General features: G+C 43.7%; 2 protein-coding genes across 3 annotated transcripts; one reads left to right on the top strand and one right to left on the bottom strand.

Annotated features, from left to right (window-relative positions):
• Positions 1–12,969: 12,969 nt before the first annotated feature.
• ARHGAP20 (Rho GTPase activating protein 20) lies at positions 12,970–136,827 on the bottom strand. 2 transcript variants are annotated; one of them, XM_060234837.1, is made up of 16 exons: positions 136,723–136,825; positions 122,051–122,218; positions 105,527–105,612; positions 59,960–60,130; positions 50,498–50,647; positions 47,557–47,598; positions 47,024–47,108; positions 44,007–44,084; positions 38,221–38,287; positions 32,393–32,581; positions 24,786–24,964; positions 21,036–21,197; positions 18,735–18,844; positions 18,186–18,375; positions 16,817–16,931; positions 12,970–15,639 (listed from the first exon to the last, which is right to left on the bottom strand). In XM_060234837.1, the coding sequence occupies exons 3-16, from the start codon at positions 105,607–105,609 to the stop codon at positions 13,904–13,906; spliced, it is 3,357 nt and encodes a 1,118-aa protein (XP_060090820.1). In that variant the 5' UTR covers positions 105,610–105,612; positions 122,051–122,218; positions 136,723–136,825; the 3' UTR covers positions 12,970–13,903. The 2 variants fall into 2 exon arrangements, with proteins under 2 accessions (XP_060090820.1, XP_060090819.1); XM_060234836.1 differs by lacking the exon at positions 122,051–122,218 and having other exon boundaries at positions 136,723–136,827.
• A 12,899-nt stretch (positions 136,828–149,726) lies between these two features.
• On the top strand, positions 149,727–150,937 carry LOC132568732 (ATPase GET3-like). Its single transcript, XM_060234834.1, has one exon. It carries the CDS (start codon positions 149,727–149,729, stop codon positions 150,771–150,773), a length of 1,047 nt encoding a protein of 348 aa, XP_060090817.1. The 3' UTR covers positions 150,774–150,937.
• The last annotated feature ends 103,739 nt before the right edge of the window (positions 150,938–254,676 follow it).

Raw genomic sequence — 254,676 nt, 5'->3', positions numbered from 1 at the left:
GCCATGCTTCCCGCCCCCCCCCCACAGCTGTAAGCTAATTTCAATCATAATTGAATCCCTGAGGTCTACTGACATGCTTTAAATTTCAGTAGCAAGAATATATACTCAGACTTATGGCGTGATTGATCTGTGTTATGTGATCATGAACACGCCTGCTTACTTAAGAAAAGAAAGAGAGGCCATGCAGCCCAAGACCAAGTTTCAATTAGTCCGCCATTACTTGTTCCTGCCCTGGAAACCAGCGAGTGCTCTGTGGAAAAATGGGCTACTTGTAGACCACAGTTCACTGTCTTTCTCCCTTGCTTAATCTCCTTTACCCCTTATTCTATACTACCTATTGTGCCTCTGCTACACTCTGTTCGTATTAGGAAGATTCTGAAGACCCAACCCCAAATTTGTAGAGAATGCACCCCTCATTTCCCTAAAAAAAAAAAAAAAAATTGTCTAAAGCAAGCTCCACCATGTCCTCTGTTGTTATGTGCACATTGTCCTTGTTTAAAACATCTGCGAGTGAGGACCAAACGCGTTTGGTGTAATTTTTGATTGGCATGGAGGTAAACATACGGTTGAGGGGGGTCCCTTTTGTCTGTGTTGTTTCAGCTGGCTTTTAAACTAAAGGAAAAGAATGAGGATAGGGCAGAGAAATGGGAGATTCATCCATAGCCGCCCCCCCAAGCCCCCTATTGCATATGCATTCATTACTGTAGTGACTGAAGGGTCACTACTTAGCTGTGTACGGAGTCTTGACTCAGTCAAGTTCCTTTTAAGAAAAATGCTTAGATTTGAATTCTGTGGTTTCTGGACACAAAAGTGAATAAAGCTGAAGAGAGCAGAGAAGAATGGGGTGGAGAAGAGAGAGAGAGAAGGCTGTCACAGGATATATCAAGAGATTTCTGTAAAAAGAGAGGAATTTCAGTCCTGCAGCCAGAAATGTGGTAAAGGAATCTAAGGGGATGGGGTGGGGTGGGGTCAATCCATAGCAAACAGCAAAGATTTAAGAGTTTAGTGAGTTTAAAGGTATTTGAGAGTATTAAATATTAATAATGTTTTTATACTGTTTAAAATAAGCCCCTATTGGTCTACAGTTATGCCACAGTCTGCGTTCACATTAGCTGGAACACTGGAAGGTGAGAGTGTGATTATTCCCACGATGCAGTTTGGAAAAATGAATCTTTGAGTTGGGTATTCCCTAACAGTGGGCCCACACGTCATGAAGGAAACAGAAAATCTCCCAACCCCACATTTCCCTCACAACTTTAGCATATTGAAGTATTTATAGAGGACAATTTGTAGACATAGTTGGGGAGGGGGGCATTTATTCCTTTCTCATTTCTCTCTGCAAACACACACTGCTGCAGACATTTAAAATATTTTTATTGACTAGTCTTTGAATGAAACTAAGCTAGGGGAAAAACAAACGTGGCAAGGAAATTGGAAGGGAGAATCCACAGTGCAGAACAGTTTAAAGAACCTCTTCCTCCTGCCCTGACTCTCCCCTGAAAATGTGCATAATTATCTCTGTAAACATGAGGTTGGCCAGCATAGTGGATATGGAGTGACTTCCTGGCCTCCCTTTTCCTGTTGCCGTTCCCCCCTCACCCCTTCCATTCTGTTCCTGGTGAAAAGACACCCTCAAATCTGAGGGGAAATGGCAAAAATCGCCTCCACCGAGAGAAGTGTTGTTTTCCCGCTATTAACTCTGGATTGGGATTGGGAACAGATGGGTTGAGAGAAATAACCTATAGTTCATCTTCCATCATCTGTGCATTGGGATGGCACTACAACGTAGGGTTGCCAATGCCTAGTTGGGGGCAGGGAATCCCCCGGTTTAGAGGTCCTCTCCCTACTTCAGGGTCATCAGAAAGTGTGGGGGGGGGGAGTGTCTGCTGGGCATTCCATTATACCCTATGGAAACCAATTCCCACAGGGTATAATGGAGAATTGATCTGTGGGTATCTGGGGGGTTGTTTTTTGAGGTAGAGGCACCAAATTTTCAGCATAGCATCTGGTGCCTCTCTTCAAAACACCCCCCTCCCCCAAGTTTCAAAAACACTGGACCAAGAGGTCCAATTCTATGGGCCCCAAAAGAAGGTGCCCTTATCCTTTGTTATTCCAAATGGAGGGAAGGCATTCAAAAGGCATGCTGTCCCTTTAAATGGGATTGCAGAATTCACTTCAGAGTTCAGTAATTCTTGTAACACCCTTGCTCCTGGCTCCACACCCAAAGTCTCCTGGCTGCACCCCCAAAGTCCCCAGATATTTCTGGAGTCAGACCTGGCAACCATACTATGTAGGCTGGCCACAGATAGATGAGGGGATGCCCTCCCCCCCACAGTGAAGGCAACGGTGTTTTCCCACTCAAACTGTCACATTCTCTGAGGCAGTAATACCCCCTTCCCCCAGTTCGGTCTTTGCTATACCTTGGAAAGGAGTGCCCTAAGCCTTTCTCTTGTTCTCTAGTATGCTTGCCTTCATGTGGCTGAAGGGGAATTGATCTTCTCTTCAGCTCTTCAACAGCTGGTGGTTTGTTCTAATATATATATATATATGTGTGTGTGTGTGTGTTTAAAAAATAGAAGAGTGAGTGAGGTGAAATCGCTTTTATTGTCAAGGCCTGCTCTCCATTCTCTGGCATGCATTGTTGCCTGTTTTCGGTCCCTCATTAGATTTTTTTCTCACATGGCTCGTGAGTGACTGTGTCTCTTAAAGTGCTCTTCAAAAAGTGTGTCAAATGTGGCACAAAAATGACACAGATGAGCATGTGCCTTGGGGAAGGTCATAATGTGGCTGCTTGCAGAATGTGCCAGCAATTCACCCCAAAGGCATGAAGCTACAGGGCATCTAGACTAAACGCTGCCCTTTTGGAAAAGGCACTTTCATCTGCTGAAGTCATCATGCAGTTCTGAGTGCCATTTAAGACCATCACTGGTGATCTCCATTCTGTCATTTCCAATGTCAGAGCCCCCAAGACAATGCTCTTGAATTGATCTGCTCCAAGTATGATTCCAGGGAGTCCCTCTAAACTGTCAGCAAAGAAAAAAGAATCTAAAGACTAAGCACAAATCGTCTAAATCTACCTCTAAGGAGCAATGTGTGAGGTTTTGTCAAGTAACACTCAGACAGACCCTAACTACTGTCCACTCTGGTTTTGTCCCCCAAACAACAGGAGATCATATTGGTCGCACAATATACCTCTTCTTTGCACTCTCAATAGGTTTCAGAGCCAGAGGGGTAACAAGTGCCTATAATCAGACCTCAGAAGCTATGCAGGGTTGGCCTTGGTTAGTATTTGAATGGGAGACCTCCAAGGAATACCATGGTCATTATGTGGAAGTAGGCAGTGGCTAGGGTTGACAGCCTCCAGGTGAGGCCTGGAGATCTCCTGCTTTTACAACTTATCTCCAGCTGGCAGAGATCAGCTCCCCTGGAGAAAAAGGCTGCTTTATGGCACTGTACCATGCTGAGGCCCCTCCCTTCCCCAAACCCCACTCTCTCCCAGGTCCACCCCCAAAGTATCCAGGTATTTCCCAACACAGACCTAGCAACCCTAGCAGTGGCAAACCACCTCACAACATCTTTTGCCTTGAAAGCCATATGGGGTCACCATAAGTCAGCTGTGACTTGACGGCACTTTCCATCACCGCCATCCTTTGGGCCTTGCCAAATTTGGTTTCCATGACAGTGGCAGCTGGGAGAAGTGAAGATGTGTACTTCTCACATGCATGGGACCTTTCGACCAGGAGCCCCTCCATCATGATAACTCTGGCGGTGCCTGATGGTGTGGAGAATCCAACTGTGAGTTTAGGTTTTTCTACTGGGGTGAAAGAGGTATTGACCCATTCCAGAGAACAGCCTACATGCTACTCATATTCCAACAAACGGAAGTGTTTTTCCTCATGAGTTGTGTCTGGGGACCTGTCTCACATCTCCTGCCCACTTTCAAACATTCTGGATTATGTACTGTCCCTAACTAACAGTCCCCTTGGTTAAGGTTCATCCAGCAGTTACATCTGCCTATCATGACTGCCTATCACCAAGGCTTCCGTCTGTAGTACTCTCTCAGGCAGGGCTTTTTTGAGCAGGAACACACAGGAAAGTAGTTGCAGCTGGCTTGGTGACAAGGAATGTGGTCTAATATGCAAATGAGTTCCTGCTGGACTTTTCCACAAAAAAGCCCTGCTCTCAGATAATGTTAAAACCCTTTGAACTACTGTTTATTATCATTACTATCTATGAAGGTGATTTTTCTGGTTGCTATTATTTCAGCATGGAGGGTCAGTGAACTGGCTACACAGAGTGTAGATCCTCCCTTTGTTAAAATCCATAATGAAAAGGTTGCTCTACACCCCAGTTTACATTATTTGCTAAAAGTTGTTTCCAAGTTTCACTTAGTCTAAGAGATTGCCTCCCTGTTTTCTTCCCCAACCTCATGTCTCAGACTGAACTCACTTAGAAGAGCCTTGTTGTATTACCTTAAGAGAACTGAACCGTTCAGGAAAGAATCTGGTCTGTTTGTATTTCCTGTCCTAGAAAGGGTAAATCTGCATCTGCCCAATCCTTATCAAGATGGATTGTGTCCACAATGAAGTTATTTTGTGAGAATGCTGGCTTGTCTTGTCCTCTCGACATACGTGCTCATTCCACCAAAGTACAGAATTCCTCTGCAGCCTTTCATCACAAGGTCTTTGTTGGACATCTGCAAGGCAGCAACTTGGTCTTCTGGAGACACTTTTGTGAGACACTGTGCCTGGGATCCGCAAGCAAGAAAAGATGCAGAGCTGTTCTAATGTCATTGTTCCAGTGAGAGCATCACAGCACATCCTTTTGGTGAGTAGCTTGCTGAAATCCCAGTATGGCAGGGGTGGCCAATGGTAGCTCTCCAAATGTTTTTTGCCTACAACTCCCATCAGCCCCAGCCATTGGCCATGCTGGCTGGGGCTGATGGAAGCTGTAGGCAAAAACATCTGGAGAGCTACCATTGGCCACCCCTGCAATATGGGATTGCACAGAAGAAAGAAAATGAAAACAGGATTGTACTTTCCTATAACTGCTGTTCATCAGCATACCTTCTCTGCAGGCATATATTCCCTCTCTCTTGTCTTTTTGAGTGGCTAGTTCACAGTGGACAAGCAGGAAATGAGGAAGAGGGCACAGGGTGGAAAAGGCCATGACATTCAATCTGGAAAACAGGCACCCCCTTGGATTCATGAGAACTAGAAACTTCTATCAGCAGCTGATCTTTGCTTGTACAGCCCCAATGTGTGCCTACACAAAAGATATGCCAGTGAACCGCCATTACTGCAACCCTGCTTTTCACTAAGGTCAACTGGTGAGTTCCTGACTGGGGATTTCCAGGCTTGTACCTTTAGCCACTGACTATAGTATATACCCAGGTACGAAGGGCCCTGTTAGCTGTAAATGGCTTCTCTTGGCCAATAAACCTGCCATATTGCTGTCACAGGGAATAGATAAATTAATTAATCCACAGATGGAAGCTCTGCATCTTTCTCTGGTTCCTCATAGGGTATTTCTGCGATGTGAGGCTGATTAGACTTGGCACATGCGTTTAAGTTGTTAATTTGAATTGTCTGCTGAGCGCTGGCTTTTCTCGATACAAAGACTGCCCTAGGTCTAATCACAGTGAGATCTTTCGAAGGCTTGACTGCAAATGTCAACTGTTCCTTGAGGCTGGTAGGCGGGCGCTGCGACCGGCAGAAGCTACGTTAAACAGTTCAGAATAGCCATTCAGCGACCTTCTCTCAGAGAAGTGTTTTCCACATTTAAAAAATGTTTTCCTCCACTCGATCCTCATTGTTAAATATTGTTTAAATATTCAGCTAAAAATGTCTGCAGCTGAATGCACCATTTTCTGATTTTACCTCAGAAGGGGAAAGCTGCAGTTATTATATCCTATAAGCAACCTCAGCACCTTAAGGGTTAAAAACGGTGCAGAAGTGATGTCTGACCCTGAGACCCTGGCAATGCTCCTGAATGATTAAATCCTGGGGTTTACAATGATTCTTTCAGGGTCCTTAAGAAAGTCTCTAAGCTTCTTTGTTTCTGTTTCCTCATATTTGAACGACACTCTCAAAGGCTTCTGGGAGAGTTAGCAAGTAATTACTTCAAACATAAACAGCTATGGTCAATCACGGAGGCATCTCTAAACATTTTCTTGGAGGAGGGGAGAATCAAATTCATTTTACCAATATTTGTGTCAGACTTCCAATTACTGAGGCATGTTGAGCAATTTATGTGAGAACCATTCATTTGGATCCAAAGATCAGACTAGATGTGACACATGCAACTGCTAGCAATAATACAATGGGGTGTTATTGTGCCCCCCAATTCCACTCTGTAGTATCTAGTAATGTGTATGACATCATGGCATTCCATGTTTTCTCACCACTGCTATCCAATGACATTGAAGAGTGTGCAGTTGGGGCTATGCAAAAGATAGTGATCACAGCATGCAAAAGGTTCTGCTAGATGGTACAAAAGAGAAAGTGGGGAAGGCTTGGCATTTTATTGGCATATTTACCATCTTGTCCACTTTGGCTTTAAAAAGAGTTGCCAGGTCCCTTCAGGCAGCCAGTGAGGGGCACTTACTGTGAGCTGGGAGTTTAATTGCACATTTCAGTGATGTGCTCACATGACCCAGACTTCTGGGTCATGTTAAGTCCCTTAGGTACATAGCTGAGATGTTGGGTGTTCCTCCCTTGTTTTGGGAATAATTCTCCTGCCAGCCACTGGGATGTCTGGCATCCATGGGCTTGAAGTAGGTATTTGTTCAAAATATATCTATGCCATGTAATTTCCTTAGACTCTGGGTGGCTACCAATACAACAACAGAGTCCATTAGCAAAATATAAACACACAAATTCTATAAATGCAGGCCAATCTATCATACTTTACCAGCCTCCAAATACTCTCTAAATAGAATGTCTTGCACATCTTTCAGAATGTATCCTGTTCCCACCCCACAATACCACTTTCAGCTTTTCTCACAGAAATAATTAGGAAATTTGAGGCAGCAATTATTAAAGAAAAAAACCTCTAAAGAAGTATTTTCTGATTTTGAATGAGTAAAATACTTTTAACAGAAGGTTTTGCTCAGTCAAAATGTGTAGTGTGGATTTTTTAATGTGAGACAATCCACATCATTAGATAATGGGAAGTGGAGGAACTGCAAACTTGGAGGGGATATTTCATTTTCCTTCCCCCTGCCTTTTTCCTTTCTATTTCCTCAAAGTTCCCATAGCCTCTCCCATTTCCTGCATCCTTCTCTCTTTCCCACTGGCACTCTACCAGTGTATCTCAGAGACACAGCAGGACATCTAGGAGATACACCATGTAATGCCTGGTCCATTCCCTGTGTGCTTTCTCCCCCACCCCCCTCAGGACTGTGCTGATAACTAGGCTGTTCTTCCATTGCAACAAGCATTACAGAGGCACAGGTCACTCTAGTATTTTTCTCCATGTTACAAGCAAACATTCACCAGAAATATTAATTAGGAATAATTTCTGTGCTGACTATTGACATGAATGAACACACTGGCCTTGTGGGGTTTTCAGCTTGCCTAACTGATCACTGATTGGCTGGGATCACTCTGAAGGAAGCCCTCAATTATGACACCCAAACTCCTCTTTCAATTTGAAAAGTTTAACGAACAAAAATTTGGCTCAGCCACAATTACTTTGAATCATTGTAATGTTTCATACTTCTCAAGAAGATAAAAGAAGGAAGTCACTTCGATTTACGCTGTTTCCTCCACACACACCAGTAGCGTGCAATTAACACTACTAAAATGTTAAGGAAGCCTGCTAAGTCTTGTTGTGTTAATCTTTTCAAAGTGCTTGGCCTGGTTGTGTCCATTTCGTCACAGCCTGAGGGTAAGACAAATCCCAACTTCCCTTTTCATCTATCACATTGTCACAAGTCTCAGTTGGGATATGCTTCACATTTTGTCAGCACAGTACAGTGAGACTGTACATTTGCAAGTATGTAGTTATCTCCCTACTTATTTAAGGACACGATTAATATTTATGATACTCTTCTGTTACCCTGATTGTAAAGGTACTATGAAAAGGGGCAAATTGAGTTCATGATCCTCACCAAGGCAAAAGAGACATCAGGTTCTCCATTGCTGTAGAAAATCCTTAGAAAATTAAAGAAATCTATTCTGGGCAACAGGACAGAGTGGCTTTGTTAATGTCTGGCACCTCAGATCTCCAACTATAGCCCATGTTTTGGTGGATTTTGTATGGATTTGTTGGCCATAAATAAAGTCTTATTATCTGCTTTGGCTATCGTTTGCATTTTTCTTCTTTTCAGTTGCTTGTTAGGTCCTGAACACTGTATGAGGGGAGGCAGATTGCAATAAATAAGGGTAAAAGGCAAATAAATCAGCATCAGCCACCACATCGACGAATGGCACTCCCTTTCTACTTCCCACTTTTCTGTATTTGAGCTTCTGCGGATTCCATATTTTAAAACAACATCTGTGGGGGTTCAGCATCTGGAGCATCTTATGGGCAGAGGGCTCCAGCCTCAACCTCAAAAAGTATAACTTTTGTCAGAGACTGTGGCAACCCACAGGGAACCTTGGTTACAAAACAACCGCTTTCCTGCTGAACAGCCATTAAGCTTAATGGTTGATTATCTCTGAATGAAAGAATGCAGCTCTTAATCGTAGAATGAGATTCATTACAACCTCATCTCACAGGAGATACGCTCTTAAAACGAGAGGTTACTTCATTTCGACTTCCCCCCCGCCTCTCAATCATTATTTTACATCACCCCGGGGATATTCATAAAAGAAAGGGTAAATAATAGCTCCTTATGTTCTTCTGTATGATGGCATGAACAATGGCATTGTGGACTGCACTGAGCCCACGAAGCAGTGCTTCTTCTCTCCCCCTTGGCTCAGGAACCTTTGACATCATGTGGAGAACCTCAGCTTTTTTTGGTCTCTCTCTTACAGATCAAAATTTAGAAACGTGTTCCTCACATTTGCAAGGACGTGCCACAAAAATAGCATCAGACTCGCTGCCTCTGGCTTGGATCTTTGTCTTCTTTTTCAAGAAAAAGCCTTCAGGGTTGTGGAAGGTGGGCGTTTTCGCTGCAGTCCTTCTGTCTCCCAGGAAGTGCTGCCCAAGCAGTGCCAAAGTTGTTTTAAGTAAGCTGTAAGACAGACAATGAAAAGAGAAGGGAAAGAAGCAGGGAGTAGATCCACTAGAAGAAATGGGGGAGGACCCTCATGGTTGCTGCTGTGAAGTTAGACTGCGCCTTTCCATTCAGTTGTACCTGGACTTTGTGTTACAGAAGAACAAAGCAGCTATTTGTCTCCTTCACTGTGCAGCTGACATCATTCAAGAGCTGAGCGTTGCCTTTGAATGCCTGAAATCATTCCAAGGAATCCTTTTCTCCAGTAGTTTTATCCCACCTCCTCTAAGATAGTCAGCAAGGTGGCAAATACATGTCTCCTGTCCCTCGTTTATCCTCACAATACTCCTGTGAGGTGTGTAGGTTAGGAGGAGAGACTGTGAATGGCCAAAGGTGAGCATCCCTGGCAATGTCAGCATTTGAACCTAGGTCTCCTACTTCCTAGTCTGATAGCTGAACTACACTGGGGCAAAATTTGAGACCAGCTGCATCTTAATACTCCCAAGGGGGAAAAAACCCATATGTATTACTTTGGCATGGGGTCAAAGTGACCCCACATTACAGCAAAAAGCAATGGAAACCAGATAGCTCTCTCAGTCATGATGTTAGCTACTAAGAAAAAAATCAGGCTTCAAGAGTAACTTCCTTCAGAAACGCAGGACAAAGGAGAGACACATTTGGAATGGGGGTCAAAAATACCCCCAATTGAAAACATCAAAACCCCACAAAAACGTAAATGGAGTCAAATTGACCCCACCATTTTAAAAGTAGAAGACACAGTTGGGAATATATAAAACTGTTTATTTTAAAGAAAGCAATCATTGTAACCTTCCACACACCACCCCCAACATGTAAAGTTGAGAAGGTGACTCAGAGGTTTGGAAAATCTGAAGGTGAACAGTTCAGTGCACAGGTGGCTATGGGTCATCTAGAATAACTTCCCCTGTAAAGTTGAGATGATCAAATCAAAAGTTTGGAAAATTTGAAGGACAAAGGGAACCAATCAGCTCAATGGACAGGTGGCTGGTGTCATATAGAATACTCCCCTCCCAGATATTTAAAGTTGAGAAGATCACTCTGAGGTTTGCAAAAGTCGAAGGACAAGGGGAAGCAATTAGCTCAGTATGCAGGTGGCCAGAGGGTCATCTAGAGTTCCAGGCTTCATGGCTCCTTCAAGCCTGGACAATGTGAGGTTCAGAGGATGCCTTCAAACATGTCCAGGCTTATGCTGCTGAGGGGACAGAATGACCCCATTTACGAAAGTGCAGTTAAATTTTAGCCTTTCCATGAGGCTGTGGGCATGAGAGAAGCTTTGATAAGAGCACAACCGCAGGGTTTTTACCTGTTCCTACTATAGATTCAACAATTCAGGTTGCAAAGACTGCTTTCCCTTGGGGTCATTGTAACCCCTAATTCCAAAAGTCTATAGATTTTTTTAAAAGTCTATAAATTATGAGAATTTTTTTTTTGTTTTCACTGCTTGCTCCACCTTTCAATAAAATGGAGATGATAGGTGTTGGTCCATCTATATAAACATAGGAACAGTGCTAAAATCATTTTTTCAATATTTGTTGGGGTCAATAGATCTCCCAGTGACTATTATGCATAGTGCTGTCATTTTCAAGTCAAGTCTTTTGGGGCCAAACTGACCCCATTTCCCTTTTGATGAAACTCAACATTTTAAAAAGGCAGTGGGGAGGGGAGAGAGGGGCTTCAGAGCACTACAGTTTACTGAGGAGAAAGCTTAACGGGAGATTGGTGCCTGTAGAAAACTTTAAACAGGTAAACCAAATTTTCCCCAGAGTAAAAAACAAAAACCCAATTGCTTGGGAGGGTTAAAGAACAACAACAAAAAAATTCAGGGTAGAAGCATTCATGAACAGTTGAAGGCGGTAGGAAAAGAGGAAGACCTAAAATGAGATGGACTGAATCAACAAAGGAAGCTATAGATTTCAGCCTGGAAGACCTGAGAAAGGGCTGCCAATGATAGGTTGTTTTAGAGGTCATTAATTCATAGGTCAGAAACGACTTGATAGCACATGACGCACACAAGCCTTCTTGAGTCAAAGCTCACTTTGTTAAATACCAAAGTGGGCGATAACACATGACCTTTGCCTCACGAAAGCTTAAACATTGGTAAACATTGCTGGAGTTTAAGGTGGTGCTACCAGTCTTTAGTTTTGTTCTACTGCTGTAGACTAATGCAGCTGCCCACCTGAAGCTGTACTGCACTGCAATGAAATTGCCCTCCTCACTTTTTTCCTTGGAAGGGGCAGAACTGTGCAAGAAGGAGGTGTTGGCTCACAAAAAGGAATTATCTGCCAGTGGAAGAGAGAGAACCCATGTCTCTCAAGAGAAGGAAGAAGCCTCTTGCCAACTAAGGTAGGCATGAGCCATCTGGATGCCGCTCCCGCAGTTATAAACCATCTCTGGTCCAGAGTTTCTAATTGGCTGCTCTGCTGTTATCAAACTGCCTTCCTTGGGAAACTTCCTGGCTGCTCCCACACCTTCTCTGGATAACAAAACAACAAACACACAGTTGCTCACACCTTCTCTGGCATTACATGGGTGGCCTTGGTTGTTCTGGGTGCCAGGAACTCCAGTTCAACACACAGGAATTACATAGCCAAAGACATTCTTCATTTGGCAGCCCAATGGGTCAGAAAATACTTTGCCAGTAAAACTTATTTCTGACAGAGGGAGAAAGATTTACTTATAAGAACATAAGAAAAGCCATGTTGGATCAGGCCAACGGCCCATCCAGTCCAACACTCTGTGTCACACAGTGGCAAAAAATTTTATATATACACACATACACTGTGGCTAATAGCCACTGATGGACCTGTGCTCCATATTTTTATCTAAACCCCTCTTGAAGGTGGCTATGCTTGTGGCCGCCACCACCTCCTGTGGCAGTGAATTCCACATGTTAATCACCCTTTGGGTGAAGAAGTACTTCCTTTTATCCGTTTTAACCTGTCTGCTCAGCAATTTCATCGAATGCCCACGAGTTCTTGTATTGTGAGAAAGGGAGAAAAGTACTTCTTTCTCTACTTTCTCCATTTATCCCACTTCTCCTCAGGTGGCTTGGGGCTGAAGAACATGTTGCCTCTTCCCGCAGAGTCTTCCTTGGTGGTCTCCCATCCAAGTACTGACCCTGCTTCGCTTCTGAGATCTGATCTGACTGTGCTATACCATGCCTCCCTCCTTCCCTCTAACATAGCTGTCCCTCTGGAATTATTGTGCAGTTATACAGCCCTTCAACAGCTAATAGTAGACTAGAAAAAGCACAGTTAAGAGCAGAATTCCAGCACCAGTTGCTGTCTTATTTGTCTTTTAGTCCTGCATGTCTTGGCAGACATGAGGTGCTTAAAGGCAGTACCATTAAAACAAGGGTAGTTCTCACAGTGGTTGACATAGGTCTGGGCTATACCACTTCATGCTTGCAATTGAGGACTCGCCACAAAATTCCCCAGACATAGCTATTTAGGAGGAAGGTTAGGACCCTTTCTCCCAGCATTCGGTAATCTATATACAAGGAGCTTATTTGGTATGAAGGAGCATTGAATTCTGCGGGGACCTGTCTGTGTGCTGAAATGGTAAAGCCCAGACCTTATTAGGGAGAAGTCCATAAAGTCTATCCTCTTCTGATGGCTACTTTCACCCATCAGCCAAGGCTGACTGAAATCACACTGCGCTGTAAAGCACAGCAAGGTTGAAATGAGAATATAAATCTGCACAAGCGTAGAGCTCACGTGTGGGGCAGCAGAGAGACCACGAAGAAGAATGCTCTTTTCCCACGAGTGCTCATCCTGTCAGCTTTACAGCAGAACGTTTATTTCAAATACACGATGAAATGCATACACCACACCACCAGTGCCCTTCACCACCCCAAAAGTGAGCAGCATGTTCCGCAAGTACAAAAATACACATTTATTTGGGAACATATACAATAGCAAAAATTTTATCAAGATATATTATACAATCTCAAAGCATTTTTTAAGATAATGCATTACCTTTCAATATATTATAATAAAGATTATTTCAAGAGTATGTAATAAAAATTACATAAGTTCATCTTGCAAGAATGACAACGACAATAACAACAACAATACACAATGCTGTCTGACAGCATTATCATTGAGAAACTGTTCACAACTGGAAACCCAAAATGTAACATCCAAATGGAGTACAGTAAGTGACATACACACACAAAAAAACTTGGCGTTGTAAGTTATAGCATGTTCAGGATATATGCTTAGTTTAAAACTGTCTTCTTTTGCTGCAAGAGGAAAAACGACTGGAACTACTGAGTGGTTTGCCTTGTAAAACACAGAAAGACATAAACCTTTTCCCTTGGAGAACAATATAAGGGACCATCAGCTTCGAAACAACACTACAATACCAAGCTCAGCCTGACCTCACACACTATATCCAAATCACCAACGTACACAAAACATAGATTTATAATGTTCAAAACATACAGGAGTGACTGAATAGCAAAGCACGCTCAAGTTGCGTGGAGCTGATAGTGCTCTTAAAGGTTTGATGTGGCCTTCCCAGAGACCAGTAAACGTCTTTGAATCCATAACACTGCCTCCAGAAAAAGTCATTCTGATAATTCCTCAAACAGCATGAGTTCCGTTAACATCCCTGATGAGATTATATCCTCCTGGGATAATCTCACCAAACAAAAACTATTTTTAAAAAATGAAGCAATTTTTTGAGACAGGCTGTTTCTCAAACATAAGATTCCTCAGTGAAAAACTTTTGATCAATCTCCTCAAACTTGGGATCAGCACAAAGCTTTTTCATCCATTCCATTTTGCCGGGCTCGGCCCCATCCTCTGTTTTTGTACTTGAATTTGATCTAAACAGAAGTTTCCCCTCAGCTTTTGTGAGTTCCGATGAGCCACAGAAGTTTCTTTTAGGGTCGGCTCTGGCAAATTTGGACTCTACACAAGACAAAAATTTATCATTCCTGGAATCTCCTGCTTCAGCCTCTGAGAAAATCACAGAGTCTCTTACGTTTTCCTTGGTCAAATGTTGATATTCAATACTGAATGCAGCAACTGGCTCCAGTTTATGTTTGGCACTTGGGTTAGTACTGGAAGGCTGTCTTTTATGAGAAGGAAAAACTGAAGATTTTTCCTCCTCTTCCTCTTCCTCTTCTTTGCTCTGCTCAGTCAAAAGCTCCAAGGCCTTCAACCTCTTATCCTTGACTTCCGTTGAACAAAAGGGAAGATCACTGAGCTGCCCAGCTCCCTGAGAAGAACTGCTCTCCTGGTTCTGTGATGTGGCATTAACACCTCCGGACATGACAGGGTTTTCTGTTCCCTGGCATTGCCCTTGATACAAATCAGTCTCAGACACATCTGAAGGACATGTTTCTATCTCCACAGTTATTTTAGTGGAGCTCTTCCTTTTCTCCTCTTGCTTGGAGGCCCTCTCCCTTTTTCGAAGAGTCCAGTTTTTCATGGTGGAAGCCCCACTTTTTAACCACGTGCTGGGATGGAGAGTGACAGCGCTTTTGTGAGGGGGCCACTCTAGGCTCTCTTTCTTAACACTTATCAGGTTGCCGCTGTGGCTGTTATGGCTGATAGTCTGGTTGGGAAAAGAGCCAGCCCCTGACCCAAGGTGGATACCTGAGAAAGGATTGAAATCTGGGGAAAGTTCTCCACACTTCCTTGGAGGATGAAAAGTGCAGTCCAAAGGAGAGGAGGTCTCAGTTGGGGTAAACACAGAGTAGTCTGAAAACTGTGAAAAAGCACTGTCTAAAGAACTCATTGAAGACCCAGAAGGGGAAGTACCGGGAGATGACAGACTAGAACAACTAGTTCTTGAACTAATATTCAGCCTAAGCGGAGGTGGTGGCAGAAGGCGATTACATGTGTTTTTCTTTTCGCTGCTGTGGTTTTCTGGAACATTCTTGCCCACATCTATCCCCATGACCAAACTCTGATTGATAAGCTTCTGACCTTCCACTTGCAGCGAGCGAAGCTGCTTCAGGCAGTCTTCATCCGTATGGGACAGGACGGCATCGCAGCTGGCTTTACGGACGGCGCTTTCGTGGAACCCGCTGACGGGCGTAAACCTGGAGGCGAGAAGGCCGATAGTGGGTTCAGAGCAGCGCCTGTGTCTTCTTGAACTTTTGAGAACATCTGAAAGGGCTGTTGATGAATATCCTGATGTGACAGAACACAGAGACTCATTCTCAGAATGCTCCCGAGATGGAGATTTGTGATGGAAGCCGGCAGAAATGGACACTGGCTGGGATTTGCTCGGCAATTTGATCTGGGTGTTTTCTGTCTCTGGCGGGTCCAAATCACAGTCACTCAAGGTCAAAACAGAATCTCTGCTCCTGTTCTCTTGACCTCGTTTTTTGATTAGGTTATTAAAGGAGGAGTCTGTGCAGTCATTCAGCTCATTTTCCAAACTGTCGTACGAGGAGTCATTCAGATGAAAAGAGGAGAGATCTGTAAGAATATGAAACAGGTATTAGCACGTTGTGAGGTGTTGTCCATCCAACAAAAATCAGTGTTCCCCAATATAACAAAGAGCAAACATTAAGTTACCACTTTGCAGTGTCCGGTATGTTTACACACACAAATGTCTTGTGAAGTAGGGCTCAGTTGAGAGACAGACACAAGCTCTGAGACGCTCACCAATAGACTATACAGGACTCTGGGGCTTATGTCCTGCGAGCAAGTTCTGTGCATGCTAGACAGTCTCTACAGCGGATCTTCTTCTTGTGCTAGCCCTTCCTCTTGTGCTAGCACTGCTTTTTGTGTAAGATCAGTGATTTTCAATGAGCTCTTGCACAAAAAGCAGAGCCGGTGCACAAGGAAGCGTGCTGTACAGCAAAGATTATTCAGGCGAACTGAACTTATTCATAAGATCTCAGCTTGAGACTCTATGAATGGACTTTCCTTTCAGCAGTGTTTGTTAGTGAACTGCAGCCCCATTCCTCCGAAGTCAAACTGGGACCCTGGTGCAGAGGGAAGTTTTTACCCCTTTCTCGCTTGCCATTTTCAAATGGCCTTCCAAAGCTCTCTGTCCTGCCCAGCCCCCACTCTTTGGGGCTGCTGTTTGCCACTAAACAATGCCCAGGAGATAAAGTACCAGGAAGTAGTGGCCAAACACTGCAGCCACCCACAAAGGGACAGGGACAGCTGATGTCTTCCCTCACAGAAACAGAATGAGCCAGGAACTAGGTGCAGAGCAACAGCAACCACAGAACAGTAGTAGCTGGAGTCACGCGTACTGAAGTACTTTTGCGGTGAGCAAACTTCCCCATGTGGTCAGAATGCTGAAGCTGCTGCACCGGTACAGAACAGGGCTCCATCTGTTCCAGCATCCTGTTTCACACAGTGGCCACCCAGTTGCCCTTGAAAGGCCTACAATGTAGAGAGAGCAGTGGCCAAAGGCTCTTCCTGGGGTTGCCCCACTGGCACCCACAGGGTTATTGCTTCTGAACATGGGGTTTAATTAAGCCATCATGAGTAACAGCCACTGATGGACCTACTCATCTTACATCCAGTTGCTTGCATGATATCGTGACCCTAAACATACATTATGGTCACCATGGACATGGCAAAACAAAACAGCCCTTGCAACCTGTAGCCAAAAAGCCGCCTCCGCCTCATTTTTTACCTGAACCATCTTCTCTGTTATCATTTTTGGGCACTATGTCTGCAAAGATGGAAGCAATTTCCTCTCCAAAAATCCTACAGCAGTTTTCAATCAGAAACTGGATAAGGATGGAAACCTGCAACCAACGACAACACATTGATCAGCTGGCCATAAAATTTATCATAGATTTGTCACCAAATATATTTTTCACAGTGTCCTCTGCCCCAAAGCATCAGTATCCCCTCCCCTCCTCCCCCTTTCATTTTCCCTGGATTTAAACAGTGTCACATTTTTAATTTGTGAGACTGTGTAGTGAAAGAATGTGTAGGTAGTTAAATGCCTCCCATATGCATTAAGGATAATAAAAGTCAATACTGTAATGTAATGCACATCTTAAAACAGAACAGGCCTCCCTTCTAGTCCCTGCTGTTTCCTTGGCACGGAGCAGGCTCTTTCCTCAGTGCCTTCCTCTTGCCTGCCTCCTGTAAGCTGTGCGCGATCCCAGCTCAGTGCCAGTTCTTTTCCTCCCACACAAATCCTCCCAGTGCAACCTGTCTGTTCTAGGCTGCTGCCCAAGACAGGACTGAAGTCTGTCCCTGCAGGAGTTATAGGCCAGCTTTGTGGGGGAGGGGAGAAGCAGGAGGAACGGCTGGTTTCGTAACATCTGATTGTTGCTCTCAGTTCTATAGCATCTAGACAAAATCTTGCCTGATATCACTATTATATTAACAGCGTAAAATAATTAAGTATTCCAAAATTAAACACAGGATCTACCACAGGCTTAAGGCCAGTTTATTGTCAGAATGAAGTGGTAAAGGGAATGGGGAGGGAATATACCCTTCGGGCTGCAGGTGGGGTGGGTATCCTTTGCAAATAAAATCCCTTGGCATACCATGTCAGAGGGAAGGGTAAACTGAGCCCTGACGCCACTACAATGAGTTTTCCAGTTGCAAGAAGGTCATTCCATGGGAGAGTATTCAGACATGCCAACTCCACACTTGGTATAGCCCAAGAAGTGTTTTACCTCTTAATCCTGCTGAATGTGTGAACGGGCCTCTGAGAAACTAATGGCAAATCTGTTTTAGCATTCCACCTCTGAACCCCTAAGACTTTGGATGAAATTCAACTACAGAGCATGTGTGTGTGATGGAAAGGAGAAGCTGATGCCCTAGGTCTGGCCCCTACTAGAAACTCTGTGCAACATACTCATGAGACGTTGCCATCTTTCTAGCAAAGAACATGCTTCAGTTTTTTGATCAGGAAACAAGACCAGCTTTTGCAAAGTGTGCAAAGATTGAGTGGGGAGTGGGTAAAACTTGGCTCAAGGACATCTCTTCCCTTAGCGATGCTCCCAGATGGCAAAAGAGGACTTGAGCACTGCTGAACTAACCTTCTTTGTGAATTCGCCCTCCGTCCCAGGGCTTGTAGGAGCTGGAGGCCAGAGCAAGCTGGGTGCGATACAGACTGCCAAGTTAAAAGCAGTCATCTGGTTGTCTTCAGACTGTTTCTCTATGCTGTGTAACACTCCAAAGAGGTAACGCAACAAAACCACATTGGCCCTGGGGAGCTGTTCCATTAGTCTAGAAACATACAAATATAATTTTTTTAAAACACAACATTGCATTTGCACAAAATTAGCCCCAAGATTCTCCTCCCCACACAGTGAAGCCCTTACTTTGGGACAATGTAGGCCCCATTTCATGGTAAATGAAGTTTCCAAGTAAATTTTACCATGTTTTTTGTTAAAAACATAGGGATCTGTAGTCTGAATTCACTTTTTAAAAGTGTAGTGAGCAGATTATGATAAAGACCAAAATGGAGAGTTTAACTTGGTGAACAGTCAAGCCCCACAAATCTAAATTCTGGGCTTGCAATTTCAGTTTTCATTTTTCTGCATATTTTTTTTAAATAACAGAAGGAATTGCACAATTAATACTACCTGCAGATTATTTGTATCTTCTCTTCACAGTTTCCTTCATCCATTAACGAGACCCAGTGCTCACAGAGCTGGGATGAGAAAATGCTGCCTGGGATATTACGAAGAAAATCCTTATTGAGAGAGAAAGGAGAACAAAACACATGAACAATCAGTTGTCCAGGGAAAGGGGGAAGAAAGGGTCAATACAGTGATACCCAAGTCTCCACATTTGCCGCTTTTAAAGCTCATACAGACTAGTCACTTTTAAAGTAACCTTTAAAGCTCATACACTAGAACAGCATTAAAAAAGATAGTCTTGTCTCAAAAATTTCTGCCTCCATAGATGCATCTTAACAGCAATCAGTTTCCCACTTAATAAATGAAGCAGGGACTAAACAGTTTGATACTGGGGTTGGAGGGTGGGGCGAGAACCACTATCTGCTGTCAGTCAATGTGGTGGAATACTGAACTTGGACCAGGAAGATCTGAGTTCAAATTCCCACTCGAACATAAAATGGGTCCTCCTGAACTTTCTGGAATACTGGCAGGAAACAAAGCTGGCAAACAAGTCAGTCTCTGCTCAGCCTTCACCTCTTAGCTGAGAACATTTGAAGTCAAGGTTCTCACAATCTGAACTTTGACCAGCTCACTTCACTGTCTTCATAGAGTAGCTTGTGCTTCCTGCATCATAAGCTTTCATGGCCTTTGACAATGAGTGCTCTGACTCACAGCAGCTGTGCTAGTCTTTTAAGATGTCAAAAGCCTTTTAGGCAATTTAATCTTGAATATATTGAAGAGAAGGCCTTTGGAACTTGCTCTGTCTTGCCCACAAACCCTAATTGTCACCCCAGCAGGTAATGTATTTTGCTTGTAGAAAGCACCCAATATATGCTTATAGAGAAAGCCTGGCTATTTAGATCATATCTGCAGAATGCAGACCTGCTCTTCCCATGATTTCCAAGGGGGATTTCAATACGGAAAATTTGGAGGATTCAGCTCTCAATAAGAACAGCAGAACTCCAAAAAATATCTCTGGGGTACCAGGCATGGCTTACATTTGGCCGGCCTGGCTCCACTCCAGGGAACCTAGATCGGGCTTTGCAGGCTGTAGCGACGTGGCTCAGGTTGAGTGGGCTGAAGTTGAATCCAGCGAAGACAGAGGTCCTTTGTGTGGGCTGCGGCGCCCGGGGAGGGGAAATAGCTCTCCCAACTTTCGACGGCGCACCATTGAAACCAGCGCGCCAGGTAAAGAGTTTGGGTGTTTTACTGGAGCCTTCATTATCAATGGAGGCCCAGATAGCAGCCACTGCCAAGTCAGCATTCTTCCATCTGAAGCGGGCAAGGCAGTTGGCCCCCTTCCTGGAACGCCGCGACCTCGCAACAGTGATCCATGCAACGGTCACCTCAAGATTGGACTACTGTAATGCCCTCTACTTGGGGCTACCTCTGTGCTGGACCCGGAGGTTGCAGTTGGTGCAGAACGCGTCGGCCAGGCTACTATTGGGGCTCTCGAAATGGGAGCACATACGGCTGGGGCTGCGCGGACTGCACTGGCTGCCAATTACCTACCGAGTCCAGTACAAAGTGTTGGTTATTACCTTTAAAGCCCTATATGGCCGAGGACCAGCCTACCTAAGGGACCGTCTCTCCCCATATGAACCCCAGAGGGCACTGAGGTCAGTGGGTAAAAATAAAATGACCATCCCTGGGCCGAGAGAGGTCAAACTCCAAAACACCAGAGCACGGGCCTTTTCAGTTGCGGCTCCTGCACTGTGGAACCAGCTCCCGGAGGAAGTGCGGGCCCTGCGGAGCCTCGATCAGTTCCGCAGGGCCTGCAAGACCGCCCTTTTTAGACAAGCTTATAACTATATTGACTGCTGAGCTGCTAGGAACGAAGAACCGCCATCTATAATATTATCTAAACTGGCAGAACCAGCGCCAGAACAGTTTTATTGCTGCCAGATATATATAATGTAACTTAAACTATGTATTTTAACTTAACTAACTGGTTTTTATATGTTTATTTTTAATTGTTAAATTCAATGTTTTATCTATTTATGTTAATGTTGAATTGTTGTTAGCCGCCCTGAGCCGCCTAGGCGGGGAGGGCGGGATATAAATAAAATTTATTATTATTATTATTATTACATTTAAAAGGCCACAGATTAAAGCCCTGGCACCTCTCTGGATGTAGGACTGAACTCTGCTTTAGTTCTTGAAGAGTCTTGCTGTTATTCAGGCTAGGCAGACTACAAATGTGGCTTAGCTCAGTAAAAGACAACCCTCTGATAGGATTCTTGCCAGAGTGAAGAAGAGCCCCACCTTAAACACAGAAGCTGTCACAAATATGGACTCGGAGAATAAGTGCACTTCAGCTCCTGAGTCAAGTTTCTCCTTCAGTTCCCTGCAGGATTTTGCATTGGCTGAACGTCTGAAAATACCTCGAGTGAAAGGCCCCTCTTGATAGAGAAAGGAAAGCATATCCTGAAAAAGAAAGCACAGAGCAGGGGTGTCAAACATACAGCCCGAGGGAAAGAACTGGCCCATCCACGGCTCTTCTGGCCTGCTTCCCCCACCCCTGATTCTTTGGGTGGGTTTTAAACTTTTTAAAAGCAGGCTTTCTTTTTCAGACACCCAGAACATTTATTCATTCAACTGTTTGTTTAGTGCAGCTTTTATTAAAATTAAAAAAGGAAAATGAATCAATTTGGGAATATTTAGCCTTTAAAAATTGGGCTTTGTGATTGCTACAAAAGCCAACTAATCAATACTCTTCACAGGTGGGTGGGGAAGTGGTGGGAAGGTGACATTATGCTTGTTGCAAAGGCCAGTCAATCACACTCAGCAGCACCAGCTTCTCTTGGAAACAGGAAGAACCGGTGACTGAGTCCTGAGCTCAATTCACTGTGTATGTCTGTCTAAAAACACAAAGTAGCTTTACTATCCAATATGACCATTCATTTGAGCAGAACTTACAGGGCATGCATGTATATGTGCTTGGGGCAGCAATTACGAGCAAGGGCCAGAGGCGGCATGGGGGAGGGGTTGGGCTTGCCCCTCCCCAGCCTCCCCACTGCCCATCCCTGACATATAGTCTGGTCTTCCTTAGAAAAAGAGATTATGATTTAATTGTAGACACTGCACAGAAATACAACCACCTGAAAATGCAGCTTGATAATGCTAGGATCTGAACCACTGATTTCTGGGAATAACACTTAAAGTGCCATAATACTACCGGGTTAGCAAAAACCCCTCCATCCAGGAGAAACAGAAACACTGTTCCACCTGGCTGAAAGCTACAATCCCCATCACCCTATCTACCTGTGTCTTTGTTTCAGCAACTCTCACACCCTGAACTCCCAGAGCTGCTTCTGTCTGAAAAATCTCCTACCCATACAACTTCTGATCCTTCTTTCCCTGGTGTCCCCACCACTGGGAAACAGTTTGGAGCTGCCCCACAGTTACTCCTTCCTGCTACATTTCCCAAGCAGTCTATTGGTTCCCTTCATCTCCCCAATCTTGTCCAGGATTTTGAGGGTCTTCCTGCCCCTAATGAATCTGAGGCTGCAGACTACGCCATTCCTACATCAATGTGGCAAAGAACATGGTGTATGTATGAGATACCCACAAAGACCTCCAGCGTGGCTCTTTGCTAATTATGTGCAGAGATGTTGTTTCATTAAAAAGACTAATTTACACAGCCCCTATGGAGTCGGGCACACACAGATACCCCACTGCTAGGGTACACCAAATCTAAGGCTGAGGGGTAGGCAAACTCTAGGTTGCATTTTCTGAGACAGTTTCCAAGACATGCTTTCATGCCTTTTGTAGCATAAATCAATTGAGTTCGTATCATCTTATCTACTGGAAGTGGAGCATGAAATCCCACTCTGATTATGTTCAAAGCATAGGTACATTTCCCTGGCAAATATGCCTTTGAAATAAGAGGGGGGGGGGGGTCATTTCCAAGTTTGAGATAAGAGGGGGGGGGGCGGTCATTTCCAAACTGCTTGCATCTAGCAGGATTAAAAACCATCTGATTACCTCAATCTGAAAAGTGATCATTTAGCTGAGTTAGAAATAATTTTTTTATTCTATCGACAGGCCATAGGATTTTTATATTCCTGTCTGCTTTTGCAAGTTAGCTAATGGCACAATCTTGACCTGGATCTACAACACAAAATGGAACGGCTGAATCTCTTCAGGCTGCAGTTGGGATTTATACCTCTGAACACAATGTCAAAATCTCACTGAAAACTAACATAGTGGCAAGGGCTGATCCAAAACCATCTTACTGATGTGCCAGCTTTCCATTTGCAGGATTTTTTTTTCACTTGGAGAAGCATTCAGAAGAAGCACTCCCCCCCCACCCCCCGCTTCATTTGTAATCTGAAATAATATTAGGGTTGCCGGCCTGTAGGTGGCATCTCCAGATCTCCCTCTATTTCAGTTTATCTCCAGATGACCAAGATCAGTTCCCCTGGAGAAAATGGCTGCTTTGGAAGGTGGGCTCTATGGCATTATACCCTGCTTAGATTCTTCTCCTTCCCAAAGCCACTCTCCCCAGATTCTACCCCTACAATCTTTAGGTATTTCCAACCCAGAGCTGGCAACCCCAGGGCTTTTTTATGGTAGAAAAAGCCCAGGAGGAATTCATTTGCATATTAGGCCACACCCCCTGACACCAAGCCAGCCAGAACTGCATTCCTGCTCAATAAAAGCCCTGGGCAACCCTAAATGGTATAATGTCTCCTCCTTCTGAAGCATGTGTGCTCCCAGCAAATCTGGGAAGAAGAGGTAATCTATTATCAGCTAATATTGAACTACCAACTCATTGAGCCATTACGGCTTTGGGGACTCACATCAAAGCACCACAATATATTTGACGAAGAAACAGAATCTGGGATGAAACCCTCTCTCCTAATTTCCCCCGGCCACTCTACTGGGTGGCAGCAGGCAGCCAGGGCTCCAAGGCATGGCCACTGTAGCTGGGAGCTATCAGTTACCCCAATTTTTTTTTCTGCTGCTGACAGGAAATATTTTGCCTCAGCAGTAGCAAATGTGCCCAAAGACAGGATTTCCTAGTTTCTTGGCAGCCATTTAAATCCCTGAGAAGCTCTTAAGTATCAACCAAAGAAGACCTTGGACAGGACACCAAGGGTTTTTCATTTGATTTTATGCTTATATAGAATGTGCCTATTGCTACCTTCAGTCCAGGTCCCAGCGCTGATTTGACTCCCACCTTCACAACCACGTGAGCCATGGGGAGCTCAGGCAGGCCTTGCATGGAGCAAACAGGCAGGGAAGAAGCAATAGCAGGGAGAGCAATGAGGGTCCCAACAGACCTGGTAGCAGCCATAGCAGCAGGAAGGGAGGTGGGAAGTCAATCCCTCCAGCATGGGTCCAGGTAAACAGGAGCCTGCAGCCAGGCTGAGCCTGTGTAAAAGACAGGGAAGGAAGGCTCTGCCCAAAGCAGTAGGAAGAAGGGGAGGGAGATGGAAGATTGGCAGCCTAGAGAGCAGTTAACTGACCACCTACCATTATCAGTTCCAGAGGGAGACTGAGACAGAGTCAGACTGAGCCCAGAGAAAGGAGGTGGGACTCATGGTCAGATAAAAGAGGGGGTTCCAAGCTAGGCCAGGGAGGAAGAAAGCTGAGTACACATAACTCAGGAGAAAGGGTGAGTGAGCCAGTCAGGAGAAGGAAGAGGGTCAAGGCGATGCAACCCCCTTCTCTTTTCCCATTCTAAAGCCAGTTGTGAAGCCTGCCAGATTCTAGGCAGGATGGCAGAAGACAGGTATGCTGTGTTGCAGAAGAGCAGGCCTTCCACCTTCTATAAGCTATCCTGAGAATGCTTCTCATGGAAAGACAACCAAAAAATGGTCCAATAAATTATTTACTACTGTGCCCATTTAAGATATAAACTAGCACTTACATCTCCATCATCGAATCAGCCTTCCAAACCACATATATACGGCTCTCCCTTTCACGGTACGTGCTAGAACTTCCTCGCTACTCTTCCTGTGTTAAGGCAGTCAAAGAGACTTTCAGATCTCAGCCCTGTGAACTCACCAAGACTGGCTTGGGCAGGTTGTCATTCTCACAGATGGTGGAGAGCGAAAGGCCAAAGAGCTTCCCTGAAGAAGGAGATGTTGGTGATGGTGGCGCATTGTCCAGTGGGGCGCCAGTGCCCCTCCAGAAGGCCCAGTTGATAATCGATCTTTTCCTTTTAAATGGCTTTTGACTTAACTCTGAGAAGAGAAAGAAGGTGTTCTTTTACAATTCATTAGAAGAAAAGGAATTCAAATTGCAATCCTTATTTTAAGTGTTGCTATGGTTCTGGAAATGAGAAGGCAAGTTTCAGGAGCACAAATGGCTGCCACAGAGCTGATTTTTGTTCTCCTCTGTATGGTACCTGCCTAAGAGGATAATATGTGGGATTCAGATGACTTTCCAGGAACTGCATTTAGTGACAGAAATCCTACTGTCTGTACAGATGGGATTGTGAAATATCAAGCCTGCTGGCTCTCTTTGCATCTAAGTCTTTCCTGTATTAGGAACCCAATCCATTTTATTTTCACATATACACTTAGTTTCCCTGTCTCCATTGCAGAGACAACAAAGAACCAGCAAAAGATAAAGCCCATTCACGGTCCTTCTGGACCACAAGTTCGAGGAAGCTGAATATTTTCTTCTGGGTGGACTTTTACTGTTGATCCGCTATTGTGTAGTTAGAGAGGCCTAAGAGATCCTGATTCAGATCAGCCTTGAAGATTCAGTAGTTGACTTGGGTCCAACTCCCTGAACCTCACAGGGTTGTTGTGAAGATAAAAATGGTCACTCCCATGAATGCCAATCTGAACCCAGTGGGAGCAGGGCAAACTTCAAATGTGAATAAATAAATAACAACAGGAAGCACACCATCTGGTGTTCTTCATGTGGCTAATACAGCGCCAGACAGTCATTTGCCAGCTCTGAAATGAACTCAAGATGGAGCTAAGATGGCCTCAGTCAATCAAAGAGAATAACAGGCCCTTTCTACCATTAATGAGTTTTGCTATGCGCTAGGCAAAGACTGTAATAGCAACCAGCTATATGCTCTTAAAGTGTAGTGCAGTTGTGTTCAGGGTATCCACTTAGGGTTAGTAGTATGCACTTGTTTTCATTTCTGCTTTAGGTACATGCTACATGGAGATGATTTATTTTATATATTCACTCCATTTATAAGCTGCTTTTCTTATCAGTGGGGACCCAAAGCAGTTTACAAGGCTGTTCTCCCTTTTTTCCATCTCATCTTTACAACAAGCTCCCTAGTGAGGTAGGTTAGGCTGAGGGAGAATTACTAGCCCAAAGTCACCCAAGCAAGCTTTGATGGCAGAATGAGATTTGAACCTGGGTCTCCCAATATTAGTCTGAGACTCCCACCACCACACCTCACTACAAATATTGGGTTGGGAGGGATTCCCCCACCCATCAGTAAAAGGTGTTGACATGCATGGGTCTTTCCCATGTCCCCTTCCCCGAAGCAGCCCTTTCCCCAGGACTGTGGGATCCATGCAGAGTCACACAGATCAGGAGGCTGCAGTGAGGAAGTGAAATGTGATGGAGCTGCCATTTCTCCTTCTTCTGTCAGTGCAGTTCCACTCCCAGAAGAGGCAGGAAGGACCAATTCTGTCTCATTTCCCAATGCCGCCTCTCAACCCATGTGGCTGTTAGTCCATTCAGGTCCTGCAACGCTGGGAATGAATTTTCTCGTGGTTGGAGAGAACTGCTATGGAGAGGTGAACATGGGAAAGTTCTTTCAGAGATTCCAACCCACTGCTTATGCATGTATAGACAAGAAATTCTATACACGTGTAGTTTGTACAGTAATTAGAATGGATTAGTCTACATATTTGTGTGAACATTTGGGGGGGGCATGTACGCTCATGCACATTTTAAGGCCCCCCCATTAGTTTATAATTGGGAATGGGACCATCAGACCAAATATGATTGTTCATCCTCATTCCATATCCCTGAAGTGCAGCAGAATATTAATCATGCTTTTAGGCTAAATTGTCAGTCTGCCCAGCAGGCACTCTTAGTTCACTTTTACTTTGGGAATGGGAGGAAGACTCTGCTAAAAGCTTGCCGTCAGGTCAGCAGCACCTGCCTCAAAATGCACTGTATTTTAAAACTTATAATGGTTGGTGAAAATTCTTTCCATAATATAGTCCATGATGTCAAATGAAAACAAATCACAGCTGTGTGAAAAACAGAAGTCTGGTAAATTTTATTACTGTGCTTAACTTGCTTTGGAAATTTGGGAACAACTTAGTTTGTGTGTGTGTGTGTGTTTATTCACTGTTGTGAACCAGGGGATCTAGACACTTAATTTTATCCCAGACCTAAATGAGAATTGTGATTTTCAGCACTAAGCTGGATGCAAGGTATGTGTGGTCATGACAGCTGGCCAGCAGAGGGAACTGCAGATGTTTCACCTAAAACTGACAGATGAAGACCCACAGGCTTTAACAACGGCATTCTTGACTTTAGAAACACTCCTGGAAATCCTCAGCTCTCTGGTTTCAGGAACAAGCCAGCTTTCTTCTCTAGCCATCCTATTTTCTTGTATCAGCCCTCTTAGCCCTTTCCAGTTGCTGCATCTACATCCATCCTGTAAGCTCCACTGGCCTAATGGCCAAGCTGAAATAGCTGCAGGCTACCACAACTAGGGTACCCACTGCCTCTGCTATCACTTGTGATAATAATTCCAGAGGGGCACTACCAGACTCCTGAGCCACCTGGCTACTGGTCAGGGGCCCAACGGTCACATCTCCTTACTCCCCCCAAAAGGGCACCACATCTTGGAGACCAGTCTGGCCTCAGCCATTAGCCAGAGAAGCAGCAGACACAAGGGAACTTGATTCCTCCCCTCTTGCTCCACTTTCAGTTGCCCAGGGAGAAATTTGAGGAAGGACACTGGAACGACAAGCCCAAGCCCTGCTGAGTTGATCTTTTGTCTTGTTTTGTGTTCCATTTAATCTGCATTGCATTTGGGACCATCTGACCAAAAGGTGGGGCATAATCTTTAAAATAACGAACATTCTTCTGTGATTTCAGTGTTAATGTAAGAATGATAGATGGGAATCAACAAGTAGTGAGGCACTGTGGAACAGTGGTTATAATACAAGCAACATTGAGGAAACCTGGGTCCAAATCTCTACTGTCCTTGGTCCAATCACTTTTACACAGCCAACAGAGTGGATCCAAGGATAAAATGGGGAGGAGAGAACCATGAACATTGCCCTGAACTCCTGGGGGGAAAGGGACAGATAAGAAAATGTGACAGTCATGGGAACTATGTGAACCTGGTTTCCCTCTGTGTCTGTCTCATGTGGCAGAAGAGAGGTGCTGATTCACCTCTCAGTTCTGCAGAGATCCCAATGCAGCTTGAGCCCCAGGGATTGTGCCCTAACTCTACAGTGCTTGTATTCTTCTCTCTTCAAGTAGGTTGTGCTTTCAAATAATCCCACACTGTTTAGTTGCCCTTTCTCAAGACAGCACTTCCAAGGAAAGAACATTATTCTCTGTACTCAACTAACATTTCTGTATTGCTTTTTAAAAAAATGTTTACTACTGTATTGCTGAGAAAACAGCAACACAATAGCACATCGGTTGTGCAGCAAATGCTTTGTGGGAAATGGCTGTGCCAAGTGTCATCAGCAACTGTTGGACAGTGTGCCCATGACATCACTTGTGATGAACATCCAAACATTTCTTCCCCATTACCGGTGCTCTAAAAAAAAGTTTTAACAATTCTTTAAATGCTGAGAGCTCCCAAGTTGTATCATTTAAGATCAAAATTCACATACGCATTGTAAAGCATTGGGAAGCTGAAATGGGATTGTATGGCCAAAAACATTTATTCAGGAAGCAGAGACCAGCAGGGTCACCAGCTCTGTGCTGGGAAATGCGGTATGGTACCTGGGGAGGGTGCCCTGACCTGGATAGCCCAAGCTGGCCCAATCTTGTCAGATCTTGGAAGCTACACAGGATCGGCCCTGGTCAGTATTTGGATGTAAGACTACCAGGTCACCACACAGAGGCAGGTATGGGAAACCACTTCTGAATGTCTCTTGCCTTGAAAACTCAACAGTGTTGCCATAAATTAGCTGGAACTTGACAAAAAAAAACACATGGGGAAAGTGGAGATTCAGTGGATGTGATGTCACAGTCCTCTGTGATGCTCTAGGAATTTCCCAATCTCTATGGTAAAGACCATAGTGATTGGGGAAATTCCTAGAGAGTCACGAAGGATTATTTATTTATTTCAATTTATATACCATTCTTTCCTTAAGTGGGCTCAGAGAAGATCACAAAGTAGGTTCTTAGGCCATTTATGATGGATGAATACATTAAGAAAGTAATTAAAGGCTGTGACATCATTTCCAAGTGACATTTCAGGAGTCCTTCCAACCTGTATGTCCTTTCCCACACAGACAGAGAAATTCCTAGAGCATCACCATGGATGTCGGGAGTTTGAGAGTGAGAGCTTGCCCACTGTCAGTGAGTAAATGGCGAGCCTAGGCACAGCTCATTGAAAACTCCCTTTGTGGTTTGCAGAATAGTGAGCTGAAAAGCGCTTTAAGTGGCAATCATGAGACATAGCTATCCTATGAAGTCAGGCTACCCTTTGTCTATTACACAAGGGTAGGTCAACATGCTCCTGGCTCTGGATTGGGACTACAGGAAATGTCCCCTTGTACTCTTACTGCAGTGTTCTACTGAACTCAGCACAACTTCCTTCTGAGTAAACAGGCATAGGATCATCTCCCAAGAAAGCCATCTGGAACAGCACTCAAACAACAGTGTATTAATCTATATGTCATTTTAAAAGATACATTCCCCTTATCTTTGTGTCACAATCTATTAAGAAATATCCTGAATATTCAGAAGAAAACAGAGCACTTACTTATTTAGCAGTTTTTGTGTCTTTTCTACATTTTTTAAAAATAATGTTGGCGTATTTCTGCAGTTACCAAGGTTTGATGAGGCAAGTAACTATACTCTGTTGCCTTGTAACAGATGGTTACATAAGTACTTGGACGCCAGACAGTCCACGGCAATAAAATATACCGCATGAAATGGTAGCAGCATCAATATAAAAGGTCTTGCTGAGAAACAAACATTGTGGACATTTAAGTGTCTATCAACTTGTAGAAAAATAGCCCTATAAGAGACAAGGTGCCTTTGACATCAAATGGTTTGGGTGTCTTCCTGTAGCCAGGTTGAGACTTGGCCAGTTGACTTTGACAAAACAAGCATAGCTGGAGTGCGTCTGTGCACCAATGTGTTCCTGTTCTGGGACCCTTTGTCATGCTAAATGTTATGGAAATTCTGGGAAAGTGTGAACTGCTCTCCTGGGGTGTCTCAGCAGGAAGGAAGGATTTCACATCCATTTAGTTTTAGCTATGCTGCGGCATTGAGTTTTCCCAGAACCATCACCAGGCATAGGCCACACAATTTAATTACTGTGTTTTCAAAAAAGAAGGCTGAGAATTCTGTATCAGATCTTAAATTCCATCACAAATGATAATCTCCAGGGCTTGTTGTGGTAAAATTTTAAGTGTTAAAATTCTAAAGGTTCTAGTCCTCATATTTTCAAAGAAACTACTGAAAATGCAAGTATGCAACATATCCTGAACTATGTTTCATATATATTGTAGCACAATGGACTTTCTATAGCCACAAAGCTGTTCCGAGAAGACATATTTGAAAAATGCAAGAGAACCTACATTTTTCAAATAGCTGGCAGGTACTGGAAATGGTGAGAGAGACAGTATAACCGATTCCTCACTAGCTGTTGCTCCACCCCTGGGCTTCTGCTTTCCCCAGCTCAAGCGATCAATTTCCCACCAGTTGCTGCACAGGCTCGTTTTGATCCGCGGCTCCCTCCAATTTTTCTCATGGCTTCCAGAACTCTAAAAACAAAAGCAGGAAGCCATGAGGGAAATTGGAAGGAGCTGTGGATCAAAATGCACTTGTGCAGCAACTGGTGGGGAATTGATCACTTGAGATTGGGGGTGGAGCAACTGCTAGTGAGTAATCAGTCTATGTTTCATATAAAGAGTACATTTGGAAAGCTAAAAGTGTGATCATCCTCATAAGTAAACAGACAGAGCTCAAAATGGGCCAAAGTTTTGAGAATGGACAACTCCACTTCCTGAATTAGAGTATCTGTGTCAGTGAAGATGGTGGTGGTGGAAAATGCCAACAAGTCACAGTCAACCTATGGCAACCCCATAGGGTTTTCAAGGCAAGAGACAAACAGAGGTGGTTTCCCATTGCCTGCCTTTGCATAGCAACCCTGAGCTTCCCCGGTGGTCACCTATCCAAGAGTTAACAAGGGCTGACACTATTTAGCCTGTGACATCTGATGAGATTGGGCTAGCCTGGGCCATTCAGGTCAGGGTCAATGAAAACAGAGGGGGGAATTTCTGGATAGTGTTCATTAGACTGGCAAGGCTGCTTTAGAAACAGCAAACTATGAAACAAGGAGGAAGGGCTGGATGAGAGGGTGGGCTCTGCAGCAGGGAAGAGCAGAAACAGGTCTTATTATCCTGGCTCAGTGATGTTTATTAAAAATGAAGAAGAATGTGCTGTCCAATTACAACATCTCAACCATGGGGTGCTCAAGGTAAGAGATAAGCAGACATGGCTTCTCATTGCCCTTCTCTGTGTAGCAACCCCAGCCTTCCTTGGAGGCCTCCCATCTAAGTAATGAGTGTCACCAACCTGCTCTAGCTCCCCAACCCACACAGCTCAGGCCACACTAGGATATTCAGGCTGCAAACTGGGAAATTCAGGGTACAGTACTTCAAAATAGAAGTTGAAGGCTGAAATCCAGTTTTGAACTCTTGATCTCTTCAACAAATAGGGATTCCATGGCTCGCTGGTAGAACCACTGTTCTGCATGAAGAAGGTCCCAGGTTCAGTCCTTGGCATCTCCAACTAAAAGGTCTCTAGCACCAGGTGTTGGGAAAGACCTTCCTTCAACCCTGAAAGGCCACTGTCAGAGTAGACAATACTGAACTAGAAAGACCCATGGCCTGACTCCATAAAAGCAGCTTCAAGTGTTCATGGCAGACATACAGGAGTTCCTTGCCTTACAACTCAAGATGGAAAGAATTACCTGAAAAAAGACATTTCGAAATCCACTGTGTCACAGACCTCAAGTATAATCCGTTCTTCTCTCTCCCACCCCTTTCCTTTTTGCCTTCAAAGTGCCACTCACACAAGGCTCACAAGCTGAGACTTGCTTATGAGAAAACCAACAGACTAATGGGCAACTGGGCCCCACATCTTCTGCCCTTGCTACCAGGAAAGAGGGTCTGGTACAGCAGGTTTGAACAAAAGCTCTAGTTATTTGCAAGCAGCAGACTATATAATAGAAAAATGTGGCTATTTCCTTGCTGGCTTAGGCATGTTTGTATCTTAAGTCTCATCCTAATAAGAAAAGAATGCCTAAACACTCCCCATCTTCCTTCCCCCCCCCCCCCCCCCGCACTGCAATAAGAAAATTGTCTAGCATAGTCTCTTTTCTCTGGTGTGCTCTCTTTTGTATGCTGGCTGGTTTCAACATAGAGTTACTCTGCCAGTCGTCTCTGAAGGAGGCTTCTGTGAGGGGAGAGACTCACCGTTCAGCTGATGGCCTGAGGCCAGGCGGCTTGGCTTGAGTATGAACTGGCACTGAAGCTCCCGGGGCAGCTGTTCTATCAGGAAGGCCCCCTGAAGGTCCAGAGGGCAGGCGCAGTCCTTTGATCCCTGCATCTGAGGCAAAGTGTCTCGAACGTGGCTCATTTTAATTCCAAAAGGATATTCATGTCCTGTTCAGAGAAAGAGGAAGAGGATTTCATTGACGCTGAGTGGAGATTCAGGGCAATGCCAGAATACTTCTTGGGGATGTTGTAATGATCTTTATTCTCTAAAAACCTCAGAAGGAACGTGTTCATCCCTCATGACCAAGCCTACACTCGCTCAGTCAGCTTCCAGTCATATCTCCACACCCCATTTTCTGATACCCCCTCTCTACCTTTGCTTAATGTACCTCACTGTTTCAGTCTCTGTTTAACTTCTTTTCTCAACCTCCCCCTCCTTGCCTTATCACAGTATGTAAACTGTTAGGAAAGAGGAGTAGGATCTTTAACATAAATCTGTAACAGCATATTGATGGCATTCTGCCCACTAAAACGCACTAGGTACCATCCTGTCAGAACAGCATTTTTCAGGCCAACTGATTTCAGGGAAAGTTATGCACACCCATTACTATTTACCACATAAACTATTACTAGCATTTTGTATGGACTACACTGCTACTTTGTATATATTTCACTGTTTTAGTACACTGTTGTTTTTAATTTTCCAAGCCAGTTAAATTGTCTGTCAGTTGCATGTTTTCTATTGTTCTTCTTGCTTTGTTTTAAATGATGCAGCCCAGCTTCAGTCTCAGAGAGAAAGGTAATGCTGCAGTCCTGGGTACCATACCACTTGGAAGAGAAGGGGTGGGCCAGGGAACAGCTCCAAGGAAGGGAGCAGCCCAGCAACAAAGCAAACGGGAAGAACCATTTGGAGGAGTGATAGGGTCCTCAACCTCCAGATGGAGCCTAGAATTCTTCCAGAATTACCCTTGATCTCCAGACTACACAGACCCATTCCTCTGGAGCTTCAGAGGGTGGAGTCTATGGCATCAAATCCCTGCTTATCTTCCCCACCCACCCTAGGAGTTGGACCCATGCTGGGACAAGAAACCTAAAGCCTGGGTGGAAGCAGGTGGACATGATGGTGAGCAAACTGGCTGGGTGGGCTACAGGACAAATGCTAACTTCTATCAATGACTACTGTGAGTGAGCTAAGCAATTAAAGTGAAACTTCTGCATTTTTCATGTGTTGACTTATCGTTGACAATGCTGAAAAAAAGACTGTACATCCCAAGGCAGATGTAGGTCCTGTCCCTTCCCTTCACATGGGGACTATGAATGAAGTAAATAAATAATATTTCAGAAGATGCAAATTAGGGTGAGGATAGACTTTATCTGCTCTCTAGGAATAGGAACAGAACTTCCTGCTGCAGGGCAAACTTTGTTTCTCCATACCCTCTACTGGCTTCATTTCCAAAGTAGATTTCTGCAACTTTCATGGATGTCTTTGCTTTAAACAGATAAACAAACAACTTTCCTTCCTCAGGTACTTGACATATTTATCCATTTTAATGTTTTATTTGGCATCTTTTAAAAGTCACCCATTAAAAACAAAGGGGAACCCCCCCCCTCCAAAACACAGCTCTGCACAATGGAATGGGGATGTGGCTTTGCAATTATTTATTTAGAACATTTAAAACACATTTTTCTGTTTAGGAAGAACCTTGAAGGCAGAACACAAAGAGACTAATATGATCATAATGTTAAAGAATTGCATAAAAACCCAACATAAATAACCTTAATGAAATGCAAGAGCATTAATAAAAACAGGCCAAAAGCAGTAAAACAACATCAACAATCAAAGGCCTAGAATATTTATTTATTTAACCACAGCACCCCAGAGAATGCAGCAAGGTCACTTAACACCTTGTCACAAGGGGCAGCCAATCAGCACTCTGGACAGCCAGCCCATTAAAGAACAAGAAGAAGAACTGGTTTTTATATCCTCCTTTTCTCTACTTTAAGGTCTCGGAGCGGCTTACAATTTCTTTCCCTTCCTCTCCCCACAACAGGCACCTTGTGAGGAAGGTGGGGCTGAAAAAGTTCTGAGAGAACTGTGTCTGGCCCAAAGTCACTCAGCAGGTTTCATGTGGAGGAGCAGGGGATCAAACCCATTTCTCCAGATTAGAATCCGCCACTCTTAACCATTACACCACACTGGCTCTGCTCACTGTACACTGCACAGCTATTCTTTCTGTTTCTTTCTGGAAACAGAAAGAATAGTTTGCTTGTTGGGCTCCATGTCCATCCAGTTTGGATTTTGAACATCTGTCCAAAAAGGAGTTGAATATGGATACACAGCAAGCTCAAGCTGCGGTTATACTTCAAAGTAACTCTGTGAGATCACAGAAGTCAGTTTGAGGCTTGGTATATATATATCAAATTATGCTAAAAAAGAAGAAAAGGACACTGGCAGCCAAGTTTGCAGTTTGTGCTCTGTGAAAGAAACATTTGAATGTTAGATGAAAGGTGCTTTTTTCCCTTTCTCTGACCTCCATAACAAGAATGTTCCTCAAAATTGGGTTATATTTTTCAAAAATGAGGGAGGGGGAGGAATAGTGTGTTTATACACCGCAGAAAATTCTCCACTCGTTTAGGAGGGTCAAAAGGTCAATTCATTGTGTGCTTGGGGAAAGCTTGGCCTGCCCATTTTCAATGAAGGCTCACAATGTACTCAGGACGGCTGGACAGAACATACCAGAGACAGGGGAAAGACTCCAGAATCAGCTTCAGCAGAGAGATCCATGGTCTTTAATCTAGCACGGTAGCCTTCTAACTATTTCAATATCTGGTCTGTTCTCAAACCACCATTCTAACTTTCTCCCTCAAAGTCAAACATGCCCATTTACTTTCCTCCCAATGTAATCCCTTCTAAGCCCTTAATCACCCTTTGAATGATTTCCAATATTTTCCCCTACCTGTTCCTTAACAGGAAGCGACCCCAGGAGTGGCCAGATAATTCACGTTATGGCTCAACAAGCAACAAATGAAATGACAGTATGAAAACGGATTAGCTATTTTAGTCAAGACAGCTACACAGAAACCTCATGTTTCTGGAGACATATACCCCTGAAGGCTACATACTGAGGATAGGGAATAGTTATCACCCTTAAGCCCTGGCTTTGTAAAGCTTCCAAAAGCTTTTGAAGGCAGAGTTCTGGGTTAATTGGACCTTTGCAGCAAGGAATCTCCCATCCTCACAGCAAATTTCCGTGATTTGTATTCAGCTCCTTTGTTAAGTTCATCTCAGCACAAAATCTAACTTTTGTCTTGTGATCCTATGGTTCAACTGTGACCGATTTCACATTAGGCTTGTTCCGGGTGGACAGCCCATTTGCTCCCAGGGCTTCTCTCCGTTTTTGCACAAGTTGTCCCAGAGCTGTGAGTTGGCGTGCCACTATTCTGCAGTTTCTGCTTGCTGCGGAAAAGCAGCGCGCCAACTCGCAGCTCCGGGGCAACTTGTGCTAAACTGGAGAGAAGCCCCAGGGGCAAAAGGGGTCTCTACCCGGAACAAGCCCTAGTGCAAAATCAGTCTGTATTTCAGATCACAGCAAATACGCACAGATGAGAATCAAGGTGTTCTGCAACCCTGAACGGATTCAAGAAGTATTAGAACCATCAAATGAATTCAAGCATGCTTTTTCTTGGGTCGCAATAGTCCACAGTCAGTCTCCCTGTCCGTCTCTGTGAAATGCTGCAAAGCATTAATCATCTAACATTGATTTGGAAGCTATGGAGCCAGAAATCTGCTAGTGGGCGGAATGGCAGTCAGGGAACAAAGCAGAAGCAGTAGGGCCGCAATTTGCCTTCTGTGCAACTCCTACTGAAAATCCAATAGAGATGGAAAGAGGGACCCCGGCAGCCTCAATTTAAGATCTAGGGAGAGTATTAAGAATGCTATCATGGTTAGTGTCTGATACAATTTCAAAAGGAGAAAATTATGTTTTGGGCTTGCAGAGGGAGATGCTCTGTGAACTGAAATTCTTTCCATCTGTTTTCAAAGTTGTAGCTGTAAAAACAGGGAGTGTGGGAAGCTCTGTGGGAGAACACCTGGGCTTTGTATAAGAACGCACAGCAGCCAAGCAGTTGCCCTGAAGCTCCCAACAAACAGGCAACAGAAGCTGAAGCCCTCCCCTAATGTTGCCTGCCAGTGCTGCTATTCAGAGGTTTGCTGCCTCTGAATATGGAGGTTCCTTTTAGCCACCATTACTAGGATATACTGATGGACCTCTTCTCCATCAGTCTGTCTAACTCCTTTCTAAACCTATCTGTGCTTCTGGCCATTGCTGCATTTGCTGGCAGTGAATCCCACAGTTTAAGCACTTGTTGTATAAAGAAATATTTTCTTTTGTCATTCACTGGGTGCCCCTGAATTCTACTATTACAAGCAAGGGAGAAAAAACTCTACCAATTTTCTCCACTGCATGCATAATTTTATAAATCTCAATCATGATGTTCCCTTGCAGTTGTCTTTTTTCTTAACTTCTTTATTAACTTTTCCCCAAACTCTTCTGCCTGGCTTCATAGCAAAGATGCTCCAACCCCTTCATCACCAACCCCATAGCACAGGCTGTGGGACCATGTTTTACCATAGAGTTTCCAACAATTCTTAGAGCTCCCGTATGTCACTTCCAGTTCTTTTACTGGAGAGATGTAGCGCTGCAGCCAGCACTGCAGCTCCCCCCCCCCCCACATCTCCACCAACAGTCCTCTCACCAGTTTCAAGGCATTGTCTGGCAATCCTATTCTCAAAGGTAGCCCTATGTAAAATGCATCACATTAATTGCATTTCCAAGGCATGCATAGAATATCCCCTCTCCCCAACAAGCTTTTGATTTATTCAGCTCTCATCCATCTAGGGTCTAAAAACTTCTGCTGTCCTTTTCAGTGAAACGACATTGCTTCTATACCATTGAGCTAAAGCCTTTTGTACAGAGGCATCCAACAGCACCTGCACCCAACAGAGGTGCTGGTAGCGACTGCCTTGACTGACAACCCTGGAATGCCCTTCTTTTAGATATGCATCCGATTTTGAGCCTGTCCACTTCTCTGCCTGACCTGCAAAATCTCCTTGAAAGTTTGGGCTGGCTTTCAAGAGTCAGGATTAAGCAGGTGTGAAGGAGATGTAATTTAATACGGCATTTTGGTTTTATGCAAGTTCTTTTCTTTTTAATTATTCTCACCTATCTGAAGGCCTGGAAAAGGAGCAGGACTGAAAATGAACTGGCTAGATAAAATAAATGTAAAATATACTTCCAGAAAGTGTTGTTGAAAAATCCTTGTGGTGCAGAGAGAAAAGATATGGTAGCTCATACGTTGTTATTCTGTAATTACTGTAAGGTAATTAGAGATCAAGTCATTACTCCACTTTTGGCTACCATATCAGGCCATTCAGCAGAAGATTTAGTTACCATTCAGCTCTTCTTGTTGGCAACAAAACATTTCCATGGAAGGAAGAATATCTATCTGTGGAGCATGGCCTTCTTAACTCCTCCCTTTTGGGAGGAAAGAGGTGAGAAAGTTGTGTTTCACAAGTGGAAATCCATCTGTCTATGGAAAACACTTTGGTGGATCTAAGCCACTGTATATAAAACTGAAAAACTCAACTACTTTTCAAAAAAGCCATTAGGAATAGATCCTGGTAGATGAAGGAATTATCTTAACCAAACATGCATGAAGCTATTTGTTTTAATGACTGTATTATACATTACTGAAAGAGGTCAGCAGACCGTATCATAATAAAGCGAAAGGGCTAAAAGCATTCTTACCAATGAGAGGATACGGTGCATCTTCTTTCCCAGAATTCACCCACAGCTGGTAGTCTTTTTCAGAGCCCTTTAAAAAACACAATCCCACAGTTATTAGAGTGAAAAGTTAACTGAGGTTTTAAACATTGTATGCGACAACTTGTGTTTTGAACGCAGGTGTCACAGGTCTCACTAGAGAGCAGGGCACACATAGCACAGCACCTCAACATGGAAAGTATTTTGCATATCCTTTGCCAATGGCCGTCTGGCACAGCCAGCTACCAAGCTCGGAGCAGTCTGCAGGCATTCTGCAGTTGGCAGAATATACGCAAACTATTCATCTAGCATGAGACTGCATGCAACCGAGGTATTACTGAGAATAACAAATGTGGTTGAATTGCAGCTGATGCTTCTGTACATGGAACTCCACAGATTCCAGTGACATGGTGAGAACAGAGAAAGGGAGGGGGGTGTTCTACTAAATTTTTATATATATTTACATTCTGTTTCCTTTTGTACTTTTCCTTTGCAGTAATTTAGGCATCTGGGAGGAAGATAAGCCGGAAAGCCTGTTATGTAACAAGATCTCCACATAACCAAAAACCCGATACACTAGAGACTTCTCACAAACAGACTTTAGAGCCTTCACCATCTGGCACAGCAACAACAGTCAGATGATACAAGAATGCGTGCGCTTCTGAAAATATCTATACTGGTCAGGGAAGGAAAGGGCCAACACTGGCAGCTTGCCGGATGAGTCCAGATGCCAATCCTGCCTCCCTACTTGCCTCCTATACTTTTCAGCACAGCTTGGCAGGTGAGAGGAGACCAAGACCTTAGCATCCTTTCTTTGGTTATACTGTCCTCCATCCCCCGTGATGTCCCACTTTCCCTCCAGGGCAAAAGACACCTGGGAAATGAAGCAAAGCCATTTCATTTTTGCATCTGTGCTGCTTTAAACGGAATGCATATGGGACACCAAGAGGCAGCATGGCTTTCTGTACTGCTCTTTGGGGTACTCTTCTGTTCTATCCCCACTGGCAGAAGTGGCTTAACAAGTACCTCAAATCACAACTGTGAAATTGCTGCATGCCTGACATGGATAAACAAGGCAAGTCACATGTCATGGCCAGGGGTTGAGTTGGCCCAGCTTCAGTCACACAGAATACATGATGACAATGTAATACAAAAGATTTTGTCAGAGAAAACAGTGCTGTAGTTAATGAGTGTTGAATTTAGCTGGGGAAGACCAGGGGTCATAATTAGGGCTGCCAGTTCCCATTTGGTAAATACATGGAGATTTGAGGGTGGAGCTTGGGGACGGAGGAGTTTGGCGAGGGGAAGGATATATACGGCAAGGTATAATGCCACAGAGTCTGCCCTCCAAAGTGGCCATTTTCTCCTAGGGGACTGATCTTTGTTGTCTGGAGTTCAACTGTAATCCCATCCACTCATGATGATCACTGGATACACCTGGGCCACTTGCTCAGACAAACCTACTTCACAGGATGGTTGTGAAGATAAAATGGGGGGAGGGGCATGTATGATACTATGCTGGGTGGGAGCGAAATCTTTATGGCAGAAAGCCACTGTATAATGTTAACAGAGGTAATTGGGGGGGGGGGGGGGTACCAGGTGGCTGAGACCATTATTTGATGACAAGTCACCTTCTCAAGCATGCCCTTCCTGATTCCATAGATGTGTGAAATATATCAGGAACACAAGGCTGCTGCTGAAAATGGCATTAGAGTGCATGCACTTTCCCACAACAGCAGGAAAAGCCAACATTGTAACACTGGGGAGGAAGAAAGGAAACAGTTTGCAGTGGCCCTGAAGTCCTTTGTCCCCTTCATATACCTGTCCTGCTCTATGGGAGCAATTTCTGTATGGTATGAACCCCAGATGCAAGGGTATGCACATGTGTAGCGCAGTCATGTGTGGGCTGGGGTGCTAACTGCGTGGAGTGTTTGTGGCTGACAGATCCAAACTGTTGGCTGTAGTGCCAGAAGCTCTGAAGAGCCAAGAAGATGCCCTGTGATTGACAGGCATAGCACCAGGGGTTTAGATGAGAAGCACTGCTAAGCTGACATGTAGGCAGGAGGAGGAAAATAAGAGGGTCTGGAGAATTGCCTGGTGCTGCACAGCAAGATGCCAGGAGAGGATGCAGCTGAAGGATAGGAAAAAGATACTTGCCCTTCTATTCCCTAGGAATATATTCAGCTGTTTCATTTTCAATTTCTTGATGTCAAGTGCAACTGCAAGGCTCAGACGAGCCCATGTGTCTGGCAATACACGATAATTTAAGGGACTGACTGATCTTTCTTAAAAGCAAATGTTGCCTTTGAATTAGTCTGGAAAATGGAAATTCACCATGCACACTACACTGTCCCATATATACAAGTCACCAGCAGCAGCAGCTTCTTGTACAAGACAAGAGAACTATTTCCTTGAGGTGGTCATCATGACTAATGCTTACAGCAATCCTCACAAAACAGGCTTGCCAGCTTGTCCCAGTCTGTCTGATATAAGGGAGAGGCATCTTGCTTAGGAAAACCTGCTTTCAGCTAATCATTAGCGATCCATATTGCAGCCAGGTTGTGTATTGTGTTGACTCTGAAAACGCCACACTTTCAGTATTTCTGAGAAACAAAAAATGGGGGAGCATGTCTTCAATACAAACTGAATAAAAACAAGAACAAAGCCCCCTCCAAGAAAATACAAAATACACGTACTGCATAACGAAGTCGTAAAAGTAGTGTCAGAATCTATGCGGTCATAGATTCTGTACACAAACTGGCATTGTGTACCCATTTCAGAACCTCCTCAAACTTGGATCTCTTCTGTACCGTTCCAATCAACTGTGTGTATGTAAAGTGCCATCAAGTTGCAGCTGACTTATGGTGACTATCAGGTTTTCAAGGCAAGAGACAATAAGGTGGTTTGCCATTGCCTGCCTCTGCATAGCAACCCTGGTCTTCCTTGGTGGAATATCAAGATCTGACAGGATCAGGCTAACTTGGCTATCCAGGTCAGGGCTCCACTCAATTAAGAGAGTAAATTACTGTTGAAAGCAACAGGGTCATGATCAACATTAAAATCTAAATTAGATGGGAAGATGCTGGCAAAAACAAGTTCTAATAATTGTTCTGCTTGAACTTGACAGGATCGTCAAAGATGCAAATATTGGCTTGGATCAGGTGGTAAATCTCCACCAACAGAAGGGATTCCTCCCAGCAGCCCAAAATGACTTCTGAAATGTTGACCTAGGAACAGCATGAGGGAAAGACTGAAGGTCTGAAGGCAAAGGAGAGAAATTGGTGAAAATTGCCCTTCCTCCCATTAGCAGTATTTTCCCACGGATTCCAACCCGTTAGTATCCAAAACCAAACTCGCTATGATGAAAGTTGTACATGTCTCAACCTCATATGAAATCCTGTGGCACCACTAAGGGAGCTGAATTTTGGCCAACAATTTCTAACTCCTACAACTAGGCCTTGTAATACACAATACAAGTTCAAAATGCTTATTTTTTCCCCTATGCCATATTCAAGACATGGAGGGAAGAACATACCTCTAAAGAAGAGTATCTGAAGATTGCTAGGCACTGTAGGCCAAAGGTCAGAGTGAACTGAGGTTGTCCAGGGAGGCTTGCTACAACTAGAAAGCTTTTGTAGCTATGTTAGGAGCAAATGCAAGGTAAAAGAGGCAATAGGCCCACTGTTGGATGAAACTGGAGAAAATTAAGACAGACTGAAAGCAGAAAGGCTCGATGCCTATTTTGCCTCTGAGGGTTGCTAGGTGCTGTAGGTCAGCCAGAGAGGCCAAAACTCTCAGCTTTCCCCTGAAGAAGAGAACAGGCTTATCTAGAGTGGGTAATAAGCAAGGCATGGCGTCCATGCTGCTGGTTGACATGGACAGAGAGGTTGTTGAGAGGTACCTGGCTGCACTGGACCTTAGAGTACTCAAAAAACTTTCTAGAGAGCTTGCAGAGCCTTTGTCCATCATCTTAAAGACCCCTTGGAAGATGGGAGATGTGCCACAAGACTAGAGGACAGCAAATGTTATCCTAATCTTCAAAAAAGGGAAGAGAGATGACCCAAGAAACTATAGATCAGTCAGTCTGACCTCTCTCCTAGGGAAGATACTGGAGCAGATTTTAAAAGGGGTCAGTCTGGAAGCATCTGAAGGACAACTTGGTGATATAGGAAAGTCAGTATGTATTTGTCACCAACAGGTCCTGCCAGATCAACCTCATTTTCTTCCTTGATAGAGTGACAAGCTTACCGAATTGTGGGAATGCCCTTTTAAGACTCCCTGCTTCCCTTTTTCTTTTTCTTGGCTGAACAGTTCCTTTTCTTCTCTGTTTTGTTGTCTGTCCTACCCTGTTGTTTAAATGTAAATAGATATATACTGGCCCAGCCTAGGGAACTGAGGGACCGACAAAAATCCTTTGTTTGTGTATGTCAGTATATGGCACAGAAAAGGCTGATAGTAATTCAAAGCAAACAAGTTGCTTTATTTCACTTCTATGGGGGGAAAGGGTCAGGTAGATATCAGGTTTGCTACCTGGCAGATGAACAGACAACAGAAATGAGGTAATTTTTATAATTATAAACAATAGTTTATCACGATAAAATAGCTGTTTGGTTCTACAGAAATGCCTTTAAAACTGTGAAGAGACTGTTGGCAGACACTGCTCAAATAAACAGGCATAAGCTTCTTTTCCTCAAACATATTTAAGTTTGTGAAGGCAGGAACATACACACACAAGTTCCAATTTTCCTTTTTAATCATTTGAGAGGGATCACCCCCTCTTACTAGGAATGATTTCCCTCAGGAAGGACCACTGATTCCACTTCCCTAATTCAGGATCCCCCTACTCTGCTTAACTGAACTTCACTGCTCTCACTCCCATTCTCAACTTCCACTCTTAACTGCCACTCTCAACTGTAGAATTCCATTTGAAACCCCTGTCACTCAAGCTTCTCACTGAATTAAAGCATGAACCATTCACTGTCTGTTACAGCCATCAATGTTGTTTACCTGGATTTCAGTAAACCTTTTGACTGGGTTCCCCATGATGTTCTGATGGGTAAACTGGGGGACTACAGTCTGGACTTTAGGACAGTTGGGTGGATAGGGAACTGTCAATGGCATTTCATCTTCTTGGAGGGGGGTATCCAGTGGGGTGCCACAGTGCTCGGTTCTTTAAAGTAAGGGTAGTTTAACAGTGGAATTGGCTGCCTAGAGAGGTGATGAGCTCCCTCTAACTGGCGGTTTTCAATCAGTGACTCAACATATACCTGTCAGGGATGCTTTAGGCTGATCCTGTATTGAACTATATGAACTAGGGTGTTGGACTACATGTAATGGTGGTCCAGCTTATATAGTTACGAGATGATCAAGCAAGGAATTGGAGGGGACCAATTTGGAAATCCCCCACCCTTCTCAAAATCTCCCCCTCCATTATTCTATAAGAAGGGCTCAAACTGTATCACCCCCTTTTCCTCTCTTCAACTGACTCTCAACATTCCGTTTTTTCTGGCACCTTTTCAATCCTCATCAGGGTAGGGTTTCGCCTCCACTTTTGGTCAATTTACAAAGTATTATTGCTCTACATACCTAGCTCCCTTGACTATGAAGCAAGCCTTACCTTGTTTGTGGGTACCCAGTTCTGACTCTACTATCATTCACAAGGGGGGCAGCAGTTTTAGTATTGGTTGTAGCAATAGCTATACTTTTAGCTATAAGCCTTCCAAGAAGCTAAACATAATGTACATTTTTGTAAAAAAATCATCATATCTCACATTAATTCCCAGCTGCTGGAGGGCCATGAGGATCACGTCATTCGCTGTATCCATGTTGGTTACAGTTAGTGTTTTTGACTGTGGGGAAGAGAGGGAAAGAAGACAAGAGGGAACATAAGCACTGAAATCATGGCATTTGAAAAGCAAAGCAAAAACCATACTTGGACTTTTAAAGAAGAATATCAGCTGAAAATTTCAGTTAGAACTCAGATGTAGCATTTAATTCCCATCTGATGAAGCACCATGGTGTTTGCAATCTGCTGTTTCCCAGAAATCAGAAATACATTTTTCAGTACTAACAATAACCTCTCACCGACACTGAAGATGATTGGAACGGGAGAATCAAATTCAGAGCTCAATTTCCAGACCTTAGTCTCAAGAGTATGCTGCCTGTCTCTACTAAGCACACATTTCATATCAGTTTTTAAACTGAGCACAAAACTTTCAGATCACACAACCCTCTCCAGACAGCATTATCCAAAATATTTTATTTATTTAGCTTGCTTACAGACTGTTTTGACCACATAGGCAGTTTACAAAATATTCAATAAAACACAATAAATATTCAAAGTAAAATAAAAAAAAACTAAAACATCACATAAAAAAATTTAACAGTATTCACAATTTTACAGTATCCACAATATTCCTCTACCCGAGCCACTATAAACAATAAACTGCCAAGGAAAATGAAGCAAATAGCATCTATTTTTGCCTGAGGATATAGCTGAATGATCATAATATAAAAAATTAACATTTTCTCAAAGTAATGACATTTGGCACTCAGGAGTAGGTCAGCACATTTGCATAAGGCTTGCCTTTGGCGAGAATATAATAAAGTGATTTGTGTTCCATACGCCTCCCTGCCCCCAAATCTTGCATAAAAGGAAACAATTCCCCAGGATCTCCAGCTGCTGTAGCAGAACAAGAAGTGGAGCTTCACAGAAAGTACCGTATTTTTCGCTCCATAAGACGCACCTGAGCATAAGACGCACCTAGTTTTTAGAGCCTTTTGTGTGAATTTAGAGGCATTTGTGTGAATTTTTTGCAGTATTCGCTCCTTAAGACGCACACACGTTTCCCTCCACTTTTTTGGGGGGGGGGGAAAGTGAGTCTTATGGTGCAAAAAATACAGTACTTAGATTTTTAGGAAGCTCCCATCTGCTGCTGTTGGGCCTTGTCAATGGTATCTCTTGTGCTACTGAATTTCACTTCCAAGCTGACCCATCTCTCCCCCACTCCCCAAAGACCATGAACTGCTTCACAATGTTCGAACGTGACTGATAGATGCTGCTTCCCAGACATGACCAAGCTGGTGTCAGTCTACAACTTACTATTACCTTTGGTTTATCAGAAACGCAACAGTCCCAATGGCCAGCTTCTTTTGTTTTCTTTAAGGATTACAAATGTTTCCAGAAGACACATCTCACAAACAGCTATTAGCTATGGCAGCTGTGGAGCTTCCTAGTACAAAGGCAGCATGACTCCAAACACCAAATGCTGGGGGGGGGGGGGGGGGGATTAGGACGTTCTGCAGTGGGCCCAATCCTCTGGAATGGGTGAGGAGGGTGCATTCCCTTGCTACATTTAAGACGGCATGTAAGATAAATTTTTGTCAGCAGGTTCGGCTGTGCACTTGCCGAATCTGTTTGTTTTAATTCTTGTGCATGTGCGTTGTATAGATGCTTTTGAGTATTTTAATCTGTTTTAAATTTAACTTTTGCCTTGCAGCTTGGGGACTACTTTATGCACAGCCTTGAGTCCAATGAGACATAGGATAAAATTGTTTCAAATAAAGTAATATACCCAGCCAGTATTTGGTTCTCAAGGGGGCTTTCAATGAAAATACTTTTAAGGACACAATAGAATTGAGAAAAGCATCAGTAGGCAAATTAATTTAAAAATAACCAGCAAGGAATTTTAAAAGTCGCCAGTGGTTTCAGCAGCAGCAAATATACAATACAGTCTTGAAACAGTTCCCAGAAGTAAACACAGTAGAAAGTATTCTATTTTACACATACCAACAATTTATCAACTAAAATACCTGGGAGAAAAGATCTCATTCTAGTGCCAGACACTCAAAAGGCACAGAATCAGGCACACTAATGTGAGGAAACTAATGTCAGGACATTAGTACTAAGAAAGTCTTTGTCTTTCATGGCTACTGGGGGCTTATGAAGAGGACCTCTGACCAGGAGGCCAGGTCTCCCACTTCAGAAGGAAGACCCCCTGCTCCCTGCCAGCTTTGTTCAGATGGATGGTGGGGGGAAAGTGCAGGGAGAAATGGGGAGGGGGAATTAATGCCACCCTCGATGCCATGATGTCACTTCTAACATGACCCAGAAGTGAAGTTATCATGGCGAGTAATGCTCTAACATTCAGCAAAACTCAATGAACATAAGAACATAAGAGAAGCAATGTTGGATCAAACCAATGGTCCATCCAGTCCAATGCTCTGTGTCACACTGTGGCCAAAAAAACAGGCGCCATCAAGAGGTCCACCAGTGGGACCAGGACACTAGAAGCCCTTCCACTGTTGCCGCCCCCCCTCCAAGCACCAAGAATGCAGAGCATCACTGCCCCAAAATGCTTAATATGGTTTAACGCAGTAAGGTTAAACTACAGAGTTTTTGTCAAATGCTAGAGTTGCCAACAACATGATGGCTTCAATTCCAGCTTACAAAAGAAACGACATAATATTACTGGTTGACATCACAATAGCAAGGTCCCCTGACACACATGTGCCTTGCACCAGTTGTCAGCCTTGGGCTGGCAGCCCTACACACGCCAGCTGATGGGCAGACTCTCACATGGAAGCAGACAATCTTTTAGGGTCTCAAACCATTTAGGGCTTTATACTAAGGTAATGATAGAGGTAATTTAGGGTGCCCACAATAAACACTGGATGTCTTGCAGAACAATATAAATGATTTTTCACATTTGTAATGTTCTTGCCAAAGAACAAGAATAATTATGTTCTGACATCCTCCTTGCTCAATCAGAAGCAGAGGGACACTTACATATGCACAGTTTCCAAGATCTTTTGCAATGATCTTCAAGGGAATGCTCTTGGGATAGTCCTTTGCCTTCTCTTCACTGATTCGGCTGTCAAAATAAACAGAAATGGAGTCATTTTTAAAAATGCCTGCAGTCACTGCAATTATATAGCAAATTCCAAATAATAAAAAATGCAGGTACAAAAATATTGCACTCTCTGCTGGAAAGAGAATGTTCTATGGGAGCTTCTCCCCCAGCAGAAGTGGTCACAGTAGTCCCTTAAAATTCTTTCCATGAAATACCCTTTGCACATAAAAGACTGAGTAGCTGAGTTTTATTATGCAAGCCAAAATCTTAATAAAGTTTGGATCTGATTCCATTATTCAAGCTATAAAAACTGATTCCATTTTTCAGAACCCCAAAATAACCACACAGACTCAATACAGCATAGAAAATTTCAGAGAGAGATCCATAATAAAGAAATGGCTAGATATAGATCAGATAGATGAGGTTTGATATTGACTGTATCATGAATAGTACAGCAGAACAAAAGTACCTTTGAAGGGAAGTGAGCCACTTCTCTTTCTGTTCAGTGGAACTGAAACATGAAAAACAAGGTTCACATAGTAGTAATGCAACATGATATTATCTATACATCCAATACAAGTAAAATCCAGCTTTTGGCAAAATATTAGAATATTTACGGTGGCTGGGAAGAGGTGAATGCTTGAGATACCAAAGTAGAATACGGATGTGCAGAAAAAAACCACTGTGTTAGACTGCCACTCCAAAAGAAAACAGATAGCGTGGCACCATTAAGCCTAACTAAAGTGAACCACGCTTATGCTGGCATAATCTTAGGTTAGTCTGTGATGTCACTCGGCAGCTTTGGGGTATATAAGCTCTTGATACAGTTGCTTGAAAGTAGCCTACCCTGCTGTTGACTCAGCATCACTGAGAATGTTAATGGATATTCCAGTTGCTTGGAAGTTTAAAAATCTGCCACCTAATAAGGCCTAAGGACAGACAGGGCTATGTGCAGTTAGCAGGAAGCAGTAACCTAAAAACAAGATTAAGCAGTACCAAGGACTATGTATGTAACTGCTGAGTATGTACGAGGCGTGCTGTAGTAATATATATTATGTAATGGGTGGTGGAATACTACAAATGGGTGAGAATGAAGGCTACTGCATACAACCAAACCAAAGCACAACATGCCTGTGAATCTTAGTAGTGCCCTACTGACAGGGCCGGCCCTAGACTACATGGCACCCTAGGCAAATCTAACTTCTGGCACCGCACCGCCCCCCCCCCCACACACAGAGGTGGCCCAATCCCACCATTCTATCATATGGGCCCACAGGATAGAATAGGGTCTCCGAGAGGTGCTGGGGGAGGGGAATCCTCCCCCCTGCTTTTGCATCCCAGACTCAGTGGCAGTGTGATGTCACCAAGTCACATGGGGGTGCCCATTTCAGTGCCCCCAGAAGGCTGGCACTCCAGGCAATCACCTAGTTTGCCTAGTGGCAGGGCCGGTTCTGCTTACTGGTTAAAAGTACACTGTTGAAGTATAACAAAACTAACATGTAATGAACATGGTATACAAAAGAAGAGACCAGCAGAGTACACATTTTGAGGTTGCACTGCATTGCCCAAATTCATTAAAATTTTAGCACTGATGCAATTCAGAAGAGGGCTGCCCCCATAAATGGAAAACCAGCTAAGAAAGCTGGGATAGGCTGAAGCTGGCCATTGAACTTCATCAATAGCCATGAACTTTGCAAGACCCCATTTGTCAAAGGCTGCAACTCTTTCCTTTGTATATCTTTGTCATTCAAAAAGAGTTTCAAAGACTCCCCAAGATTCAAAGAGGATATTTAAGAAAGCGTCAGTGGCTTCCACAGCATGCACTTCATAAACATTTGGACATTCTTTTAAAAATCTCTTTACTAACCAGATTCTTGTGTAATTAGATACCCCAGAAAAACTCTTGTAAAATTCTTCTCGAGCCCTCTTTTACCTCCCACAGTGAGTGGCCCTGCCTACATAACATCAAAAATGCCATCCCATTTATAAGTCAGATTGCTTCAGAATTAACAAAGTGGGCATGTGCAGCCATTCAATGATTCTTCTTCACTGAAACAGAAGTTCAGACAAAAGCAGGAGCAAGTTATTGCCATGTAACCTACTTACCCTAATGCCATCATGCTGAGCTCAATGGCATTCCTAAATATACCGTGGCTTGCATCCTAGACATTTAAACCCTTTCTGATCAAATGTATTTGGCAAAAAATAAATGACATGAGGACCAGCCAGTACAGAGTAGTTGTTATCATTCAGGAGCTGGATCCTACCTACATTTCTAAGTAGGAGGGCAATTTTTGCTGATTCCCTCCCCCTCATGTGGCAGCCCAAAACACCCCTGAAAAGCTGCTCCTGAGGTTCAGGCAACCCACTATGTCATGGGGGGATCGGCAATTCCCCCTCCTTTCCTTATGTCTGCTGAAAGCTAAGCTCAGGTGTGGTCATGCGGAAATTAAATTATTATATTGTATTTTGTATTAAGATATTCGGTATCCAGGCAAATAATCTAATTACCTTGCCCAACAATCTTGGCAAAATGACTTGTCTTTCATGATATGTGTAACCCCCTACTTTGCCAATGTGAAGGTAATAATGTGACAGTGGGATAAGTTTTTCTCTAGATTATGAAGAGACTACTGGGTAGTACTGGCAATATCATGACTGGCCCTCTACAAATCTTCAATGCAATGAACAAGGAAGTAGATACAAACATTCATTCTGTGAAAACTTATGGTTTCAGTTTTCAAAGAAGCATTTACCATATTTTAATTAAAACCATTCTGTAGCGAGAAGAACACTGTTTCAATGTTTTTCAAAATCTGATAAGGAAAAAATGTTTTATTTTCTGCTGCAGACTGCACCACTTTAAGAATTTTATTTGTTTAAAATGTTTGTAAAGCACTTTCATGAAAACAGTAGTCACGGTTCCCATAGCGGCCTTACAGCACGCTAACAGGGCAATTCTAAACAGTTACATCCTTTGAGGTCCACTGAAGTCAACGGACGTAGAAGGATACAGCTACTTAAGATGGCCCTGTAAGACTCATGCTGGTTTTAAATCATCTCCCCAAGAAATCAACATGTTTGTCACAGCAGCTAGGCATCTCCTGGCACAGAATGATCATAAAACAGTCACCAGTTACAAAAATTCTTTGTGAGAAGCCATGACATCTATACTAGTATGAAAGACGTGCATATGTGCAGTACACATTGGCCCAATGATCCCTGAGAAGGAAGTATTAGCATGTTTTAATTAACGTACATTGTTGGGATGAGAATTGCTTATATATATTTAAGGAAATGAAAATTCTCTTGTTTTAAGGGACAGGGAGTGCACCCAAATCACTGTTAAACTTTTGTCTCCATTGGAGAGACTCCTCAAAGGGGCAATCGGTGTAAAAAACATCTTGTACCTGAAGTTAGCAACACAGTTGGTGGTGGGCCATCCTAAAACAAAGGACTTCTCAGGGTTAGTGCTGCTCTCACAGACCTCCTCCATGCAAGATGCTATCCATATTTCACAGAGACGAGCTTGGCTTTTCAGCTTGAAGTGGAACTGGGACCTAGAATGAAAAAGCCTGTTATAGCATACCACTGACAAAGGCCTCAATTTAAGAACATCAGATAGAAGAGAAAGTTTTGAGGAAGTGCCAACAATTAAAAAAGTGGAAATGAGGATCATCTTTAATCCATGGCAAGAGGTGCCCTTATCAATACATACACTTCCCCAAACCCAGCTCCCTTCTGTGTGTGAATCTTGATGAGGAAATGCTTTTTGTCTTCTCCCTGTCATAATGGGGAATGGAATGTGAGTCTGAGTGGATCCCAGTGTCATCTTTGCTGGATTTCCAAAAGCCAACTAAGGACTGAACAGACCCTTTGGAACATGGACAATGCAATGCCTCTTTCTTCAGAACCACCACATGAATGAAGAACACATCCAGCTATTGACCCTCATGGATTTTAAAGGACTGGCCTACATTCATGATGCCTGATTCTTCCAAAGCCTTTAGCATCTCTTCACAGCTCTGACAAGATGCTGTGCTACATGGAGAGTCTGGCATAAAATCAAAAACCCCAAAAGCAAGCTGGAATTTTATCCTTCACAAGCCCAACTGAAATGGATGGGAGTTGGACACTGAACAAGAACATAGCTTTTCCTCGTATGCCATTCCTGTGAGTATAACTGGAGCTTTCTCATCCATTCCAGGGAGTTTATGGCTTCCATCCTCCATACTTCTACATTCACTGCCTCACATATTCTGCTCTTGGTTCAGGACTTGCTTGTCAAAATGCACTAAGAATAGTTCTCAGAAAAATGTGACACAAGAGAAGCCCATGCCTACATTACAACAAAGCTGGCATTGCTGGAACTCTCTGTCTGGGGCAGTGATACTCTGTATTCTTGATGCTTGGGAGGGGGGACACAGTGGGAGGGCTTCTAGCCCCTCTTGTTGACTTTCTGATGGCACTTGGTTTTTTTGGCCACTGTGTGACAGAGAGTTGGACTGGATGGGCCACTGGCCTGATCCAACATGGCTTCTCTTATGTTCTTATTGGCCACATATGCACCGACCCTGTGTCCCCCTGCCTTTCTGCTGTGCATATGGGGAGATAGGCTCAGAGGCAGCTACATGTGGCATGCTTGAAAGGCATTCAAGAAGCCTGCTCTTCTAAGCTGATACATAAAATGGTGCCTGATCTTCAGTGCAAGACAAGAAATTTAAGTCACAAGTGGAAACAAAATGAGCCAGATGTTAGTTGAGAGGTCATAGGATCTTTAAGTCAACATTAGGGTCATCCTGTTTTTTTTCTTTGTCTGGCTATTAGCTTCTTTTGTCTACAAGGCCAGAAGTAGCTAATCACTCCTTACCAACTAAAAAAGGAGGCAGGGTAACCATGAGTTAATCTCCTTTTTGGAGGCAGTGCAACTGGGAGATTTACCTTTGATAGACACATCAAAACCCTTGTATAGGTTTTGCATTCCAACTGGGTGGTGATAGAAACCACTGAAAGCTGTCCCTTGTGTAACCTTCCAGTTATTTTGTTTCTGAAAAAAATGTGTCCTCTTATTTTTTTTTCCTGCTCGCCAAAGCCATGTCTTTGGGAGTGGTTGCTGTAGAATTTCTCACCTGATAAGTGGATTACTACCTGGGAAGCTCTTGGCTAAAAATGGGTCAATTTAAGAAAGGGAACCTTAATAAGCCTCTAATTCAGGTTCCAACCCAGGTTCTGAATGTTTTCCTAAAGTGCAGTCCATGGAGCCATTTTAGATGAAGGAAACAGCATAGTAAGGGAAGCTTGAATCCACTCTCCCAACACACTACAGCCCTGATCCCTTCATGCTTGTTTTTAAAAGGAAGAACACACACACTCTTGGAGCTCATTCACAGAACTCCCAGTGGTCTGATCTGTTTTGTCCCTAAAACCTCGGGGGGGGGGGCAGTGATAGCTAATGGTATCCAAACAAGGGAAAATTCCAGCCCTTCAATTGTGATTTTTTTTTGCACTGGAAAGATCTCTGGAAAAAATCCTGGCTACATATCTAGCTCACTTGGTTCCCTGAGACAATCCATCAATGTGGTTAACAGCTGAACATAATAGGGACCTTTTCCAGATGCAGATTCTCCTCTCTTACTACTGCAATAATAAGAAAAGCTTTATCTTGTGAAATTCTTACTGCTATAAAATTATTAGAAAGGAATCATATTCCATAGTGAGTCTAGCCTGGACATCAGGTCGGCTTACATTGAAAAGCAGGCCCTATCCATGTAACTCATCACATTTCAGATATCACATGTAATAAGGTCTGCTAAATTTCTCTCCTTAAACCAGTTCTGCTTTATTCCCATCATAAACTGTCATTATTCTCTGGACACTTTAAATTTCTAACAATATGCTTGTACTCTTAAAATAGTTTCCTCCAAATACTGTACAACCCTATCTATTGATCTCTCGACTAGATTGTTCTTAACCTGTTAGTTTTTTTTAAGCCTTTCAACTTTTAAAGGCTGCTAACTATTTTCCTGACATTTCTTCTCTGTCTTTAACAGCTACCAAAAATGCAAAATTTTATAGGTGAGCCTTTTCCAAGCATGAAAAAGGCATGGTGATGGGAAGAAACTTTGCTTCATCTGCTGAACTTTCAGGCAGCTATTAGAAGCACAACAACAGTCCTACCACAAAGAAGTTATACCAACACATTGCCTAGTTCCAAAAGAAAAAGAAAAAAGACATTTCACTAAAAAAAAATACAGAAAAAGAAAACTCTTCTTAAGTAAAAATTTTTCAAGACGAATTGAATCAAGTGCTGTTCATCACAATTATGCATTCCGTTACCCACAACCTTTCCCCATGAACTGGCTCCTAGCAAAATCTGAATGAAGTTGCAACTCTGAGAAAAACCCTTGTCTTTAGCTTTTATCAACAATTCAAATGTTAAAATGATTTATATCTTACTTTTACACTGTGCCCAGTTTGATCCAACATGGCTGAAATACCTATGGAAGCAGTGCGACTGTGTAGGGTCTTCCAGGATTCTCTGTCCATGGCCTTACACAACCCATCTCAGTTGCCTCCTTTCTCTTCAGTTCTATTCAGCTGGTGCCCATCCCCATGGTTATGTAAGTGGGGCAACATCTCAAATCACTACACTACGTCCCTCCTTTTTCTGTTATCAGTTTCTTTCAGCTGCTGCTTACCATTTGACGTCATGCTCATTCTTGACCCTTTTCTCCTAAGTCTGTTCAGTATGGCAGTCTTTGCTACTTTTCTTAATGTGAGGTGTGCTGGTTGAAAGTCATGTAAATTAAGTCTGAAGTGAAAGTGGGGATTGGCATAACAGCTGCTGATATCACACAAACATGTTGATGTCTCCCCTATGTTGGGAAAGGCAATGCTATTTACCTGACTCAGTTCCTAAGAGGAAGGGACAAGTGGATTTTCTCCCAAAGTCTCAGGTTCCAATAATACACTCTTCACTTTCATTTCCCTCTCAGCTTTCAGTTTGCAACTTAATGTACACATTGACTAAGCAGTTCAGGAGGGAAAGACAGACTCAAAGAAAGTTTTTATAAACAGTTTCTAAGGGCACAGTGTCACTGGGGAAAACCTGCCGACAACTCAGGATTTCTCTTGTTTTAGAAATGGTGCTTTGGGGGGGGGGGGCTGATACTGCTTGGGTCCATAGTGTGGAGAGTGGAGGGGCTCCTGTATGACTAGGGGGGTTCTTGAAAATGGCAGGGAGGACAGCAGGGGGCCCCCACAAACAGTCCCAAGCATGATCACCTGTCCCTCCAGCAGAATTTTTAAAGCAAGAGAATTCCTAAAGCAAAATACAGAATAAAAAAGTCTCCTTAAGTAAAAATCCTTCAAGACAAATTGCCTGCATCAAGTGCTGTCCATTACAATTATGCATTCAGTTACCTACCACCTTTTCCCATGAAATGGCATCACCAGGTTGTCCCTGTCAAGGCCAGATTGTCTAGTTGTGCCCTGAGAGTTACTAAGCTGGCTAAGAATGTGAAAGGGAAGTCCCAGACTCAAATCTAAGCCATGAACTTACAAGTCAGCCTTAAGGAAGCCACGAGTGAACTGTGGCTCAATGGCAGAGCATCCAGGAATTTTTTTCAGGGGGGGGCACTAATTAAAGTAAATTTAATTAAAGCTCCTTGCCTGGCCATCCCCAGGTCACAAGATGCCTCCAGACTGGGTGTGTGTTTGTGTGCTTCTAATTTTCCTTGGGCAGCACCAGGGGCAGAGAGAAGCTGGGCATACAGACACACAGCCCACCACAGCCTGCCCAGCCGCCAGCCCCTCCAGCAACTGGCTGACCCGCATGGCTCAAGCTCTCTGTCCATCCCCTCCCTTCCCAGTGGAGCCCCATGCTTCCTTCCCCTCCATTGCCTCCTCCTCCTGTGAGCTGGCAAGTGTGGAGGAGGAGGGGAGCCATGGAAAAGGAGAAGCTACTGTGAAGAAGCAGCATGACTTAAGATGTTTAAAAATTAAAGTGAAAGGGGGTGGGGTAGGGGCACCCCAATTTGAAAGGGGGCGCTGGCCTCTATGTTCCACTGCTTATTACACTCCTGCACACAGAAAGTCCCAGGTTCAATCCCAAGCACTTCCAGTTAAAAGAATCAACTATCTGGTGATGTGGAAAACATGTGATACACCCAGAGAGAGCTGCTGCCAGCCCTTAACAGGGCAATGGTCTGATTCAGTAGAAGGCAACTTCTTGTATATATTCTCTACCTCCCTCCTGGCACTGTGTCATGATTCATGAAGGCAATAATCCTGCCCTACTTTACAGACTTGTTCTAAGGATTATTGAGACAGTGTATGTGAGATACTGTGAGTACTCTGAAGTATTATATAAATATTTAACAATATTATCATCCTTTGTTTGCCCCTAGCTTTCAATAATCAGATTTATATGACTCTGCAGGATTCAGCTAAATGCTAGACCTACTCATGACCAAGGGCCTGGTTACTCGCTTCTCACTGTCACCTTACCTGACATTGCCTTGGGATTTACCTGGACTACAAGTGAAAGCAAAACCTAGCCGCTGTTTTTCCTAGGGGGAAAAAAACAATGGGGATGGAAAATGATTTACCATGAAGAAGCAGAGTGCGCGCACATACTTTCATTTTCTTTCTTTGGAAAAGCAGCTACAAAGATTTTGGGGATACATATATGCCAGTAACACATAGTTAGGCCCTTTGATGGTTCTCTGGACAATAAAGAGAGATATCCCCGAGTCAGCTTATTTTTCACCTGGTTCTTAGGGCTTTTTGGTGAGCGCTTGATTACGCTGGACTTGCAGTGAGAATCTGACACACATTTGCTACTGGATTTTGACAGGAATGTGCAAAGAGAAAAAGAAAACCCCTAGGAGGATTGCACAGAAGAAGCGAGGTTGCCTGCACAATGTCAGGGGAGCCTAGTTTTCCAGGACATAACTCCTACAGACACCACGCAGAGAGGATGGGAGAAAGCAAAGGACAAAAGACCAAAAGTATATCAGCTGCAAGCCAGGAGAGCCAGAACTGGGGCAGAATAAAACAAGGTAACATACACCCCGGTTTTTACCTCTGAGCAAGGGGCACAGTGTGCATTGAGAACCCTTTTAATGCTCTCTGCAACCAGAGTTACAAAATCCTTTCATTTAGCAAGCATACTGTGGAGCCTCTCTTGTGTTTCCGCATAAATGGGAACTGCTTGGAAGACGCTCCTCAACAGAAGGTGATCACACCGAGGAGTCTGGATAAGCTGCCTGTGTGCAATCAGGCTTGACACTGAGCTTGGATTATTCACTCGACCATTCACAATTAAATCGAATTTATGAGCTGGACCTCTCAAATGCCAGCCTCACATAGTAGCGCTTGTGGTTTCAGGCGAACATGTGATTATACATGAAGGAGGAAAATGAGAGGGGGAAAGTCCTCGGAGATAATGGGCGTAGTGGAGTGGATGCATGATGCATTTGTTCACAGCCATGCATTCGTTCCTTTGGAAGGTGATCACAGAGGGCCAATATTATATACACACTCTTCATAGGAATTCAAGGGACAGCTGCCATCTTCATACCCTGTCTGAGCATTTCCTAAAGGCACATAGCTGGATACTGTCTGCTAGAGGATGCCGGACAAGATGAGCCCTTGGTCAGGTCTAGCAAAGCAGTCTTTGTGTTTTTTATGAACGGGTGCTTGGTGATGTCACCATACAGACAGTCTTATGTCAGGAAAGGTAAAACAGAAGAGAGGCCATGCCTTCCATCTGCATCCCCGCCCCTCTCTGATCAGAATTCCCTTCCTGTTTTAACAACAGCATAAGTATTATTATTTTTAACAGTTTAATGTCAGTGCTGAAGGCTAAATTGGTCCCTGGTTAAATCAGATTGTTAACTGGCTTTGAATGCTGGCCAAAAGCCCTGGTTAAATGGTGAACATGAACAGCCAGCTGCACTCATATATCTTTATTAATGCTGGTGCCCAAGCAATGGGTAACCATTGTTAAGTCAAGAAAAGGAAATTTGTGATAGAGGACAAATAAGGGGACAGGAGGGGGGCACAGTGAAAGGGCTACTCTGGCAGTCAGTTCCTAATCTCCTAATCAAAGTTACATCATCTGTGTTAAACCTAAGTAATTGATTTATAGTTCTCTGAATTCCTGGAAATGCCTATGAAGGTGCACTAGAGCCAGTTTGGTGTAGTGGTTAAGTTTGCAGACTCTTATCTGGGAGAACCGGGTTTGATTCCCCACTCCTCCACTTGCACCTGCTGGCATGGCCTTGCAGCAGCCATAGCTCTGACAGAGGTTGTCCTTGAAAGGGCAGCTGCTGTGAGAGCCCTCTCCAGCCCCACGCACCTCACAGGGTGTCTGTTGTGGGGGAGGAAGGTAAAGGAGATTGTGAGCTGCTCTGAGACTCTTCGGAGTGGAGGGCGGAAGATAAATCCAATATCTTCTTCTTCTTCATCTTGAGTTTGTAACAGAGTCTCACTTTCTTCCCTAATCATTAGGTGACATAGAGTTGCCAACCCCCATATAGGCAATCAAGAAACAACTTTGCCAAAAAATCAAACTCTTAATTAAATTAGGAAAAATATTTAATTCTATAAATGCACAAACATCATCAAATTCATACAATGATATCCAAAAGGTTAAAAGGAAAGTCCCACTGATAATATGTCCATTCAACTGGGTAACTCTGGAAGAGTTTTTCAGTCTTCAATGGGTATATAACTCCAGCTTCTTCTTATAGTACAGTCCAACCTCAGATATCAACTACAAAGGAGAAATTAATCCTCATGTGATTGCCAGCTTTTCATCACGTTTCACTGTTTCCAGTTTTTTCAAGCTGATCAACTAACCTATGGATGGAAATATTGCAACAGACAACATAATAGCCAACATACATATAAGAAGCTGGAGTTATATACTCATTGAAGATTGAAAAACTCTTCCAGAGTCACCCAGTTGAATGGACATATTATCAGTGGGACTTTCCTTTTAACCTTTTTGATATCATTGTATAAATTTGTATGAATTTGATGATGTTTGTGAATTTATAGAATGAAATATTTTTCCTAGTTTAATTAAGAGTTTGATTTTTTGGCACAGCTGTTTCTTGATTGCTTATCTATACTGTGTTGCCACTGTTTTTTCTTACTTAACCCCCAGGTAGGAAATTACAACATCTCCAGACTACATGAATTTATTCCACTTCTCCTGGAGAAAATGACTTTGGTAGACCGCATGGCATTATACCCTACCGAGGTCCATCCCCTACCTAAACCCCAATCTCCCAGGCTTCCCCCTCAAATCTCCAGGTATTTTGCAACCAGGAGTTGACAACTTCACTTTCTATTGCAAAAATGTTAAAACTCTATAAGGCCATATATAGGGATTTATGGATGCTACCTGGCTTGAAGAGCGAATGCTCAAATGTGACCATGAACATGTTATTTAAATAAAAGGGTCTCTTTCATAGTTCTTCCAGACTCCTTCTGGACGCACTTTTTACTTTGAGGAATGAAGTAAGAAAACATTCCAGTCCCTAGCCAACACCGATGCAAGTCAGAAGCAGTCCTGCCTTTTCCAAGAATCAAATATTTTTCCCCCTTGTCACAACTAGTTTTGGAAACAGGAATGACTGGGTAGCTGCTGGAATATTATTTGTTCGCAACAGCTTACAGATCAGAAATGCCAGTTTCATGTTCCATGATGCCACCTTGTAACAAAAGGATAATGACATTTCCCACTTCCACATTTTACCCCATTCTTCGTTCCTAACAATAACAAAACCTAAAATCATGTAGCCGCGCTTGCTCATATTCATCCCAGTCAAGTTTCACTTTTGCTTCTTCCTTCCTCTGACATATGCATAATATCCCATACATATGCCCATAATATCTTCCTGTCATTTGCCGTGGATAAACTGGACTGTCTCTACCCAAGAGAATAAAGGGACCACAAAGCAGACACTAAAAATGGAAACACCAAGGGGCTAAACAGAGGTTGCATCTCCCTTGTATCCTCCCCAATTCCACCACAAGGACTTTTGAGTTCCATGCTTGAGACTCAATTCCCAAACATTTGGTGGCCCAATTCAAACTGCTCCCCCATCTTGAAATGGCCTCAAGGACTGCTATTTGCCCTGTTACATAAAGTTACATGTACTGACAGCTACACATAAGTTTCCTTAGTGGGACAAACAGCCGCTCCCAAGGCTGTTTCAGATGAGAAGTGGCTTAAGTTCCCCTTGTCCATATGCCAGAGTCCTGATCAGAAACGGGCCTGGGAAGTGAGCCCCATGCACTGAACTTGCAAGGTTCAAAAATCCTTGTGGTGGACCCTGAGAGAATGCAAGGAAAATGGAACATATTCAGAAAACAAGGTCTGCAAGATTATCACATTGTTCCAGAATAAGCTTTTCTGAATCACAGCTCATGTCTTCAAACCAAAATCTATTATTGAAGGTACCACAAAACTCCTGCTTACCAATGCAGTGAGATATTATTCACCTCTATGCAGTAGTCCCACAACAACCCATGTGTTTAGCATCTGCCACTGCTCCCCTGTTCACATCAAGTATGCCATGGTAAAAAAACTATAAAGGTTTAATGTGTAAGCCACATAACTGTTCAGCACACACCCACAAGAAAGAAAGAAAGAAAGAAAGAAAGAAAGAAAGAAAGAAAGAAAGAAAGAAAGAAAGAAAGAAAGAAAGAAAGAAAGAAAGAAAGAAAGAAAGAAAGAAAGAAAGAAAGAAAGAAAGAAAGAAAGAAAGAAAGAAAGAGAAGTGTTAGCTGTGCGAAAAAGCATGGTAGTTCACATCACAGCATTCCAGGGTGAAAATTAAAAGCTGTGGGCTTACTTGGGCTTGGCAACCACAAGGATGTCTGTGAAAAGGAAAAGGTGTCGCTCCTGGGTCTGCAGGCCCGTCTTCAGCTGTACATGTCCTTCCAAGAGCAGTGTTCTGTTGGGGGAGAGGAAGGACTGGACTAGCAGACATGTCTCTGGACTGATTGGGGAGAAGCAACCTTCCCTGTAGCAAAAAAGAAAAAGGGAACAGCAAGAGACCATCAGCCTAGCAATGAATTAAAGATGATTTTGCAGAACATTCTGCTCCTAGCTGCCTGGTTTTCAACAGCCATTAACTCACCCACAGCTTTTGATCTGAAATTATTTAGATTTTTCGAGCGCCCTTTTTCAGGCATTACAGGAAAGACGTTGAAACCCCAATGACAGGTATGTCTGTTGCCAGTTCAGGAGATCAGTTGAGCTCCTGCATTCTAGATGCATAGGAGGCTTAAGCTTGTACCAAGTCCCCTACCTGTCCACACAGGGACAACTGTGAGGCCAGCATTACTTTGCAGTAAGTAGGATTAGCTTCTAGCTTTTAATACAGTAGGTACCAGAAGGGGTGAGGGATGAGGAGGAAAAGTAGGAAATGAAGGCTGCTAACAGACCGGCACGTTGGGTCAACCCAGAGATGCCTTAGAAGGCACCTGAAAAAAACTGTCCACACGGTAACATCTGGCAGCCGTCCCAATCCCATACCCTGTCCTCTGGGCCAATCCACCCTCCTCAAAAAGGCACCACGTCAAAAGTGGTGCCTTTTCGCTGGAGCACTTCCGAAGCGGCTCCCAGACGTCCAGAAGGCTGGGAAGCACCTGAAGAGCGCCCAGGGAGCCGCCAATGGGATGCGTGAGCATTCCAGATGCTCCCCAGGCACCCACAGCCTGCCCCTTTTTCAGGTGCCATCTGGCAGCTCTGGGGTGCTCTATTTCCGACCGACTTTATTTGGGGTGGCCTCAAGCCACCCCAAACCGGCTGTCTGATATCACCACTAGTGTAGAGGTTAGAGCATCAGACTAGGATTTGGGACACCCAGGTTCGAATTCCATAGAAGCTCGCTGGGTGTCCTGGGTCAGTCGCACTCTCTTTTGCCTAACCTACCTCACAGGGTTGTTGTGAGGATAAAACAGAGGAGAGAAGAATAATGTAGGCCACTTTGTATTCTCATTGGGCTGAAAGGCAGGGCACAAACACAAATGAAATAAAATCAGAACAGCAGTGGGGACCTGCCATACATCCTAATTCATCTACCAAAACAAATTTATACTAAACGATATGCTTCCTGTTTGCAGCCACACCTGTTTTGGGAAGCAGTTATATCTATTTTGGAATTTCTTGGGCTTTGTGTAGCTCTACAAACAAAGAAAGAACATTGAACAATTTTCTGTAAAAAAGTTTTTGGAATACTACTGAATATTGTTTAGTATAAAATTTTTTGGTACAGTTTGGTATAGTTGTTAAGGAGAGCCAGTTTGGTGTAGTGGTTAAGTGTGCAGACTCTTATCTGGGAGAACCGGGTTTGATTCCCCACTCCTCCACTTGCACCTGCTAGAATGGCCTTGGGTCAGCCATAGCTCTGGCAGAGGTTGTCCTTGAAAGGGCAGCTGCTGTGAGAGCCCTCTCCAGCCCCACCCACCTCACAGGGTGTCTGTTGTGGGGGAGGAAGGTAAAGGAGATTGTGAGCCGCTCTGAGACTCTTTGGAGTGGAGGGCGGGATATAAATCCAATATCATCTTCTTCTTCTTCTACATGCATTAGTAAAAACCTTCACAGAGTGTTCTATATTTATTTGCCTATACATCCTAATTCAGCAGTGTACAAAGCAAAAGTCACTTTTAGAAATGTTTCTGATTCTCTGCACGTGCAGGTGTTACACATTTGCATTTTGTACAGCCACAAAGTATTCTGTTGGGAAGTCTTACGCTCCCCTCCCCTCCCCTTTAAATGGACTTGAGGCACAGAATAGCCAATGGGAGGCCCAGGGGTCAATTCCAGGCCTCCCATCCAACCCCCAATATAAACCTGACCACAAAAAAACCCTTCCTCTCATGCACAACATATTATGAATTCCTGTTCTCCAAAGCTGGGATACACCCAAACCTCCTCCCCTTGCAGTGTGAAGTTTATACAAAACAGGCGACAAGCTCTCCCTCATGCATAAGGATACACAGAGGAGAGAGAAATGGTAGCTTCAGGAGGCAGACTCTACAGCATCGCATCCCTGCTGAGCTCCCTTCTGTCTCTGAACCCCACCCTCTCCTAGGTTTATCTCCAGAGCTCTAGGGATACCTTAACCCAGAGTTGGCAATCCTCCTCACACACCTCAGCTGATAGCTCAGGCTTCATGCTTCACGCTGTCATCCGCCTGCCCGTTGAAGCTGAAGTTAAGCTACAACTAAATGAAGAACTTCTAAAATTCATTTTGGAATCGCCGTTTGCACACATCGCTGCAATTTTCGATCTGTATTACCCCTGCCCCCTTTTACAGGTCATCAATGCACATAAGCACATACTGGCAAGATATTTTAATATTCCTTTCTAAGTAGCGCAGTGGGGTTTTTTGTGTTTTTTTTAGGAGGAACGCACAGGAATGGAGTTCTGGCTGGCTTGGTGTCGGGTATGTGGCCTAATATGCAGCTAAGTTCCTGCTGGGCTTTTTCTACAACCCCGCCCCCCCGGTGTAGTGTATTAACTAATGCCTTTGTGTACATCAAAAACCCACATGGGGAGGGAATGGGAAGATCCGTGCAAAATGTAATATATATTTAGGCTCTTGGAAACCAGGCCTTTATTTATTTATCTAATTTAAAAGCACCTGGATGCTGCTCTGAAAAAAAAAAGTCACACCATTTGGAACCCCAACATCTGGGAAGAAAGTCAAATGGGCAAAATTTGGATCTCACTCCTAACTAAAATTCCATTTAAACGGACAGGCTGAACAGTTATTACTTTCAAAACCAAAGAATGAAGCCCAGTCCTTTACTTTTTGCTACAATAAACTTTTCATTTCAGTGGAAATCTGTTCTATTTGTTAGCAGAAACGACATCTTGACTCCACTGCAAATGCTGAAGGAAGAGCATTTGAAATTTGGAATCCAGTCCAAAGCATCCCAAGGAGAGCCAAAAACTGAGGCGTAGTTCAAATATAATTTTAGGAAAGCGGTATCTGACAAAGAGCTCCATCTTTGAAACCAGCAACACCCAGCATCTCTTCAAGCAAAGCGGGCTTGGACTGAATTTCACTCATCCCCACCCAATGCTCAGATATAATCTTCAGTTCAGCTCTCTGTGTCATAGGAATGCACAGGTCTCACTCTCTCATCCCAGCTTTGAATCTGCCCGGGTGCCGTTCCCACTCCCTTACCAGGAGCAACAGCTGTCCACCAAGTGAACTCTGCAGGTCCACTGCCCTGGGCTAATGGGGAGTCTGGATGCTTCCAGGCTTTTCTCTTCCCAGTGTTTGTTGTGACCCTTGCTGAGTGCAGCTGGATTACTCAGGGGTCTGGGGATAATGCTGACTTGGGAAACCCTGACAGCTGGTGCTGGCAGGACATGCACTTCATTTGGCATGCAAGAGCATGAGTCACTTTCACTGGCCGGCAAGGAGGTTGCAAATTGCTGCTGCCTAACAGCATCCACATTTAGCCTCTTATTTCTCAGCTTTGTCAAGAACCCTTTTTTAAAAAATAAAAATAAAAAATCACTGCTTAATTGTGTTAAGGATTCCTTTGAGTTTTGCGTTATTAATTCAGCACTCAGATGTTTACCAGCAAGCAAAGAAAGATGATTGATGGCAGAAATAAATTACCTGGTGGTTTGCAAGCAACCCTGCAGAGGTCCTGTTTGGAAAGGGATTTAAGGGTGCCCCAAAGCCCCATGCCCTGACCTGGATGGCCCAGCTTAGTCACATCTCAGAAACTAAGCAGGGTTGCCCTGGTCAGTACTTGGATGGGAGACCACCACAGAAGTCCAGGGTTGCTACACACAGGCAGGCAATGGCAAACCTCCTCCAAACATCTCTTGCCTTGAAAACCCTAACAGGTTGCCATAAGTTGGCTGCAAGTTGATGGCACTTTCCACCAACAAAAGCTCTTTGTGTATGTATGTGCCACCAAGTCACCACTGCCCACGATCAATGTTTCCTCTAAGCTGCAGAGTTTTGTGAGCAAAAATTCTACTTTGTGAGCCACTGGCATTAAAGTTGCGAGCTGCTGCATAAATTACTGTGCTCTGGGGTCATCCTTCCTGAGCTAAGAAAAACATGTGAGCTGGAGGCTAAAAATCTGTGAGCTAGCTCATGCTAACTCAGCTTAGGGGGAACATGATCCCAGCAAGGAGCTTTCAAAGAAAGTGAGAGGCACAGTCGTTTTCCATTGCTTCCCTCTGCAGTGTCTTTGTTGGTACTATCCTGTCCGAGTACTGACCCCACTTGGCTTCCAAAATCTGATGAGACTGGGCTACATCATGCCACCTTCCCTCCTAAAAGCTTTACAAAGTAGGCAAAATCTTACCTTCTGCATCATAGCTCCCTTTCCCTTGTTTTACATTTTCAAGTGAAGGATCAGAGGTGGAACCAAACCAGAATTTTTTACAAAGTCAAGATCAGAGTACTCAACATGGCCCTCTTCTCCTCTAGAATGAAGCAGCTGTTATTGCTGAGAAGCAGAATTTGGAGGGAAAGGGAGAACGGCTTATAAATGACTATGCAAAAGGGTATGGCTGAAACATCCTATATTTGTCCAGACAGGTTCAGGCCAGGGTTGCAACACCAGGTAACAAGTTGAGATTATCTTGGATCAGGTTGTACAGACAAAGTTGTGTTGTCACGTTTTTTTCCTTGCTTCCTGTACCTTTCACATCTGCCCAACACACAGGAAATATGTGGAACTGCAATTACAGAATAGCTTTATTCTGGGTTCTGGTGGACCCTCTGATTCCTTGGAAGGTCACTGGGATTCATCAAAAAGAAGATAATTGATGACCAAATCATAGCCAATCATGTGTCAAGGAGATAGTTTGCCCACTATTCTTTAAAATACACAGCTGTGACAGATACTGGGCATGTTAAGGTTGTACTTTCAGGTTAATAGGGAGGCCCAAAAGGGTTAGCCAGGTTCTGCACAAACTGTGTGCATCTTGAAACATGCTCCAGTATCCTCAGCTCTCATTGGATTTCCATGACAGACCAGACCAGACCAAACTAATCTCCTTGCTAGTTATATTAGTTATATGAGAGCCAGTTTGGCGTACTGATTAAGAGTGGAGGACTCTCATCTACAAAACTGGAGTTGATTCCCCACTCCTCCATATGCAGCTGCTGTGTGACCTTGGGTCAGTCAGTTCTCTCAGAACTGTTCTCTCAAGAGCAGTTTTCTCAGAGCTCTCTCAGCCCCAACTACCTCACAGGGTGTTTATTGTGGGGAGGGGAAGGGAAAGGAGATTGTAAGCTGCTCGGAGAAGGGTGGAGTGAAGGGTGGAGTATAAATCCAATCCTCCTGCTCGGAGTGAAGGGTGGAGTATAAATCCAATCCTCCTCCTCCTCGGTCCATCTGGCTTTATCTACTTCATCAGGCAAGTAACCTGTATCCCAGCCCTCTTTTCCATTGTAGATGCTGACAACTGGACCTGGGGGTCTTCTGCATGCAGAGCATGCTCTCAGTCATAACCTTCCCTCCCCACCATTCAAGGGCTTGCTAGCAGATTAAGTGATACAGAAAAGGCACCCTTAATGTAGGGAGTAAAGAACACTGCATCTGTTGAGTTCATATTTGTGAATCAATTGTTAAGGGCAGTAAAGAACACTGCATTTGTTGAGTCCATGTTTGTTAAAGGCACAGGATACTAGCCAAGAAAAAAAGTGATACTCTTATAAACAAATCCAAACAGAAAATAAAAACTTGAAGAAGGAGAAGGAGGAGAAGATGATGATATTGGATTTATATCCTGCCCTATACTCTGAATTTCAGAGCAGTCACAATCTCCTTTTACCTCCGCCCCCCACAACAGACACCCTGTGAGGTAGGAGGGGCTGAGAGAACACTTACAGCAGCTGCCCTTTCAAGGACAACTCCTACAAGAGCTATGGCTGGCCCAAGTAGCTGCAAGTGGAGGAGTGGGGAATCAAACTTAACAACTACACCAAACTGGCTATGACACAGAAAGTATAGCAGTGTCACTGAATACTGCCATTAGAACTATATCTCAAAATAAATAGTGTCTGAGAAAAATGTGGCCTGTTCTTACGTAGGTTGGTTAATGAAAAGTATCTAACCACTGCCCTCATTTTTGTTGTAAATACTAGGTTATCTCCTTCCCGCATCTATATTTTCTCCAAGATGCACTTGAAAATACTCAGCCAAGCTTATGTTAGTTGGGAACCTGCTTGTTATCACTGTTGGGAGAAACTCTGATCTAGAAATCGCAGTACTTCATATCTGTGCAGCTTTTTACCAGAGATCCCCCCCCCATCTGCATCTCTCATTGGAGTGTTCTTGACTGACCCTCCCATCTTGCCAGCATTCTGTTCCCATTCATCCTCAAGAAAAGGTTATGGGTAGCCACTGCTCTTCAACAACAAGATGTTTGCAATGCCAGCCTTTTTGACATCAAAGCTTATTCCTTTCCTTTCCTTTAATTCGATTAAAACTCCTTGACTAAAAGTCTTGAGCAGTCAAAAACCCATCTGTTAAGTAGCATCATCTGGACACAACACTGTATCAGTGGAAAAATTTTGCAATAGCATGGGTAAGGTTAGGAAATCTTTCAGATAAAAGCAGTAAAACTAGTTTGAGATTAGACAAAAATGAAAAATTATCTAGGTACTGTGTTAAAAACCTATTTCTATGTCTAATATAAAAAGGACACTCCAATAAAATATGTATTAAAGTACCAGTTTGCCCCAGCAAACAATCACAAAAGCAGACTGAATAAGAAACCATTTAAAATCTTCCCTTAATAATTGGGCTGTGTTGGAACTGGAGGCCTTTACACTGTCTCTTAGCCTCAGCCTTCAGAGGGGGCTAACAAAGAGTCAGAGTGAGAGACAGGCATAGGACACAGAGCATCCTTCCTTTCTTCTCTACTGCTCTCCCTTTGAAGTGCAGATTACTATTCTTTCACTCCAACTTGACACTGCTCTCACACACATTGCCAGGCTCTCCATCTTGGCACCATGAGAGCAGGACACATGTCTTGCATTTCTGGACATCCAGATAGTTAGAGTAGATAAGATATGCTGTCTCTCATCTTTCCTATCTAGTGAATGGAGTTCACATAATAAACTCCTTATTAGTTTGAATCTAAAGACATCTCCACATACCTTTTGTTTTTCGTGCTTGCACATACATGCAGCCTCAGCTAGCCACATGGCTTGTGCTAAGTTCAGTCTGGTATACTCTGCTAAGTTCCACAAATACATTGCCGTGATTTCACTTACAGAGATAGTGATTTTGAGATATTAAGAAAACTCTAAAATAATTTGGGATATTTCCATATAAATCACAGGAAGGCAGCAATTCTGGTGAATACAAAAAATATATGGAAGAGTAAACTCTGCAGACACAAGACTATGTGCTCAAAGTTTTTAAAATCCATTTTTCCCTTTCACAGACAGATTATAAAGTGGGCCAGTAAGTGGTGTATTAAGGAACACTTAGCTTATTTTTCAGAATGCCCTCCCAAAGCTTATTCATAAAACCAGAATAAAGTTGCAATCCTCAAATCAATTATTTTGAAGAAACTCCACCGACCTCAGTCTTTTTGAGGATTTTAAGCACTGGTTACTACTTCAGAAACAGGATATATCTTCAACTCACTGTCTTTTTAAAAAAAAAATGTGTGGGGGCATGCATATACATAGTGTTCTATTTATTGGGTTATATCAGGGCACTGAGCTCAGATAGGAATTGCAGCATCTGTAGAAACACATTCGAGAATTTTTCTACTGTACAGCTTATTCACTACCTTAAGTATTTTTGGACTTTCTCAGTTTCATCAGCATGTAAATGCTTCTCATATCACGTGCTAAACTAAATGGTGTTATAACACCAAAGCACTATTCTTCAGCTGGGAGGCAAGAGACATCAGAAAAGGGTTAGCTGAAATGAAGAGAACCATTTGACAAGTCTTACTGGCACCAGGTCTATGAACATTCACGGTTCTGAGAGATCACAAAGTGTGTGTGTGTGTGCGTGCGTGCATGTATGCACTTGTGAAAGCAGTACAGGGAGCTGAAATGGCACAGCAGGTAGAAGAGCCCAGGCAGAGGGAACAAATCCACACAAGCAGAGGTTTCCAATTCACGTACGTATGATACATCTAGCAAATTTAAAAGGGGGGCACAGTTTTATAAATGTTTTACTTTATTAAGGCAATATATAAAACTTTGTATTACTGCAATTTGGAAAAGTAATTAATGGGAGCTTTCAAACTCTCAAATGGCAAGCATCAGCACAAAAGTTTGCACTGTTTTGTGACCAAAGCAACTGGCTTTATTTCTTCTCATTTTGACCTCATGGGCGACCTTTCCTAATGCCAAAACAAACTGCAGAACCTGCTTCCTTTGATCTTTGTGTGTGAGAATTTTTTTATTTTCCAGTGACTAGCTTATGCTTGCTCCTCAGATTCTTCATAAAATGCAGCTTGCATGACATTGGTCCTGCTGATCTTCAAAAAGTATGTATGGATGGTTATCTTTTCTGGGCAAGAGGATGACCAATCCATTCACAACTGTAGCTCAAGCATCCCCATGGACAGACATTTTCAGATCCTTGTTTTAAGAGATGCAAAGATTTAGAAAGAGAAAAAGCAGGGAGTGGCCTTTCACCCTTATCTTCAGAGATCCGCTGTGACAGATGGACTGTGCTTATTACTGGGCACTTTAATATGCTCACCTGCCCAATTTCAATCCTGCCCATTTCAACATTGAGTCCTACCCACATTGTCTGACAAAATACCACTGTATTTCACACAGTTCCTCTACTATCTGCACTGGTGGCTCAGAAGCATTATAGCCCCAGTGTAAGAAATGCAATTCAAACAGCAATATCAGTCCAACACCTTGTGAAACAGAAAGAAAAGTGCACCCTTCACTACTCCTACTACAAATTACAATAAAAGCAGATGAAGCTAAATGTATGTATCCACAGTGTCAAGAGTTCTGCAGGAATGACTCCAAAAGTAGTAGTTGGAATCAGCAAAGAGATGGCAAAGGCAGATTGAAATAACTAGGATTCCAAGAGACCTGGGGTTTGAATCCCCACTATTATCATGCAAGTTCATCTCAGACTCTCAGCCTGGCCTATTGTGACTATGAGATAATGAAGAAGGGGCTAAGGATGTTCTAAGCTGCTTTGGGAAGAAAAGTGGAATACAAATAAAAAATGGAAATGCAATGTAGTATTAAGGGAACAAGGATTTGCCAGTACAATAGGATTTATATACCTTGACTGAAAACGAAGGATGGCAGAAGTATGGAGGAGGAACTACCTCATCTCTTACGGCTGTACCCAGCAAACCTGCTGCAGTATTTCAGCCTATGAGAAAGGGGTGAGGTGGAAGGTGAAAGTATTTATTTTGTAAAAAATAATGATCTGGTGCCCTGCATTAGCTATCATCAAATGTGTGAGAAGACCTGGGCAATTATCCTCCAAAAACAAACATCTTTTAAAAGATATTTGCTTGGGTAACCACCACCACCAACCCCACTCACCAGCCATATTTGAAAAAATCCATCTCCATGGATTACTGAGTGAAAGTTACCTCTGCATGACCTTTTCACTGCACATTTAAGAAAGTCTATAACTTGGGTGGTTATATTTTTAATAGCGCTGCCAGCCTTGGACCTGAACCAAGGACCACCATGGTTGATCCTACCACTTGAAGGGCTGCCATGACACTTGGACATGATCCAGAGCACAAAATCTGGCTCTGACCAAAGGTGGCAATTGTCCAACAGAAAGTTTCAGAAGGCATACAGAAACCAGAAGGACCACATTTATTGAGTTATTCTGCTGATGGCTTGGGTCTTAGACACCAATTTCTGAATTGGCCAACTTGGCTTTAAGAAATCAGACTAGATCAGGTCACAAGGGAGTCATCTTGAATTCCAGATACATGCAGCAGTTGCACAATGCATGTACAGTCGGTCCAACACTGCTGGGTCATTAACCAAAACAGTAGTGTTCCCCCTCAACTAGATCACTGTTTCTCTTCTTGAATTCTATGTCGGTAAGAATGAGGATTCTAAGGAAACAAAAGGGGGCAGGCTTTCCATGCAATGTAGTTTCATGGCAAACATCAGTCCCTTGGCCTTCCCTCCCCTTCTGATATCTTGGCCTAGCTGCTGCGAAGCTCTGAAATTATCTTGAAAGGGCTTTTTCAACCCATATGTCATATGGATTACTGGGAGCTCTCAGTCTGGGATTAAGAGATAGTTAAATATTGAAAAGAACATTCGTGCTACGTCCAGAGTGAAAACAAACACTCTGGCTCTCACATCATTATGACATCATCTTTATCAGGAAATTAAAACAAGAACAACTAGCACACAGTTTCCTTCCCCAAAACTTCCATCAATGTTTCTAAATAAAGCTGCTGTCTTTATTATATGAATGCTAAAGTGTTTATTTTCCATCAGAGCCGAGCATGACTATATGTTAATATCTATTCTTCAGTGGAGCACAATCAAGTCATTAATGACACATATACACCCCAGTGATGCAGTAATTCATATCATGCATGTTCAGGATCAGCACCAGCATCCAGACTCATACCTGCTGAAATCAACAGACCGTACTGATCTTTAAAGGTAGAGTACAGCTGTACTTCAAAATTGACAAACCACAAACACGAAGGACAATGATGAGGAAGTGCAGAACATCTTAGCCTAAGAGAAACCAGAACAATGGCATGAGACAGATTCAGATTTGGTTAAAATCTGTGAATGGTGTCAAGGCCTTCAGTATAAGTGCTGATCCTTCTGTGGCCCATGATTAGTAGTTTATTAGTATGCCATAGACTTGCCTATCTCTTGACACCCTGTGATGTGGACATGCTGATGCAAGTATCTCATTAAGTGCTTTCTAGAAATCCCATGCCATTCTGCAGTGCCCTGCAGCATAGCTACAAGGGTCAATGTAAGAACATAAGAGAAGCCATGTTGGATCAGGCCAATAGCCCATCCAGTCCAACACTCTGTGTCACACAGTGGCCATAATGTGGCCAGAAGCAGTCAATCAGCCTTGCAAATCCACAAGAATTACTAACCCGCCCCTTTTTACTAGTATCCCCACTAAGCCATGGCCCCAAAGAGGAAAAAAAAACAGCCTCCTTTCTAGTCCACAGCTCCATTTCAAACCCATCAATTCAAGTGCCCTTGAGGACCAGATCCAGGGGGAGCAGAGAAAGGACACTGTGCCTTGCTTGTTGGCTTCACTGCCCTACCTACTAAAGTATCCTTGCCTCAAAGAACTATGGGGCGGCGGGGAGGAAGAATCAGGAACAATCAACTGACAGGCATTAGATTTTTTTTTTAATATTTCAGCCACTGTCTGCACAAATTGCTGGTTCCACTTTCCAAGAGTCCAGTTCAAGAGACCTGACCAAACAAAAACAGAGTCTTTGGAAGCATGAATTTCAAACTATCATAATTAAGTTTATTTTTTCAGCACAGCTTTCAAATCAAAAGGGAACAGCAGACATATTACAGAGGGAGAAGCATTAGAAGTCTAAAACATATAGCAAAGATGTTTTTTTTTTCCCTGGAAAAACCTCTTACTGGCCACTACCAGTGATTCCACTCAGACTTCCTGTACTTTTAAAATACCCTGTTCAAGAAAAGAATATTTCTATCTAGAATAACAGTATTTATTTCCTATTTTCCTTTTGCCAATGGAAAAGAAAGGAAGAGGAAACGAGAAAGGGGGGGGGAATAAGCAAAAGATACTATCAAAAATATGTGCCTACATCCAGATTTGAACTGCAAGTTAAAACATCTCTAAAACATTTATATGAATTAGAAGGTTGGTTTGCTTTATTTTCATTTTTTCTACTTATATACTACAAGTTTGTATTTCACTTTGAACAAAGCTTCCAGCTTCCAGAAAACAAGATAAATTGATGTTGCTACTTGATAGCTATAGTCACGTAATTATTCAATTGTGTGAAACTGATATAATCAATCATCACTGTGGTGAGTCATCATGGATCATTGCTTCTTATCATCTCTGGCAATTACCCAACAATAGAAGACAAGCTGATAGTGATAATCCTGTCATGGTTTGGTTGGCTGGGGCTGGAACAAGGCCAGGAGATCATGTGAAAAATACTGTTTTCCAGGACAGATGCTTGTAAACTACCTAGGTGGAGTGCCCATACCACATGCCCTATGTGGACCATCAGCTTTGGAAATGAATGGCAGGATCATCAAGGAGCCTTTCCCCCACACATATGTCTTGCAGACGTATGGCTACAGTGTGGAAAAGAAAGCAGTACCAGGTGACAAGGTCAATACTAAAACATGAGCCAGTCTCTGTAAGACTAAGGCCACTATTTGCAGTGATCCAGAGGGTTAGCTGTGTTAGTCTGTTGTAGAGTCCACTGGTGCCTTCAAGAGTAACACATTTTATTCCAGCAATGCTGATACATGAACAGGCCTTGACAGTTTGTTAGTCTGTAGACACAATCTGCACCTGCCTTCTGGCTCTTCCTCTTTTAGGTGAAAAAAACCGATACACCAGATCCACTTTTTCCCCAAGGCAAGTCGTTCAGAGATGGTTTGCCATTGCCTGCCTCCACATCACGACTTCAATATTCCCTGGCAGTCTCACATCCAAATACTGACCAGGGCGAGTCCTACTTAGCTTCTGAGATCTGAGAAGATCAGGATAGCCTGGGCTATCCAGGTCAGGACGGATCCACTGCAAACTAGTCCACATATCCATAATATTGTCAAATAACATCCTTGGGCCCATTACAAGCACTTTGACTAAGGCTGAAACATCAGGTTCTGATGCTAGTGACAGGAAAGCTCAGCTAATGAGTAATTCAGGCCACCTGAGTTTGTGTGTTCTCACATTCTAGCATGTTTCTATACTGCATACTGAAGGGTCTGGTGCGCCATTGCTCTCTTTCTGTAGCCATTATTCCAAGAAGATAAAAGCTTGGTCAAGCACATTTTGAAAATGAACATTATTATAGCAAGTGAATGGCTGCCTTCACTTTGTGATAGCGTATTTCACAGCCTGATTGCCAGATTATGAGTCTCAGAACAATTCTTCTAAGAGAAAACCTTTTGCACACCAGGACTTCAAGACTTACTTAAAGAATGTGACTCGCACATGTAACACACTGCATCTAAGCAACCAAACTGAACTCTCATTAGCAGGAGACTTCAAAGTGCAGGCAATTAACCAAGACTACTTGGCTAGATCATTTGCATCCACAGCCAAATGGGTATAAATCCTGCAGTGATGAGAAAAAAATTAATGTAATGACCAAAGAACACTGCAGAAAGTATATAACCACCCACCCTGTAATCTGCCCTGAGCCCATTTGCGGGAAGGGTGGGATAGAAATTGAACAAAAAGAAAAGAAAATCCACATATATTTCAGAATCACCCGAAGGGGGTGTTAATAGCGCAAGAGTTCAGCATGGTGTCCAGTTTCAGAGCAGCTATAAGTTACATTTTGCTTAACACCTTATGCCTGTTACATCTGTATATTATTATTTCATTTACATCTTTCTTACAAGGAGTTTAAGATGGCACCTACAGAACTCCCAGGCAGACCCCCCTACTGAACACTGACCACAGCCAGGGTAGCATAACTTGGCAATGTTGCTTTATCATGTGCTTTCAGACCACAACCAAGAAGAACTCATTCCTTGTCCTTAAATTTCTTGCAAGAATCTGTTTGGCCACTGTTGTAAACAGGACACATTACTAAGTCAACCACTGGTCTGATCCTGCAGGAATCTTTTGATACTATAAAGGAAAAAGGTAAAGGTAGTCAGTCCCCTGTGCAAACACCAGTCGTTTCCAACTCTGAGGTGACGTTGCATCATGACGTTTTCACAGCAGACTTTTAACAGAGTGGTTTGCCATTGCCTTCCCCAGTCATCTACACTTTCCCCCCAGCAAGCTGGTACTCATTTTACTGACCTCAGAAGGATGGAAGGCTGAGTCAACCTTGAGCCGGCTATCTGAACCAGCTTCCACCGGGATCAAACTCAGGTCATGAGCAGAGAGCTTGGACTGCAGTACTGCAGCTTTACCACTCTGCACCACGGGGCTGCTTCCCTTTGATACTATACCTATGTCAAAATTCCCAGCTAACAGATGGAGCTGTCATTCCCTTTCTTCATAGTACAGTTCACTTGCCTGAATTGTGGGAAGCTATAAGGTCTGCAGACACCTTGATTGGCATATTTTGTTCATTCCTGTTCTCTTCTAACAACACACTGCGGGCTCAACTATATGTGTTATAGCTTGTGTGTTCAAAGTCCAGAGGAATACCACTTTGCAGTGTAATTTTTTTTTTTTTGCCATCATGTTCCAGCTGATATATGACAACCCCATAGGGTTTTCAAGGCAAGAAACATCCAGAAGTGGCTTGCCATTGCCTGCCTCTGCATAGCAACCCTAGTATTCCATGGTGGTCTCCCATTCAAATACTGACCAGGGCCAACCCTGCTTAGCTTCCAAGCTCTGACAAGACTGGGCTAGGCTGGGCCTATTCAGGTCAGGGCTTGCAGTTTAATATGGCTATGAAATTAGCTGGAATGCACTGATGCATTATGACTTTTAAGACTGAGATGTCAATCTCTTTATGGAGACATCTCTGACAATTACAAGAAGTGTTATGCAATAATGCTGCTACTACTCATTCGTTTATGGGTGGGGCTGAGAGGGCTCTCACAGCAGCTGCCCTTTCAAGGACAACTCCTGCGAGAGCTATGGCTGACCCAAGGCCATTCCAAGCAGGTGCAAGTGGAGGAGTAGGAAATCAAACCTGGTTCTCCCAGATAAGAGTCCGTGCACTTAACCACTACACCAAACTGGCTCTCTTTAGGCGGGTAGACATGTTGGTCTGAAGCAGCACAACAAAGTTTGGGAGTCCAGTGGCACCTTTAAGGCTGGTGCCACTGGACTCATAGAATCATAGTTGGGAGGGACCTCCAGGGCCATCTAGTTCAACCCCCCTGCACAATGCAGGAAACTCATAAATTTGTTCTTGTTCACAAATACCTCCCCCTAAATTCACAGGATCCTCACTGTTGTCAGCCATCTAGTCTCTGTTTAAAAACCTCCAAGGAAGAAGAGCCCACCACCTCCTAAGGAAGCCTATTCCACTGAGGAATCGCTCTAATGGTCAGGAAATTCTTCCTAATGTCGAACCGGGAACTCTTTATTTAATTTCAATCCATTGGTTCTGGTCCTACCTTTTGGGGCCACAGAAAACAATTTCACACCATCCTCTATATGACAGCCCTTCAAATATTTGAAGATGGTGATCATATCACCTCTCAGTCGCCTTCTCTCCAGGCTAAACATGCCTAGCTCCTTCAACTTTTCTTCATAGGACTTGGTCTCCAGACCCCTCACCATCTTCGTCGCCCTCCTCTGGACCTATTCCAACTTGTCTATACCATTCTTAAAATGTGGTGTCCAAAACTGAACACAATACTCCAGGTCAGGTCTTACCAGAGCAGAATAAAGCAACACCATCACTTCACGTGATCTGGACACTATACCTCTGTTGATATAGCCCAAAATTGCATTTGCCTTTTTAGCCACCACATCACACTGTTGACTTATGTTCAGTGTATGGTCCACCAAGACCCCTTTGTGGACTTTGTTCTAATTTAAAAGAAAAGAGTAATCAGTTCACTAAGGGTGGGTGAAAGCATCAACTGCTGTTAGATAGGCAAAACAGGATTGACACAAACTTTAGGGCAATAAGCAGATACATTAAGAAGTTACAGAGGGATAAGCACACTATTAGCACTTATAGTGAGTGTGGAATCCCATGTTGCTGTTAAGCCCTGGGGTTAAATAACCTGGCAGTTTTGTGCTGGATTTTCCCATTTAAAAGGAAGAGAAGATGGAAGCATACCAAAGAGTACAGAGAGTGGGAAATGATGCAGCCTGAGAGGGATTAGCCTCTTTCCAGCATAGTGGAGCAGTACGTGAAGAACTACAGACAGAAGGAGATGACAACAAGGTCATGCGTCAAGCAATACAGTTTCTCCATGTTCTGGATGTATTATTCTAGCCATAGGCATCAGCCAAGAACAGCTGGATATCCCAGAGAGACAATGTGTGTAGCCAGGAGTCTGAAGAACTGAGTCAAACCGAGGTGACCAGATATGAAGTTCGAGGGCAGCTCGGTAAATCCAAAACTAACAAGTCTCTGGGTTCAGACGGCACACGCCCAAACATTCTTAATAAACACAAATATGAAATTTTTTATCTACTAACCAGTATATTTAGCTTGTCATTAAAAGTGGCATCTGCACTGGAGGATAGGAAAGTAGTACATGGTCAAGGGATCCAAAAGGGATCCAGAAAATTACAGGCCAATTTGTTCCATATAAAGTGGTAGTGGTATTAAGCACATAGAGCATGCTAAGTAGGGTTACTAATTTCAGCTTGAGGAATTCCTTTTGGGGGTGGTATTGGAAGAGTGCAGATGAAACCAAATAAGGCAAAGGAAAGGAGCTCAGGCAGGGATGCAATGCCATAGAATCAAAGTTTGAAAAAGCTGCCATTTTCTCCTGAGCGTTCAGAGATGCTAGCATTGCATGTTTGACTCGAAGAATAATTGCGATTGTATCACTAGTCAGTCCCAATTATTTTGTTCGTGGCTGCTGAAGCATTCTGGGGAACAGATTGTTTACCGATTCACCATTGCGTTGGTTTCCTCCTTTGGGACAGTAACACTATATAAGATCATCTGCTAAAGAATTTTGAATCTAGTCAACATAGGCTCCACGCAAGCAAATAAGGAGAAACAGAGCAATTGCTCTTTAAATCAGGGAGAAACTCACTTCCTGCAAGTGATTGTGAAGGGCATTATGAAGTGACTGTTTTTGGTTCGGGTCAGCATTGGGAATTTGCAACTGTGTGTGCATAGAAATTGTGTATTTTGGCCAAGTTTTCTATACATGGTTGATAAATTTACATTATTTTTGCAGTAACTGGCTGTGAGCTTTTTGCTTTTTCATTTCCGGTTGTATATACAGCTTCCTCTTTTGTCAGTCTATTTTCTCCAGGGCAACTGATCACTGTAATCTGGAGATCAGTTGTAATTCCAGGAGAACACCAGGCCCCAACTAGAGGTTTTGCCTACGTGCTAAGGCAAAATCAACATAGCTTCTGCCAAGGCAAGTCCTGCCACATCAGTCTCTGGGGAGTTCCTTCAGAGGAGTTTTTAAGAAGCATGCAGATGTCACCAACTTGGTATTCCAAAAGGTTTTTCATAAGGTACCTCACCAAAGTCTCCTGAACAAGCTTAGAAGTTCTGAGATAAGAGAGTGGATCCTCCTATGGAATATAACTGGTTAAATGACAAGAAGCAGGAACTAAATGGACAGTTGTTGCAACTGGGGAAACAAGTGGTGGGTTCCAAAGGAATTGGAGCTAATGCTATTTACGGTAATTTGTCCATCAATTATTTGGAATTGGGAGTGAACAGTGTAGTGACCAAGTTTGCAGATGAAACCAAATAATTCAAAAATGGTGAAAACTCAGGCAGATTGTGAAGAGCTCCAGGAGGATCGCCTGAACTGGGTGAATGGTCAACAATGTAGCATATGAAACTGTTACTAAGTGTAAGGTGATGCACACTGGGACAAAAGCTCAGTTAGTAGACCTGGCTTGCGTGACTGAGACCTGGGTTTGGGAAGTGGAAACAGTTGCTCTGAAAAAGCTTGCCCCTCCAAATTTCTTGGTCCTGCATCAGTCTTGAACCGGAGTGGGTGGGGTGGCTTTGCTCATTCGGGAGGCTTTCTCCTTCAAACCACTCCCCATCCCAAAGATCACCGGAATTGAATGTGTTGGCCTGGTGTGGGAGTCAGAGGTGTTTGGCCATCTGTCTTGTGTACCAATCGCCTACCACAGCAGCAGATGGCCTTCTGAGCCTGTTGGAGGTGGTGGCCGAGTAGGCCTTGAAGTACCCGCAGCTATTGGTCTTGGGAGATTTCAATGTCCATGCAGATAAACCTGCCGCCTCTGTTCAGGTTTCAGAACTAATGTCTTCCATTGCGGCACTGGGACTCAAACAAATTGTCTTGGGCCCGACACATCAGGCAGGCCACACATTGGATCTGATCTTTGGTATGGGGTTGTATGCGGACCAAGCCTCAAAGGAAGAGGTGTCATGGTTGGACCACTTGGTTTTGAAGGCCCGGCTGCACATTTCCACTCCTCTCTGTCTAGGCGATGAGCCAATTTTTGCTCATCCACAGAGACTAATGGACTCCATTGGGTTCCAGAATGCTCTGCGGGATCCACAGCCCTCCTGCACCTCTTTAAATGAGCTGGTAGGGGACTGGAATTCCTGTCTCACTGAAGCCATCAAAGAGATTGCACCCTGACATCCTTAGCTGGAGAATCAAGCAAGACTTTCTCAATGCAGCACCCATCCTTTTGAACAAGTCTCTCCAATAATTTCCTTTACTTTAAGGTACTAATCAACATAGATTCTGCAAAGGCAAGTCCTGCCACACCAAAGCCTTTTTTATTCTCTGCATTTATATGACCACTGCATTCCAGGAGTGTTTATTGCTGCTAATTTTACTGCATTTTTATATCTATATTGCTCCTTTCACGTTAGGGTTGCCAACCTCCATGTGGTGTCTGGAGATCTCTTGGTATTAAAATTGCTCTCCAGGTGACAAAGATGGAGATAAGGATCACTTTGGAAGGTGGACTCTATGGCATTATACCCACTGAACCCGCCCTTCTTGAGCTCCACCACCAAAATATCCAGGTATCTTCTGACTCAGAGCTAGCAACCCTATTTCATACATATATAATTTTGCTTTGAACTAGTTTGCAAAATGGCAGCTAAAAGCTTTTTAAAATACATAATTTTTTTAAAAAAATCTACTTTGCTGGGATTTTATTCTTTTGTTTGAAAAGTTAGGATAAATAAAAGCAGAACCCTGGGAAGTTATTATGAGACTTTAAGTTTATGCTAACTATTAATAGAATAGCCTTGGATATCAAAAAGCATCAGCTTCCTTTTTCATAAGGACAGCCAATCTTCCTTTTGAAATTTTATTGTCAACTGGATCTCTTCAGTGCTATGAGAACCCCCCTCAGTGGAATGAGGCCTTTTTATTTAAGAACAGCAACTCTTTTAATGGTTCAAGTAATTTGTGCCCCACCGCAATATGTATTACTTTCTGCACAAACACATTTTGTCCAGCTTTTTTTAAACATGAGTTTTAATCTTCAAGTTAAACGTTTTTATCAAGGTCCAATGTGGAATATTTGCAGAAGTTCTCTAGGGAACTGGAACAGTGCAGTGGATAAGAGACTGAGATGCAAAACAGGAAGTCCCCAGTTCAAATTTCACCTCAGCTTCAATCACGCTAGGTCATTTCAGACAAGGCAGTCTCTCAGCCCCTCATATGCAATAACATTAGGACAATAATAATCTCTCTTGCAGGACAGTCTAAGGACTGCAATACTCAAAAACATGGCACAAAAGCAAACTATCATTAGCATGCATGTCTTTGTGTTCAATAGAACCTCAGGAGAAACAAAGTCTACCAATATACATGGAACAATTGATTCTGGGGTGGTGTGGAAGATAATGCCATTTTTTCCCATTTCAGATTGGCCCACTGGATCAGTTATTTGCCTACCCTCCCCGCCACCCCAACAAAGAAACAGGCAGGCAAATTTTAAGATGCTTTTATGTTTCCTTCACAAAGCAAACAATATGAGAGTTTGCACAGTTCCGCAGGGCCTGCAAAATGGTGCTCTTCCACCAGGCATTTTTGAATTAAAATCGACAGCAACAGAAAGGCAGAAATTAATCCATCTGGCTCACCTCTAACATCATATTGTGACTGGGGATCTTTTCCTTATAGAACATCCAGCAGAAATACTTGATTAATGAAATCTAAATATCATTGGAATTTAGGCTTCCCAATCTACTAATTGGGGCAAGGGACCCCCCAATTTGGAGCCTCCTCCCCCGCTCGCCAAAAATCCGGAAGCAGGGGAAAAATAGCGGCCCTTCCCTTCCCACCCAGCCCTGATCGCAGCAGCTTCTCCTCGCCCCTTCCCTTCCCACCCAGCCCTGATCGCAGCAGCTTCTCCTCGCCCCTTCCCTTCCCACCCAGCCCCATCGCAGCAGCTTCTCCTCGCCCCTTCCCTTCCCACCCAGCCCCGATCACAGCAGCTTCTCCTCGCCCCTTCCCTTCCCACCCAGCCCCATCGCAGCAGCTTCTCCTCGCCCCTTCCCTTCCCACCCAGCCCCGATCACAGCAGCTTCTCCTCGCCCCTTCCCTTCCCACCCAGCCCCGATGGCAGCAGCTTCTCCTCACCCCTTCCCTTCCCATCCCACCCAGCCCCATCGCAGCAGCTTCCCTTTGCCCCTTCCCTTCCCCTTAGGCTTCCCAATCCCCAGGTCCTAGCGGGGGATTCCCGGGTTTTACAGGCTTTCCCCAGCCAGCTGGCTGGCTAGATCTTGCAAACAGGTATAGTTTTTAAATGTGTGTGTGCCTTTAAACTGGAACAGGAAGTACTTCATGGGGAAGGGTTAGCAACAGCAGACCTCCTGAGAGTGCAGCCCCTCTGTTTGTTTTGCTTTCCTTTTGGACGAGTGAGTGTGTGTGTAAAAGAGCAGCATAGCCCCTGTACTTTCCAGACCTCATTGTGGAGGCACCAGAGACTCCTGCTTTGTTCTACTGCTTCAGACCAACACGGCTGCCCACTTGCACCAGAGACAGTTAAGCGTGTGTGAGTGAGAGAGAGAAAACGGGGGGAGCGGAGGGAATTCTATTATTCCCTATGGAGACTTATTCTCATAGGAAATAATGGAAAATTGATCCGCGGGTATCTGGGGCTCTTGGGGGGGCTGTTTTTTGAAGTTGAGGTACCAGATTTGCAGCATAGCATCCAGTACCTCTCCCCAAAATACCCCCCAAGTTTCAAAAAGATTGGACCAGGCGGTCCAATTCTATGAGCCCCAAAAGAAGGTGCCCCTATGCTTCATTATTTGCTATGGAGGGAAGGGATTTAAAAGATGTGTGGCCCCTTTAAATGTGATGGCCAGAACTCCCTTGAAGTTCAATTATGCTTGTCACACCCTTGCTCCTGGTTCCACCCCAATGTCTCCTGGCTCCACCCCCAAAGTCCCCAGATATTTCTTGAATTGGACTTGGCAACCCTAATGGAGTTGGTAGTATCTGCTATCTTTGATGCATTTTTAATACATCAATATATCTGCTCTAATAGCACCTACCATTGTTTTATCTAATTGTTTGATATGTTTTACTTATGATGCACTTGTATTTTTTATCTTTTGTCTCATAACATTGGTCTTGTGACCTCTTAATGTGAGCCGCCCTGAGCCTGCTTCGGCGGGGAGGGCAGGATGCAAGTCAAATAAATAAATATGTCATCAGGGCTGCAGCTGGGAAAACAGTCCAGGGCAATGGATTAAGCCTCTGCCCCATCTGAATTGTGCATGCACAAACTCAACACTGTTATTTCCCATTAGGAAACATGCCCAATGTCTCATACAGGTAAGCCCACAGCAACCAAAATGTAAAGGGTCCCCTCCCCCAAAGGTGGTCTTCTCCTGAATAATGCCAGAAGATTTGTTAATAAATTAAGATTTCCAGTATTCTGATAATCCAACTACTGCCATCATCCAGATGTACTTCTGCAGCATCCCATCACAAGATTTCTACTGCTCCGAAGAGCAAACTAGACACAACCTGATCTTCAAATAATCTATTTACAGTTTACCAGGAAGTAGCAAAGTCAAGGAACAGGAATGTGCTGGGAACCACTGTGAGAAAGCCCAGTACACCATGTTTGAAGTTTAAAAAGAAAGAAATGTGGCATATATGAAGGAATCATGCAATCTGCTTTTAAACCTGAATGGATCCAAGAGACAGAAGAGAGTTTGCAAGGCTCTGCACTAAACAGAGCTGTGGTGTCAACATCCATGAGGATTGGTCCTTTTGCAGAAAGCAAAGCAATTCAACTAGAAAGCAGAGGAACAAAATTTCTGCAGCACTTACATGTTATCATCAGTCCATGTAAAAGCAGAGTCTAGCTCTCTGCAGAAGAGCTGAGTCTGGATTCTTCTCAACCAAAACATTAACTTTTATTTGAGAACCTTATTTGTTGACCCAGCAAAAGCAACCTTGAGCATCATTCCTCCACCAGTTACATCAATCAACAGCCCTTCTGTGCCACCATTATTTTTGAAAGGCAGAAAGAGTTTTTGTTCTTATTCTCTGATGAACATAAACTAGGTTTTGAATGCAAATAGTCAGCAAGATATGAGCGAAGGAGTGAGGGAAGGACGAACAAGTTCTCAAGGAGGGTCATTCACTGTAGTCAAACTACACCTCATTCCATTGCCTGGTAAAGAAAGCATTTTTTCCAGGTTGAACAAAGACTGTAAATCAAATTTCCTCAATTGGCTTTCTGCTGGGAATTGGCCCAACTTGGTTGACATGTAAATGGAGGACTCAAAGACAAAAGGTCTTTCTGGACACAAAGGACACTTTTAGTGTCAAGGATAAGAAACCTGGACTCTTCTGCCAGGTGAATGGGATTAAACAATTTTTCTTTCATTTACATTAAGATTCCTGTGTTTGGGACCAGTGTTCTGTAATGGCAGTGGTCTGTGTGTGTGTGTGTGTGTGTGGAATCCTGCAGGGCTGGAAGCAGAGAAAACAGGCCTTGTAGGTCTCTTGCAGAAAACATAGCAATAGGCAGCAACTACCTCTTAATTAGGACAAAAACAGGGCATTTGGTAATGAAGATTATTTTGCTTACAGCATAGACAGCCAACGTTTTTTGATTTAGGAAAAAAATGATTGCATTTTTTTATCCATGTCTTCACTCAGTAATTAATGGGCATTTCCCCCTCCTTAATACTTTATTTCTGTAATCTGTATCTGCCCAGTAAAAAGTAATTTGTTTTATTATTCAATGGCTTTTATTTTGAGGTCTTTTGCAAAACTCGCACTGTCCTGTCCTTTGTTCATACCTGCAAACAAAAAAAGAAGAAGTGGGAAAGCAAGGTAACTCTCTCCTGGATATTTCAATCAAAATACAAGGAAATACAGGCTTGGTTTAGGGCTGCCAGCTCTGGGTTGGGAAGGTTTAGGTGTGGAGGGCAGGGTTTGTGAAGGAAGGAGAGGGACCTCAGTGGGGTACACTGCCATTGAGTCTCCCCTCCAAACCAATCATTTTTCTTCATGGGTTCTGATCTCTGAAGTCTGCAGATCAGCTGCAATTCCAAGAGATCTGCAGGTCCCACCAGGAGGCTGGTTCCAACTTCAAAGTGGTCACCATACTCAATGTAAATGATGCTGAGTAACCAGGAAAATACTCAGAACAAAGTTTGACTCCAGTGGCACCTTCAAACAAAGTTTAATTCTGGGTATAAGCATTCATGTGCATGCATACTTCATCAGAAAATGCTTATGGTCATTAACTTGAATGAAAATGCTGAAAGTACTTAGGAGATTTTACTTAGCAGGAAGATTAAAAACTACAGATCTCTGTATCTCTTGCCCGGTAGCAAGGGCAAAAGTTGCTTATTTCTCTTAAGGGTGAAAGGATAGGGCTGAAGAGGTTTTTCGCATTGAGATCTGTAACCTGAGACCATGGCTAACTGGGCAAATTTCCTATCCTCTTGACAAAATGGTGCCTGAAAGGCCTATCTTTGTGTACCACTGTGGTTAACTAATTATTAACAGCCTGATCCCAAGCATGCTCAAACAGGAGTTTCATGGATTGCAATTTATGCTTTAAAGTTATGATCTGGAGTGGGGAGTAAGCAGTGAAGTGGCTAAGTTTGCAGATGACACTAAATTGTTCAGGGTGATGAAAACCAGAAAGGATTGTGAGGCACTCCAAAGGGATCTGCCAAGGCTGGGTGAGTGGGCATCAACAAGGCATATGAGGTTCAGTGTGGACAAGTGCAATGTAATGCACATTGGGGCCAAAAAGCTATAAATACAAGTTGATGGGGTGTGAACTGGCAAAGACTGACCAAGAGAGAAATCCTGGGGTCTTGGTAGATAACTCACCGAAAATGCCAAGACAGTGTGCGATTGCAATAAAAAAGGACAACACCATGCTGGGAATTATTAGGAAAAGAACTGAAAACAAATCAGCCAGCATCATAATGCCCCTGTATAAATCGATGGTGCGGTCTCATTTGGAGCACTGTGTACAATTCTGGTCACCACACCTCAAAAAAGATACCATTGCATTGGAAAAAGTGCAGAAAAGGGCAACTAGAATGATTAAACCTTTTGCATCCCTCATTGGTGTCCATTGTCAAAAAGAAGGCTTTCAGGTCAGAACCTGGAGGTAGATCTGCTTGTTTGCCAAGTCCAAATAAATGCCAGTTTTTAAACTGTTGGATCCAAAACGAGATACATAGCTTTATTTAAATATTATACTCTGCTTTTCTCTTCAGTGGAGACCCAAAGCAGTTCTCATTCTCTCATCCTCTATTTTATACTCAAAACAACAGCCTTATAGCAGTGGGTTAGTCTGAGAGAGATTAACAGGACCAAGATCATTGAGTGAGTTTCCATGACAGAGTGGAGATTCAAACAACACCCCTTTCTGAGCGATTTTCTAGAGTGTTCAATAATGGCAGATGTGCTCAACTCTAGTCCACAGCCAATATCACAACGAACCACTCCCTCAGATCCAACCCAATTCTGCTGTCATGTGTACATACTGTGCAAGGTTATTTGAGTAGCACTAACCAGGCTTGGTTCTTGTGGTATGAGCTGGGGGTGGGGGCACTATCCTACTGAATTTCATTTGGTGAGATTGGCAATGTGCCACGCTAAGGACAAACCAAACTGCTCTGTCTCTCCTTTTTCAGTTACAGATATGGTATTTACAGTATTTTTAAGACACTGATTTTTATATTGAACTTCTAACAGATAAATAGCAGCATGGAATGGGGGTTCTCTGTTAAAGTAATGGATTCTACATTACAGGCCAGATTCCATATCTCACTGTGCAATACAGGTTTCCTAGGTCTCTGTTTAAGGTATGCCTTTGGCCCCATCATATAGGGAACCTTTCAAGTGAAGTGAAGGCTGGACTGGAAGTCAAATTGCAGCTCCAAAGACTATATTGCTACTAGAAGGTCAAACTGAGTTAACAGGAATGAATCTGACCTTGATTTATCTGCAGAGCTTTAAATCATATTTTGATGCTTGTCTTACCACAGAGGGGATTATTCAATTGTATTAAAGAGATTAGAAGATAATAATTGATTTTTCTGGATTTGCTAGTTATGGCAAATGTACGTGCAGAATGACCCAGATTCCATCTGTGTCAGCACAGTAGATAGAGGAATACCAGTTGCATCCATCTATTTGCCCAGTCCCAGCTGGGCTTTTCAAAAAACCTAAGACTTTGGATTTTTAAATGCGCAATTGGAGGCTTTGTTGGGGAAATGAGTCCGGATCTTCAGTACTCTGAAGATATATTCAAATTCAAGCACAGAACACCTCAAAAACATCTTCTTTCAAGCCCCTTTGAAAGTAAGGCTACCAGCCAATGACTAGCAAAAAGCAGGGATGTGGGGGAGGAGGAACGGCAACACACCAACACTGCGGCATAATTTCTGGTGAATAGAAGTGACGTCACATTGCCAGGGTGTTACTGCTGTGACACTCTAGGATTTGGGCAAAACTCTATAGCAACATCACAGAAAACCTCCTCTTGCCAATTCTTAGTTGGCAAGTGGGCAACAATTAGGGTGAGGAGGGTTGACACCTGGTCTCCCTGTTTGGAAGTGACTTATCTCATGCAATCTATTTTATCTACACAGATTGAAGTTGACTAACAAAAACAAAAAAGCTGCAAGGACACAATTTTCAAAATAAAACTTCATTTATACTACAATTGTCTCCCAATGGGGACCCCAAAGTGGTTTACATCATTCTCCCCTCTTGCATTTTATCAAGAGGTAGGTTGGGTCAAGAGAGTGTGACACGCCCATGGTCCTAGCAAGCTTCCATAGCAGAGCAGGGGTCCACAACTAGATCTCCCAATACCAAATCTTAATCTGACACCTCTGACAATTGTACCATGCCGGTTCTCATTGTAAACAACAAAACATCATAGCTATTAAGTAGCAAGTTTAAAAAAACCCACAATTAAATCACACAGTTTATATCAATACACATAAAGATGGAAATAAATGTGCCAACACTTTCAAGGTCAAGGTAGTCCCCTGTGCAAATACCAGTCGTTTCCAACTCTGGGGTGACAGCTCATGCGACGTTTTCACTTTACCTTCTACCAAATGCCCTCTGGAATAAAACTGTCTCACACACCTTCCTCAATGTAACAAGCGAAGATGCTCTCTCTACCCACCTGGTGATCAATAGCTAAATCAATCAATCTCATTAGTAGAATAGCTAGCTTCTAGTCCAATAGCACCTTAGAGACCAACAAGATTTTGGGGTGTGAGTTTTGGTACTAACCCAGAATGCAGCCATACGAGTTCCTTACTGGTACCCCTAAGATGATGCACATTCAACTTGTGTGGCGTGAGCTGGCTTCCAGTGGAGTACCGGATCAGGTTCAAGGTAGTGATTTTGACCTTTAAGCCCTCAGCAGCCAGGGACACACATAACTTTGGGACTGCCTCTCCCAGCATGCCCCAAGAAGAGCTCTTTGCTCTGAAAATAAGAATTTACTGGTGGTTCCCGAACTGAAAGAGATCTGTCTGTCCTCAATCAGGACCAAAGCCTTTTCAGCCTTGGCCCCTACCTAGTGGAACTCTCTGCTGGATGACATTAATGCATCCTGCAGGATTTACTTCCTTTCTGCAGGGCATGTAAGGCAGAGATATTCCACCAGGCATTTGGTTGAGGCAGTGATGGTACACTGAGTAGTCTGGCACTCTCATAGCACCCCCCCCCCCTCCATTCTCCATAAGCCTCCCCCAGGAGGCACTGAAGAAATTATGTTTGTCTTCTGTAATATAATGATCATTTTTACTATTTTGTTTTTTTACTTAAGATATTGTATTTTACTATGTTGTTAGCTGCTCTGAGACCTGTTTGCAGAGAGGTGGCCTATAAATATAATATAATAAATAAAAATATACCACCATAGAAGCCACCCTCCAAAGCAGCCTGTTTCTCTGAAGTCTGGAGATAAGTTGCAATTCTGGAGATGGACAACATTGTAAGAAATGGAAGTGCACCCCTACAAATTTCCATTGCATTATTATACATGAAACATGTTTCATAAAGAAAATTCAGAAATACATTATAGTTTTTTATATTTATATTGAAGATCACAGCCATCTTTTGAAAAGTACTGCTTGAAAAATCAAGCAATTCACAATAATTATTTTAAGACAGATTTGTGACTATTATATTTCTATCTTACCCTTCCGAAGAGGAGGCCAGGGCAGAATACATGGTTCCCCTTCTTTTATGTTCTCCCCTTAACATCTCTGTGAGGTAGAATAGGTGAAAAGATGGGATTGGCCGAAGAGTTTCAAAGCAGAGTATTAAATTGGATCTGGTTCTCCCCAATCCCAACTGGATACTAACCATCACACCACAGTGAATGTATTTGGATGACTGAACCACAGAGTTTTTAATCTTCATTTTTGCTTAAAAAGGTTCAAATTCAGCAGTTAGAAAATGGGATTATAGATCCAGTGGTTAAATTATTAAATTAAAAGGTACTTTTATCCTTCTCCCTTCTGCTTCTCCCCTTTTTAGCTTTACAAACTCAGAACACTACATAAGTCTAGTCGAACCAGCCCATTTCACTTTCCATTTCACCCGTAACATTGAAATGTTCTACAAAAACACATGAGAAGGGAGGGGGGAAACTCAGCAGGAGGACAGGGATTTCAAGGCACTATGTTAACGGACAGGGGAGAGGGAGAGGAACGTTCAAGGCCTTTGAGGGTTCATGTTGTTCCTTATTAACAGTTTTAATGAAATTTTATCCCTTGTTATTACTGCACAAAAATAACTCTGGCATTCAAGTGCACCATTTAGGGAAGGGGGGAAAAGTGCACTAGCGTCATCGAGCTGACCCAAACGAAACAAGAATTTGAGGATACTCAACTTCCATTTCGCACAATAGCCTTGCCAGTCATTTGAACTGGGGGTAATTGAATTCATATGAGAAGGACGGAGCATCTCGCTGTGCTGGCATGCTGCCCATTCCCGCATTTTCATACACACCCATATCTGCCTCTATTATCTTTTCTTTTTCTTAATCCAGAAACTGTATATTTGTCTCACAGGAAAACATCGGGCACATTAACTTCCCATTAAAGGCACGGTTTCAACTCATTCTCAGTGATCCTTTCTTTGACCTCAAGAGTCAGGTGTGAAAATTGGCTGATGATATTCTGCTGTTTCTTTCTCTGGGCTATGTTGAGGGCTATTTTCAGTGTAATGCTACAGGCTCACGGAGTTTAAAGCAATCACGCGAGCATCTCCATCTGGAAAACTTTCCGTGTGATCCCACACGTGCTGCAATTAGGTGGGGCCAATGGAAATACCTCCTAGGCCCCACCTAAAAAGATTTCGAAAAACAGGCTTTGATGACTTTCATTTAAAGAATGCAATCTTCTTTTAAAGAACAGGAACGTTTCTGATGCAGAGAATACCAGTGATAATGGGTACCTCCCTCCCATGGTTGTTTGCCAAACTCTGCTCAGATGACCTACCCAGCTTGGTCCAGCCAAGACCAAGCTCAATGTGGATTTCTTACGATTATCATCCACCTCATGCCTATGTGCTAAAACCACTTCTCTTTTAGGTACTGTAATTCTGAACAAGGTAGGATGCTGAAACGGGTTACACAATAATTTAAAGAAGTTAACTCCTTAAGGAAGAAGTTCATTATGAACACAAACAAGATTCCAAAATTTAAAAACTCGCTATATACATTGTAAAGGGTAAAGGTAAAAGGTAGTCCCCTGTGCAAGCACTGAGTTGTTACCGACCTATGGGGTGATGTCACATCATGACGTTTTCTTGGCAGACTTTTTGTTACGGGGTGGTTTGCCATTGCCTCCCCCAATCATCTACCCTTTCCCCCCAGCAAGCTGGGTACTCCTTTCACTGAACTTGGAAGGATGGAAAGCTGAGTCAACCTTGAGCCAGCTACCCGAACCCAGCTTCTGTCAGGATCGAACTCAGGTCATGAGCACAGATTGGACTGCAGTACTGCAACTTACCACTCTGCATCATGGGCTCCTACATTGTATATATACATTGTAGGTGCTAGCAATTTAACAGAAACATAGACATCTGGAAAACTTATAGAAGCTTCTCATGAAAACCACTGATTCTTCATCCATTTCCTTAAAGTGCCATCTGGAAATATGAACATCCCCCTCTATTGAGGAAGGCTGCAGTTAACTGTGATTGTAGCAATTAGCAGGGTTCAAAATATTTATAAACATATATAGATTATCTTTGTAGATAGCTCTGTCAAATAGGAAAGTCTTGCACTGTTATCTAAAGCCTTATTGACTTGGAACATGGCAAGTCTCTCTCTTTCTAACTGTTATTGACATTTGTCAACCAAACCCTTAATTCTGCTATAACTGCTACACATGCCCTCTGAGGAGCACTTATAAAAGACACAGCCAACCAGCTCTGATTTCGAGGAACAGAGTAGGGTTTCCAACCTCTAGATGGTAGCTAAAGATCTCCTGGGATTAAAACTGATCTCCAGGCAGCAGAGATTAGTTCACCTGGAGAAAATGTCCACTTTGGAGGGTGAACCCTATGGCATTATATTCAATTGAAGCTCCTCCCTTCCCCAAACCTTGCCCTCTTCAGGTTCCACCCCCAAAATCTCCAGGTAATTCCCAACCCAAAGCTGGCAACCCTCAGGCAGAGACACTCTGTGCTATCTGAACCTAAGAGGCAGAGCAGATTGGCTATGGCCAGGAAAATCCCAGAGGGTCAATGCCCAGGGATGGCCACTTCCCATCACCACTGCTACACTAGCCCTAAGCAAGGAGTTGCCCTTGCCCCATTTGGGTAAATAAAAAAAGCACTAAGAGACACCATAAATTTTAAACAAGGCAGTGTAATGTAAAGGCCAGTGGTGTTCTGACAAAGCTTGCACATAGAACTGCAAATAGCATGTAGCCAAAAAACATTAACAGAAGACAGTTCAAAAGCAGTCTTTCCAATCACAAAGGAGTGACAATATTCCAGTATTTAGTTCATGGAACTAAAAGAAGTCCTTCCAAAGACATCTGTTCTAAATATCAAGACGTTTCATCCATCTTTCTTCAGTTTGGAGTTCAGTTTCACTCCTTTGTGAAACTGCCAAGAAAGCGAGTGCTTTAGCCCATGTTGGTCTTCCAGTGCTCAACACACTGGCAGGGACCAACATAAAATGGACACTGGCTGTACTGTCCCCATGTGGCCAGCTTTCTATGTCATCCCCATGTTCCAGACTGCAGGCTACAGCACAGAATGGGAAGCTACCATTAGAGGTTGGATACAAGTAACAAGATGGTGATGCATGAAGCTACCTTATACCAAGTCAGGCCATTGGCCTACCAAGGTCAGTACTGTCTATTCTGAACAGCCACAGCTATCTGGAATGTCAGGCAGAGGGTTTTCCCATCTCTTCCTACCTGATTCCTTTAACTGAAGATGCCAAACTTACACCTAGGACCTTCTACATATCAAGCAGATGACCTGCCACTGGACCACAGCCTCACCCTGGGGATGAATGAGACAAAGCTGAGTGTAGAGGGAGGCCAAGACTGGACAGACTAGCAAATATGAAGGCTGAACTGTTCTGAGTTGGGAATGCAGTTTCTCTAGCGCTCTATGCACCAAAGGGCTGCTGAGTTCCCTGTGTCATATATTACATGTGATTTCCACTCTCATTTACCAAACTAAACTGAAGAATGCTGAAGTTCTGTATTGCCCCACACCAGAAAGCAAGATTTTCTGCTGAATGGTTAATACCTCTTCAGGAGAGGAAAGAGCAAAGCTTTCGTCTAACATCTTTTAAGTGCAAAGTCTTCTTGTCACTTTTATCATTTCCCAAACCAGTCCTGTGCCAAGATGAGCAAAGGCGTTTTCTCAGGTGTGTGGGTCACGTCCTTATTTATCCTGGGACAACTCCATAACAGTCACATTTGCCCTCTCCAATATGAGGTCAGATTATTGTCATTCCCTCTCAGCAGAGCTTCCTGCAGGGTCTGCCCATGACTTGCAGCTGAAGACACAACAGCAAAATTGCTCAGTGTGATAATATAATATTACACAGACCAGTTCTTCAGCTGTGTGCAGAGAGGCTGTAATGAGGCACTATCACATTTTCAAAGCTTTAACATCTGGAGTGCAACAGCCATGGCTGCCTGTAGGCTTGTACAGATAATGCCTTGGCAGAGATTCCGCAGCCTTTTTCTGTTGCACACTAGATATATCTTTATTTTTTCTGCTACACTTAAGTGAACCTGAGGGCTGCCTGGCTAAGGGACTTCATCACACAGTTGTAATGTTATCTTTTATATTTTTAACAAGCAGGGACCCACAAAGAAGTCATGGAGAGGGGAAATCCCACCCTCCTAGGCCTCACTTTCTACTTCTTACTGCTGCTGCTGCTAACCCTCTTCCTTCCCATCACTGCTTTCCCATCTTTAACTTTCTCCTCTTGTGTTGGCTACTGCCACTGCACCCTTACCAGTTTTTTTTTAACCTGCCCACTGCCTCCACCACCTCTTTCCTTTTCTACTCTTACCTATTGCTGCCTTCTTCCTCTTCCTTTTAAAGCATGCCACAGCTGGTCTTTATAGAGTTAGTCACCTACTTCCTCAGCTGAGATCTCACAACATCCCTCTTCCGGCTGGCTCACAACTAATCAGCACTGAGTACTGAATATCGAAGACTGAACATCAAATACTGAACTTGTAACCGATGAGTGTAGCTGTAGGACCGCCGTCTGAGTTTAATGTGTATGTATATAACAATTGTTTAGATTTTTAACTGTAAATTATGAAATGTTAATTTTAATGTTTAATTTTAGATTCCATGTTAGTTTTATATGTTGTAAGCCGCCCTGAGCCACCTAGTGGGAAGGGCGGGATATAAATCTTAGATAGATAGATAGATAGATAGATAGATAGATAGATAGATAGATAGATAGATAGATAGATAGATAGATAGATAGATAGATAGATAGATAGATAGATTATCCCTGTACCTAGGAGACTGTGCAGAAAGTGACTTGTACCTAACCTACAACTTCACAAGTTGCTTGAAAGAAGGCGTGCTGACAGCACCTCTGGGGCATATCTGGCAAAATTCAGCCAAGACTATATCACTACAAGAATTCAGGGGCACCCAACACTATTGATTGGACAGTTCATTTGGAACTGATAAGAAGTATTCCTTCACACAGAAGAATTAGACCGCACTGCAACAGGATAAAATGATAATCATTAGGTTAAATGGTTTTAAAATTGCATCAGACAAATTCATGGAGGATCAACTGATATTAATGGCTATTAGCCATGATGGCTAAATGGAATTTCCATGTTCAGAGAAGGTGTGAGAGGGTGGTTTCAGTTTTCCTGCTCTCCCTGAGGTGTTCCAGGAGCACTTGGTAGGGCACCGGGGAAACACGAGTCTGGACTAGATATACCCTAGAGCTCTTCTACATTCTTACTGCAATACCCAGTCAACTCAAGAAACATTTCCTTTTTTTCTCTTGTGTGCAAATATCCATCTGTGCTAGCACAGATGTGCACAAGAGAGGAGGTCCTACAACTGATAGATGAATTAAAAACTACTAAGTCAACCATCAGGCCCGGATGGCATACATCCAAGAGTTCTGAAAGAACTCAAAGGTGAACTTGTGGATCTCCTGACAAAAATATGTAATATTTCATTGAAATCTGCCTCCGTTCCTGAGGACTGGAAGGTAGCAATTATCACCCCCATCTTTAAAAAGGGTTCCAGAGGACAGGCCAGTCAGGTTCCAGAGGACAGGCCGGGAAATTACAGGCCAGTCAGTCTCACTTCAATACCAGGAAAGTTGGTAGAAACCATTATCAAGGACAAAATGAGTAGGCACAATGATGAACACAAGTTATTGAGAAAGACTCAGCATGGGTTCTATAAGGGAAGATCTTGCCTCACTAACCTGTTACAGTTCTTTGAGGGGGTGAACAAACATGCGGACAAAGGGGACCCAATAGGTGTCGTTTACCTTGACTTTCAGAAAGCTTTTGATAAAGTTCCTCATCAAAGGCTCCTCAGTAAGCTCGAGAATCATGGAGTAAAAGGACAAGTACTCTTGTGGATCAAAAACTGGCTAATTAATAGGAAACAGAGTGGGTATAATTACTAGGAAACAGAGAGTGGGTATAAATGGGCAGTCTTCGCAGTGGAAGACAGTAAGCAGTGGGGTGTCGCAGGGCTCAGTACTGGGTCCCATGCTTTTTAACTTGTTCATTAATGATTTGGAGTTGAGAGTAAGCAGTGAAGTGGCCAAGTTTGCAGATGACACTAAATTGTTTAGGGTGGTAAGAACCTGAGAGGATTGTGAGGCACTCCAAAGGGATCTGTTGAAGCTGGGTGAGTGGGCATCAACATGGCAGATGAGGTTCAATTGTCCAAGTAATGCACATTGGGGCCAAAAATCCCAGCTACAAATACAAGTTGATGGGGTGTGAACTGGCAGAGACTGACCAAGAGAGAGATCTTGGGGTCATGGTAGATAACTCACTGAAAATGTCAAGACAGTGTGTGACTGCAATAAAAAAGGTCAATGCCATGCTGGGAATTATTAGGAAGGGAATTGAAAACAAATCAGCCAGTATCATAACGCCCCTGTATAAATCGATGGTGCGGTCTCATTTGGAATACTGTGTACAATTCTGGTCACCGCACCTCAAAAAGGATATTACAGCATTGGAAAAAGTCCAGAAAAGGGCAACTAGAATGATTAACGGGTTAAAACATTTTCCCTATGAAGAAAGGTTAAAACGCTTGGGGCTCTTTAGCTTAGAGAAAAGTTGACTGCGGGGTGACATGATAGACTGAGGTTTACATGATTATGCATGGGATGGAGAAAGTAAAGAAAGAGGTACTTTTCTCCCTTTCTCACAATACAAGAACTCGTGGGCATTCAATGAAACTGCTGAGCAGTCGGGTTAGAACGGATAGGAGGAAGTACTTCTTCACCCAAAGGGTAATTAACATGTGGAATTCACTGCCACAGGATGTGGTGGCGGCTACAAGCATTGGTAGCTTCAAGAGGGGTTTGGATAAAAATATGGAGCAGAGGTCCATCAGTGGCTATTAGCCACAGCATATTATTAGAACTGTCTGTGGCAGTGATGCTCTGTATTCTTGGTGCTTTTTTTGGGGGGGGGGGCAAAGTGGAAGGGCTTCTAGCCCCACTTTTGAGCCTCCTTTTTTTTTGGCCACTGTGTGACACAGAGTATTGGACTGGATGGACCATTGGCCTGATCCAACACGGCTTCTCTTATGTTCTTATCATTTCTCTAAAATAAATAAGTGAAAGGAAGCAGCAAACTAGCTTTATGCCCAAGTATTTCTCCCCTCTGCCCATTATATCTGTAAAGTGATCTATTACTGTCTTAGATTCTAAGCTAGTTCCACCCAGCACTCATTGGAAAATGATTCCCACTGGACTGAATAAGTGTCTGCCTATATAAATCCCATTCTCAGCTAACACCAACGATTTAGGAATAACATCCAAGTTTGCTTTGGAAATACTCATTTAGCCTGGGGAATACCATTTGCTTACTCTCAACCAGGGGTCATTTTGTAGAAAAATAGGTGGAGGAGCTCATCCAGGGTTTGTTATGCAGCTGCACATACTATTCAATGGACAAGGGGGTGAAACTCTCAGAAGGAGGAGGTGGAACTCTCAGAAAGGTTCAGGAGCTGTGCTCCTGTGAGCGCCCACTGAATCAGAGGCCTGCTCTCAACATTCATCACTGTCTGTTCTTCCCCACTTGAAAAATGGGTTCAGTCTTCCCAGCCCTGACTAAAAACTTTTTTTATTATTATGATCTTCATTTGACCTAAGAAAGGAGTAGGGAAATGTCAAACCTGGAAGGCCCAGTTTTAGTTTTCATCTGGCTTTTTGCAACACTTCCCCCCCCACACACACACACTGTTTATCTGGCCTCAATCCTCAACTCTGGACCTCAGATCAGTCACATCTGGGTTTTCTAAGGAAGAATGTCAGGTCCTGGCTCAGGCCCAGTACCAAGCACTTTAGGACTCTTGCTATCACAGCCGATGTGGCAACAAGCATACAGTTGTTTTATTCTATTGTCCAAAGGATTTAGGATATGTTAGGAGATAATCTGATCTTAACTACTATAGACTTCACAGTAACACACAAGTTCACTGAAGAGTATTGCCATGATTTCTATTAATCACTGCTCTAGAAACTTCTTAAAGAGCACAGCTGCTCTTGGGTCGAGGATGATGGTGAAAAAAAGTAAAATTGTTCAAGATTTTCTATTCCTTGGCTCCATCGTCAACCAAAAGGGAGAGTGCACCAAGAAATCAGGAGACTGAGACTGGGAAGGACAGCCATGAAGGAGCTAGAAGAGATTCTTATCTGTAAGGATGTGTCCCTAGCAAGCAAGATCAAGTAATCCCTGCCACTCCATTACTAGGTATGGGTGTGAAAGTTGGACAATGAAGAAAGCTGACAGGAAAAAAGCTTATTCATTTGAAAAGTGCTGTTGGAAATGATACTGTGAACCACCAAAAAGTTAAATGTGGGTTCTAGATCAAATCAAGACTAAATTCTCCCTAGAAGCTAAAATGACTAAACTGGGCTATTGTACTTTGGTCATATTATGAGAAAACAAAAGACAATAAAGTTAGTAAAAGCTGCAGGCAACATGAAAAGAGGAAGACCCATTGTGAGGTGGATTGACTCAATCAAGGAAGCCAACGCCCTAAGTTTGCAAGACATGAGCAAGGCTGTAAGTAATGTGTTGGAGGAATACAATTCATAGATCGCCATAAGTTGGCAGTTACTTGAAGGCACTTAAAACACAGCTCTGCTGAATCAGAACAATGGTCCATCTGCTCCAACATCCTATATCTATAATGATCAACCAGATGCCTCTAGGAAGCCCAGAAACTGGGCAAAATCCTTCAATTGCCATTGTTCTCTCGCAACTGGTGTCTGGAATTACATCAGTTCTAATCTATTTAGCCACCATGCCTAATAACTATGATTTTTTCTATAATTAATAATGGGAGTTTCTCATGCTTTAACCCAGATTCAGAAAACTTTTAAATATCCCATGTGCAACTATAAACTAACCACCAAAGCTGTTCTTCTAAAAGTTACCCTCCCCCCCCAAAAAAATATACAGATTTGGATGACACATTGTCTATTTGAGGTTCCAGGAATGGAGTACATAAAGTCTCCTAGCAATTCACATTTAATTTAGTTCTGTTTCCAGTCACATAGTTTAAATGAGCCACATGTCTTCAGGAACACCCTGTGCAGGTCTTTAGGGTACATATTGTATCTCCACAGTAAAACCAAACCGTTTGCATTAATAGATAATACACATAATATTTGCTATCTGGGAATACTTCGTATCTGGCACAAGATTGTAAAATAACATGTCAAAAATCATTTACTGTGATTTAGACAAGAGTGTAGTTTCCATGAAATGCAGAACTTTAATATTATTCAACATGGACAGAAAAAAATCAGGGAAATGCCTTAAAGCCACATCTTCAATTCACTGTCTGCAAATCTAAATTTAGCATTATAAATAAGGGAATTCTAGTAAATTTATTTATAAAGTCTGCGAAAAAATTCCTGAAGTATGCCAATATCCTGTTTTGAACAAAAAGGCACCACCTCTAGGCTGCTGTGTGTGTGTGTGTACGTGTGTGTATACACACACACACACATACATACATACACACATACATACAGAGAGACAGAGAGGCAGAGAGAGAGCGCTTGTGATAGATACAAGTTTCATTACTAGTACTTTCATTAAAAATGTAAAATCAGCAAGTTAAACATAAAAAGCTAGAGAACATAGAAAGTGCACCATCTCTCCCAAAAGGACAGAAAGCGTTTTTTTTTTATAACTGGTGTTTGTTGATTTCATTCATTTATACCCTGCCTTTCTCTCCTTAATGGGAACCCATAAAAGCCTACAGCATTCTCCTTTCCTCCATTTTATCCTCACAACAACCCTATGAAATAGATTATTCTAAGAGTGTGTAACTGGCTCAAGGTCACCCAGCAAGCCACCGTAGCATGAATAGGCATTTGAACCTGGGTCTCTCAGATAATAACCTGACACTCTAACCACTACACCACACTGGTCCTTCTGGTGTTCTTCAAGTGGTCATCAGTGCTTTCACCCAATTCTGTATTATACCCACATAGTCATTGCTGATTTTACCCTTTGTTAGCTACAGTCAGCTTCATCATATGCATTAATTTTTACATTTAGTAGCAAGAATATACATACAGAAAACTACAAATGGAAGAACACAGATAGGGGAAGTTATTACAAAGGCCAGCGGGCCTGGTATACCAAGACACTGGTGTGTTAACGTTGTACAAATCAGATGAAAAACAGATCTAAACAAAACATGCAGCAGAGTAAGTATGGACCACTCCTAGCTGTTGACGAATCAGCTAAGCAGGATGGATATCTGAGCTAACCACCACCACTCCTTACTGAGTCCAAGTCAGTCCACCAACTTCTCACTGAAGTCACCCTCTGAAATTATTCTGTGAACTACTGTAACCTTTGAATCTATTGCTGAATGCCCAGGGAGTCTGAAAGGTTCTCTCATCATCTCCTGATAGGTGTCCATTTGTTTTCTCATATACAGATGGTACAGTATGGTTAGCAAAAACAGCAGGAGGGCTATGGATACACATGGCAGCATGTATCACATTACAGGATGTACAGGGTGAATGAGTCATTGATGGCACAGCTTAAGTTGCTATGTTTCATGATAGTGTTACTTGTCTTTATATTGGGTGGTAGTAGCTGCTTCAGGATAGGGTGTGTGTCCAGTACTACAATCAGAAGTCCCTGCACCATTTTTAGTGAAAGGTGAGGAAAGGCTTCTATAGATCAACTGAGGGGACCAATTGATCTGCTGCATGTTAAAATTTGGGGGAACTGGGCTCTTTTAAAATAAAACCTTCCCCTCAGTGTTTCCTCAGCTGTAAGATACAGTTGGGATAGTGATTGTAAAGGCTTTAGGTTCACTGCTGTGAGGTCAGTTTTGCGGTAAGGACACAGAGATCACTGATGCAGGAGTTGTATAAAACTAACAGAGTTTTATTTATGTACAGATTATTTTTAAAGGACCATTCAGCAGCACAGTTGCTCCTCTTCTGGTGACTGGCAAAGAAGTTAGCCAATCCTAAAACAGCAGAAGCCTGGCTGAGGCACTTAAATATTTGCTAGTTATGGTTTCAGGTTGTGATTTGAATTCCCTTTAACATTTGCACCTCCAAACAGACTTTCATCGTCTAGCCCCCAGACTGGATTCTTTTAGGCACACACAGGATTCTACCCACACCCGTCTGTCCTTTCCCAAGAGTCAGACTACATGGTACCACGTCTGCTTACAACTGGGTACTTTGTCTTCTTCCAGAGGTGGAGTTAAAGTACCATGCCATGCTATCAGGCACAGCTGCCCTAACTGTCTGCTCTCTTGCTGTGGCAGACCCAAACAATGAGTGCTGCTGTGCTTCACTCCACCAATTCATCCCCACCAATCCATTGGATGTTCTCAGGTCCAAAACAGCTGGTTGGTTGTTTTACCTTTCATGGGAAGGGGAGAGACTTGTTTTGGCTACTGGTCCTGCATGTGAGGAGCATATGATTAATTAACTTCTTCGCCAGTCACCAGAAGAGGAAGAGGACAGTTACACTGAAGGAGCAACTCCAAGAGAATGAACTATGGACCTTGTCTCTTTTAGATATTACGAGTCATTGATCTGTATAACTGAGTTCCAAGACAACGATGTCTTCAGCGCATGCTTTACTCTGAGGGAGGATATCAGTGGACAGCAGAAGGCATGGTACAAAATGACCATCACCAGTCTGTTTTATGGAGGTGATGAAAGCAACACAGACAAACCTTCCCCAAGTGGAAGCAGCCTAGATATTGCCATATTATATTTAACAAATCACTAGAATTTTTACTCTGGATTAGAATACAAGGCATTGCACTGCTTTGAAAACTATCTGTTCAAAGTATTAATGGAAATGGAAATGAATGACATGCCAACAGAATTTCGACCTCCACTCAAAAGGTCTATACTAAAATAGCTCAAACCACCAAGGCTCTGTTAGTTGGCTTTCATCCTAGTTCTCACCTCCCTACAATAGCTAGCATTCCAACAAAGACTAATTACTTGCAAAAAATAAAAAGGGGAAGGTTCTGTGATGCCACTGATGATGCCACCGATGACAAAGGGCCCTACCTTGAAAATCTTATTTAAGGCATGCGTGGAAGAAAATAAACTGACTCCATAACTATGAAAATACAGAGGGAGGGCAGATGTATCAAACAGCAATGCCCAAACTCATTCCAGTGCTTGTGGATCAACTGCCAAGAAAATCAGGAATACATCAAGTGTGCAGAAAGCCCTAAGATACCTGGAAATATTCCTTTTCTTCCTTCAATTTATTTTCTCCTTTTCCATCCACTGGTGCAAGAGGCTTAGTGTGCTTCCAGATGATCATGTTGGCACAAGTCCTTTCTATTAAAGTGGATTCATGTGAGTAGGTTTGTGTGACACACACTTTGCAAATGGCAATCTCAAGCTGCATCTGCCCACTCTTGTTCAGCAAAAGATTTGACCTCTTATTTTAAGACTACGAATATCTGATGAAGGAGCCTTGGGGATGTCTGGAGGGGTGTATTTGGCTAAGAAGACGGTGAACAGCTGTAACCTGCCTCTTTACTGCTAGGATTTCATTGTGTAGAGAGATCTAAGTGCTTACTTTTAACGGATTACTTGAGATTTTTCTAAACCCACATGATTATCTTAATACAACAATATACAGCTATAATGACAGGGCAAAAGCAGGTTCTCTGAATTCCCAGCTCTTGTTTTAAAAATCATTCTAGTCTCTTCTCTTGCAGAGATACGCCTTTTCCCTTATATCTCCACAAAGGAAGCAGATATTTACTTTTTAAAAAAAGAAAGTTTGGTATTCAGAAAACCTGCTTGACCTATCACTGTATTGCTATTTTGGCACCTCTAAAAATATCAAAAATAAAAACACTTGTCTTCAGGGTAGCAGGGGAGAGGGAGTGGTTTGATGATGACACTGAAAAGTGCGCTGGAGGTGTGTGGGTGTGGGCAGGACAAAGGAAACTCTGCCAGAAACATTCCACCAAGGAAAAGGCAACTCAAATTCACTCCCAGAAAAAGATGGGGGTAAAAATGTTTTCAAAATAAACCGAAACAAACCAGGGATAAAAAAACACACACAAAAACTAAAGGCACAAAAATGCATGCAGAAATCAGGGGATAAACCAAAGCAATATGGGGCCAAAACTGACAAAAGAAGGGGGAAAAAGCAGAAAAGCCCTTATTTACCAGTGGATGCCAGCAATCATGTTGTGGTAACAATGATAGCAGAACAAAATTACCAACATTCTTTCACCAATTTAACTTGCCATTCAGATGGAAAATGGATGTGGAAAAGACTGAATTGCTAAGGGAGGTTGTGTGGTTGCTATCACTGATGCACTGAAAGTCCTCAGAGTTACTTCATTCATAGTCTTGAGCCAGCAAGGCTTTTTATGCATTTTAGTCTGGTTTTAATAAGATACACATTTCAACATTTTTGAAATTATCAACCTCAAGCCTTGGGGACACAATAGGCTTGATGCATCAATCACCCATCTGGAAAATGCCTTTCACTTAAAAAAAATGCACATGGTATATATTGGTGGGATGTGCTTTTGTCAGCTTTTTCTTAAACACAGTTCCAAGTCTGAGCTCGTTTCTGTGATGTCAGCATCTGAACCACTGGTGTATTACAGAAATGCCATCATATTATTTAATAAGGTAAATATGGCCCTATTAAAAAGGAAGCTAGGGCAATGTAGTGGTTAGAACAGGGGAGTCGAATTAATTTGTTATGAGGGCTAGATCTGACATAAATATTTGAGACTTTGTTAAGCCAGACCATGTGTTTCATAAAATGTAATGTCTGGTAGCAGAGATACAAACTTTAAAAAGGACACGGACAAACACAATTTAAAAATTTTTTAAACAAAACTTGAAGCATGCTTAAAAGATTAGCATTCCTGCAATATTTTATTCATTCAACAGTCTCTGATACTTGAAACCTCTTGCTCTGAATTATGGCATCAAAATCTGTAGACAATGTCTGTATGGTAGCAATCTCGAGTATGTTGTTCAGGTGTGTGCCTGTAAGTTGTAAGCCTACTTTTGATTTATTGACATTCATTACAGAAATCTCATGGTCAATACTTTGAGTCTAAGACCCAGGGGAAACATGAAATGGCTGGGTACTGCGAGTTTTAATACATAAGCTGCTTCATGTGCTGATCAGGCAATGGAGAAAATAGAGGCTTTGCTCTGTAGCTCCTGTGTGATTGAGCAAGCCTGGCAAAGCAAGCTGTGATGCAGAAGGAAGCAAGAGAGAGAGAAGGAAGCAGATGACAGTGAGCTGCTTATGGGCCTGATAAGAGCTCTCTGAGAGCCTGACATGGCCCTTGGGCTGCATATCTGACACCCCTGAGTTAGAACATCAGACTTGGTCTAGACCAATGTGAGTTCAAATCCCTACTCAATAGGTATGATCGCAACATACCTGGTCTCACAGGATTATTGTGACCTGTGGCACCTTTAAGACCAACATGAAAGCTTATACCCAGATTTAAACTGTGTTGGTCTTAAAGGTGCCACTGAACTCAAACTTTGTTGTTCCAGACCATCACAGCTAACCACCTGAATCTAGGATTACTGTGAGAATGAAATACTAACATGATGTCTGAATACAGCCTTGCTTTTTCTATCATTTGGAAGCAGTAATAAAAATAATTCAACTTTCATTCTGCTCACTCTGTTGGAGGTGAGGAAAGATCCTAGATTATCAGTGAAGTTGAAATCCACATCAAATTCAATATAATGTATAGGAATAATTTTAAAAACAGCAAAAAATTAACCATCAAATGTACATCTCACGTGCCTCTGAGGCTTGAATCCCACCCACAACATGACATGGACAAGTTCAATTGAAGGAAATGGGAACTGCAGGCAGGATTGCAGCCCAAATTTCCAAAATGCATTAAGACATACAATCCAGGACTGCTAGACTGACCTCTTCCAGAAGTTAAAACTGGCTTCCTTCAGCAGTTAAATCCTGGCAGCCATCTTCCAACTGACAGTGGAAGGACACATGAGAACAGACAATAAAATGGTACAAAACTATAAACTTCCTGGGTTTTCTAAATATTTCCAGACTAAACTCACTCATTAAGTTTAATAAGTACTGAGATGAATCAGCTGCGGAAGGGGAGACTGTTCATATAAATCCCCTGCAGATGTAGGCTAAAGCAGGAAGAGTTTTATGATCGACAGGTCAACAACTAAAAAGACTGAGTATCAGCAATAAGATTTCATGTCAGAATGCACCAATAATTGATTTAAGTTTAGGTCAGTACCTTTTTGCAGGGGAAAAAATGCTAAGTACCAAGGCAGGTTTGAGGCAACAGAGGTGAAAATTTTTACAGATCAGAAGTGATGTCAGTCATCGTATTTTTGCTGCTTATAACGGCAGTTCACAAGAGTTAAGCATTTACAGAGTATACAGAATGGAAACTGCTTGTTTGATTATTGATGAAGAGGAATGGCATTCTATTAAGCATATAAAGACACACTGAAACTGTAGCATTAAATTTAAAGGAGCCGATATTATGTGCCTGTGTCATTTTTGACAACAATCTCACAACAGCTGTAAAGAGCTATATAAACTACAGAATGGGTTGGCAGAAATAGTTTCAGAAGATTACTGGGCAGCGAGAAGATGGAAAGCACTGGGGGAAAAAATATCAGTTCACTTGAGGATAGGAGGATGCATCACAGCCTTTGATGATGACAGTGCAGGTAGAAAATGCTGCACAAACATTAGCCAGCTAATCTTTTTATCTGCTAATCTCTTTAGAGCAGAGCAAAGTCTTAGAGAAGGGAGCTCTATGTCTACCAATCAGTTTCTAGCTGAGGAGCCCTAGAGTTCACCAGAAGCTTATGGGGCTCCTCAAGGCAAAGTAAATAATGGTGCTTTCCTAAAAAACACCTTTCCCCTCAGCCACTGTTCCTGCTCTGTAATGTTCAGCCACAGTGGAGTATTGTGTGTCCTAGCTGCATAATGTGGTGGGGGGTTTTTGTCAATCAGAGGTCAATGAGGAAAAGTTCCCTAAACTTCATGAAGTCTGGAAATTACTGCTGTAACAGATACAGATGTCTTAGAGAAGTATAAAGAGGAACCACTCGGGTTCCAGTCCAGCAATCATTTACTTAAGCAATAGCTCTAGAAATAACGGAAGATGTAGTGGATAATTAAAATGGAAAGAAGCTTCATCTCCATGCCCCTATTATGAAGAAAGAATACACTTTTCCTTGTCACTACATTCTAAATAAAAAAGGCAATCCATATTAGTGGCAGTGATGGGGAGGGGGGGAATAAGTGTAAGAATGCTGCAAAAATGGGCATCATATATCAATACAGACAATGGGTTCTTTTGCAAAAATTGTATTTATTTTCAATTTAAGTTACATGAACTTTTAGAGTACAATAAAAGTTTTATTGAGATCAAATGCTTGTGCCAGCAATACCAGAGTGCCATAATAATCTAAATTAAACACAAAACCATCTCTACAGGCGCTACTTAGATACCTTCATGCTAACCAACCCTAGGGACTTTAATAAATGGTTGTAAAAAGCTCTGTAATATACTTTGCTATGTCGCTGTTGTTTTTAAATCTTCACTTGTGTTCCCAAAACAGCAACTTCAGAAGATGGAAAAGTGTTAGTACTCTACTCAGTCATCACACAGGTTTCCAAACTGTTTCAACAGGCCTTCTTATAAAAACTTCAAACTACTAAATCTCATCGAAGGGGAAAAAATCCAGGCAATCCACGAAAAATTATGGGTATGTAGGTTCTGCAACTGGCATCTGCATTTCCCACTTGGTTTTGCTCTCATTCATTAGAAAGTCTGGGACCGCAGTTTTAGAAAAGAGACAACTAAGAGGGGACATGATATAGGTTTATAAAAATGCATAGGAGGGAGAGAGTTGTAAAAGAAAAAAAATTCTTCTCCCAAAATGCTAGAACTTGAGGGTATCCAATGAAATTGATGTGCAGTAGGTTCAGGACAGACAAAAGGAAATAGTACTCTACACAGAGAGATTAAAATGTGGAATTTACTGCCAGAGAATGTAGTGACGGCCACAGGAGTAAACAGCTTTAAAAGTGTATTAGATAGAATCATGAAGGCTAAGTCTATCAATGCAGTCCAGCAATCATTTACTTAAGCAATAGCTCTAGAAATAACAGAATACTAGGAACTTAGAGCCCTTTAAATGCCCTTTAACTGTGGCTATCCATTGTTCCTGTAAAATCCCAAATATTTTTGGGATTTTTCAGGTCAGCCACTTTCAGGTAGCAAAAGCAATAGCCCACACAGTAACTGGCTGAAGAAATACCCAAGAAAAACCAATAAGGTATTTAATGGTATTTTTTCGGCTCAACTTATACTAAGCACACAACCCTAAAACTTACAGAAGTTTCATTCTTTTTGCATCAAGCAATGCCTGCTATGCAAAGTAGGTGGAACTTTCACAGACTGAACCAGTTCTCTTTGCTACAGAGCTTGTCACTTCCAAAAGACATACAGGCAAAGCCACACACAGTTGACAACACACTCCTGAAAATAACTGGTTGCTTCTGTAAATCCCCATGTGAGGAATTACTGAATCACACCGGTACAGGTTTTTTCTTAAACAAATCAATCATCAAACATTATTATACAAGGTTTTTAAATGTGAAGAACCTAATTTATGAAGATATAGTCATTACTCTGCTCCACGCATTTATCTACTTTTCAGAGCTCCAGTACCTCCTGAAAAGGCCATTGTGGGGGTGGATTGCACCTCTTCCCGCAGATACCGTTTGAGCCTTGTGTGGTTAAGTTGCTTGTCAAAAACACATTGCAATCTGGGATGGGAAACCTGTGAGAAAGTACAGCCAGAAAAAACACATTCCACCTCACCTGGCATTCGGTCTGGTCTTGTTCAGTGCTTTGCTGATCACAAGGGATGGGGCAGACTGACGTCTTTGGGCCAAGCTCTTCATTTTCTGATGAGAAACAGAAACAAAATGAAATGTTAAAAAAAACCCACCCTTTGCTATTATAGCTGGATGGAAGAAATGCATGTAAAGGGGAAAACAAAATTGTTTTCATTAGAAGGATTCTAACAGCATGCAAGCAGAAAGTGCTTTTCCAGTTCCAAGGAGTGAAGCCTGAAAGACGTTATGTACCAGGAAAGGAGAGAACTCCAGGTGAGAGAATTTAGGCCTTTGCATGACATGTGCCAGTATGCTGTTACCACAAGTAGCTTGTGCATCTGTTTTTGTTAACCAATCCATTTTTGTAACAAAACACCTCCTCTTCTTATCTTAGTGACCCTTCTCAACATGAATTTTGATCACGTTATCACCTGCTTTTTAAGAAACACTGGATTGGATTCTACCAGCTTTTCCATGGGCACGAAAGAAGAAGGGCTTTTCCTTTTGACTCCTGAAAAGGCACTGCAAGTATCAGTTTCATCACTGTAACTGGATGGTAATTTCAAGAACCTATCCATATTGCACAGCTCAGCATCCATTTTCATATGAATCCGAGGAGATCAGGGCTATCTCTCAAGATGCTCCTGGTATCCAGATAGAAAATCTGAACAGTGCTCCTCTTCTAACCTGCCCTGCCTGATATATGGCACTTAATCTGAAATAATGTGGTGGTATCCAGCGCCACAACCAACAAGGTATTTGTGAGTGTAGATTCCAACTAACAGGTAAGGAATTTGAAACAGTTGGTTGTTGAGTTTGCTAAGATACAGATATCCTTCCATGCCAATACCTTGAACTCACTGCCAGAATTGTAATGGCAAACATCAGCACAGGTTCATTTGGAGCTCTCTGTCTATTTTTAGGAAAGGTATCCTTTCTCACACAATCATTCCCACAAGAAAGAAGTGGGAATCTGCACTCACTTAAATACTTACCTCCTAAAAATATCAATCAAAGCTGAGGTTCAGAGACATGAGACTCACCATGTACCTTTTCCCAGGATTTTACTCTGAACGGAGGAGAGAGTCTGGCACCTGCCCTACATATGCCAGGGTTGCCAGGTTTGGTGTAGTGGTTAAGTGTGCAGGCTCTTATCTGGGAGAACCGGGTTTGATTCCGCACTCCTCCAGTTGCAGCTGCTGGAATGGCCTTGGGTTAGCCATAGCTCTTGCAGAGTTGTCCTTGAAAGGGCAGCTTCTGTGAGAGGTCTCTCAGCCCCACAGGGTGTCTCACAGGGTGTCTGATGTGGGGGAAGAAGATAAGGGAGATTGTAAGCTGCTCTGAGACTCTGATTCAGAGAGAAGGGCAGGGTATAAATCTATGGTCTTCTTCTTTACCCTGGCCACTGGAAGGAGTAGGGTTGCCAGATCCAGGTTAGGAAACTCCTGGACATTTGGGGATAGAGCCTAGGAGAACAGGGACCTTGGTGGGGTACAATGCTATAGAGTCCACTCTCCAAAGTATCCATTCTCCAGGTGAACTGGTCTCTGTCGTCTGGAGATAAGCTGTAATTCTGGGGGATCCTGAGGTCCCACCTGAAGGCTGGCATCCTGTGCTTTTAACAGCTCTGCAAAGGTAACGATTTCAAGCCTACAAGTTTCACTTTCTATTGCGGTTTAAGCATCAACAAAACAGTGACATGAACCCACAGTTAGCATTTGTTAAAAATGTACTCAAACTACATCTTATGCACCAGTTTGAAATGATCCAGAACCAAGCCCTCCAAATGGCTTTGACTTGAATGCACAAAAATAAATATCTCTGCACCATCCACCTTACACATCCATAACAAGATAGCTGCAAAGCAACCATTACAAGTTTCTATTTTTGCCTCTAATACATTAAAGATCACTATGCAACAAGCTGATTTTATTTTAATTCAAATCACAAGAGAACTTATTTTTCGTGAGCAGGTTGATGATGATAATTATAGTCTCTCAACCCATATTCCTTTCCCATAAAGGGAGGTTCTGACTGCTGCTCGAGCCAATAGTTCAGGCGTTAATACAATCAGCATGCGCTCGGCACTTGGCAGGGAGTTCTATCACAAAGAATGTAACGTCCTGCTAAGGACTTGCCTGCTATGGAGACAAAGCAGGCAAGAGCTATTAGCCCCTATCCTTAGTAACCATTTACATTGGCAGCAAAATGCTTGCGCCTGAATGACTTTTTTCCAAACACCACACTGAAATGAAGGAGACAATGAAAAAACAATGGAACAGGGAAGGGGGTCTGGAATTCTTAATTAAAATAATCTCAGGTTCCGTGACCCAAATACCCAAACCCAACAACAGAAGTATACTTTTATTGTTTATTCAGAAGGAAAATTGGCAGGGAGGGAGCGGACTCTGAAGGAAGTGCCCACAGCAGTGCTAACAGGCTGGTTTTTATAGGGGGACTTGCAAGTGAATTGCAATTAGCATGCATTTGCAGTTATATCAGCAGAAAACATTCGTGGCATAAGAAGGGGGAAACGGAGCAACGTGGTCACCAGAGCTGCTTCTACACACATATTTAGCTCTTCCTCCCCTCCCAAATTGCTGTTGTCAGTGTACTGCCCAACACCACTCTCTTTCTAGGTTTCGATGCCCCACTGCATTTTTGACCCAACACTTTGGGAAAGTTCATACTCAAAATAGGCTTTGTTACCATGTGGATGAATGAGTTTTCAGAAGGGCTTTTTTTGTAGAAAAAGTCCAGCAGGAAATCATTTGCATTTTAGTCCACACCCCCTGATGCCAAGCCAGCCAGAACTGTGTTCCTGTGCATTCCTGCTCAAGAAAAGCCCTGGTTTTCAGTACCATTTTCCCTGATTCCACAGCACCCCTTTTACTAGTTGCCAAGTTAACACACTCCAGCAATATAGGTATTACCTGTTTTGGGGAAAAGCTAGCAAAAAACCCTTACCAGTAATGAAGAAACAGTGGAAGTAAAAAAGGGAGAACCACAAAATATGGGGGGGGGGGGGAAACCCAATATGTGTGTGCTCCATTGTTGCTATGAATGCATCATCATTCTGGGAACGAGTGCACAATGGGGTATCACCCCCATGCAAAAGCAACTCTGGAGACAATCTTTATAATAAGCAACAAGTACCTCCTGGGGAAGGTGTCATGGTATAGCCCAGGGGTGGCCAAATTGTGGCTTGGGAGACACATGTGACTCTTTCACATATTATGTGGCTCTCAAAGCCCTGTCAGCCAGCTTGGAGAAGACATTTGTCTCTTTAAATCACATCTCCAAGACCAGCCAACCAGCTGCTTGGAGAATGCATTTAAAGTTAAAGTTGCGTTCTTTCCACCTCTCCCTCCCCATCTATTTGCCTTCCTTCCTTGTGGCTCACAAACATCTGACATTTACTCTATGTGGCTCTTACCATAAAGGACTTTTATTGTAGAAAAAGCCCAGCAGGAACTCATTTGCATATTAGGCCACACCCCTGACACCAAGCCAGCTGGAATTGCACTCGTGTGTTCCTGCTCTAAAAAAAGCCCTGCTCTTACGTTATGCAAGTTTAGCCACCCTTGGAATAACCCAATCTCATCAGATCTCAGAAACTAACCAGGGTCAATATTTGGAAGGGAGACCACCAAAGAAAACGCTGCTAAAGAAGGTCACCTCTACTTCTCATTTGCCTTGAAAGCCCCCTGCTGTGGTCACCATAAATCAGCTGCAACTTGACAGCAATGAACACACACATACAGCCATTCACTAGATGGTGTATATATATGCTTCCTTATCACACTGCATCACTTGAGGGATCTTTTTCCCTGTCCTAGACTCCTGCTGACAATATTTCCCAAGTCCTTACTGTTTCCGCTGGTTTTGACAGAACAGGATTTGCAGATATATTTTGTGTGTTTCAGCTGGGATGTTTATTCAGCTGCCACCAGAGTCTCAGGAGTTTGAGTCCTGCATTAAAGGCATTACATGTTCTATAGCCACCAAGCATCTTAGGCAGAGCATTAATAAGGTAAGGAGAAGTTCAGCTCAAGCTTATCACACCAATCAGAAATAGCAGGAATCGGAGGCCAAACAGATGGGTTCCTATGTGCTCTGAACATGCAACCATCCTGTGATGAAGTTTCAAGTAGCCACATTCACCCAAAGAAAAATCCAAACACAGACATAATGCCCCATTATCAAGACCCACTAACCTGACACAAAACACAATGCAAAATTCAGGACTGGAGGAGATGTTCATAAAACAGAACTTCAGGACCTCATAGGTTTGGCAGGAAAAAAAAACTTACCGTATATTAAAAGGCATTCAGCAGATAAAAAAAGCAGTGCTTGAACTGTGGGAAAGCTATCAGAAGATCATTTTTTCTTGGCTTCAAAATTATATATGACTCGGGAAAACCTTTGTCCAAGATCCCAAACTACAGAACAATAGGATTGGATATCTGTTGATGTGACTGAACGTAGACACCATCTGCTTCCTTTGGACACAGACCTGTCTTTTTTTGTTGTTTGTATTGCTTCATAAAGTACCCCAAATATCAATACTTACATGTAAATAACATCAAAGGGAAGTAAAGGAATCAAATCAGCAGGCACAGAGCCATACTCCTTAGCCTTCTCCCCATGGTTGCCAATTGCCATGTGGGGGCAGGGGATCCCCCGGTTTGGAAGCCCTCTCCCCGCTTCAGGGTCATCGGAAAGCGGGGGGAGGGGAGGGAAATGTCTGCTGGGAACTCTGTTATTCCCTATGGAGATTTATTCCCATAGAAAATCATGGAGAATTGATCTGCGGTTATCTGGGGGGGCTGTTTTTTGGGGTAGAGGCACCAAATTTTCAGTATAGCATCTAGTGCCGCTCCCCAAAATACCCCCCACATTGCAAAAAGATTGGACCAGGGGTCCAATTCTAAGAGCTCCAAAAGGTGCCCCTATCCTTCATTATTTCCTATGGAAGGAAGGAATTGAAAAGGTGTGCCGTCCCTTTAAATGTGATGGCCAGAACTCCCTTTGGAGTTCAATTATGCTTGTCACAGCCTTGATCTTGGTTCCACCCCTAATGTCTCCTGGCTCCACCCCCAAAGTCCCCAGATATTTCTTGAATTGGACTTGGCAACCTTACTTCTCCCCAATACAAGCAATGTGATCAAAACAAATAAATTATAGTGTGGGAAGTTTCTGGTAATTCCTAGAGCTGCTCACTGCTGGGTAGCTCTAGGAATTGACATAAATCTATGGTAAGAACTTCCTGTAAGTAAATGAGGCCTTATTTCTCTCCTGGGATACTGAATGCCCTTCCACAACACTCCTGCTACTTGCCAGGCACTTGTTGGCTACCTACTTTCAGGCTCAATTCCAAGTCATGGTTATGACCTTCAAAACTCTATATGATCTGCAAACAGGGTATCTATATGAACCTTCCCAACTGCTACAACATCTGATGCCCTACACCCTATGACACCAATATTGGAAATAAGGTAGATGGTTGTGCAAGGCAAGACTTTTTCTGTAGTAGCACCTCTATCATGCAACAACCTCCCCATAAATATCTGGCTAACACTGTGTTTGCTAAGCTTACAGTGCCAGCCAAAAACATCATTGCTGTCCCAGGGTCCCCACTGATTATTTGTAAATACAACTTTATTGCCAGTCTGAGTAGACAATACTGACTTTGATGGACCCAGGGTCTGATTCAGTATAAGGCAGGTTCATATATCATATATGAACTTCTCATAGGTTATTTATATTGCTTTTTAATTGTCTGGATGATGTCTCAAGCATTTCTAGAGCAGGAGAGAAATAATTTTGATTAATTAATATAAAGCCTTCCCAGGGCTAATGTTCTTTTACAATTTAATGTCATCTTTCTCCTTCCAGGTTAACTACTTCCTGTTCTCCACAACAGTTCAGTCCTCTGTGGCATTCATGAATCAACATGAGTTATAAGCTCTTGCCCTTCCTCACCACAGGGGGCGTCTTTTGTACATTTTTGTTCTTTTTTAATTAACTAAAGGTACTGATCATTTTTTTTTAAATGTTGTTATGGCTGTTATTTTGTGACCATGATATCATGATAAGTAAAAATTAGAAGTAATTTTGAATTGCTGCCAAGTAAAAAGCATTACTAAAGCCTCCAACACTAAAGGAACCAAACAATAATCAAATTCATTAATGCGAGAAAAGAATGATCAGCAGAAAGGAAGACAAAAAAACTAATTAGGCTAAAAGTGAAGGAACAAAGGGAAAAAGTGAGTGCATTGTTTATTTATTGAATTTACAAAATTTATACCCCACCTTTCTATCCTCATTGTGTCACTAAGGTGGCTAACAGAATAACAAAATGCACAATAAAAACACATCTTAAAAACCATTAAAACAAAAAAAATCCACACAATTACAACCAAGCTTAAAATACACATACAAAAACATCAAAACAATAATAAAACTTTTGGCAGGAAAGAAGAATCACTGAGGGAACAGCAGATGAAACAAGACCTTGAAAGATGACAGCACTGGCTGGGTAAATTCCTACATAGACAAGTAATAGGATCTGGCCTGTGAAGGTAGATCTTTTATGGGGAATACAGTGCTATACTAAGTACTATCTAAAACCCACATTTCAGTTCTTTCAGGGGATCTTTCAGCCATGCAAAAAGGCTGTAGCACTGAGCCACGTTATGTGTAAACTAAAAATAAATCAACAAATATTTTATCATGCTGCCTGACCTAAAATTGATTTAGGATACAGAACCCTGTGCAGGGGTGTCAAACTCATTTGTTATGAAGGCCGGATCTGACATAAATGAGACCTTGCTGGGCCGGGCCATGTTGGGTTGTGTGTACCTATTTAAGATTAGGTAGCAGAGATATAAACTTTATAAAGGACACAAAAAAACACAATTAAAGATTTGTTTTTAAAAAACTTAAAATAAAACATGCTTAAAACATTAGCACTCATTGGTCTTAAAGGTGCTTTCTTCGTATTTCTCCCATTGGATCCAGGGAACTGAGCAAAGGAAGCTCTGGCTCTTTCCTTTCTTCCTTCCCCAGGGGACCAGGAGGGGAGGAGCCTCAGCCAATAGAAGGAAGAGAGGCTTGGCTCAGTAGCTCTGCTGTGCAATTGAGAGAGCCTGGCCAAGCAAGCTCTGCTTCCCTCCGGGAGCAGCCTCAGCTAATGGAGAAAACAGAGGTTTTGCTCTGTAGCTCCTTTGCGATAGAGTAATTCTGGCAAAGCAAGCTGTGATGCAGAAGGAAGCAAAAGGAAGCAGATGATAGCCAGTTTTTTCTAAACATTTTAAATATCTACCTGGGAATATGGAAAGCAACTGGCAATCAGAGTAGACAACACTAGGCTAAATGAGTAGCCTAATTATAGACAACTCCTTCTAACCTAAGAAACGCAGACAAAGGGCATGACAGACTCTGGAAAACAAGGCTCAGACCCTAGCCTAGAACCACATAAGCATCTCTCAGCCTCAGTTCCTCACCTGTAAAACAGAAATAATGGCATCTTATATCACAAAGGGAGAGAAGATGTGAAAAACAATCCACACATTTTATATACCCATGGGTCACCAGCAGCCAAACGAAGAATTCATTATAAAATTTCATGACTTTAATTTTGGCAGCAGGGTATCTCTTGCTTGTGATCAAGCATGGATGGAAAGAACCCTTAATTAAGAACATGAGAATACGGAAGCCCTTTTAAAGAAGAGAGGACATTTCCCCAGAAAGCTTTTTATTGCCAAATCTACTTGACATTGCCGACTGACTTTCGAGGGAGTTTTCATTCCAGCCTCTTTGACCAGGAGTGTGCACACGCTTCAAACATACACAAACAAAGCAAGCAGATTAGCACTTGGCAGAGTGCACCCACACTCCAAGTCTTCAGGGCTTTCCCAGCAGGATTTTAAAATTGACACGACTCAGACAGTCCTAAACTCATTCCAAACTGCTACCGGAGATATGTCTCGGCACAAGTGAGCCAACATAAATGTGCCAAGTTCCAATGCCAAAGAAACCCTAGGCAGAGATCTCATAATGGGCAGGAACATTTGAAAGAAGTTATTTGCTCTCAGATTGAGTTTCGTAGCAAGAATTCCTTCTCATGGCCACTGAGATCATAAATAAACGTAAACTAGAGTTGTCATTGACATGTTGCCTAGAATGAAATGTATTGTGAATTTAGATTGGTTAGTGGAAAAAGTTGTTCCTGCCTCCCTGAGTGGATGATGACACTAGGCCAGAGTCCATAAAAAGATGGAGGAGGAGGGCTTGGGCCTAACAAGTCAAACATAGGGTTGCCAGCATCCAGGAAGAGGCTGGAGATCTCTTAGAATACAACTGATCTCTAATGTACATAAATCATTTATTCATTGGTGAAGGGTCATAGAATCATAGAGTTGAAAGGGACCTCTAGGGTAATTTAGTCCAACCCCCTGCGCAATGCAGGAAACTCACAAACACTTCCCCCTAAATTCACAGGATATTCAGTGCTGTCAGATGGCCATCTAGCCTCTGTTTAAAAACCTCCAACGAAGGAGAATCGCTCCAACAGTCAGGAAGTTCTTCCTAATGTTGAGCCAGAAACTCTTTTGATTTAATTTCAACCCATTGGTTCTGGTCCTACCTTCCGGGGCCACAGAAAACAATTCCACGCCATCCTCTATATGACAGCTCTTCAAGTACTTGAAGATGGTGCTCATATCACCTCTCAGCCGCCTCCTCTCCAGGCTAAACATGCCCAGCTCCTTCAGCCTTTCCTCATAGGACTTGGTCTCCAGACCCCTCACCATCTTTGTCGCCCTCCTCTGGACCCGTTCCAGCTTGTCTATATCCTTAAAATGTGGTGCCCAAAACTGAACACAATACTCCAGGTGAGGTCTTACCAGAGCAGAGTAAGGCAATACCATCACATCACGTGATCTGGACACTACTGTTGATACAGCCCAAAATTGCATTTGTCTTTTTAGCCACCACATCACACTGTTGACTCATGTTCAGTGTATGATCCACTAAGACCCTATATCTTTTTCGCACATACTGCTGCTAAGACAAGTCTCCCCATCCTATAACCATGCATTAGATTTTTCCTACCTAAATGCAGAACTTTACATTTATCCCTGTTAAAATTCATTTTATTAATTTTAGCCCAGTTTTCCAGCCTGTCAAGATCATCCAGTATCCTGTTTCTGTCTTCTTCTGTGTTTGCAACCCCTCCCAATTTAGTATCATCTGCAAATTTTATAAGCATTCCCTCTATTCCTTCATCCAAATCATTGATAAACATGTTGAACAAAACAGGTCCCAGGACAGATCCTTGAGGCACTCCACTTGTCACTCCTCTCCAAGAGGATGAGGAACCATTCACAAGCACTTTTTGGGTGCAATCTGTCAACCAGTTACAGATCCACCTAATGGTAACAGGATCCAAACCACATTTTACCAACTTGTCAACAAGGATAGTATGAGGATCTTTATCAAAAGCCTTACTGAAATCAAGATAAACGATGTCTACAGCATTCCCCCGATCCAGCAAGGTAGTTACTTTCTCAAAAAAAGAGATCAGGTTAGTCTGACATGTCTTGTTCTTGAAAAAACCATGCTGGCTCTTAGTAATCACATCCATTCTTTCTAAATGTTCCAGGACCGACTGTTTGATTATTTGTTCTAAAACTTTTCCAGGTATAGACATCAAGCTGACGGGTCGGTAGTTACCCAGATTGTCTTTTTTCTCTTTCTTGAAGATGGGGACAACATTCGCCCGCCTCCAATCTTCCGGCACCTCTCCTGTTCTCCAAGAATTTTCAAAAATAATAGCCAGAGGTTCAGAAATTACATCTGCAAGCTCTTTTAGAGCCCTTGGATGCAATTCATCTAGCCCTGAGGACTTAGTTGCATTTAAAGAAACTAGGTGTTTATGTACTATCCCTATGCTAATCCTAGGTTGGAACTTCATACCCTCTTTATATGTTCTGTTTTTGCCATGTTGAGCAAATATTTTTGCCAGAAGAGAAGACTGAGGAAAAGTAGGAATTGAGCAGTTCCGCCCTCTCTTCATTACCTGTTACAATTTCATTTTCTTGCCCTTGCAATGGGCCTACCATGTCCTTGCTCTTTTTCTTACTCTGAACATAAGAAAAGAACCCTTTTTTGTTGTTTTTAGCATCTTCAGACAGCCTAAGCTCACACTGTGCTTTAGCTTTCCTAACTTTTTCTCTACAAGCACTGGTGATTTGTTTATATTCATCCTTGGTTATAAGGCCCTCCTTCCAATTCCTAAAGGAGTCTTTTTTTATTTCTCAAGTCTTTAGAGAGCTGTTTATGGAGACACTTTGGCTTTCTGGCCTAGTGTCAGAAATCCAGGACTCTTATTGATGTGAACGTATATTGTGTGAACCCAGACAAACTGCTTCTATGGACATTCAGTGATAAGCAGAGAATATTGGGATTAACTCAATATGGACATTAATAACAAATATCCACTTGCCTACTGTCTATAGGCAGTGGACCCTGTGTGGTTCTGAGCATTTGGCAACTGTGGCAGCTTCAATAGGACATTTTACTCTGTGGGGCCAAGCAGCAAACACTTCAGCTTGGCTAACAGATCCCCCTGCTTGTTCCTACCAGTGCTGTAACTATGCATTCCTCCTGCATAGAAGGACTCTATCAGGCTTCCACAAGGAGCTGCCAGGCCATGCAGAACTGCACTCTTGTCCAAGGAAGACAGCCTTAACAGCAGCCTTCACCAGAAGCCATGAGAGGGATCCTGACTCCATCTTGTTCTTGGTCAACCATAAAGGTAAAGCAGGAGAGTCACATACACAGGGTGGGGCAATCCAGATGCAAACAGAATAAGCCCTAAATTGAACAAAGGCTTTCCTACCACACAAAAGCAGTTCCTGCCATGCCCACACATCACAAAAGACTGTTCCTACTAAGAAGATCCTGGAAACAAAAGGATTAGCCCAAGAAAGTAGCTGATGCTGACAATCAAGCCCCTCCTGCAGGAGAGCCCCATTGTGGTAGCTATGATGTTAGTAGAATAACAATGGCTCTAAATTGACCCACTGTCTTTTCTTTGTTTAGAGAGAGAGAGAGGTAAAACCCATAAAGTACTTGCTAATCTTTTCATTCCATGCCCTGTCCAATAGTTAAACTGGGAGCCTCCCCCTGTCCAATTGTTACCTGGAAATCCAATCAGGTAACCAGAGCCAGGTCTGCTCATTGGCTTGAGGTGGGCATCCAATCAGGTACCCAGAATAGACTAGACACTGCCCACCAACAAGCCAGCCCCCTTTCTGGGAGGACCTTTTCTTTTACAAAAATAATATGAGAGAAAGCTTCATCTCTCTCTCTCTTCAAGCTGAGCACATGGAACCAGATGGGTGCCCCCCATTACTCTAAGTAAGGGGGCCCACAGACATGGCACGTAGCAGTGCATGTCTGCATCTTCTATTTGTGACTGGACCCTAAGCCACCAGTTCTTCAGATTAGTGTCTGCTGCTCTTAACCACTATACCCACAGCTGGCTCTCCAAGATCCATTAAAACCAAGAAAAAAACTAAGAGTTAAAGACCTCTGAGTACAGGTAAGTGAAATAAGAAGAGAAATAGAAAGTAGGACAGCCTGCTCTCTAACTGGTCTCCCTGATGAGGCAGGAAAAGAAAAGAAGGGCAGGTAACTCGTTCAGCAGAGACAGGAAGGGAAAAAAAGGTTGTTCCTGCCTCCCTGAGGGGATGGCAGGAATCACCCACCAAGATGTCCTCTGCCGCAGAGCGAAAACATTTATTCCCCTTCTCCTGGAGAAAATGGCTGCTTCAGAAGGTGGAGTGCATGAGATTATGCCAAACAAGGTCCCTCCCATATCTAACCCCCAATCTCCCATTGTTCCACCTGCAAGTGTCCAGCAATTTTTGAACCCAGAATTGGCATCCCTTGTCACACACCCTCATCCTCACCTATCTCATAGGGTTGCTGAGAAGATAAAGTGGAAGAGAGGAGAATGATATAAGCTGCTTTGGATTCCCACTTGAGGTGAGGGGGGGAGCATAGTTTAAATAAAATAAAATAAAGCAGATTTTCAAACAGCTTTATTTTTCCTCATATATGTGGACAAAATCCTACACTTCTCAAAGTCTGCTTGGGTGCCATAGTCTAGAGAAAACTGCTTCATAGACTAGATGTAGCCAAAGGGGTTGTTTTACCATTCTTGATCTAAATTATATCAGGCCCCATAAAATTAGCTAACTCATTAAAAAATGGACTGACTTAATTAAACTCCAATTGAATTGTTTAATTACCTATGACTTAGTTAATGTAGGGCTGTCAACTCTGAGTTGGGAAATATCTGGAGATTTATGGGAGTCAGTTTCAGTGGTATATAATCCCAGAGTCCACTCTCCAAAATTGCCATTTTCTTAGCAGAACTGATTACTGTTACCTGGAGATCAGTTGTAATTCAGAGAGATTTCCAGGCCCCACCTGGAGGCTGGTAATCCTAGGTAAATGCACACGGCTATTATTATTGAAATACACAGGATCATCAGTGAATGCCAATTCAGAGATAAAACTCCTACTCAGAAACATAGTGGGTGCTTACACTTGCTCACTCAGCCTTTTTCCACAAGCTTTGTAAGAGAGAGAGGTGGGAGGGATTTGGGACTTGTTATTTTATCTTTGATTTTAGGTGGAGATATTTAAATTATTATTGTAAGCCACCTTGAACCAAGAAATAAATTCATCTACTCAAAAATAGCAGAAGAGCTCTGATTACCCCTGATTTCCAGTCAATGCCTAAAATGGTCCAGTATCCCCGAAATTACCCACAGCTTACTATATATCTCTCTGGAGCACAGGCATTCTCTCCCATTACTAACTAGAATGTTCCTTGTAAAAGACAATCAGTTAAACATTTTTGGCTTCTACCTTACACAAAGCATCACCGTGGAAAAGAAAAGTAATAAAATTTGGTTTTTATTGAGGAACAGAAATACATTTGCGACCAGCAGACAAATGTTTTGCTATGGGCAGGCGTTAAGGTCCAAGAGCATCATGGTATGAACTGTGATGGAGCTGCCTAAATGGCATGTGTGCTTTCTACGTTTTTATTGGCAGAGCAGTGGCTGTTAAATATTGTGTTAACGTACATAGCTGCTGATGGATGAACTTGGACTGGCTTATGGCTAAAACAACCGAACTGTTTGAGGAACCTTAATGGACCTTCCAAGTAAGCAAGTTTAGGAGTATCATGTAGAATAAATATTAAATAACAGAGGTGGGTGGGTGGGGTTTTTTTGTTTTTAAGACTTTGTTTTCAAGCAACCATGAAAAATACAGTATTAGATCCACCAGTTTGCTCATGCTGTATAGTCAGCCAATGGAGAAAGCATCCCTTCTTCCAAAGGAAGATCTCTCACTTAGTGAAAAGGAACCACTGAATCCAACTAATGGTTTGGTATGGAGATGCTGCAGCACAATATTAATGAGCAGATAGCTCAGAGCAGGTAATCCTAGAAAGGCACAATGTCCACACATGGTTGCCGTGAAATAAAAGGAATTAAGAATACACAACTGTGTGCTGGAGAAACCCCAAAACAGAATAAATTAAGAGATTAAATACTCTCTGTTCTAGGACCAGAACAAACAGCAACCCTGTCAATAATGGTTTCAAAGTCAGAGTGGAAATAATAATTCAAACTCCTAATAGCCAGGCCTGCTATTAAGTATTTGTAAAATAGTGGGTTCAGCTGTGGGTAAGATACAGCTCTATGTTATTTCGAATCGGAACTGGGGAAACACACAGACAAATAGGGAATATATGCACTCAGGAAACACTAAAACACACCCATTAAGTCAGCAGTAAACCATCCTATTGGTTTCTCCAGGATCCTATTATTTGCATACTGGAGATACATGTCCAGAGCCCTGACTGGCCAGTTCACACAGAACGGCCAATCAGAGCGTAGGCATTAGTATCCTGGAGGGTAGAAGCATGCTTCATTTCAGAACTATGAACAATACATAACAGTATTCAACACAAGTCATGGATTTTTCTAACTCTGCCAGGAAATACTAGTATTCAGGTTCTGCCTTTTAAAAGCCATCTGAGAAATCCACAACTTCTGGTTACAAACTTCAGAGGTTCACAGAGAAAAATGATACAACTTTAAACAAAATTCATTTTTTTCCACTGTTTGTGAGAAAAATGAAATCATTTCCCCAAATTCCTGAACAGATAAGACAATCAAACAGTGATTCATTCTGATGCATCAATTGAGCACTCCTAGCTGGCCATATGCAGTTACACCAATCATGCTCTAAGCCAGGGGTCCTCAAACTTTTAAAATAGGGGGCCAGTTCACTGTCCCTCAGACTGTTGGAGGGCCGGACTGCCGTTACTGTACAAGGCCGCGGGCCGTCAGTTCTCCGTCTTCTACATCTCTCTCCCTTCCCCACACCACACACCCCGGCCTGGGAACTCACCTCACCTCGGTATCACCTCACACTCTGTCTCCGCCGCCTCAGCCCAGTGCCGGAAGTGTGCGTTGCTAACACGAGTTTAGGTCGAACGTCACTTCCGGTCTGATTTTGCCATAACCCGGCGGGCCGCATAAACGTCCTCAGCGGGCTGCATTTGGCCCGCGGGCCGTAGTTTGAGGACCCCTGCTCTAAGCAGACTAGTGCACAGTTGAACACAAGTCTGCCACAAAAGAATATCCAGCAAGCCAACATCAGCAGTCTTTACACTGGCCCTTCGTTTTGATTTTCCCGTTATGGCATTTCAGCACTACAAACTTAAACAAGTTTAACTAAAGGGATTCATAGTTCAATGAAGAGGTCCAGGGAGATACCAGATCAAACTTTTTGCCTCTACAAGTTTTTATTTTCCAGTCCCCCCCCACACCCTTTTTTGTGGAAAGATTTTGACACATAGGTACAAAACCTAAGATGAATCTGAAATAGACATATATGATAGGGTTGCCAATCCCCAGGTGGGGGCAGGGGATCCCCCGATTTGGAGGCCCAACCCCCGCTTCAGGGTAATCAGAAAGCGGGGGGGGGGGAGGGAAATGTCTGCTGGGAACTCATGATTCCCTATGGAGGCTTATTCCCATAGAAAATAATGGAGAATTGATCCGCAGGCATCTGGGGCTCTGGGGGGGGGGGCTGTTTTGGGGGGCAGAGGCACCAAATTTTCAGCATAGCATCCAGAGACTCTCCCCAATATAGTCCCTACATTTCAAAAAGATTGCACCAGGGGGTCCAATTCTATGAGCCCCCAAAGAAGGTGCCCCCATCCTTCATTATTTCCTATAGAAGGAAGGCATTTAAAAGGTGTGCGGTCCCTTGATATGTGATGGCCAGAACTCTCTTTGGAGTTCAATTATGCTTGTCACCCCCTTGCTCCTGGCTCTACCCCAATGTCTCCTGGCTCCACCCCCAAAGTCCCCAGATATTTCATGAATTGGACTTGGCAACTCTAATCTATGCCCTTATTCTTTGGAAGAAATGTATGTCACACACAAACTCCTTGCCAGTTTTTAGTAAATGTATGGACACGCAAAGCTGCCTTACTCTAAGCCAGACCAATGGGCCATCAAGCTCAGTGTTGTGCTCTCTAACTGGGTATCAGACAATCCTTTCCAACAAACAATAAGATTTTTTTTTAACCTAAAAGACACCAAGGATTGAATGCAGGACATTCTGGATGCACAGAATATGCTCTCCCACTAAGCCACAGCCCTTCCACAAATATAAAGTCGGCGGGGGGGGGGGGGGGGGGAGAACAGAGATTTAACACATACTAGCACTTAATGATACTTCCACAGCCTATGCTAGGGTTACCAACCTACAGGTGATGACACCTGAAGATATCCCGTTATTACAATTGATTTCCACATGACCAAGATCAGATCCACTGCAGAAAACGGCTGCTTTGGAGGGCAGACTCTTTAGCATTATAACCTGCTGAGGTCCCTCCCCACAAGCCCTGCCCCAAAGTTTCCTGGTATTTCCCAACCGAGAGCTGGAAAATCTATCACCATCTGACCTAGGGTTGCCAGCAGGCCTGTTAAAAAAATGTCCTGTCCTTTTTACAGAGGCTTAATGGAACATTTACCAGGTGATGTTATTGAGCTCCCTGCCATGAAAAGCGTCAACTGCCCACTCCCAACTGTATTCCAACGTCTATTAAAGGCCTCTATTAAAGGGACAGGATATTCTTCACTGCAGGCTTGCCATTCCACATTCCCTTTCCTCTCCAGTCACCGTGTTATTATGGGAAGCAGAATGAGATTTGAAACTAGCGTGACGGAGTGAGTATCTATTGTCACCTTCTACTATGACCATTTTTAGCACCCTCTCCCCCTGCCACCAGAAATATTTTGCATGTTTAAACATTACCTACCACCTCCCAGCTTGGAAACAGTGATACTAAATTATATTAAGAGAGGCCCATAACTGCTAACAGTTTCTTTCCGCTTACCTCACTCTACATTGCTCCTGATTTGAACACCACCAGTCTCTAAACCGATTGCCTCCTGTCTCGTTTCCCCACACAATGAACATGACAACAGTTCCATGACACCGTTGTCAGCCCACTCAGCAACTTCCCATTCTGATTCAACTGCCACTTCCTGCTTCAAAATGGCCACTATAGGAAGACAAAAAAAAAAAAAAGGCCAAACAAGTCAATCCTTTTAGGAGAGCTCTATAATACTAAGGACTTATTGACAAAGGACTTATTGACTCTGCACACTGCCAACAAAGTAAGAAGCACAGAGCCAGAAAAAAAAAATAACTAGGGGCACACAGTACTACCTTATTACACTTTCAGTCTGTACTGGGAGTCTGAGGAGAAAACTCATTTTAAAGTATATTACAGTTTTCTCCACAGAGAGACCAAGAATGAGACCACTCAGCATCCACAGAAATTTTTGCACTATGGCAGCATTAAATTTTTAACTATAAATTCCCTCCATATTTGGGGGGGAGGGGTATTATGTCTGTAAAATATAGGCCTCATCCTACAGCATGCTACTTTGTTGTTGTTTTTTAAAAAAAACTGCCCCAGAATACCACAGTCCTTTCAGCAATAATAGCTCCACAAATACTTATGATTAGGGTTGCCGACTCCAGGTTTGTAAATTCCTGGAGGTTTGTGGGTGAAACCTTGGGCAGGGGAGGAACCTCAGCAGAGTATGATGGCATCAACTCCCTCCCACCCCTAAAGCAGCCATTTCCTTTAGGGTAACTGATATCTGTAGTCTGGAGCTCAGCTGTAATTCCACAAGACCTCCAGGCTCCACCTGCAGTAGGGTTGCCAGGTTCAGGTTGGAAATGCCATTCAAAGTATCCATCATCTCCAAGGGAACTGATCCCTAATCTGTAATTCCAAGGGATCCCCAGGTCCCTAATTCTGGAGACTGGCAATCCTACTTTTAATACAGATGCTTATATGTTTATAATGTCAGAAGGACAACTGTGCTAATAATAATCTTGCAATGGAACAAGTTATCACATTTTATCCTGGCCTTCTTCCAGAGAGTTCAGGGTGACCCCTTTTTAACAACCCTGTAATGCAGGCTAGGCTGAGAGGAAGTGACTGGCCCAAGGTCACCCAGTCAGTCCCACAGCAGAATGGGGATCTGAACTCAGGATTCCCCAGTTCTAGCCTCACCATAGTAATCGGTATACCACACTGGCTCTCTACAAACCCGTTAAAAACACAAGCCATGTTCAGGTTTACAAATCCTTATTCTGTACATGACTACTTTGAATAAGTCCTGCATAGTTCAATAAGGTTTACTTCAACTGAGCACAGAATCTAGGGCTACCATCCCCAGTGTTGGCTGGAGATTTCCTGGCATTACTACTGGTCTCCAGACAACAGTTCCCAAGGAGAAAAAAATGGCTGCCTTGGAAGGTGGATTATATTTATTTTATTTTAATGGATTTTTATTTCACCCTGTCCTATGAACTGGGTTCTTTTTCTGGTGCCGTGTGTCTTTATTATTATTGTCATTATTACTCACTGAGGTCCCTCTCCTTCCCAAGCTCCACCCTTCCTAGACTCCATCCCCAAATCTCCAAGTATTTTCCAACCCAAAGCTGGCAACCCTAACAGAACTGGAAACTTAAATACATAAGCCTTGGTATCTGAGCTATGCACACACACTGGTTTTGAAGGGGGGGGGGGGGAGGAATCCATATCATTCCACGCTACCAGAAATAGCATCCATCCTGGAACACATCTTGCCAGAAAAGCAAATTTCAGATCCAGGGAGAACCATTATGGCACCTCTGATAAACAATTCAGTATACAAAAGACCTACAAGTGCCAGTCACAGCAAGTGATGTACTCGCACAATGAATCAGACGTCCCAACAGCAACAGTCTATTAACAAAGAGTCCTAAGGTTCTTGAATGAATCCACATTGAACAATAATCATGAATAAGAACAGCTTGTCATTTTGGGACCAATGTTCACAAACAAGTGTGGGGTTGCCAACATTTGTTTTTAGGCAGAGCTCTTGCACCTTTAACAGCTACAACTCAGGATAAAATCAACAGATGGCATTTTTTTTCTTGAAAGAAGTTACTGTTATGAAAGGAAAATTTATCTGCAGAATTTCTGCCTGTCATTATGCTGTTAGATGGGAAAATATAGTATTTATTTTTATTAATAGCAGGACAATATTTAAAACTCTCAGGCTCAGAGTAGGTATCTTTGGGAGTAGAGGCACTATCACCTCTTTCCTGCAGGGATGACCACCTCCTCAACGAGGCATTTACTGTCTCCTGGACCAAATCAATCAATGACCCCTGTCCCCATCCTGGCAGATTTAATGATAGGCCTTAGACTCCCTAGTGAACAAACTAAAACATTTCCCATATAACTGCACAAGCTGACACTTTGGCAACATCAGACCTTATCACTGCTAGTGTCCAATCAGTATGGCACTATACATTTTCTGCACTGGTTTTCTAAAATAAAAATTAGTACAGAAAATGTACACACCTGGCACCTAATACATATTTTAGCTCAATACAACATATAACGGAGTTTGCAACAGGCCCGTAGCCAAAGGGGGGCCCCGACCCCTCCACCCAACCCTCTTGGACCTTTTGCCCCCCCTTTGCCTGGCCCCCACTCTCTCCGCTGCTGCTTTTTTCCCTGAAGCTCTGGTGGCCTCACCCCCCTCCGCGCAGCACCTTTCCCTCTCTCCTTCCTTCCCCTCCCTCCTTCCCACCCATCCACTTACCCACCTCTCTCCTTCCTTCTCCTCCCTCCCTCCTTCCCACCCACCCACCTCTCTCCTTCCTTCCCCTCCCTCCTTCCCACCCAACCACTTACCCACCTCTCTCCTTCCTTCCCCTCCCTCCTTCCCACCCACCCACTTACCCACCAACGGGGCGAAAAAGTAAAGTGCAGGCTCCTGCAGCTTGTGCAAGGCAGCCCCCCCCCAATCACATGATCGCCGGGGGGGGCGCCTTGCACAAGCCGCAGGAGCCCGCACTTTATTTTTTTGCCCTGTTGGTGGGTAAGTGGGTGGGTGGGTGGGGAAGGTGTTGCACAGAGGGGGGTGGGGCCGCCAGAGCAGTGGGGAGAAAAGCTGTGGCAGAGAGAGTGGGGGCCGCCAGAGGGGGGCCCTCCATCCAAAAAAATGTTCTGTGGGCCCCCCGAACTGGAATTTTCTGGCTACGGGCCTGGTTTGCAAGTCATTGTAAGTTTGCAATGCTCCTGAAGGCCACTACCCCCATGAAACACTTAAAATTTGAAAGCAATAAGCAACTTGGTCCAGGAGACAGAGGGGGGTGGGGCCGTCAGAGCAGCGGGGAGAAAACCGGCAGCAGAGAGAGTGGGGGCCACCAGAGGGGGGGGGGCCCTCCATAAAAAAATTTTTTTCTGTGGGCCCCCCAACTGGAATTTTCTGGCTAGGGGCCCGGTTTGCAAGTCATGGTAAGTTTGCAATCCTTCTGCAGGCCACTCCCCTACGAAACACTTAAAATTTGAAAGCAATAAACAGCTTTAAAAACTCTCCCTCTCAAGAGAGCCAGTTTGGTGTAGTGGTTAAGCATGTGGACTCTTATCTGGGAGAACCGGGTTTGATTCCCCACTCCTCCACTTGCTCCTGCTGGAATGGCGTTGGGTCAGCCATAGCTCTGGCAGAGGTGGTCCTTGAAAGGACAGCTGCTGTGAGAGTCCTCTCAGCCCCACCCACTTCATAGGGGTCTTTTGTGAGGGAGGAAGATAAAGGAGGAAGGTAAAGGGATATAAATCCAATATTTTCTTCTTCTTCTTCAAGATACATGTGCAACAGATAAATTCATAGGTATCTTCCTCTCCACTTTGCCCAGTGACTCATAAGCATGCATCTTGTTATATCCATACCAAGAATTCTTTTCCACACTCAGTCACTAGCATCAAATTTTGAGGCACCCAAATGATCACATACCTGTGATTTTTCAGCTATGCTTATAGCAAAAGAAACTGGCCCAGTAAGGCATCATATTTTGGGGGCACTGGTTCTGTTATTTGCTGGAATCATCACTAATAATCTATTACAGAATGTACACAAATCACTATTCCTGTGTAACAAGAGGCAAGGCATGTCCCTCATTGCTGATTTATTTAGATGTTTATGCTTTATTATTCTCCCAAGCCCAAAGCATCTTACCACATTGTTCTCCCCCTCCTCCATTTATCCTCATAAGTAAGTAAGTAAAATTTTATTTATATCCCGCCCTCCCCCGCCAAGCAGGCTCAGGGCGGCTAACAACAGCAAAATAACAATACATTTAACAAAACATTAAATTAACCCCAAACCGATTAATACATTAGTTAAAACAGTTACTAAGTCTAAGCACCAAACTGTGAGGTAGGTTAGGCTGAAGGAAAGTGACCAACCCTAGGACACCCAGCAAGCATCCATAGCACAGTGGAGATTTGAATCTGGGTCTCTCTGTAAGCCACACTGATTTACTATCAGTAGCTAGTTAGCTTTGCAAACATGATGTGTGGTGTGTGTGGGGGGGGGGGGCAGCGGGTTTGGAGATCCCTCACTGTATATGGGAAAAGCCCTGTCCATTTTCCTCATTTCAGCTGCTTTCCCTAATGCTACACAACTCAATGGTGAAACTGACCACAGACCAGCTAAGGTCAGAGGCTGCTGTAGTGAACTCCTTGCTTCTGAAAAGGAGTGACGATCAGAATCCAGACAACTACAGTATGGGCTACAAAAATCATGTGAGCACTACTGTCTAATTTGGAGGAGGTTTTTTATTTTTATTGCAGCTGATCACCAGCACACAGAATGGGGCAGGCCACTTTCTCATTTAAAACCAGCCTGCCTCTTCAATGAAGTGACTAGCATTTTTCAGCTGAGCACAGGTAAACAGAATACAGAAGACCATCTTCCTTTGCAGGAAATATAGGGGAAATTTGCTTGTTTCTTAAGAGTGTGCTAAAGAAGAAGATATTGGATTTATATCCCGCCCTCCACTCCGAAGAGTCTCAGAGTGGCTCACCATCTCCTTTATCTTCCTCCCCCACAACAGACACCCTGTGAGGTGGGTGGGGCTCAGAGGGCTCTCACTGCAGCTGCCCTTTCAAGGACAACCTCTGCCAGAGCTATGGCTGACCCAAGGCCATCCCAGCAGGTGCAAGTGGAGGAGTGGAGAATCAAACCTGGTTCTCCCAGATAAGAGTCCGCACATTTAACCACTACATCAAACTGGCTAAAGAGCTACAATGCACGCAACCATGGCTGGTTTTGTTTATGGTTGCTGTTGCTGAGCCCCTAATTAATACAGAGTCCACATGGTATAGCAAACAGAATGTCGGACAAGGAGTTGCAGGATCTGGGTTCAAATCTTTACTCTGCCATAGAAGCTTGCTGGGTAACCTTGGCCTAGCCATTCACTCTCTCATCCAAACATTTCAGCTTGCTGGGTAACCCTGGTCAAGTCGGCTCACACTCTCATCACTCTCTCATCCCATAACAGGATAAAATATAGGAGGGGGAAATGATGTTGTAAACCACTCTGCGTCCCTAGGGAGAAAAGCAGGGTATAAATAAATACTGACTTTTATTTCTATGGAGTGGAGAACTTGCTGTTCTATCTTCCCTGCACTGTTGCAGCCTTTTGTCACTAAACTTCCTGCTTTCACCCAGCACCATATGATTAAGAATCTCCCATGTATCTCTATACAAACATTTCCACTTACTAAGCATTGGCAGCAAACTTTTAAAAGCTCAGGAAGTCACATCTTCCCATTCAAGAACAAGATCTAAGCACAGAAAGTTTAGAAAAACAACTGGTGTTCTGTCTGGAACTCTCCAACATTTCAGCCTATCAAGTTCTGTTGAAAAATTGCAGATTTACAGAAGAATTGCAGATTTATACCCCGCCCTTCTCTCTAAATCAGAGACTCAGAGCAGCTTACAATCTCCTATATCTTTCCCCCCCTACAACAGACACCCTTTGAGGTGGGTGGGGCTGAGAGGACTCTCACAGCAGTTGCCCTTTCAAGGACAACCTCTGCCAGAGCTATGGCTGACCCAAGGCCATTCCAGCAGGTGCAAGTGGAGGAGTGGGGAATCAAACCCAGTTCTCCCAGATAAGAGTCCGCACACTTAACCACTACACCAAACTGGCTCTCTTCTATTTAGCGCCAACTGAACTCCAAGACAATCCCCCCATGATCACAGAAGAGTTGCTAAAACCATGGGTCAATTTCTTCCTCTGTGGCATTCCAACCACTGGGACATAGGTTTCTTCAGAAGCCAGTAAAAGACACCACAATGAAATCTCTGCAGAGCCATACTCTGCCCCATCATGAAAAGTCTTCCCAATGCACCACCACCAAAGTAGCTAGTGCAGTTTTTAACAATAACAGCAACACAACAAGCAGCAGAACTATGAAAATTAAAGTTGGATTTATGATCTAAAAAGCTGTGGTACTCAGAACTATGGCCTGTCACCTTAATTGAGAAGCTAATCTTTCAGATTAAATCAACCAAGAATTAGATCAAACACAGTAGCCCCACTAATGGACCTGCTGATGGCACCTGTTTTGTTTTGTTTGGTTGGTTTTTTTGGGGGGGGGGATTGCCACTGTGTGACACAGAGTGTTGGCTGGATGGGCCATTGGCCTTATCCAACATGGCTTCTCTTATGTTCTTAATAGGTTTTATAATATCTGAATGGCTTTTAAAAATATTATTGTCATCTTGACCATAAGGTTTTCCTTCCATTTTTTCAAAGCAAAGTACAAAGCAAAATAAAAATGGCTTCTACTATACAGTTTTTGCCTCAAAACCAACAAGTCACCCAGACATCACCAGCCTGATTATATCACTTCTGGTACACAACAGAAATGACAGCACCATATTACCAACAACATAGCCTGGGCCTTCCTCCTGATGAGTTTCCTCGCTGGCCAGCTGATTGGCAGGGAGTGGGGGATTCCCCACCTCCAGGAAGGGGCTGGCAACCCTAATCCTGGGGAAGAAGGGATCAAGCCCTAAGACAGGCAGCAGCCAAGTGGCAGAGGTAAATGACAGGTGGGGTGTTAACAGAAAGAGAAGAAGCCAGAAGGCAGACCCACCAGTACTAGCAGAGTTGGCACAGTAAAGGAATCAAACCATTAAAAGACATGATTCACAGTTCTGTTGTATTGCCACATCTCTGACAACATAGACAAAGGTGTTAGTACAAGCCAGTGAAAACCAATGCAGAGTATCATACATAGCTGCATGCCCTCTGCAACGTGATCTGAAGCAAAATCTCTCAAATAACTTTTTTTTAAAAAAACAAAACATGTCCCCGCAAAATATGGGCTGTGGGAGGAATTTCAGATGACACAGCACCGCATGGCGATTGTTTATAATTGTACCATATGGTACGTGTATCTGTGTAGGCAGTCACTTATCTGCAGTACATGGCTGCATAGTGAAGCTGATCCTGTTGCCACATCTCTTTTGTGTGGCCATTCACAACAGATTCCAAATTCCTCATGAGCATGCACCTTCTCAGCTGGGAGATTCAAAGTAGCCATCATGTAAGTCATATTATCTGAAAAGACCTTCAGTCATGCCCACTTGCTGCCATGAGTTGCTGGCACTCCTGCTGCCATCTTGACACCCATTATAGATAGGGTTGCCAGCTTCAGATTGAGAAATATTTGGGAGATTTTGGGGGTGCAGCCTGGGAGGTGGAGTTGGGGGAGGACAGGGACTTCATCAGGGCATAATGCCATAGAGTCCACCTCCAAAGCAGCCATTTTGTCCAGGGAAACTCGTCTTGGCAATCTGGAGATCAACTGTAATAGTGAGACTTCCAGGTTTCACCTGGAGGTTGGCAACCCTATTTGACCATTCTTCTGAGCAAAGGATGTGGCCAACCCTTGTCATGAGGAAAGATGAATCGAAGTCAAAGGAGGGTTTGCCCTCTAAATCTTATTCCAAGAGTCCTTGTTTCTCTTCAAAATGTGATAGGACACATACATACTAATTGCTGGAATATAATGCTTAATGGAAGGATTAGTTCCAAAAATAATCAACATTTTTTAATAGCAGGCCTGGTAAATCTCAGATGTGCTCATGCTTTTTAAATCCTGCTATAGGGTAGCCAGTCTACAGGTGGTGTGTAGAAATCTCATGGAGAAAACGGCCTCTTTGGAAGATGGACTCTATGGCATTATACCCCACTGAAGTCCCTCCTGTCCCCAAACCCCACCACTCCCTTCAGAATCCATCCTCAAAATCTCCAGGTATTTCCCAATCCAGAGCTGGCAACCCTATCCCACTTGTCTGCAAGACAAGATCCCTCAAGGATGGCCTGTCCTCATATTCAATAATTTGAAAATATGGTAGTCATTGTTTGTCTTTCTCTGCATCAGATACTGCATGCAATACAACCCCACACCCATCCACCCCACTGTAATGGGTTGACTGGAATCAGATTATTGTTTTCTGCTGTATTAGATCAAGATGGGTAGCCCTGTTTGTCTGTCTATAGCCATAGAAAAGAGCAAGAGTCCAGTAGCACCATAAAGACTAACAACATTTGTGGCAGCCGTCATGATATCTGCAGAAGTGAGCTGTCATGATATCTGCAGAAGTGAGCAGTGACTCATGAAAGCTCATACCCTACAACAAATTTTATTAAATGTGCTACTGGACGCTTGCTCTTTTCTGCTACAATAGAGTAATTCATCCAGAGAGAGGGTTAAAGAGGCATAACAAAAAAGTCAGTAGCCAAGAGAAGCCATTTCACTAGCCCACTTGCTGACATATCCTTATGTTAGCCATCTGTGCTAGACTGGAGCCAGGAAGAAAGAGTCTCTCTTTCCTTTTACAAATGCTCCCTTGCCTGGAGGAGACTCTGAAGTGCCCACAGGCTTGTAATTATTTATAAATCTGAGCAACTATATCCCACATATGATACGATACCCAAGGCTTTGTTGTGATGGTAATCGTTGGTGCAAAGTACTGGCATATGGACTGTCCTAAGTCCTGAATCTCACACACTAACCCTGACCCACTGAGCCTTAGAAAGAAAAGTGGACTCTTAGGTATGGCCTAGTGGGGGTCAGTGGAGGGAGGGGTGGCAAACTGACACAAAAAAGGTAAAGGCACCAGTCATTTCCACTTTTATTTATTTCATTAATTTGTACCTCGCCTTTCTCCTCAGTGGGGACCCAAAGCAGCTTACATTGTTCTTCTCTCCTCCATTTTATCCTCCCAACAACCCTGTGAAGCATGTTAGGTTAAGAGAGTGTGAATGGCCCAAGGTCACCCAGAGAGCTTCCATTACACGAGTGGGGATCTGAACCCAGATCTCTTCAATATTAGTCTGCCACTCTTAACCACTATACCACGCTAGCTTTCCATATGAGTACTGGCACTTTTTTTCTTTCTACAAAAAAAGCGCTGAAAATACCTATAACATATTAAACTGATACTGCTCGAAGTGATATGGACATCTTTTACAATTATCTGTATCATTACACTAAGGCTGTCATTCACTGTTAGAATATGAAGATTCAAATGCAGGCAAGAGTTGTCATCCACACCTTCCCCAAAATAAAGATAATCAAGCTACATTGTTTTGGCAATCCTTTTTTGAACATTAGCTAGAATAAGATAGTGCAGCATTTATTATTGCCATCAGAAGTAGATGTATTACAGAAGCACATGGCTTTTAGAGGCTCTGGGTCCTTTATTTGCATGGGCCCAAATACCGAGGAAAAGGAAATGAACATTGATCAGTACAGTGGTCAATGTTCTCTCTAAGCTGCAGAGTCTTGTGAGCAAAAATTCTACTTTGTGAGCTACTGACATTAAAGTTGTGAGCTACTTTACTGTGGTCATCGTTCCTGAGCTAAGACGAAAATATGTGAGCTGGAGGCTAAAAATCTGTGAGCTAGCCCACGCTAACTCAGCTTAGAGGAAACGCTGACAGTGGTGGTAGTAGTGGTGAAAAGTGCTGTGAAATCATAACTGACTTACAGAGACCCAGGGTTTATAAGGAAAAGACATCCAGAGGTGGTTTGCCATTGCGTGCCTCCACATCACGACTCCGGTATTCCTTATAGGTATCCCAACCAAATACTAGCTTGGGCTGACCCTGCTTAGCTTCTGAGATCTTATAAGACAAAGCTAGCCTGGGCTTTCCAAGTCAAGCATCAGCACAATAGCCCCGCAGTACAGGCCTAAGAGCCAGTGTCCATGAGGAAGAGTCTCTCTAAGAATCCTCCACTGTACCCTACCCCTTCTCATTCTCTGGGAAATGCAGGAAATATTTATGAAGTGCAATATAACCAAGACAGACATTAAAATCCCAATAAGCAATCTGGCAGCCTGCTGCAGCAATTCTCTAAGGAGAATGAGCTTGTGGGGATTTAATGATATTTTAATACAATCCCTGCAAATAGGAGATTTCCTTCCCAGCTTGGTTCCTTTTAGTGTTCGTGCTATTTATTCTGGAATAGTCGCAGGCAAGGCCAGATTTTAAAAAATATAAAACCTCTGTCTATGTGTGTGGGAGGAGACCAGGAATGCACACAGGATCATATTCTGGGCCCCCATCACATCTCTGACTCAGAAATCACACTTTCTCCTCTGAAATAGGAGGCAATCCCACACAGAAATGACATTCTGAGATGCAAAGCCTTTTTGTAAAAAACACAGTGCCTGGAATAAGAGACTACACAGGATCTATACATTTAAGAGTGCTGGATTAGGCCCACAGCCTCCTTCATCAGTTTCCTGACCTAACTGCTGATCTTTGCCTTTGTTTTCCTCTCCGCTCTATCCCACCGTTCCTCCATGAAGCTCAAGGCCTTGCTCTAGCCAGGCACTATTCTCCCCAACAGCTCTGTAGGGTAGACCCCAAATGGTTATGACTTGCCCAAGAGCACTCATCAAGATTTCTGGGTTGATGTGGATCTAGCCTTCTACCCTTGGTTCCAAATGGATACTTCAACCCATTGCATTCTGCACTGTTAATCCGGTTATAACATACAGAAATTTCAATCAGAAAGAACTAAACAAAACGGACGTCTGTTTTGGTACATGGTTTACTGTCATAAAAAGGTTACTTCCATTGTTCAAAATGTGGCAGGGCCCAAGGCTGAAAGGAACAGAGGCATGCTTGTTATCTCTATATACAAAACTCACAATCTAGATTTCACAAATGACTTTTTGCAATCATTGTGTGTATTAGACATTGCTAGAGCATGGGGAGGGGGCAGAGTTCACTTTGAATCCGAATTTGCCACGCTTCATTCCCAAACCCCATTTCCAATACAACGGCCAAGACATGTTCATGAATGTTTACAATATGACAGAAAACAGTGCCTCGGAGCATGAGCAGAATACTGTTTCTTCTTTAGTTAATAACCACCCTTGGCCCTTACACATACCTGGTCTTCCAGGTCAAGAGATGCAATCTTGACGTTACACTCCAGGCACCAGGGTGAGCAAACCATCAAAACAAATAATTCATGATGTTTATTAATGGCTTCCATATGTACTAGCTAAATGGAGCTTCCATGATCAGTATACATCAGAACAGCACTCATGGGGGTGGAATATGAGAGGGCTTTTGCTCTCATACCTGATTTCTTGGAAGCACTTGGACAGCTACTGTTGGAAACAGTAAACTGGGCTAGATTCAAGTCCAGTAACACTTTAGAGACCAAGATTTTTGGCATTTAAACTGGGCTAGACAACTTGAACAACAATATGAGAAGAACAATATTGGATGTCTTCAAAAATGCATACATTTTTTAAACAGAGTGCATAGGTGTAAGGGAGGAAAGTTGCATGGTATTGTCTCAGTCCCACCAGATTCCGAAGCTAAGCAGGGTCCGTATTTGGGTCAGAGACCACCAAGGAAGGCCATAACAAGCCCCCTTTGCTTCTCATTCACTTTGAAAGCCCCTTGCTGGGGTTGCCATAAGTCGGCTGCAACACGACACATGTGTATAAGGATAAACAGAATATAAATATGTAACATGGAAATACAATTCATAGGCATTCCTATTATCTAAACAAAATTCAGAAATAGATGACAGAACAGAACATGCCTTAGCTGGGGAGGAGATGAAGGAAGAGACCTGGCAATATTAGCATAATATATTTTAACCCAGTCCCCCTTAGAGACCAACAAGTTTTTAAGGATATAAGCTTTCAAGAATCAAAGCTCCCTTTGTCAGACACAAGCAGGAATGAAGATCTCTGAGTCTTTATATCCCCTTTTTATATATCAGCTGCTTGATTCCCACAACCGCAGTGAAACATCATGCAGAGAAAGAAGCCATTGTCTGAAGGCAATTTCACACTAGGAAAAGTTTCCTAAACAGTCATCACATCTCTGCAGGAAATTGCGTGATCCCCGAATGCAGATTGTCATGAGAGACAGTCAATGCATACAATTAATTATTGTATGACATTGTGTGTGGTGGAAGACAGGAGGACTTGGCGTGACTTGGTCCATGGGGTCGCAAAGAGTCAGACTTGACTGTGCGACTGAAAAACAACATTGTGTGTGGTATAGCCAGGAGATCCAAAGATTGCCCAGCAGCCTTAAGTTCTAACTCTTGAAGCGTTGTGCATGGCGAGCTAGACTTTGGGGCGGGGGGGGGAGGGTGGAGGGCTGAGAAATTTCAGAGAGAACTGTGACTGACCCAAGGTCACCCAGCTGGCTTCATGTGGAGGAGTGTGGAATCGAACCTGGTTCTCCAATTACCCTCTTAACCACTACACCAAGCTGTCTCCAATACATTTTGCACACAAGCAGTGGGAAGCTGCCATTAAATGCACCACCATGTATATACCTAGAATGTACACCCCGCAAAACTTAAATCTATCCAACTGTCAGGTGAGACAGTCTACGCTCAGTGGCACAGTAGTTAGCACCAAGAGCCAAGCCTCCAAACACACACCCCAAGTTTAAATCTCTTCTCCACCTAATATGCATTTCCTTATGTCAGACGCAACCAATCACCTTCCTCCACTAATGCAGCCTACTTCACAAGAGCGTTGTACTGATCATCTAGCTAAGGTTTCCTAACAAGCGCTACTAACAAAGTGTCCTAATAAAATGCAGAAGCAGCAACACCTCCCCATGCGCAGTTTCTTGGAAGCAACCGCCCCCCCCCGCCCAAATCAGCGGGCCTCGCTTCCCTGTATTGCCCCACCTGTTCCAGTGCCATTTCAAAGCACCGCTCGGCATGTCAAGCGAAGCAAAAATACACACCAGCAGCAACCCAAAGGGATCCAGCCGCAGCTGCCCAAAATGCCACCCGGGGACGATCACCGCCGGGTCCTAGCGAGGCCCACTTTCAGCCCATGGCCCCCCCAAAGACCCTCGTGGGTTAGCGAGGGCCCGAGGCCACCAGCAGCAGCCGTCCCTTCTGGAAAAGCCGCAGCAGCTCGGCCAGCAGCGAGCACGAAGCGCCGACACGGCCTCCCCCCGCCCCCACCCCAGGAAAAATGGCCATCCATCACCCTCCTCAAGTCGCGCAGGTCTGGGACAGGCGGCAGGAAGCGCGCATGCGGCAGTACTGCCCCGGGGGTCGTCTCTTCTCCCCCCCCCCCCCCGCCGAAGGTTTCCCTGAGCCCTTAAAGGACACGAGGAGGCACAGCAGCCACCCCCGCCACGACCACCTGCGCAAGCGGGGCGCGATCCTGGGGCGCAGAGAGGACTTTTCCCCACTGGCTTCCCCCGGCTAGATACGCGCGCCCAGCCAGAGCTGCAGCTTAGCCTGCAAAGGTGCTGTCAGCCTCCCGGGCCGGCTCGGCTCCCGGCCTTTCCCTTCCCGGGTGCTCCAGTTCATGCACTGGCGCCGACCACGCTGGGAAGCCTCCGGCTGCAGTCGACCGAGGAGGGGGCAGTCGCCGGGCACGCCCCCCCCCGCCATGGCTAGCGGACACGTGGGAGAAGAGCTAGGGGCTGGTGTCACAGCCGAGAGCCCCTCTCTCCTTCCCGGGTGACAGGCGGCGGCGCGGCAAGGCGATCCCACGCGCGCTTCACCGGGGAGGAGCAAGCCCCAGCGGCTGCCGCGGGGCTCTTGCTTCCCAGGAAACATGACAAGCGGCGGACTTCCTCCTCGCAGTCCTTCGTCGGGAGCAGGTCCCGCGGAAAGGGGACGAGCGACTCTCGAGGAAGCGGGCCCAGGTAGAGGAGCAGGGACGGAGGAGAAAGAAATACCCGCGGGAGGGGGGAACACGACAGTGCCGGATTAAACCCTGTGGAGTCAAAATCTTGGAGGTCCCCTTGCAAATTCTCTCGGAGTGGGAGCACCCACCCCTGGCCCCTGCTGCAGCCTGCAGGCACCTTCTCAACAGCCCCTATGACAAAGCTGTGGGGGAGAGGCAGAGAGAGGCAAACATGGTGACAGCAGCAGCCACGCCAGGCAAGTTGGGCAAAGAGCGGCTCAGTTGCTGGCTGTGCCTGCAGGCTCGGAGGGCTGCAAGCGGGGAAACCAGGGGGAAAGCCGGCCCAGGGCCTCTAAAGGCGTGGGGACCCATAGGCCAGTGCCTACTTGGCCCAATTGTTAATCCAGCCCTGGGGGTGGAGAGATTGCCCGGGAGAGGGGAAGTCGACCCGAGAGAGGCAGCGCAAAGGGGCGATCTCGCTCACCTTTTTGGCGTCGGAGCCTGCGGAAAGCCGGGAGCCTCCGGTCAGCGAGGAAGAGCGCCCTTGCCCGACGTGATCCTGTTGCGGGGACATCGCTTCCATCAAGCTCCTCTTGCCGCCCCCGGCTGCTAAGCAGCCCGAAGGACACCCGGAGGCATCGCGGGCGCGTCCCGAGCGCGGCAGCAGCAGGGCATAGAAAAGCAGCCGCCGGCCGCTGGGCTTGCCGCGGAGGTGAAGAGCAGCCCTCGCGTGGCGCGCAGGAGCTGCAGGCAAAGCCGCTGCATCAGCCCCGCGAGGCGCCAAGCGGGCAAACCGAGTGCGGCAGATTACATTGCAGCCAGCCGCGGCCCCCTAAGCGAATCACCGAGAGCCGCCCGGCCGCCAAGCCCCGCCCACGCGTGGTAAACTGCAGGGGAGGCCGCCGCTTGGCCCCGCCCACAACCCGGGATTTCTTCTCGTAATCCCGCCCCCGTAGCCACGCCTCCAGTTCTGATCCCGCCCACCCAAGTGAGTGGAAGGAATCGGCGCGGGAGGGGGAAGGGTCTCGAGCGCGGCGCGTGCTGCTTTGTTGTCGAGGCGGGGTGTGGAGACACAAGGGGTTTTTAATGGGGGAGGGGCGGCGTTCTATGGATTGCAAACAAAATGAGGATGTCGCAGAAGAGAGCCCTTTGTAAAACGTGTCCTTTCTGTATCTAACTGTGCGTGTGCCTACCTGTGCATGGATTCGCCAACTGAGACGAAATGGAATTGTTAATTGTACTATTTTGGCAGAGATTCTGACTTGGTACCAGTGTCCCCTCTAAGCTGAGTTAGTATGAGCTAGCTCACAATTTTTTAGCCTCCAGCTCAAACATTTTTGTCTCAATTCAGGAAAAATGTCCCTAAAAAGGTAAAGATAGTCCCCTGTGCAAGCACCAGTCTTTCCGACTCTGGGGTGACGTCGCATCACGACATTTTCAAGGCGGACTTTTTTACGGGGTGGTTTGCCATGACCTTCCCCAGTCACCTGCACTTTACCCTGAGCAAGCTGGGTACTCATTTTACCGACCTCGGAAGGATGGAAGGCTGAGTCAACCGCAAACTAATTTATGCAGTAGTTCACAACTTTAATGCCAGTAGCTCACAAAATAGAATTTTTGCTCACAAGACTCCACAGCTTAAAAGGAACATTGCTTGGTACTATTGTGCATACTTAACCACTGCCCACCAGCTATGTGTAACTGCTTACTATACCCATTTCATTGTCTGATGAAGTGCTCATGCCCTTGAAAGCTTCCGTGCCGAATAAAACTTTGCTGATCTTAAAGGTGCTACTGGATTCCAGCTTTGTTCTATTGCTTCGGACCAACAGGGCTGCCTACCAAGATGAAATGAGTTCTAGATCAAAAAGTTTGACCCAAGGATGACTGTTTTACCTTTATGAGTTACCTTCTGTTAAGGTCAGTGGATTTAGAAGGGTGTAATGTTCTGCTTAGAACGCTTCTCTGGGAGCTTGTTTGTAGAGGCATCTGACTATATATGCATATGAACTGTTAACCTCCATTTGAATGTGTCTGAGGTACCTGCACATGAAAGCTCACACCCTGAATAAAGCTTTGTTGGTCTGAAAGGTGCCACTAGACTCAGACTTTGTTCTCTCGCTGGGAGCAGTAAGCCCTGTTTAATAAAATGTTGGCCTCCTGTCTACTCTCCTCACAACCCCAAAGAGGCACATTTTTGTTGATATGTACTTATTAAATAGATCTAAAGATTCAAGTGTACTGTATTACCGTATTTTTTGGACTATAAGACGCACTTCCCCCCCCCCCAAAAAAAGTGGGGGGGGAAGTGTGTGCGTCTTATAGTCCGAAGGTACGTACCTTCGGGCGGAGGTGATCTGCTGCCTCTTCCTCCGATCCGGCGCTTCCCCCGCCTGCCTGGCTCCATCTTCTTCAGGCAAGCGCTGGGATCGCTCCACGTGGCCCCAGCAAAGCGCCGGCTGCGGAGGGGGCAGCGTGCTTCCTACTTGCCTGTGTCCTTGCCTTCAGCTGTGATGTTTAAAGCAAGCGCTGGGATCGCTCCCTCCCCCCTCCGATCCCAGCGCTTGCTTTAAACATCACAGCTGAAGGCAGGAGCACAGGCAAGTAGGAAGCACCCGCCCCCTCCGCAAACGCAGCGCTTTGCGAGCGCCGGCTGTGGTGAGGGCAGCATACATGCATACAATTTTCAAGGACAATAACTGGAGGTTTGTATTTAAGGAGGGAGCAGAGGAAACTTCTGTTAAAGGAACAGAGATAAGAGCTATCTTAAAAAGAGCTGAATAAAAGTTGACAACCTTGCTTGTAAATTGATTTAGATTAGGGTGTCCAACCTTTTTGCCCTTGTGGGAAGCTTTGGAATTTTGACACAGGGTAGCTGGTGTAAGAGCCCCGTGGCGCAGAGTGGTAAAGCTGCAGTACTGCAGTCGGAGCCCTCTGCTCACAACCTGAGTTCGATCCCAGCGGAAGCTGGTTCACGTAGCCAGCTCCAGGTTGACTCAGCCTTCCATCCTTCTGAGATCGGTAAAATGAGTACCCAGCTTGCTGGGGGGAAAGTGTAGATGACTGGGGAAGGCAATGGCAAACCACCCCGTAAAAAGTCTGCCGTGAAAACATTGTGAAAGCAACGACACCCCAGAGTCAAAAACGACTGGTGCTTGCACAGGGGACTACCTTTACCTTTTTAGCTGGTGTAACCACACATTAGACACCATGGGATGCACAACCACAGAGAAAAAAGCCCAAGCTCAGGGGCCAAGGAGTAATTTTTTAAAAAATACATTAGGCAACATTGCTATTAGGGGGTTTCAACTTCCAAGTGTGGGTTGGAGATCTCTTGGGATAACAGCTAGTCTCCAGGTGACAGATCATCTCACGTGGAGGAAACTGCCAAGGTGGACTCTGCGACATTATACCCCATTGAAGTCCCTCCACTCCCCAAACCCTGCCCTCTTCAGCCTCCACCCCCACTGGATCTGGCAACCCTGGCAGTAGTGGAAGCTGCCGTAGAAGCTATGACCCCTTTCACGTTAGTGTCCTAACACTGGATGTTATCCATTCTTGGCCCAGTTCTGAGTAAAGCGATACAGGGACGGAAGTTTCATACAGCAAGTTTCATTCCGTTAATGAGCCATCTCTGAAGCGATCTGGCCATTTCAAACAGTACCGTGCTTTTCCCCCTTGCCCCCTTTTCAGTGTGTGATCTTCCTCAAACTTGTTTTTGAACTTTCTATAGCGCTAGATCAATATAGCACTTCTTAATGTAACTCAGTGGTGAAGATCACAGAACCAAAAAAAAAAAGGTCTTTGTCACATGCAGCCAAAAAGCAGGATGAGCAGTGGGCTGTGTTGGCACTGAAATTATTTATTTATTTAAAATATTTATTAGCCAACATTCTCCCTTGTGGAAATGAGTTTTTAGTTGTCACAATTTTGAAATCTCAGCTTTCAGGATTGGTGTTTTTAATTGAAAAGGGTAAAATATAATATCATTAGGGTTTGTAGAATCTTTCGGGCTCAAGTGCCGTGTTCTACTGAAGAAAGTTTTTCTTCCAGACGTTTCGTTCTCGACTGCGGAGAACATCCTCAGTGGCGTTGCAACCGGAGCAGGTGCTCTGACCTTCTTGGCTGCTGTGCATTGAGTGAGGCCAGGGCTGCTGGAGAGCTGCTATTTCTAGGCTGGAGGGGATGTGGTGAAAGGGCAATCCAGACATATGTGGCGGGCGGCCACTCAGGCATGGGTGGATCTATGGTGCCGCTCGTTGACTTCCAAAGGTACGCCACGCTGGGAAAGGGAAGAGGGGCCCAATGAGCGAGAGAGAACCCGTCGCCATGGTGATTCCGCCCAGGCTCATGCCATTGGTTCACTGCCGAGGCAGGGGTGGGGGAGGCGCAGGCTTGTGCGGGACCACGGGATTGGCCAGCCCGTTGCACGTGACTGGTCGAGGGGGCGGAAAGCCTGTGCCTGAGAGGCCATCAATCCCCCCACTCCTTCCCGCTGTCAGAGACTCTGCCAATGGCAGGCTGGCGGCCAGGGGCATGCGCGGACAAGCAGGAAGTGCCAAGTGCAGGAGTTCCCTGTCCTAGACAGCGGCTGGAATGTGTGTCTGGGAGCGGCCAGACCAAGTCCAAAAGACACCACCACCACCACCCAGAGGCCCCCCCCCGGTGTTGCCCTGCTGCCACCCCCCACTATGTACAAGGAACACCTCCCCTGGGGGCGCACAACTCGGAGTGCGAGCCACTGGGCATGCATCCACTTTAGCAAACCCCCCCCCCCAAATCCCCAGCGCACAGCAGCCCTGTGCGGTCAGGTAGGCCGTTAGCCCAGGCAGGCTGAGGGGTGGCAACCCTCCCCCCCATCCAGCCATACGGGGGGCAGCATGGTGGCTTATAGCCCATTCCCCGCCCCCAAGAACCAAGTCTGCCCACCCTCCCAGGCACTCCCTCAGAGAAGCCAATGACGGGGGGGCGGGTTGCCCCAGGACCGTGCAGCATATGCCAAGCAGGAGAGACAACAGAGGGCACAGCTTAGACTTTATTTTTCCGGAACAGAATGCAGCAGTTTCCCTGGTGCGCACTGGGCAGTCTCGCTATGGGCGGGGCTCCACTCCGAGCAGTGGGCAGAAGCAGCTGAGGGAGTGGGGGGGCAGAGGAGTGGCACATGCGGAAGCCTCTGTGTTGGAGTCCCACCTGGAAAACAGAGACAGAGATCAAGAGCACCTGCAGTGGCGGTGGCTGGAACAGTAGGCTGCGTCTCAGCCGGGCGCTCTCTTAAAGGGACAGTCTCTGACCCACCTCCCCGCAACGGGGCAGCTGCCACAGACACATGCCCCGTGCCCCGCCAGGAGTTGGGAACGCGGCCAAGGGCAGATCAAGGGAAGGGAGCAGGCGGCAGCTCAGGGGAGCAAGGTCAGCAGATGCCCCTTGCCGGAGCCCACTGCCTGGTTCAAGTGCCAGAGAAGCTCGCACACCGAGCGATCGAGAGCGAGGGAAGGGGGAGGTGGGGGGGCAGTGGAACTTACCCAGTCCTTGCATGCAGAGCCTCTGGGAGCCCAGAACCTGTGGAGACCTGGAAACAAGAGCAGTTAGCCCCAGGGGAGAGACCTCTCTCTCCCACTCGCAAGTCACATATACTGTCAAAGCAACCGAGAGGTGCAAAACCCATCACCAACGTGCCTGCCTGTCCCTCACTCTAAGTGCGTATGGCCTAACAACTGAGTTGTGCGAGGCCAGAACAGAAGTATTTCTAGGATGGGGGAGATGCACCGCTGCCCTCGGACGGAGCGGTGCTCGGGCAGCCCCCACCCATGGAACTCCCCTCCGCTGTGGCGGCGCTGGTCGTATGTCGGTGAAAACCCTTTCTGCGGCCACGTAGCGGATCGTCTGCTCCCAAAAGGCTTTCCACCCCCCCTCTGGATTGCACTCTTAATCTTTAACAATATTGGCAACAGAAAGTCTAGCGTTATATCAAGGGTTGCCAAGTCCCCCCTGGCCACCAGTGGGGGATGGAAAGTAGGGTTGCCGGATCCAAGTTGGGAAACTCCTAGAGATTTTGGGGTAGAGCCTGGGAAGCACCTCAGTGGCGTACAGTGCCAGAGTCTACCCTCCAAATCATCCATTTTCTTCAGGGGAACTGATCTCTGTAGTCTGGAGATTAGCTGCAATTGTGGGGATCCCCAGGTCCCACCTTGAGGCTGGCATCCCTAAATCTCTTAGATTTATAGGAATCATGGGAACATCCCATCTATAAAAAAAACAGTTGAAAAAGGGGTGATCTTGGCAAATAAGAGCAAGAGTCCAGTAGCACCTTAAAAACTAACAAAATCTGTGGAACGGTATGAGCTTTTGTGAATCACTGCTCACTTCTTCAGCAAATATTTGCAAGCAATGCATTTTGAGAGAAGGGAAGAGGAATGTAGCCAGAAAAGTTGGCTTTATATTCCTGTCTTTATATTCCTGCCTGCGCACCCTCTTATCCACAGACTCTCATGATATTTGTGGGAATGTTCACTCTCAATTTTAAATAATTTTGCTGGCCATTATGATTACAGGGGGAAAGTATGTAAAGACTGCCAGTTTTAGAGATGAAGCAGGTGTCATTAAAGCTTTGTCGCTCCTTCACATCCATGTTTGTGTATTTATTTATTCCACACTTTTTCCCCCATGGGGACCCAAAGCAGCTTAGGATGTTGTTTCCTCCTCCATATTACCTTTGAAACAAAAAGGCTATGGGGTAGGTTAGTCCAAGATTGGCTCAAGAACACCCACTGAGTTTGCAGAGTGGGAATTGGAACCTCACTTTCCCAGCTTCCAGCTCAATACACTAAAACTGCTATACCAAGCTGGCTGATAGCATTCTCCACATGAAGCTGGCAACATTCTAAGTAACAGAAAGGAAAGCTAAATATAGCTGTCAAATATCTAAGCCCAAAACACCACCCATGTTAAACCTGTATTAGGACGACCAACACAAAGACACATAACAGTATTAGGGCTGCCAAACACCAGGTAAGACCTGGAGATCTCCCAAAATTACAACTATCTCCAGAAATCAGTTCACCTGGAGAAAATGTCTGCTTTGGAGGGCGGACTCCCTGCTAAGCTCCTTCGGCTCTCTAAAATTTGACTTCCCCAGGCTCTGTTCTCAGATCTCCAGGAACTTCCCAACCTGGAGTTGGCAGCCCTCAACAGTGTAAATTTTCAAGTGTCCTGGCTTTCACACTGGTGTGTGTCTTTGGATTGGTCCTATGAAGGTATTACATGGATGGGATTTTTGGCTTCTGGGCTTTTTCTTTTGGACCAACATAGCTGTACACAAAAATAGCTTCTGACAATCCATCTATGTATATTAATACAAATTGCCTCCAATCTGCCCTAGATGGCCCAGGCTGTTCTGATCTTGTTAGATGTCAGAAACTAAGTAGGATCAACCCTGGTTAGCACTTGGAGGGGAGACCACCAAGGAACCCCAGGGTCACTATGCAAAAACAGGAAAACATGCAATACTAGGAACATTAAATGTCCTGAAAGCCAGCATTGATGCTGGCTTTCAGGAACTTTAATGTTCCTAGTATTGCATGTTTTCTTTCCAGTTAATTATTATACTGAATTTTGAATAAAAAGAACATCAAATAGAGCAACAGAACACTGTTCTCTCACCAACAGCCCCACATCTTGACCTATTGCCAAAATTATCACCCAATTTCCAGTTTATTTGTCCAGATCATCCACTCCCAGGCTTCCTTTTAAGGAAAATATATACTTATCATTAAACAAGAATAAGATTTACCTCATGATTTTCAGAATTTTGTTTTTGTTTGTTCATATTTATTTTACACGTTTACATCACCTGAGCCCTGGTTGTTAGTGGACAGCACCACTTTTAAATGCAACAGAAAAACAAATGTAAAATCATGTAAAAATTCATACAACATAGTGAGAAATTTGCACGTACACACACTCACACACTCACACAATCAGCTCAACCAAAATTTGATAAAAGGATTCTTTCCCCCAGTGTCTTCTCTTAGGCATTACATGAACTATCAACCCAGCTCCACTGTCCTCTTGAACCGTAGCCGTTCCTAGCTGGGAGTCTGTTGCAGGTGGGAGCAGGGGATCCCCCAGTTTGGAGGCCCTTCCACTGCTTCAGGGTTATCAGAAAAGGGGGGAGGGTATTATGGAGACCAATTCCCATAGGGCAGGGGTGTCAAACGCATTTGTTATGAGGGCTGGATCTGATATAAATGAGACCTTGTTGGGCCAGGCCATATTGGGCTGGGCCATGTGCGTACCTATTTAAGACTAGGTAATAGAGATATAAACTTTATAAAGGATACAGACAAACACAATTAAAAACTTTTTTAAAAAAAACTTAAAACATTAGCACTCATTGGTCTTAAAGGTGCTTTCTTTGTATTTCTCCCATGGGACCCAGGGAACAGGGCAAAGGAAGCTCTGGTTCTTTCCTTCTCCAGAGAACCAAGAGGGGAAGGAGCCTCAGTCAATAGAAGAAAGAGAGGCTTGGTTCAGTAGCTCTGCTGTGCTATTGAGAGAGCCTGGCAAAGCGAGCTCTCCTTGCCCCCCTTCCTATCCAAGGGAGGAGCCTAAGCCAATGGAGAAAATAGAGGTTTTGCTCTGTAACTCCTGTGCAATTGAGAAAGCCTTGAAAAGCAAGCTGTTATGCTGAAGGAAGCAGATGACAGTCAGTTGCTTGGGGGCCTAATAGGAGCCCTCCAGGGGCCTGATTCAGCCCCTGGGCTGCATGTTTGACACCCCTGACGTAGGATATAATGGTGAATTGGTCCATGGGTATCCAGGGCTCTGAAGGGGCTGTTTTTTGAGGTAGAGGCATCAGATTTTTAGCATATAATCTGGTATATAGATAAGATGGAAATTGGGTGATTGGGGATATAGATAAGCTGGAACGGGTCCAGAGGAGGGCGCCGAAGATGATGAGGGGTCTGGAGACCAAGTCCTATGAGGAAAGGTTGAAATTTTACTTCCCCAGGCTCTGTTCCCAGATCTCCAGGAACTTCCCAACCTGGAGACGCAGCCTACTCTTCCAGCCACCGCCGCTGCAGGTGCTCTTGATCTCTGTCTCTGTTTTCCAGGTGGGACTCCAACACAGAGGCTTCCACATGTGCCACTCCTCTGCCCCCCCCACTCCCTCAGCTGCTTCTGCCCGCTGCTCGGAGTGGAGCCCCGCCCATGGCGAGACTGCCCAGTGCGCACCAGGGAAACTGCTGCATTCTGTTCCGGAAAAATAAAGTCTAAGCTGTGCCCTCTGTTGTCTCTCCTGCTTGGCATATTTCGCTTTTAAGAAACTCCCACCCCTCCTGAACCCCCTTCCTCCTAAGTATTTCTGACCATGAGATTTTACCAAGCATAGTTCTAAGTTTATCAAAGTTTGCCTTTCTGAAGTCCAACCTATAAGTCTGACTACGTATAGGTTTTCCCTTCTCTAAGACTGTGAATTCCAAAATCACATGGTCATTACTGCCCAGGGTGCCCATTTTCACTTCTTCAATTAATTCTTCCTTGTTGGTGAGAATCAAATCCAAGACAGCAGATCCCCTTGTTTCCTCCTTCACTTTCTGGAAAAGGAAGTTGTCAGCAAAACAAGTCAGGAATCTATTTGACTTTTGATTTTTAGCAGAGTTGGACTTCCAACAGATGTCCGGGTAATTGAAATCTCCCATGATCACTATATCCCTTGTCTTGGAGAACTTTGCAATCTGTTGTAGAAGTATCTCATCCAAGTCCTCTGCCTGACTTGGTGGTCTATAGCAGACTCCCACAATATTATCACTGTTGTTTCTTACTCCTTTTATTTTTACCCAGAGACTCTCAACTGAGCTGCCATGCTCCGATTCACATATTTCCTCACAAGTACATTCCTCCTTCACATATACTGCTACCCCTCCGCCCTTTCTCATTTGCCTGTTCCTTTTAAATAAGTTGTACCCCTGAATCCTAATATTCCAATTGTGAGTGTCATCCCACCATGTTTCAGTAAGGCCTATTATGTCATAGTCTCCTTCCTTTATTAGGACTTCCAGTTCCTCCTGTTTATTTCCCATACTCTGTGCATTAGTGCAGAGACATCGGAATCCACGTTTTATGTATCCCGAGGGTTTGGTTTCCGTACAAGCTTGAAAGTTAACATTACCTAGCATATGCACCACTCTCTGCAAATCTTTAATGTTCATATCCTGTTTCTGGCATCATACATTATTGTCTCGCTCCCTCCATACAATTTAGTTTAAAGCCCTCCTTATTAGGTTAGCAAGGCTGTTACCAAACACTCTTTCCCTACTACCATAAGGTGCAAGTCATTTCCCGATAGAAGACCACCATCTTGAAAGTGTAAGCCTTGGTCCAGAAATCCGAATCTTTCCTGATGACACCATCGACATTGCCAGTTGTTTATTTGAAGTATTAGAACATAAGAGAAGCCATGTTAGATCAGGCCAATGGCCCATCCAGTCCAATACTCTGTACACACAGTGGCCCCAAAAAAATTATATATATATACACACACACACACACACTGTAGCTAATAGCCACTGATGGACCTCTGCTCCATATTTTTATCTAAACTCCTCTTGAAGGTGGCTATGCTTGTGGCCGCCACCACCTCCTGTGGCAGTGAATTCCACATGTTAATCCCCCTTTGGGTGAAGAAGTACTTCCTTTTATCTGTTTTAAGCTGTCTGTTCAGCAATTTCATCGAATGCCCGCGAGTTCTTGTATTGTGCGAAAGGGGGGAAAGTACTTCTTTCTCTACTTTCTCCATCCCATGCATTATCTTGTAAACCGCTATCATGTCACCCCGCAGTCGACATTTCTCCAAGCTAAAGAGTCCCAAGCGTTTCAACCTTTCTTCATAGGGAAAGTGTTCCAGCCCTTTAATCATTCTAGCTGCCCTTTTCTGGACTTTCTCTAATGCTATAATATCCTTTTTGAGGTGCGGCGACCAGAACTGCACACAGTACTCCAAATGAGACCGCACCATCGATTTATACAGGGGCATTATGATACTGGCTGATTTGTTTTCAATTCCCTTCCTAACAATTCCCAGCATGGCGTTGGCCTTTTTTATTGCAAACGCACACTGTCTTGACATTTTCAGTGAGTTATCTACCATGACCCCAAGATCTTTCTCTTGGTCAATCTCTGCCAGTTCACACCCCATCAACTTGTATTTGTAGCTGGGATTCTTGGCCCCAATGTGCATTACTTTGCACTTGGCCACACTGAACTGCATCTACCACATTGACGCCCACTCACCCAGCCTCAACAGATCCCTTTGGAGTTCCTCACAATCCTCTCAGGTTCTCACCACCCTGAACAATTTAGTGTCATCCGCAGAGTTGGCCACTTCACTGCTCACTCCCAACTCTAAATCATTTATGAGCAAGTTAAAGAGCATGGGACCCAGTACTGAGCCCTGCGGCACCCCACTGCTTACCGTCCTCCACTGCGAAGACTGCCCATTTATACTCACTCTCTGCTTCCTATTACTCAGCCAGTTTTTGATCCACAAGAGGACCTGTCCTTTTACTCCATGACTCTCAAGCTTTCTAAGGAGCCTTTGATGAGATCCACAAGTTCAACTTTGAGTTCTTTCAGAACTCTTGGATGTATGCCATCTGGACCCGGTGACTTATTAGTTTTTAATTTGTCTATCAATTGGAGGACCTCCTCTTTTGCCACCTCAATCTGACTCAGGTCTTTCAACACCCCTTCCAAAATAAGTGGTTCTGGGGCAGGCAAAAAGATCTCATCTTCCACAGTGAAGACGGAGACAAAAAATGCATTCAGCTTCTCAGCCATTTCCCTACCCTCCTTCAGTAATCCTTTTACCCCATGGTCATCCAAGGGCCCCACTGCCTCCCTGGCTGGTTTCCTGTTTCTAATATATTTGAAGAAATTTTTATTGTTGGTCTTTATGTTTTTTGCAATATGCTCCTCATAGTCCCTTTTTGCCTGCCTGATCACAGTCTTGCATTTGATTTGCCACAGCCTGTGTTCCCTTTTACTAATCTCACTTGGACTGGTTTTCCACCGCTTAAAGGAGTCTTTCTTACCTTTTACAGCTTCCATTATTTTGTTTGTTAACCATGCAGGCCTTTTCTTATGCCTCTTTGTGCCTTTCCTAACTTGTGGTATGCATTTTATCTGAGCTTCTAGGATTATAGTTTTAAATAGTCTCCAAGCTTCCCCAAGGGTTTTGACCATATTTACCTTTCCTTTCAGTTTCCTCCTCACGTGTCTCCTCATCTCAGAGAATATACCCCTTTTAAAGTTAAACATGGTTGTGGCGGTCTTTTTGGGCAACTCCCTATTTATACAAACGGTGAAATCAATAACATTATGGTCACTGCTCCCAAGTGACGCAATCACTTTTACATCTCTCACCAAGTCTTGGGCATTACTTAGGACCAAATCAGGATCGCCCCACCCCTTGTAGGTTCTGAGACCATCTGCTCCATAGCACAGTCATTGAGAGCATCAAGAAACTCAATCTCTTTCTCTCAATCTCTTTCTTCTTTCTCGTCCTAAGCCACGGCCTTCAACAGGAAGCACTGACGAGAACACAACCTGCTCCTTCACTTTCTGACCCAGAGCCACATAGTCTTTTCTAATAAATTCAGGGCTATGATGGGCAGTATCATTCGTACCCACGTGGATCAACAAGAAAGGATAGTAATCTGTGGGCTTGATAAGTCTTCCAATCATTTCTGTCACATGCTGGATGCATGCTCCCAACAGACAGCAGACATCTTGGGATGATGTCCGCTTGGCACACTTTGGGCTGCACCCCTCTGAGCAAGGAGTCTCCAATCACCACCACCTTCCCCTTCCTATATTGGGGAGCAGAAGCTCCAGACTTCTTATCCACAGGATCCTGAGAAACTGTTCAAGCTTTGTGGAGACTGGGGAAGTAGGCCTTGTTCCAATGGTTCAAAATCAGTTACTGTGCAGAGATCCTGGAACCTATTGCTGAGCAGCAGGGGCTCAGAACATCTCCTGATTTCCTTTCTCCAGGTTACATTTTCCCAGGAACCCTCCTCCTGTGTTGGGTTCTCTTCTAATTGCAGGATATAAATTTCATAAACATAAATATTTTTTTAGAAAACAAACCTACCTCCCAGGATTGTTTTGGGGATAAAATGGAGGAAAGGAGACCTCTCTTAAGATACCTTTGGTCCCCACTGGAGAGAATGGTGGGGTACATATGAAGTAAGCAAATAAATAAACACCCTGTAATGGGCATTAAATGGTTAATGCTTTAACCCAGTCTAAGAACCTTGGGTTTCAAATGGAATTCTACAGTTGACAATGACCGGTAAAGAAGGTTATTAGAGTGAGAGGATCAGAATAGATCTCCATTAAAGCCTGAGGGAAATAGTTCCTAGTAAAGTCAGGGTGGGGGAGTAATCCCTATCAAGTGGTTAAGAAGGGACGTGACTTCGTCCTAAGATGGCAACGTTGGGGTCTGGGCTGCTCACAGAGGTGGATGAGTTTGAGGACACACCTGACCTAGAGCCACTGGAGCCGACGCTGAGCAACATCATTGAACAGCAAAGTCTGAAGTGGATTTTTGTTGGAGGGAAGGGAGGTGTTGGAAAAACCACCTGCAGTTGCAGCCTAGCTGTGCAGCTTTCCAAAGTACGTGAGACTGTTCTTATCATCTCCATTGATCCTGCTCACAACATTTCAGATGCCTTTGATCAGAAATTTTCCAGGGTTCCCACCAAAGTAAAGGGCTATGACAATCTTTTTGCTATGGAGATTGATCCTAGCTTTGATGTGTCAGAGCTTCCAGATACGTTCTTTGAAGAAGATAACATGCGAAGTATGGGCGAGAAGATGATGCAGGAGGCAATGAGCATCTTCTCTGGTATTGATGAAGTCACGAGCTATGCTGAAGTGATGAGGCTGGTGAAAGGGATGGATTTCTCCGTGGTGGTTTTTGACACAGCGCCTACAGGACAAATGTTACAGCTGCTCAACTTCCCCACCATCGTGGAGCGGGGTCTAGGCCACCTGATGCAGATAAAGAACCAGATCAGGGCCTTCATATCACAGTTGTGCAACGTGCTTGGCATGGGAGACATGAATGCTGATCAGTTAGCCTCCAAGCTGGAAGAGACTCTCCTTGTCATCCGCTCAGTGAGCGAGCAATTCAAGAATCCGGAGCAAACTACATTTATCTGTGTTTGCATCCCTGAGTTCCTCTCCCTGTACGAAACAGAGCGGCTCATCCAGGAGCTGGCCAAGTGCAAGATCGAAACCCACAATATCATAGTCAATCAGTTGGTTTTCCCTGACCCAGAAAAGCCATGCAAGATGTGTGAGGCTCGGCATAAGATCCAGTCCAAATACCTTGACCAGATCGAAGACTTCTATGAAGATTTCCATATTGTAAAGCTGCCACTTCTGCCCCATGAAGTTCGAGGCACTGACAAAGTCAGCACTTTCTCAAGTCTGCTACTCGAGCCCTACAAGCCACCTGGCGCAAAATGAAGCCCTATGGACTGGGTCCCATTAATTCCCCTGTCAACCATTCCATGTGTGCCCTTCCTCACCCCTTTCCTGCTGGAACTCCTCCCCTTCCAGTAGCCTCATTTACCTCTTGCAGTTGATTGATGGGCTTGTGGTGGGGTTGGAAGAGGCAGAATTTGGAGGTCCTATTTGTTTCTTCCTTCATGCTGATACTTCATGGGACATCCTAAACCCAGTCACAGCACTGTACCTTTCTCTCACACTGACCAGCTAGCTAATTTAAAGATGGGTCATGCTTTCTCTCTGTCACTCCAGCTTCTTTTTTCGATCATCTCTTGGGGACTGAGGCCTTTTTGATTGAGGTTCCAGTCAGGTGCTTTGGTGAAACACCGTCACTCTGTTTACACCAAAGCCTTCAATCCTAATGGGAAGTATTTAAATAAACAGTTAGGACATAGTTTTCACTTCTGCTGGGAGATCTCAGCAGAGTGTGGAGGACATATGGAAGTGCTGTAGGATGTCCTTTGTTGTAGGGCAGGGGTGGCCAATGGTAGCTGTCCAGATTTTTTTTGCCTACAACTCCCATCAGCCCCAGCCAACATGGCCAATGGCTGGGGATGATGGGAGTTGTAGGCAAAAAACATCTGGAGAGCTACCGTTGGCCACCCCTGCTTTAGGGGGAGCGTAAAGCATCTTTGAACTTGCTTGAAAGCTTTGTTTTCTTAAGGCTAGGAAAGAATGAAGAATGAAGATGTCTTGTATTCTTTTCAGCTTTCCCCAGAAGTTGGTCAGAAGTGTGGATTTGTCAATGTCATGAGTCCCCAACTTTTCAGGGGCTAAACATGGTTTTCCAAGTTTCATACATCTTAAGTAAATATGAGAGACCTAACTTTAAAAAAGTGGTTAAAAGGGGAAATTGGAATTTGTGTGAATGTTCCTTTCTTCACCAACTTAAGTATGAGATTGATTAAGTTTGGTTATTTAAGAAGAAATTGCCAAGAAATCTCTCAAGTTTTGAAAGACCTGTCTGTATAACTAAATAGGTATGTGTTTGTGACAAACTATCTTTTGTTTATATTTATACACAGTTACCTCATTCCTGTTGACTGTTCACCTTCTAAGTCCTAAACCTTATACCTACCAGGCCATTTCCCCTCATAAGTACAATAAATGTTTGTCTTGAGCTAACATCAGCTTCTCATGTGCCATTATCAAACAAAGACAAAAGAAAGATTTTAGTCAGTCCCTCAAACCCCTAGACCGGGACAACACATTTAAACAGCTGGGTGGGACAGACAAAGAAGCAAAAGAAGGGGCTGCCCAGCCAAGAAGAAAAGGGAGTGTGGGGTGATTGTCATACTTCCCAAAAGAGGTGTGGTATCATTTTAAGATGTAAGGTAGACTACCTCCTCTTTCTGGAATGGATCAGTGTGAGGAATTAATTCAGAACAAAAATACTGGTCCTTATGGCTCGACATTCAGTATTATGGGGTGGGGGCAATCCTGATGTCTTCTGTACTTCTCTGCCAAGCCTCTCTTGGTGGGTTAATTGCAGGGAGTTGTAAAGTGTTTCTTGGCAACTCAGAGCCTGTATCCACTTCATTCCTAAGTTTCAGGCACCTTTTGTTGACTTCTGATTACTCTTCTTCTGCCACAAAGCCAGTGAAAGCAGGACTAGGAGAAGTGACTCAGAGGAAACAGCAGTTTATATGAATTGTGCTTCCCAGAAGCTTAAGAACACAGAGTGCTTGCAAGGCAAGCTGACGGAATAGACACAGTGTGCACATGGAAGAACCCAAGAGCCATGTGCAAGCATCCTGGAAAACAGTACCTAAAAAAAGATCCAACTGCAGCCAACACAACCCTACACCTTAGAGCTCTTTCATCCCGAGGGACATAAACAAATAAACAAAAGCAATCAGAGATTGCCAAAAACTCACGTCAGGAAAAATATATTGTCCCAATGGAGGATTCAGGATTTCAGCAGTGCCAGTTTTATGGCTGGATGGATCAAGGTTTTTTTGTTTTCAAATCTGGACTTTTCCAGTGATGTATCAGTTCCCCATGCTCAACACTCAAGTTCCATTTGAAATGAGTAGTGCCTGGCAACGGCTTGATAAAAGTGTTTTTGAACTTGACTTTCAAAGTAGCAGCAGCTTAAGATTCCCATGGCTACTAGCCATAGCGACAAAAGGGAACCTCTGTATTTAGTGGCAGCAAACTTTTGAATTCCAGTGCTAAAATGCAGCATGAAGGGAATGACCTTGGGCTTTATACCCTGTTTGTTGGCCTTCCAAGATAACTGGTTTTCCAGTGTGTGAAACAGGATGCTGGACTAGATGGAATGCTGGTCTAATCCAGCAGTGCTCTTCTTATTGTTCTAAAGAGGGGATGTAATAGAATGGAATAGATGTTACGTTTTTTACTATTTGGATTCAGGGATATTCAGTGAAACTGACTGAAAAGGGGACTCAGTGGTGACTGAAAGAAATACTATGCACAACATATATTTAATATATAGAATTCATTACCACAAGAATTGTTGGAGGTGCTGCAATGTGAATACTAAGAGTAACTTACAAACATATCAGGGGTAAGCAGCTGTCGGCGTGACTTTGGGTGAGTCATAACTGTCAGAGTTGTTCTCTCAAGAGCAGTTTCTGTCAGAGCTCTCTCAGCCCCACTTACCTCACAGGGTATCTTTTGTGGGCAGGGAGGGGAAGGGAAAGGAAATTGTAAGCCGCTCTGAGACTCCTTTGGGTAGTGAAGGGCTGGGTATAAATCCAATCTCCTTCTCCTCCTCCTCCTCATCTGAGCAATGTGTGCTTCCAATCTGGCCTTCAACAATGACCCATCTCCCAAGGACTATCCCTTCTTGTGCACATCTGTGGGCTTCCAATAAAAAACTCTTTCGCTTCATGATTCTTCCTAGTGGGAACAGCAACACTAACTCTGCCCTTGCGCCTCTCCATTGCATCTCAGTTGTGTGCAAACCAAGACAGAGCAAACAACTGAGATACACAAGGGAAGAGTTGACAACCAATTCTATGTACTGTTGGACTAGGACTGGGGAGACCAGGGTTCGAATCCCCCTCAGTCATGATTGGATGACCTTGGGCTATACCTCCAGTCAGTCTAACCTACCTCATAGTGTTTGGGGGAGGATAAAATGGGGAATGAGAGAACTGGGTGTGCTGTCCTGAAATCCTTGTAGGAGAAGTAAGACAAAAATGTATAGCTAGTTATCTGCTAAAACTTCCATTGTTTTGTATTCTGTGGACACTTGGCTTGTGCATTGAGGGATGCAAGAGGCTGTGGCCGTCAGCTCCCAGGTGGGGCCTAGAGTTCTGTTGAAATTACAACTGATTGCCAGACTACAAAGATCAGTTCCCTTGGAGAAAATGGCAGTTTCAGAGGTGCCATTTTCTCTGTGGTATACCATAGATTCTAGATGAAATGCCTCCCCAAATTCTCCCCTCCCATCCACAGCCACCGCCTTCATATCTCCAGGAATTTTTCCAACCTGGAATTGGCAACCCTATCTGAATAAGCAGGCAGAGCAACAGACATTGACCACTCCCCAGCTTAGTTCAAAATGCAGTCCCCTTTACATTATTTTGTAAACTTACAATGTAGGTAGGGTTATCAGTCTTCAGGTGATGCCTGGAGATCTCCTGGAATGATGACAGATCTCCGCGCTATAGGGATCAGAATCCCTGGAGAGGATAGAATCTACGGCATTATACCCCACTGAGGTCCTGTCTCCCCAGCTTCACTTTCCCCAGGCTCTGCCTCCATATTTGCAGAGTTTCCCAGTACAGGTTTGGAAATGGAGACTCTAAACAGAAATAAACATTTGTGAATTTGGAATGTAGACCACTACATGAGAAGCCATCCACACTGGGACTACTGCCACCTGCTGGGCTCCCTGGGGAGGACAAGGGGAGATGCTAATATCATAGTACCGGCAACGGCAAGTGGATCCCCAACTACGTATTACGTTGGCATCTCAATACCAAAGAAATCTTCAAAAACAACTTTGTATGGAATGTCACAATCAGATAGCCTTCGGCTATGTATCAGTTATATCACCTCATAGCTGAATTTACGTTTGAGATAATTATTTGACATAACTGAAGCTTCATGCCTACTACATTCTGTTCCTAGAAGCATTAAAGTTTGCCAAAATGTATCATGACCTGTTCATAGCCTTCCCAGACTTTGGCCTTTGCTGGACACACACATGCTGAACTGTTTGGTCTGTTCCTTTAGTCTGTTCCAGCAGGGCTCTTCTCATGTTCTTGCATTCTTATAATTCATATTGTGGCATCCACTCAGTTTCTTAACACAGCAAAAAGTACAGTTGAGTCAAGTTCTTCAAAAGTTAACAGAACCAATCTAATTGCCCAGAAACTAATCTGGCAGAAGCTTTTTCATATGCTAGTGAGACAGAGATAAGAGTGAAGAAACTTGGTTCTCAGGCCTTCAGCTTCACACTGATAGGCAAAAGAGAGAGTTATACAAGAATAACCTTTCCATGGTGTTACCCCTTTTAGCTATGGGTATGCATATGAAAATATCATAGGTCAAGCTAATAGCATGAACATTATTCACAACTGGCAACCCACTAGAGCAAGGGTGGCCAAAATGTGGCCCAGGAGCCACATGTGGCTCTTTTATACAGATTGTGTGACTTGTATGGCCGAGGACCTGCCTACCTGAGGGACCGTCTCTCCCCATATGAGCCCCAGAGAGCACTGAGGTCAGCTGGGAAGAACAAGCTGACCATCCCTGGGCCAAAGGAGGCGAAATTGCAGAACACCCGCGCATGGGCCTTCTCCATCGCAGCTCCATGCCTATGGAACCAGCTTCCGGAAGAGGTGCGGGCCCTTCGGAGTCTCGACCAATTCCGCAGGGCCTGCAAGACCATCCTTTTTAGGTTGGCCTTTGCAGACTGCTGACTAAGGATCGCTGAATAATGGATCCGCCAAAATGATTTGGCCTCAGTGATCTCCGCTATCATGTAAACTGACAGAATAGCGCCAGGAACATCACCGTTACTGTCAAATTATGTTAAACGTGAATTAGAGTGGTTTTAAGACAATGTTGATTTTAAAGTTTTTGTATAACTACTGTATTGTATAATTATTCTATGAATGCTGTTAGCCTGCCTCGGCGGGGAGGGCGGGATATAAATAATAATAATATTATTATTATTATTATTATTAAAGTCCCCACCACCTAGCGCTGGTGCTAGGAGTTCTGCTGCTCGAGGCAGAGCATTGTGCCATCCCGCCGCCACCCCCCCCACACACACACACAAGCTCCATTTATGGAGCTCATTGTGCACTCACACTTTGCGTGCTCGTGGCACTATGACATCACCAGAAGTGACATCATCATGCAGGGCGGCAAGTGGGGGACAAGAGAGTGACAGGTGGTGCACAAGAGTGCTGCCACACTGCCACTTTCCCCCTGCACTAGACTCTTTGGAGGCTTCCAAGAAAGCCTCTGAAGAGCATAGTACATTGTACAGCGCTCCTCCAATCCTTTCATCAAGGAAGGATCGGAGGAGCACACACTGGCCCTGCCACCACTCTGTCAACAAAGTTGGAAAAGGCATTTCTCTCTTTAAAACACTTCTTCAAGCTAAGCCAGCTGGCAGCTTAGAGAATGCATTTAAAGTTAAAGTTGCTTTCTTTCCACCCCTCCCTCCCTTTCTTCTCTCAAACACCCATTGTTCATGTCTTGCGGCTCTCAAACATCTGACATTTATTCTATGTGACTCTTAAGTTAAGCAAGTTTGACCACCCCTGCACTTGAGGAATACTGATGATTAGGAAGAAAAAGACCCATATCATCAATCCCACCACAATTTGTATCTCAAGTTATTTTATACATGGACCAACCAAACTGATGATTAGGATAGGTAATGCCGAGCAATACATGCAATACAAAACTTCATAGGAACTAGAACAACAGTCTGGCAGCACCTTAAAGACTAACAATATTTGTGGCAGGTTATGAACATTCATGAGTCACTACTCGCCTCTTCAGATACTTTTGCATTCAGATAGGTTTGTTAGTTTTTTATTATCTCTTTGTTGGCTGGATGAAAAGTCTGTGGACTAACGATGGGCCATGGGCTGTAGTTCGGGTGCTCCGGCTTGACTTATATAATAGAAAAAGGCATTCCACAATGGTCATCACAGACCAGAAAGGATGGCTGTTGCTGGAGACAGGCCTGGGAAGGCAGGAGCCAAAGGCAAGTGGACCTCAGTCAGGCTGATGAACGGGGTGGGTCTCCTGGCCTCAGCTTTCCTTCTGTTGCTACTAGAGGGAATGAGTGCGGCTGCAAGCAGTTTTACCTACTTACAGGGTGCATTGTGAATACTGTTCCCATTTTGTGTCCTCCTACAAGTGAGTTGTAGGTCCTCCTCAATTGCTGCACATGTAGTGGCCAATTAACAACAGGACCAAGATGTACATATAAAAGGACTTTCAAACTATTGGGGAAATTCACCTATATCCTAGGAGATATTTGGCTTTCTCCAAATTATGGTTTCCAGGAGCTGTTTCAGGTTTGGGAAATGGTACACAGTGGAGTGGGGGACTGAATCCTTTTTCTGCATGTTCACCATGGTTCTGATCCTAATCAGGTACTGCCGGCTCAGGAATTGAGGAGGACCTACAGCTCACATAGATTCAGGTGAGTAGCCATGTTGGTCTGAAGCAACAGAACAAAGTTTGAGTCAAGCAGCACTTTTAAGACCAACGAAGTTTTATTTAGGGTATAAACTTCCATGTACATGCACACTTCATAGGGTGAATGCATGCAAAAGCTTATACCTGGAATTAAACTTGGTGCTTAAATGTATTCTTGGTGCTTGGGGGGGGGGGTGTCCTGGCCCCACTGATGGACCTCCTGATGGTGCCTGGTTTTTTGGCCACTGTGACACAAAGTGTTGGACTGGATGTGCCATTGGCCTGATCCAACATGGCTTCTGCTATGTTCTCAAACTTTGTCTTAAAGATGCCCCTGGACTCAGACTTTGTTCCACAACTTACATGTGATTGTGTTATATTCAGGACTTTTTTTTGTTGAAAAAGCTCAGAAAGAACTCATTTGCATATTAGGCCATACCCCTGATGCCACGCCAGTGGGGCCAGCCCTGCCACTAGGCAAACTAGGCAATTGCCTAGGGTTTCTGGAGGCGCCAAATTGGGCACCCCTCATGTAACTCGGTGACATTATTAGTGCAGGGGTGTGTGCCAGAAATTAGCCTTGCCTAGGGTACCAGACAGTCTAGGGCCGGCCCAAACAGCTAGAACTGTGTCCCTGTGCGTTCCTGCTCAAAAAAAGGCCCTGGTTATATCTGACATGGTGCAGGTGGAGTGGGGGACTGAATTCCTTTTCTGCATGAGTGAAGGGGCCCAGACCCAACCTGCTTTCTCCATAATGGGTGAAGAGGCATGGATCCAGTACATAGTGATGCTTTCGCACAAATACCTTGAAAGCAGCTAGACTTCAGTATGGATCTTGTTCTTCCCACAGCTGACCCGGTGGGTTCTGAGATATTTGGCAGGACATCCTGTTACTGCCTAGTGGTATTCCTTGCTGAATAGCAGCCCATTCTTGACCTGTCGATCATTAGCAGCTGGTGTTAATGAGGTACTAATGAGACATTTTTCTCAGAGTACAGAAAACTGCCTGGTAGGCTTCTGTTCTTGGAAATGCAATTTGAATTCTAGGCATCCAGAATGTTTCTTGACATGTTTATCACCTGCGGTTATAATGCCGAATCTCAATTTATTATTAGCACCTGCAGATGACTACAGCTAGGCACGAGGTCCATTGAAGCACTGAACTGTGAGGAAAATTAATCGCTTTCATTGTGATCCGAGTTCACTTTCCAATCTGAGAAAGAAAAGAAATTTGGTTTTCTTAAGCTCCAAGGGGCTGCCAGGGCAGCAACAGGAGTAAAGGCAGTTCTTATGCAGGGAAATATAATTTTTAGCAGCTTTCCCAGACATCCATCGCTGTTTTAAAGGGATAGAATAAATGACAGCAAACTCACTGCAACAGATGTGTGTTCATTGAAATGCCCTATGGAACATGTGTACAGGTATACTCAGGGACACAGGCACTATTTTCAGAAACAGTGTTTGAAGAATTGAGTCAAATTGAGGTGACTGAATAGCAAATGTTTTGCTTATTTTTTAAAAAAAGGTGTCCAGAGGAGAACCAGGAAATTACAGGTCAGTTAGCCTAATGTTTGTCCCAGGTAAATTATTAGAAATTGTAATCGGAGATAGAATTATTAGGTACATAAAGGAACAAAACATGCTGTGGGAAAATCAGCATGGTTTCTGCAAAAGGAAGTTCTTTCAGAAACTGAACAAACATGTACTTAATGTTAAAAAGGTAAAGGTAGTCCCCTGTGCAAGCACCAGTCGTTTTGGGCTCTGGGGCCGTTTTTCCTGAGCTAAGACAAAAATGTGTGAGCCAGAGGCTAAAAAACTGTGAGCTGGCTCACACGAACTCAGGTTAGAGGGAACACTGGATGAAAAGGCACCAAGGAAGTCCAGGTTGCTATGCAGAGCCAGACAATGACAAGCCACCTCTGTTTGTTTCTTGCTTGAAAACCCTTCCAGCTCTCCACAAATTGGCTGCAACTCAACAGCACTTTCCACCATCACCACCAGTGCTATTTAATTTGTTCATAAATGATCTGGAACTGGAAATGAGCAGTGCAATGGCCAGGTCTGCAGATGACACCGTATTATATAGGACAGTGAAAAACCGGGAGGATCTTCACAAACTGAGAGAGTAAGTAACAATGTTGTAAATGATGTTCAATGTAAGTAAGACAAACACTGGAACAAAAAATAGGGTTGCCAGCTCCTCCCTGACCATTGGTGGAGGATGGGTTGCGGGGGGGAGGTAGGGTTGCCAGATCCAGGTTGGTAAACTCCTAGAGATTTGGGAATAGATCTCTGAGGAGGACAGGGACCTTAGTAAGGTACATACCTTCAAAGCACCCATTTTTTCCTGAGCAATTGCTATTTGTAGCTGTAATTCCGGGGAATCCCCAGGCCCTACCTGGACTGGCATCCGTACGGGGAAAATGTTGTATGTCACTTTGGGTCCCCATTGGGAAGGAAAGAAGATATAAATATTGCAGAATGAAATGGTAGTTTGCCTAAAGGCAACTACTCTCCGAAAACTAAGTCCTTCTCTCAGTTCACTGAACTATGTTGACTTTCAGAAACAAGAAAGGAATGCTGCAGAATTATAGATCTTCTGGTGCGCAAAACTAACTGGTATTTCCACCAAGGGTGATGTAGCTGGTTCAACACCACTAAGGACATATATACACAAACACCATGTACATTAACATGTAGATCATAGCCATTCCACAGACTTAAACTAGCAACTCTAGATCTGCTTGAGGAGCTTAAGGTTCTATAATAGGTCGTTATCTTCATTGGACACAAGCAACAATTCCCAGAATTCTTTGAGGGAAGCCATGACAGTTAAAGATCTGACCTATATGGCCCAAGCTAGCTCAGTTTCTTCAGATCTTAGAAGCTAAGCAGGGAAATCCAAGTTCAAAGAAGTCTAGGATTGCTACGCAGAGGCAGGCAACAGCAAAACATCTGTTTGTCTCTTGCCTGTAACCCCTATGGGGTCACTGTAAGTCAGCTGTGACTTGATAGCACTTTCCACCACCATGACAGTTAAAAGCGCATAAAACTGTGGTGTTGTGTAGATATATAATGTGCAATGTTATCTATTGAATACAACATCTTCTCTTTTGTTTTAAGGTTGTTCTGCTTAATTCTGTTCAGCAGAGGTTTTCTTCTAGCTAGAACTTAGTGGAAAATGCTGATCTCTTGAGGCTTGACAGGAAAATTAATGGATTTTGGAATCTGGACAAGTCATGTGCTTAAGAGGCTAATTTTGACCAACCAAGAAAGCAAAAACGATTTTCTGTGAACTATAATTTAAACATGTGGAGATATATGTGTCAGATCTTATAGGAATGTCCGTGCCTTACAGCATGATATCATCTCTGAATTTTTCAGGCCTTCAAAAAACGTCTGCCCTGAACAGCTACAGCCGTCATTCCCCCCGCCCCCCTCAGAGTTAAGTGACTGGCTTTAGACATTGTGATGACTTTGATATTTGTAATGCTATTTTCTAAAGGGTGCCATAATTTCTTTGTTACCTCATTGCATTTACTGACAGGAATCAGGAAGCTTTTAGGGACAAATTATCTCACATTCTGAGCCATCCATCAGGTAAGGCTTTTTCAAGCTCACAATGGTTCTGTGTACAAGTGCTAATCCACCAAAGAAAACAAACTTAAAGATCTTTGTATAATTTTTAACAGAACAGTTTCTCACCAACTGGAGGTCGTTCGAAATACTTTTTATACTCCTGAAATGTGTTCCAAAGCACAGCTGGTGTTGGAAATTGGTCAGGTTCATAATTGTGCATATTATAATTCTATTAAGAGGGCTTACAGCACATGGAGATGAACTAATACCTTGCTCAGTATTCTGGTCTGTTATATATCTATGTAAAAACAATGGCTCTGGAGCGCAGATCAAAAAGCCTACGAACTGGGGCCATTTTCAGATGGGCGGCCTGCAAACCCAAGAGAACCCCAAGGGCTGCAGAAAAATCTGAACCTTTTTTTAAAAAAGCCTCCTAAATTGGATCAGTCATTCTGAAAACACAGATGGTATTCCAACACAGATTTTTAAACAAACATTGAGGGGACAAAGCAACAGCAGGAGGAGGACAAGGATAAGGACCCAGGAATGGCAAAGCAGACTAGTTATACTAGGACTGTGCATGCCCTTGCAATAGATTTCATCTGCTTCTCAGCCTTTTGGAGGCTTATAGTTTGGTGTGTTGGTTGTAGGTTCATTCCCCCTCCCCCTTTTGACTCTGTTCTGTAGGACTGCCATTTGCCTACTTATAGTGGACAAACGCTCACCAGCATTTCCCAGTGGTGCTCACTGGAGTGTTGGTGGGGTAATGGGGGGAAATGGCATCTCACAATGCCGCAACATGCTGCCCATTCGAGGAATTTTCCTGATTTCTATGGGTTTTAGCATAAAGATGGGGGAAATCCAAGAGCATCATGGTGTTGTGGCACCATCACTTCTAGGTACTTAGCCAGAAGTGTCCTTGCCAAGTTGTGTGCCGCCGTGGCTTGGAGAAGACATTTAAAGAGACTGCAGTCTCTTTAAATGCCTTCTGAGTTCACTCACGAGTTTTGCTTCCACTGCGGTGGCAAGGCACAGCTTGGAGAAGGCATTTAAAGAGGAGATGCACCAGCAGTTATGCTGCAAATTTGGTGCCTCCATCTCAAAAAACAGACCCCCCTCCCCCACAAGTCCCTGGAACAATTCTCCAGGGAGCAGGAAAAAACTGGGTTTCCTGAATATTTCCCGAATTTGAATACCATACCGAATACCTGTTGGCTGCATAGGATAGGAATCACAATAATGGGTTTAAATTAAGGGCAGGAAGGTACTGATTGGATATTAGGAAAAAGTTTTTTAGTGTAAGAGTTGTTCAACAGTGGAATCAGCTACTGAGGAAGATGGTGAGCTCCCCCTCACTGGCAGTCTTTAAGCAGCAGATGAACAAACACTGGTCAGGAATGCTCTAGGCTGATCCTGCATTGAGCAGGAGGTTGGACTAGATCAGTGGTCCCCAACCTTTTTTGGCACCAGGGACCGGTTTTGTGAAAGACAATTTTTCCATGGACCGAGGTGTGTATGTGATGGTTTCGGGATGATACAATTGTGCACTTTATTTCTATTAGTTTGGTATGGTGTGGTGGTTAAGTGTGCAGACTCTTATTTGGGAGAACCGGGTTTGATTTCCCACATGCAGCTGCTAGAATGGCCTTGGGTCAGCCATAGCTCTTGTAGAGCTGTCCTTGAAAGGGCAGCTTCTGAGAGAGCTCTCTCAGCCCCACCCACTTCACAGGGTGTCTGTTGTGGGGGAGCAAGGGAAAGCAGATTGTAAGGCACTCTGAGACTCTGAAATTTGGAGTGGAGAGCAGGATATAAATCAATAATGTCATCATCATCTTCTTCTTCTTCTTACTGCATTGTAATATATAATGAAATCAAGATACAACTCACGGCCCGGTTGCTAACAGGTCACGTACCGGTACTGGTCCATGGCCGAGGGGTTGGGGACCCCTGAACTAGATGGCCTGTATGACCCATTCTAACTCTGTGATTCTATTATTCAGGAATACTGGGAAATGCTGATATTTCCAAGGTTCAATATACCCTAACCTGAAAAATATCTTGTGTGTGTTTTTGCACAAACCTAACCAGCACCTTCAGTTAAATGTCTGCAGAAGGTGCTTTGCAGTACAGCAGAATGCTGATAAGCTCTTTCAGGTAATCCAATTCCTGTTTTTCCAGAGCATTCCCAATTCTGGGGAAGAGCCTACATATGCGCACATTTGAACATGCTATCTGCAGATGTTCAAATGAATAAGTAGGCGTCAGGAGTGTGTGAATCCATTGTGTGTGAATCCGGTGTATGCATCTCTGAATATCTGTGCATCCCTCAAGGGATGACTTGCACATGCAAAGGAGCTATCGCAGGTGCAGCACTGAAGACAGAACTTTCTCCATCCATCACGGAAGACAGAACTTTTTCCATCTCACCTCCAATGCAGCACTTTCCAACAGAGTCTTTTCACATCTTACTTAACCTGGTGCAAAACGAAGTAAGCGTACATGCATGAATCAACTCCCCTGTCTCTTTGCCAAAGCCAAATTTTATTTCATCTTCTACTCTCTTTTTTTTGCTGATTTCTTCCTGAGTAAATCTGCTCTCCTTACCCATGTTTGTTGTTCTTCCTCTCACTTTCAAATTCTCTTAAGGGGCCAATTACTCTTTGATGCTCTTAAAGGCAGGCTGGATCTAAGAACTTGTCAGCTGGGTGCCTCCATAGGCACTTCACTGTGACCCTGACTTCACTGGCTGATTCTCTCTTTGCTTTACCCTTCTGTTTATAGTTACTCTGGCAAGTATGTTTGGCCCACGTGACACCGTCTGCATCAGTGCCAACATCAATATTTTGAGAGCGAGATTGTTATCAATTGTTTTACTAAACTCCAAGAATCTTTCATTGTCTGCATTCCCTTGGTCCAGTAATATTAAATCTCTTGTCACAATATGCAATCAAGATTGTCTGGCAGGATCTTTTGTTTATAAACATATGCTGTTTATTGCATAGACATTTCATGGAGGACTTTGGAGGGGGGGGGGTTCTTTGTAGTTGCTTTTTATACCATCTCTAATTATATGGAATGTATGCCATACGTTAACTTCAAGAAAGCACACATCCATGGGAAAACGTATTGCTTCCATGTGGTTCAGGCTGCTTTTCAAGTGGTTTTGTGAGCAATCATTTCCCTATAAATACGCAGTGAAAAGGGTTACCTCCCTAGTATTTATTAGTTTTGCAAGTAATTTTGCTTGCAGAGTAATTTTTGTGCTTCATCTCAGGTGCTTGTGAAATACAACTTGGATCTTTTTTTTTTTTTAGTGTAAGTCATTAACCATAAACCAATATATGTGTGTTGTTTCCTGCATCATCTACTAAATATATGGCAATAGATGAGAATATATTTTTACAATGATTATTTCAAAAATTGCTTACCCTCCTCCACTTGCGTGGTTGTTGTTGTTGGTTTTTTGCAATGGCAGTCAAGGTACTATTTTTAAAAATCTCTTGGCTATGCTTGATTTTTACATATGAACATGAACATATGAAGGTGCCTTATACTGAATCAGACCTTTGGTCCATCAAAGTCAGTATCGTCTTCTCAAACTGGCAGCGGCTCTCCAGGGTCTCAAGCTGAGGTTTTTCACACCTATTTGCCTGGACCCTTTTTTGGAGATTCCAGGGATTGAACCTGGGACCTTCTGCTTCCCAAGCAGATACTCTACCACTGAGCCACCGTCCCTCTCCCTTTACATATATTCCCAAAATGTTCACCACCATATGCAACCATCCATTCTCAGCCAGTATCATGCTGCATTTCCAGTGTCATGCCAAAATGATTTTTGCTTTCATAAAAAGATTTTGAATACCCAATTATTTATATCAACTACATTTACAGGACTGTCTTGTAGTCCTATTAGGGTTTTTTCAACTCCTGTGAAGTATTCTGTGATGACTGGATATGATATTTTGAGATCATGTTGCTTTTGAACATAGAGTAGACTTTACAGGGATGGGGCTGTCAGCAACATTGTGTTCTACTTCCAGACAATCCAAAAGAACAGTGTTTAGCTTTCTGTGGGTCTATGGTTCTCCTTCAAAGTACTGACTTTGGATGCAGCTTCTACAAATTCCTTAGAAAGTTTAACAATAACTCATGGGACATAAGACCCCAAGAGCTTCAAGGGGGAGGAATAAATTAAGAACATAAGAGAAACCATGTTGAATCAGGCCAATGGCCCATCCAGTCCAACTCTCTGTGTCACACAGTGGCCAAAACATCCAAGTGCCATCAGGAGGTTCACCAGTGGGGCCAGGACACTAGAAGCCCTCACCTTGTTGCCCCTCCCAACACCAAGAATACAGAGCATCACTGCCCCAGAGAGTTCCAACAATATGCTGTGGCTAATAGCCACTGATGGACCTCTGCTCCATATGTTTACCCAATCCCCTCTTGAAGCTGTCTATGCTTGTAGCCACCACCACCTCCTGTGGCAGTGAATTCCATGTGTTAATCACCCTTTGGGTGAAGAAGTACTTCGTTTTATCAGTTCTAACCTGACTGCTCAGCGATTTCATTGGATGTCCATGAGCCCTCGTATTGTGAGAAAGGGAGAAAAGTCCTTCTTTCTCTGCCTTCTCTATCCCATGCATAATCTTGTAAACTATCATGTCACCCCTCAGTCAATGTTTCTCCAAGCTAAAGATCCCCAAGCGTTTTAACTTTTCTTCATAGGGAAAGTGTTCCAGTCCTTTAACCATTCTAGTTGCCCTTTTAAATTGCAGTGGGGGTGTTTTAAAAACAAAATCCTCTACAGCATGCAATGCATATTGTTGTCTGCAATGATCAGTGTACATGGCAAGTATTCATGCTACATGCCACATCAACAACTGGCAACATGCTAAGTGTAACACTTAGACTAACCCTAAAGTCCTTACAGGATCCATTACCTGGTAGAATCCTGCCTGGATACTGGACACAAAAGCTTTTTCCCTGTCTCCGTCTCTAGCTGAAGAGGACAAAACTCCTTACTTCTTACTAAAGTCAGCAAGTTTGATGTACAGCCAGTTTGGCATAGTGGCTGAGAGTGCAGACTCTAATCTGGGAGAACCAGGTTTGATTCCCCACTCCTTCACATGAACCTGCTGAGTGACTTTGGGTCAGTCACAAGTTCACAGAGTTGTTCTCTCAAGAGCAGTTATCAAAAGAGCTCTCTCAGCCTCACCTACCTCACAGGGTGTCTGTTGTGGGGTGGGGGCGGGAAGGGAAGGGAAGGAGATTGTAAACTGCTCTGAGACTTCAAGTGAAGGGAGGGGTATAAGTCCAATCTCTTCCTGCTCCTCCTCCTCTTCTTCTTGGATGGAGCTATTTCAGGACTGTTAGAATAGTCTCATGTTTTCCTCTCCTGCAGTACAGGCAACTGTGCACTAGTTATCTGATGGAAATCATAACACAGTTTCATATGCATTTTAGATACTCTAAATGCAGATTTTAGATTTTAAATCTGTACAGTGAATACTGAGTTTATTTCCTTGAAACAGTAAAACAAAGAGTTTATTGGTTAGAAAAGAACTGGCATATGATGGATTAAATGTGTAGCCCTGGAACCAGACAGAAAGTCCAACTTTTTAGCATCTTCAGAAAGAAATTGAGAGAAAGTTAAGAAGAGACAACTGGAAAATGAGAGTTGAAGAAAAGTCAGTTTCAGAAATGACAGAGAATGAACAGGCTAGTGTGAAGAGTATAGAGTTATGAAATCCAGAGCTAGGTGGGAAAAAAACGGTTTCTGTAATTCAATGATTCAACTGTTCAGACACAGTTCCAGCTCACAGTTTGATACAAGAGTATTAAGATCTGATAGAACTGATCTTAATGGGTTAGAAATATGGATGAAGAAGCTTGTATGTTTACTTCTTAATCAAGCCACTTGTTCAGGTTGCTAGAACACTTTTTCATAGTAATAAGGATTAAGAAGTTTATCAGGAAAGAAACTGTTGCTTTTTATAAGAAACTAAGAATATTGCATGAACCTCCCTTCCCCTATTATCCACAGACTAGGGAATTGTGCTGAAAGTGATTTTGCCCTGAAATGGCAATGAAGCCTAGAATAAACTTGCATAACTTAGAGAAGTTGTTGCTTGCTTATTTGGGAAATGTAACATGTAGTTGATCAGTACACATGGGTCCCCCAGTGGTGCAAATAGCAGCTTCCTGCAACCACCGTAGTTTGGGGAAATGCCCTGGGGAGAGGTCTAAGGCAGCCCCCCTCTCTGTGTTCCGCTGTCCTGATTCAAATCATGCCTTGGTAGCATCCAGAAAATGTTGCTTGACTCAATCCAGGGTAACCACTGGGGAAAATATAATATAAAGGACTTGAGGGGGAGGGGCCAAGTGACAGATGGCCAGGTGGACCAATGGAAGGGGTTCATTTTATGACATGGCGATATGTATTTCCTAACAAGTAGAGTGAAGTGGAAGGATACTGTGTAGTCTAGGGCTACCAGGTGACCTGCCATAGTGGGAGACTGCCCAATGACAGCCCTTAATTCCCACAGTTGCTGGGTAGGATGGTATGGAAAAAGATGCGCCAAGAATGACTATCAAAGTGACAGTGTAATTTCACTTCTGGGGTGAACCCACAAGTAAGGCCACTGCCTTAGCACAACTTTCTAGGCTTCACCAGAAACTTGCATAAACCTAATGATGTCACTTCCTGGTTCATCATGCTATTGCTCTGAAGGTGCCCACCATCTCACCACTTCTTTAGTCTCCTGCTGGATGTCAGTCCCTGACTGGCCCCATATTGGATGTATCTCACCTTTTTTCCTCATTATATCTTTGACTTAATTTCCCTTTCTTAATTTTTTACTAAAATCAAGCCAATCTAGCACATATTCTTCCCTCTTCTCCACTTCCTCTTGTCTCTCTCACAGTTGGAATGTTAGGTTGCAGTTCCTCAAGGCAACGGCATGACTTTTTGCCTCTACATGTAAAATATACTGAGATACAGAGCAAAGTGAAAGAGGGAAGAGATGCAGAATCTTTCCTTCCTTAACATAGGGTGAGAGAGTTTGTGAGGTAAAGGTAGCCACAGCAAGTACCAGCATATCAGGGCAAAGAACAGTGAGCAAAATTTGACTCACACACTTTAGCGCTCCTCAGCATAGCAGATGACTCAGCAAAGTTTAATAGTGCCTCTTGTGTAATCTCGCATTTACTGGTACAACTGCCGTTACCTCTTATAAGTGGCCAGCTATGAATGTTGTGACTCAGTGGCTGTGCCTGAGTTGAAGAGCTTCTGCTTGGCATGCAGAAGGATCTTAGCTCAATCTGTGGCCTCGAGCAGTAGGTGACATGAAAGATGTATAGCCACCTTCAAGATGTATAGCCACAAGTATAGCCACCTTCAAGAAGGGTTTAGATAAAAATATGGAGCACAGGTCCATCAGTGGCTATTAGCCACAGTGTATGTGTGTATATAAAATTTTTTGCCACTGTGTGACACAGAGTGTTGGACTTGATGGGCCTTTGGCCTGATCCAACATGGCTTCTCTCTTATGGCAGCCTGAAACTCTGGGGAGCCACTGCCAGTCTGTGTAGACAGTGCTAATCTTCAGGGCTGGCCCTAGACTGTCTGGCACCGTAGGCAAGGCTAACTTCTGGCACACATACACACCTGTGCACTGATAACATCACCGATTCACATGGAGAGTACCCAAGTTGGCACCCTCAGAAGGCTGGTGCCCTAGGCAGTCATCTAATTTGCCTAATGGCAGGGCCGGCCCTGCTGATCTTAATGGACTGATGGTCTGACTCAGTGTAAGGCAGCTTCATGTGTGTTTCATGTGTGGGATAATCTTTGGTAGCTTTCCAGCTGCCTTGAACAATTGTAACTCCTTACATCTGAACAGACCCTTACTTGACCCCAACTACCAGATTAACCACATTCTGTTTACTATGTCTATAACTTTCTAATTATGTCTTCTACCGGTCCCTAACAATTATCTCAGCATGTGCCTGTGAAATGTTCTTCCCACTCTCCCATTGTGGGGGAAAGAAAAAAAATCTCAAGAGAATAAAAACAAGCTGTGCTTTCATCATCAAAACTGGAATGCATGCACTAGAAGATTTTCACACAAAACCTCAGGGTTTAAAAAAAAAAAAAAAAAAACTTAGATGGGGTCATATAGCACAAACTGTGGGAGCTACAGAGGATTAATAGACCAAGCCATAGAACACAGATCATGTTGAACAAAATGATGCTGAACACAACGATGCAAGGTCAACGCTGGAATGTAATTAGGCATCAGTCTCACACAGCACAAGGTTGTTTACCCACATGTGCACAGAGACAGCTGTTGCCTTCAAAACCATGCCAAAATCGAAGACTTTATTTTCAAGGGTCAAAACAATAACCACAGCGGAGTCCACAGAAAGGACTGGACAGAACTTCAAAATAAAACATTTCTGTTCTTTCTTATTTCATTTACAATTCAAACATGTCTTAGTTTTGGCAGGATAAGGAATGGAGACCAGATAGAGGACAGAGGGTGAGACCCTTTGGCCTCCACAGGCTGCTGGCCAAGTCCTGTTGCCACAGATGTTTCTCAGCCCTACCCCTCATTTGCTTTTCCATTTGGCCGTTGGGAGGGACAAATGGCTTAATTCAAGAATTGATCCCTACATAAGAACATGCACATTTCAGATTTGGAGATTAAAAATATTATCTTGGTAACCCTTTTTTTTTGGATGGGAACCCCAGGTTCTCATCTTAGTTGTAGAAAAATCTTGGAATCTTGTGGATCTTGTTTCTGGATTGATTCATCGATCTTTTAAAATTCTTGCATCCCAAGATTCTTGCTTACAAAGAATATTTATTTATTTATTTTATTTATTTATTTATATTAAGATTTATACCCCGCCCTTCTCACCTAGGTGTCTCAGGGCGGCTTACAACACAATAATTAAAACAATTTCAGTTTAAACAATTAAAATACCATTAAACCATAATTTAGTAAAAACAAGATAGAATAAAAACCGGCGGCCTATAGATACATTTTTTCATCCAGGATATTTTACATTGTCAGTTAATATCATAGGCCTGCCGGAAGAGGACTGTCTTACAGGCCCTGCGGAATTGCCCTAGATCCCGCAGGGCCCCGCACCTCTTCCGGCAGCTGGTTCCACCAATATACATAACAGGATGAGAAATCAACTGAAGAACTTTTCCATCATTATGCTGTAGACCTGCATACCTCATATACTGGCACTACAAATGATCCTCCCATAGGGCTGCCAAGTTCCCAGGTGGGGTTTCCCCTGCCCTGGAGGTGCCCATTGGGTCGGCGGGTGGATCCTCCGCTGACATCACCAGCACAATGACATCTGTCGCAGTGATGTCATCGCGCTGGCAATGTTGCATGCCAGCCATTCTAGGATCTTCCAGGAAAACTCTATGGTTACAAAACCCCACCACCACCCATTCAAACCACCATTAAACATCATATGCACAGTGAATTATGGTGCCGGAGAGAGAAGTAAGGAGAGGTTGATCTGGTAAATAAATATCCATTAACCCAAAGAATTTGTTTTAAATAGAATCTCATTAGAGTTGTCAAGGCAATAGGATGTCTTCTATTGGGGTGACTTGAGCTTTTTTGAAATTATCTGAAGCAAGTTTATTTAGAGTAAAATAACAAATTATATATATACATCTGTCATGTTCACAACTGAAACAAGTGACATTTCTGTGCATAGCAAACAGAGCTGAATTTCAGTTCAGTTAGGTGGTCATAGCTCAGTTTTCAAGCCTTTACCATGTCATTCGCTTACATTGCTCAGAAACTGTCCATTGTTATCTATGTTGAATCTCAAGTAAGCTGAACTGCACAGCTAGAACCGTTCTTGCAAAGCAAACAGACAATGAAAAACAGAAATTCTTGACTTTAGCCCAAGCAGTCCTTTCCTAGCCACACACACTAAGCAATGGGAACTCACTCAATTTCAGTTTGATAATGTTCCCTAGTAGTGTGAGGATTATAATGTTCTGCCTTCTGAGAACAACGTTTCATTCTTCCTTTGGTTCAGCAGGTACTTAACATACTTGAAAAAAGGTTTGCTCATGACTTCTAGCCAAGGTAATAATTGAGAGAACAGGAGGTTGGTGGTTTCTGAAACTTGAGAGAAGGATCTTCTTCTCCTCTGACCCAAAGCAATTTTTTATAGTGCCATCTGCACACAGGGTGTTTTACAGCAGAGGAGGACTGACTGTACCTTTCTTGGGGTTGCTTCACTTTTTTCTAAAGAGCCTTAGAAGCTGCCAATCACAAAATGGTGACTCCGCAGGAACAGCCAGTAACAACACCGTGGCTTGTATTTTAAAAATTACAGCATTTCAGAGCAGTTTGCCATGCTTGGCTGTTTTCCCAAAGCAAACTACCAGCACCCACCCAAAGTCTGATTTGTCCTGCATGGGAAAAATATACATTTACCCTATGGTTTTCTCTAGAACAGGTAAATTGCAGCTTTCAGCTACAGGGTGGGGGAGTCAATAACATGTTCCTTTCCCATCCAGAACAAGGGGTGCTTACATGCATGTGTAAAGGAGGTAATAGGAAAGGGTGCAGGAGCTGTTGTTTTCTCATCCAGAGCAAAAGTGTACATGTACATTCGTGTGTTTACTTCTCCTTCTCCTTCAATTGGGGAGAAATCGCTGTGGTAGTTTTCAAGGGAAGGTACACACCATTATGATACCTGGCTCCAGATTGCGTCTAGGGTTGCCAGGTCAGACTTGGGAAATATCTGGGGACTCTGAGGGTGGAGCCAGGAGCAAGGTTGTGACAAGTACGATTTTACTCCAAAGGGAGTTCTGGCCATCACATTTAAAGGGACCACACTCCTTTTACATGCCTTCGCTCAGTTGGAAATAATGGAAGATGGGGGCACCTTCTTTTGGGGCTCATAAAATTGTGCCTGGGCCTCAAATTCAGTGGGAGCTCACAGGAGCACAGCTACTGAACCTTTCGGAGAGTTCCACCTCCTCCTTCTGAGAGTTCTACCTCCTTATCCATTGAATAATAGGTGCAGCTGCATAACAATCCCTGGATGAGCTCCACCACCTATTTTTCTACAAACAACCCCTGATTGTGCCCATTGGTCCAATCATTTTGAAACTTTTTTGGGGGAGGGGAGTTTGAGGAAAGGCACCAGATGTTATGCTGAAAATTTTATTCCTATACCTCAAAAAACAGTCCCCTAGAGCCCCAGACACCCACGGATTGATTCTCCATTATATCCTATAGGGACCGGTCTCCATGGGTTATAATGAAGTGCCCAGCAGACATCCCCCCCCCTGCTCTCTGATAACCCTGAAACATGGAGAAGGACTCTAAACCAGGGGGGTCCCCTGCTCCCAACTGGGGATTGGCAATCCTAATTGCATTTGATATTGTATCTTTTGGACAAAAATAGGAAGAACATTGGTTCAGTTTTTCACGCATACTATTGCAGTACCATCTAAGGTACTGTATATGCACCTGATTAAGACACAAGGTGATGTCATATGAGGCTTCTGCTGAACACCTGAGCCTTGAGCCACTGATAATTCTCATAATATAATTTTCACTTGGTCCTACATTGATAACACCTTGTGTTATTATTGCAGCATTGAGCCTACACTGAAGAAGGCCAGTTGGCCAAAACACGTTGGGTCACATACGGTCCTGTTTGTGAATTCTGTACAATTTTAATTCTTATTGGGGCTACATTTGGGCCTCTAACTGTTTTTAAATAATTTTTTAATAAATATATGTATTGATGACAGTGCTTTTTTTTGGTAGAAAAAGCCCAGCAGGAGCTCATTTGCATATTAGGCCACATTGCCTGGCCTGGGAGCACGTGGCTGCTGCATGGCGGGTTGGGCCAGCCCGAGCCCTGGGCAGTCCAGGTGGAGCTCTGCTCTTGTGGGCTCCAGCAGGGAAAAAGCCCTGATTGTTGATAACCTGTATTAGTTATATTACTTGTATTATCTATATGTTAATATTCTATATGTTGATGTGCCCCATGGCACAGAGTGGTAAAGCTGCAGTACTGCAATTGAAGCCCTCTGCTCACGACTTGAGTTCGATCCCAGCAGAAGCTGGTTCAGGTAGCTGGCTCCAGGTTGATTCAGCCTTCCATCCTTCCGAGGTCGGTAAAATGAGTACCCAGCTTGTTAGGGGAGAAATGTAGATGACTGGGGAAGGCAATGGCAAACCACCCCGTAAAACGTCTGCTGTGAAAACGTTGTAAAAGCAACGTCACCCCAGAGTAAAAAATGACTGGTTTTTGGCACAGGGGACTACCTTTACCTTTAATGTTCTATATTTATTGATTTTAAGATTGGACCTCCACTTACAGCTGCTGGAATGGTCTTGGGTTAGCCATAGCTATCGCAAGAGTTGTCCTTGAAAGGGCAGCTGCTGTGAGAGCCCTCTCAGCCCCACCTACCTAACAGGGTGTCTGTTGTGGGGGGAGAAGATATAGGAAATTGTAAGCCGCTCTGAGTCTCTGATTCAGAGAGAAGGGAGGGGTATAAATCTGCAGTCTTCTTCTTCCTCTTCCTCTTCCTGTTCGTATATAATGCCATAAAGTCCAGTCTCCAAACTGGCCATTTTCTTTAGGGGAACTGCCCAAGATCAATTGCAATAGAGGAAGATGTCCAGGTGCCATCTTGAGGCTCCCTTTCCACCAGTATCTTTACTTTAAGGGGAGATATCTTGGTTAGCTGGGTTAAGATATCCTTCTGTCTCTTTGGAGAACTATTGGGAATCAAAAAAGGAAGTACAAAGCTAGATAAGAGAAATGGTTCTTAAAGCTTGCCTTTCTGTTTGCTTAATCCCCTATCCTGGCTGCTTTTGCACTATAGTCGTGTTGATGATTTTGCTGCAGTTTTTAAGTTACTGATTGATGGGTACATTGCTGCTGTTCATTATGTTTTGATGCATTGTGAAGGCCTGTTGATCAGCACCTGCTTTATTTATTTTTATTGAACTGGGAACCCATTCTGGGGCTGAAGGCTCAAGATGTAAATGGTTAAAATAAAGAAATGAACAGAGCAATGAATGGGCTGATAGGTGGAAAGTGAAAAGGAGGTGCCAGAAGAGGCTGGCTCATGCAATCTGTTCCCCAGTTGCAAGACAGACGATGTCTTTGGCTTGTGTTGTAACTTTCCAGGATGCAGTAGAGCAGGGGAAAATATGTGCACTGCCATGTAAATTCTGGGTCAAGCGCCAGAGGCAGGGACGCCCAATGTTTCTCCAAGCTGCTAAGGCAGTCAGTGGGATCCACAGAGGGAAGCAGATGCTGGAGGAGCATGTTAACAAAGCCATTTAGACAGGTGCATATGTGCGTACACGAGAATACTACCAACAGACAGGGATGGACACCGTAAACCTTTCGACACAGAAAGGAAAGGAAAAAATAAAAAATACTGGTAAAAGATGCCCAGCACGCTGGATTCTTAATGACAATTTATCGTTGTTTCTATAACAAAGGTTTCCTTTTTAAAAAAATTTATCAGCAAGTACAGTGTGTTTAAAGATGTCAAAAGAGATTTGTGAGGGTCACTAACAGTTGCATGGTAAGAGGGAAGAGGACTGGTGCAAGTCGAAATCACTGGTGCACGCAGACTGTGGCGTCGATGTACATTCAATGTATACGTGACCACTGGGTTGCCAGCTGACTAGAAGAATCCTGCCTGGCTTGTTCTTGAACCTTTAGGAGCAGCTTGCTCTGCAGAAATCAGCCGGTGATGTTTTCCCGTCCTTGGAATAAAGGTTATCTCTTGTAAATACCTGCAGAGCAAGCGACAGTTTAATGGCACAGCTGCTGTTGCTGTGTTGGCGACTCGCTTTCAAAACTATAATGCAGGCATGCCCTTAAGGATAAGATTTTTTCTCTGGTTATGATGGTCACTTATGTTTCACCAGCAATACTCAGAAGCTCCTTCCTGGCTGCACCCGATCCTGTCTGACGCAACCTTAATTTTATACCACGCAGCTGAATAAAAAGAGATCCCTTGTATGCTCTTAATTAGAAGTATAATAATCCGGGGCAAACAATTTCCTTTGTGGTGCCTTTGATGTGTTGTGACATCCAGTTGTCGTGATTACAGTGTTACTGGACAGGGAGGATCAGTAGAAGTAATGAAAGTGACCTCTGTTTTGAAGCTGGGTATCAGCCATTAAGGCGCAGAACACAGGAGAGTATTGTGCCGTAGTAGAAAACGACTGTGTAGCAAGTCCAAACTTGCTTTAATAAACAGCCTTTGAATAGAAGCCTAAATTATTCATGGTCATTTCATTTCAGTTACTTTTTGTTGTTGTTGCAATGAACAGAAATTTATTTTTAAACTTTTTTTTTTTAAGAACACAGTTGGCTGCTAATGTTCTCCTGTTCCCAGGATGCAAACAAGCCCACTTGTAATGCAGGGCCCTTTTTTATTTTAACCAAGAAATACTTCTAAATATAATCTCTATCTGTTTCAAAGGCAATTGCATGTGACTTCATATATCAAATAGGTGTCAAGAGTCACTCCATTTTGTTCCTCTTGTCATATGTATCCAATTATACAATGCTATGCTTGTGCTAGCTATGCTGCTTTTGATGTAGCCTGTTGCTTACTGCTTATCTGAAGGGAGGATAGTATGTCTGGGAGCTGATTAGTTGCTATGTAACCAAGGCCTAGGACTGGAGGAGATGCAACCCGGGAACAGATAACGACACTTGTGGTGATGAGAGCTTATTAAAAACCCCACGCAAAACCCCCGCTTTAGCATGGCATGCTTTGGCTTGAATTATAACGGTCAGGGCAAAGGTTTATAAATTGGAAGGACTGATGGGAAGGTCAGTTCCGACAATGCGTGTGTATGCCCATGAAGCTGGAATAAAGATCTTGAACTCTACTTGTCTTTTCCTTGGCCCTGGGTCTGACAATAGGGTTGCCAATATCCAGGTGATAGCTGGAGATCTCCTGCTCTTACAATTGATCTTCTGGTGGCAAAGATCAGTTCACCTGGAGAAAATGGCTGCTTTGGAAGATGGACTCTATGGCACTATGCCCCACTGAAGTCCCCCAAACCTTGCAGACCCCTGGCTGTACCCCCAGAATCTCCAGGTATTTCCCAACCCTGAGCTGGCAACTCTACATATCATTACATATAATTATATACCTGTGTTTCTCCTTCAGGTTCTTCTTCTACAGAGTGGTAGCTGTCTCTGGGGAGCAATACTTATTTGGAACATTTTTATTCTGTTTCTCGAAAAAAACCCTCTTGCCTGAGATAGCTGACTGATGATGATGATGAAGAAGAAGAAGATATTGGATTTATATCCCGACCTGTGAGAGCTATGGCTGACCCAAGGCCATTCCAGCAGCTGCAAGTGGAGGAGTAGGGAATCAATCCCAGTTCTCCCAAATAAGAGCACACACACTTCACCACTATACCAGACTGGCTCTCAAGATAAAACATCATCATAAACACGAGGGGGACCCATGAGAAACTGGGGGAAATCCCTCCCCCCCCTCCCACTTGCCACATCCTCCTGCTCTCCTGATTTCATTCTCCCTTTGTACTGCTGCCACCTCATTCTGATTGTTGGTCACCTCCTTGCAGCTGCCAGTATTCTACAACAACCCCAAACGGCATCTGAATTCTGCTGGCTTTGCTTTTGCAAATATGTTGTTTGTAAGAGGGGTCTGGGGTAGGGGGTTGCCTCCAAATTTTGTTTGAAAGTTTTTTGGGAGTCTCCCCTCCCCAGGTTTGCAGAATCCTATGTTACAGTCATGGCTGACACTTTTGTGTAGATTTTACAATCTGCATAGAAACCAGCTGTTCACTATTAAATACAGGAATATCACTAGAGAGCATTCAAAGCATTTCACTCATTCTCTCTCACTAATCCTTGCAATACCCCTCAGAGGACAACAGTTGTTATCCTTTTATTACTTAGCTGCCTTCTTAAGGCCACCTAGTGAGTTTAGAGCAGGAGTGAGATTCACAGCAAGGACTTCCCAATTAGTCTGTCAGGGCCTTATTGTATGTCAAAAAAACAAACAAAAACACTGTACTATCTTATTACAAGGTCAAATCAATTGATCAATTCCAATGTAACAAAACGCAGTGTAACAAAATTAGTGTGACAACAGAGAGCCTACATAACCTATGAGGTTGGTGAATAGCTTTCTGCATGTGAAATACTGAGAAGAGCATTGGTTCCTAATTATAAGGCGACCTTGAGGAAGAATCCCTGATTTGAAATTGTGCCATTTGAAATGGTCTTAGATCCAGATGCGTCCGTTGTCACACTGCCCAACTGTGTGATATCTGTGAAGAAATGGGAAAGGGCGGAATGGGAAAGGGTGGAATATAAATCAACCAAACAATTCTTCATGAATTTTGTTACATTGGAATTGGTCGATTAATTTGCACTTGTAATAAGATATTACAGTGTTTTTGTTTATTTTTTCACTTTCTGTGCATTGTAAGTCCTGATTGTTTCAACAGGCAGATGTGACATTCCTTTCCTTTGCCCTGAGCCTTTGCCAGGATCCTATCGATCAGATATGCACCGTGAGATCCATCCTTAGAACACTGCAAGGGCCTGCTCTGGGTTGGGGCTAGAGGTAGGGTTGCCAGCTTCCAGGTGGGGTCAGGAGTTCTCCCAGACTTACAGCTCATCTTCAGACTACAGACTAGTTCCTCTAGAGGAAAAGGCAACTTCAGAGGTATCACAACCTTCAGAGGTATCCCTCACCTCCCTTCTCCAAACTCTACCCTCCCCAGGCTCCACCCCCTAATCTCCTAAAACCCTAGTTCCAGCAGCTTCCAGTGAGGAGACAACTAGGGGATGCCTGGGGTGGGCAAAGTTTGGGGAAGGGAAGGAGCTCATTGAAGAGGTGATGACATAAAGTCCACTTTCCAAAACGGGGGAACAAATCTCTGTCATCTGGAGATGTTGTAATTCAGGGAGATCTCTATGCCCCAGCTGGAGGCTGGCAACCCTAACTAGGGTGGAATTCTAGCAGGAGCTCCTTTTCATACTAGGGCACACACCCCTGATGTAGCCAATCCTCCAAGAGCGTACAAGGCTCTTTTTTGTAAGTTCTTGGAGGCTTGGCTACATCAGGGGTGTGTGGCCTAATATGCAAAGGATATACAATGCTGCTGCTACAATTCTACCCCTGGGCAGAGGGAAGATGTCTCAGCTATGAGAATTTAGGAATCTAGACTGCATTAAGTTTCAAAACTTAATATTGCTCAGACCATATTTAACATGAAATTGAAAGTTATAAAAGAAGTAAAATTAGACCACTCAGCCAAAGTTGTGACTTTTATATAGTAAAAGGTATGCAAGAAAAATACAGTTTTGTAAATTAATCAAAAGGGGGAAATACCCCTTCCCATGGACCGGTGGGGACGGAGGATGCTCCATGAGGCAGAGAATGTTGAGACTCATTAAGAGTTGGTTAAAAATAGAAAAGGGGGAAACTGGGAAATTGGCCAGCTCAAATCCCTGAGAGTTTACCAAATCATGTAGGGGGGAAATTATATAGTGGAAATTGAATTTCCTTTAACATCCTCACACACCCACACACAAATACACACACACTGACATCTAACTGGCTCCCAGGCCAGCCTATAGAAAATATTTTCAAAGGTGTCTCATCCTTGGGGCATATAAAATGAGATTAAGTGCAGCATCTGTAAACACAGGCAGAATTTTTTTCCCAAACCACTGTATAATCTTAATTATGTACATAAGTGCCATCAAGTTGCAACTGACTCATGGCGACCCCAGCAAGGGGCTTTCAAGGCAAGTGAGGTGGCTTTCCTCTGCAGAGTATTTCTTGGTGGTCTCCCTTCTAAATACCGGCCCAGCTTAACTTCTGAGATCTGATGAGCTGGATCTATACCATGCTGCCTTCCATCATAACTATAACTTTACAAGCTCCAATAAATCTAGAATAATGGGCCATAGGTTCTTTTGGAACAAAGATAGTTTTGTACAAGCTACAGTCCTGATTCCACTAATTTAATGGACATTTCGTATGGTGAATATTTACTGCATAGAAAGCATGGGTGTTAAAAAAAAGGTGTAAAAAACCCTCATGAAATGAGCATGGAGTGTCACCAGAAAGTATTGGGCAAGAGTATATAAACAAAGATGGTGACAGAGAAATTTGTGGGCATGTTTTTTTGGATAATGTAGCTTATAAAATCTTGCAGGAGGTAGGTTTTCTTCTCTCTCTCTCTCTCTCTCTCTCTCAGGTAGAGCATCTTTCCCAGAGTTTTTCAGCTTTCCAGAGAAAATGTGACTGGGAGACCTGGATAAAGTAAGTGCTCTGAACTGGAATGTTGCCAAATCAGTAACCACTTAGTCAGTAAATGGTAAAAGGTGAGGAATGCTAATAGCTTATTGTAAGTGAACCAGAGTGCTCGTTTGACTGAGTGTTGTTCCCCAGGTGAGGCTAATCTTCTAAATGGATTTCTCGCCTACCCCAAAGGCAGTGAAGCAACTCAACAAGAATATGAATCTGTCTCACCGAGAGAGCTGGTGTGGTCCTCACATAAAAATCCAAATAGCCCAAACTAGCCAGACCTTATCAGAGCTTGAAAGCTAAGCCAAGTTGGCCACAGTTAGTATTTGGATTGGAGACCACCAAGAAAGTCCAGGGTTGCTGCTATGTCAGTGGCAAACTACCTCTGCTCATCTCTTAGCCTTGAAAATGCCATGAGGGATTGCTAGGAGTTGGTTGCTACTAGATGACACTTAAAAATAGCAGAACTTGGAGCAAGGCTGGAACAACATCACAGGTTTCTTTTAAAAAAATCACCAAACTATGAGGGAAAAGGCAGGAGAGCATATTGTAAATATTTTCTTTCAGTTGAGCCATTCATGGTGTGCTGCATGTGTTGCAATGTAATAGGTTAGCAAAATGATCTTTAAATTTATGTCCTTCTGTATTTCCCCTGAACTGCTCAAGGGATGGCATTTTATCCTCACAAAAGCCCTGTAAGGTAGGCAGGCCTTTAATTCAGCAGAAGCTCACAGAAGCACAGCTCCTGAACCTTTCTGATGTCCCCCCTCCTCTTCCCCACCTACCTACCTTGTCCACTGAATAGTAGGTGCAGCTGCATTGTTAGCCAAATTGCCCTAAAATTAGGTTTGGGGAATTAGTTTGGTGGGCAACTAGGCTCTGGCAAGGATCTATGTATACAGAAGACGTCTCCTTTGGAAGTCACCCAATAACGAGGAGATGTTGTCTAATAAAAAGGGGGGTTTATTATATAAAATACAATCACACATAACAATCAAACATTCATACACACAGAACTAAGGATAAATAGAGATGAAACATATATATTTAGGAATATTGCAGAGGGAGGGGGTTAATACGACCTTTTCCCCATGGATCCTTTGAAGCAGAGGGCAGGAACGTGGAGACTGGGCCAAACAGAGTTTGGGGGTGCATGTCTGTGGGATGGGGAGACAAGACAAGAGAGTGAACTGCCATGTGCTTGGCCTTATATTACCTGAGTTGTGCCCTCAGGGAATGGGGTCAAGGGTCTGTGACCAGTAGGTCACATGACTGGTGAACATGTGACTCCTATATAACCAAAAGGGGCGGACAGGGGGAGGCTCCCAGTGTAACTATTGGACATGACATGGGATAAAGGGATAAAAACAAGCTACACAAACTTATCTAAAGGGACAATAGAGGGCCAAATTGATATCTAAGGTGGCACCCAATTTACACAATAGCAGTGGCTTCGAATTAAGGTTGGTCTTCCTCTTCTGGCTGGCATGGTCTTTTGTATAACGTTCCGCTGACAAAGGCTTGGGTAGTCTGGCAGGATACACGCCTAAGATAAGCATGATTGCTTTATGCAGATGTTAGAAGCAACAGCTAGATGTGTGGGGCTCCCACTTCTCCCTAATGGCGTCTGGAAGTGCATGAAGATGATTGCTGGTGGTGTTAGCCTTGGTAATGGATTCCATGGCAAGGAAACTTAAAGCTGCTTGACTGGACAGCTCATGGTGGTGTGACTTCTTCCACTGCAACGACCGAGATTGTGCATGCATGGAGAGGTTGGGAGATTGCTTTCACTTCTGGCTAGCACCCATTCAGGGAGAGAGTGCTGCTGTAAAGATGAGACCTATAGCATTCACATAAGTCTCTTAGGAAATAGCAGGCCAAAACCCAAGTCTTGGTGCAGATGTTTGCGAGTCGAAACTCCAGGCATCCTGGCAACCAAACCAGTGATCATGATGTCCGTATATAAGTAAAAATAGGGGTTCTTGCTCACAGCATAACAGTCCCTGGATTAGGAGAGTGGATGGGTAGGCAGCTAGATGGCCACCAGGAGCTTTGCCACACCCCCAGCAGCCTTCTTTAACCCTTGGAGAAGCCCACACCAGCCTTTTTCCACTTCTTATGTGATTTTGGGTGGTGGGTGGCTTGCTGGCCTTTTGACTGGTGGGCAGGTGGCCAAGGAGAGCCCCAGGTGAATGAGGCCTGCTTTGGCTGGCTTGATCTCTAGCCAGCCCAAGCAGGCCTCGCTCACCCGGGGCTCTCCTTTCTTGTGTCCAGTTGCTTTTGGCTGGTGGGGAAGGGCAGCATATGCTAATGAGTTATGCCAGGGCTTTTTTTGTTGAATTTGCATATTAGGCCACATTCCCTGACATCACCATTGTTTCACACAGGGGGTCTGTAGAAAAAGCCCAGCAGGAACTTATTTGTGTATTAGACCACACCCCCTGACACCAAGCCAGTCAGAACTCCATTCCTGTGCATTCCTGCTCAAGAAAAAGCCTTGAGTGGTGCTAATAAGCTCCACCACCTATGTTTCTACAAAATGACCCCTGGAGGTAGGTTAGAATGGGGGAGAGAAGGTAACAAGCCCAAGGGCCACGCAGTTTGCTTCACAGCTAAATGAAGAGCCATGCCCATGTAGGGTTACCAGCTTTCAGGTGGGGTGTGGAGATCTTCTGCTTTCACAACTGATCACCAGCTGGCAGAGATCAGGCCCCCTGGAGAAAATGGCTGCTTTGAAAGGTGGACTCTATGGCATTGTACCTTGCTGAGGCCCCTCCCCTCCTCAAATCCCACCCTCTCCTGGCTCCACCCCTAAAGTTTCCATGTATTTTCCAACACAGACCTGGCAACCCTAGGCTCAGTCCAGCATTCTGTCCATTACACCCCCTTTATATTAATGCTATGATGAATGTTGGTGATGCTCAACTTTCAGTACAAAAAACTACAATTTGAAAGGGCATGAAGGATCTTTGCAAAATAAAATGAAACAAAAATTACCTGCAAGACATTCCTTCAATCTCCTGCTGCCTCTCCATCATTCTTCGGTACCCAAAACAGCATTTCCCACACATGTTTTCAGTTCTGTAGTAAAGAGTTACAAGAATCATTCAGGTACAAAAGAGGTCTCCTGCTGGTGTCTGGGGAAAAGAACCCATGGTGAGATTGCTAAGGTGTAGGGATGCTCACCTCCAGGTGTGACCTGAAGATCTCCTGGAACTACACTTGATCTCCAGAGGGCGGAGATCAGTTCCCCTGGAGAAAATGGCTGCTTTAGAGGGTGAAGTTTATGGCATTATGCCCCACCAAGGTCCCTCTCCCCTCCCCGGCCTCTCCAGACTACAGCCCCAAATCTCCAGGGATTTCTCATTCTGGAGTTGGAAACCCTACAAGATAGCTGGTGGAGTTGTGGCAGTAAAGGCCTCAAGGCCCAGGTTGTATTGGATGTAAATAAAATCTGTTCGGTTCCTTGATAAGCAGCAGTTCTTCATGGGACCCTGCAAGGATCTTCCAAAGTTCTCATCATAACAAGTTCCATTCCTGTGACATGCTGCATGTGCTCATTAGAATATGTGTTCATTGGAATATATATATATAAAACCTTTGCCATGTGCTGATGTGCATATATGGCTTCCTTTGAAACATGTATGGAATTATTAGTGCAATCTTAAGCAAAATAATACCCTAAATCCTTCTAAGTCCACCTCCTCTCCAGTTTGCATGCCTTTTGAATTTATCCTGCCTGGAAACGTGGTCAAAAATGACAACAGATTTTCAAGGAGTTTCAAAATGCTTGTGGAACTCAACCCCCATCCCCTTTCAGTTCAGCTCAGCATTACTTTATCCAAGATCTCACCTTCTGACTTTATACATCTGCCAACCCATGACAGAAGCACAAGAGTGCTGGTAATGTATATTCATTTTGTTCCCACTTAGAACATGAAGTCTGAATGCACTGAAACAGTGGGACTATTGGACCGTTGGTTGCCTTTTGAAGTTCCTTCATCTCAGGTCTTTGTTTGTGGTGCACTGTTGGTTTGCAGTCATTGCTTTATGTGGGATTAAGCTTTTTGCATAACATCAAAGGAAACATTGCTCAACCATTTGAAGCTGCTTGCAAAAAAATGGCCTGATTCAAAGAAGAAGAAGAAGAAGAAGAAGAAGAAGAAGAAGAAGAAGAAGAATTGGTTTTATACTGCACTCTTCACTACCTGAAGGGATCTTGGAACACCTTACAGTCTCCTTCCCTTTCTCTCCCCACAATGGGCACCCTGTGGGGCTGAGAGAGTTCTGAGAGAACTGTGACTGACCCAAGGTCACCCAGCTGGCATCATGTGGAGGAGTGGGGAATGAAATTAGAGTCTGCTGCTCTTAACTACTACACCAAGCTGGCTCTCATGGCAGCCTTTACAGCATGAATGCTTCCTTCACTGGTCCAATAAAGTCTGAAGGGAAATTATCATGTGGGTGAGCTTCCCAGTGTCAATGTGATCCCATCATTGGAGACTGGTTGCATTAGCTAACCCACCACCACCTATTTATGATTTCCATGGAACTTTTACATGCCTGGATATAATAAACACATGGTACAGTGGCATTTACCAAGTTTAGAATCCAGATGGTTGTCTGAATCTTACTTGTGAGTGTTAACTATGTATCCTGGAATACCTCTGAAAATATGTCTGACCAACAGTGGCTCATATGATGGTTCACTGGAAAGATTAGAACTGCCACAACGTGAGTGCTCCTGAAGGGGGAAGACAATATTATGCTCTTACTGGAAGGCATCAGGAAGTGGTAATGGAGTCGCTGGCTGTGATCACATGCACTAAATAATAAACTTTCAATCACTTTCAAAGCACATTCCAACTGGATTTTGCCAGTTCATACAGTGAAATCCAGTTGGAAACTGCACTGAAAGTGCATTATTTAATTTGTGTGATTTGTGATTGCAGCCTTTGAGGCTGTTACTGTGTCTCTGTGCAGGTGCACAGCTATTTAATGGGTGGCAGAACCCAGCTCTATCAAGTAACGTCACCCCCTCACAATGCTAAGTACTACTGTCCATTCAGAAGCTATGGGCTTCTATGGTCTCCATCACTGTCGCCTTATATTCTCCAGTGTTGTATAATGGTGGACTAAGAACTGGGAGACCCAGGTTCAAATCTCCACTCTGCAATGGAAGCTCTGTGGGTAACTTTGGGCCAGTCACATACTCTCACTCTAAAGTACTTCACTGGCTTGTGAGAATAAAATGGTGAGGCGAGCAATCTCAGTTGCTTTGTATCCACACTGGAGAGAAAGGTGGGAATATTAATGAAGTAAATAAAGGAATATCCTCTCTCTCTCTCTCTGTATGTATGTTGACTTATGGCAACCCCCAGGGCTTCTTTTGTAGAAAATGCCCAATAGGAACTCATTCGAATATTAGGTCACACCCCGTGACATCAACATTCTTTCGCACAGGGCTTAATTGTAAAAAAGCCCAGCAGGAACTCATTTGCATATTAGGCCACACCCCCTGGCACCAAGCCAGCCAGAACTGTGTTCCTGTGCTTTCCTGCTCAAAAAAAGCCCTGGCAACCCCAGCCAAGGGCTTTCAAGATAAGTCAGAAGTAGAGGTGGTAGACCACTGCCTTCCTTTCCAGAGTCCTCCTTGAAGGTCTCCTTTCCAAATACCAACCCTATTTAACTTCCAAGATCTGCCGCCTTCCCTCCCTGAAATACGCAACAGGAGAATAAAAATCTTCCTTCAGCAGCATTCAGGAGCAATAACTCTAGGGTTCCCAATAAACCAACCCACAACCCACCCCTCTGTGTAACATCAAGGAGTCTATTGTCTTGTGGCACAATCAAACCTCACAGGCGTTGCCACAGAGAGTCCATGTAGTGACTTGTGTTATCCGAGGACAATAATGAACTTGGAAAAGAAACCCTAATCGGTGCTGGTCATTGGGGTAAGGCAGAACATTGCCCATGGCCACCACCAGTGAGTGGTGACTGGGGAGGAGGGAGTTTATCCTCGCATTTCCAAGCAGCATCATGTGGTGGCAACAGAAGAAGGGGGGAGCTAGGTAAGCACTATGCAGGTAAGCATTTGACAACACAATCACACACATCATTCTGTCTGTAAAGCTTATATGGTTCATTTGCAGACTCTGGACAATACTCCACCCTCTCAAGTTAACATGCTTTCTCCACGTGCAAGTCACCCTTAGGTCGGTGTGACTTACTTCAGAGTAAACATGTTACCAATTGCAATCTCCTGCTAGTTGGTGCAATGCCTTCTTATCTTCCTCATCTCTCCCGCTCAACAGCACGGCACACAAGGCGTTTGTTTTCATCTCTGACATTTTCTGCTCCCATCTCTTGATATGTTTGTGCAGATGAATGAGATGCTCTGATTCTCCCAGGGCTTTCTTTTTTTTTTTTAAAGTCTGCAACATGGTTGCCAGCATGAGCTGTTCTTTGAATCTGTGCAGGCCATTCCTACCTGCTGTGCCTAACTACAGAAACTCATGCTGTCACTTATAAAAAAGAGAAAAAAGAAAACGTGTTCTTTTGACTTTGAATCACAGTGCACCAATTTATATCCAACACATATGATTACACAAGAAGGAGAGGGGGTGGGGGGAAACCTCTTCCAAAGGACATTGACTGCAAATTTAAGCACCCTTGAAATTCTAGAGAGTCACATTGCCTTTTCAGTTGCAGCCCAATCCTCATTGGCATATACATTGAGTTGACAAGTGTCACCCACCCCCACCTCTACCCCCACCCCCTGCTCCTCTAACATTAGGCAGAAACAAAGCAATGGGATCTATTACTGATAAAGGCAAAGGATCCAGCCCCCCTCCTGTGGTAATCCCGACGGTATTTGTCTTTAAATAAATCACCACATGCCAGCCGAGATCTATATCTAATTTCACACAATTACTCTTGCACAAAAATAGTGACTATGGAGGGGTTGCGCATTCCTATGCACATCAAAAGATGCATCTGTCATATTCCATGGGGCCCAGATGAGCACTGCAGTGGGGATGCAAAAATGTATCCACATCTGGTATGCACATATAAACCTTCTTTTGCATTCAGAAATTTTGTGCTAGACTGTGTGAGAGTTTTTGTGTATGGTGTTAAACGATGGCGTTTGCTTCATTCAGTACAGGGGTGGCCAATGGTAGCTCTCCAGATGTTTTTACCTACAACTCCCATCAGCCCCAGCCATTAGCCATACTGGCTGGGGCTGATGGGAGTTATAGGCAAAAACATCTGGAGAGCTACCGTTGGCCACCCCTGCAGTATAGAGTTAAGGATGCATGAACACCCACCAATTCTGTTTGTACCCGGCTGACCAGTTGCAGATACAGACCCGATTTTTCAGTGATCAGTTTGACAGTTCATTGCTTTGTTCATGGGTATCTGGCAGGTTGTTTCACCCTGCAATACAGTGTAATTGCTTTTTTGTGCATCTGCATTCTCACATAGCCTGATTGTACCACCCCCACATCCTTACTACCTACCGGTAGTTGCTCTACACAGCAGGCAATTGTTGAAATAAGCAATTAGATCACTCAGAAATTCTATAAATCAGCCATCAATAAACCCTATCTGGGGTTCGTCCTTATTGATGTTTGAATCAGCAGTGTTTTTGTTCATGCGCAGTTTTGGGAAAATCTGAAGCAAATCGGCTTAACAAGCATAGTCAGCTGCTCAGCACAAACGAAATCAGGGGTGGCCAAACTGAGGCTCGGGAGCCACACATGGCTCTTTCACACATATTGTGAGCCTCGCAAAGCCCTCACCACCCTGTTGGCCAGGTTGGAGAAGGCATTTCCTCTCTTTAAATCACTTCTCCAAGCCAAGAACGCATTTAAAGTTAAAGTTGCTTTCTTTCCACTTCTCTCCTTCCTTCCTTCCTTCCTTCCTTCCTTCCTTCCTTCCTTCCTTCCTTCCTTCCTTCCTTCCTTCCTTCCTTCCTTCCTTCCTTCCTTCCTTCCTTCCTTCCTTCCTTCCTTCCTTCCTTCCTTCCTCCCTCCCTCCCTCCCTCCCTCCCTTCCGGCTCTCAAACATCTAATGCTTATTCTGTGTGGCTCTTACATTAAGCAAGTCTGGCCACCCCTGAACTAAACAGATCTGGTGGTTGGCTTACATCTGACTGCCATAGCAAATTCAGCCATCGAATGTGTTAGCAGCAAAATTCAGAGCATCCCTATGAAAGACAGGTAGTGACCAAGGGCTTGTATACATATACAACTGCAGCCCACATATGAGCCATGAGGAAAGGCAGGATATAAATGTTTTAATTATTAAACAAATGTAGGCCCCAGTAGTTTTTTGAGAACAGTTACTCAGTGGGAGTTGGTACGAATCAGGAGCTGGGTACTGGTCACCCCAATTTTTTCTCTATCCTTCTCAAGAAAAGCTGAACTGTGCTGCTGTCCTCAATATTTAGAGCATGAGCTTATTCAGTGGCATGAAGTTAACTGGGTAGCCTTCAACCTGTCACTCTTTCACAGCCTAGCCTATCTTGCAAGGTTGTTACGGGGATAAAGGGGGTGGGAGAAGGTCAGCAGGGCCAGCAGGAAGAAGATGCATAGGGAGGGGGGATGGGGCAGAAAAGGAGGTATAAGCTGAGGTACTGGTGGCGAGCAGAGGAGAGGAGGGGGGCTCTGGGGATCAGGTATACAACTTAGAGCTCATGGAAGAAATGGTGGGAATAAATAAATGATGCAAAATCAAATCTATTTCTCCATAAATACAGTTAGGGATCGGACTGAGTTTTTCACTAGAAAATTGCTTGAGATGTGCCTACTCTGTCTATACAAGAGGATTTAGGAAGGAAACAATGACTAGAATTACAAAAATGCATGTGCATGATACTTAATTAAAATGGGGGTGTTATAATTAAAAATACAGTTACCAAAATTCGTCTGTGCACTTCTGCACATAAAGTTTTGCTTTATCTGTCTGGCACTCCCCAGCATACTGAGGTGATCATAAAATGAGGACATCTACACAAGTGGCTAAAATAAACACACAGCTTAATTTATTCTGCCATTCCATGAATCATGCAAATATTGAAGTTTAGTTTATTGATATGAAGTGGCCCCTTTGGATTTCAGAACGTGTCATTAGCGTCTTCATTTGGAGACAGTGGAAACACACTGAAACGTCTGTCTCGACCAATAAGCTTGGCACTCCTAACAAGGAAAAAAGACCTGTTGTGTGTGAAGTCAAGAGAGAGATAGTCATTAATTCTCATTACCTTTAACAAAGAGAGCTCAGTGCTTCTCTAACCATGACACGCCTGACAGTAATTCTAGCTCTTGTGACGAAGAAATAAGCTGCTATAGTCAGTGAGACAGAGTGAGTGATGGGCAAGACTCCTCCCCTGCGTCTCAGTTTGGAATGGGATTGGCTAAAAGGAATGATCCCTCCCCCCCAATAAGAAAATAACAGTGCAATCCTCAAGGGGGCGCAATTGGCACAGGGAGCTGGCATAACTTGGACTTACAGGCGTAAGGGCCATTTATACTGGTGCAGGGCATGAACAGTGCTGTACCACACACTTCCACCACTGCAGCTGCATGCTGGCAGGGTGACAGTACAACCCCACTGTGCTGGCATAAATGTGGGCATTCCAAAGGGCTTGGAGCCAGTTAGGTAGCTTCCTAAACGTTTCAGCGTGAGATGCTCCCCAGAATAGGCACAAAATTCTGCTGATAAAAATGCCAGTGCAGCCAGTTGGCAGCCATGGTAACTCCTAATTTATTCCCTCCATCACTATTGTGGCCATGCCCAAGGGAACCCAAGCAGCATGGGATACTAACATAAGAACATAAGAGAAGCCATGTTAGATCAGGCCAATGGCCCATCCAGTCCAACACTCTGTGTCACACAGTGGCCAAAAAAAAATTAGAGCCAGTTTGTTGTATTGGTTAAGTGTGTGGACTCTTATCTGGGAGAACCAGGTTTGATTCCCCACTCCTCCACTTGCACCTGCTAGCATGGCCTTGGGTCAGCCATAGCTCTGGCAGAGGTTGTCCTTGAAAGGGCAGCTGCTGTGAGAGCCCTCTCCAGCCCCACCCACCTCACAGGGTGTCTGTTGTGGGGGAGGAAGGTAAAAGAGATTGTGAGCCGCTCTGAGACTCTTCGGAGTGGAGGGCAGGATATAAATCCAATATCTTCTATCTTCTTCTATATATATATACACATATACACACTGTGGCTAATAGCCACTGATGGACCTCTGCTCCATATTTTTATCTAACCCCCTCTTGAAGGTGGCTATGCTTGTGGCCACCAACACCTCCTGTGGCAGTGAATTCCACATGTAATCACCCTTTGGGTGAAGAAGTACTTCCTTTTATCCATTTTAACCTGTCTGCTCAGCAATTTCATCGAATGCCCACGAGTTCTTGTATTGTGAGAAAGGGAGAAAAGTACTTCTTTCTCTACTTTCTCCATCCCATGCATTATCTTGTAAACCTCTATCATGTTATCCCACAGTCGACGTTTTTCCAAGCTAAAGAGCCCCAAGCGTTTCAACCTTTCTTCATAGGGAAAGTGTTCCAGCCCTTTAATCATTCTAGTTGCCCTTTTCTGGACTTTCTCCAATGCTATAATATCCTTTTTGAGGTGCGGCGACCAGAACTTCACAAAGTACTCCAAATGAGACCGCACCATCGATTTATACAGCGGCATTATGATACTGGCTGATTTGTTTTCAATTCCCTTCCTAATAATTCCCAGCATGGCGTGGCCTTTTTTATTGCAAACGCACACTGTCTTGACATTTTCAGTGAGTTCTCTACCACGACCCCAAGATCTCTCTCTTGGTCAGTCTCTGCCAGTTCACACCCCATCAACTTGTATTTGTAGCTGGGATTCTTGGTCCCAATGTGCATTACTTTGCACTTGGCCACATTGAACCGCATCTGCCACGTTGATGCCCACTCACCCAGCCTCAACAGATCCCTTTGGAGTTCCTCACAATCCTCTCTGGTTCTCACTACCCTGAACAATTTAGTGTCATCCGCAAACTTGGCCACTTCACTGCTCACTCCCAACTCTAAATCATTAATGAACAAGTTAAAGAGCATGGGACCCAGTACCGAGCCCTGCGGCACCCCACTGCTTACCGTCCTCCATTGCGAAGACTGCCCATTTATACTCACTCTCTGCTTCCTATTACTCAGCCAGTTTTTGATCCACAAGAGGACCTGTCCTTTTACTCCATTTCTCTCAAGCTTTCTAAGGAGCCTTTGATGAGGAACTTTATCAAAAGCTTTCTGGAAGTCAAGGTAAACAACATCTATCGGGTCTCCTTTGTCCACATGTTTGTTCACCCCCTCAAAGAAATGTAACAGGTTAGTGAGACAAGATGAACATATGAAGCTGCCTTATACCAAATCAGACCCTTGGTCCATCAAAGTCAGTATTGTCTTCTCAGACTGGCAGCGGCTCTCCAGGGTCTCAAGCTGAGGTTTTTCACACCCCTTTGCCTGGACCCTTTTTTGGAGATGCCGGGGATTGAACCTGGGACCTTTTGCTTACCAAGCAGATGCTCTACCACTGAGACACCGTCCCTCCCTTACAAAACCCTTGCTGAGACTTCCTCAATAACCCGTGTTCATCAATGGGCCTACTCATTCTGTCCTTGATAATGGTTTCTACCAACTTTCCAGGTATTGAAGTCAGACTGACTGGCCTGTAATTTCCCGGATCTCCTCTGGAACCCTTTTTAAAGATGGGGGTGACATTTGCTACCTTCCAGTCCTCAGGAACGGTGGCAGATTTCAATGAAAGATTTCAGATTTTTGTTAGAAGATCCACAAGTTCAACTTTGAGTTCTTTCAGAACTCTCGGATATATGCCATCCGGACCCAGTGACTTATTAGTTTTTAATTCGTCTATCAGTTGTAGGACCTCCTCTTTTGTCACCTCAATCTGACTCAGGTCTTTCAACACCCCTTCCAAAATAAGTGGTTCTGGGGCGGGAAAAAAGTTCTCATCTTCCACAGTGAGGGCAAAAAATGCATTCAGCTTCTCAGCCATTTCCCTACCCTCCTTCAGTAATCCTTTTACCCCATGGTCATCCAAGGGCCCCACTTCCTCCCTGGCTGGTTTCCTGCTTCTAATATATTTGAAGAAATTTTTATTGTTGGTCTTTATGTTTTTTGCAATATGCTCCTCATAGTCCCTTTTTGCCTGCCTGATCACAGTCTTGCATTTGATTTGCCACAGCCTGTGTTCCCTTTTATTAATCTCACTTGGACTGGTTTTCCACCGCTTAAAGGAGTCCTTCTTACCTTTTACAGCTTCCATTATTTTGTTTGTTAACCATGCAGGCCTTTTCTTATGCCTGTTTGTGCCTTTCCTAACTTGTGGTATGTATTTTATCTGAGCTTCTAGGATTATAGTTTTAAATAGTCTCCAAGCTTCCCCAAGGGTTTTGACCATATTTACCTTTCCTTTCAGTTTCCTCCTCACATGCCTCCTCATCTCAGAGAATTTACCCCTTTTAAAGTTAAACATGGTTGTGGCAGTCTTTTTGGGCAACTCCCTATTTATACAAACGGTGAAATCAATAACATTATGGTCACTGCTCCCAAGCAGCGCAATCACTTTTACATCTCTCACCAAGTCTTGGGCATTACTTAGGACCAAATCCAGGATCACCCCACCCCTGGTAGGTTCTGTGACCGTCTGCTCCATAGCACAGTCATTGAGAGCATCAAGAAACTCAATCTCTTTCTATCGACCAGAACACATATTGACCCAATCAATCTGCGGGTAGTTAAAATCACCTATTATGACACAGTTTTTACATTTAGCCGCTGTCTTTAAGCCTTCCATCATATTATAATCATCCTCTCTCTTTTGATTTGGTGGGCGATAACAAACTCCCATAGTTAACGTTCCTTTTGGGCCCTCTATTTCAACCCAAAGCATTTCTAAAAGGGAATCTAATTCTCTGACCTCAGTCTTACTGGACCGTATATCCTCTCTGACATACAGAGCCACCCCACCTCCAACCCTTCCCTCCCTATCCTTCCGATATAACTTATATCCAGGAATCACCATGTCTCACTGATTCTCCTCATTCCACCAAGTTTCTGAAATTCCCACAATGTCTATGTTTTCTCCCAACACTAAACATTCCAATTCACCAATTTTACTTCGAACACTTCTAGCATTTGCATACAAACATCTATAATTTCCCAGGCAAGCTAGGCCCGCCACCTTCCTCCTGCTGCCTCGAGACTCTGGCAGACAGTCCATACTCTTTGTCACCATCACAGTGGACAACTCTGATCGGTTACCCGGTAGAAAAATAGCAGCCAACCCTTCATCTCTTTGAGATGAGTCCTCCCGAACCAGAGACATTTCATCTCCTGTTGTCTTTCCCCCAAGATTTAGTTTAAAAACTGCTCTGCCACCTTTTTTGATTTTAAGCACCAGCAGCCTAGTTCCATCCGGGGACAAGTAGAGACCGTCTCATTTGTACAGCTCCCGCTTGTTCCAGAAAGCATCCCAGTGCCTAACAAACTTAAACCCTTCCTCCTTACACCATTGTCTCATCCATACATTGAGACTTCTAATTTTTGCTTGTCTCTCCTGCCCTGCACGTGGAACAGGTAGCACTTATGAGAAGGCTACCTTGGAGGTCTACTCAGCCCCCTTAATGCAAAGCCGCACTCCTATCAAAGTGCCTGGGCTCGAGATTTGCAGATAGAACTAACTGAGGAGCAATGGCAAGCCATCTGGGGTTCTTCCATATATAAAATGAAAGCAATGAATGTCCAACTTCAAGCCCTTAAAGTCCTCACACAATGGTACCATACCCCAGTGCAGCTAGCGCACTCGTCTTCCATCTCACCCCTCTGTTTCAAGAACTGTGGACAGAGGGGCACTTTTCTCCACTCCTGGTGGCACTGCCCAATCATAAATAGCTTTTGGAGACAAATCTATCAAGAAGTACAAGAACTCACATCATACTCTCCTCCATTTACGCCCGAATTTGCCCTTTTAAATCTTCTAGATAACTCAAATATCCCCGAATCTGCAGAGGAATTGATCTCACTCATGTTTGTGGCTGCTAAATTTGCAATAGCTCTAGTTTGGAAACAACACTCTCCCCCCTCACGACAAACTTGGTGGTTAAAATTGTGGGATTATTTTGCACTGGATAAGCTCACTTATGACTTAGGCCCTCATCGTTCCCAACAAATTGCTTCCTCAAATTTTATAGAAAAATGGCGACCTTTCATTGATAAAGTTTATGCTGATAATAGAATCCCCAATGCCTCATACCACACTATATTGATGTCCTGTCAATTACTTTCGTAACTGCACTCTGTAATGTTTCATGGTGTCATGTTTTGATATTTGATATTTGATGCATACTCATGGTTTTCGTTTGTTATATCTGTATCGCACTTCTTAACTCAATAAAGCATTCTTAAGTTTAAAAAAAAAAAAAAAAACCTTGGAGGTCCTGTCCTTAAGTCTCCCACGTAGCAGCCTAAATTTTTCCTCCAGGACCTCACGACTGCATTTCCCCACATCGTTGGTGCCAACATGCACCACGACCACAGGCTCCTCCCCAGCACTGTCTATCAGCCTATCTACTACACGCATAATGTCCGCTACCTTCGCACCAGGCAGGCAAATCACCATACGGTCAGTACGCGGTTTCGCCACCCAGCTGTCTACTTGCCTAAGGATCGAATCACCAACTACCAAAACCCCCCCTCTCCCCCTGCCCAGGGATAGTTCCTTGGCACGAAACAATTCCCACTCACCAACCGAAGAAGAGGTCCCTTCTGAGGGCGCATTCCCCTTATCCTCAGCACGGTGCCCTGTTCCCTCTTGACCCTCACACTCTCTGACAGCAACAGGGCTGCTACGTTCAGAGTGGGGCTCATCTAATACGCCCCCGAGAGTCTTCCCCAAGTGCTTAACTGACCGTCTCTGCTTCTCCAGGGCAGTCACCTTGGCCTCAAGGGTATGAACTCATTCCCTGAGGACCAGGAGCTCCTTGCATCGAGCACACACCCAAGACTTCTGTCCTTTGGGCAGATAGTCATACATGTGACACTCAGTGCAAAACACTGGAAAGCCCCGACCCCCCTGCTGGCATTCTATCTTCATGATATATATATATATTTAAAATATACAGTCCTTTTTAAATGCTGTTTGTTTAAGTGGCTCCCCTTCTGGAGGGTCAACTTACCTTATTGAGAGAACGAAATTAGGGATCTGGGTTCCTGGTCCTTAGAGAGCCGCTAGGTGAAGAGCCACAGGCCAAGAGCCCTTTAACTCTCTGGCAAGGCACAGCTTAAAATGCAAAGAGGGTGGAGCAGAGCCACTCCTAAGCAATCAGCAGCAATCACTCTCAATCACTCTCAGTCACTTTCACCTTTAGCCCACTCAACCAAACAAACAGCAGTTCCCCAGCTATCACAACTCAGAATTTTAAGCAGTCCCACAAACCTCAGAATGAAGTCTTTCAAAACTCAGAAATTCTTAGCAACTTCTCCAGCTGTCTCAGCTATCAGAGCTGCGGGTCAGTGCTGCCATTACTATTAGACCTGACAACAGCATTTGCCACAGTCAAGCATGACGTTTTCCTCACTTTGCTGATGTGGCAGCTCATGGGAGGGCCTTGAAGTGGCTTGCCTCATTCCTCCAGGGTCAGGGAAACACTAGGAAAGAGGGTGTTGCCTTGATCCCCCCTGATGTGTGAAGTCCCTCAAGGGGCAATCGTCTCTCCAGTGTTGTTTAACATCTTTATGTGTCCCCTTGCCAGTATGTTGATGATAGCCAGCTGTTATCTGGTGATGGACGGCCAGCCAGTTATCGCCCCACCCATCCTGGCTGAAGAGTTTGAGGCCATGTCAGGATGGCTGAGGCAAAGTCAGCTCGAATCCTTCTAAAACCCATTCCAGTCCAGCTTCCAACTCAATCATGGGGCGGATATGGCACTGGTCATCCTTATGGACAACCTTTGCAGGCAACTGGATTGAGGCAAAATTGGCATGGGGTGGAGGGTTGTACTGTTGAATAGTTCCCCTTGTAAGAAAATGGAAAGTCACCATCACAGAAATAACCTTGAAAACCAATATTTTTCAAGGCTATTATAACTTTGGAGTTTTCTTCAGAGGGAATGTTTAATCATTTCTATTACCAAGAGATAAATGTTGCATTGTTCTTAGCAGTACAGGTTGCAATGCAGTGGCTGGAAAGACTTCACTAGGAACAAAAGGTACAGCCAGAGAAAACTTTGCATGTTGCTGGGAAAAAGCTGCACTGGGAGTTTCACAACAATCCCTGGGACAATTTCTCATTGGGACTGTACCATCTATGGTCATATCTACCGTACAATCTATGCAACTAATAGCCCCATCTGATGGGATCAGCATTGTTCCTGGGTGGCTTATGGGTGTCCATGGGCATTGAATTTACAAACACAAACAATGGAAAAATAAACCATCTGCAAGCTCCGAAAATGAGTATTTATCTGACAGTAACTGCAGCCTGCTAAAACATAGCAGAAATAATTGAAAATCTACACTATGTGGTGTTTGTGCCAGTGAATTCTCTGAAGCTGATCAGTATAGAACTAGTATGAACATTCCAACTTGCAAGCATTCCAACTGCTTAGAAAACTAACAGAATGTGTGCAGCCCATTTTCTTTGGGGAAAGAGAAAACTGACAGTTTGGTTGGGATTAGTATTTCACACCAGCACTACTGACAGGAGTGGCTTTGTGGAGATTGCTGAAGACCAGAAAGAGGCCCTCAGGGGACAGAAGTTGGGGGTAGAGAGACCCAGAAAGAAGATAGGTGGCAGAAGAGTGCATAAAAATATCCAATGGATTGAGAAAAGGTAAATTGGGGAAAGGGGTGGAGAAGACAGAGAAACGAGGCATTTTCTTGTCTTCAGGCTTCTAGTATCTGTCTCCATATGCAGCCCAAGGCAAAGCATCCAAGGCTTTGCAGCAACCTTTACAATGTTGTGCTCACTCACACACATTACTATTTCAATTTAAACATCACTTGTGTAATTGATTCACTGTGTTGTAAAGATAATATTTTGTATATCACTCACAGTGTGGTAGGCAAAGTTGCACCCTTCTAAAACCATTGGTGTCAATGGTTTTAGAAGAGCATAAATCCATTTTAACGTTGCTAATCTCTGAAAATGAAGTCGCTGTTTTAATCAATCTGATTTACCCTGAAAGTCAAAGCTCGTCTCCAGTGAATTTAATGGAAAAGGTTTTATTGATCTCTGTGCACCATGGGTTACTGTTAAAATCTGTTTGAGAGTTCTGAGTGTTGGCCAAATGCATTCACCTTCCATCTCTTTTAGGATAGGGAACATTAACCCTTCCTTTTGTTATTCTGCAATGCATTCTTCATTGATCCACAGGCTCAGAAATACAGATTTCAGTGCAATGAAAGAAATGAAGGAAATGGAGTATGTGTTCAATTTTGTGATACTTGAAAGCCACATGCACCTATGTATGCATGAAGATTCCACCTCAAATGGAAAACAATCAAAGCCAATCATGACAATACGTTTCCCTCTCCTAGAGCTCTTTCCCCTCTACTGAGCACTTTACTGATTACCTCAGCCTTTCATGTTTTCTGGTCCATTACATCTCACTTTGAATGGGCAGAGATGTGAGCACTGCTCTCCTTCAAAATGAACTGACTGATGGGAATTATCCTAGCCACTGAGAAGGACAAACTGTTGCCTTTTTTTCTAGTGACAAGAAGCAGAAACTGGGGATCCATTATGTGCTCAGTTCCCCTATGAATGGTGACATTATAGAAGGCAACAAGAATTAATCCTCAGTCACAGGGTGGTATGTTTGTTCCTCATTCTCTATCTCTTGGAGATACTTTACATGTTTAGACTGATCTCTGGATCAGCTTGTTTTCACATAGTAAAGATATTTATTTGTGTAAATGCTTTCCCACCTATAGTTTAATGAATTGTGGACAAAATATCCACAGGTCTTTGCTTCTGCCTTAGGTTAAGAACATAAGAGAAGCCATGTTGGATCAGGCCAATGGTCCATTGAATGCAACACTCTGCATCACACAGTGGCCAAAACCCAGGTGCCATCAGGAGGTCCACTGATGGGAATTATTCTGGCCAACAGGGCCAGAACTCCAGAAACCCTACCACTGTTGCCTCTTCAATACAGAATACAGAGCAAGAATACAGAGCAGCACTGCTCCAGACATAGTTCCATCTATATCTCATGGCTAATAGCACTGAGGAACCTCTGCTCCATATGTTTATACAATCCCCTCTTGAAACTTTCTATGCTTGTAGCTGCCACCACTTCCTGGGCAGTGAATTCCACATGTTAGTTACTGTTTGCTATCTCTGGGATGAGATGTGTAAATAGGATAAGAGGAAAATGTTATTTCCCTTTAACAGAGACTTAAAAGGGATGTTATTGACTTCTATGCCATGAAAAGCTTTGCCTGCCAATGTCCACACATTAAACCTCTATTAAAAGGGACAGGACATATTTCTTGTGGCCAGTTGACAACTCCTAGGCATTAGTCATGTTGAAAGGTGAATATGTAAAGTGACCAGGCATTTGCTCTGAGATGTATCTAGTAGTCTTCTTGAAGACAACTGCTAATGCAAATGATCTATTACAGAGGTTTGTGCCATCCAGCTAGTTTCCAAAATCTAAGATTGGGCCGTACCATACCGCAGGAGTGGCCAATGGCCATGCTGGCTGGGGCTGATGGGAGTTGTAGGCAAAAAACATCTGGAGAGCTACCATTGGCCATCCCTGCCATACCGCATTCCCTTCAAGAGGCCTATGAGAAGGAGAAAGAGGAGAAGGTGGAGAAGGAGGAGAAGAAGAGATTGAGTGCATACTCTTCCCTTCACTCGGAGTCTCAGAATGGCTTACAATCTCCTTCCCTTCCCCCTGTGGGGTTGGTGGGGCTGAGAGAGCTCTTTCAAGTACAATTATTGAGACAACAGCTCTGCGAGAACTTATGACTGATCCAAGGTCATACCAGCAGCTGCATGTGGAGGAGTGGGGGATCAAACCCAGTTCTCCCAGACTAGAGTCTGTGCTCCTAACCATTACACCAAACTGGCTCTCATTGAAGACGTGAGCCATGAATTCAGGAAAAGAAAAATTAGAAAAGACAAACATTTTAAACTGCTGGAGCCATGAGCTTGCATCACTGCTCACATATGTAGGCCAATGTGTCCTCCCTTATTCCTGAATGTTAGATGCCTTGAATCAAGAAGAAAGGCAGAATAGAAATATTTAAGTAAATAAATAAATAACTCAACCCATAACTCAATAATCAACTACAAATTTGCCTGCACATAACCATGGTTTTCCCGAGCATCGCTAGCTGAAAAACCTCAAGTAAGCAGGTCTCAGGAAAGATATTTGGTTGCTCATACTTTGCAGAACTGCAGCTTGTTGGAGCAGATAATACATGAGATTAAAAAGTCTGAAGCCTGACTCAGTATAAGGCAGCTCCTTAAGACTAGGGGTGGTGGTTCTTTTTGTTTTGATTTTAATCAAATCTGGCATATAATTGAAGGCAACTTGAACAAGGACTGTAGAAAAATATACCACCACCACCCCCCAGTGATTTTATAAGGAAACTCAGAAGAAATTCAGTGGGGTATACTATGGCACAGTGAAATGTTGATCCAATAAAATTAGAATTTTTAGTCTTTGAAAAGAAATGGTCGAATGGCATTCGTTCAGTTTGACCATTGGTCAATTGTTTGACTAATTCACAACTAGCTCGACTAGTTTGAGCCAGTTGGAACAAGTTCATAACTAGCATGCCAGAGAGAAGACAGTCCACCAAAGCTGATCGTCTACAGTTGCTAAAGTACAGTTGATTATAGCTGATTAAGTACAGTTGATTAAGGATTAAACAAAATATGTATGCCATTCATTTTAACAATCCAGTTGTGTACTTATGCTACTATATCTATTGACCAATGGTCGAACTGAACTATTAGTTCAAACTGAACAATTAGTTCAGCATGCCACAAGGATCTTCTATATCTGATTTTAATGTAGATCCAGCCTGTAATGTCCCAAGAACCACATGTTAATTGGGCCTAACTTTTTCACAACTAGCATGCCAGAGAAAAGACAATCACCCCAAACTGGTTGTCTCCAGTTGATTAAGTACAGTTGATTAAGGATTAAACAAAAAATGTATGCCATTCAATTTAACTTTCCAACTGTGTACTTATTCTACTATATCTATTGACCAATGGTATAATCAGATTTCCCCCACCCCTACCCTGGCCTGGTGTAATTTAGGCCCAATATCTAGGCTGCATTACTGCAATGTGCTCTGTGTGGTTACCAATGTGCTAGTGTGGCCAGCCTCCAGGTGCAAGTTGGAGACCTCCTGTGATTACAGCTGATCTCCATGTGACAGAGATCTCCATGTGACAGAGAAAATTGCTGCTCTGTGGCATTATACCCCACTGAAGTCCTCCTCCCCTCCCCAATCCCTGCCCTCCTCAGGCTCCATCCATAAAATCACCAGTTGTTTCCCAAGCCAGAGCTGGCAATTCTTGTGCTGGTTCTTATCTTTAGATCCCTTCATGACCTGAGGCCCACTGGGCTGAGGGACTTCCTCCCTCCCTACATGAACCCAGACACTCCTTATGTGGTGATGGATGCTTGCTCTTCCTTCCCATCTGGAAGCATGCACACCTGCAGATTGCTTCTCAGGCCTCCCCTACGGTGGCCTCAGCCCATTGGAACAGACTGCCTGGAGAAGTGTGAAGGGCGTCTGAACTGTCTTCCTCCAGGAAGGCGTTGTGCTATTATTCCAGTCAGTGTTTTGCTGATTCAGTTGCTGCTCACAGTCTAACAAATGTCATCTTGGACTATTTGTACAATGCGGTGTTGTTATTTTTAGCAGTTGCTAGCGGATGGCATCATACATGCACTTCTTATTGGCTGCTCTAAATTAACATGTTTTCAGGTTCAGATGGGAAGCCATGTTGCTCTATGTTTTCAAGTTGTCTCTTAGGCTTGAGCTTTGTGGAAGGGCAGCAGATAAATATGTTAAATACAAATCCACTGCAGGTATGGAATCAGGGGTCCAAGCACTAAGGAGAAGCTAACTTTATTCCCTCCATGCTGTTTTCCCAGTTGAAAATGGCCCCTACCAGGATTGCTTACAGGTCCTTCCAAGAGGTTGGTGGTGATTCACGTTTTGGACCAGGGAAATGGCATTGGGGAACAGTTTAGAAACACCTTTCCGCATACCATTTCCCCAATTCCTACCACTCCCCATCAAAGTGGCTTTTTGTGACTGAATTACAATTCAAAGTATGCCATTGCCGGGGCATTTTTCTGAAAAAAAAAGCTGCCAGAACTCTCAAGAAGGAAATGAAGGAGAAACACATGAGATTCTTTGAAACAATATTATTTTCATGTGCTATAGACTTACCTCTACTTACAGAGTTTAGAAACTGCTGAAGTTTCCAAACTCTGGACATGTCACGGACTTCCTCAGTTCTTTTTCTGGTCTTGCTTTTGGTGCCTAATACTGAATGATGACCTTGAAGCAACCATGTTTTAACATACTTTGTTGGATCAAAGACTGTTAAGGGTGGTCCCCTTTCACACTCACTGGAGGAAAGAGCTATTGTACTGAGAGCATGCCGAATTTGTGACAGTTCCTTAGGCATTTCTTCTCTGAATGGCTCAAATGGCTGCTGCCAAGAGAGAAAAGCCTCCATCAAGTAGACTGCAGTTGATTTTCTTTCTCCCACCCAAATCTACCCCAGGCTCTTGCCAGGCTCACTGCCCTTGGTGAGAGCAATAAGTCCCCTGCTCTGCCTGGCTGCTTTCCTGCTCACTCGCAGCTGCTACCAGGCATCCTTTTATTTAAATCTTATTTTAAAAAAATATTTTGTTTTAATATATTTGTGTCTTTATGTTCTCCTGGTGCCCCTCATAAACTTTTAAACATTTTTTTTTTGAGAATTTTATTTCCACAAAGAGGTTCTGAAACTCTGTTGTGCAGTATTCCCCCAGAAAAAAAGCCCTGGATGGCAGATCCACATGTTGTTTGTACCTTGATAGACAGTTGATAAGCATGTGGTCAGAATTTTAGGATTGGACGACATATACCAACTCATAGGCACAAGATTTAAAAGTATTGCCTTACTTTTTTCTTCTATAAATATATTTTTTGAAAAAAGATGAAGGTACAAGAAAAAAGAAAAGGAATAGAGTTACTTTTGATGTTGATATCTACTGATATGCATTTTTTAAAAATTGCTCCTCATAACTCACAGGTGTTTTTTTTTTTGTTTTAAAAATCTGTTCTTTAGTTCTTGGGGACAACCATGAGTCAACAGGAGGAAGGAGAAGGTTGTAAAATTGTTCAAAATGCCTCAGTGTTCAAGCAAAATCATCTACATTCTAATAAGTTATTTCTTCAGTTCTTCCCTTGGGACAGCTCCTCTAATTCTGCAAGTGTAATGGATTTTCCAGCTAGTATAAATGGCTCCAAAACATGTAATGGAGTTCTTCAAATGTGGGTTTTCTTTTCTTTTCTTTTCTTTTTGGTGTGATGGCAGAAAAATAGGAGTGAATGAGGTAGCACAGCTGTGAATCATCCAGTGCTGAATAATCAAATGGCAGGATTGTTGAGCTGCAATTCAGAGATCCCTTCTATATCTTTATACCTGCAGCTGAATCAGGAGTTTTGGCAGAAACACGTTCCCCCCACCCCTCCTGTTGTTTCATTTGTTTTGGGGCTTTTTGCCTATTTATTGTGTGGCACACCTGGACTCTTTTTTTTCTTGCATATCTTGGGCAGGTTAATGTTAGCATTACCCAGTGGACAGGGCAGAAGGGCCATTCTAAGAACAAAAATAAAGAATAACTACTATTCATTCTCAAGCAATCAAAAATAAATATCCTTGCTCTGTGCCCTTTCAAATGTTCTGAGAACATCCATTTCATGGGCCTCAGGCCCAGATTATGAGCATTTTCACTGCTTTTCCTTGATGAAAACATTGGTCCTTCTAACACCAAATCTCATGCTTGAGTAGTTTTCATGAAGGCAGTAAAAAGGGCACATGGGCACAGAAAGGATTTTTTTTTTTTTTGCAAACTCTGGAGACTCCTTAGGCATGCAGAAAACGTTTGTTTTTAAATTCACCCTCCAAAGTTCCTGGTGAGGACTGCACATGTGCAAAATGCTGAGGGAAGATAATAAAAACAAAAGGAAAATAGATGGAGATAGGTACCTAACAATTTATAGCATTCTGTAGGAGAAGATTTAAAAGGGGCATTTCTTAATCATTTATTACCATCACAAGCCCATAATCTCTCACAGGCTCCCATCTTAAAGGTGCCACTGGACTCAAACCGTGGCTTTTTTGTAGAAAAAGCCCAGCAGGGACTCAGTTGCATATTAGACCACACTCCCTGATGCCAAACCAGTCGGAATTGCATTCCTGTGTGTTCCTGCTCAAAAAAGTCCTGACTTAAACTTTGTTCTACTGCTTCAGACCATCATGGCTGCCCCCTGAATCAGGCTTCCATCTTGTACTGCTGTTGGTATTTTACCCCACCCCCCAGGTTGAAATAAAGAATCAGATGCAATAATTGGATTAAACTAAGGGCCACTTTATTTAATTTATTAATAAATGGCAAGGGCTAAACAGAACCTGCAGCCTGGTCAGGGCCAGGGGTCTCAACAGACACCTCCCCTGCCATTTAACGTGTGAGCAACCCAGCCCCTGGCTAGAGCTGTACACCACAGCTCACACCAGGCCAGCTCAGCAAATAGGCAACAAACCGGGAAGGTCCAACCATGAGCTGGGCAACTCAATGAAAGGAACCTTCCAGGTAAGCCCTAAAGGATGGTCGGCATCCTCCCACCCCGGGCCGGCAAACCCAAAGGTCAATCCTGACAGACCCCTAACCCCACAAAAGGGGGATGCTTTCTGGTCCTCCCCTAGCCTCATAAGCTCATTAGCCACAGAAGCCTGCCACCACTAAGGCTGCTTCAGACCATCATGGCTGCCCCCTGGATCAGGCTTCCATCTTGTACTGCTGTTAGTGCTTAATGCTCAAAAACAGATGATAGTATGCTTATCTTCCAGAATATCAGTGTTTGCAATCCCTTCATGTTTTCCAGGACCTGACTTTGTAAACAAGAGTCCCAGTGAAGGCCCTGGTGAGCCCTTCCCCAAGTGAAGTCTTTCCCACAAATAAAACAGATATTGTGTAATAAACCTAGCGTTCTTAATCCTGTGTTTGCCACTGAATGTGAGTGGGAGGGATTTGTGGGGAGAATTTGTGGCACAATAGGGGAACCTATCCCTTCCTCAATGCCAGCTTTCCCAATCCCATCCCACTGGCTACTTTTCTCCCAGCTGTGATTCTTGCTGGTCTCAGAACCAGTTTGAGAAAAAAATGGCTGGAAAAGAACATGTGAAGGGAAATAGATGGGTTGTCAACCCCTTCCACTTCTCAGTGAATGCTCCTGCTCTACATCAGATTAGATTGTAAACATGAGGTTAGAAATCCTTTCAGTATCTAATTCTGATCTCATCTTGCTGTTATTAGAGAACTGAAAAACATAATGATGTCCATTAGGTTATCCAATTTCCATATGTTGTGAGAACAAAGAGAATTCAGAGTGCTCCTCCAAAAGGGAGAAGAGCTTTTTATTTCTACTTTAGCAAAATGCTATCATGCCAGATCTTTCTCACCTTTCTCTTAAATTATAACACACCAGAGAGCAGAAATGTATGAACCACAAGCCCATAATGCCAGAATAACTGTTATAATTCGGTGGCATTTGTCTCTTTCCACAGAATGATATTTGCTGGGATAACAGTATTTGAGGAGGGAAAGTAAATTTATTCAACCTGCTGTTGCGAGATGGGAACAGTAATGCAAATCAGTACTAGGAAAAGGAACTGGCATTCTGGGTAGAATGCAGAAGATGATCTCCTTATTCATTAATATGCCCACTTCACAAGAAAATGAAAAATATATTCCTAGAGCATCTGATACCACACATGTGCCAGAGGTCAAGTGAACAAAAAGTTGAATTTTTATTAGCCTATACCACTAAAAGCTTCACCGGAAAGTGACTTAATTTGCCTTTGCACACATTTAGCAGAACGTTTAAAAACAAATGTCATTTTATGGGCAACTGAATGTGAATTCTTTAGTTCTGTTACGGTCTAAACAAATAAATGTATTATCTTACCTACTACTCAAGAGGCATTCAGAATTTCCCATTTTAGCAAACTGTAGTACATTCTTTAGAATCGGTGGCACCTATTTGTGCATGTTTGGAATACAGAAGTAAGATATCACCAAACAGAGGTTACAAAGCTTATTGGACTGTATCACATTTATTTCACTGTAGAATAAGAACCTAAGAGAAGCCATGGTAGGTCAGGCTAGTGGCCCATCCAGTCCAACACTCCATCACACAGTGGTCAAAAAAATAGATGCCATCAGGAGGTCCACCAGTGGGGCCAGGATACTAGAAGCCCTCCCACTGTTGCTTCCCTCCCCCAAGCACCAAGAATACAGAGCATAACTTGCCCTGTGGCTAATAGCCACTGATGGACATCTGCTCCATATGTTTATCCAATCCCCTCTTGAAGCTGGCTATGCTTGTAGCTGCCACCACCACCTGTGGCAGTGAATTTCATGTGTTAGTCACCCTTTGGGTGAAGAAGTATGTCCTTTTATCCATTCTATTTTCTGCTGTGATTAATATATTACAAATAACCAAATATAGGTCTCAAATATTACAAATCTTCCAAAGTTTTAACACTCAACTTTAAAAGTGAAATTTTGAATTTAAAATGTTAATGCTTTTGACTTGTCATAGTTGGTTTGCAAGCATCACAAACGAACCCTACTCAAGTACATATTCCTGTAGTCAAATACTTATAGTCAGAATCTAAAATCACAGGATGCCAAATACTGTAAGCTATATAATGTTTGTTCATGCAGGGAATACTAGCTATCAAGATTTGCAGAAAAGAATTCTGAATCCTAGACGTTTGAGAACAAATTTCTTTTTATGGGCTGGACCTCACTACAACATCAGATGAGTGAAACTAATGAAGAAATGGTGTATAACTGGTGGTGGAAAGTGCTATCAAGTCACAGCCAACGTCTGGCAACCCTACAAGGTTTTCAGGGCAAGAGACTAACAGAGGTGGTTTGCTTCTGTGTAGCAACCCTGGAATGTATTGGTGGTGCCAGGACCTTTTTTTGCAGCAGGAACTCCTTTGCATATTAGGCCACACACATCTGATGTAGCCAGTCCTCCAAGAGCTTACAGTAAACCCTGTAAGAAGAGCCCTGTAAGTTCTTGGAGGATTGGCTACATCAGGGGTGCGTGGCCTAATATGTAAAGGAGTTCCTGCTACAGAAAAAGCCCTGGTGGTCCCTCATCTGAATACTAGTCAGGTCCAACGATATTTAGCTTCCAAGGTCTGATAAGATCAAACTAGTCTGGGCCTTCCTGATCAGGCCATGCATCATAACACAGATAATATATTTATTTATTTATTTCTGTCAATTTGTAGTCCGCCCTTTCCCATGGTGGGCTCAGGATGGATTCCAACATAGTAAACCATTAAAACTAACAATAAGCAATCTAACAGATAAATAGTAAAACAACCAAACAGTTAAAACAGATTAAAAATAAAACAGGTAAGTCACAGCTCAGAGTTAGTTCAAGGCAGAATGCATGGCGATTCAGTCATGGAAGGTATGAACATATCAATTGAGGCATATTTGTCCCAGCCTAGGTGTCCAAAAATGTCAGCTGTATCAGTCCGATTTTAAGCAATCAGTGCAGGGAGGCCAGTTTAGATGGAATAATAGGATAAGGACATCCGCTTGCCTCAGCCAGAGGCCTCTTACAGGCCCTCCGGAATGGCAACAAATCTGGTATGGCCTGCACCTTCACAGGGAGCTGATTCCACTGATTCCACCAGGGCCAAAAAAGCACTTTAAAAGAAGCACTTTAAAAGAAGTGGTTGTACAGACTTCACAGATTGCAGACATCACAGGCAGGGTGAGGATCAGCTACAAGAGTATGACTTGCAAAAAGAGACATCCTTTGAGGTGCAATTAACAACAAAGCTACACTAATGGCACCTTTGGGGAATCTCAAAGTTGCAAGTTAAACCCATCAAGAGCACTAAATGTATTGGAACGAACACTTACCTCATCTTCACTTGAGTCAGCAGGATCACAGCTACAAAACAGGGATGGATTTGGTCCATCTGTTTTATAGCCAGTTGTGTTTATAGTCAGTGAATTTAATTAGGTAAGGAAAACACAGCAACTACGTAACCCAATTTTTCTAAGCACTTTATTCTCATTGTACTTGTTAGGAATTAAATTAGTAGATACCACAAATGCCAGATGTGTGCATCAAACAAATGCATCATAGCACAACCAGTTCATGTGTGCGTGTTTTTTATGGAGAGAGTTGATTTTTCCTAATCTAAATGATGAATAGCCTTAAAGTGCTTTGTGTTTCTCTTCATTTTCAGAAAATTCCTTAATGAGTTCCTTCCTTAGCATGGTTGTGATCAGGTTTATTTCATCCTCTCTTGCCACAACACTGTATACATTCCAAAGCAGGGTAAAACACATTGTATCAATTATAATATAATTTATTCTAATGAATTCATTTATAAAAGGCCATATCGTATCAGACGCAAGATTGCAATCTGCAGATAAGCCTATCATCAGTGAATCACTTGGAAACATTTCCATTTTAAAACACAAGAGCATGTAAATTGAAATGCATGCCTACAAACAATTTGCATAGTTTCCTAGAAAGCTTTGATTCCTTTTTAAATCTTTTTTTTAAACTTTTACTTAACCATTTGTCTTACTTTCAAATATAATTTTAAAAGTTTAATTGATTAGATAAAGATGTTGTGCAGGTAAAAAAAATCTCCCAGTTCCAGGATTTATATATAAAATATCTGTCTTCTTCATGAAAGGTTTATTTTAATTTTGAAAGGAACTAAAGCTTACAACCTGTTATACCATATGTATGAATAAAAATTCAATTAATTGTGCCAAATGTTAATTGTATGAAGGGATAGTTGAGAGATGGGTAACAAATGGGCACAAGAAGATGGTATCCAAGCTAGCTCTTCTTATTTCTTATCTAAACCTTGGTGAGTCAAATCCTGATTGTTGTATTTCACTATATATTTTTCTGTCACCCCATATATATAAGTATTCAATTAAACCACAGTGCTGTCTTCACAAATTGTTGATAACTGGGCTACAGTTATTTTCTGAATTATAATGGAAAACTTTTTTCTCCATCTATGTCTACAAAAAGATATACATATATTTTCTCAATCAGCTCCAAGACAAATAGGCACCTTGTAACTATGAGTGTCATGACCCAGAATTTAGTCCTGTCAGAAGAAGGTTTTGAGGACACAGAGGATAGAGGGTGGAGATTATGAACCATCTCCAGAGAAAGCCAACCCTCTTGAAACTCACATGGAAGAACAGGGAGGATCCTGAAAACACGTCTATTCATTGCTTCTTCTGAGCCAGTGCAGTGTAGTGGTTAAGAGTGGTGCACTCTAACCTGGAGGACAGGGCTTGATTCATCACTCCTCCACATGAAGCCTCATGGGTGACGTTGGACCAGTTGCAGTTCTCTCAGAGGTCTCTTAAAAAGAGCTCTGTGGCGCAGAGTGTTAAAGCTGCAGTACTGCAGTCCTAAGCTCTGCTCACGACCTGAGTTTGACCTCTGGTGGAAGCTGGGTTTTTCAAGGTTGACTCAGCCTTCCATCCTTCCGAGGTCAGTAAAATGAGTACCCAGCTTGCTGGGGGGAAAGCGTAGATGACTGGGGAAGGCAATGGCAAACCACCCCATAAAAAGTCTGCCATGAAAACGTTGTGAAAGCAACATCATCTCTGAGTCGGAAACGACTGGTGCTTGCATGGGGACCTTTCCTTTTTTCCTTCCAGAGGTCTCTTAGCCCCACCTATCTCTCAAAGTGCCTATTGTGGGGAGGAGAAGGGAAAGGTAATTGTAAGCTGCTTGAAGACTCCTTAAGGTAGAGAAAAGTGGGATTTAAAAACCAACTCTTCTTCGTCAGTTCCTTCATCTTCTGACTCTGGTGAAGTAGCTCTCATTTAGGACAGGCTCCTCTACGTTCCTAACAAGTCCTGAATCCACAGGTATCATCTGAGCCCTGCTGGAGTGCACATCTTGGACTCGAGTTTTGCTTGCTTTACTTTCTAGCAGTTCTTTCTAGTGAAATGGAGCTGGAGACATGCATCTCATGAGAAGACAAACTAAGTCTAATTCAGGTTCAGACCTGGGCTAGAACCGCACTCTTGTTTGCCCGCAACTTGTATGCCTCCCAAGTGATCTGTCCATGGTCCTGACCATCTGAGGTTTAGTTTAGACTCCTGCCACAGGGTGCTACCTCACAGGCAACAGCAGATAGCACAGTTTACATAGCCTTCTGAAAACCCCTCCCCCTTTGCCCAGTTAAAGTAAAAAACCCCCACTTGTTCCACTTTTTAAGATGTGTCTGAGTTACCTTTCTTTGACTTTTGACTCAAACAATCCCATATTAACTGCATAGAAACTAATTTCCTGAGTGTGTGGGGCCCTGGTTTGGATTGAGACCACACTGCAGGAGGAGACGCTCCAGCCTTTTCCCCACAACATTTTTCCTACCCAAGATTTTCTAGAAGAAGGCCATTAACCCTGTCATTGAGGATGCATGAGTAGTCAACCAGTCCACATGCAGCTACCACAGCAGGACAAATAGCACTCCATGGCCATTTGCAGAGCCACATTAACAATTAGGCCAAGTAGGCATTGGCCTATGGACCATGCCTTTAGGGGCCCCAGGCTGGCTCCCCCCCCACCGGTTTCCCCCCTGCTTGCAGTCCTCCAAGCCTGCACAAGCAGCCAGCAAATGAGCTGCTTTTTTGTCTAACTTCCCTGGTCTGGTGGCTGCCGGCATTGTCACCAAGTTTGACTCTCTCTGCCTCTCCCCCGCAGCTTAGTAAAAATGGCTTTTTAAGGAGGTGCCTGTAGCAGAGGCAGTGTGCAGTGGGGTGGGCACAGAGTCTGAGATAATTTGCGAGGCCCTCCCACCAAGATTTTGACTGCCTAGGGACCTCCACAGGGTTTAATCCAGCACTGGACATTTCAGGTTGGGAAAATGGAGCAGGGTGTGAATATTAAGAACATACGAGAAGCCATGTTGGATTAGGCCAATGGTCCATCCAGTCCAACACTCTGTGTCACACAGTGGCCAACCCCCCCCCCCCCCCCAAGAGCCATCAGGAGGTCCACCAGTGGGGCTAGAAGCCCTTCCACTTTGCCCCCCCCCCCGCCCCAAGCACCCAGAATACAGAGCGTCACTGCCTCAGACAGAGAGTTCCAACAATAAGCTGTGGCTAAAAGCCACTGATGGACCTTTAAGACCAGCAGAGTTTTATTCAAGGTATAGACCAGGGGTGGCCAAACTGTGGCTCAGGTGCCACATGTGGTTCTTTCACACATGGCTCTCGAAGCCCCCGCTGCCCCATTGGCTGGTTTAGAGATGGCACTTCTCTCTTTAAATCGCTTCCCCAAGCCAAGCCAGCTAGCAGCTTGGAGAATGCATTTATAGTTAAAGTTGCTGTCTTTCCTCCTCTTCCTCCTCCCATCTATTTGCTTTGCTTTCCCTCCTTCCTTGGAAAATGCATTTAGTTAAAGTTGTTGTCTTTCCACCTTTTCCTCCTCCCATCTATTTGCTTTGCTTTCCCTCCTTCCTTGGGGAATGCATTTATATTTAAAGTTGCCATCTTTCCACCTCTTTCTCCTCCCATCTATTTGCTTTGCTTTCCTTCCTTCTTTCCTCCCTTCGAGAATGCATTTATAGTTAAAGTTAAGAACATAAGAACATAAGAGAAGCCATGTTAGATCAGGCCAATGGCCCATCCAGTCCAACATTCTGTGTCACACAGCGGCCAAATATATATATATATATATATATATATATATATATATATATATATATATATATATATATATATATATATATATATATATATATATATATATATATATATATATATATATATACACACACACACACACACACACACTGTGGCTAATAGCCACTGATGGACCTCTGCTCCATATTTTTATCTAACCCCTTCTTGAAGGTGGCTATGCTTGTGGACGCCACCACCTCCTGTGGCAGTGAATTCCACATGTTAATCACCCTTTGGGTGAAGAAGTACTTCCTTTTATCCGTTTTAACCTGTCTGCTCAGCAAGTTGCTGTCTTTCCACCTTTCTCCTCCCATCTATTTGCTTTGCTTTCCCTCCTTCCTTGAAGAATGCATTTAGAGTTAAAGTTGCTGTCTTTCCACCTCTTCCTCCTCCCATCTATTTGCTTTGCTTTCCTTCCTTCCTTGGAGAATGCATTTATAGTTAAATGCATATTGTTATATGCATTTAACTATAGTTATATGCATTTAACTCTATAGTTATAGAAAATGCATTTATAACTATGCATTTATAGTTATTGAAGCCCCTTCTCCCAGATAATTCACATGGGTGACCCTAGCCAATTCTTAACCATACAACCTGAATGAGATGGTATCCCATAGCCATACAACCAGCCTGATTAGGCTACATGCTGACCTTACTGAATCAAATTGAGACAAATGCTTCCTGAACAGTTAGCTCCCCCCTCTCTCACACACACACCTACTTCATGAACTCATTAAAAAAATCACTAAAGGCAGATGCTTTTTCTATTCTCTTGCAGTTTAGCAGTGGTAAGTGTTAGGTGATGATGATGTGATTTCCAGTTGTTAAGAAGATTGCTGTTTTCTGGCATTTTTGAAACCTTGGGGGAAAGTAACTGATCAGCTGAGAGATATATCCAAATTTGCACCATCTTGATGCCTGAAGTACTTGATTAGATTTTCACAAAAACAATGGGATTTCAAAATTATCCCATGAAAAGCCTTATATTTAGCTCCTACTCAAAATGCTTTAAGAAAAATCTGTTCTGAAGCCACTTTCTGGATATCCTTACAGAATAAGCTGCCAAAGTGTGACAGGCTCACTGCGTCGTGACACAAACACAGACCGTGCACTAGCTCTGTTGCTACATTAGCAGCACATCCATAACACAGTCATAGAACAGGTTGTCACTCTTCTGAGCTCCTCCTGTCCTTCTGGAAAGAATACATCAGACTTTGTTTTTGTTAAGGTTTTTTTAATACATACATTTGAAAAACAGATAGATCATCCACTTTGGAGTACTGGTTAAGTGCACAGACTCTTATCTGAGAGAATTGGGCTTGATCCCCCACTCCTCCACTTGCACCTGCTGGAATGGCCTTGGGTCAGCCATAGCTCTTGCAAGAGTTGTCCTTGAAAGGGCAGCTGCTGTGAGAGTCCTCTCAGCCCCATCCGCCTCACAGGGTGTCTAGTATGGGGGAGGAAGATTGTGAGCCACTCTGAGACACTGAGATTTGGAGTGGAGGGCAGGATATAAATCCAGTAGCATCATCATCCTTGGTCATGAAATATAGTCAGTAAAGAAAGGTTATTGTTTAACAGGCATTGTTGTATAAATGAAACCCATCTGGGTTTTGTGCACATAGGGTTGGATTTGGCCAGTTTTTCCACTGGTGCAAAACTTTCTGGTCAACAAAAAGTCTATGGTGGGGACTGCGGGACCTGTATGATCAATCATGGGACCTGGGCGGCTGCTGCATTGTGGGAAAGTTCAGAGTTCTCTCTCTACATGGCAGCCATTCCCTTATATCTCCACAACAAAAGGAGCTAGCGATTTATCGTTTTAAAAAGCTGGAACTCCAGAGAACCTCATACACACATAGGAATAACATTATATCAATATAACAATATTCAAGAGCCAGTTTGGTGTAGTGGTTAAGTTCTTCTTCTATAAACAGAAAAACCCCAGTGATGGTGGGAGAACATGACCACCATGGGGACAGGGTCAGGGAATGGCTGCCATGTAGGGAGAAAAATCCACTCCCAACTTGAAGGGATTTATTTATTCATTCTGTTCTATCCCATTTATATTCCGCCCTATCCCCAAAAGGGCTCAGGGCAGAAAACAACATTATAAAAACAGTATAAATAGCAATTAAAACACATCAATAAAGCAATGCACTTTAATCATGAACAGTTATAGGTGGCAGCTCAGTTGGGCACATGTTATATATACTGAGCATCTAGCACAGTAAAAAAGGGTAATTTAAGATTATTAAGGAGCAGGCAGCAGGGTGAGGTTCCCTGTGCATTTGGTGTGTGTAGCTTGCAGAGGGTCCATCCCATACATTTTTGAACCTGTGCGTGACATTTCCCCCCCTCAAAAATACTTTCCTGAGGGCATCTTCCTTGGAAGACCATAACTTGGTCATCCTAAATCCAATGTGTATGTATCTTGGAGGCAGGTCTGGCCCTAGACCTTTTGACACCCTAGGCAAGGCTAACTACTTGCATCCCTCCCCCTTCTCTGGGCCCATATCATAGAATGGAGGGATCAGATCACAGCAACTCCAGAGAAGGGGTTTCTCCACCGCCAGCACCTCTCAGTCCCACAAGAGGCATGGGGGAAGATCCTTTTCCTGCTTTTGCACCCCAGGAGTTCAAAAGCCTGAACCCCAGGAGTTCAAAAGCAGGGAGAAAGCCTACTGCCTGTGCCTCTCGGAGTATCCCAAGAGGCGGGGTGGGGGGTGGGGGGGTGGGGGAGATCTTTGCCCAGCTTTTGCACTTCAGGGAGAAAGCCCCACCACCTGCACCTCTCAGAGATCCTTTCCCTGCTTTTGCACTCCAGGGGTGCATGTGATGTGGGGGGTGCTCAATTTGGCACCCCCAGAAGGCTGGCACCCTGGGCAATCACCTAGTTTGCCTAGCGGCAGGGCTGGCCCTCCTTGGATGGCATGTACAGAAGCATCAGGGGGAGGTCCACTTCAAGTTTTATGTCTCTAGCTTGCATAGGGGCCATTCTATATATTTCTGAACCTCCTAGACCTGTGCCTGTCATTTCCCCAGAAAGCACTTTCCTGGGGGTACTTTCTTTTAGGGGTAGGGATGCCAGCCGCCAGGTGGGACCTGGGGACCCCCAAAATTACATCTCATCTCCAGAATACAGAGATCAATTCCCCAGAAGAAAAAGACTGCTGTGGAGGGTGGACTCTGTGGCATTGTACCCCACTGAGGTCCCTGTCCTCCACAGCCTCCATCCCCAAATCTCCAGGAGTTTTCTAATCTGGGTCTAGCAACCCGACTCCCTTATCCTCTGCCGGCAGTTGGAGGGGGTCCTGATAACCCTATAATGGGAGGCCACAACTTGGACCCTGTAAATCCAATCCTTACTAACAGGGCTTTTTTTGTAGCAGGAACTTCTTTGCATATTAGGCCACACACCCCTGATGTAGCCAATCCTCCAAGAACTTACAGGGCTCTTAATACAGGACCATTAAGCTCAAGGAAGATTAGCTACATCAGGGGGTGTGGCCTAATATGCAAATATGTTCCTGCTACAAAAAAAGCCCTGCTTACTAAACTTGGGGGCGGGTAGAGGAGAGTCAGCCAGAGATCTCCCGTAACATGCTGGGGGAGTGAGTGTTCCAATGCATCATGAACCACACCAGTTTGTTTGGTGTCTAAAAGTTCATGATGGTTTGTGGCTCATGACCTGGGCACACCACTAACCATGAGCCAAAGCAAACCACATTTCCCCAGTTCATGCCTATCCCTAATCCCAAGACTCTGGGGTTTTCAAGGCAAGAGGCAAACAAAAGCAGTTTGCTATTTTCTGCCTCCACTCAGCAACCCTGGACTTCCTCAGTGTTCTCCCATCCGTGGCCAACCCTGCTTAGCTTTTGAATGTTGAGGAGCATGAAATTAGTCCTGTCTATTCTGTTTGCTCATTCCCAGGAAGAATACTCTCAGACCACTTGCAATAATAGAACATGGCAAAGGACCATTGGAAATGGTTAGCAGGTCCTTTTGTGTTTCAAAAGTTCAGCGTAATTGAATATGTGTGTGTAGCTTCATCTCCGCTGGAACTCATCATTTTAATTCCATCTCAGTATTGTCTCACAGGTGACCTCTGAGCATTCTTTTATGCATTTTCTGTGCGTAATGGATTTTTGTGGCGATGAATTTGTGGCAGTCTCAGCCCAGAGTCCTGTTCCATGTCCTATTACTTAGCATCACATTGACAGCTGACAGTAGGTGGTCATATTATGGTTACCCAAGCAACCACTGTGTTATGTTTCCGAAACAACTAAGCTGTTACGAGTCCAGGAAAGAAGAAATACTTCTGGAAAAATATTTCTTTTAAAAAATGATTTCAGTGACACAGTGCATACGCTTTAACATTTGCTCTCAAAACAATCTTAACATCTTAAGGATTAAAGGTTGATGGAGTAGATAAAACCCCAAGCACCCTTTCATGGCATTTGTGCTATCCTTAGAGACTTCATAAGGGTTCATATAATATAGAAAAGGAAAGATCCCCTCTGTCAAACCACCAAATGTCTCCCATCAGTGCTCCCACTGGTCTCAGAACTTAAGATTGGAAGGAGTTCTCCAGAACTTTCTATCTCCTCCCTCCCTAGGCAGCTCTCTGTCTTGCAGTCCATGGAGAGTAGCCAGGTGCTGTCCTCATCAGTACCCTTTTGGCTCCATTTACAGGTGATCCATTAGGCTTCACATTCCCCTTCCTTGCCCCAATCCTCTTGCAAGGATTTCTCTCATAAGAAGCAGCTTGGATTTATACCCCACCCTTCACTACCCAAAGGAGTCTCAGAGTGACTTACAATTGCTTTCCCTTCCTCTCCTCACAACAGACACCCTGTGAGGTAGGTGAGGATAAAAGAGCTCTGAGAGAACTGCTCTTGAGAGAACAGCTCTGAGAGAACTCATGACTGACCCAAGGTCATATGAGCAGCTGCAAGTTGAGGAGTGGGGAATCAAACCTGGCTCTCCCAGATTAAAGTCTGCACTCTTAAACCACTACACCATGTTACACCTCAACTAACTTTTTATTGGGGAATATTAATATTTCTTAGCTCAAAATGGTGAGTTTACGAGAGGTGAGATGAGCAGGGATCTCTGTCTATGTTTACGGAGATAGACCACGGAAATCCTTTGGTTAATAATGGATTTTATTATAGGTATAGGTTTTCAAATAGTTACATCTCAATCAAACAATTTCAAGCATACAAGAGGAATACAGTGGTTAGCTGAATAAGTATGGATGGGGGGGTGAAGGTTATACAATACCTAGATCTTGCAGGGTAGGCTCAGTCAGAGGAAACACAAGGCCTCTGGAGGGAGATTTCTCTTGAGAAGAAGGGGGTGAGGGTAGGAAGGAATGGAGGGAGGAGAGAATGGAGGAATTCCCTTTTCTTTCCACTCTCTCTTTTTCTTCGACCCTACTCTTGACAGGTGGGATTGCATGTTTTCTAGGGTAAATTACGTCACATCAAGTGACTCAGTTACCCAATGAGGAAGCAGAGTGTCACACCAATTGAAAATCGGGGTGTCATATGTGGAATATCCAATCAGAGATCATTGTGTCATAGATCCATACCCTAAAAGAGGAATTTTAATTACACTGGCCAAATGACTTTTTATGGCCCTGTTTTTCCAAACTGATTCCTTTGACGCTCCCCAAAAGTGATTCCCCACTCCTCAAGGGGCCTCATCAGGATACACTGTCATAGACTCCATCCTGGAGAGGAAGGGAAAGTTGTTTTCTCCAGGGAAATGGATCTTGGTCATCTAGAAATCAAATGCAACAGCAGTAGACTGTCAACCCTGAGAGAGAAGGAAGATATACTGTTTGCTTGGTTTCAGTTGCTCAATCATCAGCTTTTCTTCTGAAAGTCATTTGTACTTGGGGTATTTTGTGCCTTCTTGAACCATCTAATTGTCCACTAGATCTCTTACTTCACAGAATGACAATTAACTCTGAAGAGTGAAAAGATTCAGAGATACATAGCAGCAAGGCAAGATGCAGGCTGTACCAGAACAGTTGCTGAGTAGGCACATAACGTCCTGGTAGAAAGGAAGAAAATTAACGCATTTATGCCTCATTACTGTTCTCATATGAGTAGGGCTTAGAGGAGGGAAAACTTTATGCACTCTAGAGCTGCAGTTAGAGTACACTGAAACTTCCATAACATATCACAAAATGGAGAATACATTTAAATGAAATTGATTCATCTTAGGAAATCGTTATGGGTTTATTTCAGTCATTTCTATCTTCACCATTCTGCAAAGGCCCTGTGGAGTGTACATAGATAAGACAGTTCAAAAATACTAAAATAAACAGGATGAACCAATCAGATGAACAAGTATAATTAAATGTCATAAAATCAACTTAGACATAGTCAGGAAACATAATACAATGCCTCTGGAAAAAAGGGTCAAAAAGATGTCATGATAAAAGCCAAGTTTATTTTAGAAAGTTATCATTTTCCTCACTCTAAATGAATATGCTCATGTGATCTGCAGTTTATAGCCCCATCATAAGCCCTAAAACTAAGCACTATGATATTGTGGAGATATGCCAGCATCAGGATCTTGGGCTGTTCATGGTTCAGGGCACCTGGGAGAGATGGGGTCAGGCCAAATTTTAACACTCCAGTTTAGCACTGTAGATGTAGAAAGATGGGATTGGAGACAGATGCATTTGCTTTCAGATCTGACATAGGCAGAAGTCCTCAAGAGGGCAGAGGTTACAAGCATCGAGGCATTGCTGTTGAAGACGCAGCTGCGCTGGGCAGGGCATATTTCTAGGATGGAAAACCACCGCCTTCCCAAGATTGCTCTGTATGGCGAACTTTCCACCAGCCATCGAAATAGAGGGGCACCAAAGAAGAGGTACAAGGACTCCTTGAAGAAATCCCTTGGCACCTGTCGCATCAACCATCACCAGTGGTCTGACCTAGCCTCAGATCGCAAAGCATGGAGGCACACCATCCACCAGGCTGTCTCTTCCTTTGAGAACGCACGCATAGCTGGTCTTGAGGACAAAAGGAGACTGAGGAAGAATCGCACTGCTACAGCACCAACCCCAAATCAGACTTTTCCCTGCAGCCACTGTGGCCGGATCTGCCTGTCCCGCATTGGTCTTGTCAGCCACCAGCGAGCCTGCAGCAGATGTGGACTACTGCACCCTTCTTAAATCTTCGTTCGCGAAGTCAACCTGAGAGAGAGAGAGAGTGACATAGGCAGGTACTGCCAAAGGAATGTAGAACCTGCAATTGCTTCTCCTCAGCAGCATTTAGGGTTCCACACTCTTAAGGAAAGTTTAGAATTGAAACAAGTTGGGTATCCAGCAGAGTTTCTCTATTTGTGTGGTTTCTGAGGAGTATGCGGAAACTCCTGTCTCATCTGCCTCATTACACTGCCCTGCTGATAGGAATGCCACTGTGAAGTTTGCCATGAGAGCAAATGCTGTGGAGGAGAATAAATAATTTGGAAATCTCTCCCTCCAGTTAAAATCTCCCCCTCTAGGATTCTATAAAAATTTCAAGTGGACAAATTCTCCTCTGCCCTAACTGACTCAGCTGATATCAGCATTCCACATCCCCTGGAATATATTTTTTTCTCCATTGCAGGAGCCAAATTTCTTTGGCAATTCCAGCCTGTCTCAGGTCTGCAATGTGTTCTTTCTCTTAATTTGCAGCATATTTTTCTAAACACCTAGGGAATTCCTGATGTGCCTAAAAACTTCTAGCTTGTCTGTAGGTTTGCCAACACCCCCCAATGGAGGCAGGGGTCCCCTGCCCTCAGGCCCAGCCTCCAATCAGCTGACCGGTGGGGCGTACTTACCAGAAGAAAGAGAAAATCCAGGCAATGTCACCAATGACATTGCAACATCACATCCCACATGCACAGGAAGTGACATTATCACATTAGTGACTTCTAAGTGACTTCCTAGTATTTGGTCAAATCTCTGTGGTAAAAGCCATTTGTACTATACAATTTTTGCCAAAATACCAGAGCATCACTGTGATGTCACAGTGTAACGACATCACTTCCAGTGCATGCCAGAAGCAACATAGCTACATCATCAGCAATATCATCTGGGTCTCCCTCCCACTCTGTTCCCCTCCATCCCCTACCAGTTACCTGGAGGGACCTGGCAACCCTAATTGTCTGTGAGTGGCCTAGTTTTGTGTTTCAGTAATTGGCAGGGTTGCCAGCTTCAGGTTGGGAAATTCTTGGAGATTTGGGTAGTAGAATCTGGGGATGGTGGAGTTTGGGAAGGGGAGGGATTTTGCATTTTTATGTGTACACTTGGAACAACTTAAGTACATGCCTGAACATTGTCGTATGTGAGTAGGCACTCTCCATCCTGACCGTAAATGCCAATGATACATAATTATTGGACCTTTCATTTACCCTTCTCTTTTTGTAATTATTATCTGTTTCTTCCCTTGCTAAGGGAAATTAAACACCCCCAAAACAGATGGATGTTTTGGATGTTGTGTGGATGGTGGTCTTAATTCCTGTGGAGGACTTCTTAAAATGCTTTTGCTTTGAAGAATGCAAAAAAAACCCCCAAGCCCTGAGAATTGTGAAAATTCACAAGTCACCAATGGTGTCTAGTGTTACATTTCATGCCCTTTTCCATGGAGGACAAATCACCTTGTTATCTTTCACCTCTGGCTTGCATCTGTACATCGCTGTGCACATTAAAACAAGCTGAGCAAGTTACATGGTTTGGCCAACACATGCAAAAGAATGAAGATGTTAGACCCTGAGAGGGTAAAGTAGGTTTGACCATTTCAACTTGCAGGTGAGGGGTGGCAGTTTTGAATATTCCCTCAAATAAACATCAGGTACAATTTAAAAAAAAAAATTAAAAATTGCCCAGACCTGTTTCCTATTGTGCTAATGTTCTATCTGGGGAGAGATGTTTTATAGAAAAGCTTGCAAAACTGTGGTTCTTGTCTCCAGCAAACTGAAGTATTACATCCATTCTGCCTCCTCTAAGATTTTACCACTTCATTCTACTGCATGTAGGATTGCCAAGTCTCTCCTAGCAACTGGCGGGGGATGGAGGGGACATGGTGTGATGATGTCACTTCCTGTGTGACACCATCAACATGACACCAGCACCAGTGTGTGTGTGTGTGTGTGTCTGGAAACCCTAACTGCATGTGTAGAACAGCTCTATTTCACTATAACGAAGTGTGGCCAGTTATAACTACTGGGAGGTCAAGTTGAGGAATGCAATTAACCTCTCTATGCCCTTTCTTAGGATGCGTAAATCAGATATTTAGTGCAAGAAATGTATGCTCCTTGTTTACACTCTGTGCTAACAGAGCTTTACTTTCAGCATTTATTGTTATTTTGTGCCAATATCCCTACAAAAGTCAGCCACCTGAGAACAGAATCAGGTCCAAGAGCTTCTTAGCTTCAGCAGTGTAGCAGCAGATATTCAGAACTCATGTCTTTGGCCTGCATTGGTGATGGTAGGGTTAAATTTAACCAGTATCAAATTATGCAGTGAAACTTGTATGTACCTTGAGACAGAGAGAGAGAGAGAGAGAAATTGGTTAATGGTGTTCTTGTATATTATAATAGTGTTTATATACAGACATAATGAATTACTAACCTCCTGTGATAGTGTGCAGGCATCCATGGCTTGTATCATCCATTCACTTAGCAAAGTTCCTACATACAAGCAGACATTTTGTTAGTGCCCTTCAAAGCTCGTTGCTATTATCAAGAGAGAGAAAATGCTGCTGGCAGCCCTAAGGCTGGATTTTAAATCACCTCAGCTCAAAGGATGGAGGACACTAGAGGTTCAGAAGCAAGGGTGGGGAGTTTTGTGTGTTTTTTCTTTTTGCCACAAGCTCCAGCTGAAGGGTGTCTGGAGAGATTTTGTAATGTAAATTTGAGCATCACAAGCTGCCAGTTATAGTTATCTGGAGAGCAAGTTGAAGAATGTAACTAACCTTCATCATCACCCATCTCTTTGGGAGCTGGTTTGAAATGGCTTCCAGTTTTTTGTGATCAGGAAGACACTGTTTTTTTCTACATGGGAACAGTCTTCTGTGGTTTTCTCATTGCTGCTGTGGCTGCTAATACAGCACAGTGGCAACAGGACCTCCATATGGCTGTCCCCCCTGCATTTTTCCTGCCCTTGTCCCTTGCAGTGGGTATATCATAGAGTTACCAGCTCCAGGTCGGGAAATTCCTGGATATTTGGGGGGGGGGGGGGTGAAGTGTAAGGTAGATGGGGTTTGGGAAGAGAAGGGACTTCAGTAGAGTATAATGCCATAGAGTCCACCTTCCAAAGCAGCCATTTCCTCCAGGGCAACTGACCTCTGTCGCCTGGAGATTAGTTGTAATCCCAGGAGATCTCAAGCCATCACCAGAGGCTGGCAACCATAATATAACACCAAGGCCTATTAATTTTTTTAAAAAATGGCATCAGACATATTATAGCATTATAATGCTTTAACATTCTATCTATAGACTTTCTAAATTCCAGACTTCCAGTTTTTTTAAAGTAAGCCTCTAGCCTCTTCATGTTTTAAAGTAAGTCTCTATCCTCTTTTCTGTTTTCTTTCTTGTTGGCTTTCATCACTGCAGCCAAAATGGACAGAGACTTAACATTTTAAATGAAAGCTGACAATTCAGGGGAGATATATACTCAAGAGATAGCTATAAGACTATAGTGCTATAATGATATGTCTTTTGATAATTCCCCCCTCCCCCCAAAAAATACCCCTTCAGTGGCATGAGAATTGTTCATCACAGGACAGCCAGCAGGAGCCATACTTTCCTATCCACATGGGTGCCACTCCAACTTTGTTGAAATCTTTCCCAAAAGATTGCAGTAAAGCAGATTTAGGGTAACTCAGGAGGTGTATAAAAGTACCATAATGCTGCAGGGAAGCAGGGGAAAAATGCTTTTCAATAGCCAGAGCAAACTATCAGCGTATGTGACCACTGTAAGTTTCAGCGGGGCTGATGTACCTTGCTTGCTTTACATGTGAACGGGATGTTGTTAGTTCAAATTTCATGTCAATCACAGACTTTCTTGAGTTTGTTGCCTCAACTCTTGATCTACAATGTGGGGAAAACATCACTGGGCAACTGTAGTTGTAAAGCACATGCTGTGCTTGTGGAATCTCAGCAAGTAGCAAGTGCCTTTCCACCTTAACCCCTGGGAAACTGTTGCCAGACAGAGCAGGCCATATTTGAGTAACAAATAATGTGATTTAGGTGGTTTCCACACAAAGAGGTGATTGTGTGGTTTTTCTGTTGCTGGTTCTACTGTAGATAAAACACCATAGCAATGGGATTTCTACATGGCAAGGTTCCCTGCCCTGGTCCCCCAGAACTGGCCACTGTTCCCCTGGGCAGTAGAGTATCTTTATACTGATCTACCATTGTAACAACAAGTTCTTTGAATTTCCAGCTTTCATTTTTTTAAAAGTAAGTCTCTAACTTCTTCCACTATGAAGCTATAATTTTACTCTTATATTCATTCAAGGGAAGGAACTAGAGACTTACTTTTTCTAAAAAGAAAGCTGAGAATTAAAAGAACCTGCTTCACCTATTGTTACAATGGGATACCTATATAACTATAATCTAGTGATGATTATTTAAAACAATTAGAAACCTGTTGAGGTGGGAGAGGGGGAGGAAATGGCTGCCACAGTGATACCGTGGGAAATTGACTGTCAAGTGAATGGGGAAATTTGAATTTCCATATGCACACAGCAACCATTCAGGCTTTACTGCAATCTTTCCCAAAATTTCAGAACAAAGCAGATTGGAGAAAAACTAGAGAAAAAATAAGAAAATCCTAGGAGATGCACAAATGCACGTTAATTCTGGGGAGCAGTTAGGCTTACCAGTCCCCAGGTCCCAGCGGGGGTTCCCTTGGTTTTGCAGGCTGCTCTCCACTGCCAGCCAGCTGGCTAGTACAGGGAAGACCCACCCCAACAGCCACTATATGCCTTTTCACCTTGGAAGGCTTAGAAGAAGCTTGGAAGCTTAGAAGTTTGGAAACTTGGGAGGTGTGTGTGCCTTTAAATCTTAGTAGGAGCAAAGTGAATGGGGGCAGGGTGAGCCAGCAGAACCTTGTGGCTGTTGCCATTGAGCCTGTGAAGCTGTGAGAAAGGAAGAGAAGCCAGCATAGTCTTTCCATTTGTTTTACATTCCTCTCAGAAGTCATTTGAATAGTAAAATAGATAATAAAAAGCAGGGCTTTTTTTGAGCAGGAACACAGTTCCTGCTGCTTGGTGTCAGGATGTGTGGCCTAATATGCAAATGAATCCCTGCTGGGCTTTTTCTACAAAAAAAAGCCCTGTGTGAAACAATGGTGATGTCAGGGGTTGTAGTCTAATACACAAATGAGTTCCTGCTGTAACAAGTAAACTAGAAATGAGTTCCTGCTGTAAAAAGTAAACAAGAACCTTTCATTTTCATGTGTTAGTCTGGAAAAATTGGTTGAAATACAGCAGATGGTTACATTCAGCAACTCCCATGAGTAAATTGCCCCAATGAGATCACAAAATATGGCTCTCTCCTTCTCCATTCTGTCTTTGCAAAAACTCTGAGGGGTAAGTTAGGCTGAAAGAAAATTACTGGCTCAGGGTCTCTCAGCAAGTAGGGTTGTCAAGTCTCCTTCAATGGCAATCCTACCAGCAACTCCTCCTTTCTGTTGCCACTCTACCTGCTGTCAGGACAGTTAATTTTAAAATTGCAGTTGGTGCAGTAGCATGCTATTGCTCCCTGAGGAAGCTCGGAAGTGATTCACACTGTTCTAGGAACTGTCAGAAACACTATGATACTACCATAGAGTTTGTAGTGATTCCTAGAGAGGTGTCATATCATTTCTGGGTTTTCCCTGGAAGTGACCTCATACCATTGTGACATCACCCCTGTCTCCTTGCCCCCCTGTCTCCTGCAGGGTGCCTCCTACTGGCTGGCAACCCTATCAAGTAGGGATAGGAACCTGCGCCTTTCCAGATATTGTCTGACATACGTTCCAATCAGGGCTTTTTTTTTTTGAGCAGGAACACAGTTCTGGCTGGCTTGGTGTCAGGGGGTGGGCCTAATATGCAAATAAGTTCTTGCTGGGCTTTTTCTACCCCAAAAGCCCTGCTTCCGACCAATTACACACTGACTTAAAAAAAAAAAGACTGACATTTTCTTTTAGGATACAAGATTTTTATAGGCCAGAGGGTACAGCCAAAATATCTTCCCTCTGCTGACATTTAGCCCAAAAGGGCAGCACTGACCTTGGCCTGTCAGGGCATTCAGACCGTTTCCATAATGACACCTGAAGACTGGTGAGATACACAGCAAGACAGGCAGACAAACTACCAGCTATTTCACAAAGACTTAGGTTCAAACCAGCTGCAACCAGCACCACAAAGAAGTAGCTTTAGCCCACCAGTATAAACATAAATAATTTGCCTCAGAATCATTCTAAATCAGTAGCGCAAGCACCAGAGGAAAACACTCTAGTTAGAACAAACATTCCAGCCTTAAGACTCACATAAATTATTCATAAATAATTATGAAAGTCTTCCTTTCTCTTGTTTCCAACAAGGAATGACAAGTCATAAAACGAACTGCTGCAGTAATAGTGAAGTATGGCCCATAATAGTTTTTGTCTGCTACATAATACTCCACAGAAAGAGGGTGGAGAAAGCTTAAACTATCGGTGGTTGGCCATAAAATACATCCTCTGGGCAGCCAAAAATGTAACTTGAATGGAATCTACAAGGATTAAAAACACTGCCAAAAACAGTGCAGTAATTTTTCTTTTTGTTATTTGTTGCCTTTTTATCCCACCCTTTCTCCAAGGAGCTGAGGGCAACTGACATGATCTTCCCCAGTATAGTCTCATCACAGTTTACAGCCAAACTATACATTACATTGGCCGGAGAAACTACCTGCATTCACGATGAGGACTTTGGACCAGACAGGCACACAACATTCCATGCTCAGAACTCATGTCCCAGGGATGTGAAGGCCCAATTTGGATCAAGACTTTGGCATGTGGAGAGAGAAGGTTTAAGTCTTTCTGGCCCATGTCATTGTTCCAATCAAAAATGGCCTGAGGGAGCTGTACTTTGCCCCACTGAGGAAATTTACATGCACCTGTCATTACATATTTCCACAAATTGGCAAATAGCAACTCCTTGGAGCTGTTTCAGTTCACAACAATGTTGCAGAAGGAAGGCAACACTCTGGTCCTGATCCAAACTGGGCCCCACACACTTTGGAACTGAGTTCAAAACACAGAATTCATCCACAGATTTGATTAAAAATCATTGTGGAGGAAAATGTGAGGTAGGTAAGAGACAGTGATCATTCCAAGGTTACCCAGTAAATTTTATAGCTGACCAGGGATTTAAAATCGGGTCTAAGCTAGGGGTGTGCATTCAGTTTGGCCGAACCGCATAAAGCACCAAATCACTCCTGATTCGGTAGTATACGGCACCGTATACTACCGATCCCATTTTCAGGCCATTAAGCGGGAGCTGTATATGGCTCCCCATATACTTCTGTATAGATATTCGGAAGTATACGGAAGTCAATGGAAAAGGCAGGAAAGGGGAGCTGCTTGCTTCCTTTCCTGCCTTTGGAAGCCTTTTCCCGCCTCTCCCATGGCCTCCCTTGGATCAGGGAGGGAGGGGGAGGGGATAGGAGTCCTAGCAGCCAATCTAAAGCATGCATTTGCAAAATGCATTGCAAATGCATGCTTTGCAGGGCTGTTGTGTAGCTGATGGCTGGGCTAATCCCTCAGCCATCAGCAACATTGTTGTTCTTTTGTTTACTTGGGTATCCAAGTAAACAGTGTTCTTTGGCCAATCACAGAGCAGTGCTATTTTTTGAAACTGCTCTGTGGGTCAGAGAACCTATTTAAGGAGTCTGCCTGGCTGGACTCCTCCACTGCTGTTGTGTTGGTGTTTTGGCATGTTGGTGTGAGAGGGAGACTGTGCTGAGCTGGCCCTTGGCCTCAGCTGCTGCTGCTCTCTCTTAGCCTTGCCTGACCTGCCAGACAGTGCCTGGAGAAGAGACGACGTCTAAAGGTAAGACAGTCTTGGGGTTCTTGTTTTTAATTTAGTTAGTAAAAGGACTTTTTAAGACTCAGAGTCCCTTTACTTATCCAGATTTGGGTGGGTGAGTACTGGGTAGCTTATTTGGGGTTAGAGGGTTCTGCTGGGGGGGGGGCTGGGGTGGGGTGGGGGTTTTGCCAATTTGCCCATATCTTACTTTAGTGAGAGGACTTTTAAAAGTGCAGTGTCCTTTTACTTTTCTTGATTTGGGTGGCTTGGATTTCTTGGGGTTAGGGTGAAGGTTTTTTTGGGGGGGAGGAGTTGGTAAAGTTCCTGTATTGTTAAAAGTTAAGTTTTTTACTGTTTTAAAAGGCTTCTGTGTTTTATTTGTTGCTGCTGTCTGTGTTGTGTTGCTGTTGTTCCTTTTCTCTTCTGTTTCTGGTTCTTGATGGGGGGGGGGCTGTTTGGCCTCATTTTCATTGTTTAAAAGGCCACTTTTTTAACAGTTGAGTTTGTTGGCCTTCTGTTTGGATCTATTGTTGCAGGTTTTGCATCCTCCTGTTCTGGTTTTAGGGGGGCGGGTGTTGTTGACTGATTTGGCCTGAGGTTTCTCATTGGTAAAAAGGCGACTTTTTTAACAGTTGAGTTTCTTGTCCTTCTCCTGTTGTCCCTTTTCCTGGTTCTGGGTTTCGGGGGAGGTGTTGTTGACTGATTTGGCCTGAGGTTTCTTATTGGTGAAAAGGGGGGTTCAAAGTTAAGTTTCTTTCTGTCACGTTTTGGTTTTTTTAAGTTACCTCTGGTTGGTGTGAGAGGGTTGGTGTGTGGGCTGGGGTTTTTATAGAGTTGTCTTTGGAGTCTGAGGCTGCTTTTGGTTTGCCTAGGGCCACCAAATAGGCTGCCCCACTAATAAGGGTGTTTTTAGGGATTGTGTTTTTTGAAATTTAAAAAAAATTAATCCAGTTTAGGGCTTTATCTTCTTTCAAAATTCAACTAGGCCAGATGGGGTGATTTAAAAAGATTTTAGGTTTCTCATAAAAGGCAGCATGACTACTAGGCCACATCAGGCTCCCTTTTAAAGAGACTAGGGTTGCAGTGCATCTTGCTTTCAGCCACTGAAAGCTGGTGCATCCTTAGATTTCCATAGGGTAAACCACAGCTTCTCTCAAGTTAGGGGACACCTGATTTCTAGTTTGCAAGGAAATCCGGTTTGTCCCAGGATCTAGTTAGGAGACATTTCACTAGGAGGATATAACAAGGATTGCCTTCATCTCAAGGTAGCCTTTTCAAAAATGTAGCCAGGTAGAGGCAGGATCACCAAGTCTCCTAAACTTTAACAGATCACTACTACCCCAACCCAAAGAAGGACAGGTTAGGGACCAAAGAAAAAAACAAACAAGTTTTGGTGGGAGGGTTTTTAAAAAGAAGTCAGGGCACCTGTTGGTTCAGGATACAGTGCAGTGAGTTAGGTTTGTAAAAAAAAACCCACTCTCAGTTCAGGTTGTGTGAGACTGGCCAAGGGTGACATGAGTGACAGGCAGCAGAAGAGGGGCCCTGGGGGCAAGGCCAAGGAGAAGACTAGAGGGGTGGAGGGGAGGGGGAGGACCCAGGTCTCCCCCCCACCTGTGCGTAGGGCCACTCTACAGCTGCCTACCAGCACTCCGACCTCTGACCAGAGTGTGATGAAGAAGAAGGCCCGCCTTGGGCCCTTCATCGAGGCTGCTGATGGGGCACCCCCAGCAGAGGTGCCATTAGGTGCTGGCACTGAGAAGGGGTCTGCTGCTCGGGCAGTCTCTCCTCCAGGTGATGTCGCTTGGCCTCAGCAGCTGGAGGAGGGGGCAGCAAGAGCAGCCCTCCTTGGAGATGAGCTTTGGGGACAGTTTTCTGTCTAAAATGATCACCCCAAGGAGGGTGCAGAGTGTCATGCAGGAGCTGGAGGAGAAGCTGGTTGAGGAGGACCAGCCCCCTTCTTCGGTTCCTTTGGGCACCAGCAGTCCTTCAGGGGATGGCCAGGAGGGGAGGTCACATGGGGTGGAGGGGGAAGAGATGAAGACACACGAGGTGCCTCCATCTCCGCCCACTTCCCCCCCGGCGGCCAGCCCCTCCTGCCACCTCAAGACACAATGTGTCTGCCCCGAGCACCTCACAGGAGGTGGCTCCGGACACCAAAGCTGCCAGTCAGCTTGGGCATCTGTACACCTCTGAAATCTGGAAGTATTTCCAACTTATGGATGATCCACGCTATGTGCAGTGCCAGCTGTGCAGGGCCCGGATCAGTCGTGGGCGGGACCTTGCCCACCTGACTCTGGGGGGGATGCGGAACCACCTGCGGAAGCACCACCCGGTGGTGCATCTTAAGGGGGAAAAGCAGGCTGGTGCTGCAGTGCCCAAGTGGCCAACATCACCCAGCCAGGAGGTCAGTCCCATAACAACTACCTCTGGAGCTCTCCAGGAGTGTTCCATGGGAGTACAGGAACGCCAGCCATCTCTGCCTGAGATGTTTGGTAGGGGTGGCACCAGTGTGCCAAGAGGGGGAATCAGATACGACAGGAAGGTAATCGCCTGGAACCTTGCCAGGTCGGTCGCCCATGGGCTTCCATTTTCAGTGGTCGAGAATCCTGGGGTGCTAGGGTTGCTCGAGTACCTGGCGCCCTGGTACAAAGTTCCTGCTAGAACCACCCTAGTCCAAGAGCATATGCATGTCAACTAGATGAGAGGGTGCACATTTTCAAAGATTCAACCTATATCAGTGCCATTTCCTTTCTATTAGCCCTTTGTGGCTGCCATTTTCCTCACTGTGCCTCTCAAAGTATTTCTCTAAATATTTCTCTACTCTCAAAGAAATACTCTCAGAAAAACTGGTAATTGCTATAATGCTATCTTGCTATAGCAGTCACTGATCTTTTAAAGAAAAAATTATAATGGGCTTGTGGTATATTGCAGTGTATATTGGGTGTATCACCTTGCTTTTACTACATTCCCATCGACCTTTATAATTCATTTTATGCATTATGGTATGTCATATCTTTGATAGGGTTTTCTGTTTGTTCATTTCTGTTGTTATATAATTCTGTACTTTGATGTCCTATGTATTTATTCATTTATCTACTTAATTCATTTATACCCTGCCTTTCTCCCCAATGGGAACCCAAAGTAGCTTATATCATTCTCTTACTTCTCCATTTTATCCTCACATCAGCCCTGTGAGGTAGGTTAGTCTGAGAGTATATAACTGGTGCAAGGTTATCTAGGAAACTTCCATTGGTAAAGTGGGGGATTTGAACCTGGTTTTCTGAGATCCTAGTCTGGCATTTTTAGCTCCTACACCACACTGGCTCACAACAGCTTACATTGTCTGATTGAATTGTTTTCTCTATTTTGTAATCCACCTTGAGGCTCAGTGAGAAAGGTGGAGCATAAATGGATTAAATAAATAAATGATTTTCCTACCAGGCATACATGGGATGAGGAGCTAATCCAGAAAATAGTACAGGGGTTAAAAAAAGACCCTTCTCCAGGATCCAGCCCCCAATTCATATTGCCCCTCCATTGTAGCCAGGGCTTTTATTTGAGCAGGAATGCACAGGAATGCAGTTTCAGCTGGCTTGGCATCAGAGGATGTGGCCTAATATGCAAATAAGTTCCTGCTGGGCTTTTTCTACAAAAAAGGCCTGATTGTAGCTACTTTTAAAGGTTAAACTACATAATGGGGGTCCCAGTCCTGAATCTATAACATTAGATTTTCATTCCATGTCTTTGAAAGAGCAGACATATGAAATGGTTTTTGTTGTTGTTGTTGATAGATTGGTAGACTGATTCACTGATTGATAGACAGATGATCAATAGAACAGAGCAAGAGATTCACCATATCCAATCATAAAAATAAGCCATTAATGTATGTATTCATATTATGTGTGTTTGTAAAGTACCATCAAGTTGCCACTGACTTGTGGCAAACCTGTAGAGCAGAGATGTTAAACACGCTACCTGGGAGCCAAGTTAGGTCCCCGGAGGGCTACTATCAGGCCCCTAAGCAATTGGCTATCATCTGCTTCCTTCTCCCTCTCTCTTGCTTCCTTCTTCATCACAGCTTGCTTTGCCAAGCTTGCTCAGTCACACAGGCGTAGGGTTACCAACCCTCCAGTCTGGGCGGGGAATCTCCCACCTGGGAGGTTCTCAACTCACTGGCCCACATTGGGCCGGCGGGGGAACCTCCCCCTGCGATGACATCACCCGGAAGTGACATCATCAAAATGGTGCCTGTGCGGGGTCACACTAGGCATTTCCAGGAAAACTCCATATTCTTCCGGACGCTCTAGCCATTTGGGAGGTTAAAACTATGGTTCAAAAGTACCATAGAGTTTTAACCTCCCAAATGGCTAGAGCATCCGGGAAAAACCATAGAGTTTTCCTGGAAATGCCTAGAGTGGCCCCGCACGGGCGCCACCATTTTGATGACGTCACTTCCGGGTGCCGTCATTCATCACACATGCGTGTGTCGCATGTGCGAATGTCCCTGCCGAGGGATGAAGAGGACTTGGCAACCCTACATAGGTGCTACAGAGCAAAGACTCTATTGTCTTCATTGTCTAAGGCTCCTCCTTTGGGGAGGAAGGGAGAGAGACAGAGCTTGCTTTGCCAGGCTCTCTCAATTGCACAGTAGAGCTTCTGAGCCAAGCCTCTCTTCCTTCTACTGGCTGAGGCTCCTTCTCCTCTTGGTCCCCTAGGGCCAGAGTTTCCTTTGCCCAGTTCCCTGGATCCCATGGGAGAAATACAAAGAAAGCACCTTTAAGACCAATCAGTGCAAATGTTCTAAGTTTTTTTTAAAATACATTTAATTAATTTATTTTATTTACTTTAGATTTATATGCCGCCCACTCCATACAAACTAATTGTGTTTGTGTCCTTTATAAAGTTTATATCTGGCCTGGCCTGACATGGCCCAGCCAAACAAGGTCTCATTTATGTAAGATCTGGCCCTTGTAACAAATGAGTTTGACACCCCTGTTTCAAGGCAAGAGATATTCAGAGGTGGTTTGCCATTGTCTGCCTCTGCATAACAAATGACCCTGGCTTTCTTTGGTGATCTCCCATCCAAATACAGTCCAGGGCCAACCCTGCTTAGTAGTCAAGATCTGACAAATTCAGGTTCTTGGCCATCCATTTTTTACAATCAGTAAATAGGCATAGGCTAGCTGCACTGGCATTGCCCTCCTTTTAGATAACTAACATTTTCTGGATTGGGCACTAGAATTTGTTAGTTTCTGCAACACTCTCATGTCATATGGGCACTATTAAAACTTTGCTGCAATTTTTTTTTAAAGTGGAAGACAATATACTTTTAAAGAATGTGTTTCATTTAGCCATCTCTCAAAAATGCCTTTGGGTTTACATCAGGCTTTCACTTGGATCCTCTGCAGTGCAGATGGATGAGCAAACAGTATATTTAACTTTGTTTCAAGGACTGAGAGGGCAAATGATTTCAAAATGCATTTGGGAACCCAGGCACAGTGAAAGCTCTGAAGAAAATGGCAGCCCCGAGCAAGACTATCAGCAAATGCTCTTCGGGGATCCCCCCATGGGATCTCTTTTAAGAGATTCCAATGTGAGGACTGAGAAGACATTCTCTGAGTCTTGTATGGTGAGGCCATCATGTGTTTTGAATAAAAGGCAATGAAAAGAACTGCCAGTCTTTGCTCACCCACACCAATGCAATTTAAGTCCCTTACATGGCATTAAATGTTCAGATTTCCTTTTTCTTTACAAGCACTTTATAAAGCTGTGCAAAAAATATTTTACAGTAGACATTTCTTTGGAGGTGGTCTAGAGAAAAGGCAATGTAAGGTAAAACTTTCTGTTAAATAGGCACACACAGAGGGCAAGGTATCCCAGCATGCCACAGGGCATGACTGATAAATGTACTCTTGCATTATGGGCTTCAGCTTGGCTGGTGTGGTCATATAAGAGTGCCTTCAGTGGTTGTACACACTTGATTTCCATTGGCTAAATTTTAATTCGGGAGGTTTTGTATTTGGATTTTTATTCAGCATGGGTATATTTTGACATATTAAACCGCCATCTCCATGCCAGATTATTCCTAGGTACCAAAACTGAACCAAAGACTGAGGTCATAAATGGCTTTTGACATTGTCAGTTCTCCTGGAGGAGAGAATTTCCAGCTGAGGCGTAGCCATGGGAAGAGTCTTCCCACATGTTTCACCATTGCTATGGCAGTCAACACAGTTCAATCTAGGCTAAGTAGGGCCAGCCTTAGACGGACTGGCACCCTAGGCAAGGCTAACTTCTGGCACCCCGCCCCTGCACTGAAAATATCACTGAATTACATGGGGGTGCCCAGTTTGTTACCCCCAGAAGGCTCGCAGCCTAGGCAATCACCTAGTTTGCCTAGTGGCAGGTCCAGCCCTAAAGCTGAGAGAAAATGTCTACAAGAACTTAAAATTGAGGTGAAATTTGGGGGTGTTTGATTTGAACTTTCTGCCACTCAAATGTCATCCAGACCATGCTGATCTGGATAATAAAAAATGCAACCCAGAACTATATCCACCATCTTATCAACCATCTGGACGTGAACAGTAAGAATCATGCAAACTAATATGGATAACTTTAACTATAGTAGTGCATTTGAAAACAGGTTTCTGTGCATGGATTCTCTTCTTGACTGAGACTATGAAGAATGAAGGCACTGCATGAGTGGTATCCAACTTCTAAATCTGTTCATCCCTTACCAAAAACTGAGCATGTAATCTGGAGTGTGATCATGCCAAGCATATGAGCAGCACTGCCTGCTCTGGCATTTCTATTCATCAGCAGTTAATTATGAGAGCACGGAAACATTTCATTTGAAATGTGGTGTTGGGTGAGAGTTTTAAAAAGATACCCTGGACAGCAAAGACAAATGAGTGGGTTCTAGATAAAACCAAGTCTGAATTCTATCTAGAAGCTGATGGACTAAACTGGTTATTGAACTTTAGTCACATTATGAGAAAACATAGAGTCACTGAAAAAGACAGTGATGCTAGAAAAGTCGAATGCCAGGAAAAGAGGGAGCCCAACATGAGATGGATTAACTCAGTAAAGAAAGCCATGGACCTCAGTTTGCAAGACTTGAACAAAGGGTTTTTTTAAACAGGACTTAAAAAAAAAAACAAGAAAGCACAGGAACACAGTTCCAGCTGGCTTGGCATCAGGGGGTGTGGCCTAATATGCAAATGAGTGCCTGTTGGGCTTTTTCTACAAAAAATCCTCAGCTGCTAACAATAGGATATTTTGGAGGTCATTAATTCATGAAGTCACCTTAAGCTAGAGGTGACTTGATGGCATTTTTACACACAGAAATTCACACAGTGCATTTGAACTCAGCCATGGAATCATGTGTTCTTCCCACTTTAGCCTTCAGGTGCAGGATCACATGTATTAATGAATACATACATAAAGCTAAAGTTCTTTTCCCAGTCATACTAATTTCACATGGGCAGGAAATTATTCATATTTCCCACTTGCTTTTAGGATTCCAATGAGCACTGATTGGTCTCCATGACAGCTTCATCCCTTTCCTCTCTGTCTGACTCTGATGAAAATTCTAGGTTCTGAAGATGGCTTTAAGCCAGATAAGGTGAGCAGCCTGGATTCCTATCTTTGCATAGTTAGCACTAACTCGGCAGCTTTATGTGCTATGAGATGGGCAGAAACACTTCAGCCAGTCATCAAACTGCTCCAGGGCTGGGCTGTGACAGAGCGCCTGCTTGGCACTGATTTCAGGTTCAGTCCCCAATATCTCCAGTTCAAAGGATAACATGATGTGTAAGATCCTATAGAGCCATTGCCAGTCAAAGTAAACAATATTGATCTTGATATTATGAGGGAACTTGATGTATATATAGAGAATCATACATTCTGTACTGGGTAGATCAAAAAGGAAGAAAAGACATGCATACTGTATGTGCTCTAACCAGGGTTCCAGGCCTTTTTTATTTTTTAGGACTGCAAAATTGACCTAGCAGACAAGCCTGCTGGGCTCAGTAGGGGATAACGATAAGAAGAGACAGATGGCGATTTCTGGTCTCAGGAGTGCTCCTTTCTAATATAAGCAAAGCCAAATGATTCTTTGTTTTTGCACAATCTGCTGGAGATTTCATATGTAATTTTGGTTGTAATTTTCATATATATGTAATTTACATATTTCTATCAAGAAGATGCCTTGTGAGCCCCCAGTTTGGCAAATGAGCCGGTGTCTGTTTTTGCTTTTGTACTGTGGACAGAGTTTTGATAACTGCATTTTTTAAAGGTCTGAACTTCACACACAAGCTGGATTTTTGGTCAGTGGTGGCAGGAATAACAAAAGTCTTGTTTTGCATACAGGACCTTATCTGGTGTTCAGATAGTTCAGTCAACTCTCAACTGGACTGGGCTGAATTTTCCTCTGCAGTTGGTTACTCAGACCTCTCTATGCGAGTGTCCTGGTGAAACAAGGGGAGGGGGTGTAAATCTGAACAATGAAACAAAACACTGAATGGGTCCAAAGGCTGAATCTATCATTTTAGGTTGTATCCAGATATTAGAAGTTTGCTTGGATCAACAATACTCAACATTTGTGTGTGTGTGTGTATAAGTGAAAAAGGGAATGTTTTTCTGAGAATAAGGGGAGAAGAGACATTTCTGAAGAGAGGGAGTGCTCTGTGGGAAGAAGAGAGTTAACTGTGGGGGAGCCTTGGGAAAGTCGCAGCCTCTGGAGACCTACAGCAGCAGCGAGAGTACCAAGACCAGCAGAAGCAGGGCAGAGAATCAGCCAAGCAGTCATAAAGGGCTGAGCTAAGGAGATTTGAGGGGACGAGAAGGCCTCAGAGAGTGAAAGACTCTAATCTCCTTCCTGGTTCCAACTTTAAATTGTGGTTCCTATGTTTGATTTTATATATGGGTCTTCCTTTAATTATCCATCCTTCCTTGTAGATAAGCTCTGTTCATATTTTGAGTTCTATTATTGAAGGATAAAAGGTACATGTATAGGGCTGTCAAGCCCCTGAACTGGTCAGGGGCTCTCCCACCCTGGAGATTCCCAACCCACTGGCCCTCATTGGGCCAGCAGGGGGAACCTCCCCCAACATCGCTGGTGCAATGATATCACCCAGAAGTGACATCATCATGCTTGTGACGCCGCATGCTGATCGCTCTAGGTGGTTCCAGAAGAACTCTATGGTTTCCCTGGATGCTCTAGCAATTTAGGAGGGAAAACTCTATGGTACAATAGTCCCCCGCAGAGGCCACAAAGAACTTGGCAACCCTATACATGTAGGGTCTGAGGAGTTGCTCTGAAAATTTTTGTCCCCTTCTTAGACTGTTACAAGAAACTCTAGCAGTGCAATCCTGAACAGAATTATACTCTTCTGAGTCCATTAACTCTGTTTAGGATTGCAGTGTCACTCTGCCTGGAGCCTTTAGGAAATTATTGAACAGTTGTCATAGGAGAAACTGGGGGTGTTGATGCCATGTTCAATAGAGTTACCAGGCACTGGAGGGAGATGGAGTAGGTGGAGACTTACATTGGAGGACAGGCAATTGGCATTCCTGGTGTGATGACATGATCTCCAGTAGAACCCAGAAGTGGTATCATCATGCCAGGGATGATGCTTTAGAATTCTATGGTTTAACTATTGAGTTTTGGGTGGATGCTAGAGCATCTCTTGACATCATGATATCACTTCTGGGTCATGCTGAAAGTGGCGTCCATGCTGGGGATGCTGATTGCCTGTCCTCCCTTACTTCAACCACCATTTTCCTCCCACTGCCCAACTGAGAAGTGGCAAGCCAAGGTGATTGGGGTTGGGTGTCCTCCCATTTGTGGGCAATTGGCAACCCTAATGGTGAAGTTCTCCAACATGGCCTTATCTTCAGGAGCTTCTGTGGTTTTCATGCAGTAAATACAATGTGTGACAGGAACATGGCAACTTAGACACTGCCCGAGAGCTAACTATATGATATACACACAGGCATATTAGAACTCCAACACCATTATTAGGAACGAAAGAAGCATGGGGGGGTGGAATTGAGAAAAGAGAGGGGTGTATCAAATCTCTTCTTTCTGTTCTCCCCCTGCTCCAGATCATCTACAGCCTGTCCCTCCTCCCCAGTGGCTGAAACCTCATGGGAGAAAGCCATTTGGAGAGGCAACTGCAAATAGGGAAATGGTATTTCAACTTTCAGCAGATCTCTTGATGTTTTTTTTTAATGCAAATGTTGAATATCAGATTCTTATTTTGGGATTCTTAGACTGATTTGGCACTCAGTTTACTCCGCGGTCAGGTTCCTCTTCTCTGCACAGGGTCCATCGGATTTCCCACCATCTGCGCTGGAGTTACAGGAAGTGTCGCAGCTCTCGTGCAGCAAACAGAAACCGCGAAAAACCATTCCGTTCACTGCAAGAAAGTCGCAACCCTGCCTGTAACTCCAGCGCAGAGTGGGTAATCTGACAGACGCTGCACAGAGAAGAGGAACGTGACCGCGGGGTAAGCTGAGTGCGAAATTGGTCTATGACTCCCTTCTGATAAGTCTTCCTACCAGGGAGAAAGACTTCCTCCAATGAAGAATGTTTCAGAGGGTAGCCATGTTGCTCTGCAGTAGAACACCGAGATTCAAGTCCAGGAGCACCCTAGAGATCACAAGGTTTTCTGGGAACAAGCTTTCAAGAGCCAAAGCTCTCTTTGTCAGGTGGGAGAATGGTTTCTTCTGATCAGGGCCCAGCAGGAACTCATTTGCATATCAGGCATCACCCCTTGATGCCAAGTCAGCCAGAACTGCGTTCCTGTGCATTCCTGCTCAAAAAAAGCCTTGCCTCTGATGGAAAAAAGTTGCATATTATTGAAGGAAGTTTTTCTCTGCTGGAGGGAGACTTAGCAGAAGATCCTAGTTGCCAATTCAATGTGTCCTTTGCCCTATAAAATGAAGTTGTAAGTAAGGCAAGGCAATAAAATTCTGGGCAGTACTTAGTACTGCACGCGGCCACATGTTTTTGAATGCCCACATTCCCTACATATAATAAACTGGCACACCAGGAAGGGGCTAACTCTTCCTTCCTTCCATGTAAAGGGCTTTTTTTAAATGAAAAAGAGCATTTTTTTAAAAAAGTGACACCCTCATCAATTTTTCTGAAGTGCTTAGAGTTGCCAGTACCACCATAATACATGTTGGGAGTTTTTCAGGGCAGTACCTGGAGAAGTTGGAGTTTGGAAACGATATGACATCACTTCTGGGTGCCACTCTAGGAATTTCCTTTAATCTCTTGGGTAAAAGCCATAGATGAGGGGTGGCCAACGGTAGCTCTCCAGATGTTTTTTCCTTACAACTCCCATCAGCCCCAGCCAGCATGGCCAATGGTTGGGGCTGATGGGAGTTGTAAGGAAAAAACATCTGGAGAGCTACCGTTGGCCACCCCTGCCATAGACATCTGAAAAAATCCCAAAATTATCACAATAGAGGGCATTTTCTGGCTTTTCCTCCCTTTTTAATCCTAATTTCTTGATGGGACTGGAGCAAAGGACAAGGTTTTACCTGCCATGGGTGGGCACATGGCAAATCTAGAAATCTGAATGCTGTTTCACGAGTATACTGTCCCACCTTACATGGTTTGCATAAGGCATGCTGAGATTATGCATATGAAGCAAATACAAAAATGTTATTATTCATGTTGAGTTATGGCCCAGGTTTGAGCATGGATACCTTCTGAAGTTCTTCAAAAAAAGATGACTTCTCTCTCTTTCTGCATAAATGAGGTAACGTGTTTTGAAGAGAGCTTTGAAGTTTAAGAAGCGCTTAGATGGAGACAGGGTTACATAATTTCTACGTTTATTGTATGCAGGAACCGATTCATAAATAACAGCGGTGTCTCCCAGTTGCTGTACGAAAGATTTGATGGATAACATTTTTCTCCCTATAACAAATTTATTTTCCTTTTAACTTGGATGTTATGATATGCTCACAGGGCAAAGTGCTGCAGAACCCTTGCTGTGTAAACCATTGCCAGCTGTTCATGGTGTTGCTTCTCCATACTGGGCCTGGGACTCAAACGAGTGTGGCTAGAGAGGCTTCAGGGAAATGTAACACATTCTGTAAAATCAGGTTCCAAATAAGAGCCTTTGTCATCTTTTCTAAAAAGTTAAATTTTAAGTGCAATAACAGTGCGATCCTAAACTCACTGATTTTAATGGTCTGAAAGAAATGATTTGTTTTAGGTTCACATTGTGACTGGGGCTTATACAACTAGTTTTTAAAATACATATGACACAACTTCGAATATACCTTTATTTACTTACATAGCCGATGTTATGGCGTAGGGTTGCCAGCCTCCAGGCAGGGGCTGTAGTTCTCTTGGGTTTACAGCTGATCTCCAGAGATCTTGTTCCCTGGAAGAAACGGCAGCTTCAGAGCGTGGACTCTATGGCATCCAATCCCTGCTGAGCAACTTCCCTTCCCCAGTCTCCTCCCTGTGTAAGCACCACCCTCAAATCTCCAGGAATTTCCTTGAGGATTAAATGCAATGGAAGGGAGGAAGGCAGTGCTTTCTCCTTAAATTGAACAAAACTTTTAAAAACTCCTTTGACTTCAGAAGTCAAAATAGGATAGCGAGCCTGTATGAAGGGAACCTATAATCCTACAACCTTTGCTACAACAGAGCAAAGGTTCATACTTTGCAAATCATCCCATTTTAACAGCTCAATCTTGAATGCAGTGAGGCCATTTAAAGATCACTAATATGTGGCAGAACAGAGTTTGGGAAAAAAACTGATTTGATGGTGGAAAGCAGGGTTTTTTTGTAGCAGGAACTCTTTTACATATTAGGCCACACACACCCTGATGTAGCCAATCCTCCAAGAGCTTACAGTAGGCCCTGTAATAAGAGCCCTGTAAACTCTTGGAGGATTGGCTAAATCAGGGGTATGTGACCTAATTTGCAAAGGAGTTCCTGCTACAAAAAAAGCCCTGGTGCTGTCCAGCCATAGCGGACTTATGGTGACTCCACCAGGTTTTCAAGGCAAGAGACAAACAGAAATGGCTTGCTGTTGCCTTCCTCTACATGGCAACTCTGGACTTCTTTGGCAATCTCCTATCCAGGTACTAACCAGCTTTGGTCTTTTGCAACTTCTCTGAGTTTTAAGATCTGAGAAATCTTAATATATGGGAGCTAGGTTTGTATGACAAGATGAAATTCAGACAGCATTCTAGCATCCCACATGTAAAAGCATGTTTCCTAGGAGACAGGGAAATGTACTTTTATAGTAGATGTGTCATCTACTATACCCAAAGAGAGTGGGTTGCTCACACCACTTGGTCATGACCTTGATAAGCTGGTATTCTTGCTCAATGTAAAATAATTTTAACTAGTTTTAGACGACAAATGTTAGAGGCTCTCTCTCTCTCTAAGAAAAAAGGGAATAAGAGGGGTCAATGGCTAAGTCTTTAAAAAGTGATTTTCAGGGGGGGAAATTCCCCTCCCATAACAACCCTGGCAAAACCTCTACCAAGTGTTTTGTTTGGCATACCCCCAGTAACCATTATTAGCCCTTCTCCCTGGTTCTGGTGTTGTTTATGTGTTTTTACTTAATTATTTTATACTTTTAAATGTTGTTTTTAATTGTTCAAACATTTTAATGTTTTTATGTGTGCCACATTGGGGATCCTGATCAGGTGGAAAGGTTGCAACCCCCCACCCCGCATTTTAAATAATAAAATAATAAAACCCAAACAGATCACCAGCTGTTAATGTCCCTTAGACAAACACCAGATGGTAGGTTTTTAAAACTTATTTCTGTATGACTGATTTATATGATTTGTGACTGATTTATTTGTCTATTTTTAAAACTCACCAGAATGTAAGAAGCAGAGCTCCAGCAAGCCATGTGAGTATACCTGTGCAAAAAGCTGACCGGACTTTCCTGTATTGTTAGGAAGAATAGTTGAAGCAACCTGCAGAACAGTCACAAACAGATCAACGAACAGACGGCTGAAAAACTGGTTTCCTGATTATGACTGGGGAACAGAATGTTAGAAGAACCAGTGTGTCCTTGAGCATTCCTAGAAGCCACTAACTGGTTTTTAAGCCAATGGGCAGAGGTGGGAATGCATGAAGATTTGTATGATTCATAGGGCTTTTTTTGTAGCAGGAACTCCTTTGCATATTAGGCCACACACCCCTGATGTAGCTAATCCTCCAAGAGTTTACAGGGCTTTTAGTACAGGACCTACTGTAAGCTCCAGGAGGATTGGCTACATCAAGAGTGTGTGGCCTAATATGCAAATGAGTTCCTGCTACAAAAAATCCTGATTGATTCACATAGCGCCATCCATGTTTTGGTGCTATGTATGTCTAAAGCAACCCTCAGAGTATGGACAATTTTTAAATTATTGCACAAGATTTTCAGAGTTAAGATTATTTTTTCATTTTTCTAAGTGTCACTTTGGTCAAAAATAGATGAGACGTTCTTAGCCAAGGAGTTCAAATATTTCTGAACAGAAGGTGCTGTGAAAAGTTATGGACTTTCAATTTTGTAACATAATTTATCTGAGGATAGTTTCTTTCTCTCACACACCCACAAATACACCCACAAATACAATACAATAAGCCCTCCAAATCACCCCAGTGCCAATTTTCTGTGTGATTTTTTATAGCCCACTGAAGAAACAAATTATTATGCACTACAAAACAGAACTGGCATTTTAAATTTAAAACAGATGACATCAGCATTACACATGGAACCAGACACCATCAAATCATATGCCACCTCATAAATATTGAAGCTGGTGGGGCAAAAGCAATGTAGAGCTCATTGCGAGCCAAGACGGTTCTCTAGGGGCCAAAGTAGGGTGGGTGGGGGAAAATTCTTCTTTTAAAAGGCTTTTAAGCAAACAAGTATGCGGTCTATTTTGAACAACCCACAGGGAGCCAACTCCACATTGTTTGCAGATTTCTTTCAGAATCTGCATTGCACTGTGGATTATGAGAAACAAGAGTACAGAGCCAGTGAGAATGACACCTAGAGATGTTTCTGAGCATTTTTTAGAAATGATTGCTCACTTGAATCTGAAAAAGCAATTTGTTAAAAAAAAGCAATTTAAGAAATTAAAAATGAGACTTGGGACAGGCAATGACTGAAGTATATAAAACTGTGGAAGACAGGAGAAATGTGAACATGATACAACTATTTAACCTTACACGCATTAGAATCAAAGGAAGCCCAATTACATTAATGCACCATATCTTTAAAACAACCTTTTTCTCACATAATTAACTGAAATAAAAATGTAACCAGGTTTTAAAAGAAGCAGTAATTGGAGAATTTGCAACCTCATGGTATGTATGATTACTAAAAATGAAGTCCCCCCCCCCCACTTTCGATAAGGCTTACGTCCAAGTAATTGCAGCTTCAGTAGCGAAAAGCACCTGAACAACAGTGGACCACTGTATGCATACTTCTGCTTTCCCAGGCTCCTTCCCACCCCAGTCAGCTGGCCGGTGGGGGAAAACCCACCCCCACAGCCACCATGTGACTTTCCACCTCTGGAGGCTTCAGTCTCCAATTGGAAAGGCTTCCTCTTGGGATGGTGTGTCTGTGTTACCTTGAAGAAGTTGGCAGCAACTCGTGAGTAGAGATGCCAATCCCTCACTTCAGAGTCGCCAGAAATGGGGGACGGGGGAGAAGAAATGTCTGCTGTGTTTTGAGGTAGAGGCACCAAATTTTCAGTATAGCATCTAGTGCCTCTCCCCAAAATACCCCCCAAGTTTCAAAACGATTGGACCAGGGGGTCCAATTTTGTGAGCCCCAAAAGAAGGTGCCCCTATCCTTCATTATTTCCTATGGAAAGAAGGCATTTAAAAAGGTGTGCTGTCCCTTTAAATGTGATGGCCAGAACTCCCTTGGAGTTCAATTATGCTTGTCACACCCTTGTTCCTGGCTCCGCCCCCCATGTCTCCTGGCTCCACCCCCAAAGTCCCCAGATATTTCTTGAATTGGACTTGGCAACCCTATATCCAAGCCACATGCTTACATAGTTTTAACCAGGCCTCATTTTGGGCAGGAGCTGATATGAGCGGAGCTCTGGAACCTCTAAATTTTATCGTGCTCTTTCTTTCTTAAATCCCTTCCCCCACAATACTTGTTTCTGGGCCTCATTGAGAATTTTGCTGAACCCTAAAATTTGACAAACTTTCTGATATTTTCCCCCAAACAAAAAGGGAAAATAACCAAAACATAAAGCAGACAGATGGAAATCTTCCTCATGCCACTGCGGCCACATAAGAGAAAGTGATTTAAAAAGTATGATGGGAGTAAGGTTTTATTATGACAATTATAGTTCAAGAATCATTTAAAGGTAGATGCTGAGCAGATATAATTTAGTGCACCTTCCAGTGATACCAGGGGTGTGTGGCATATGCAAATGAGTTATGCTAATGAACTCCAGCATCTCTTTTTCTATGAAATGACCCTTGGTTTGAAAAGGCAAAACTGCAACAAATCAAGAGACAAAGGGATGAAATCTTCTTTGGTACTGGCATTCTCAAGGAGTCTGATTATTTCCAAAGATAGGAAACTGGACTGGGTGGAGTATTGGTCTCCCTTAGCAAAACTATGATTAAAATGCTAGCAACTGGAGGGGAAACAGAAAATTGTCGAGTCCTGTTTGAAAAAAGCAACTGTGAGAAGTATGAAAAATATGAACATAAAGCAACTGGAAAGATAGGAATACTGAACAATAATGGGTGCTGTTCAAACATTTGCACTGGGTTGTGGGATATTGGAGTCTTGTATCCTTACAGCAGCTGCCTGACCCATTAGTCCACAAGGGTCCCTCAACCCTATTTCTGGGGTCAGAAAGGGCTCTGGGGAGAGGGAGAAGGGCTCTGGGGAGAGGGAAAGGTGCAGGGGATTTTGCTCCCTCTGTGTCCCTGAGTGTTGCAGAGATCTGCATTTGATTGCATTTGATTTACACTATGCAATCCATATTGAGTCTTGATGAGAATGATGAACTGAAAGTAATGTAAATAAATAAAAATATTAGCTATAAAAATATAACCACTTGAGTATCAGTTAATTTATTAATCTAATTCATTGCATGGTCTTGTTTGGGCCCTCACCTAGGCACTGGTAAGGCCCAAACGTGCATAGCTTCAGTAATGCTGCAGCCTTAGTTGTTCCCAAACCTTTCAGAGGGACTGGTCTTGCCCTAGATTACAAGATGTAAATTATGTGGGTATGACTGACCAAGAAACTAGGAGAACAGCAGAGAAACTGCGTGAGTCTGCTGCACAGATCCTTCTGAAATAAGAACTTTCAGGTGAAGAAATCTACCCTGGTCCTGTTGGGAAATATAAATCTGAGGCTTGCGATGTCCAAACTAGATCATCTCAAGTCTTTGGAAAGCCTACAGATTGGCATCTGCTGTTAGAACAATCTGATATCACCATACACCCCATTCTATTATTTGGCACTGAAAGCAGTGGAATCTTGAATTCATTTTGCATTCTCTGAGATTTTTCTAACCTTGGGGATTCCTTCTCTCTCTCTCTCTCTCTCTCTGATTTGCTATGAGTTCATCAAATGTTTTCCTAGATTGTTGAAGGAAGAAAAGGAAATGAGCTTAGACAGGTCTCATTGCAGCTTTACTTGCCACTAGTGAAAATGAACTCATTGCACAGAGATAGACTTAACGTTTATTTTTATTATCTTTTAAAATGAAATGCTCTGTTTTGTTTTGTGCTCAGCAGAGAGCCTTTCCAGAATGTTTTTAAATCCTTCCATAATGATAGAGAAGTTACAGTAATGAAAACACCAAGGATTTATTTTTTTTTTAACTGAATCTCCCCTCAAATCCTGAAGGGCGGCCACTTTTGGCTGCTTCAGCTCTCAGAAGATGGCATGAAAGAACAGGGCATTTCTGCAAGAGACTTTGTGGACTTTAATAAGGATTTCCTTGGCTCCTTCTAAGAACTGTAAAAATTGTAGCCTGCCCAGAGCTGAGGGGGCTCCGGAGCCTCCCTTTATAGCTCATGGCTTAAGATGTGTCTGTTTTGTCGGAATTCAGGTTGAAAAGAGATTCTGTGCAGATTCGTGAGCTAATAAATGGGCCTTTTATGAACATACATGCACAGGAAGCTGCTATTGTTCATTCCAGGGTTTAAAAAATTTTATGAACCCCCCCCCACATCCCCCCAAAAACCTTTATCTAACTTCCAGATTTAGTGCCACACATGTATTCCACAAATCAGTCTTTATATTTAGTTATGAGCACAGAACCTGCTGCTTCATGGTAGATATCCGTGTCTTGGGGCACTAAACTCCACCCTTGCAGTAGAAAAGGGACAGACTTTGGCCTAAGAGGAATTTCCCTTTGAGATTCTGTGCACTGGGAAAACAGTAGAAGGAGAAAACAGTACCTGTTTGGGAACTTTTGTCTTCCCAAATCACTTTAGCATGATGGGGCACTGAAGTATTCTCATACCCACAAAACCATTCTGGCAGCAATGAGGAAACTCTGCCAGGGGGCAGTGAATTATCTACATACCTTTGCCATGTTAGCAGATGGGCCTCAAACTACATCCCTGACTCCTGTAGGCTAGGGTCATGTTCCTCCCTGGTTTTTCCCATCATTCTTTCTATTCTTACAGTTTTTTTTATGTCCCACAACAAATTTCCCAACACCAGCATGCCCACCTCCCAAGCACAGTAATCGTCATGTCCCCAACCGTAGCTCCATCCTGGGCCAACTTCCCTTGCTCCCTTTTAACTGCAGGGCCACCAGCATCTTTTGATCTGGTCTAGGGACTAGCCTTTTTCCTGACCTGATCTGCCATCCATGTCTCCAGCCCCGCCCCCACACTGCTGACTCACTGTCTACTTTCACCTGCTCAGGACACAGGGATGGGCTCCACCCCTCTGGCAGCAGAGGTCCATCACTTTCTGTCCAGTCATGTTTACTTCTGGCTGGGCCATGTGGAACACTGTACTGCCACCTGTCCTCATGAGGCCATCCAGTTTTGAATGGTAATAGATCAATATACCACCTAATTCAGAATCCAATCATTCCCTGGGAACTTTCCTCCTGGTGCTCCATATCCTCCAAAAGAATTCCACCCCACAATCTGAGAACATTTATCTTCTTTGACTTGCAGTACATCTCCTGGTTTTGAAGAACAGATCTATCCAATACGTGCAGCCCAATTATTAATATTTTTACAACAGTGATGTCTATAATGAAGATTATTAGTAGTCCCTCTGCATACATACATAGAAAATGCTTAATGGCATAAAAGAACGAAACAAAAACATAGACAGGATCCAAAATGGGTGAAGCTGAGTAAAAATTACACTGACCAGAAGGCAAACAAGATAGCACCATGGAAAAACCAATCAAATATTAATTGCCTTTGCACAAAATTATGATAGCCCCTATGCAATACAACAACCAAACACCCGGCCACTAGCTCATCAATCTGGGGGATCCATCACTGAGCAAACACTGGGCAACTCCCACTCAGGGCTGGTGCATGGGAATAAGCAAAGTAGGCAGTCGCCTAGGGTGCCACCTGGCCTAAGGGGCATCACTGGGTGCCCCCTCTCAGACGCATTACTCTGACTCCTGACCACTGTCACCTTGTCTTCTCCCATCACCAAGCTGCCCTCAACAAAACCAAGCCATCTCCCTCTCCCCAATGTGCAACTTGGTCTCCCACCTCATCCTATCCCGCCACCCTCTTTCCTGGTATGGCCAGCAAGCACTTATTCTCACAATTTTTTTATAACATAGCACATTTTTTTTTAAAAAAAATTAAAATTAGAAAATCAGTAAATTAAAAATGTGAAAAGTTTCAAGTTTGGCGCGCTTCATTTTCCCTATATTTTTTAATAATGGGGGGGGGGCACTAGTGGGTGATTTGCCTAGGGTGCCAGAAAGCCTAGCACCGGCCCTGCTCCCACTGGAGAGCTGGAAAGGTCAGAGGCAACAGGATCAAGAAATTGCCGATGAGGCCCACAAAACACAGGGCAACGGAGCAAAATATGAACAACTGAATCAGTCTCCGACAAACAACACCCACATAGTCTGTTCTCAAAAGGAAAAATATTTAGTTCAGTGAGCATAAAAGCCCATCATTGTCAAGTAGTCTCTCTACTGGTAATTATTCTCCATTGAAATGACATGCTATGTCAATTATACTTTACTTTGTTTCCACCCAATCCACTTTTCACTTAAGTTTAAACTATGTTTAGATGTTAAGTCTTAGGGCATGGACTTATCCTTTCCCCACTCTTTTCTAAAGCATTTATTTTTCTTTTAAGAGATCTAGAGTCAAATGATCATTTTATTAATTACTTTTTATGCCATGTTTCACCTCCAAGGAACTGAAGACAGCATCAGTGATTCTCTTCCCTCTATTTCTATTCTTGCAACTACCCTGTGAGGTACTTTAGTCTGAAAGGTAGGGAGAGACCCAAGGTCAGTCAGTGAGAGGCATAGAAGGTGGGGGACTTGAACTTCTCGGGCCAGATTCCAGTTATCTAGTCAGGCCAAAAGCCAATCATAACACTATACTGACTCAGTGACGATACCATCAAACAACGTGATTGATTTTTCCGCTTTTTAATTTTGCCAGCATCCTTATCTGTACTCAGGCTCTGTTGAAAGTCAAAGTGTTTTTTTGAAATTTTATTTATTTGTTAAATGTAGAAGAAGAAGAGTTGTTTTTTTACCCCACTTTTCTCTACCCTGAAGAGTCTCAGAGTGGGTTACAATTTCTTTCCCTTCCTCTCCCCACAACAGGCACTTTGTGAGCGGTGTTGCCTCTAAGCTAAGTTAGTGTGAGCTAGCTCACAGTTTTTTAGCCTCCAGCTCACACATTTTTGTTTTAGCTCAGGAAAGTTGGCCCCAGAGCAAACTAATTTATGCAGTAGCAAAATAGCTCACTCACAATTTTAATGTCAGCAGCTCACAAAGTAGAATTTTTGCTCACACAACTCCACAGCTTAGAGGGAGTATTGCTTGTGAGGTAGGTGGAGCTGAGAGAGTTCTGAGCGAATGATGACTGGCCCAAGGTCATCCAGCAGACATCATGTGAGGAAGTGGGGAATCCACTGCCTTTAACCACAACGCCACATTGGTTCTTTGTGAATGTAAACTCATTAACCTTCACTTCCCACCTTTTTTCTTTTAGAATTGGTGGACATAGTGTTGGAGAAAAATTATTTTCAGTTTGAAGATGAATACTAGCGGCAAGTCAAAGGGCAGTCTGATTGGGACTCATTTAATGATTTAGGGACTCATTTATTTGTTTGTTTGTTGAATTTCTACCCCACCCAGGGCTCTTTTTCTAGCAGGAGCAGCTCTGCATATTAGGCTACATCCCCTTGATGTAGCCAATCCTCCTGGAGCTTACAGTAGGCCCTGTACTAAGAGCCCTCTAAGCTCTTGGAGGATTGGCTACATCATGGAGGTGTGGCCTAATATGCAGAGGAACTCCTGCTAGAAAAAAAGTCCTGACCCCACCCTTCCCGCACGTGGAGTCAGGGTGGGTTACAGCTTGGAAAGATTAACAACAAATAAGCTAACTATAAAACAATAAAAGCAAATACCTTAAAATCCTTAATCGCAAGATGGCAGACTGTTATGTACTGAATTTAATGCTTCGAGAAAAGCTTTCGCGTGTGCTTGGGCAGCTGTAGGAAAACTAGAGACTTTGATTGATTTGAACTCAAAGCAGCAACCAATGAGTGGTCTTGGTGCGAAACTTGACTGCTGTGATTTGGTATGGGAATTGAGTGTGTGTGTGTTTCTTTGCATGAATATAAGCAGGGTCTCAGCCCCGCCATGTTGTCTTAGTATGTAGTTGCCAATAAAGCATGTTCCTGTTTGAACTCTAATGCATAAACACTAAATAATGTACTTTGCAACTGGATCTTTACTGTGCAAGAATAGCAAAATCCACTTGCAAACAGTCGTCATGTGAAAGATATCACATTCCCACTGAACTCCCCTCCTCAAACTCTGCCCTCCCCACATTCTGCCCCCAAAGCTCAAGGAATTTCCCAAGCCATTGGCAACGCTATGAATTTTCTTGATCATTAATAAGGACTGCCTGGTTGGCTAGACATTTCCTGTCAAATTCCATTTTTAGGCAGCTGCTACTGCAAATGACAAACAATAGCCATTTTAAAAGTTTCACTTTCTCTTTCCCTGCCAATATTTGTAAAAGCAATATTTGTAGTAAAAGCAAAATATACTTTTATGTATGCTTGCTTCAATCTGCAAAATCTTTTGCATGCAAATGACTGGACGTTCTGGGGTCATTCTTTTACACTTTAAAATGAAGCTTCCCTATCTTAAAGGTTAGTGGCAAGAGATTTTGTTCCTTTTCCAGCTCCAGAGCACAAACCACCTTTGCAGTAAACATCCTATTAAATTCATCCATAAGACTTCATATTTGATATAAGGCTTAATTATGCCTTCAGTCACTCATTCCTGAAACAGAGAAAGAAAATGGAAATTAGTTATAATTATATTTGCTTATTTCAGGGGGGTTTTTTGTTCCACGAGATGAAACTGCTAGTCCCGATTATTGGCATTTTCTCTGAAATAAACAAGTACAAGAATTAACCAATTGTTCTTTTTTCACTTTAAAGAATATTTACCAAGGCAAACTACTGTGCAAAAACAATTCAAAATGCATGGATGTCTTTAAGAGTTTAGATGTTAGTTCAGCTGGTGAAAGGGTTTCTATGCTAAGCAGACTTTAAATGCTAGCGCACCGCCCACATAGTTCTACTCTGTGACTGACATACATATTTCATGTTTTTACAGGAGGGTGAACAAGGGTACCTTACACACACAGAACTGTTGGTTTTTTAGCCAGTTGTTCCAGGAACTCAGGGTGCAAGCAGAGATCTCATTATAGACCAAGGAATATTAGGCTTGCCAACATCCAGATGGAACCTGGAGTTCTCCTACTATTACATTTGCCCTTCAGATGACAGAGATCAGTTCCTCCAGGGAAAATGGCTGCTCTGGAGTGTGCTGTCTGTGACATTGCATCCTGTTGAGGCCCCTCCCTTCCCCAAATTCTACCACCCCCAGGCTCCACCTCAAAAATCTCCAGGTATTTCTCCACCCAGAACCAGCAACCTTACCTAGAATGCACTAGGGTTGCCAGGTCCCTTTCTCTTGCTGGTGGGGGGTGTTCTGGGAGTGGGCAGGGATGTCTCCGATGTGCTGCCATCACCCAGAAGTGACATTATCATGTCAATGATGTTGGAAGTGATGGGGCCATGAAGGAGAACCAGTTTGGTGTAGTGGTTAAGTGCACAGACTCTTATTTGGGAGATCTGGGTTTGATTTCCCACTCCTCCACTTGCAGCTGTTGGAATGGTCTTGGGTCAGCCATAGCTCTCGTAGGAGTTGTCCTTGAAAGGGCAGCTGCTGTAAGAGCTCTCTCAGCCCCACCTACTTCACAGGGTGTCTGTTGTGTGTGTGTTTGTGGGGGGAAGGTAAAGAAGATCGTAACCGCTCTGAGATTCAGCATGTAGGGCAGGATATAAATCCAATATCTTCTTCTTCTCTCCAGCCCCTGCGAAGCAACCAACCAAGAAACCAAGGCAGAGGCCTGAAGACCACTTACAGAGCTCAGGAGGGAGGAATGAGACTGGGAGCATGGAAGGCAGCCCTGGAGTGAAGAAGATGGTGGTGGAGAGCCCAGGCAAGGCTGGGAGCTTGACGTGTGGTGGCAAAGAGCAGGAGGATCACCCAAACTGCCCAATCATGCAGGGGAGTGGCTGTGCCAGAAAAGCAGTACACCAACAAAACAAATGCCAAGGTGCTGGACTGGGAGACCACTTCTTCCCAGGGCCATCAGTGGTACCTGGCATTACATTTTATGGCACACCTGGCCTAGCCCAACAAAGTGACATTTATGTCAGGTCTGGCCCTGATAACAAATGAGTTTGACACCTCTGGCTTACACCCTGAATATCTTGATGTTCTCCAATGTGGTACTGAACCATCTAGCTCTTCTACTGCAGGGGAGAGGGCAGGGAGGGCAATCGTAGCCAAGGCAGCTCTCCCTGGTTAGGCAGGGACTGGGCCATGGGAAGCTCATTCCCACCCTGACCCAATTCCAGACCTATCCCAAGGGCTGGAGAGAGTTGGGGGCAGCCAGTAGGGCAGCCAGTAGGGCCACTGCAGCGCACCCTCTTCACTGCATGGATTTTTGTAAGGGGTTGGGGGCTCAGACTGGCATTGACTTGGTGTACCAGGCCAAGGCAGACCTGCTAATATTTGAGGAAGGAGCTTCTGGTCTGACAAGCTTGAATGCTGCTCTGGGTGAGGGGCCCTCTGCCCAGCAAGGGTCAATGTGGAGGAGAAAGATGACCAACAGGTTGGACTACTGTGTGGAGGCCATGGGGGGGATAGGATCTGTCATCCAGACATTTCACATTGACTGCCAGCCCTATTTATGCCTGATGACATCCACCTGTCTCACTGGGAGATGGATATATGGTTGTATGGTACTAGGGATGGTTGCAGCTGTAGGAGTACTGCTGTATCAGCATGAAGAAGAAGAAGATATTGGATTTATATCCTGCCCTCCGCTCCAAATCTCAGAATCTCCTTTATCTTCCTCCCCCACAACAGACACCCTGTGAGGTGGGTGAGGCTGAGAAAGCTCTCACAGCAGCTGCCCTTTCAAGGACGACCTCTTCCAGAGCTATGACTGACCCAAGGCCATTCCAGCAGGTGCAAGAGGAGGAGTGAGGAATCAAACCCTGTTCTCTCAGATAAGTGTCTGAACAATTAACCACTACACCAAACTGTCATGGGGATGGATTCATTCTCAGGAAAGCCAGCCTGGGTACCCATTTCCCTGAATAAGGAGATCCCCTTAAGAGATTCTGGGCTGAGGGATTCAAGGAGCATGTCCTCCTCAGCAGCTGCCAGGGGCTACCCTTATGCTCAGGAGACCACGTAGTGGTGGTCGTCCTTGTGGAATCCAGTGACCTGTCATTCCATGATTCTCATTGGGCGGCCAGAAGATCTTTGGCTTGCCAGCGGGACAGTCAATTTCCAGGATCCGGTTCCCCATGCTGTACCAAGGCTTCTTACAGCTGTAACCAATAAAGTTGTGGCCAGTTTATTCCAAATCAGGTTGTGCGTGTGTTATTCAAACTTCAGTCATAACAAGGGTTAACAGGACATGGGGAATAAGGGAATCCTCCTTTGCCCTTTGATGACCTTCCCCACAATTTCCCCTTGATGCTCGGGTTGCAAACAGAAAAGGGAAAAAGTCTTACTGAACAGTAGGCAGTTGTGACAAGAAGGATGCTAGACTAGAGGAACCTCAGGTCTGATTCAGCAGGGCTCTTCTTATGTTTCTTACAACTTTTGCTATCAGAGATTTAAAAAAATATCTCTGCAATTGTGAGGGCCAGTGAACTGCTTTTATTTGCAGTGTATTCCACCAAGAACCAAGTCATTTAGGGGCAACAGATTCCACCCCTGGATTAAATTGATGAGTAGTTTTCTTTGTCTGGATAAAGCACAACAGAACACGGCAAAACCTATCTGCAATGTCTCTCTCACACAGGCCCCGTTGAAACAAATAGAAGATTCCCATGAGTATATTTCCAGTAAGTTTACATAGGAGAAATTTCTAGTGGATTACATCCCATATTCTGTCACCAGGCTAATTTATCATTATTTTTTGCCCTTTCCAATTTCTGGCTCTCCACACTCATCACACAGACAAATGCATAGCAATATGGATAAAATAAATGGGCATAAACATAGGGATGTATAGCAAACAATAATGAGCTATAATCAAATCCAACCATGAACCAAGGTAGCGTTGAAGCCAAAAGCAACAATGAAGAATTAACCACTCAAGCCCGGAGATGAGAGATTTCCTTAAAAGTGGTAACTTGATCTAAATAGCTACGTTCTGGAATCTGTACCTGTCTGTCCTTTCAGAATACAAAAAGACACAGACTGTTTGTGGGCCAAAAAACAGATGACTGGCTCAGGATGGCATCAAGCTGCCCCAGAAGTAAGATAGTCGGAAAAGGAGTGGCCGGGAGCCTCCAGATAGCACATGGCCCACCCCTGGAACAGGGGCAGGCTGTGTGAACTCTGGAGGAGCTTCCAGAGTGCTTGTGTGCCTCTCAGCTGCTCGCTGGGCACTTCAGAAGTTGCCATGAAAGTGAATGAGGGGAAATCTACAAAAATCACTCTCTCTCCCATCAGTGGAAATTTCAGCTGGATCCAACCCAGTCTCTGGTCACCAAGTTCATGTGAGAGAGTCTAAGTTACACCTTTAAAACTGCCTGGCAGCTCTCTCTCGAAAGCTAATATGTACATATGAAGCAACCCTAGTTTAGGTTATGCACAATTAGGGATAATAGTATCTGGAGAACAGAGCAAATTTCCTTCTAGTTTCTTGAGTAAAATTGCTGTTTTCCACTTTTAAAATGGTGTGCTAAAAACGAAACGGAAAAACATAATTTAGAAAAAGAGGAAACTGAGAACTCGGACTGAGATGTTAGTATATAACCAATCAGACTCAAAGACTTGATTGCCAATCAGTGATTTGCAGAGCAGTCATAAACAGTGTTATATCCTTCTAAGTCCATTCAGGTCAGAGAAGACTAGGCATGATGTAACAGACTACTGCCACCTTAAAAGACTGTGACAGGGTTATTTATGCCCTGTGAGCAGATAAGACTCTTTTGAGTGAACTTGATCACAGAACATTCTTTGATTAAGCATCATGCAAAGTTATCTGTGACTCTAACAGGCCCATTCAGGTCAGTAAATCTCCTGACATTCCCTATGTACAAACTGTGGTATCTGATCGAGCAATCAGTGAAATCTGCTTTCCTTCATGAACTGATTGTCTAGCCCTTATGCTTGACAGAAATAAAAACACACGGTACATTTAAAATTAAAATGCCAACAGGAGCAATTCTAAGCTGATCTTCTCAGGAGTCCCATTTTATTCAATAGGGTTTACTCCCCAGAAAGTGTTCTTAGAATTGTTGTCTTCTGAAAGATTGTTGAGGATGAAGTAAAATTTCTTTTGCTGCTGTTCAGTGTCAGTTTCTCCATAAGTTCCAACTGTGTGTCCCTTCTCTTATAGATTCCCATTAACTAGCGGCCATATGTACCATCTGTATATATCACCGCACAGCTCTCTGCCAACCTTTCCCTACTAAATTTTGCAAGCATTTGATCACTCATTTCAGAAACCAGTAGGAAAAACAAACTCAGGTTCAGAAGTACTTTAAATGTTGCAATTGTAGCTATAGCAAATACCATTGCCAACCTCTAGGGGGATCGCCTGTTATTGCAGTTGTTCTCCAGACAACCAAGATCAGACAGTTCCTCTGGAGAAAATGGCTGCTTTGGATGAGGAGGAGGAGAGTTAGATTTATATCCCACCCTTCCCTTGGAGTCTCAGAGTGGCTTACAATCTTCTTTCCCTTCCCCTCCCCACCACAGACACCCTGTGAGGTAGGTGAGGCTTAGAGAGTTCTGAGAGAACTGTTCTTTACAGAACAGCTCCGAGAGGACTATGACTGACCCAAGGTCACCCAGCTGCTTCATATGGAGGAGCAGGAAATCAAACCCAGTTCTCCAGATTAGAGTCCGTCGCTCTTAACCATTACACCAAACTGGCTCTCTGCCCTCCCCCAAACCCCACACTCCTCAGGCTCTGCCCCCACAATCTCCAGGTATTTCCCAAGAGCTAGCAATCCTAATAACCAATAGTCTTCAAGCACACAATATAATGCTAGTTTCAAGTGGGTAGCCATGTTAGTCTGCAGTAGCAAAACAAAATTCAAGACCGGTAGCACCATAAAGACCAACAAAGTTTTTCAGGACATAAGCTTTTATGAGTCAAAGCTCACTATCAATTGTTTATATAAGTTTTTTATACTTTTATAATTGCAATTTGAATTGTTCTTACCATGATTGTTAGCCCCCCAGAGTCCACTCAGGGAGTGGGCAGCATGTAAATCTAAAGTAAATAAATAAATAAACTATCAGCCCTTCTATCCAGGTCAGCTTTCTGGGTGACCTTGGGCCAGTCACATGCTCTCCACCTAACCTGCCTCACAAGGTTGTTGTTGTACTAATTAAATGAAGAAAGGGAAAATAATGTGGTAGGCTGTTTTGGGTCCCCACTGGGGAGAAAAGTAAGGTATTAATATCTTATATACAACAATGCAGAAGGTCCCAGTTTTAATCCCAACTCTCCAGCAAAAAGAATTTCATATAGCAGTGCTGGGGAAAGGTCTAGTACAGGGCAAAAGGAACCAATAGCCTGACAGTATATTTTTTTAAAGGACTGGAAGTAATGATCAAAAACAATGGTTTATTGATGCATATAAATTGCCTAGTTCATCTTGATGCTTTTTTGAGCAGCTCCACATAAAGCAACTTCAGAAGTTTCTGTGACACACAATTTGCAGCTGCAAGTACCACACACACACACACACACACAAACACGCACCATTTCCTTGGAAATGTAATTGTAAGTGCACATCTTTTAATGATAACTGAAAGCTCATCAGTATCTCAAGTGCATTTTGAGAAGACAATCACTTAGCCATCACACAAGGGTAAGCTGTGTAATTTTCCTGTCTTTAGGACCAATTGGCAACATTTTGTCTGAGTCACCTGTAACAAGAATTGGTTTTTTTAATCATCTAATTTACAAGCTGGAAAATGATTCTCTCCCCCCGCCCCCCCCCCATCTGAATGTTCTAGACGCTGTCCTCACCTCAGGTTGCCTGGTGATGCCAGGACAGATAAGAACTGAGAACTATTAAAAATATCATCAGAAGGGTGAGCTAACTTGCTGTCAGATTCCCCTAAGGAATAAATAAGCCTTCATTCTGTTTGAATAGCTCATGACTTTATTTTGCTGGCTAGATGTATCCAAATGACTTCAGTTTTGTCCATCTGTATCAGGGGTCTGTAATGTGATGTCCATGGGAGCTCCGGCACCCATCAACAACTTTGCTGGTGCCCGCCATGTGCTTTTAGAAAGTGGGCTGACCTAAGCAGGTCTTTTGCCCAGCAGGGCTTCTGATTGGT

This window comes from Heteronotia binoei, chromosome 3 (genome assembly GCF_032191835.1).
Source record: "Heteronotia binoei isolate CCM8104 ecotype False Entrance Well chromosome 3, APGP_CSIRO_Hbin_v1, whole genome shotgun sequence".
Lineage (NCBI taxonomy): Eukaryota > Metazoa > Chordata > Lepidosauria > Squamata > Gekkonidae > Heteronotia > Heteronotia binoei.
The sequence above is the reverse complement of the archived record's forward strand: the minus strand, read 5'-3'. Positions and strand labels throughout refer to the sequence as shown.

Bases quoted from the DNA above. Each gene is read 5' to 3' on its own strand.
- ARHGAP20 (XM_060234836.1), bottom strand. From the start codon at position 136,821: ATGGAAGCGATGTCCCCGCAACAGGATCACGTCGGGCAAGGGCGCTCT. The intron at 47,599-50,497 runs GTACAAGATGTT...TTCATGTTTCAG, and splicing joins AACTGTGTTGCTAACTTCAG to TTCCACTGAACAGAAAGAGA. The intron at 44,085-47,023 runs GTAAGTGTCCCT...TCTTCCCCACAG, and splicing joins ATCTTGGAAACTGTGCATAT to TCAAAAACACTAACTGTAAC.
- LOC132568732 (XM_060234834.1), top strand. From the start codon at position 149,727: ATGGCAACGTTGGGGTCTGGGCTGCTCACAGAGGTGGATGAGTTTGAG.